The 222,998-nt window shown below is 32.6% G+C and overlaps 4 protein-coding genes and 1 long non-coding RNA gene across 22 annotated transcripts; 2 read left to right on the forward strand and 3 right to left on the reverse strand.

Moving 5' to 3' along the window:
• Window positions 1-4,412: 4,412 nt before the first annotated feature.
• On the reverse strand, window positions 4,413-74,547 carry LOC148600077 (trafficking kinesin-binding protein 1-like). Of its 10 annotated transcripts, XM_088559403.1 has the most exons (19): window positions 74,405-74,546; window positions 68,734-68,857; window positions 62,702-62,900; window positions 50,637-50,840; window positions 26,252-26,328; window positions 23,699-23,815; window positions 21,626-21,723; window positions 20,555-20,642; window positions 20,289-20,367; window positions 19,209-19,339; window positions 18,683-18,757; window positions 17,604-17,827; window positions 16,739-16,954; window positions 14,309-14,449; window positions 13,392-13,555; window positions 12,405-12,551; window positions 11,402-11,501; window positions 10,388-10,435; window positions 4,413-8,525 (listed from the first exon to the last, which is right to left on the reverse strand). In XM_088559403.1, exons 2-19 carry the CDS (start codon window positions 68,764-68,766, stop codon window positions 7,976-7,978), a joined length of 2,691 nt encoding a protein of 896 aa, XP_088415529.1. In that variant the 5' UTR covers window positions 68,767-68,857; window positions 74,405-74,546; the 3' UTR covers window positions 4,413-7,975. The 10 variants fall into 10 exon arrangements, with proteins under 10 accessions (XP_088415529.1, XP_088415531.1, XP_088415530.1 ...); XM_088559405.1 differs by lacking the exon at window positions 10,388-10,435 and having other exon boundaries at window positions 74,405-74,547; XM_088559404.1 differs by lacking the exon at window positions 74,405-74,546 and having other exon boundaries at window positions 68,734-69,055.
• Window positions 52,351-64,715, forward strand: LOC148600078 (uncharacterized). 2 transcript variants are annotated; one of them, XR_015918177.1, is made up of 4 exons: window positions 52,351-52,501; window positions 59,873-60,056; window positions 61,294-61,345; window positions 63,847-64,715. It is a non-coding gene; the product is annotated as an uncharacterized LOC148600078 (long non-coding RNA). The 2 variants fall into 2 exon arrangements; XR_015918176.1 differs by lacking the exon at window positions 52,351-52,501 and adding an exon at window positions 53,820-54,028.
• Window positions 74,548-87,754: 13,207 nt separating the features above from the next.
• Window positions 87,755-104,753, reverse strand: LOC148600079 (nucleolar protein 58-like). Its single transcript, XM_088557480.1, has 15 exons — window positions 104,656-104,753; window positions 103,875-103,951; window positions 101,982-102,034; window positions 101,299-101,423; window positions 100,763-100,899; window positions 100,127-100,191; window positions 98,022-98,156; window positions 96,602-96,747; window positions 95,210-95,336; window positions 94,452-94,615; window positions 93,069-93,200; window positions 92,644-92,705; window positions 91,801-91,922; window positions 90,812-90,913; window positions 87,755-88,688 (listed from the first exon to the last, which is right to left on the reverse strand). The coding sequence occupies exons 1-15, from the start codon at window positions 104,698-104,700 to the stop codon at window positions 88,621-88,623; spliced, it is 1,560 nt and encodes a 519-aa protein (XP_088413606.1). The 5' UTR covers window positions 104,701-104,753; the 3' UTR covers window positions 87,755-88,620.
• Window positions 104,754-106,768: 2,015 nt separating this feature from the next.
• LOC148600080 (BTB and MATH domain-containing protein 38-like) lies at window positions 106,769-109,000 on the reverse strand. The gene is made up of 2 exons (XM_088559280.1): window positions 108,138-109,000; window positions 106,769-107,666 (listed from the first exon to the last, which is right to left on the reverse strand). The coding sequence occupies exons 1-2, from the start codon at window positions 108,613-108,615 to the stop codon at window positions 107,227-107,229; spliced, it is 918 nt and encodes a 305-aa protein (XP_088415406.1). The 5' UTR covers window positions 108,616-109,000; the 3' UTR covers window positions 106,769-107,226.
• An 8,539-nt stretch (window positions 109,001-117,539) lies between these two features.
• On the forward strand, window positions 117,540-221,435 carry LOC148600081 (uncharacterized). 8 transcript variants are annotated; one of them, XM_088558055.1, is made up of 26 exons: window positions 117,540-118,013; window positions 134,869-134,938; window positions 135,850-136,045; window positions 136,438-136,570; window positions 137,229-137,348; window positions 140,375-140,572; window positions 159,809-159,907; window positions 162,494-162,712; window positions 167,491-167,751; window positions 169,364-169,564; window positions 170,346-170,656; window positions 171,367-171,545; window positions 172,950-175,917; window positions 176,709-176,726; window positions 188,494-188,641; window positions 193,025-193,426; window positions 193,830-193,973; window positions 194,894-195,063; window positions 195,518-195,677; window positions 196,455-196,523; window positions 208,557-208,647; window positions 209,652-209,855; window positions 210,666-211,007; window positions 213,166-213,318; window positions 213,891-214,017; window positions 217,702-221,435. In XM_088558055.1, exons 1-26 carry the CDS (start codon window positions 117,971-117,973, stop codon window positions 218,221-218,223), a joined length of 7,548 nt encoding a protein of 2,515 aa, XP_088414181.1. In that variant the 5' UTR covers window positions 117,540-117,970; the 3' UTR covers window positions 218,224-221,435. The 8 variants fall into 8 exon arrangements, with proteins under 8 accessions (XP_088414181.1, XP_088414178.1, XP_088414180.1 ...); XM_088558052.1 differs by having other exon boundaries at window positions 117,541-118,013; window positions 217,570-221,435; XM_088558054.1 differs by lacking the exon at window positions 196,455-196,523 and having other exon boundaries at window positions 117,541-118,013; window positions 217,570-221,435.
• The last annotated feature ends 1,563 nt before the right edge of the window (window positions 221,436-222,998 follow it).

Here is a 222,998-nt window from a genome sequence, read left to right on the forward strand (position 1 = left end):
GACATGGACAATATGGAAGAAGGAAAAACCATCAGTTTGTTAATCATCAAGAGATAGGATTCCCCCCACGATATATTCAGAATCACTTCGTGACAAGATGGAGGAAAAACACCGCTCATCGTGCAAGCATCGTCATCATCGAAGACCTATATAGTAAAAGATTACTTAGGATAATTAGAGATATTGAACACATATAAACGATTGAAACTTAGTTTGATTGAACAATATTTTAGAAACAGGACTTTCATTGAATATATTGATTTATAATCAAATTTATAGTTATATTGCATATTTGCTTGTTGTTATGTCTATTTTATTCATTTCATGATTCCAGGATTCCTTTCACTTTCCCATTGATGTAAATAGTCTGTTTTGTCTATTAGTGACATATTTATATAAGTGAAAACAAAGTACATGTACAACCATTTTGGTTTTCTAAGACTTCGAATCATTTTCTTTGTTTCATGTAGATTTGGAAGAACTTATAAATTCAGAAATTATTCCGATTTATATATTTTGACCAAGTATGACCAATTTGAAATTGCAATGCGTACTCGTCGTGTTGATATTTTTTTTTCTTAATGAGAAGAAATAAAATCGCATTTAAAATCTTGTCGTTACGGGAGATTTAACCATTTTCGAAAACTAAAAGACAAAGCCCAAAACAACATTGTTTTTGTCCGAAAAACGTTTTTCATCCAATTGTAATTATCAAAGGTAGACGTAGAAAATAATAGAAGTGATAAGACCTATACTACTTCCACACTCTCCAAAGAAGAGATTGTGGAAAACCATAAATCTGTGCTATCCTCTTTTGGTCTCTCCACCAAGGACGATGATTGTAATTTACCGTCTATGTAATGGATTTCAAAACTCCACAAGAATCCATACAAACAACGTTTCATAGCTGGATCTGCAAATGCACCACCAAACCTCTTTAACTTCTAAACTCACAGCTGTCAAAGATGTTCTGCAGTCCTTACACAACACTTGTTACTTCCGTAGTTGTATTAATGCAATGTAGATCTTGAAAAATTCGAAAGATATTTTGGAGACAATCAATTCAAGACTATCATCAGAATTTAATAACATTAAAACCTATGATTTTTCTACACTGTATACTTCTATTTCCCATACTCAGTTTAAATCCCGACTTAAAAACATTATACATCTTTTTTTTTCCCAAAAAAAAATGGTACACCTAGATACAAATATATAGTTTTTGGTACAGATTTCTCATACTTTGTAAGAAAGACTTCCAAATTATCTTCTAAATATACAGAGGAAGATGTTTACAAAATGCTAGAATTTTGAATCGACAAATTTGTTCAGTGTGGTTGACGCTTTTTTCAACAAACGGTAAACATTCCAATGGGAACAAATTGTGCTCCTCTACTTGCCTATTCCTTCACTCTTATGAGGCTGACTGTATAGCTGATCTGATCCGAAAGAAGAATATCGTTTAGCTAGATCCTTTAATCTCAGTTTCCGCTATATAGATGACGTATTATTTTTAAATAATCAAAATTTCGGGGTTTTGATACATCACATATACCCCCAAAGAACTTGAGATAAAGGATACTACAGAAATTCTGAAATCAGCCTCATATCTTGACGTGCACTTAGAAATGGATGGTAAAGGAAAACTATAGACCAAACGTTACGACAAACTTGATGACTTTCCATTTATCTGTGGCAAAATCCCTTCAGTACTTGGTTATGGAGTGTTCATATCACAACTCGCACGTTATGCCAGAGCTTGCCGAAACTACGCAGAATTGTTGTATCGCGCTAGAATTCTAACAAATAGGCTTCTGGAACAGAGTTATGTTGCTACTAGATTGAATTCATCACTACAGAAGTTTTATGGTCGTCATCATGAACTCGTGGATCGTAACGGTGTATTCATCTGGGCAATGAAAACTGATTTATTCAACGTTTCATAGTTTTCCTTTCGTCTACCCCGGACTTGAACTCGGCGGGTGTTACTAGAAAAGCAGAGGACGCTTACCTTACCGATGTACATTGCCTATGTTCCCACTTTTTAGAGGAGTCCGAGTTGTTCATTTGCTTTTGTTACTTTGTATGTGTGATTTTATTTAATTCATGTTGTGTATGTCTGTTTTCCATGTCTGTATTTGTCCCTGGATTACATTCTTTTGATTACCGCTATTAGCTTGGGTCCCTTGATTATTCTTTTACTCAAATAATAATTACAATAATGAATGCACTCAGTATATTCTGATTTACTTCACTTGGTTGTAATAAAAATGATGTGTATAGTAGATTTATTTCCATTATATTTTTTTCTTTGAATTACCTCCCTTCGATTGATCAAAGTGATAAAAATGAACAAGAATAACTTAGTTTAAAACAAATATTCCCTTCAGTATTATCTTCAACCTGCTTGTTGTTCTATTTGCTAAGTAGCATTATAATGGAAATTATGACTTAAAGTATATATATTTTTCATTTGTGACATATTTATATTTGTTTGTCTCTTTTTCACCTCATACAATCATTTTTTTTTTACTTTTGAGCACATTACCTGATTTATTTTTTTTTAATTTATTAGTTACCATATCAGTGAATGAACCAATTTATAACAGAATTGGAATTCGCCAACTCAGTGTTAGATTTGAATAAAAAGGAAACGGATCTTGTAATCAGCACACGATGTATCTTCCAATACACTCAAGAAGGGTCGTATTTTGGTAACTCGTGATTACCAACTGATTATTTTTATTTGATATACATTTTATATAGTTGGTAGATTATTGTCTATATGTTGTCATGGTTCTGATTTGCAAATGAGTTTTTGATTCGTCAGTGACATTAAGTCATATATATGCACTACAGAAATATTGCTATTGTGATATTGGACTCAATAAAGTGTGAAAAGAAAGAATGATTTCACATGTTAACATAATTTCATTGTCAAAACTAAAAATCAGCCCTACTTAAATAATAATAATAGGATAAATATATGGAAAGAGTGAATAAACGAATTATTTTCTCGAGTGCCGAAGAATGCCTTAATCAAATGAGTGAGCGGAAATTAAACAATAATGTTAAAGAAACAATAGAAGTCAGAAACATGGGACGGCTACCAGTTTTGTTGAGCATCAAGGATGGATGTTCAACAAACAACTAAAGAATCCCACTCCCATGCTATTGAGATAGTCACATCTGTTTGAGCAACCTAGTCTTTAACATCAAATATCGAACCAGTAGAATTCTAATATTTGAATATATCCTAAAGCATGTTCAACTATAAGAAACTTTGTATGAACAGAACTTTGTGACTGTAAATTGGGATATTTTGGTTGTAGTTTTATTTTGATTCATCTGGCGCCTAATTTAAAAGGACCAAATTCAACGTCTGCAAGAATTTGGACTCTCAATATATATTCGTGAATTATGATTGCTGAGCGAACGACAAACGATCTACAATAAAAAAAACCACAAAATTTGAACAGGCATTTCTCGTGAGAAAACCGCCAAAATAACGCAACGCCGAAATACCCCAATTTACGGTAACATTACAGTTTAATGTAAACGGTGTTCTAAATTATTGCTATTTTCACCGTGAACGGCAAACTGCGAAAAATAATACCAGCGGTATTGGTTGTAACAAAATATAATGCTTATTATTTTAGGCCCGCGAAAAATTATACCCACAAATATGTTCACTTGACAGAATTGTCTAAAATTAACAACCAAAAATTAATATATTCGCACGATTGCAATTATTTTTTTATTATGAATGCATATCTAATTTAAAAGTTTGTTGCATTTTCATGTGGGATCGTGGTTGGAATAAATCGTGATTTTGAATTTGGTAGTTTCAAATTGAGAAACAAATTGTCTTTTAAATTTATAAAAAAAAATTATAAAAAGGAGTGCAGGTCCTTATCTATTGTTTTTCTGTATTTAAGAACATTGACGAATATAAATTTAACAATACAGACAAATTAATAACTAAGATTGTGATAACCCTCCGAATGATACCTACTTGCAATAAAATCATACAATAAATGCTGAAGAGGGTAAAAAAAAATCATCGCTTTTTCAAACGTTTAACAGTTGTTGCTCTCTCCCTGTACATCTATATGTAGGAGGTGTAACTACTACACCGTGTGAAGTATTATAAAAAATCCATCAAATAGTTTTGGAGGAGATACATTTACATGTTTGAAACACCTGAATACAAGCAGTAGTATTATCTCCATTTGCTAATTTCAACAATAAGCGTCATGCTCAATGTTCATTGCCATAGTTAGGCATTTAAATCAAAATACATTGAAGGATTGATAAAAAAAATAATATCTTAAAAATACCTGGACAGATACGCAAAGGGATTTTTATAAACTCTCCAAACATTAATAAAGAAAAAAACAAAGAAAAAAAGGTAAAACTTCATCTTTATTGTACATTATGATATCTTAATTGTCTTGGTTTCTAATTAAATACTCAGTCATCATGAACCAAGTTAAAATCAGCACCGAAAACAAACAAAAACAACAACAACAAAATAAAACTTAACAAAGGAAACCAAAACACACACAATTTGTAGTTTTCTTCATCAATTTATATACACTAAGGGCAAACTTAATAAATGTTGCTTTGCTGCTTTCCTTCTTAACACTGGATTTGGGTAATTGAAAAAGAATTATTTTTGTTCAGAAGAAAGGAGTAAAAGAACATTATAACACATATTTTTTTTTAAAGAATCGTGCTGAAAATATAAAAAGGATCTCGAAAATTAACAAAAACAAAATTTTGAGCAGATAGATATTTGGTATTTGATTGACGGACAGTCTCATCCACTAAACAGCATTTTTTAAGTCTCTAAAAATTGACATGTCTGTTTTACACAAAGAATTGGAATGCAAAGCTTTGTTACAGATCATTCAAACCTAAACCATGCTTTTCACATTAATTCTGTAGATGATTTAGATTATTTACAGATGTACATTTGAGTCCATATAAATCTCAGACAGGAGGTGATTCATGCATATCAAAACCCTACCAAATTTAATTTCATTTTATTATTTAGAAACACTTAATGACCAAATAATCTTAGTTTGTAATTGGGTTGTTGCACTTATATAGATGGGTATGAACTCGGTTATTTACAAAAGTTGTTGTTCTTGATTGAAAGGACTGTTGTTACCGAAAAAATGAGGTATAAGTAGACTAAAAAGCATTTTTTGTTTGGGGGGTTTCTAGACCATGAATTGCCACTACTATAGGCAGTGTTTGAATTTTATAAAGACTGGTACTTAAATGACTGAAACAAGTCCACATCTAGTATGCTTTGTCAACACAGGAAAACTACACTTCAAAAACTATTTATATGGCAAATATGCATCTATACTACAAAAATATACTAAAGTAATAAAAAGAAATGGTACTTATATTTATCCAAAGTGGTTCAAATTTATTTAAGCCAAAAATATATAATTGTCACTTTAAATCTGGAAAGAGAATGAATGCTCTGACCTTTATGGCTATTTCAAAGCCAAGAGAAAATGTCAACAATAGATGCAAAAATATCTCCTATAAAGAAAGCATAGGCAAAAAAGATAAAATGGTAAAAGCACATAAAAGAGAAATAAATAAATCTGACTAAATAATACATCTGGTTTAAAATTGACATTCTATATACAAATTTCTTTTCTTTTCCCAGAGAACTGCAGAAGACGTTATGTACAAAAATATCTCTTTGAAATTTAAACTGACTATTTATTATCAGTAAGTTGAAAAAGTAACTGACTTTATTTATTTAAAGAAATGAAGTAAATCTAGGTAAAAAAAGGTATGAAAAAACTTTTAGAATAGCATACACAATGTGCTAAGTTCCTTACCGTTGGCCACAAGTTGCAGATTATTTTTTAATTATTCCATGACACACCTGGGCTACCATATTCTTCACTGTTAATTATTACAAAATATTTCGTCTTCTCAATTTCTCTATTGATATACAATGTATTAGATAGGAGAGTAGCCTAAAGCTGATCAAATTGTCCCAGACCAGAGAAAAAAACGTAAATATACAGAGTGATATGTGACAAACAAGCTGATTGAAAAAGCCAAATATAGAGTAAACTAGCATCTATTCAAGCACACAAAATGATTTTTTTCTACGTAAGGTTGTATTCATGAAATCATATGACCACAGGGATTCAAAATAGAACTAATCTAATGAATAAATAAACTTTCTTCTGTTGGAACTTTAATCATATGTAAAAAAAATGTTCCGAACCTTTAACTCTAAAAAATTAATTTTAACACCTGGGTCTTTTACCTGAAAAACTTTTACTTGACCACAAGGTTTTTGGACAATGAAACAAAAATGGTTCAATTCAATGTTTAGAAAAACTTGAAATCTGAATTCTGTAAAAATAACCCCAAGTTAATTCAATATCGAGCTAGTAAAATATTGACTTGGACTTAACTCATGTGAACTTCACTAGAAAAGCATTGACCTGATGTGTACTTCAATATTTTCAATTGATGACAAATGATTAAACTAATACTTTAATTGAAGATAAATCATGAAAAATAAAATGAAAAAACAAGAGCACTTTATACAAAGTACATATACAAAATAAGACTATTAAGTTATTTTTCTGTTAATTATTCAAGGTTATTGAGATCTGTAATCATAAAAAAAATTCAAATTTTTCAAGATCCTTTGGTCTGATTTTTTTTCTATAAGTTTTTTCAGTTTTTGAAGAAATGACCCTAAATTAAAAAAATATGTTTTAACCAAAAGATAATAATTACTTTTTTTATTTAATCATCACACAAAACTGCCTTTATATGTAATCACATAATCAATTGGCATGTCATGAGCACTTACAAAAAAATTGCATAATTTCACAATATACAAACATTGACCTACAAGTAGCTTGTACATGTATAAACATATCAATTGTATAAAATGTAATGAAAGACGTATTTCTCATATAAAAATGTAAACTACATTTTTGTTTTTACTTTACATTTAAATTCTAATGCAACTGTCATGTCTTGAAAGATTGATTAATGACATCCATCAATCAATTGATTAGCATTTAACGATTGATTTTTGAAATTAATCAATTAGTTGTCATTGGTGACAAACTAAGGGAGATAACCCTTTAATGATACCCAAGAAGTTAGACTTCAAATTCCTAATGTTAAAGGATTATGTCAGTTGCATTAGAATGTGACATCTATATTTAATGTTACTGCTTTCTTGAACTAATGGTTGCAACATTGTTTGATTGATTTTCAGTCTGATTAGCTTTTGCATTTTTTTTTGGTTTTTGATTTCGTTTTCTTTTAATGCAGGGATGAGACAAAAAGAATAATCTAATTTTGAATTAAAAAAATTCAAAATATCAATAAATATAGAAAGCTAAAATTTATCACAGGTCTAAAACAATTTTTTTTTACTCCAGCATTAAGTAGCAGTATTTCTAAGAATAATGAAAATTCTATATGTGATACACCCTAAAAAAGACTACAGTTTTCTTTATTAAGTATCATTATAGGTCTGTATGATATCTCATAAGAATCAGGGTTACATGAAAAACCACACGATATTTTCTGTTTTACTTAAGAATTTTAAACAAAATAATAATAAAAAAAATGCAGGCTTTCCAACCATGAACCACATTTTGCATGATTCTTACATGGAGTACTACTTAAAAGGAAATGCACTGTTACTATAATAATTGAGAATAATTTTACACTAACAATTTTTCTGTAATATTTTGCGTCAGTTAAAATTTTTTGCAACCAGTAGTGCAGGAAAAAGTAACTGCTGAACAAAATTTTGAATACAAAATGGCTACCGGCTGAATGCTACTAAAAGATTCTTGTATAGTTACATTACTGAACAGATTCTAGATTATCACATGATCATGGCATTATCACAAAATAATGTACATTGTAACAGGTTTATTCATTGAAAATCACAACTTCAAAGAATGCCATTACGTTGAAATGATGTCAAAGCCCCCAATACACTACTTCTGGTGGTTGGTCCAAAAATAGCAGACATGGTGGAAGTTGACCCAGAGGTCAAAGTTGAGTCAGGAGTTTTCACAGCAGAAGTTGGTATAGCTTTAGTCTCAGTGCTATTTGAACTATGACCCCAGCTTCCAAGATATCCATATAAAGAAACTCCAGTGTTTTTCAACTTTGACATGAAATTTCGGGAATGTTCATTTCCAGCAGGGACAGAAGGCACAGGGTTTGTTTTGGTTTGTGTGTCAGGGTTTCCACTAGATGGCACTGTGTAACAGTGTCCCATTGGAAAGTTTGTGGCTGTTTTATCTGAGACTGTTGAACTGTCAGAAGAAGCGACGATTGTTTGGTCGTCCTTTTTTTCATTTTTTGGAGACAGAAGATCAGATTCTCCCAAGATGGAGGCAAGTCCTAAACCCATTCCATAACTGGGTCCCTGGATTTTGCTGGGTGCCTGCTGAGAAGTGGCCATTCTTGGTGTACTTACTAAGGGAGTGGAAGCACTGAAAAGACAAAAGCAAACATGAACTTTAAGATAGGAATGTTTTGCTTCACTGAATGGAATCAAAATTTGAAAAATATGTTTGCATATCTAATTCCAAAATTTCTTGAAAAATGATTTTCTAAAACTAAAAATCATGAAAAAGAAACAAATACTTAAAAAAAAATGTATAAAATGAGAATATCTCCTCTCCAAAAGTCTGAAACAAATTTTTCTCAAATGTAGAATGACACAGCTTTTAAGGCGGTAGACCTAGGTAAAAGGACATCACTCTTGTAAATCATTAGTATGTCTGTATAACCCATTTTACATAAATTGCATGTGAGGCTAAGTTACTTAGATTTGTTTGCATTCAGTTTCAAATGAATGCTTGTACAGGTTGGATGAAACTGAATATGGTGCAAGCATATCACTGATTCCAAGAGCTAATAGTTTTTTTCATGAGAGTGATGAACCAACTGATTTGTGTGAAGTCTACATAGCAGCAATTGTGGGGCAAAATTTCAAGCAGCATGCAAAAAGTTATAAGCTTGTGTTGATGTTAAATATGCCATTGTAACAAGGAAAAACTTGCTCAGGTTGTTTGAAGAAATACTTGCTTATGATCAAAGATATATAATCCAAGCAAACTCTCTTTTGCTAAAAAACAACCATTTTAAAGGTTTTCAGATCTAATGTAACTCAATTGTCCTCATAGAGCATTAAGGACATAAATGTTTCATTGACAAATACCATGTTTTGGTGTGTATAATGCACATTTATGTATTGTGCGCAGTGCAATTTTGAAGGTCAAAACGTGTAAAAAAGTTTATTTAGACATAGAGTGCAGTAGAATTTTGGAAGACAAAAAGATAAATATTTTGCATTTGATCAGTCAATTTATTTACCTTGATCAAGTATTTCCTACATAAATGTGAAAGAAAGAGATTTCTATTCACACTTTAACATCATGTAAAGATCGGTAGCTACATAAATTGGATAATTTAAATATTGAAGCATGATTAAACTGACAAGGATGTATGATATGGCTTATATAACAAAATCAAAAGTCGGGAAAACCTTGACTTGGTTTTGGTTGTTACTAAAATTTTGTAATTTTTCATTTTAAAATATACTTCAAAGAAAGAAAATTGTTAGAAACAATCAACATATGTTTCAAAATAATCATTTTCAGCTGTAAAAGCATTAAATAAGGAGGGCTTGACAAAAAAGAACTTTGTTACTTTTTGGTTTTCGTTGTTCCATTTCAATTTCAAACTGTGTTTTACAGGAAAGAAATATTGTACAACCTATGTCTGAAACATGTTATTAAGACATTTTAACTTGAATTGAAAAAATATCATTCAAAATTCAATATTTAAAGACGTATTCGATGATTTGATGAACATTCCACTTATGGTTTGTTTGTTTTCTTTACGCAGACTCTTTTCTCTTATAAACGTCTTTTATTTCTTGGCCAAATCTTATATAATGATGCGTAATATCACACCCATGTCTGAAAATTATTTCTACGTAAAAGTATGCAATTATACACAAAAAAATATGGTTCATTTTTATTTATTTTATTCAAATATTTGTCAATTTAAAAAAATCAAGACCTTCTCTATTTCATCCTTATTTTTAGCCTACTGAAAAACATCATGAAGTTACTATCAAAATTTAACTACTTTCTTAGTCACTATTTTCTTGTGATATAAATATGTGACTTTTCAATGGAAAGTCCAATTTTGTTTAAAAAAAAATGGCCAAAATCTTATCCTAGAACCCCTTCTCCTATACACAATTCTATGGAAAGCATTTCTTCTTGAAGCATGTGCTCTATACACCAGCAAACTAGAGGCAGACTGACAAAACAAAACTCACTCTGTTAAACTCTCAATATCGGAGACATCATCGTCATCCTCTACATCACTGAAGAAACGAAAATACGAAAATCACAACAGGGAAAGCAAAACAAACAATAACACACAAAGGATGGAGTATGTTTATGTAATAGTTTGGCCTTAAATTCCAATTTTAATCAAATTGTTATTTACTGTTGTCCATTTTATCTTGAAAGGCCAATTTACACATTACACAAACTGCTCCTCTGTATAAAACATTCACAGTTGGAAAAAATGGAATGAAATGTTCTTGGAAAATTTTGCCCTCAATATAAAATAAAGTGGAGTATAAAAATATGATCTTTCCTTTCAATGTATTGTTCTTAACCTGTTAATTTTAAATCTCCTGGCATACAGTTAAGACAATTTATTTACACCAAATCAAAATCCAAAATTGATTGGTTCCAAAAAACTACAATGATAAGTTTGAATAGGAATTGAATAAAATTTAGCCCAACTTAAGAGTGACTTGTCAAAGATGATAAAACTACATCACTAACTTTATAAATTCATGCATAATTGTACCATAGGCTCATATGTACTTCAGTGTGATACAAGTAAGTCTTTTGACTCTTTCTAAAAAAAAAATGTCCATATTCTCATTACTAATACCTAATACCTTCCCCAGGAAGCACATATAAACCTAAAATTTAATATAAGCCAACAATATTATGCAAATGTGAATAATATAATTTGTGTTTATGTTTTGAACCATCTAAGAATAGGTTGTAGAATTGTCTCCCTTTATCCAACATTTAACCATCTGTCTTTTTTCTCTTTTTGTTTTTCATTCATAATTTTCATCCAAATACATATATACCAGTCTTAAAATCACACTTTCTTTCCCCACTCTTATCCTTTTAAAATCCCCTTCCAATTTTCAATTTCTTCTTTTTTTTAATTACCATAAAGGGAGATTATCATTTGAAATTTGATAAAGGGAGGTAATCAACAAACTACCTTTGACATGGACAAAAACATCTGTGACATTTACCTAACGCTACATGAGGGATGTTTCACCATTGAGTTAGTGAATGTGTTGATTGTCCAACTTTCCTGAGGGCCATTAAATGCAGGGAAGGAGTCAAAGTCATCTGAAAAGAGAAAGAGGATAGTTTTAAGACGAAGGCAGCAGGCAAATAACATTTCCTTAATGTTAAATTATGGAATATAGAGTACATTCGAATCATGCACGTTAAACACAATTTAACTGCAAAGAATTATTTTAAATTCAGTGAAATCTGTCTTAACTAAACCCCTTTTAAGCTGAGGGATATTTTGTTTTGACATGTTTCACTGTGACACAAGTTTAAAATGTAGAAAAGCTGATATAAAGTGACTTCAGAAGACATGTGGTTCTCAGTTTCTCAAAGTTAGGGTAAGACAGGTCTTACTGTATACAGAGTGAAGCACAAGAGAAAAACCGTGATTTGGATGAAACAGGTTAAAAAAGTACTGAAGCTGACATAAAAGAATTTCAGACACTGTTTATTTTTGACAAGTTCAATGCAGTTTATACAGAATTTTGTTAAGACAAGTTTCAGTGAAATAAAATGTTCAAGCCTTCAACGCATGCTATAAAAAATTCCTATGTTTAGTATCCCCAAATATCACTACCTTTTATAAAACATGTATATGACACTTTAAGATGAGTAAAGGAACATTTTTTTTCAGCTTTCCAGCAGGTTAATCAGTTCTTACAAATGGAAATGTTATTGTACACATGTATTTAAGGAGGTAGACCTATGGTAAGGGACACAACTCAGACTTGGACTGATTTCATTCTGTTTCAAATGAAAGCTTAACAGGCTTTGGTAAAACTGAATATGATACCAACATATCACAGATTTCAAGACTTATGTCCCTTACCCTAGGTCTACCTCCTTAAAGGAGAAATAAAATTGGCTAATTAACAATTTCTAGAATAATAGAAAATTTGGACCTGTTTCATCATTTCTTTAATATTTCATATCTGAATCCCCTAAAGACTAACTAACCATCCTCCTCCAGATCACTGAGATTGTGCTTTTCCTCTTCAAGATCAAGTTTTCTCTCTCCCTTAATCTGGACACCTGGTCGAGATTCAAATATTCCACCAATGTTTGGAGTAGCAAGCTGCTGCCATTGTCTCAATGTTACTGAACCTATTACAATATGAAAGATTCACTGTTTTTAGGCATTTATTAATAACAGTCTAAGACAAAATTTTGGTACCTATTTGTTTTTTTTTAAATGTCATTCTCTATAAGAATCAGGCAGTGGGTAAAACATGGTATGAAAAAAAACCACCCTTTTGAAAGTTTAATTTGACTATTTACACCATCAGAATCAAGAAAGATTTTCCATTTAACTTTGGTATATTAAATCTTAGTTCCATTGAAATGCACTGAAAATGAACATTTCAAGGGCAGACAATTCTATCAAAGTTTGCATTTTTCTAACATTCTATAGAGAAATTTCTGAGCAAATCCAGTGATGCAGAGATCAAATAATAGTCCTTTCATATAAAGAAATCATCTTTGAGAGAAATTATATCATCAGATCTGTAGGGTTTTGACATGTATGTTTCTATTTTTTTCACATTATGCCTAATTCTTACAAAGACTGCTACTTAACATCTAAAACAAGGTTCACTCTCAAAAGTTTACTTCACACCATTGTTTTGCAATGGCTGTCATATTACATGATAACATTTTTTGTCAGTCCTAGAAATGTATGTTCACTGAAGAATATCTAATTAACTTTCTATTTCAGTACTAAAAATATATGATCACTAAAATTTAGATATCTAATTATCTCCTCTTGCAACCAAAAATCATTTTCATGCTGGTCATTATAAAAATAACCCAACCTTCATACAAAACTTCATCTAAACCTATTAAACAGTTAAAAGGAGAAGTATGTGGACAAACAGACAGACAGACAGACAAACAAATAGTGACTCGAAACTCTGTTTATATGAGCATTATAATTAGTATACTAACCCTCTAAAGGCTTGACAATTCTGAGTTTTTCAGGAAGCCTGTAATATGGGTTACTACTTCCTGTCATGCTGGACAATCCAGACAAGCCACTAAGTCCACTTCCTGTTGAGAGAGTACTGTCTGGTGTTTGACATACTCCTGGTGTTGAACCTTCTGTCTCAGACCTGGAATAAAACAGATTTGTTTAAATCTGGTTAAAAAAAAAAGTACCTTTTCATAATTAAATTATATCTTTCAAATGAATTCAAATGTAAAGGGACCGACTTGTCATGCACATTTTAAAGTTTTCAAAACTTTACACAATGATCCAGTTCAAATCTTGTTATAAAGTTTAGACCTGACTTGATGGGTAATATTAACACCAAATTTCTAAAAATGGTTCTATTGCTTTGTTATCAGAATATCACAACCCATTTAGAGCTTTTCTGTCAAAGAATCTGACAAAATGTGTATGAGGTGTGGCAAATTAGGAAAAAAGACGGTTTTATTGCATTATCTTATTATTTTATACCTCATAACCTCCAGAAGTAACCATCAAAGTGTTTGTAAATTTTGCCTTCTTAATATATTGATAGGTCATATTTGGTTGAAATATGGACAAATTTCCCTGTATAAGCAGTAAAAAAAAATAAATATCATGTCACAGAAGCTTCTGGATAAATTTAAATAGCTTTTGGGTTGTTTTCTGGCTGAATGGAATATATTACAGGGAAAAAAAGATCAAATTGAACAAAAATGTGTCAACCATTGCCTGATTCTTACACAGAATGTTACTTAAATATATAGGTATATACATGCCTTTTGAGCTGACCGAAAAAAAACATCAACCACTGATGATTATATTGGGTCAAATAGACTTGGTAAGAGAAGGGTTATCATTTTAAAGGTTTATGTTTTTTAATGTTACTTATTTATACCTCTGTCTCTGTCTTTTGGTCTCATCTTCTTTATAGTCCTGTTCATTGAGCTCATTGGCCCTTCTTAAAGACAGCTTTCTCAAGGCTGTTTCAAGGTCATTAGATCCTGGTATACCTGGTCTACCAAGATTATTCCTGGTCCTGAAAAAAAAAGTCAAGGTTAATAAGAAGGTCCGTAGACCTGAGTTTACATGGTGTAACAAGATTTGCCCAGTCCTGAAAATGAAGATCAAAGTACAAATCTTAGTTACTTGACTCTGGACCCTTGTATACATGTTCTACAAAGATTGTTTCTAATCCTGATAATAAAAAGTGAAAGGTCATATTTGTGAAACAAATTTGTTCCAGATATAAAGGTCAAAACTAGATAAGACATCCAAATTTCCTATGAAGAGGATATAAAGCCAGTTGAGCATTCAATACTGTATACTGCGAAATTTTCATGGCAAATTTATTTTCACAGTAAGATCCATGGTGCGAATATCAAACTGTCATGAATACTTTTTTTTTAAGGAACAGTATAAAGCAATTTGAAAACATCTTGATTGCAGAAACCGAGAGAAAAAAATAATTTAACAAAATAAACTACAAAATAGAATTCAAACAAAGCTGTTCTCTTGCATGATTTGGAACAAGCATATATAAGTACAGGCACGGATCCAAGAACTGGCGTACCAGGCGTAAGCCCCCCTAAATCGGTAAGAAAAAAAATTTTCATCCTATGATATTTTTTGCCTTGCTTTGCACGGCATTTAACTCAATTTACTTCATTACCAACATGTTTATTCATTATTTTAAACACAAACAATATCAGTTTTATATATTGTAAATTGCGATATGCTGTACACGTGTTTCAAGGAGTAACCTCTCATCAGCAGCATTTAAATGAAATATATAGGAAGATCATAATTAAAATATTAGTTGTATACCAGAAGTATAACCAAAACTATCGAAAGAGGAAGCCAAATCCATCACCAAAAGGTTCTACCATATGCAATGCAAGGAATGAAGCCTCAGTATTTTGCATATTTTTAAAAATATTTTGGAATACTGCAAGTTTTCATAAATATAGTAGATAAAATGTGTGATATTATTCAGGGTCAGACAAGTCTGACTACTGGGTTGGTGAATACCCTCGTGGACCTCATGTCCACCAGCAGTGGTATCAACAGAGTAGAAATAACCATAATTCATGTACGTACAGCTTGAAGGTGCGAAAAAAATGGCATTTTTATTCCATGCCCTAAAAGTTGAACAATAAATTCAGAACACCACATAATTTATTTTACAACTAGTTATCTTGAAAAGGACAGCAAACATCTGTAGATGTCATAATGTTCCTCATGACATGATGTTAGTATATTGTCATATTACTTCAACTGTAATGTTCACAATGAATCATATTTTCATCTTTTTTAATCTTTTAAACTTTGAAGTGGCTATACATCTGTATAAATTGACAAACAAGCCTACTTCAAGTCATTTATAGTACAGAAAATTACCTTTCAAACAAAACAAGACTTTCAATTTCTGTTTTTACTTTCTTAGCTACCCCATATACCAATATTTCTTTATAAATTGACACACAAACATATTGAAATGTATTTATTGGGAAATGTAAACTGCAATAAATGTATTTATTGGGAAATATTATCTGCAGTATATGTATTTATTGAGAAATATTCTCTGCAGTATATGTATTAATGGGAAATGTAATCTGTAATACATGTATTTATTGGGAAATGTAATGTGCAATACATGTATTTATTGGGAAATGTACTCTGCAATATATGTATTTATTGGGAAATGTACTCTGCAATACATGTATTTACAACCCTGTGAAGATTTTTATATACTGTCAGTAAACTTATTCGTGGGTATTGTTTTTCATGGCTTTGTTAACTTGGTTAGTTTGTGAATTTTAGAATTTGTAAATTTGGACATGTCTTAGATTTTTACATGAATATTATATCATAATGGGAATTTGAATTGGTCCTTGGACCAAAACATGAAAACTATTAAAAATACAAAGGTACCCCATGTACATTTGGGCTTTTACAGTACATAGTCCTAGTCCAATCTTAAACATATCAGACAACAGTAAGATGAAAAACATTCAAATAATTCAATCAGATAAATATGTAAGAAAAGCTACTGGTTACTATTATTGGCTTCAATAGGATAGAGCTAAGGGAAAAAATCCTACTATATAATTAATCCAGATGGTATTCTGGTTCCAATTACTTCATAATTATCAAAATGAGCTAAGGGGAGAAACCTACCAAAATAATTCATCCAGATAAATTAATACTGTATATTCTAGACCTCAATTAATGTTCTTAAGAAAGAGCTAAGGGAAAATTCATCTAGATGTTATACTGTTTCCTATTACTAAATGATCATAAGAAAGAGCAAGGGGAAAAAACTTACCCATATAATCCATCCAGATCACTTCCAGGTGGATTTTCTGGTCCCGAATCAACATCAGAGAAGTACATGGAACTCCTGTTTGAGATGGGGGCAGATTCAATACTTTCATTTAAACTGTAGTTAGAAGCCCCCATTGAGGTACTACGGATTGATGGACATCTGGATCCGGATTTTTTGGCAGCTTTCACAGTCTCGAAAACTTTCCAATTATGAACTCTGAAATTAGCAAGTAAATCCTCAGTCACAAATCTTGCATTAAATTCTGGAGCAGCTTTTGTCTAAAGTTATGTGACTCACAAAATTGTTATTTTTCATTACTTTAAATTTAAATTCAAATAGTTAAAAGCATTTTAAAACTGTAAAGATTAAGTTCTGGTGAATTTCCCATCTGGTTGAAAGGGATTTATCTATCTAAGCATAACCATGGCACAAACAAATAGCATAACTTTTTTTCTCTTTTTCAAGATTTTTCCCTCTTTATAATAAGTCTACTCCATTGAGCACCTTGTCATAGTTTTCCCTTCCTCTTCAGTCTACCCTGGACTTGACTGTTTATGAACAACTCAACTGGTGTTTCTAGAAAGCAGAGGATGCTTACCCTACCAGTGCACCTAGTCCATGCTCCCATTTTTTTAGTGCTCATTTACTTTGATTCTTTGTACATATTATTTTGGTTATTTTATGTTCTTTATTGAGTGTGTCTGTTTTCACTGTCTGGTCTTTTTTACCTTGTACTCTTGTACTCATGAACATGCGAGTTTCTACAGTTCAAGACATTGGCTTTTTTAAAATTAAAATTTTCTCCTGTTTTAAGACATTGCCTTCTTTAAAATAAACCAGCTTTTTTATATTAACTTATTCTTACTTTCTCTCTGCAGGAGAGTATCCTTTTGGGTAATCAATGTCTCCTTTAAGTGAACTCTCTAACTCAGAGGCTAGAGAGTCTGAAGGGAGACTAAGGAGAGACGATGACATATAGTTATGTCTGACAGCTCCAGGTTTCTGTTTCCTTCTGAGTTGTCTGACCTCATCTTGAGAAACCTCATACAGTGCAACCAACTCATCATGTTTGTCTTTTAATTCTGCAATCTGAAATTTAAAAAAAAAATTTAATTAAGGAGGCAGACAGAAGGTAAGGGTAAGGGTCATAACTCTTGAAATCAGTAATATGTTTGTATTACATTCAATTTCACCAAAACTTATCAAGCTTTCTTTTGAAACAGAATGAAATCAATCCAAGTTACTTTGATGCCTACATGAGATTGATGTCAAATGCTGAATACATGTTCCAATGATTTGTAACAGTCGTGTCCCTTACCCTAGGTCTACCTCCTTAACTGAATCTCAGAACCATAATCAGTTGTTACAACAACCTCCAACATTGACGCAATCAAGTGCTAAAAACTGTTCAAAACAAGCTCTAAATTGGTTAACCACCATAAAAGTCAGAAAAGTTCTGTCAAAATAACACCCTCTTCAACACTAACCCTTCCTTCCAAAACAAAAAGAAAACAAAAAAAAAACAATCTAATTTGCACTTTTTTTTAATTTAGGTAAAAATATTATGCAAATTTACAATTACTGTGTTCCAAACATCTAAAAATGTAGAAAAAGTATTCAAACTAAACTTTCTTATATTTTGTGACTTTCTGAGAAATTTTACTTACCAATATTATCTTTTTGAAAATTATGATAAAAAAAAAAAAAAAAAAAAAAACACTATTGTGAAAGTACTTAAATTCGTGGATACCAATTTTCGTGGATTAGAAAAAAACACAAGTTCGTGGATTCTTGAATTCGTGGATTGGAGATTTTCAGTAAACACATCTATGGAAATCTCCTTTTCTTTGGGAACCAAATTTCATGGTTTGGCCTACCCACGAAATCCACGAAAATTGGTTCCCCATAAACATTAGTACTTTCAAAGTATGACTTAAAACATACCTCCTTAGTAAGAAATCTTTGAGATTCTTGAGAAGCTACCAGATGTTTCTGTAGTTCTAAATTCTCAGCTGTCAACTGCAATATTACAAAAAATTTATATTGATACACATACTTATACATATATATTTAACTGTATATAAAAATAAATCACTACTTTAACTAATAACTCGAATATTCAAATTGAAATTTAAAAAGAACAGAGGTGTTTTCCTTTAAAATAGTGAGTTTTTTTTACCATTTTCCAATTTCAAACAAAAATAAAAAAATATGACTTTTTTTCTAAGGACTGGATGTGTTTGAATGTTCCATAGGAAACTAGACACATCCAAAAGTGACATTAGAGCGTTCGAGAACCTAGAAATTATTATCTGGCCTAAGGCCAAATAAAACAACAGAGGGCCTGAGAATCATGAAATTATTATTATCTGGCCAAAGGCCAAATGAAACAACTGAGGGCCTGAGAATAAAAAAATTACAATTATTTGGCCTGAGACTTTTAATTCAGTGTAAATAAAATATTACTTACTACTTTGACCTTGAGCTGAAGGTCAACTACCTGACCCAGTAGCCCAGTTATTTCTTCTTTTTGTGCACTGTTTTCTTCTGTCTTTCTACCAAGTTCTTCTACATATAGTTCTAAATCCTTCTTTACTTCAGCTGTATAAAAGAAAAATCATTCTGAACATTTACACAAAGCAGAAAACAATATCCCTAATGTAAATATACTGCACACTTCTAAATCATTCTAAACTTCAGTTGTATAAAAGAAAGATTATTCTGAACATGTACAAAAAGCAGAAAAATAATTCCTAATGTGAACAACCGGTACTTTTCTAGTGTTTTAACTTTACATCTGTCGTCTTTCGAAAAATACCCCTCTTCTCAAAATGATATATGCTTAAAGTTGTGCTTTTTGATTAAAGTAAAAAATCTTTTTTTTAGGTTCTTTGGTAGATATTTCATGTACTTCTTAATGTGGATATTTGATCAAAAGAATAGACCCTGCTTTGAGCAAGTGTCACTGGCTGAGCTGGATTTTTAATGTGGTAAAACACAGAAGCAATAGCCAGCAATAATAAAGTGTATAAACCCACTCACACATTTTATTCTGACTCCAAACAAACCAATCATCATTTTAACTCTTACATGTGTGCTTAGCGGAAGGGTAGTAACTTACAATTTTCAAGCTTTGTTATGACCGAGATTGGGATAAAACCCACAACCTTATTCACTCAATGAGCTTTATTTACATTTAAATAAGAATTCATGGTTTTCCTTCCCTTGTTTGTCTACCACGGACAAGACTTTTTATGAGCAACTCGGCGGGTGTTTCTAGAAAAGTAGAGGACGCTTACCCTACCGGTGCATCTGGTCCATGCTCCAAGTTTTTGGTGGAGTCAGAGTTGCTCATTTACTTTTGTTACTTTGTATGTATGATTTTAGTTACTTTATGTTCTTTGTTGTGTATATCTGTTTTCCATGTCTGGTCTTTGTCCCTGGATTACATTCTTTTGATTACTGCTATAACCTTGGTTCCCTTGATTACTCTTTGATTACCGCTATAACCTTGGTTCCCTTGATTATCCATAGTGATTATGATACTTACCAAACTGTTGAACACAGTCACTGACAAGCTTCGCTTCTTTCTCTTCATAGTCACAGGTTTCAGCAGAGAGCTGAGCTGTCTGTAAACACAAAATAAAATATATTTTAAAATTGGAAATGTAATTTCTACCATTAAATGAAATTTTCTAATTTCAGGTTTCGATATTTCATTTAAACATGAATGTACTAAGTGAAAACCTTTACTTGATATTCAGCCACCAAGTTATTTACTTTTTCATTAGTTGTTTTTAAAGACGTAACACAAACCTCTAGTTTCAGCTTTACATTTTCTTCTTCAAGTGATTCAACCTTTTTCTGAAGTGACTTGACTCCACTTGAGTGCAAACTGTCATCACTGTAAAATAATTAACTCAAATATAGGCAAAATCTTATTATCAAAATTACGATAAAATTATCAAATTTACAATATAACAAAATTTCTATTTAGAAAACAACAATTTTCCTTTAAACTGTTACAATTTTAATGAATGTTTATTTATTTTTACATAATATTTTCAATGAATCATACACAGGCAAAATTATTTCACATGATTTTCACACGAATTTCACATGATTTTCACCTGAATTGAGCAAATAAACTAAATGACAGAGTTCACATGAAATTCGGGTGAATGGAGCCTTCATGTGAAATTCACACAAAATGTTCACATGAAATTCGTGTTTAGTGAATTTCACATGAAAATCATGTTAATTTCATGTGAATTTCACATGAATTTCATGTGAAGCTAGGTTAACATGAATTTCACCTGAAAAATATTTGCCTGTGTACGTACTGTACATGTAAATTTAGGACAAATATTGTAATGTTTTTATTGAAACCAAAAATATGACTGACTTAAAATATGTAATAATTAAATATTAAATTACAGAATATTGAATATTACCGTTGACATTTATTTCTCAGAAATCAAAAATAAAAAAGTGTATTATCTAAAGTACACAATAATATCTGAATATATCACAGTATTTCAAATTATAAAATGGAAAATTTTATTCTACAGACTCACAAAGTGAAAAGGTTAATACATAATACTTAATAACAGCGCATTATGATAATGAAGGATTAGAAAGGGATTGAACAAGAAAGAAGAATAATTGCAAGTTCCACACAACAGAAATAAGAGATAAAATAATGACTGCTAGTTCTTGCACTGGAAAGGATAATTTAATGACTGCAAGTTCTGAGACCAAAAAAAAAAAAAATAAAATAAGTATTGCAATTTCTGAGACAAAAAAAATCTTGAAGAAATTATGATAGTAAGATCTGAGTTAGAAAGAAAAGGATAAAATAATGATTACATATTCTGATAATATTACCTTAGACATTCATCGTCTGGTGAAGCACTGACCTCATACTCTGTGAAAGCTTGTAGTAGACTCTCTTTTAATATTACCTCATGTTTTAATTGATTGACCTGAAAAAAAATAAGACAAGACATGAGAATTTACAGTAAAACCTGAACATTTTCTGAAGACTCTTGAAGATGTACCCTGCTCTGTTTAAGAAAAACAAGGATTTAATAGGAATTTAAAATCTTTTAAGGTCTTTCATGTTAGAACAATATCAGTAGAAAAAAATAGATGGATCTGTGTGTGCTCATGTACTTTTATGCTATGAAATTGATAAAACCAGAGGAGTTCAAAATCTGACCAAAATGACTGAACATGAGCATACTATACCAGTTTCAAAACCCTGAGTAAAACAACTCACTACTCTAACTTCACAAACAGGATATCAGTGTAATCCAACTTTTCAAAATTCCAAGTATTAAAATTTTAACTTTTGTAAAATTAAGTCATCAGCCCTGAGTAAACCAACTTACTGCTCAAACTTTACAAATCTTTAAATCCAAACAAGTTTGGTTTAGAAAGTTTATAAAATTCCATGGATTAAAAATTTTCCCTTGGTAAAAAGTCTATGATGATTTATAACAGGTGCCAGGATATCAATGCAATATTATTCTATTTGAAATAATATGATTGTAGTTATGTTAATTGTGACTTCCAATACTCGGAGGATCTTCTTACAGAAAACACAAACAATTTTAACTAATCTTACATCTAGATGGCAATTCAATGCCTTCCCAATATCTCATAGTCTACAAACCTGATAAAGGTCTTAAATAAAATTAATGGATATTAATCATGCTTTTTCCAAATTCATGTGGAGTTGATTCTAAGGAGTTATTTTCATCTCATCCAGTTGTGGGTTTTACAAAATTTAGTGTCGAAGTTCATATTGATTATGTCATAACTATAGCAGAAAATAATTGTGTTTACTAAAAAGTCTGATGTGCCAAAAAGATAACTTAAATAAACAATTATACATTTATTTAACCAAACAGCTATTTAAAGGCCTTATCCTAATATCAACAATAAGGTAAAAGAATTATTATAAATGCAGTTTCAATTCAGTTTCTTTGGCATGTCTCCTGCGTGTAACTCCAAACTGGTAATGTGATATCAACAACTTCAACAGAAATAAAGTTATATGTAAGGAAAACATTTCCATTCTTCCTGAATTCTATTCCAACTTTCCAAGACGTCCTTTTTCATTACTAGTTGTAGAATATAAAGCCTTCCCAAAATTTAGATGAACAAAACTTACAGAACACTGTATTACAAATCCAAGAAAGATGGTTGCTAATATTAAAAATTGCAAACAGGACTGAAATCGCAACAAAATATTTAACCATGAAAATATAAGGCTCTAAGGTTATGTTAATGGTACCTAAATTACCAGGTCAAAGTTCGTCAAACAAACATGAATATGTCTAGTAGTTCTAAAATTCCCTTTCTTCCACATTTTTCTAGTTGAAATATTTTTTTTTTAAATTGTAGATAAGTAAATCCTTGCAAAGTTTTAATTATTGCAAAAATTAAAACAAGGCTGTGCTCCAAAGTTTCTAAAGTGCCAAATTGCAATATATGTAATTACAACACCCATTAATTTCTGAATTTATGGTTAGGGATCAAATTTACTTTTATGAATGGAAAGTTCTTAACTTTTCATAGATTAAAGTAAATGGTCAACCTAAGATTTAAAATCAAAAGTTCTCAACAGTTAGTGTCAAATAGAAGGGATCAAAGTCTTGGACCTGATAAATAAAATTTCAGGGGTTTAACTTAGAAATTGAAGGTCCAAGACCTCATTCCCTGACTAATACCAGTGCACCTGGTCCATGCTCCCAGTTTTCCATGGAGTCAGAGTTGCTCATTTACTTTTGTTACTGTGAATTTATTATTTTGTTTATGTTCTTTGCTGTGCGTTTCTACTTACCATGTCTGATCTTTTTCCCTGGATTACATTCTTTTGATTTCGGCTACAATCTTGGTTCACTTGATTACTCTTCTGAGCCCTGATGGTAAGAAATCAGACTATTTCCTTACCTTATCAATAACAATGTTGAGTTGATCCTCTAATTCTTCATTTTTTCCCTCTAATTCCTGGTTCTTTGTAAGTAAAGTTTGTCCAATACGAGCAGCAAGTTCCAAATCTCTCTCTTTCTGCAAAAACAAAGTTACATCCATGTTAAATTTGACAATATTATTAAAAGAATTTTCAGGTTTGCACAACAGGAATGTTTGTCCAATAAAACTGACAAATCTGAATATTTCTCCTTCTGCAAAAACAATGTCATTCATCGTATAGAATTTTCAGATATGTGACTAAGAAAAGTTTGCCCAATTCAAGCTGAAAAATCCAGATCTCATTCTGCAAAAACAATATAACAACCATGTCACTATATTATTCCAGATCTTTAAGGTATTTTCAGGTGTAAATCTTGGTAAAGTTTGTCATGTAAATGCAAGCAGAAAGTTTCACTCCTCTCTTGTTAAAAAGAAACATTGATCCACTCATGTACTATTTTATGATTAAAGAATTTTCATGTGTGTGACTTCATCTCTTGACAAAGCAAAAGAATTGCATCTTCAAACCTTCAAGACTCTTAGTTACCACGATGCACTGTTAACAGGAAGTTCGCACTCCATTTCACCATATTTACATGGCCGTTACATATTACACTACATTATTTGTATAATTCACTTGAATTAACAGGAAAAAAAAACAGTTCAACAAAAATTTACAATTTATGAAGCTGTATTTGTACGGAAGAAATTTTAAGCACATTCTTTTTTACAATATGCACAATTTAGTCCAAAAATAATGCTTCATGCTTGACACCTCTGTATTGTTTACAGTTTTGCACAAAAAGTGCAAAAAAATTATTGTAATGGCATCAATCATTTAAAAGGATGTGCACTGTCCTATTTTATAGAAACGATGGGGTAATAGCATGTATATAAACATTGTGGTTTTTAAAAGTACTTAATGTTGAAGAGAAGTATATGTTTAAACAAAATTATTCTAATACCATCAATTTGTATTTACATTAATGCAAGAAAAACTATAACATTTGATATTAATTTCAATTTTCATTTTGACAGCAAATAGATACTACCATGTATTTTTTTAAAAGGGGGGAGGGCAATTAAGAAAAAAAAAACACTCAAAGAATGCCCACAATTCTTATAAAATTTCACACATGAGAAACGAAATGAAATAAATAAAAAAGAGGACATGGAAAACAAAACTTCCAAACCATAAAAATGTAAAAATCTACACAAATACAGCTTCTTCCCTCATTTTTTATTTTAAGATACCTCACAAAATGATTATTTTTCCAAATGTGTAAGGTTTAATTTAACAAATAGTATTACTATTTCATAACTTCCAATTTCAGAACTTGTTCAGGATATTTTAACTATTTATGACAATACAGTGCTGCTCAAAATTACATAGTTTGGTAAAGAAACAAGAAAACGATAAATGTTGAAACAGCTGATATTATGAAATCTGCGTATAGTAATTTGAAAACTTACTATAGAAATAAGCAAATCCATTTTCTATCAAGAAAACTATATCAATATTCCAGAGAGAAGAAAATAACTCCAAAATAATACAATTTATTATAAAATAGTGTTCCATCAATGAGCATTTAATCATTATCTGCAAAACAGATTCTCCGTACAAATATCGGGACAGATCAGTCCTCTGCAGAGATGTTAAATCTTCCTCGTTTTCAGCATAATTAACATATTACATAATTTGGCTGGATTTACGATACAAATGCTGGGGACTAACAAGTTTGGCCTGAAATAAAACTGCCAGTAAATTTACAATCATGGTGCCTAGAAAAAAAATTTAAATGACTACAATTTGATTGGCCAGAATGTTGTTTAAATAAGAAACTGCCTATATATGCAAATCACTTTGATATTCGTCCAGATTTTATGACAGACAACATCAAGGATTTTTCAAAACAAATGATAAACACCAAGGTATACTTTCATAGAAACCCACTGTAACAAAACATGAACTATAGTAAAACTCGTCTTATGAATGACCTTTCCTTGGAGAGCAAAATCATGATTACATAAGAGAGGTGGTCTTTATAAACAGGTTAATTCCATGTGGAATGCACCATATAGGGATGCTTTAATACAGTTATACAAAACAATATACCGGTGTGAACAGGTTGTGATTAGATAAGTTTGACTGTACTTTTGACTATATTTGACACCAAATGTAATTTTCAACGACATGTTGCAATAATGACAATAATCAAAGGTTCAAGGACATTTTTTACCAAATAATTCTTGAAATTAAAAAAAAATTCCAACAAATAAAGGGGAAAGAGTTTATGGGTTCAACTGCAAGTCATTTCATATTTGTAAATATAAAAAAAATCTGACAAATAAAAGGGAAAGAGTTATAGATTCCAACTTCTAAAATGTCACAACTCTTTCCAATTTAAGCCTTATATTAGCCTGAGCTTGGAATCGCAAAAACAGCTGATCTTATGAGACTTTCAAAGCCACAAAAATATGACTAACAGCCCTCCTCCTTTTATTTCCATAGAAACATAACAAACAACTTACTTCTTCTAATAATCTATTAACAGCCTCAATATCATTGTATGTCTTTGTCATCTGTGTCAGCCTCTCACCACACAGGACTGCAAAGAGAAAGTAAGTCTATAAATAGCATGCAAAGTGAAAGTACTATTCTATATTTAGAAATTAGCTTATTTGAAAAATAAAATTTATATCTAAAACTGTGTGGCATCCTTTTTTATTCCTTCCCTCATTCTCAAGAAGAGAGAAAACTGATCAAGGAAGATGGCAGAAACAAAAACAAAGTTGTTACAAGTCAGTGATAGCATAAAAACATGCTACTAGCTTATCTTACCCATTTGGAATCCCAAAATTTGGTACCCTGCATCCATGGCTGACACACTAATACAAAATATACCAGTAACTACATGAATGAACAAAGATGACAAACAATTTAATTCCAATCTCATGAAACATGAAAAATTTATTTGTCACCATTAAGGACATTTATCAAGCCAACAAGTGCAAGTTTTTTTTCGTTTCTGCCTAACAACAGAACATTGAAGCCCATGGTACATAATAACCATCCCTCTGTTGGGGGAAAAAAATCAAACAAAACAAGAAGAATCTGAAAATCTTTTTGTTTTGTAACAAGATGACCATGACTTATTTCAAACATGTATAGAAGATTAATGTGATAACAAAAATTAGGTCATGCTGATAGGGTATTTTTAGCCATGCTAAAAGGAAAAGTTGTTAAGCAGTCAAGGTCCTGTTGACTACATACTAAGAGAGTTTGTTTGGAACATGTTTCCTGGAATTCCCAATTGGTTTTTTTTTTTAATCTTTTAATCAACATTATATACATGTACTTATAATTCTTCAGCGACCATATTTATAATCTAAAGAGAAAAATGAAAAAAAAAATGTTTTGGAATTAACCTGTACACATATACATATGTTATTAAAAATATTTTTTTTTATAATTTCTACATCTACTTCAATGTATGTATATCATTAAAATATGCAAATCATATTAATTAGCTTTGTAAATGATGTTTCATCAACTGAAGAAACACATGATTTTTGGAGTTCAACAAAGTGGAAATTGGCAAAATAGGAATTAAAGAAAAAAAAAATAGAATGGTAAGGGTTTGGAAAAATCCATCCCTGTATAATTCTAGCTATTTATATAGGCCACCCAAACAATTAAGTGGACTATTTCCATTGATTACATTTTAGGGTTAGAGCCTAACTAATAGAATAGACCATCTTTGTATTAAATATTAAAAATTATTTCAACACCCTGTGCCAGATTTCTACTGTGCTAGCAAACAGATGCAACTTAGTCCACAGGAAGGCATGTCACCCCACTCAGACACATTGTTCTGACTCTGAGCCAACCAGTTGTCATTCTTAGCCTGTTAAATACTTAGTGAAATATGGCAGAGAAGCAGTGACTGCAAATTTTTAAGTTTTTGATGTAACTTGGATGGGGATTGAACCAACAACCCTACCTCACTCAACATGATCATGCTTACCAAAATTTTCTAATTTGAAAACCTACATCTACATTGTGTACATATACTGAAAGTAAACACATAAAAAAAAACATCCCTTCAACCAGGAATAAATATTTTACAAAATTTCTTTATCAAAAGGTAATTCATGAAATTTGTTTTCGTCTAAAGGACCCTGACTTTCTTATTTCTACTATAAATAAAAACTTGATAAAAAACTGGGCTATAAAGAAACAATTGCGCTTTCAAGTCTGATCGAATATAAATACATGTACATGTATCAGTTGCTGGGCAGGTAGAAAATGCATGACATTGTTAATGTGTGCATGAACTGCACGTTTTGTAAGGCCTGATCAAGAATTTACTAGAAATGACTGAAAATTGAGCAACAGAACAATTTTAAAGTAAGGATGGTTAATAACAGATTTAACACATGAATTTGATAAATCTTTGCAATAAGAAAGGGGAGGGGAGAACACAAGAGACGTTTATGAGGTTAAAGTAAATTACATGTAACATGAACCCCTAGTCCTGCTGGATATATACAATGTACCCCTTCTTGCTCAGGAAGGTATCAGCTTACCCTACCAGTGCACCTGGTCTATGCTCCCAGTTTTCAGTGGAGTCTGAGTTGCTCATTTACTTTGGTTACTTTGTAAGTATTATTTTAGTTACTTTATGTTCTTTGTTGTGTTTGTCTGTTTTCCATGTCTGGTCTTTGTCCCTGGATTATATTCTTTTGGATTTCCACTAGAATTTTGGTTCTTTTGATTACTCTTACAATATATGCTCTATACAAAGCCACAATCCAAAGAACAAATCAATCAATCAAACAATTGTTACAAAATTCAGACTGTTGGAATGTTTAAAACAGACAACTGATTTCAATATATCCCCACTAGATAAATCAGGGTATAATACTATGGAAAAACTTCATATGTGAGACCTGTAATAGCAACTAAAGCTGCTGAATGTAAAAGAAAAGAGACCATGATTTAAACAATTATTATTCATAATCAAGGGACCAAGACAAAGCACTATCAATAATACAAATTACCAGAAGTTTTATGGTTCGTGGGGTACCAATTTTTGTGGTTTTTGTTGCTTAGACACACCACCAAATTTGGTTCCCAACAAAACGGAAAATTCCCTTTCAATTGTGACAAAGAGTTGTCAAATCAAATTATTAAAGAATCTACAAATTGTCATTTTTCCCCTAAACCAAGAAAACTCAGGCATCCACGAATAAAAGTACTTTCACAGTACACAAAAAAAACTAAAGAATAAATGAGAAATCAGGACTCCACTAAAAACTGGGAGTATAAAAATGACCTGGTGCACTGTCAGGTAGCTTTCCTAGAAACACAAAATATAAAAGGATGCAGTCATTCACACATTTTTACTTTCAATTTCCAAACAAATATAACAAGACTGAATATGGTTAAAAACATGTAATACATCAAAGAGACATCAACTCAGCCAGAAGTTCTTTCCATAAAACAACACAGAAGCAAATCAACACTACAGCCACAAAAGACAAATATTTCATCTTGAAATTTACAAATATATATACACAGGCAAAATTATTTCACATGATTTTCACCCGAATTGAGCAAATAAACTTTGTGACAGAGTTCACGTGAAATTCGAGTGAATCGAGCCTTCATGTAAAATTCATGTGAATTGTTCACATGCAATTCGTGTTTAGTGAATTTCATGTGAAAATCATGTTAATTTCATGTGAAGTTCATGTGAATTTCATGTGAAGATCGATTAACACGAATTTCATGTGAAAAATTTTTGCCTGTCTACTGGTAGTCAAAGTGTATGGTACCAGTATATAAATATATGGACCAACTACAATGGGAGCTATAAATGGTTTGATCTGGCCAATGATAGCTTGTACAGAACATAAACAGGCTTATTTTAAGCTTTTAACACACCTGATCCCTCACCTAAAATCAACAACAAAATACTTAGAAGCAAAACCCTAAACATTTTTTTATATAAAACTTTTTTGGGTTACATAAAAATAATGCAGTTAAAAAAACTTTTCTAATCTTTAAACCACTATTCAAAACAATATTAAACCTGCTTATTACCTTTTAATGAATTAATCATGAAGATTGTACGAAATTAATCATGAAAATATTCCAAATCTTCGACCAATTTTGTGGTCTAAATCCAACAACAACTTAATATCATTATACAAAATTTCAATTATCTGCAATCCCATATTTGTCACGTATCCCGAAATCCAAACTTAAGGCCAAGTTCAGTTGAGTTCCGGCTGTTGGATTTTTCACAATGTTGTCAGCCATTAAAACACCTTAATATTATTGACTGCAATACACAAAGCCTTTGATTATGATTTCATGGCCGAGCGACATAGTAGTTTAACTTATCAATTAGCATGCAGCGTTAGCCAGTTTTTAAAACCCTCGAATTAATCAATTGAAATGTTTGTAAACAACCTATGCAAATGACTAATATTTTTCAAATCTAATTTTTCTATACAGAACCTTTAATAAACCACTTCCGAGAAAGAATTGATAAAATGCATAGGTACAATACAGTGAACTTTGACAAATTAATCTTTCAATAAAAACTTATTTAAAAGACAAGACACAATCATCTCTGAAGCAATCAAAAACAGAGAAATCAAATCAGCAAAATAATCTCCAGGACTACATTTACCATGAGGCTGCACCTATTAGCATGCTAGATATACACCACAAACCTCCCCCTTTTCCCTTCCTTGTTCAATAAAATGAAAAATGGTTAAGACCAACAAAACAGAGTTTATCAAAATCTTTTACGGCAAATGCTCTATCCTTATGAAGTCAATTACGAAATTAGAGACCAATCCATCCACAATGAGCCAATTGTGAAAAATTTCAAACAGACAGACAGACAATGTGATTCCAATACCAGTCACTTGGTGAGTGGGAGTATGAACATCCATCTTCCAGTTTCATAATTCAGAGATAAAAGGAGCTATTTCACATAAATATTAAAAAACAATTTGACCTACAAATCAAGGGCCATAACTTTTTTCTCATGGAATTTCCAAAAAACACAACCATAATATTTCAAGGTTTCAAAACAAACAGGTAGATATAAATGAGCCAGAAAAATGATTTACTGCATACTATTCTCCTACTCTGTTACATAATAAACAAAATAAACTCTGAACGTTCCATACCCTGTATTTACAGGATTTCGATCAAAATGGGACCACTTTAGATAAGAAATGCCTGCTTTAAAGTAAGCAAATATCTTAATAGAATCCATATTTGAGTTGGGTTGTACCACAAATATATCAAATATAAAAAGTACAAAATCAATGAAGCTATTGTGCTTGTTCAAACAAGATTTAAAAAACATGAGCACTTTTCAATGTTACCTATAGTAAATTGTCTTGGTAGTTTTTTGGTTTTTTTTTTTTTGGTTTTTTTTTTTTTTAACGGAACATGACCTATGAACTTGTATGTTTACAATATAACTACAAAAGATCTTTAAGACACTTTATTATGCCCAGGCAGCTTCAAAAATGGATGTTAGATTAAACTGCAAAATTCAACAGGTTTTTTTTTTGGTTTTGCAATTCAGAAATGTGTGTGTTCCTAAATACATGTCAAAAGGTGCTGTCAGAAAAAAATAAAATAAAAACAAAATACAAAACAAAAACAAAACCTAGCAGCAGATAAATTTTGATAAAAGCATTTTAACTATTTCAGAAAACAGTTACATAAAAACGTATTTTTTTTCTGTTTTGTTATTTAAGGTCATTTTATCAAAACTTGTGAAAATGCAACTTTTTAAATTATTCAAATCAAGTACCAAAACAAGTTTTTTTATAATAAACCAAAACATATCATTGAAAACAAATTTGTCCCATTAGGTTTCATTTGGCAACAAGCTAAAATAGGCAAAAAGACCTAGTGGTAATATTCCATGTTAAGAATCGGTTTTAGTTCATTTTTATTGACAGCAAGGCTTATATGACCTCAAAGGACTACAATAGCAAAAAATTTCATAAATAAGAAAGACCATATTTACAGGATAAAAATTTGCATCTATTTCCCAAAATGTATGCCTCCCATCTTACCGGTATGGGCAAGGGAAAATGTAAGAATTCACCCAAACTGTACTGTACATATTCATCATCCCATTTAACCACCATGGGCAGGTGAAAATGATAAAAAATTTTCCCAAGCCATACTGTACATATTCTAATAATAACCTTCAAGCTGTGCAATTAAGTCATCAGTAGTAAAACCAAAGCTGTATAAGTCTTCATTTGAGTGAGTTGATGCATTTACATCCATGTTTGGCAAAGCCCTTCATAGATCCAGAAATGCTGCTTTTCAGCCATTATAAACTTTCAAATTTCATTAAGAAGTTTTTAAGTGGTTGTAGTATTCTATTCCTGAATTGTTTTCCTTTCTTAATGTACTATTACTTGCACATTCATAAAACTACTGGTTCCTGGAAAGTCAATAGGTGCTTACTGGTACTTTTTTTTTATCTTTCATGTAATTTAAGACAGTATTGTGGTTTCTCCTTTCTTCATTAGGAGAGTTGAAGCAAGTTGCTATCAAATTTGTATTTCAATTTCTTGCCTTCAAGGTTGAATATGACTACATGATTAGGTTTACAATAATTTCCCTACAAAAACTCAGATGATCATTCCAGTGGTACTTGAGTTAATATTAATATGATGCACTCAACTATCTAGAGCGTAAGAGCCTTAGATGATATGAAACTAGCAGGAACGTGCAGTAAAGGCAGCTTCCTGGATATTTTCAGTTCCATAAGCCTTCTCAAAATACCATAAATCTCTTCACTAGATTGTGCTCAGGTGGTTATATAATTTTCCAATCTTCTACGATATTAAGTTTTCTAGATGATCAAGTTTGAATCCTCTTATACAGTTCTAGAAATTGCTGCCATCAGCAGCTTTGTGCAATTGACATCCAATGGTCCTTCCTAATTATTTAGTGTTTTTACAGCCGTAAGTGCATATGAGCTCTTGTTTCTAGCAGTTAATACTATTAGATAAAATAAAACAGAATTTTTTTAACAAAGTCTAGCTTTGTGCAAATGTCATTGGATGGTCACTTCATAAGGCTTTTATCCCTCAGCGCATATGAGCTCCTGTTTTTAGCTGTTCACTCCGTTTGATAGAATTAAGCTGAAGACTTCAAAAGAAAGTTCGCTATTTTCACATCGGTAGGCACCTGGAAGTATTCCCTCTAAAAAAAATACCTCATACCTTCCTTTAGTCAAGAACCTTATAAAATTTTCGACATCAAAATCCTTATATTTTAGATGCAATTCTGTGTCACCGAATTATGACTTCAAATATTTTGTCCACAAAGTATACTTCCATGTTGGACGTCAGACTGTTTTTGTATTACGCAATTTCCATCAATTTCCTGAGCATTACTTAGTAAATTATTATCCTTTTTCAGGAATTAAAGTAATATATAAAAGATCTAACATTTATATTACTTCAAAGTACTTCAGAATTAATTAGAATCTCTTTTCATTCCAAAGGAAACTTTAATCAACAACGATCAATACTATTATTTTCATTATTCCTAAAATCCATGAAAATACTTTTTTATCCATTAAAAGAAATAAAATCACATTTCCATTTACACAGAATTCTATCACTGAAATATCTTCAATGAAATTTATAAAAAAAAAAAAAGTTATACCTGTCAAATCTAGTAACTAAATGAGATTATCTTAAACTGTCATTGTCTTCAAATGTAAACATGACGACTTGCATTATCTCCCTTTGTGGAATACATGCAAATCTACATGTACATGCAGTTTGGCTTAACCGAAAGACTAAAGTCCTTTATTGACACAGCTTTCAATTAAATTCCTTTCAACAATGGTGTTCTCCTAATGCTTAAATGTCTACTGTCATAAATTCTTATCATTTCCTCCCAAGCTTTCAATAAATATTTTTTTCAAAGTCACTACATGTATAAATTGCATTTACTTCAAATCCAGTAATCAACTGCTAACCATCTGTGCAAATTACATCCAAATTTATAGCATTTTTTATCCCAAATAAGCATAAATCTAGCTCTTCAAAAAGGAAAGTCACCTTTTTTTATGAATTAACTTTTATCTACAAAATCTTATGAAATCCTACTGCATGTATTAAATTTAAAATTTGTTTTAGCCTCCATATTTAGAATGTTTTCCTCCATATTTAGAATGTTTTAAACTTTATTTCCTCAATTAGCCCTATTTAAAATATTATTTTCCCAGGCGTATGTGTGTTCAAATGTGCACAATAACAATATTATGGAATTCTGCGCAACTTGGCACTGTTTTCAGTGTATTAATCCACTAATACAAATCCATAATCCTTATCCAATTATGAGTTAAAAATAAATTATTCATTTCAATTAATATTCATAGCCTTTAATCCAGATATTATACTGTTCTTATTTCTTTAAATGTTGATTTCAAACTTTCGATCAATGAACCATTTTCATATTTATTTCTGCCCAAGATAAGATTAAAAATTCTTGGAACCTTCAGTCCATTTCACAGACATTCCTTCTGAAATCTACGTCACAGACATGTTTACTAAATTGTCACACATCCAAATTATCACAGAACCTCCCAATTAATCGTTAATTTATAAAACACAAGATCATACACGATCAATTAGTCACACTTTAACACCTTCCTTGCCTTTTTAAATACACATACATGTTTAAAAAAAGTATTTAATCAATGCTCTATCATCGAACACCAAACCTATCATTTAATTAGACCAAACACAAATTCCTAATAAAAATACCGTTGTATGCAAAATAGACATAATCACTCAGGCATAAATTTTTACCTTTCCATCAGGTCGGGAAAAATCAATCAAATATTTATATGAGATATGAATGAAGTTACAAGAACTTCATCAATCGATTTTGTATATAGTTGAAGTCCATTAGTATTTGTAATGGATTAGTCGTACATTACAATTGAAATTTACGCTTTATTTAAACTTTGAACTGTCAATAACAAATATATCATTCTAATGCTGACGGTGATTATTTCTTGTGGAAGGCAACAAAGAAATTTTGAAGTGGAGAAGTCAACAAACAATACTTAAAACAACGACAGATTTGAAATTAACCTTTTTATAGAAATAAGACAAAGAAACCTGTGGTATGCTACCTTTTCAGAGCCGGATCCAGACACTTTGAAAAGTGGGGATGGGCTGCCAGCTGAGAATTCTCAGAAAAAGAGGTGCTAAGGCATTATTTGCCAGTTTTCGTCAATTTTACAAATAAAAATGACAAATTTTCCAATAGAAGGACGGTGCCAATCTCCTGCACACCCTCTGGATCTGCCACTGCTTTCAAAGACTGAAAATAAAGTCCAGAGTTCCGATTCACATTGAAAACTAAAATTGTCCATTTACCACCTGCATCAGATACTATAGAGTATTGTTTATAAAGGTGATCCATGACAACTTCAGAGATACATAAATGCATAAAACGCATCATATGCCAATCTGGAACTGAAAACCGATACAGAACTGACAAATAGGTACTTCCAATATTCCTTAGGTTACGAATTTCAAAAAAAAAACATTCCACGGAAGTCGAGAAATCATTTCTCAAGGAACATTTCACTGGCTTCTTTACCTGATTTCAAAAAATTGTGCCTGACAATTGGGAATTTTCCTCCCTTTTGGGAAAAATATTTTTCAACATTTTGCATAATGGCCATGGAGCATAAAAAAGCTTCCCATTTCAAATACAGTTAATGGTCAAGCTTTAGATTGTCATTTTGAGTGTTCCCTACTTGTGTGTTTCAATACTTTGTACTTGCATAATCGATTCATATTTTACAATCCTTGCTATTGTATTGATAATTAAAACTGTTAATTTTTTTCTTCTATGAGTTTACTGTTCTAGTTTCTGACACCTAGTGACAGAAATGAATCACAGATATAAAATTTAATAGTATAGGAAGATCGGCATTAAAAAAAACTTTATCGGTAGAAGTGTTCAGTTTTTGAAAGCAACAGCCCAGACTAAGACATGTCAGACATTTAAAATACACAAATTGGACTTCAAACCATTATGGTCTACACCACCCTTGTTTGAGAAGTGTGACATCATTGATATGATTCAGTCTAAGGTTAATTGAACCAAAAGGAAATTACAAAGAATTGAGACCAAAAGAACAGTGAAAAAAGAAACAAATAAAAAATCCTATAAACAGACAGACAGAAATGCATACAATGTATTTCTGCCTAGGTTTTTGACAAAGCAAAAGGTCCCAAACAACAAATATAAATATATATATATAAACATTCAGCAAAAGCTTATACGCTTGCTATACAAATCAAATCTAAACCCTATGGAAATTCACTCTGTATATCATGGCATACCTTTCTAAATGAATACTCCTATAAAATTACATGTCGAACAATGCCTACAAGGCTGAAGATTATGTCAAACCAGTATTAATGACAGATTTGAGCCTTATTCATCTAATTTTCTATGCTTTTTTAAAATATATACACACAAATTGCATAAGAAAAAAATAATCCCTTAAGCAAATATCTAAATATAAATTTAACCAAGCTTGACATGCTCATTTGAAAGGCATGACAAAGATTGCTAGCAATATTGTGCAAGCTTACAATACCACATTCTCCCTTCATTTTAAAACTGCAGTGATAAATTTGAAATTCTGTTCTCACATTTCAATGGCCCTCCTTCGATTTGAAAGAGACATGCAATACAGCTTAACAGAACAGAGATTAACACTTGACACTGCCATCCCAAAGCTGTAAAAGTGTATCCCTGTGACCTTGACCTTTAAACTATGACCATAAAAATCAATTACCTTGACCTTTGACATAAAATAATCGATAGAGTTATAGATAATCCAAAGGACTACCAGTATATATGTATAACTAAAAAATAATAAGAAAGCTAGGATACTCCTTAAATTACAATTTGCACACGGACAGATTTGTAAATCAGCTCAAATTTGTGTATGTCTATAGTTCATTAATGCGACAATATTGACCTGAATATTAGTAAAAATACATTGAAAACTACAAATCTACAAAGCACTGTGTAGTAAACCATTGGCTGACTACACAAGATCTGGGGAATTTATAGGAGTAAGCCAAGAATGGTGAAAACTAATTGAGGAATTGTACAATATGGTAGGATAACAGTGATTTTGTTCCTTGTTTAAAAAACAGCCATTTCACACAGAAGTTTTTGCCATATTTTCAACACATTGGGAAAATATGGTACGGTGGACAGAAACGCATCATATGCCAATCTGGAACTGAAAACTGATACCGAACTGACAATTATGTACTCCCAATATTCATTAGGTTGCAACTTGCAAAAAAAAAATTTCCAGAAAGTGAAGAAAGTCAAGAAATCACTTCTCGAGGAACATTTCACTGGCTTCTTTACCTGGTTTCAAAAAATTATGCCTAACAATTGGAAATTTTCCTACCTTTGGGAAAAATATTTTTCAACATTTTGGAAAAAGTCTCCAGGGGAAACAGCCAATATTGGGCCGCAATAAGAGGGTAACAAAATCCCTGGAAAAGACATACTTTATCCCCTTTGCAACTTGCAAGAGGATAAATGTAGACTTCAACACACACTAAAACATGATTAAAACAACAAGATTGACTATTTTGTATTTAGGCTATATGCTGGTGAAATTTTTTGCATTTCACCTTCTATGAGGTCAAAAATCAATTAAAATAGGAAACCCCCTCTATCATGGGTAAATTTGATATCATGCTGATTTCCGTGTATTTCAGTCTATTAACAAAAGTACAACATGTAAATCTCACCCTATGCACCATTAAATAGTGATAAAAGTGCATTTACTGTAATTTAAACCATTTATTTTGTTGAGACTTGTTTAGTTATGTAAAATAACAACATATCACACCCACCTAACTTACCAATAATAAGGAAATTAGTATTTCACAAACCTACCTACCAGAATTATTATAGCAAGGAAAAAAGTAAACTTCGTGGAATAGAGTTGGTCCTCCCTAGCTTACATGAAAATTATCTGAGGAACATTTACCGGACACCAAGAGATTTAAACTTTCTTTCAAATTTAGAAAATGATAAAAAGTTGCAATTTCTCTGTTAATGTTTTGACTAATGTAGCAATGATTCAAATTAGTGTAGGTCTAATGTCCTGAATGCTCCATTCCTGATTCAAGACTTTACAAAAATCACATACACACTGCAGGTGGACTTTGACCTTCACTACACTGAAGACAACCTTTGGTTTTCATCAGATGGATTTTTTACTCTACCTAAGTCCAGGATCTTTAAGACTCAAAAGCTAATAACTGGAACCGCTGCATAAAATGACACTAATTTTGTACTAATTAAGTCAACAACTGAAGGAATGTTAATATGGTACATCAGTGCCAATTTTCATGATGGCATTACCAGATTTTTAAGGGGAAAAAAAGATTCAAAACAAGTCAATCCTTGAATATGAGGAAGAGCCAAAGATTAAAGATGGCAGAATTGGCACCCCAACCTTCCTAAAATTGGAAACAAATGCATCACAAGTGAATTGAATTGAAAGCATGAAGCTTACTGCCTGATCCAAGCAATGTTTCAATCAAAGAGAGTTGAAAGTGTATAAAAATTAAGACACATACATTTATAGATAGATATGTTGACCACCATGAACTTTGATATTAAAAAAAAACTTCTTCAAGAACTTCAAGCCCCCTAGTCCAAGCATCCTCATCTTCCCCCTCCCATAACCAAACTCAACCAATACTCAAACCCCCTAGTCCCAGCATCCTCATCTTACCCCTCCCACAACCAAACTTAACCAATACTCAAGCCCCCTAGTCCCAGCATCCTCATCTTACCCCTCTATAACCAAACAACCAATATTCAAGCCCTCTAGTCCCAGCACCGTTACCTTCCTCCTCCTATAACCAAACTTAACCTAAACTTTATGAAAATATCAATGTCTGTGAAAGAACTCCTACATACCTTATTCTTAATTTCTACATAGTGGAGTGGCTCATCCTTAAAGACATTCACATATGAACATTTTTAAAAGTCCAACCAATAACATAAATCAAACAACAACAACAATGCAAAAATCCTAAAAACACCACATTTCTGTATATCTTTCTCAATAAAACATCGGATTACATCATCACACATAAATAAATTCTTATACAGTCATAGTCCTAACACTAGTTATAGCAAATTACATTATAGGAAATCAATACATTCATTTCTTACAACTCTCCACTTCAATTCATTTCTGTCAAAATATCAGAAAATGCATATTTCTTACAAAATTCTACAAGACGAACTTTGATCAACTTATATCATCTATTAACTTGGCAACCGCGTCTTTCAATAACGTTGTTTACAAAATTTTCTGTGACAAATTGTAATCATAAAGAAACCATAGAAGACTTACTTCTGTCGAAACACTAGTAATTTGTCACCAATTTTTTATGTCTTGGCAATTATCTCGGATAATTGTGAAAGTTTAAAAATAGAAAGAAGCATGAAAGCAATTATGTCTACTTTGAGACCTAAAAATCTTCACAAATTGTCATAAGAAAATAAACATTCTAAAATCTTCAATATTTTATTATCATGCTGGAAGGATATGCTATTGTTTTTTTTTTCAAATTTATATACTTGTTTCAAGGTAACTTCATGATAAACGTGACCTAGGTATTGCATAAAAAAATGCACGAGATAAATTTTCTGTCCAAATTAGCATTCTTTTTAATAACTTGCAAAAAGTGAATATTTTAAGTCACATAGCCAGTAGTTTTTAGACCAACTGAAGTTAACCATTTAATTTGCTGTAACTTATTTTAAAATTTGAGACCAGACCTTTAATTACAAGTAAGAGAAATTCAAGAAAAAACAATTCTCTTCAAGAAACTGGAAAAATGAAAGTAAAGATGACACAGCATTTCATATCTTTCAAGGGCAGATTCAGGCGGGGCATGGCAGGTGTGCCCCCTCCCCTAAAGTTTGCAAAGTATGGGTTGTCAGGGGTAGATTGAGGCGGTTTTAGATTGAAACTTAAATTTCTCACCAATTTTACCACAAAAGATATCTACATTGCACCCACTCTAGAATAACATTTCAAAAATTTAACCTCTGCTCTGCGAAAATTTTAACTGTGCCACCCTTAATCTAAAATCCTGGATTCGCCCCTGTCTTTCAACCCTTTTTGTAAGGGTGGGTAAAAAGACAACCTTGCAGCTTAATACATGTATTCCCTGAGACTCCCTACATGAAAAATGTATGATTAGCACTGAAGAATTGATTCATAAAAATGAGTGTGAAAATCATATGGTATTTTCATTTTTCATCTCTTCGCCTGACTTTTTTAGCAAGGTAAGGAAGGGGATTATATTCTGAAAAAATCCTCCTACCATTAATAACCGATTTTAACCTGTTCTAACAGTTCGTAACACTTTTTTTACTTCTAAGAGGGGGTTTCTTGAAATGCACCCCTTATTCGCCAACCACAAAGGCAATACTTCATGTTTTAAAAAAATAGTCTACTCTTTTTATATGTTTTTGGAAAATATATTATTTCAAAATATGCATCAATAAAAACCAATTTTCTTCCATATTGGTTCAAAACATGTCATTGCAGAAGTTGCAACTTTCCTTGACATCTATACTGTATGAATAAGTCTTCAGACTTACGTGTTTTGAATATTACGAACACAAACTTCTGCAAAAATTTCTTCAACCACTAATTTTCCTTCCTGCCTTCATTTTTTTGAAATTTTCCACATTTTGGGTTCGAAAGCTCCATGAAGAGAAAACTATATTACTGGAATACCATATAATCAGAAAAAAAAAAAACAGAAATGGTATTGAAAGCTTATTTTTTCTTTGTATGACCTGAAATTGACATTACAAAATCCTCGTCTATACTGGTCAATTAAGGTGAAGGCAAAATTTCCTACAATGGTCTACGATCCAAGACACCAACAATGCTAATAAAACCAACAAAAAGATCAAAATCATAATGTTTACCTTTTTTTCCTTATCATGGACGTGGTCATGCAAATCGGTGCCAATTTTAAAAGTTTTAAAACAAGGTATCATTTACAACTTTATTGTTCCACTGATATTCCAGGGGCCAATACATGATGTGATGTACATTTTAGTGCAGAATGTTCTTCAAAATTTTGTATTAGGTCCAAAATAAGATTGGATGCACCAACTGTTCTTTCAACTTTTATATAAACCTTTTACCAACCCTGGATATTACTTTTGTGTGATTTCATATCATTTACAACAAAAATTTTTCTCAAATCTAGATTTGTATTGTGTGGTCCTTATATATACATGACCAAAGCCATGTTTAGAATTCTACCATTAAAAGGTCAGCAATCAGGTCATCACCAAGTCACAACAGTAGACTGTCCAAAAAGGGATAAAGTCATTCATATAAATATATTTACACAAGATTAACATATATCATAGAAGTAAAGGCACCTGTTCGACCTCAATATTTAAACCATGGACTTAAGGGAAACCAACTATAACCACTGTTAGTAAAATAAGTTTTGTGGTTTCTTGGACTAAAGGTAATGTCTAGTAAAAAATTTCGGGTCCAGGAATAAATCCAGTGTTTTCACTATTTTTTCTCCTAAAAGGTCAAATAAAAATTTGAACAGGACAAATTTATCAATAATTCTTAATTAAATGATATGTAATTTTTTTCCACTTGAACCCGCCAGTCAGGTGTTTGAAGCATGCAAATTGGCCTCATGACTGATCCTAATAAAAACAATGATAAATCTTTGATACACTGGATGGCTTGTAACATGAATATATATCAGATGTGTAATGGAAGCATTCAATTATAGTTCAAAATGCATCATAAAAATCTCTCTGTCAATTCTGCTCTTCTTTTTGTGGACATAATTACGGTAAACTTTCTAAAATAGGAACAAAACCAAGTGTGTCCATGAATATCACAATTCTTCTTTAAAAAAGAGAATTCGGTTAATTGGCAAGATACAGTTTGTGCTTAAAAAAAGTTGGTTTATGACAGATATGTACACTATGGAAACATGACAAAACATCAGAGAACATTTATCATATAAATGATATGATTAAGCAATACAAAACCGGAAATCTGGGATCAGGACCCATTTTCCATGAAACCAACAAATATCTAACTTTGTCATGGACACAATACTTGAGGTAAATTATGCATACATGTACATGTATGTATCACATGTATGGTAAAAAACAAAATTTATCATTTTTATCCAGAATATTTTGTTTATTACCATTCTATCACACAGATAGTAACATTTGAAGATAAATTTTGAATTCTAATCAAAAATCAAATTTGTACATGTATAAGTAATTGTTGCAATAGAAAACAATATTGAAGAGGTACATGTATAATCTACACAGTGAAGCCTGTCTAAACGAAATGCTAAATCCAAAAAACTTACTAAACCAGGCATCTTTTAAAGTCCTTTTATATCAGTTTGAATATATTTTGAACCTTGGTAAACTGAACACCTGTCTTATCTGAACCAATTATAAAGTTCAAAAGAGGTTTGGTTGGGACAGGGATTTCACATCCAAAAGGGGTTCGCTTTGGACAGATTTCATTGAAATATGTCTAGGCTTAAAAACTCCCTGAAATGTTTTTCGCCTTTCTATTTAAAACTTGATCTTTCCCAAAAAAGCCTTATTAAGAGACTGTCCATTTAGAAACCAGGCAGTTCCTATTGTATGGATGGCAGATGGTAAATTTTATCAAACGGAATATTTGTTCCAATGTTTACATCATTTGTATGTCCAATAGTACAAAGATTTTTTTTTTATCAAAAATGGATGGCTCTGAAAATGATTAAACAGTTTCCTTAGAAAGCAACAAAATTTTGCAATATGAATCAGTTATCTCCCTTTTTCAATGAAATTCAATGCTTTCTAAGTAATTTATTTCTCTTCAACTTTTGCAGGTATACCAAGGGTAAGGGACACAATTCTTGAAATCAGTGATATGTTTGTATCATATTCAATTTCACTAAAGCCTTTCAAGCTTTCCTTTGAAACAGAAAGAAATCAGTCCAAGTTACTTTGATGCTTAAATGGAATTGATGTAAAATGGTGAAGATTCAATTTTGAGAAAGGATGCATTTAAAACAAAAGTTGTCATGTGCCTGGTATTTGTGTGGACACTCTCTTGAAGCTGAACTCCAAGAGCAGTAGTAACAAAATATTGTTTGGACAATCAAATCCAATCTATTCACTTGGGCCTTCCAAGAATACCTGTACCAACCAAGCATCATCATTTTTCTTAGCATGACATAACCATACATGTATATAACGAACAAAACCCTTTCCTCTCCATATGACAGTTCACCTGAATCACAAACAGCCAAAAGATCATTTTTTAATCATCCTATAAATTCCCTGTAATCAAAATATCAATATGTTAAATGACAATACAGATAATTATCCCACCCAATACACAAAACTATTATTAGTGTATTGGATACAACATCAAAGGATTAAGGATCAGGTTTAAGGTTACATGAAAATATTTTTCAAAGAGTTTACAATCAGATCTTATAAACAGACTTCAAACTAGGGTCAATGATCTCATGCACAAGCTCCAAAATTATTTCTGTGATTTTCCCTTGACTGTTGCAGTGTTCTAGGATTTTTCAGAAATTGAGGTTTCCTCGGGAAAAATCCATATAAAATCAACTTTTCCACAGTCACTGACTGCTTTCCTAACAAAACAAATCCTTACAGCATATGAAGTTTTCAACTTGCCACGGGAAAGTGTAACTGAGTACCTAACTTTCCCTGATCCAAATTTCACTTGCCCGGGTAACGGGAAATAGGAATCCTAGAACACTGCTGTTGGGGGAAGGGGCCTACAGACCACACAATTGGGAAAATCTGGATGACAAAATGATACAGTGGGGAGATTATACAAATCTCCATTTTAATCATGTACAAATCATGAAAAGACCGATGTTTCAAGTCACAATAAGGAATTCCACTAATGAAATTTGGGCTATTTTGAACTTATCTCTCTTTTGGAATTTGGCCCAAATTCGGACCCAAAATAACAGTTGGCAAGACATTAAAGAAAATTTCATTGAGGCTAGAATTATAAGCAGTAAATGGAACAAACGAGACAAAATATTTGTTATAGACAAACCACCTGACAGGGAAATACATGTAAGTACCCTAAATTAAGCACAAATGCAAAACAAACTTCAAAGGGTTACAGATCAGGTGCACATCAAAGAATATGAGATATATTTTGCACCTACCTTTGTTTATACACATACCAAGTACAAATTGACCAAGGAGAAATGTACACTGTAAATGTACTTTTACAATGATGAATGGGCCATGACTTTGTCATCTAATGTGATACAGAGATAAAATGTTTTACACCATACACAGTAATCCAGTCATAAAACGGCCATAACTTAGTTGTCTGGTGTTGTTTACATTATTACTTAACTCATCTTTTTTTTTAATTCACTACATCCCTCCCTTCTTTTTATTCTCATCTATTAAATATCAGTCTTTAAAAAAAAATCAGACAGGAGATGATTTATGCATGCAAAAAACCACCAAATTCACTTTTATTTCTTATTTAGAATTATTTATTTTAAATTACATAGATTGTACATGAAATTAGCACTTTGCAAGAGTTATCGTTCTTGACTTTTTTCGATTTGGTTGATATTAGTTGGAGATAAATTATAATTTTCTCAAAAGTATAGATCTGAATATAAATAGGATAACTGATACCTAAAAATATTGCATATGTAGACTAAAAAAAGGATTATTCGTTCGGTAGGTTTTTCTTCACCATGAATCACTTTGATATGGACAGTGTCTGAATTTTATATGTACTGGTACAACATTTGCTTTTGGCATAAGTACTTAGTGTTTATGAACCACTAAGCATCCAGCAGAATAATTATAGAGACACCATGTACCTAAATATTTTGCCATAAAAATAACAACCTGCCATACAATGTATGCTAGAGAATGGGTAGATCAGGGTAAACAAATTTGTATTTTCAGACAGACCTAGGGATATGAGCCAAAATTAACGAAAATTCCCTTTTATGTGGTATACACAGGCAAAATTATTTCACACGATTTTCACCAAATTGAGCAAAAAAAATTATGACAGAGTTCATGTGAAATTCAGATGAATTGAACCTTCGTGTGAAATTCACATGAATTGTTCACATGAAAATTGTGTTAAGTGAATTTCAAGTGAAAATCATGTTAATTTCAAGTGAAGTTCATGTGAATTTCAATCATCATGAATTTTACCTGAAAAATATATGCATGTCTTTCATGATAGAATTGTCCTAAAATCTAATTATTCTTTCACTAAAAACAATATTATTTTAGCAATTAAATGAAATCTTGAGTAAACTTAACAAGACATAATAGCAACAGGAAATTAGCAAACTTAGTATCACAGAAAAATACTTCCTTAATACCTGTTCAATGTGCTACAGCACATCCAACTTTTGAAAAAAAAACAATGAAGAAATTCAAACCTTAATAATGATAATGAAATCCAATACTGTTTCCCCCATAACAATCTGGCTTCCTAATAAACTCAATAAATAATTCAATCCATATTATAAGATTTTTGCTATACAGTGAATCCTGCAAGAACAGAACCTTAAAATAATTAACCTGTCTACAATATAAACTTTATTTCAATTTTAAGTACTTCTCCATCTAAGAATCAGGAAAAGTGCATAAGGTCTGGCACATGAAGAAAAAAAACCTAGAAATTTTATTGCATTATTCAAGTTTTAATGCCTCATAAATTCCAGAAATATCCATTAAAATGTTAATATGTTTATAAAGTTTGCCTTTTTAAGACTTTGATAGGTCAAAATTTTGTTAAAAGTACTATGGGGAAAATGGTGGAAAATTTTTCTGTAATTCTTTCTATATAAGCAGTAAAAATATTATATGTCACAGATGCTTCTGGATAAATATCTTAAATAGCTTTTTGTTTATTTTCTAGGTGTATTGAATACAGTACATTTCAGGCAAAAAATGACCTACATATAACTGAGAAAAATGATGTGCCACTCATTGCCAGACTCTTCCATAGAATGGTACTTAGAACCTGCACTAACCAAACAACTGCCTTGGGCAAAAAGCTCTCAATCCAGTTGTTTCAGTTTAGACTGGTTTTACTGTATTTCTAGGGCATGGAAAAACAAGTTATAGCGTAACCTAGCAATTACAGGTCAATCACTATTATTAAATGATGTACATTTTCTAGAACAATTCTTATTTACAGGTAGCTAAACAAGTTCAGCTGTACTGCCTAGCAATATCAAGCCCATACTGATGCTCAATTAATTTTCTATTTTTTTTTTCAATAATAATCAATAGACTTTTAATTGTTCTCACTATGAACATGGCAGAACTAAACATCAATTTCAAGTCTAATTACTTCCACCTTCCAGGAATATTTCAATAGTCCATTGTGCAACTTGATAAAGAAACACATTAAACTGTGGAATTGAAACTCAAAACCTTAAATCCTTATTCCTTAGTCCCAAAAAGAAGTTGCTTTAAATATTCATTTATGGCACTGCTAAATTAATTACATTAAAGTTCTGGCACTGCTTAATTACTTACAATATACAGCACTTTATCCAATCCACAACACCATGGTACCAGAAAACTGTGCCAGATTGTATACATGTAGGGTGAAGAAATACACAAGTTAACACCAAAATCACCAATTTAAAGAATACCAGTCTAAATTTAAAGAGGGTTATTCAGGTATTGTTGTACCAATTATAGGACTGGTAAAAAGTGTTATATTATACATGTAGTGATTCTGGAATATTCAAGTGGTTTAAAGAGTATCTACCGTATCAGTTGTAAGACCAACAAAATGTGTCAAAACAGGGTTCTGAAATACTGTAAATGAACTAATTTTCCCAATTTTTGCGATTGACAAAAAACTGAAAAAATAGTACACTCGAAATTATTTCTAACACTATCTTACACTATTGATATGTATGAAATCGTGAAAATTGATACTCACGAATATGTACACTTGACAGGATCCGCGAAAATTAGCAACTGGGAAATGAATACATTTACAGTACACTGAAGTTAGTTTAGAGAGGTTCCACTGCACAGGACTGACCAGAAGTGTCAGATTAGAGAGGTTCCATTGTATCAAATACAGGACTGACCAGAAGTGTCAGATTAGAGAGGTTCCATTGTATCAAATACAGGACTGACCAGAAGTGTCAGATTAGAAAGGTTCCACTGTATCAAATACAGGACTGACCAAAAGTGTCAGATTAGAGAGGTTCAACTGTATCAAATGCAGGACTGACCAGTAGTGTCAGATTAAAGAGGTTCAACTGTATCAAATACAGGACTAACCAGTAGTGTCAGATTAGAGAGGTTCCACTGTATCAAATACAGAACTGAATAGAAGTGTCAAATCAAACAGGCTTCTGGAATTCTAAAGTGTTGGTAAAGAGAGGTTCAACTGTAGCAATTACAGAACGTACAAAAAGTCTGCTTTATAAGGGATTCAGGAATAGTCAGATGTTGGAGAACACAGAATTCATAGAATCAATCATAGGACTCACAAAAAATCCACATTATAATGGATTCTGGAATACTAAGGTGTTGGATAACAGAGGATAAATAGTGTTTTAATTGGAAATTAATTTTAGGTGGTAAACATTCTTAATGCTTTCTTCAAAAACATGCATGCTGCAAATGGTAATTAAATTTTCAGACCAAATTATTTTCAATTCCCAGAAACTACACGAAATGGATATTAACCTGCAAATATTTAATTCCATTCCAATATTTGAAAAGCAAGAAAACAAGTTGCTACATTTTGTATCTAAGCAAGGTCAAGGTTAGTCTGCTTTTACTAACTATTAGACAGATAAAATTCATAAATAATTGATTTTGCTAAATTTAGTTCTAATCACCATGGCCTGCTAATTGTTTCAAAATTTAATTGTACAATATACAATCCTGAAGCCATAAAGGTTGCTTAGCTAAGCAATTCTTTGCCCCGATGGGATTTGTATATCATTAAAGAAATTTGATTGCATTACTTTTAAAATGGATCATACAAATGTTGCTTATAAATATTTAATGGTTGGAAATGTGTATGCTACAAACACAGCAAAATTTTGAATTAAAGCAAAGCAATACGTCTTGTATAATATGGAAGCAGGATATCAGTATTGACAAAAATTTAATTGCTTGAAATTTGAATAATGATAACATTGTAATACAGTATAAATTCAAAATCAATTTCAAGATACCGGATATATATGACTTCCTAGGATGATCATAATAAATACATGTAATTCTTAGCTTTTTTATATAAAGTACATGTATTAAATTGGTTTAAAATGCAACACAATTCACAAGCTTTATACAGTACTACTCAAGTTAGGCTTTCATTTTCCACACACTCACAGTGGTAGAACTCCTACTTCAAATTTTCTGTTTCGGTAAGACATACATTTTTCTTTTGTTAACTTTCCTTTCATCAGTGGCAACATCCCTTCGGCTCCTGCGTATGAAGAGTTCATATCACAACTCATACGTTATGCCAGAGCTTGCCGAAACTACACAGACTTTTTGTATCACGCTAGAACTCTAACAAATAGGCTTCTGGAACAGGGTTATGTTGCTACAAGATTGAAGTCATCACTACAGAAGTTTTATGGTTGTCATAATGAACTCGTGGATCGTTATGATGTATCCATCTGCACCATGAAAACTGATGTATTCAACGGGTCATAGTTTTCCTTTCCTCGTTTGTCTACCCCGGACTTGACTTTTTATGAGCAACTTGGCGGGTGTTTCTAGAAAAGCAGAGGACACTTACCATACCGGTGCACCTGGTCCATGCTCCCAGTTTTTAGTGGAGTCCAAGTTGCTCATTTACTTTTGTTACTTTGTATGTATGATTTTAGTTACTTTATGTTCTTTGTTGTGAATGTCTGTTTTCCATGTCTGGTCTTTGTCCCTGGATTACATTCTTTTGATTACCGCTATAACCTTGGTTCACTTGATTACTCTTTCTCTTTCCACTTGGGCAAGACTAGTATTTTTCATCTTCAAACAGGATGACACTTACATTTTTCCACTCCCTAGAAACTATGCAGGAAACCCCAAATGTCATTCAGATATAAAACCAAACAAAACAGGAGGTGCACAATGGCATTATGTGATAATGTGTAAGTGAAAAATGCAACAAACACCAAAACTGTACTGTAAAAACAAGTTGTGTATGTGTAGTAAGTCAGTTTCACTGTTTCTTAGCCATCATTAATTTGGTTCTCTTTCAGCCAGTTTTCAATTGAATTCATGAAAGCACATCTATTGATAGAAAGAACCATGTTTACTGGTATTTCTATTTCCTCACACCATGTTGTGGTCAGATACTAACTCTGGACCATAAGCAAGTGGATAATGCAACTTGTACACAAACAGTACTGTAACATCAAGTTGTGTACATGAAGCTAGTCAGCACAACTGTCTAACAGCTAAGTCATTATTTTGGTTCTAATACAGTCAGTTAACTATTGATTTCATGAAAGAACAGTGCTAGGAAGAATCCCAGAAACTTTTTTTTCCTCACACCATGTGGTGGCCAGATACTAAATCTGGAATGAACTGATTACCATAGGCAAGCGGAATATGCAACTTTCACCCTATCAGTACTGTAACAAGTTGTGTACGTGAAAAAAGTCAGCTACACTGTCTAATGGCTAAGTTATTATTTTGGTTCTATTAGAGTCAGTTAACCGTTGATTTCAATCAATAAAAGTTCAAAGCCTCAAGTTTTAATATGGATGAGATATGTACAATGGTCATACCACTATAATCTTGACAATAATAATGTGGTCATACTTATAATAACAGATGAAAGGTTACGATTTGAAATATTTATTAGTATTTTGCATGAAATAGACATCAAAACAAATACAAAATATGATAAATATCATCGTCTGAATATAGCTGAAATATTGCTGCTCGGACATTAAACCCCAACAAACAAACAAACAAGATAAATATCACTCAACTATTACCCTCTCATGCCTCTATCAAAGCAATAAAAATTTCATTACTTTAAAATTCAAACACTGAGTGTACAATGGACACAAAAATGGACAAACTCTAATATAAGAGAATGCCTCTTTTGCATGGATTCAATGATCGGTTGGCATATTCTTGGTCATGTTATCCAATCCAGGCTAACATGACCAGATTTTGGAGTATACCCATTATTCTGCTACCAATTTTTTGTAAAAGTTTTACTACTTTCTGTTTACAAGCACTTGTCAAACTGGAATTAATCTAAATGCATTACTTTGTTAAAAGATATTAAACAAGAAGTAATCCATTACATATGTACCAGAAAATTGCCTGCCTGTGTCAATAGTCACGAATCAAAGTTACACCTTTTGAACACTTACTTGTCCTTTATACCTTTTTAAGTTCCAAAAAAACTTAACTACCTTACAATTTCAAAATATCAACAGATCTACCAAACAGAATGGTACCATTCTCAATGGCCACTCTTGAGTTTTGTTACAGACAATGACAATTTTATTGTTCTGTATTTTACACAATTGTCACATGATATATATAGAAAATTTAACACCAAATAAACAAAGCCAGTTCTGCCAAAAAAAAAATATGAAAAATGCTGCAAAAAATTACTAACTAAATTTGGAAAATGCTGTCAAATTCAGCACCTGCAAAAAATGGCTCAAAAGGCAGTAGCTCAAAACTTACCAAAATATTTCAGGGTTTCATCGATCTGTTCTGTGGTCAGTTCAAGATCTTCATCAATTGGTATCAAAGGAGTCTGAATCCAGTCATTATTGTCATAACCACAGAAATCAGTGATGCTGTCAGATCGTAACCTGTATTTGGGAATCTGTTCCTCGATCAAGCTGAATATCTCAACTTCAGGAAGGTTGGCACTACTGCAAACCTCTGAAATTGAAAATATATAATGAAATACCACTTTTTTGATATTTTAGAATACATGTACATGTAAATCAATTAAAAATACATTTTTAATATATATTCTACAGAGGAAGAAAAAAATCATCAATGCTCATGAGATTGCAAGATTCTCAACATACATTTGCAAGTACAGGTATCTCAATTTCTTAATGGAAATTTGCACCATAAATTCAAACAGTATTGAGCTAACAATTGCAAAACAATAAACCTTGCAATGACTGAGAAAAACAATGCTCTAGACAATTGGCACTTTTGACCTCCTATATTTTAAGTAGGTGTACTTTTACCATATCAGTGCTTCTCAATAAATTATTCCAGAAAAAGGTAGACAACCCATTATCAAGATTTATGCCTCAACATGAAGCCTCAGTGATTCACTGTCCAATAGATCACCAAAAAATCTCTATGAGGTTAAGCAGTTTCAAACCTGAGTTTCTAAAACAACTAAATCTTTAAAATCTATTTTATACATACTGTTGCTAAGTATGGAGATTTTCAAGGGCCATTGTGAGCTTATTCATGATCCAAAATTTTTCCTGCATGCTAAAGTGAGCTTTTGTGAAATTTTAGCTTCGTGGTTTATTATTACAAGGAATAGGAACAATGCTTATTTCGATAGTACATTTGCTTGTGTTTATCTTAGACAAAAAAACTGTGAAAAAATAGTACACTCGAAATTATTTCTAACACTATCTTTAGATGTTTTCAAAGGCACCAGAGTCTCAGCTGTATGATTGTCTCTTTGGCAATAAAACCACATGGTCTATATTTATTTGGTTAAGTACCATACTACATGAAAAAACATCCCATAGTTGTAATATCTACATGTATGTTAACATGCACTTTAAATACATGTATAACATCCTTGCATAAGAAACAAGATCAGTGTAAAACCATAAAATGTATGTTTTTTATAGATATCGGTGTCTAAACTTTATAAAAAGTTGAATGTCACATCAGAAAGACTTTGCTAAATTCCTTCATGTTTGTTCAGCTACAAGCTTAAGTACAAGTATATTTCTATGTATATAAAAAATACTTGAAACTTTTTAGCTATAATTGAAATTTGTCTCCATATATTCATTCCTTGCATACCTTCTTCAGGTTAATCTAACAAAGCAAAAATCCCCCCCTATTTTTTTAAGTTAATAATTTTGTTTTTTTGGAACACAGGCATGTTACCTGCTTAACCCAGATCTTGTAGATCCTGTTTGTTATACAAATAACAGGATTTATGATGCGACCCAGAGTGGTGACATAAAACCCAGATAACTCTTAACTCCTAACTCGCCTACTTTCTTTCCAAGAAATATATCTATGTTATTTTTAATGCCCCTAAAGTGCATGCAAGGACGCCACGTGATCAATAATAAAATGCAAGTTTTGTTGTAGGTCAAACTTTGGTTCAGAAACGCCCAATTTTCTTGGTATAACCAAATCTGCACATGACAGAGAGTTTGTTTTGTTTATACTAATAATCTGCCTTGTGATGTTCTACACAGCATGTGCAGGGTGAAGAATTTGTTTAGTCAACAATTACCCATATGAGGTTCTATGTACCAATAGCACTAGTTTTCAGCTTAAAGACATTTCAACAGGCATTGCTTGTGCAACTGATGATGTAAAAGGTATGTATGAAACTGGTGCAGGGGCCACTATGGAAGTGGATTGTAGGTAATAGTCCCTTTACTTTTTTCAATGGCCCTTGCTTTTTTAATGCCACATAAGGGGGAGGGGGCAAAAGGCCCATTTTTAATGTTTATGTCTTGATTTCAGTTTGCATGTCTTCTTTTTTAAGAATTTAACTTATAATCATAGGTTACATAAAAAATTCCCATTACACTGCAAGTAAGTTACACTGATGTTATGTATTGTAAGAACAATACTTTTTTATGCATTTTTGGTGCCCTTAGTTTTGAGTTAACATGAATCTCAAAATGTAGTCTATTTGCTTGAAAGTACCACTTCAAAATTATCCCAAACTTCTTTTTATTTCAGCTTTTGAGGTTCCAAATTGCTCATTTATTTCTAATTAGAATGGGTAAAATGTATGTCAATCACCAAAACCTAAAATACTCACTTACTATAAAGGTTGACTCAAGGTGTCCCTTTTTGCTTTTGGGTATAATTTTCACAAATCCACAGGAAATTTGATGCAGAAGCTGGTTTTAAGATTTATTCCAAGCTTACAATCTTTATGAAAATATTGTATAATACATTGACCTCTGTTAGAAGAATACTGTAAAAAATAAAAATTATTGACGACCTCTTCTACATTTTCTATGAAATTGCAGGTATACGATATTTGTCACAATACCTGTTCTACATTTGTGTACATCTAACACTAATTATCTATCTGACCATAGTTTAGGGCCTGGGTAAAATATAGAAAGGAAGGTGAAAATGGAGAATCTGTCAAAAGTTAACAACCATACCATTGTGAAAAAAAATCAGAGATACAAGTAGCCTTACTCTATGGGCCTTCAAGGAATGGTGAGAATTTTCCCCAACAGACAATCTGCCTTTGACAGATGTGTGAAAGTTTAGGCCAACACTGAAATAGACCTGAAAATTGAAAATTGACAGTGCCATGGAATGGAAAACAAGATCATAAGCCTACCTTTTCATAGAACTTCATAAAAAAATCACAATATCAAAGACTTTTAAATTCTCCAATGTTTTACATAAAAATATTTAATTTGGGATCAGGGCCACCCACAGTTACAGGCAGGTTATCAGGAGAGATAACTGTTATTTTCCACAAACCATGGTTTGAGTAAACATAACCTGATTTTGACCTATATTAACACATAAGCTATCCACATGCAGTAGTGACGTTTTTTATCTACAGCATACCTTTATCCCTATAATAATTCAACGGATTATGAAAAGCCCTTCCTTGAAAAACTTAATCTTGAAGACTGGCCAAACAAACACATCAAAGACTATGACATAATTTGGAACTCTTACCGATCATTAAAGTAATAAATAAATGCACATGCAGAAAAAATAATCCTGGTCTATCCTAAAAGGGCATTACTGTCAATTAAAGACCTTCGAATATAATCATAACATTTTGGGCCATGTTACTTATGCCATTGAAGATGACAACTATTATAATGGTGAAGATGGAACTGAACAACTTTCCAAGTTAAGTATGTTACAGATTTACCATATATCTTTTTAGCCTTTAATTTTTTTTATAAATATATCACAATGTGGCAATGCTCATGGAAAAAGTACTGTAAACGTATATATTTTCACAGTTGCTAATTTTCTGGGATTCTGTCAAGTGAACATACTTGCGGTTATCAATTTTAGCGATTTAAAAAAATAATATTTGCATTATATAATGTTTAAAATCAATTTCGCGGGTAATTTTTTTACGTGTTTTTCTTTCCATCATGAAAATAGCAAAAATTAGTGCACCGCACATTAGTAAGTTTACAGTAATCAAGACATTCCTATCTATAGACCAATCCAGTTCAAAGCTTTCTTTAAAATTATTGTTATTGTTAGTAATTATTACAGTAAAGTTAATACTTTATTAAACTGGAAGAGAATGAGGAGTTTCAAGTTCTGCTGAAAATTTATTGACTGAATTTGTAACAACAGAGCTTGTTTTCAACAGTGGTTCTCAATTTTTTTTTTCAAATTGACACTTTAAACTGACAGAAGGGGGCTTAAAAGATTAAGATAAAACTAGAAAATACATTGGTCAATTCCAGTTCAATAAGGTCAGAAATCACAACTATTGTCCATAAAAGGTCAAGATATTTTTTAACTGACATAATAACTTACATGTACATTTCTGGAGATAAAATAACTTTTGATTGCTATATATTTTAATTTGGGGTGTTAAAATAAATATGTCAACTCAGTAAGCAGTAAATTTTTCAAATCAAAATGGCAGTATAGTATGCACATCTTCACTCTTTAACAATACATCTAAGCCAAAAATGGAAGGAATCTGTTAAGCAGTTTCAGAGGAATAGAGGTCATATGGTTCAATAACGCCTACAAAATGTAGACATATGTAGACATATGATAACAACTATCTTCTCTTAGAAATATATACCGGTACACATACAGTCAAACTTCACTCGCTCAAACTTGGATGGCTTGAACACCCTGGATTTCTCAAACACAATTCAAAGTATCAAAATTTCCCCCTACATTATCAATATAAATAACCTTGGATTTCTCAAACATTCAAACCGACGAGTCGGTCTGTTCGATAATAAATCTTAGAGAATAACCCTCACTAACTCGTACTCGTCAGCCATTTTGTCAGCTTGGGTAATAAATGGTGTGGAAAACTGAAATTCTACGGACTTCAATTTCTGGAACTTCCGATAACTCAAACATTTTTCAATGGTCCCTTGGAGTTCGAACTATGGAGGTTTGACTGTATATACAAAAAATTTAGGTTATAAGTCAATAAAACTAATGCAGTTTAGGAGGAGATGCAAGAAATGTGGACAAGCGGACAAACACACTTTAATTCAGTATTGTTATAAAAAATATAATTCAAGATAAGCATTTAGAATCAATCGGGCAGTGTACCAAAATTTCAAGTATGACTGGCAAGATTTATGTTCTTAATCAATATGAAAAATTTCTGCTTAATTAAAAATTCACCACCTCGTGTCAACAAAGGTTTGAAGTATATGATACATGTAATATTCAGATAATCTACAAGTAGATAGAATTAAACTAAAATATTTCTGAAGTTAAAACAAGAGCACATATACACATTTTAACTGAAGTGGTCTTGTAATCAGTAAATAGCACTCAAACCAGCATGAAAAAGTAGAACAAACATACCAATATCTCTTAGAAAAATTTAAGTACCCTGACCTCTTAACTATTTTTAGTAAAAAAAAAAAAGGGATAACCAGTCACTGAAATGGAGATAACAAGAATTTTAAAATTTTGAAATACCATAGTTGGTTCCCATTTCTTTGTAGTATTTATGGCCAAAAACAATAACAGTTTCTGTGTTTAAATTCCTGTACAGAAAAATTTTTAGTGCCATGAATACATAAGGATAATATTGAGAAATATTCATCTAGAAAAAAAATAAATAGTCAATTATCCCATCATCTTCAAATAATCTATCAAAAATTAAATAATGCTATAATAATTCTCATTATATGACTTATATAAAATTAATAGCCATAGAAATAGTCTTTCAATATTGTGCATTTTATCAAAATAATAGTTTTCCATAGAAAGGGAGGTAACACCAACAGTAAAAAAAAATGAAAATCAGATTATCTCCCTTACATCAGTAATTCTTACTTTTTTTCATTTTCAACTTATATGTATGTGTAACAACAGGAAATACAGGAAGTACATGTTCATGTATGATATTGATCCTCACTTTTACATGTATTTTTTTCAACAATTTCACAGTTGAAATTCTGTGATAGACTTCCAAAGACTTATCTACTTGTATAACCATTTGAAATCTAGTAAATGTACATGTACATTGTACATGTACTTTCATAGTAAAGTAAAGTATGTGCATACTGGAGGATACATTGCATTAAATAAACTTATCAGAAACTAGTAATCTCTTTTCAAAAGATAAATTTTGTTGCAAAATTTCTGACCACATCAATTATTGAATGATTTAGGTCTTCACTACCATATAGACCTTCACATTCAATATACCAATCAACACTAAGATATTAATACAGCAGATAACCCATCTAATCTAAATATATTCTCTACTTTATAACGATTAATTAAGAACTAAATGAGTAACAGGAGCCAAAACCATTGAATAAATTTCTGGTCTTGTACCAAAATCTCCCTACAGCTTGAAGACAAGCCAGGATATTTCTGATCGGTCTTGCATATGATTATTCTATACCAGTCCCAGTATAAGCCTTAGGAGGGACATTTAATACATGTATGTACATATTTCATGGTATGAAGATTTAATTACGTAATTAAAAGGGTTTTATTTCTCACAGGTCATTACAGTCAATTGACATGTGTAGGGGTAAAAAATATAAGAAAAATAGTGAAATTTACATGCATGATAAATGTAAATGAATTTTAACTTCCTAACCAGGAAGACTTTACATTGTTCAGTGAGAATCTACACCTTAGACACAGACACACTGACAGAAATCAAAAACAATGCATATTGCTTCAATGGGCTCATGATGACCACAAAGTTTGCTTAAAGAGCAAAGAAAACCAGAAATATCTCGATCATAAGTATAGTTAAAAAGCAAAGAAACTTCAATTATAATACATGTATAATTACATGTATACATAAATAAACTAAGGAAAAATGAGTAACTGTCTTAGTAAATATTGACAACTAATGACATAGTTAATGTCGTAGGTGAAGTGGCAAAATTACATGTACCTTGATATAGATATTTTTGAGGTGGCAAAAGTGTAAAGAATGCTATAGTAAAGGCGGGAACAGTCTACAGATTGTTATAGCTGAGGTTGCAAAAGTGTGCAGATTTTATGGTAAAGGTGGCAATAGCGTACAGATTGGCATAGTTAAGGTGTATACCTTGCTATAGTGAAGGGGACAATAGTGTACAGATTGGCATAGTTAAGGTATACACCTTGCTATTGCGAAGCTAGGCAATAGTGTACCAATTGCTATAGTGAAGCTAACAATCATGTGCTGATTGCTATAGTGAAGCTGGCAATAGTATACAGATTGCTACAGTGAAGTTAGGCAATGGTGTACTGATTGCTATAGTTAAGGAGGCAATGGTGTACTGATTGCTATAGTTAAGTAGGCAATAATGTACAGATTGCTATAGTGAAGGTGGGTACAGATTGCTATAGTGACGGTGGCAATAATGTACAAATTGCTTTAAGGAAGGAGGCAATAGTGTACAGACTGCTTGCTATAGCAGAGGTTACAATATTATATATATTTAAGGAGACAATAGTGTAAAGATTGCTATAGCTAATGTCACTATACTGCTATAGTTATAGTATTTAAGGTTGCACTAATGTAATACATGTATTACTATACAATGTAGTTAAGGTGGCAGTCGGTAGATATTGATATAGTTAAGGATCAGACTTTCTCAGTATTCATAAATTTACTTGGTATGCATACAACAGCTGTGCTTGATCAAATACCTTAAATGTTTTCTCATAGCCAAACACTAAGGAAACAGATTATAGTTATTGGGTCAGATGAAACAGCTGTAGTCGGCAGACCAGATCAATACATTTATTTATTTATTTCTGCAAATGTTTGTTTTGAATTAATCATTTCTTTCTTCAGCATCCAAGTTGTAATAAGCATACAAGCACAGATATACATGTATTTACAACATTAACGCCATACGTGTACAACTCCCTAAACGCCATACATGTACAACTCCCTATTCACTTCAGATCTTCCTCGGTATATTAGGCTAAGCAATGCTTCAATGTTTTTACCTTCCGTTTGAGAACGAAAAGGGTAGTCAAGCTAGGACATTAAAAAAATCTCAGTCAGGCAGTCACTATTTTTGTTTATGTTTTTGGTTGAAGTGGAGTAACTTTTTTGGCATTTCCCCAATTTTTTTTTGTATGGGACTTCCTGAACACTGAAAACAATACAATCCTTCCATGCTTTTAATACATTGTTTATTGATATTTCTGGTATTTTCTCTCTAATTTTCTATGCATGTCTAAAAAGTTGAATTCATGAGTGTTCAATTAACAGAGCTGAACACTTGATTACCATTTGATCATTAACCGATCAGTGATCAATGATCACTGATCGATGATCAGTGATTGATGATCAGTTTGATTGATGATCAATGATCAATAATTGATGATCAGTGATCAATAATACATGATCAGTTATCAATGATCAGTGATTGATGATCAGTTTGAATGATAAGTTTTGAGTACATTATATAACTGGTTGTATAAAGAAGATTTAATGAAAAGAACAAATTGCCAAATTTACAACAACAAAAAAAACATAAAGGACCTTTAACCTTTAAGGTTATAAGAAATCCAAGATGGTCTCACTACATGTAAAGGAGTCCAATGACCAATCTAACCAATACTCAAGATAAGGCACTACATAAAGTTTGATAAAAAAGAAATATAAACCCTCCAAGGGATGTATTGTACAGTAAAATTTCTAGTATGGTCAATTGTTTTTGCAGTCTTTATTACAAATATAAGGCTTGGGTGACAGTGTTATTAAAATTTCATAAGGGCACTTTGAAACTATGAAGAGTGACACAAGGGCACCCAGAGGAAGGAATGATTTAGGTCTTTGAAGGTGGGGTACAGCACCCCTCTCTTTTATTGGCTTATTTTTGCTTTTAAAAAAGCCAAAAAGAGTGTGTAGTCATCATTATTGCTACTTAACAGTAAAACAAAACATAGAAGCATATCAGAATGTTGGTCACTTCCTCGTAATTTGGTTTTAACAACATCAGGTCCAAAAATAATACAGATTAAGTTTTAAATTTAAAAACAAGTACATGTGTACAACTTATGGGGTCACGATATTGATAAGAACTCCCTATCAGTGAGTCCATTCAAATTTAAACCCTATCAATGATAAATTTAGACATGAGTATAAAACGTATCTTTTAAAATTACAATTTACACTGCATTTCATGTAAGTTTGAAGATCAAAACATGGAAAACTGTATAAAAATATTATCTCACTAGATTAAAAAGAAGATTTTAAAGTATAAATAATTGAGTAAAATAGATTTGGGAAGGCAGAAATTGGCTAAGGCACTAAATGGGCCTGTCTTTACCATCTTAGGAGAAAGAAGGTACATTTTACATGGTAATCAGAGTGAGCATCAGGGCTCACGCTACTGGGCAATTCAGGTAAAATAGTCGCCCTGAGTCGCTCACCTCGCCCTCAGACAACACCAGCATGCCAGTAAGATGATGTTCTTTCTATACAATGATGAACATTAGAGATGTAGATTGATTGATTGATTTTAATCTTATAGCAAATACATGTATTTCATGCATTTCAGGAGAACAATGATCAATATTACAGACCCTGCCTTGGACTAGTCAAACTAGTCAGATTTCAAAAGAGCCTGGTCACAGAACCAACACTGTCCACAGGCACACATGGTATCCCATCAGACACGTTGTTCTGACTCTCAGCTGACCAAACGTTATGCAGTAGAAGTACAAACGTTAATGCCACAGATTGTAAGTATTCAGGGCCTAATTTAGAGGGATAAATGAGCAAAAACTTCTCATGGTTTGTGCTCACCTCTCCCTTTTTTCTTTGACAAAGAGAAGTTTATGTAAAAGATTACATCGACAAAAATGTCAATATTGTTATTTATCAAAACAGAAATGAGAATTTACTCAAATGTTTTTTCTCCTAGTCATCAACATCTAGATTAGGCCCAGGATATTGTTTTGAACTTCAATCTTTTTGAAAAATTTCAATCAAGTTTTAAAAAATGCCTATAATCTACCAGTAGTTTCTCAAAATTATCGATTAAAGAATTAAGAAATTACATGTTCGCTGAACAAACAAGGGGAACTGATAGAAAATGAAAATAGTATAACAATTTTTTTTCTGGCCTTAAAGTAAGCTGAATTAAACATACATAAAGAATTCATTTTTGTAACTTCAGAGAAAAGAACTACATGTACATTGTATATAATTAGACAATAAACAAGTTTTGCTGACTTGCCCTATTTAGACTGACAGAAAAAACATGTATTTGTACATGAGAAAAGTTAAAACTATTAACAAATGGTAATGTTTCTTTGGCCTATTAAAAAATCTTTCATTTTCATGGTCTAACATGAATATGACAGTTCTAACATGTCACCAAGGACATGCAAGGCATACAAAATAAAAACACCTGTTAATTGCAAAAAGTGCCCTGAATTAAAATTTATGTGAAGAAATTGTGCAACAAGGTACAAGATGCATTGATGTGCACTCAATAAATACATGTACATTGTATATTATGCAACATGCACATGTATAACTGTATTTGGTGACTGATTGTTTCCTAAAAAACATGATAATATTGAACTCGTGCATATTTCAATGCACATTCATGGGTCCTGTCTGCAGAAAGGGAATATTCATTGACATGTTTCTGAAAGAAACCCTGTTCAACCTAAGATTAGATTATTAGCATGCATTTGAATGCATGTTTTCATGCATCTACTGATCACATTAATTTAAAGTTATATACTGCACAATGCACTGGACATGTTTGGCTTAATAAACTGAATACGGTTATTCTGCATACTTTCTAATTTACAAGTGCATGTAGGATTTTTTAAACTTGTAATTTATAGGAAAATGCCCATTAAGGGTATTGGTTTATGTAAATATACATGTACATTTTTGTACATGTATGTCATTGCACCAAGTGCAATATCAGCAAGAATGATCAATTACGATTTCCTTTTACAGGATTCAATAACAGGAATAATTGGGAAGTAATTGGCAAAACTGGAAATACATGGTAAATATATAGTAAAATAAAGAATCATAACAATAAATTCCTGATTAGTATAAGAGTAAATCCATGAATTTGACCAAAAAATCACTGCCTGGTCTGTACATACAAAAACCTAGAAGTTCCTACTCAAGATACAAGTTGATGGACAGACCATTGAAATTTAAATAGGTGCAGTTTATGGGCTAGACTTTTCCAAATAGAAAGGCAAGAAAAAAAGTCAGAACAAGTATTGCACCAAAACTTAATTTTTGAGGTAAAAGATAAAATTAGAATTCTCAAATTTCACTGTTTTAGTGCTTCTTCATTAGTGTGCACTGAACTTTCACATTAGTAATGTAAAAACATCTTAAGACTGCTTTAATGGTAAAAAAAAACAGAAATAAACTGAAGAAGGCAAAAAAATCTCTTTTGAACCTCATATACATGTACACGTATTACATTTTTTAACTCTACAGTACCAGTACCTTGCATTAAAATTTATACATGCAAATTAAGCAACATGTGCATGTATACATCCATAAAGCCTTTGTTTCTTTGCAGTAAATGACTTGTTTATACCTATAAAAACCAAACTATTGACAATACAATGAACGTGACTCTACACAGGGAAACATGTCATAAATGACAAAGTACAATAAGGGCCGTTTTTGGTCACCTCTTCAAAAAACTTCATATATTCCTTATTAAAAGGCAAGGTATAGTAGCCCTCCAAACGTGACTCTACACAGAGAAACATATCGTAAAGGACAAAGTACAATAAGGGTCGTTTTTGGCCCCCCTCTTCAAATAACTTCATATATTCCATATTAAAAGGCAAGGTATAGTAGCCCTCCAAACGTGACTCTACACAGGGAAACATGTCATAAATTTAACATGGAATTTTAGTCATTTTTATGTAGGACACTAATCTAAAACAAAGAATACTGACTCAGCAGTGAGGGTCTAATAGCATACATGTAATATAATTTTGTTTGCTTGGTTGCATTTTATGCATATACAAACATTTTGCACATACACTTTGTAGGTGTACACATGTATGTTTTAGAAATTTTTAAATGTTTAGGTTTTAAACCTGAATTATCTTTTTGATTTTAATAATTTTTCAATAGCAATGACCATGATTTTATAATTCTCATTTCAGAAATGGATTTCTACATACAACATGTACACTACAAGTACATGTATGTTTTGTATCATCCCCAAGATTTTCTTATAGGAATATGGATGAAGGGTTGATATTATTTTTTTTCAGTTTTCATGTACATGTACCTAAATGACATACATTTTTGTACACTGTACACCTTCCTTTATATAGTACTAGTACAATCTACAGAAGGAATAATATAATGCTGAACTTACCAGTAACGACACCAATTTCCTTGGTCTCGCTCTCACTTTCCTTTACCCAGCTTTCCTCATTCTTCTCAGTCTCGGCTTCATGTTTAGTCTCGGTTACATCATCAATAGGAAATTCAACTGATTCCAGCTTGGATGATAAGAACGACCATTTACCGCAGATTTCGTCCGTACACAGATCTAGGAGGATATTACCTACACCCTGAAATCAAAACCAGATTCATATAATACAAATTACATTGTGCCTAAAGAATTTTAATTCCCTACCACTCAGTTTAATGTTTGTTTGGAAGACAAGCAACTTGTAGCCTTTTGTCCACAGCCACAAGTTTAAAAGCAAAAGTCCCATAACTCCTGTAAACTTTTTCTAATCAAATTGGCAGCAAAATATGATCAACTATAAATGGTGACTAACTATCCTTCAAAATCTGAAAGAAGTCCATAAGGCGGTTTCTAAGGAATTGTGTCCACAAGTGTGATCGGACAGACGCACATACAGAAGGCAGCATTTCTTAGACCCCTTTCCACATTACGGCAGGGGAAAAAATAATTCAAACATGGAGTTTTCTTTTTTCTAGATTTGGGTGCGAGTCACAGGAATCATGATTCTATGGAAGTTTCATTAAATCTATTCAGTGGTATAGAAGAAGTAATTGATAAGAAATAGGTATAAAGGGACACCCCTATCACTATACATGTATATCCCCTCTACTATAATGTAGAATTAAATGATCTGGAAGCAGAATAGTTTACTGTAACCAGAAGACAAGTACATGTACATGTATGTTTAAACTCAATTTAAGATGCTGCCTCATACATGTATGTATCTGTATGTTACATGTACATCTATATCAAAGTGTAATTACCAGACATGATTTTTTATAAAGCCATAAAAAGAAGTGGATAACCGTGAAATCTGAAATAAACATACAGTATGGTAAAAAAGAAATAGAACAAAAAAATCCAGAACTGAAAATGCAGAATTAAAGAAGAAAATTATGTCCAAGATAAATCCATTGTATGACTTTTTAAAAATTTTACTCTATTTCCTCTCTTCCTAACAAATAGTTTATCAAAGTGATTATAATAGGATACATTTTTGTATGTGTGTATACACTGCACTACATATGCTAACATTTTCTTTTCAGGAGGTACATGTACATTTGTAGCATGAGCTTTTACTGGAAGAGTAATAAAAAGAACCAAGATTATAGCAGTAATCAAAAGAATGTAATCCAGGAACAAAGACCAGTCCGGGTTAGACAAACGAGGAAAGGAAAACTATGATTCGTTGAATAAATCAGTTTTCAAGGTGCAGATGGATACACCATAACGATCCACGAGTTCATGATGACAACCATAAAACTTCTGTAGTGATGACTTCAATCTTGTAGCAACATAACCCTGTTCCAACCTATTTGTTAGAGTTCTAGCATGATACAAAAAGTCTGTGTAGTTTCGGCAAGCTCTGGCATAATGTACAAGTTGTGATATGAACACTCCATCATAGGTACTGAAGGGATGTTGCCACTGATGAAAGGAAAGTTGACAATTCTGAATGAAAAGTCATCACATTTGTTGTAAAGTTTGGTCAATAGTTTTCTTTTACCATCGATTTCTAAGTGTAGGAAGTATACATCAAAAGTGAAGTTGAAATGCTCAATAATTTTACTATTTACTAAAGCGTGACTAGTATACTAGGAAAAATAATGGAATTTAATAATCACAAAATATTTCGGAGAATATGCAATAGGCCTACATGTATATGCTTGTGGTTACAAAAATAGGCTAAATGCCATTATTGTTTTTACTAAAATTGTAAAATTAACCATCTAATGGCACTGAGGAAATTTAACTTAGGACCTCTAATGTCAGCACTGTAACTGATGGAGCTTAGAGAGTCGACTTCATAGAAGCAGTAGATGCAGCCAGTGAATTGTATGGTAGTTGATGATTATGTCAGACATGTACATTTTGTATACTCCTGGGGGAGAACATTAAAATTTTACTCTCGAGAGTGTACATGTACATTGTATATTGGGCATGCTCATGAACAGCATGCAGTTCACATGAAAGGGTCTATACACAACATTGTATTATAAGTCTGTGCATCAATTTACTTGCATACAAATGTACATGCATGTAGTATTTTTTTTAAGTTTAAGATTAGTTCCTGTGCCGTTTTGGCAAAATGTGTTTTGTACTTTATTTCAACTAGCTTCTGATGATTAGAAATTATTGTTATGAAGTTAATGATGGAGTAATCTATTTTCAATTATTTTGGGTTTAGACCTTTTTTTATGTATTTTATTTGTTTATCATAGACAGAATTTTATAAATACCTCACCATCATCACCTGACCAAGGTGTATAGAGGTACATATATCCTGAATGTTTACAAATTGTTATAAAAACTGACTATTGAATACATTTTACAATACTAATGAAATATTTCAATATAAAATAGAAGAAAGACCTTTTCCCCAAAAATTAGTTTATTCCTTGTTTGCTGTTATTGAAATATTGAAATGTATGTTTTCCACAAACAAAATTGATATACTGATAGATGTTTCCAATTTACATTGGTCTCCTCTTTCCTTACTTGGGTGACATGCACAGACTTATAATACAGACAACAGGTCTAAATAAACGGGGTGTGAAGGGGCGAACACTAATTTCATTTGTTTTTAATAATTTTTATTACATATTCTGTAATGGAACAGATTTCCCTTTCCACTAATGTCTTGTTAAAGCAAAGATTCAAATATTTCTTCCCCCAAAGTCTCTCAGAGTCCTTAGGCTTAGTGACCCAGACCTATAATAAAAATTTTCACCTAGTTTACCTTTTCCCAAGGTTAAACGTCTGGGCTAGTAGACCTTAAGACCTTTGTTATGTACCACTACATATATGTATATTGTTTTTTTAGTTTCACACCACCACAATGCATGTGATCAGTAAGGGATAAGTATTTGCTCATTTCTCCCTCTATATTAAGTCATATCATCTCTGAAATGCTTAATTAATATAAGGTTTTAACGGAGATTGGATTATATTTTGATTCAGGAAGCGATAACAAGAAGAAGAAATCCTTAAACTCTGCCAAATATTCTGGCGTTCAGTAACTTCAGAGCTGACTCGTGATTCCATGAAAATATTAACATTCAATGAATTGGAATAGCTAGAGATGCGAATTTTAGTTGACAAGTTTTATTTTTGTCTCTGTTTTACTCTATTTACAAACATTTCAAGTTCAAGAAATCTTACGATTTGTCCTCCATGATCTGTCAGGTGCTTGAATGTTACGACGAATCTAATTGGTCGGATAATATTGGGTTGGCGAATGAAAAGTTTGCTTGTAACGAAAAATCCCTTATCGATCGGGGGTCTAAATGAGTAACTGATGAATCATGAGGCTACTAAGGGGTGGTAAAATTTGAAACGGTATATTGTTGATTAAAAAATAACAGCCTGATGATATGTAAAGAAATGGGTAGATCTAAACTATTATATAGATATCATTTGGTAGATAATATCCTGAGATATACCTGCAATATTGATGATTATTTTCGTAAGATAAAGTCCCTGTTTATTCTTAGAAAGATAAATCTGTAATTAAGTACAGGTATATGCTAGAAAGCATGATTTTTCCTGGTATCTGAAATCTATTTTCCATGTTAGAAAATATGAATTTTCCTGGTATTTGTAGTATATATTTTCCATGTTAATCTAATAACATTGCCGTTGTCGAGAGAGTAATCAAGGGAACCAAGGTTATAGCGGTAATCAAAAGAATGTAATCCTGGGACAAAGACCAGACATGGGAAAGAGACATACACAACAAAGAACATAAAGTCACTAAAATCATACATACAAAGTAACAAAAGTAAATGAGCAACTCGGACTCCACTAAAACTGACAGCATGGACCAGGTGCACTGGTAGGGTAAGCCTCCTCTGCTTTTCTAGAAACACCCGCCGAGTTACTCATAAACAGTCAAGTCCGGGTTAGACAAACGAGGAAAGGAAAACTATGACCCGTTGAATAAATCAATTTTCGAGCAGTCTTTTCAGTGAAATGTAAGAAAGGTGTGCACACTCAAAGGAAGTTTAAATTAAAGAATTAAATACATTTCATTATATACTATATATGCACATATCTTTGTCGAACTACTATACACGTATATTATATTTTTTTTATCTGCGCCATGAAAACTGATTTGCTCAACGTGTCATAGTTTTCATCTCCTCTTTCGTCTACCCTGGACTTGACTTTTTATGAGCAACTCGGTGGGTGTTTCTAGAAAAGCAAAGGACGCTTACCCTACCGGTGTACCTGGTCCATGCTCCCAGTCCGAGTTGCTCATTTGCTTTTGTTATTTTGTATGTACGTATGATTTTAGTTCCGTTATGTTCTTTGTTTTGTGTATGTCTGTTTTCCATGTCTGGTCTTTGTCCCTAAATTACAATATTTTGATTACCGCTCTAACATTGGTTCCCTTGATTACTCTTTCATATGATATCTCGTAAGGACACAGGAGATTGTCAATACTATCCTTAAAAATACTCCCTGCCCTTGGTAAATATAATCTTAGAATAATAAATTTTGTTTTATGCGACCAAATTTTTAAAATGACACTCTGAGATACATGTACCGGCGCAAACAGAATTTGTCGATTTAGGACCCGCCCCAATATATTTTTTTTCTAATTATGATATAGAACCAGAGAAGTAGCAAAATATACAACAAATCAAACTTAATCAAAAGCGTATGCGCAAACCAAACATATTAAGTACCATAGCAGACAAAATCAAAATCGGAAAAGATCCGATATAATAGGATACATTATTGTACTTTTCCAAAACGGGAATTCGAAGGGTTATAGATACGCAGACCAAATCAACAAATAGCCACGTCATACACTAAGCACATAATACCGTACAGTACGCTAAAAAACATAAAATTTGGAGAAATTGTCCTGCCTAATCAGCACTATCGTTAACAGCTGATTTGTTTTGAAGCACTAACTTTAAATTAACGCAGAGGCAGATTCACGATTATTTCAGATATGGGATGCATTTGGAAAATGCGATATAAGCGAAGCAATGAGAAAAAACTGAGGAAAGGTAGTGAAAATGAAGAATTAATACAATTTCAATTTTCTAAATTAAGAACTATCTAAGGCCCAGTTGAATCAAATTATGTCCTAGCCATGCTTATTCCTATGAAAGTTACCATAAAAGCTTATTCAGAATTGAAAATTGACGACCCACGGCTGCACTTAAACCAAGTACCCTCCAGTGTATGAAATTATGGAATAGAAGGTATACATCGCGAGTATATAATAATGCCAAGTATATTACAAACTGAATTGTCAGCCCAATCTGCGGAAAGCTCAGTAAAGCTTGCACTTTTAAGCATCATTTCTTTAAAATCAATACAAAATTTTGACCTATCATAGTAAGGTAAGTAAGTCATGTGATTACATGCGATAAATTAAATATATTTCGCTCAGACTGTCCGTCTGTCTGTACGCATATTTTAAAATGGCTGAAAATTAATCCGTGACTTTATATATTAGTAAATTAACAGTAAGTTAAGAGTTTCGACTATTCTTGCTGGAAACTCCCAAGTGCGAAAATACCTTTAGTTTCAATCATGACCTGGAAGTACAAGTGAAAACGCTTCTACAAAATCATGTCCAAATAAGGTCTAGCAATTTTCGAAAATTATATTATTTTACTTGTCAATATTCAAACATTTTCAATCGTTCATGAAGTCATATAGAAATAAAAAAAATACAAAAACATCTAGCTGCTTTTAAAGAAAGAAAAAATCACACCAATTTAAGGAATAAAGAATAAAGCTTTAAGTTTCAGAGTGAAGGAGAATATGTAAAGGGGTGTCTGGAATATTAAAAAAAGCATTACGCCATAAATTTCTTTCGGTAACAAAATTTTGTGATTTAAAATAAAATTGTTCGTCTATACACTGCCCTCCAACCATGAATATTTAATCTACAATGTGAAACAACTTACCCTATTTATTCGTCCACCATCTACGATGCACATTTTCACCTTTGTTTCTGGTTTATAGGGTTACTCAATGGTTACAAAATTGCACCAATGGTTTTCATATCATTTATAAAATTTGTTCGTATTCCTGAAAAATAAAACGTAAAACGTACCGATTTTTACCTCCAAAAATGACATTTTCAGTTTATACTTAGTATAAAAAAGTGGATCTTATTTTAAAGTAACGCTATCTGAATTAAAGCCTAAGACATTACATCCACTGTACACGGAATGCAAATAAAAACTATATAAAACTTATTAACTTTAACAATAAAGTAACAGTAAATATATACAGGTTTCCAAACATTCATCAAGAAACATGCATGCACGTGTAATGAAAATACAAAACCAGAAAATACAGCGACAATTAAAAAAAATATTCGATTTCAGCCATCTATATACATGTGGTTTTGTCTCTGTGTAAAGTCGGGAATCAAGGGGAATAATTCAACAAGTTAGCTGAGCAATTTTCAAGGCTTTGATGGCTAATACAACCTAATGCAACATAAAAAGCATTTTTATTTTCTTTAGAAATATATCCACCACAAATGAGCTGAAATAGAAATTCAACATGAGATGTAGTGTATACGGGAATAATGACAATGCTTTAAAGACTAATCTGGGAACAAATAATAAAAGTTAAAATCAAAGTTATACGAATGTCATGAAAATGAGCTAAACAGACAAATTGAACCGCGGCAGAGGTTAACTTACACGCGCGTCTTCTGTATTTCTGTACCATACAAATATACATTTCACTTGATGTCGAGACAAATTGTGATCTTGATGAAAAATTAAGTTGCAACCGATTTACTATCAACTTGATCGAACAGAACTGTCTGATATTCGGAGAAAGAAAATTAGCAGTGCAACGAGAATTTAGAACGCCTATGGAAAAAAAGGTTTAACAAATAGATAATCAGAAGCTTTTAACACCAGTTGTATAAATAATCTTACACAGAATAACAGACATCAAAATTATAAGTATATTCAGAAAAGAATTTTTAAAACAGATGGCCGGTCTTAAAACTATCATTTAGTCACACTGCACTTATCTTAAAGTAAAAAGGTTATTGTCTTTGACCCTCTTTTCGTCTAATACAACGTCAAACAATGGAGGTAATGATGACAATCAATATCTTGAAGTTACCTACGAAGGATTTAAAACAGTTTTAAGTTGTACGACCGAAATCATGAACTGTCGTTTGTCCCGCGATATAACATGAGCAACTCGACGAATAGAGGACTTGTACTAAACCAGCGCCATTTTTTTTTATTGAGTCCGGATACCTATTACCTATAGTTTTTTGTGTGTTTTTCGTTTTGGTGTCTGCATGTTGTTAGTTGTTTCGTTCTCGAATTTTACAATTTTGTCTATAGGTTCCTTTGAAAGGGTATAATTTTTGACTTCACATTAAACCTGGTTCATCTGGCTTGCACACTGAAGGGACTTGGTCTCTCACTTCTGACTGCACAGAAATGAAAAATAACACTAGATATTTTTCCTCCTAACTTAGTGCCTAGCACCGTTCAATTTATGTTAGGTCAGAGGTCAGAAACAATTTGCTTTAACACTGAATCCAAAGTAGCCAATAACATATGTAACCTTCTACACCGAACCACAAACAGACTGGGAACCTGTCTTCATCAGAGATACCAGATTCAATGCAAATAATACCCGTGTAAAACGACCATATGCCGTAACAAAACTATACCTTCAGTCTTATAGATTTACGGTTTATGGATTTTTCACTGTATTAGTAAATCTATGGGCGACAAGAAACCAATCTTGCAACCATTGTTTTCATAAAAAAAAAAACAAAAAAAAAAAACAATCAAAACAATTAAAAACAAAAAAAATAAACAAGAACAACAAAAACAAACCAAAAACAACAAAATTAAAAAAAAACAAAAAAACAAGCAAGTAAACGATAGAACTTGTCAGTGGCGACCATTTTGAAGATGAGGATCGTCCTTAACGGAATATAAAACGAATGAATTGCCAAAAGACAAACAAAAATGGCACAGACACAGACAAAACTAAACACAAAGCAACAAACATAAAGAAAAGGAGATGGTGATCCAACCCCTGACCCCCCCCCCCCCCCATGAACAATCCTATATATTCCCTAACATAAAGGGATTTATGTTTTCGGTCAGGACAGCGTTGCAATTTTAATTTTGTTTAGGTTATCGAGCGTTTTTTTTTTTTTTTTTTGTGGTTTGATTTGGTTGTTTTTCTGACGCAGTCGGTATAGTTTCGCTTTTTATCCTTTGACATTAAAGACGCTCTTCCATGCAAACGCAAGTCACCTGACCTAAATTCTGTTTCTCGATTGGCCACATACTCTTAACTTAAGTGGCGTTCGAAAAACTGTATCGGAAATTCAAATTGCGTGCCATGTGTAATTTCCTGAATGAAATGTAGAAAATTATAAGTAAAAAGAACAAATTTTACTGCGTCGGCTATCTTTTTAAAAAAAAAAAAAGTAATTGTTTTTTCTTTCTTATCTTAAAACCAAATTAAGTTAATGATACAAAGCGGGAAACTGCTTTTATATACATGTCATGCAAGGCATTATCAATCAAACGGGTTTAAATTGATTAATTATTATAAAATAGTTCGGCTTAAGTAAATGAACAATTCTAAAGCGTAGATGGATTGTTTCGCAATGTATGCCGTATAAATTATTACACTATATAGCCATATTTAACAGTCAAGTCAGCTAACTTTAATGTGGTTCGCGAAAACTCATTATGCAACTGGCTTAAATCATATTCGTGAAAAACGAATTCGGTCACTTGTAAATGCTTCCTCTGTTTCTATGCTGTCACATTACAAAAAAATATTTGAAAGTTATTTCTAGATCAATTTTCATAATTTTTTCACAAATGATAAAAGACGTATCTGAAATTTTGCCATTAACTTTGAGAAATACTTTATCATTAAGGCACCAACTATTTTTATACAGAGGGGGTCTAGAGATTTTCTGAAAAAAAAAGTTATTCCAATTAAATTTGAGCGATTTTTTTTTCTCAGCCGTGGATAGAAAAAATATTATGATTCAATATTCTTCCCATTACTTAACCCCTCGAGACGAAAATGGTCTGTACCTAAAACTGAAGGAATATTGGCACCTTAATCACCAAGACAAATGATGACGTAACTATTTTCAACTGAATTTTTGACACTGATTTTTTTTCTGTAAGAAATTTTCTGGCAATTCTGAAAAAAAGACACTGTAGAACCACATCTAACTTATAAAGTTTAATTTTGACATTTTTCTCTTTAATGGTAAAATTTCGTCAAAAAGCAGTTGAAAATATTATTTTACATAGAAAGTAATGGGAAATTTAAGAGTGGCACGTCTCTGTAATTTCGAATAAAGAAAATTAAATAATTTAAAAAAAAAATAATGTTTTGCGTCAAATCAAACACTATTTGCTCATTGAAAATACTTATTCCTAATTTAATCTGTAAGATGACCGAAAACAAAATTCTCCCTACATTTGGTGTAATCTTACTTCAGTAGTTTCAGCACGTTCATACGTGTATTTCTAGCTGTGCTGAAGCCCAGAAAGCTGTAATATCAAATTCTAATAGGACGTGCTTCAAAGCTCTTTAGACCTTAGTCATGGTACAAAAGTGATAAACACATGACCAACATTTCGTGCAACACATGGGCTGCATCTATTAAAAACTATGAACAAACTAGTCCTATTAGAATCGAAATAAATCACGGAAACTCCATTTTATCATTGTTTTACCAAGGGCTGGATATTAATGTCGCACCGAATTTGATTTATGTTTTACAAAAAGTTCATAAAACAAAGAGATTTTTAGGCAAATTTCTCCTGATAATTGTTCATAAAATGATTTTCACATGTACTCACTTTCATTTGAGAAATATGCACGAATTTCACATGAAATTATCATGAAAACATATCACATGTAATCCCTTAACAAGCGTACATGACATGTGCAAGGTACCATTCAAAAGTGCAAATATAATTGTGTGGAGCTGTCTTAAACATTTAGTTAAAAAATTGCGAAATATGCAAACATTGTTAGTTGAATGAAACTTTTTTCTATTCTTTCAATTTTAGGCCTGAAATTTTGTCTTTTATGCAAACAATCGAAGTCGTCTGGAAATATCAAATATTAACACAGCTTTTGTAAAGTGTAATAGATTTTTATGTAAATATATTATCTTTTTGTGCAAGAAAATCAAATATTTTCGGATCTGTAAAATATTCTGAAGTAATACAATTGGGGTAGTGTCGTAGTTTCAGCGCAATAAGGGCTATAATTGATAAAATAGACTGTAATATGCAGTGTTCGTTTAACAAATGAGAAGGTGCAGCAATATATTATTTATGATTCTTTAGCCTGACATAATTTTGAAATCTAACATTTGGAATAAATTTAATGTAATGAAACTTTGGTTCTGTGTTTTGGGTCTATATAATTCAAAATATTTCATATTTTATTTTACTCATTTTTAAATTAATCTAGCTTTTAGGAGAAAAAAATCAGCCTTTATTTATCATATATATCAAATTTTGCAATATTACAAATTTCAATGCTTCATTCTCTGTGTTACACATGGTAGAACCCCTCACTGTGATGGATTCGGTTTCCTATTTCGATAGCTTTGGTTTCGAGTACTTCTTGTATAACTAAATTTTTGGACCATGTTCTTTCTATATATATTTGAAACTAATGCTGCTGATTAAACTGTCAGCATTTTATCAAAGATATATATAGCTTTATGTCAAGAGGGTAACTTGTCAGGGGTGAACCCAGAGATTTTGAAAATGGGTTTCAGAGAGGTTCCAGAAAAAGGGTGGTTCTCGGCTATTACTTTCTCATTTTTGCCAAAATTCTGGACGATATCAACAAAATTTCCCAACAAAAGAGAAGTTCGACCACCGGAATCCCCTGAATCCGCCACTGCTCGATATTCCCAACGATTATAGCCCCTCGAAAATTTTATCTCCAAATTCGTACACGTAAACAACAACATAAGAAAATTTCATACCTGAAAATGGAATCTCCTATAATTCAGTAGAAAAAATCTTTTTGATATAATGAATGTTCGGACAGCTGATTCAAGGTGCTGAATGTAAGAGAGGTTAACCTCGATGTTGATAATTTAGATATTAGATTTGAATTGTGATAAGAAATCTAAAATCGATATCCTGAAGGTTACTCTCCTTTTTGCAGGTCGAACTAGTTTCATTTTTTATAGTATTTTTTTATTTTCCTGGTATTGATAAATTTCCTAAAAATGCTTAGTTTTTTCACTTTCCCAAACAAATAGAGATATACACAGCTGTTTCCGTGGTAGTTACAAGTCATTGTGTGCTTTACATATGTTTTACATTGTGGTTTATTCACTGAAATAATAGAAGCCTGACCCATCTTGTACTAACCAAAACACAAAAACCCGTTAAAAACGACCCATACTCCCATAAACTACTATAAACGGTGGGACCCCTACACCCGTATTCTTTATCATACCCAAACCAATCGCGTCGTCAATATGTTCCAGTAACTATAAATCCAATTGTCCGTGTTATGGCTAAACAGACAAATCCGTACAAAAAATAGAATAAATGTTTATGGTCCTACCTTGAATATTAGATACAGCCTTTGTTCAAGAGCGATAGTGGCACAATGTTATTTTGATGGTCCTCAAAACATGTACATTTCGCAACGCATGGTCGGTATCACGTACGAATTATAGACCAGTTTACACGGAAAGTTTAACGATATGTAAATTTCAACTATTGGACTCGAATGTTTACATTTGACTTTTTTAAACAGTAAGCGTAGATTAAAACCGCAAGTAATTTTTGGGTCCGCATCAACTTAAAGACGCCAACTTTTAATTCCCTCCTTTGCTTTGGAAAAGGCGACTTGAATGCACGTACAGAACGTGCATCTGGGAGTTTGGTGTCTCAATATGGAACGATGGAATTATGTAAAGGACGGACCATAGACAAATAATTGCATATGGAGATTGTTAGTTAAATGGGGATCGGGAAAAGGAAGGTATAATTTCCCCTTCTCCTCCCTTGAAAAGCATATATCATATATTCTTCTTGTAAATGTTTTCTCCAAATCATTTGGTTCTCACTATCCACTTATTTATTTTTCTTTGTAAAAGGGGGAAGTGGGCTTGCTCCCCAACATTTTAAACATTACAAAATTAGAATTTTTTACCGATGTATTTACGAAGTTTATTTACGCAGTATACTTAAAAAATTCGTACTACATGGTTCAATAAAAGAAAAGTGGTCATTTATTACCCGATATGAGCGGTGGTTTTCACATATTTAAAACTTATATCAATGTTGTTGCTGTACATTTCAAGTGCTTTGAATACGTATTCCCATCTTTTTATCGTATGTTTCGGTACGGGTAGATCTACCGAAGTAGTAAATTGAGTTAAGGAGGCAGACCTAGGGTAAGGGTCATAACTCTTAAAAATCATTGGAACGTTTGTATTCAGCATTTTACATCAATATTATGTAAGCATCTATTTAACTTGGATTGACTTTATTCTGCTTCAAAAGAAAGCTTTAGGGGCTTTGGTGGAATTGAATATGATACAAACATATTACTGATTTCAAGTTATATTCGTTACCATAGGTCTACCTCCTTAAGGTGACGCAAAATGAGGGACTCGTAACTCTTCTAATTGTATGGTTGGTCTGTCTGAGTGCAATCGCACTAGGATAAGAAGCGTATCTAAAATAACATATAGTTTGCCATTAAAAAGGGGGATGCTACCCTGGTATATTTTTCGTTTCGTAAGTCGTGACCTACTTTGAAAGTATAAAAAAAAGAATATATTACAGGACCATCAGAAAGTGCAGTGTTACTAAGGCAACGTGTTTGAATAACTAATGATTCATTATTTTGAGAAAATAGGGGGATATTGATTGTGGATTTAACAACTTATCAAGTGGATCACTTTAAGTAAAGTACACAATAAACTTATCCCAGTGGTAACCTTTATCCCTATGATCGATGTTTTGAACAACAACTAAATCCGAGTTTAGTCTTGACAAGGCACGGTGCACCACGAGGTCAAAATGTAATGGCTTCCGGCCAAACACAAAATAGGCTCGAAGTCTGTTGACAAACAGAGTAGGAACAGGATGCCAAAAATGCCATTGTCCACTTTTAAAGCATTATTATTTAACAAGTGCCGACGGTATCCGTTTACTGTATTGCGATTATTTATTTCCTTCACGTAATAGTTTGTTTTGTTGTCTATTAGAAATGCCCGCGGTTGCGTTTTTTTTTCAATTTCCTCTTGCTTGATATTTAGGTTTCTCACTTCTTTCTGTGTTGCAGGGGCGGATGCAGGATTTGTGTTTGGTGGGGGGGGGGGTCGTTAATTGAATTAAATGCCGTTCAAAGCAATGCAAAAAGTATTATGGTGTGAAAATTGTGGTGAATTTTTTTTTCTTACCGATTTAGAGGGGGGCGTACGCCCGGTACTCCAGTCCTTGGATCCGCGCCTGTGTTGTATAGTTAATATATTGCTATATTTTTTGTTTGTTCGCCGCTATGCCAATGACAGATCCCAAGTTGTCCAACAGAGATTTATAATACAGTGAAACCTGTCTAAACCGAACCCTGAATAATCCGAAAACTTGTTTAAACCATGCACTTTTAAAAGTCATTTGATAACAGTGTCAATGTATTTTGACACTCGGTAAACCGAAAACCTGTCTAAACTGAACTAATTCAAAAGTCCAAAATTGGCTCGGTTTGGACAGATTTCACTGTATATTTTTATACAAAGAAATGTGAATATAGCCAAATTCATTCGTAATTTTATATAAAATACTGATTATACGAACAATATTTTCAAATGAATTCCACTGTGACCCACGGGACAATTTTCCTCTGACTAACATGAGCATCACTCTCATGAATTTAATTACCCGATGATGATGATGATGATGATGATGATGATGATTATTATTATTATTATTATTATTATCTGGCTTGTAAATCATATGAGGCGTGAGGCAGGTGTACCTGTAAGAGAACGATGTTGAATTTATTGATATTCTCATGCATTTTACAGTTTAACATAAACTAGAACTTTTTCTTCATTATTTGACAAAATTTTAAGATGTGAGCTACATGTGTAACTTGAATCGCTTAATTTTGGTTAAAGAAACAAAATTAGTAAAGATTCTGACTTTATATTACATGTTTACTTCCTGTTAAAGACTGATATTGGGCTCTCGGTGGTCACATGTTAAATACGTTATGTGGACTTCGTCTTCTATGATGATACTCTGATCCAAATCTTCCTCGTTCGTCAATACGGAAGATGTAACAACAGGATATGAGTCAATAATCATAATTCATTTTTATGGCTACTTCATGTATATACAGAAACGCGGAAATAAATCAAATGCTTGTCTGGCCGTTTTATCAACATAAAACATTATTGTGCATCCATAGATACATTTGTACATTTCAAAAGTGTATTATCTCCCGGGTTTACGAAAGAATGGGTTGAACAAAACCCAATTTACTTCAAGCATTTACATAGTTTATACTTTTGCAGCCCACCTTGCATTTTTTGCAACGGATTGCATATTATATGATTTTTTTAATGACAAAACTCATCTTTATTGACGCCAGTGGCGGATCCACAATTCCGAAAAAGAGGTTGACTAGCCTTGAGGAGAGGGATGCTCCTTTGATTTCCAACAATTTCCTATAAAATCAACCAGGGGGGCTCTGTCCAAACCCCACCTCCTGTATCATGGATGAAAATGACGGTTTCTAAAGAACAGCCTTAACAAAGTTCCTTTAGTTTAAAAGTATAGGTGCAAATTTGCTTCTTGATTTTTTTCTTAAATAAATAAAGTTACAAATGCACGTATATATGTTGAAATAGCGTGAAACCCAAAAATTCAGTAAGACAAATGACTCTTTCCTTATTCACTTTGATTTGTGAACGTGTTGCCTGCAAAAGGCACCACAACAAGGTTAAGAAATAAACCAATATTTTTAGTTGACGTAGATACATACACGTGTTTCCAGGGGATATTTCTAGCCTAAATTTCGAATATTATACATAACCTCATTCGCTTAGTAGTGAAACTAGTTCTTAACTGTTTGTCTGTTGCACGTGTAAACATTAAAATAAAAACCTCGCGCGAATACATGTCCTAAGATTCCTAATTTACATTGACCGTTAGCGATATAACACAAAACCTCGCGTTTTATGTTTATCTTTTATATTTTCATAGGAAATTTTCATTTGACAGTAAACACAATTTGAAAATATCCGATAAAAGCATGAAAGACAAACATAAATTGGGCGGTTTTGTTATAGAACTACATTGACCTTGAATACCTCCTCCTTTTGTTACATATCCGTGTTCAAATAAAAAAGAGGGTGAACTGCATAGTCAGAGGAAATTCGTACGAGAAATAGTATATTTAATAAAAAAAACAGAAAGGTTCCTCCAAGAAATCACTGTGAGCAAAATTATATGCAATATTATGCTTGATTTGCATTTTGAATATGCCGACCTGTGACATCGAGGCATGTTGATATTCAACTTGATAATACACGGTAAATTGTATCGAACTCTATTAATCGTTATATGTACATAACGACCCTTAAAAAGCTTTAAAAAGTTCAAAAGGTGCGATTTCTGTGATATTCGGTTATTAACTGTTATTTGGAACACGTTTAGAAATTTTATAGTGTCGTGATACGTCTGGAATCGTTTTTGCCCACAATAATGGAAACACAATCGATAGACGGATTAGATATATTAGGACACCAAACTTGATGGCAATGACCCAACATATACAAAAATCCTTCCTAATACGCACTTAGTAAGATACGATACAAATTTGATATTTATACCCGAGAAAAGGCCAAAAGTAAAACTTTATCCGTTTGCTGTTGCCGTCCCGCCGTACCCTACAATAAAATGCCTTTGACAAAATTTATTTTTTAACGTATATAGACGGACTATTTTTTTTTTAAAGTCGATAATACGTTAAAAATTAAGTATAATGCATTTCATATATATCATCATTTCCTTAAAAAACAGTATCTTAATACCTACCTATCCGATACGAAACTAAGTTTGCAACATTAAACAAAGATATTTAACTGCGGTTGGCCTAATTGGTAAATTTTTCGCGGTTATGGTTGCTCAGCAAAAGAAATTCAAAAGGTCGAAGTTGCTAGTTATTATTGATAATCCATGGCGCTTATGTACACTTCTTCTGGTGTCTTTGTGACATTTGATATTGAATACGAGTTAAGTTGGTTTGGACTGATCGCACGCATTTCCAAGGGCATACGAAACCATTGCGAAAAAAAAATGAAATATATGTAACGCACTGTTCATTTGGAGGTATGGGAGGAATTTTTCAATTTACTCAATTTTTGAATACCCTCCATGTGGAAAGTACAAAAATCACGACCATTTTCCTGAATTTAATGAAATATTCAACCCCCTCTGACCTTTTAATTTTGCAAAAAAAAGTTCAATACCCCATTAAAAATTAGAATACAAAATGCGAAGCACCCATTTACATATCTATTTTTTTTTCGAGACCCCCCTTCCCCTCTTGAGGTACCAAAAAATGTCACGACCCTAATCTATTTCGCCTACCAACTCTTCATCGGTCCGGAGGTGTTTTTTTTTTACTTCACATCCTTGGAATACAGACAATAATAATGAAAAAAACACCACATAAGTTCCCAAACTTGATTAGACGGAAATGTACCTGTCCAGAAACATGAACTTTGAAGCTTAATTTAATTTTCAGAAGTAACACCTTTCAAACTGGTCAGTAGCGGATCCAGGATAAAAAAAAATGACATCATCTCAAAGACCAGATTGTGTAGTGAGACGGTGACGTCATTGATCAACCATTTTTAATGATTTTAAATAATCATTAATTTTTTATACTAAATCAAATTTTATAAGGAATAACTTTTTCTATAAGACGGTTCTATTGGAATAATTAAATCTGGTGCAAAAATGGGACTCATTAATAAAATCTTTATTAACACTTGAGAATTCTCGTGCAAGCTACGTACAACAATCATAGTTGTAACATACAGACGGGCGGACAGTTGTGAAGTGTCATTGGTTCAGGGGCGGATCCAGACACTTTGAAAAGGAGGGGTGCCAATCGGGGTTCCTCGGAAAAAGGGGGTGCTAGGACATTATTTGCCATTTTTTGTCAATTTTACACATGAAAAAGACAAATTTTCCTATAAAAAGGGATGCCGACCTCCTGCACCCCCTCTGGATCCGCTACTGACTGGTTTGGAGACTCGTTAATATGTTGTTATTGCAACTCGGTAAACACTGACTTCACGTGTGTTGACATTTCCCGATTAATTGTTTCAGATGAGTGGACATTTTATATGATTTGACTAAGTTATCTTTGTTTTCAAACTGGGAAATGTCACAACTTTAATTCCCAGATTTAGACCACAGATAAAGTAGTCACATCCTTAAAAAAGGTCTTCACTGTTTAACATAAGGACAAAATCAAGCATGTTATTTCATCTGTGGGCGCGCAGGCAGGTGGGACAGTGACCATAACACCCCACGCTCCTATGGGGCCACTCCTTCACTCCGCTCGCCTATTCCTATCTCATAACACCACGAAACATTTATTTTTAATGTCATATTTTTGTGAAATTCCGGGAATAAGATTAGAAACTTTTATTTTGGTATACCTTGTTTATGCTCGTTTTCAACAATCACGTGCTTTCCTTTCTCAAACAAGCATCTCTTTACTTTTTTCATCAAAAAGGAAAATATATGCATATATTCATATTGCATTTACACTTCCGATAGCGCTTCGATCTAATTTTTACCTATTAAACCACTTTATTTGGAGTGTCCCATTAGCAATACACATGCGATGGTGAGCTAATTGCAAAAAAAGAAAAAAGAAAAAGAAAAGAAAAAGTGAGAAACGGAGTATATGAATAAGATCAAATAAACAAGGTGTGTAGATCGGGTTGAGCAAATATGCCATGCACCAAAGTATGTTTGTAAGGACACGAGAAGGTGGGAAACTTGTTATCAATAGTATATGTCAAATGTTTGGATAAATACGATAATTTTACTCACCCTTTGCACAGTTCAAATATCAATGATGAATTCAATTACGGTCAATCTACAAACAGACCCCCAATTTGAATAGAAACTCGCTATAAAGAAGAAACTATTTGATTTTTATAAGGAAAGGGGGAAGGATTAAATTTGTGTTAAAAGGCAGGACAATGATGTATGGTTAAAAATCAAGATGTACAAAAAATGTACTGTAAAAAAGGACAAAAAAATTGATCCAAGTTCAAATAGAAATTAAAGATTGCTCGATCCCTAAATAGAAACTTGATGTAACCTAAGTTAAGGAACGAAATTACAGGATATCACCAAGGTTGCTTTGAAATGAACTAACAAGAGGTAGGCCCAAAGAAACCCGGTGTAGAATGATGCTGAGATAAAGGTACATGTATTCGGAAGATCTTGGCGGAGATTGAGTAGAATGCACAAGACATGGAAATATGGCCGGAACTTGCTATGGCCTTATTTGTAGACATACACGAAGCCTGAGGATGAGGGTGAGTGAGTGAGGTAGAAACCACTCGTGTTCTATTACTCCAGCGCTGCTGGAGGGTGGCTGACCAGCTTCTATGCGATGCCGAGTATTTGTGACATTGAGGAACCAAAATCTCTGTTAACAGCGGTTGGCTTCATGATTCCAGATCGATCATCGGTCACAAATCAAAAGGTAGATGATTGATAAGTTCATTTTGAAAGTTGGATGATTTTAATGATAAAAAATGATTGATTTTGATTGATTAGTGATCGACAGGAATAGTTACATCCTTTTTTACCATTTAAATGCAATTTGATCAACAAAATTAATTGATTTTTAAGATTTTGTTCAATCTAATCAATGGTCGATCAGATTTTGAATCGAAATTTTAAATCAAACTCTTTCAAGATCGATCGACGAGTTTTTTTTTTTATTAAAACTAACCTACTACATGATGCTGTTCTATTCTTGATAACAGCAGTGACAAGACCTACAGTGCTACCACTCTTTCCAAAGAAGAGATTGTGGAAAACCATAAATCTGTGCTATCCTCTTTTGGTCTCTCTACCAAGGACGATGATTGTGATTTACCGTCTATGTACTGGATTCTTAAACTTCACAAGAATCCATACAAACAACGTTTCATAGCTGGATCTGCAAAATGTACCACCAAACCTCTTTCAAAACTTTTAACTTCTATACTCACAACTGCCAAAGAGGGTCTACAGTCCTGCCACAACACTTGTTACTCCCATAGTGGTATTAATTCAATGTGGATCCTGAAAAATTCAAAAGATCTTTTGGAGACAATCAGTTCAAGACTATTATCTGAATATAATAGCATTAAAACCTATGATTTTTCAACACTGTACACTTCTATTCCCCATACTCAGTTAAAATCCCGACTTATAAACATTATACATCGTTGTTTTTCCCAAAAAAGATGGTACACCTAGATACAAATATATAGTTCTTGGTAGAGATTCCTCATACTTTGTAAGAAATAATTCCAAATCATCTTCCAAATATACAGAGGAAGATGTTTACAAAATGCTGGAATTTTTAATCGACAACATATTTGTCCAGTGTGGTGGACGTGTTTTTCAACAAACGGTCGGCATTCCAATGGGAACAAATTGTGCTCCTTTACTAGCTGACCTATTCCTTCACTCTTATGAGGCTGACGTTATAGCTGATCTGATCAGAGAGAAAGAATATTGTTTGGCTAGATCCTTCAATCTCAGTTTCCGCTATATAGATGACGTGTTATCTTTAAACAATCCTAATTTCGGGGATTTGATACATCGCATCTACCCAAAAGAACTTGAGATAAAAGATACTACAGACACTGTGAAGTCAGCCTCATATCTTGACCTACACTTAGAAATCGATGGTAAAGGAAAACTATTGACCAAACTTTACGACAAACGTGATGACTTTTCATTCAGAATTGTCAACTTTCCTTTCATCTGTGGCAACATCCCTTCGGCTCCTGCGTATGGAGTGTTCATATCACAACTCATACGTTATGTCAGAGCTTGACGGGTCATAGTTTTCCTTTCCTCGTTTGTCTATCCCGGACTTGACTTTTTATGAGCAACTCGGCGGGTGTTTCTAGAAAAGCAGAGGACGCTTACCCTACCGGTGCACCTGGTCCATGCTCCCAGTTTTTAGTGGAGTCCGAGTTGCTCATTTACTTTTCTTACTTTCTATGTATGATTTTAGTGACTTTATGTTCTTTGTTGTGTATGTCTGTTTTCCATGTCTGGTCTTTGCCCCTGAATTACATTCTTTTGATTACCGCCATAACCTTGGTTCCATTGATTACTCTTTGATCTATACGCGTGATCGATTACATATGGGGTTACTGAACCCGTGGTAAACGGCAAGAACAACAGTTTGATATAAACAATCTTCCAATGAATTCTAATTTCACAGGTTGCAGAGTCGAATCTTAAGATTTTGAAACGAGGCTCCATAAAAAGGAGGTTCTCTATGCTATTTTTGCCGAATAATCGTATTCTACTTACACTTCCGATAGCGCTTCGGTCGTCAACGATTTTCGCACGTTACCATATATATATACCAACAGCTTCTTATTGTTACTGTCAAAATAATGATAAAAATGATAAAACTAAAGATAGTATATTCATGATGGTTGTAGAGATGGCTATAATGACTAAAACATATTCTGTATGATTTATTTTACCCGGAAAACACAGACTATATGTACAGAATGTAGCTCCTACATGGACATGTGGTACATCTGCTATTTCAACACTAAAAGTTCGCATACTCTCCCTCCTAAATGTATTGTTATATTTTGCTTCATTGAATTCCAGCATTAACAGCCACTACTCCAGCAGTGCTAGAGATTGTCAGGCAAGCTATTTTCTGACTTGGTGCCATCCTAACCTCTAGCATCTGACATGCTGAAATCCATCCCAAATGTGAATGAACTATACATGTGTTTTAAAATATTTGAAGTCTTTTATTTACATAAAAGAAGTTTACCGGAAAGCAAGCGATAAAAAAATGCTCAATTTTTGTTAAATACCTAGAAAACATTTGTAGTGAAGACAGTTATCAAAGAAACCAGCTATTTTGAATTAGGTCAATGATTTTACGGAATTCCATATATTTTTGACGAAACGAACTTAAAGTTGGTAACCACAATTCGTTGGTGAATTTAATATTTTCGTTTCGCAAATTTAAAATCTGTAATTTTATCAACTAGATGTACCCATTCAAAATGACACTATAATTCTGCCTATTTCAAAGAACGTCGGAACGAGCGGTATGCAATATGGTGCTCGTAAGTAAGGGGTTGGGGTATGGAGGAACGGAATTTCAACCTCTTATGTTGTAGGAGTATAACAACCACCAAGTATAGAACGAAGTGAAATCGCCGCCTTAATTCTAATTCATTAATTACTCTCTTCGCTCTTGCCTTTTTCAAAATAACGACACATTTGAACTGCACCATGCAGGAGCAGATCAATCTGTCATTAATAGACATACTTTTCAACTTTCTTTTTCAATATCAGGGGCGGATCCAGACACTATGAAAAGGAGGGATGCTAGCCGGGGTTCCTCAGAAAAAGGGGGACATTTTTGCCATTTTTTGACAATTTTACACATGTAAATGACAAATTTCCCCGTAAAAAGGGGATGCCGACCTCCTCCACATCCCCTCTTGATCCGCTAATGACTGGTTTGTGGTCTCTTCCAATAAAGAGGTGTCCGTTACGGATTAAATTTTATACAAAAATTAACTCGCACCCAACACTTTCCCGGAAATTAAAATGATTTATGATTTTGCGTTGCGTAAATTTTGGTAAAAAAAAAAGAAGTTGACCAGATAAACCTCCATTGAGATATATAACAAAAGGAACAGGCTAATGAAAAGTCTCTAAGTTACACAATAATCAAAAGCATTTTTGTCGCAGAAATATACAGAAAAATAGTGTGATTCATAAATATGGTTCGCTTGATGAAAACCGTAACACTGTCTTGGTTTTCTGCTATTGGTCTAATTATTATTTATCCACGAAATATTAAAAAAAAACATATATAACGCCTTTACTGTCACGTTCTCTCATTTGTTTCGTCGGCGAACTTGTATTTTTTAAAAATCATTTGATCACTACAGGTTTCTTGTATATGATGACATTTACACGATGCTTCATGTTCACGATTTGTCTTGCACCATTACGTCTGGAATGAATAAACAGACGTGTCGATGGCGGATCATGGGGGAAAGAGGAAGTGTTAGGGTTGATTATTTTGTGCCAACTTTGCATGGGCGAAAATGACCACATAATACCCTGAAATCAAACTTTGCTTTGGCAAAATTGACCAAATAATAGCCTGGAATCAAACTTTTTTCAAAATCTTATGAATTAATGCAAAGTGAGACCCGAAAGTGCTTGCTACATTGCGTTACTAATATTTTGACGGCAAAGTATGTGCCATCGGTCACGTTTGACCACATCATAAACGACCTTGCGGTGGAAAGCAATGAAACGAACAATATGCATCATTTGCAAATTATTAGGTGCATAGGAACTGTGTCTTGCTGCTCCTTCGACTGTATTGTATGTGGTAATCTGCAACTCCATGTCGAAAAAAAAAAAAGAAAATAATGTCCTAGCACCCCCCCCCCCCCGCTTTTTCAGCGGAACCTCGACTAGCATCCTCCTTTTCAAAATGTCTGGTTTCGGCCTTGCTTTCCCAAAGTAGTTTTGCACTCAGTTTATTTTTCTAGTTTTATGTAGGGATGCATTTTTAAGGCATATGCCTACAAAACTGTGTTTCAGTAGAATGCGTTGGTCTTCTAGGCCTAAATCCTTTAAATGCTGCAAGTACATGTAGTAGTCAAGGTTTTGGATAGAGAAGTTTTAACATCATTAAAACTAAATTGATTTACAAAATAAAACTTCTGATATAGTATGTTTAGTTTTTGTTCATGAATTTTCGAGAAAAAATGGTAGAGTGTTTATACGTGTAGGTTAAAATGCACTCCTCGACGGTCATGAAGCGGTTGGTGATTTACAGTCTACAAATTTACCTTTTATTTTCCCATGTTGTCATCACTAACTTACTACATGAACTACAAATGCCTTCTTGTTTTTTTGGTAATAAATCATTGATTTATTTTACATGTAAATTCATTTCTGAACGAACATAAAAGGAAGTAGACAATTTGAACCAGTAGACAAATTGAGCAAACCCAAATATTAATTAAAATTTTCGTTTCCGCGAAACATGCATTTTCGTACCAATTCATTTGAGGTATACAAGGTTAATTGAGCCGTACTGAGCTCTGAACAGCAGTTTTCGAGATCTGCGAGTTCAAAGTTTTCTACGTTAAATGACCTGGGCCATTTTCCCTTGGATTCTGACCACTAGTAAGTGTCTAGATCCGGCCCTGAAATGTTGCCGCAATTGTACGACTATTCGCAAACCGTGTTCACATTTAATAAACTGAACAGTTTTCTGTTCGTGTTTAATACTAGTTTTACAGCATATTTGATAATTGGAGCAAGTCCAGACATGTTTTATGTTGGTCATACACAGAACAATCACAGAAGTTATGATGATTGGTGCCAAAAAATATATCAAATCTTGGCCGAAAATATAAATATACCACGTGTTTAAAAGGCATGAAACGTTCTTAAAATTTTAGTCTATGCAAATAAAGACCACTGTGAATGGATATGTTTCACATCTGCCGTCTGGAATGGGTCCTTGAGTTTGTTAAATGTGTATTTTGTATTAATTCTGAATGAATTTCAATCGTTATTTGTTACATCAGTTACGATTTAATTTTTAAACGTATTTGTATCATTTTGTACAAGAAGATTTTCTCACAATTTCCACATTACTAAGCAAATGAACCGTTTCCGTCATGATTCCGTGTGTAATTGACTCAAAGCGGGTGTGTGTGGAGGATTAGCCTGTAGAGGCTCACCCGTCTACGAATGCGTGGACAAGCAGCCACTGCCCCCTGAAAACTACACCTATACGTCGAGTCAGTGTTCTGTACTGTCAAGACGTATACAGAAGGGTCTTTACAGTTGCACAAGAGTTTACAGGATTAGTATAAAAAATGCCCCTACAAGTTGACTAACGAATAGACCAGTATTCCTTACTTTTCTGCACAATTTAAGGAGGTAGATCTAGGGTAAGGGACATAACTCTTGAAATCAGTGATATGTTTGTATCATATTCAATTTCACCAAAGCTTTTCAAGCTTTCATTTGAAGCAGAATGAAATTGGCTGTTAAGTTCCCTAACAAAGCAACCATATTTTGCTCAAATTAACAGTTACCTTCTTTTTTTTCAACAAATTTTAATGCTTTCTATGTAATTGACTTCCCTTTATTCAAAACCAACCTTCAACTTTGAGAAAGGATGCATTTGTGATATGAAATGCCTTATGGTTGAAATTTTTTGAAAACAAAATTTAAACTTACTGTTTATTTATTTTTTTTGTGTGTTTGGACTCCATCTGAAAGATATAAGTACTGATCAGAACTGATACCACAAAAAAAGTAGAAATCTATGTAAGCTACCAATTGATGAAATGAATCAGTAGAGAGAGCATTGCACAAGTTTTAGCTAAAGGTACTTTATGACATGGACAGGCATACATAATACACACATAACAACTAAGCAGCAACACTTGCATACCCCACATCTAAATTCAGGGGTGGAAACATTTTCACTTATATTAAAATAAAATTACATGATGCATAAATACCACTTCTCCATAACACTGGGAGACAATTCACTGAATCCTAAATTTCGCCTAAACCAGTTAGAAACAAATGAATAAAAAATAAGTAGAATTTTAAAAGCGATTTATTCCTGTATCATTAACAAGTGATAAACTGATCGACATATTGCCCCTATACAACCCATAACAATTACAACTTGCCATCAATTCTCTATTACTAAGGTCAAACAAAGTTAATTTCTTGGTTCTCAGAACAGTTTTCAAGAAAATCAATGAGAGAAAGTGGCAATATTTCAACTTTTATTGCCAAAAAGACACGAGGGATGGTTCATACTTTTTCATAGCACAATTCCATATTAATTTTTCAAGCACCAATAAAAACAGAAGTGGGAAAGCCAGAGAACCAGAAATTGTGTTTAGCTGGCAGAAGTCCTAGTTTTTGAGAAGAAAATTAACAAATGAGACTAGACACTCAATCTTTCTATAAAATAATTCACTCTCCCATCTCTTTCACAGTAAAATTTCACTTAAGAAGCCATACTTCACTTCCACAGCTCAGACTCAAAACTGACCAAATGTTAAAAATGACTGATTTCATGTAGAACAATCATGAAATATTATGGTAAATGCATTATCAACAAAGTTGCAAAAAAAAAAACAAAACAAAGAAACAGTTTCCACCTGCAGTCTAGTAGGTTTCAAGTGATAGTCACTGACTATTTATAGACGATGTTGTTTAAACCACGCAGCATATCAGCGGTCCTTTCACAAAAAATCGTAAGTGTAAAATTAGTCGTAAGTTATGATGTCATCATAGAGTTACGTATTATGACGTCACAACTTACGACTAATTTCACTCTTACGATTTTTTGTGAAAAGGGCCACTGTTCTATTTAAGAAGAGCAGTATAAAATCAGATTATTGTATGAACACAATAGTGATGAAATGTACAATGTCAGAGTTCATAGAAATATCAGTCAGAGTCAACTTCTTCCTTAATCTTTTTCTTCTTCTTCTTCTTTTTCTTTTCACTGCCAACATCTGAAATAATATAAAGTTTGTCTGTGTCAAGATAATATATACTCTGGTATATAAATTTGTTGAATAGGGATATAATCATACAAGGACTATAACATGCATGAATAGTGCAGGGAGCAAACGATACATGGCCTCAGTTGAAAATCATGTTCGTTTGCCCTTCCCATATCAAGCAAAAAAAAAAAAAAAAATTGTCCTGTCAAAATGAGCTGGGACATGGCATACAAACCTATATTTTAATATAGACCCTATTTTATTCAGAGTTTTAACAGTCAATAGGTTGAAACAAGAAATCAGGGAAGCCTGAAGGCCCTTACTACCATAATAACATGCACTGTTTCATTTCATATTTCCGATGCAGTCGGTATAGTTTCGCTTTTTACCCTTTGACCTTAAGGACGCTCTTCTATGGAAACACAAATAACCCTATTGCAGTTCTTTGTCCCGATTGCCAAATACTGATAACTTAGTGGAGTTTGAAAAAGGAAATTGAAATTGTGTGCCATGCGTTATTTCCTGATGAAAATTATAAGTAAAAAGAACAAATTTACAGTGTCAGCTATCTTTTTTAAAGATAGTACTTGTTTGTATTAAAATCTATCAAAAGTGTGTTGAGTAACTGTTTGTGGTGTGGACACACTGGCCAGTAGGGTATATAATAATGTCTTTCAAAAGACAGGCATACTGTCAAAGCAAAAAAAAAAAAATTGTGTTTCCTGTTCCATCTTTTGACACTTTGTTTTACCTTAAGTGAATGGGGAAGACATATAAGTAGTTGAACTGTTCTTCCTTCAAAATGTCAATAAAAAATGCTAGGGTAGGCAAAAATATAGGGTACAGAAACAATAAACATATATATTTTTTGTTTGACCTTAAAAATCCAACTTTAATAGAAACTATAAGATTTTTCTAGTTATCATAATGAAGTCCTATACAATATGAGAAATCACAGTAACAAGATGTTATGTAATGTGGTAAACCTTCACTTGACTTGCAACAAATTCAAATGCATACATGCAACCACAACAGAAATATGCTTCTTTACAAAAATAAGGATGTTTCCTTTAAATGGCCAATATTACATAATAACAGGGAGATAAAACCCTTGTTTACATAATTAAGACTAGAACTAATTTACATTTCAACAAATCAATCCCTTAATAATGTCACCACAAACTAAAGTGGTTATATTTGATATAAAACCCAAGTCAACCAATTGTACAAGTTTATTTTTGTCAAGTTGGGAACTTATTGCTGGGGTGTCATAAGTTTTTAGTTCATATGTTGTCTTTCATATTTGAGATGTTTTACACTTCTGGCTTGAGGTTATGTGAAATGTTCTTTGTATAGCAAAAAAAACAGAGACAAGTCTTGTTTCCAGCTACAAACAAGAAATAAAATAAGGTAGCTAGGTGGATAAATTATTTATTTTCCAAAAACATGTTACACTGAGTTAAAGGGGAAACAATCTGGACTATTACAGTGTTTGAGACAAAATGGCCATAAAATGTTTAGGGTTGGCACAAATAAATAGGGAAGGGAGGGTGGCAGGAAATAGACATTTTATTTTTTTGCCTAATGAAGGTCTTAACATACATGTATATTCTCTGGTTTACAAAAAGGGGAAATTAAATTGTGGAAACCTTCTATTTTACTTGATTGAAGAAAATATTTTCTGCACTAAAACTAAATTTCAGTTGCAATAAGCATGTTTTGACATAATGCTATCTATACATACCTGTCAACATTCAGGTTATTATGTGGGAGATTCGTCCCAATTTACGCAGTCATGTAGAGAAGTTTATGCAAATACAATTTGTTGATGTAAAATTCAATATTTGAGTATTTCTCCAATAAAATAAAGTAATTTTATCCAAATACCTCCCATCAAATATTAAATTTTCGATGAACCCTCACCCTGAGGTGGTGGGAGGATTAACAGGTATGTCTATACTACTTTTACGCCGATTTTGAAGTAAAAAGAAATTCAAGGCTCCTAGTTTAGACTTAAATGAGTTCAATATAAATGACAAATGGTAGGGCTACTTATAATTATTAAAAATAATCACATACATGTACATGTATAGCATATCAACACATTAGATCTATCCTTGAATAAAACCTACCTTCCTGAGTTGTGTTAACACTGGTTTCCATATCATCAATATCACCATTCACTTCCTCTTTAATTTTCTTCTTCTTTTTCTTCTTTTTCTCTGGAGTTTCATCTGCAAAACATTACATTCCAAATTCTTTCATCGACACAAATGGTTTCCATAACAACCTCGGCAAATTAAAATTTCACCTTCCAATGATACTTCTTTTTAGGGTTCTTGTCCTGTTGCTCTTCAGTTATAAAGAAGTAACATACAAAAAATATCAGGCCCCAGCTCCAAAAAAAACTTATTTTTTCTTAACCTTTGGTAATTTGAAATTGATGTCACAAATATTTATGAAGTTTCTCAGACCTAAGTAACTTTTCAAATTTAGAGGTGCTGAGGCCAAACCTGTTTTGTTTTTTTCAAGAAATTTTGCCAGTTATCAAATCTTTTTTTCAAAAGGTACCATTTCTAACAATTTTAATTCACAGTGGAATGCTTAGTGCAAATTTTGGTCTGTGACAGAATTTTGATTACAATGTCAAGACTTACTGACACATCTCTAGATATGATATACATAGTGCAAACGTGAACATTTTCGAGATTTGGTGTCTTATATCAGGGGTGAAAGGTCCTGGAATTTCCTGCATCAGAAATGGAAAGTTCACCAGCAGAAAGTGAAAAGTCCTTAAAATAGTAAATGTAGAGTATAGTAGGTCCAACACCCAGGTAAATGAAATTTCAATGTCAACATCAGAAATTGAAGGTCCCAGACCTCAAGGTATTCTTCAGGGATGATTTTAGGAGGTCATCAACAAAGTGGATATTGGTAAAACTGGAAGTAAATAAACAGTAAAAAAAAAGAATTTGTAATATCTGGATTTCAATTAGCGGAATTACGCTAAAAAGCAGTAAAAAATCATCCATTGTTCTTGAGGGGGTTATTTTCTTTAATTTCTTGTAACCCCAAATGTAGTGAAAATTTCAAGATTAACAATAGGTAAAGAAAAAAGTACCTATTTCTTCAATTTTGGCCACTTTTGGTTTTACATCTTCGTCATCAGCATCATCAAATTTTCTTTTCTTTGGTACGCCAGGTAAAGTAGAATCTGCTCCTATGTCATATGTCTTCACTTCACTGAAAAAATACATCCATACCAGTAGTCATTTGATTTATATTGATTCATAAATTACATCTTTTTTTTGGTCCAGACTAAAATGTTGAATTACAACTTACTTCTGTGATTCCTTCATACTGAAAATGAACTGTTAAGTAGCACTGAAGCTAAGAATCATGCAAAATGTGATTCCTGGCTGAAAAGCCTACGTATTTTTATTTTTGATATTTTGTTTGACTTGCCATAGTAAACAGAAAAGTACACTTGGTTTTTCATATAACCCATATTTTTAGGAGATACGTTGTGGTTACCATTTTCCATTAAGAAATTCAACTTCACTTCATTTCACTCCCTAATACACAATTTTACCCCGACATTTCTGGAGACGGAATCATGTTTAAAATAATGAATCAATTTTACATGCAAATACATTTTATTTGTATGTACATGGCTGCTATTTGTTTTGGCGCTGTCGTTGTCTGCATACTTTTTCCCAATAAAAAGGGAGGCAGATGCTTTGAAAAAAAGTCACAAAATCACTGACATTTTATAATATAGACCCATAAAATAGCTAATTATGAAAATAAAAATATATAGCCTTTTTTAAGGGTGTATCAAATTTTTTAGATTTTGCATGATTCTTACAAAGACTGCTACTTAAGTTTCAGCATGCACTAGGGCAGTGCTAATGTACTGAACCATGAACTAATTGATGACAAAAATATAAATATGTTTTCTTACCTTTTGTTTTCATATTTTTCCCATTTGGCCTTTGCTTTTCCACTTCCACTAATGCCCCTTGCCTAAAATAACATTAGAGAATGCCTTTTTAACATAATGGAAAATTAATAACAAAAAATACATTGATACCAGAGAAATACATGTAGCACCAACTATCATGGTTTGTTAAGAAATTGTTCTTTAAAGACTATTTCTGATTATAAAAAATACAAGTAACAAGTGTCAAGATCTACAAAATTAAAAATCAGAGTACTATATTTTTCATAGTTGTGCATTTAATTTGATTAAAACCATTTGAAGAATGCAGTTTATAGTGTGTGCATGAGGCTGTCTCAGATAGAACTGTTAACTGTTAGTGTCAGAGATTATAAGAACTTTTTTTATTTTAAATTATAAGTTGAAGTAAGATGGCCATCCATGAATACCTTGTCTTCCAATCTTTTCATTCTGTATTCTAATTTTGCTCTGTGTTCCAATCCTAGCTCTGTATTTGTTTCTTCACCAAGTGCATCTACCCTGATGGCCAGAGCACACTTTGCTGCCAACATTCTGGAGACCTACAAAAACAATATAACACAATGTGTCAGACTCTATTAACATCTAATCAACCTATTACAGGTAACAATATCAAGGGTTTAAAGATGCTGCCAAGTCCAACAGTGCACTTTGGTCCCATTTTGTACAATATTCCCTAAATGGGCCAAATATAGAACTCAATATTGAATGTTGCAAGGAAATTCATGACCTTTCACCTTTAATAGACCCTTACAAGTAGGTTGTCAAGGGAACAAATATGTTGTTACTGACTAGACATAAGGTCATTCAACTAAAAGGCATGCAAAAACTTTTAAGGAGCTATTCAAGATTTTTATGAAGAAAATATTTCAAAGAATGTATAATTCCAGCAACTGTTTTATTATCTATAAATATGAAAGGGATAAACATTTTAAACTAGTCCAGTGTGGGGAACCACCACTCGCCACCTTGCCAAATATGAGCAGATGTGTAATTTGGCGAGTTCTCATTAGCTTACACTCGTCAATTTGGCGATTGTCATTTGATTGGCAAGTTTCAAGAAAAGTTAATCAGCCAACAGGTTATAAAGTAAAACTTCCCTTAACATCCTACATTCAAAATATGTTACCTACATTTTAAGAAGTTTAGCTTGAATATGTCCAGTGAATTTGTGCGTGATATGCAAAATTTTATTGACTTGTAAAGCATTGTTTATGATCTGCCATTTCAATTCCCAGTAAACGGGATGTGCCAAAACCTATGCAACGGTTCCAATCTCATATTAGTATTCAAACGAAATTATCTTGGTAATTTAAGATATGTTACCTTGCAAATTAGTTGTTTATTGTCAAAATAAAAATGAACAAGAAGCAAATGATAAACATTTACTTGTTTCATGATGATGAATCTGTTGTAATATAATTCTATTTTTAAAATATGAGTTTAGAAATGGAGTACTTATTTTGTTACTGTAAAGTACATGAAAAACTTCAATGGGAGGGAATATTCAAAAAATGGAAAAGTTTTTTGATAAATTGGAAAACAAATGAAAAGATAGTTGAAGAAAGAAAAAGAGAGGTAGAAGGGAGTCAAATCCAGGAGAAAACAGATAATAATACAGAGAAAAAAAAAAAAAAAAATTGCCTACTTGATTTTCTATTTGGCTAGCCAGATCAATATTCCACTAGCCAGAATGACAAGTTGGAAAAAAAATGGTTTCCCACACTGCCAGTCCTATCTACCATTGCTATTTTGAATTCCTCGTTTTAGCACTACCTCTTATTCATACCAACCTTTCCTTTAATCTTTGGCGTACTCTGTCCAACCATTGAAGCATGATAAATCAGACCATATTTAGGTGTGTCATGTTTTGTTTTCAGGGCTCTAAACAGGGCTTTCTCTGCCCCTAAAATCTGGACTGTTGAGGAGGGATGCTTTGCCAAATTCAGCAATGAACCTGTGAAGATAGACCAATGTATGCTCAATGTATATTTGAGCCACAGTCGGCGCATCATGACTTGGCAAAGCTTTACTATAAAGTTTGGTTAAAGGAAGGAAAGGGCAAAATTAGGTATGTACAATTATATGAAGGATACAACTTTATTGGAACTCTTTTTATGTTTTAAGGAGTATAGATCTATGGTAAGGGACACAACTCTTACAAATCATTGGAACGTTTGTGTTTACTATTTTACATCAATCTCATGTAAGCATCAAAGTAACTTGGACTGATTTCATTCTGTTTCAAAGGAAAGCTTGAAAGGCTTTGGTGAAATTGAATATGATACCAACACATCACTGATTTAAAGAGTTATGTCCCTTACCCTAGGTCTACCTCCTTAACTTACTTAGATACAAAAAGATTACACAGGTTAAGCTTTAATAAACCAAAAAGTTTTTTTCATCAGTACTGATTAACTTATCAAACACACATGTCAAAGGGAGGTAACTACGAAAAAAAAAAAAAAATCAAACAAAGTATACTTAATCATATAATTTTATTCTGGATACAGTATCAAGAGTTTGTCCCAGAGCTTAATGAGATTCCTACCTGCATGAGCAATCAAGCGTGCCCCTACCAACTCCCCTACAAGGATGGTAAGATTTGGGGCTACTGCCAACATTCTGTTTTTAATGTAGTCATACAGTTGTGCTCTGTAGTCTGTGATTTCTATAACCTATTAATCACAAAATAGAATTTTTTTACTGAAAATGACCTTTCTCTTTTCAATGAGTAATATTTCAAACTACTGCAGAAATTTACTTTAAAAATCTTACCTCCTTATTTATGTTACTTAAACAGTTATTTCATTTCTAAATAGATATTAGAACATTACAAGACCTATATATTGGCACAAATAAAGCAAAATACAGAGAAAGGCATTGAATGTACTCAATGATGCAGTCAACTAAAATGTGCTCATTATAAATAGACATATCATGATTTTTTTTTCTATTTGAATGAATAGCCTCAGTGGTAGTGACGAAACTGTAAGTACAACATCACAATTGTCAGAATGATTTGGTACATCATTGGCTGATATATCTAAATTCAACGAGACATCAAGCAAATAGTCCTTCAAGATTAAAGGAAGTTTGTAGTGATACAGAGAGCCAAATTTCTTTAAATAAAATATGCAAGATTATCTTCTTAGGGCTGTTTCAGTTGAACATATGAGGGACGGGGAGAAGGCACTTTTATTCTTTGTGTATGGGTGGGTGTTCAGGTCTATTGACAAAGTATAGAGCTTAATACAAACATCAACAGAACTTCTATAGATGACTTGCCTGGTGAAAAAGTGCCTTCCTCAGGTATCTCATATTTTTTAATGGAACATCCCTTCAAACAGTGTATATCTTGTGTTAATTAAGAAAAAATCCTGTTTCTTACAGCAAGTAATACTTTTAACTTCAGGGAATTGAGTTGGTATTTTCTTGATTAAAAAGACCATTATATGGTAATATGTCTAACTGGACAATTGATGTGAATTGATTTAAAAAATTTGCACTTTCTATCAAACCAGGAGAAAAACACTGATAAAAGGAAAGACAGTTTAAATTTCCTTATTGGTTGTCCAGTTAACTACCAAAAGGTCATCAGGTAAATACAGTGACTGTCCTTATATCAAGGGAGGATCACTCTACTACCTAAAGTTAACTATATTACTTCTTGTAAATGCAGACATCAATTTTGACACATCTAAAGGTGAATATCAGTCAGATTGTGCTGTTAGTCAACACAATTAGCCCTTGGCAAGATACTGGTAAAAAATGATGACAGCAAGTAGTAATGAGGTAAAATTTGACTGAATATAAACATGTGAAGGAAATCAGTGAAATTAAGGGTTCAGGCTTGCACCAAAAAAAATTTGGGGACAGACTAAATAACTGTGCCATTAAATCATGAAAAACTTTGAAAGGGAATAAAATAAGTTAAAAATACCTGATCACAAAGATAAGTAACATTCATAATATCTTCTTCAGAGATTTCTGTTCCCATGGAGATTTCAGCTGCCTTTTTCAATTCTGCCTCTAACTCTTCTGGTAAAACATCCGAGAAATCTGTTGTAGCTGCATTTGTTCTTGACCCTAGAAGTAGACAGGTTTCAAATTGTTAAAATGTTATTTAGAGCTCTTTGCAGAACACTGACAAGAATAATATTGTCGATCCATGATGGTCTTGAATACGTAAAGATTGTTTGCTTGTTAATAGAGACAATAAGAGCTCACGATTATGTGGAGTAACAATTTCTTTTTATGTTGTGCTTTTGTTCTGGCATTTGCTGAAAGACATGGCTACTTGATAGGGATTTTACTGTATTTTTTGCTACAAACTACTGTGAAAGAACTTCAATTAATGGATACCCATTTTCATGGATTAGGGAAGAATCACAAGTTTGTGGATTCTTGAATTCGTGGTTTTGATGTTTTCAGTATACACATCAATGGAAATCTCTTTTGGGAACCAAAGTTCGTGGTTTGGCCTACCCACGAAAACCACGAACAATAATATTTTCACAGTAAGCTATCAAAATAATGTGTTTCTATAACTATGCTGATATTTTCATAAATCATGTCTTTTTTCAGTACTTCTCAACCTAAGAATCAGGCAAAAGTACAATGAAACTTCTCTTAACCGAACCTGCTTTGGATTTGAATACAGAAACTTATCAAATTAGTTGCTAATTTTGCAAACATACAGCCTCAGTGGTAGTGACGAATAGAAAGTGTATAACATCACAAAAATCAGTCGCTGTATATCCATCATTGGCTGTTACAATAAAATTTTAAAAAATGATGTGCAAATACTTTCAGTATAGTCAATGTCTTCACTGAACCTTGAATAATCTCAATATGTCTAAACCCATAACTTCTTAAAAGTTCTTTTATATAATTTTTTGAAAATTTCGTACCTCAGTGGACCAAACACCTGTCCAAACCAAACCAATTTCAAAGACAAAAACAGATTCAATTTAGAGAAGTTCCTCTGCAAAAATATCAACATTAATTGGATACATGTTTTTTTTTTTCTCATTTAGTCTGGCCATTTTCAACAAAATGCAGGTCACAATTGTTTTTGGGTCCACTGAAATATTTCACTAATACAAAATCTACATAAAGACGGCCCAACCCGTGAAGCTGTTAACTACATAATATGAAAATACATATAAACTATTTAAAAGTCAATATTTTTCATGTTAAATGAACTTGAAAGAAACAATCACTATAACATAAAAGAGCAAATTCCCTTATTCTACATTACTAACCCATCATTGTTCTACATTACTAACCCATCATTATTCTACATTACTAACCCATCATTGTTCTACATTACTAACCCATCATTATTCTACATTACTAACCCATCATTTTGACAATTTTGGCGAAAGCCAAGTTATCTGTGACAATTTTGCCCAGCTCAGGGAAATGCCATCCATACCATTCTCTACATCTCATCACATAGTTGTTTAATTCTTTATCTAAATCATCTAATAAAGCTACAAGAATGGAAAAATGTAGTCAATAACAGAAAAATTACAGATTTGCTCATCATTTCAGTGATTGCGATTAAAATTTTGCCAATGAGACAATGGCCTCTTTACCCTTCAATTCAATGGGGCATTCTATAAAAACATGGGACAAAATTTGGAATAGCAGCTAAGGCCGGCTAGACAATAGATATTGAAGACCAAATGTAACATAAACAAACTATAATTTACACTGCAAATCAAATGTTTATTAAGTGTTAACAATTAACGTGTCAATTAATTGTCACATCAAATCTATTTTTCTTTTCTATTGTTTGAGTTTTTATACTAATGTATTGTCTAGTCGTTTATAATAGTCCATCGATCCCAAATTAGTTAGACCCTAACATGGCTATTAAAGTAGTTCATCACAAATGATAGGAAAGAGTCAATTTTTTATGTTTGGCTGTGATCAGATTTTGGATTTTTTGGGGGTGCTTCAGGACCAGATAATATGACTCCACCATTATCAATATTTTCAATAGGGGGTTCATAATTGTGTCCAGCTGCCAAGTTAGTTTCTACAACAAATGCAGTTTGATTCTGGTAATTACCATCATTAATATTTTTTTAGGCATTTAAAAAGATAACTTCTTCTGTTTTGGTGTTCAAATTATTCTTTAAAAACAATTTTTACTGTTCTCTCAAACGCTTAAGTGATCAAGAATATGTAATCAAAAATCGACAAAGTACCATTTCGATCCCTAGTCTTCAAATCCCCTCGAAAATGTGGTGATCAAAACATCCGCCTGCAGCTAATAAAAACATTATTAAAAGACATGTTCATGCCTTTTTTAATGTCACAAGTAGTGGACAACACTCCACCATCAATGATGGAAACTTTATGTGTGCACATGACGCGACACATTAGTCACTCAATGGGCCATTCCAAGAGGAAATGTAACTATGGCGCATGGCGCACAGTCATCCCAATCACTGTAATTTTTTTCAAAGCTTAAAAGATAAATTTTGTAAGTGAATGAGCAGATGACCAATGACCTGTGATGAACGCAACTTAAATTGTATTGAACTTTATTGATGTAATGGTTCAATTCCTTTTTCTAAACTAAACAAACCTGAAAGACGATTTCATCAGTTTAAAGGAGTTTATTTGACACATATTAGTAACTTTGATAAAGTATACAAATACCTTACACAAGAAAAATTCAGACATCAGCATACCCACTAGTTTTTGCATCTTGGAGTTCATGCACCCACTTGAATTTTGGGGTTTAGAGATTTTTTAATGTGTACAAATGATTGATTTGTCTTTTTTTTAATAAATAAGACTTTGGCTTTTAATGTAAAGAAATCTTACTCTCACAGATGGACACATTTTGACAATACAAGGATCGGAAAAGCAGAAATTTGAAGATTAGAATAAAAATAGAATAACATTATTGTATGTGTATGAATGTTTTGACTAGAGAAATTATACCTACATGTAAAATAATTCTCGTAGGATCAAATCCACTACCCTTTTCCCATTCAGGGACATGATCAAAGGAATACCGGAAATCATCATAAATAAACAAAAATCTCTACTAAGAATAAAACCAGCAAAATCACACTCAAATGAAGAACCCCCTTACCCACAATCTCACGTGTGGAAATCCACTAGGTTTTTATTGTAAGTGAAAAACCTACTACTATATGTGAATGGGCATGCTGAGATGCTCATTTTAGAATCCATATGTGAAACATACGAGTAACATATTTAGATGTAATGAATAACTCATTATAATCATGTGTATGTCTTTCTTATGATTTAACATGTGTGTTCATGACATTTTTTCACAAAATTCCTCAACATACTCTCATATAGTTCAAAACAAACATTTCTATATGAGTTTAAAGACATGTTACAATATTTCTTGAACTAACTAGTAATTGTAACAAGGTAAAGTAAGGCTTAAGTTTTCTTATTCTGATATACTTACATATTGCTTGTACTATCATAGTGTCAACCTTGTCTGGACTGAACTTTAATTTGTATCGAGACAGACTGAAATTAAAAATTAAATTGTTTTCTTATTTAAAATCTATAGTTTCTATAGATAATGAGAAAATAGCCATTATCCACTGACCTGACCACGGTAAGGTATCAGACAATCTAAATACTAAGTGTAAAAACAAGCCTAACTGTTTTTTTTTTTCCAAATGCAGATCTGCATTTTTTCCCCTGTCACTGCATAGTGTTTTACGCAATAATGGCCGGTTCTTAACAATACACATATTCCCTACCTACAAACATACCTGTGTGCTAAGCCAAGTGCCATAGCTGACATTTCCAGAGATGAGACTGTACATACCTGTGTACTAAGCTAAGTGCCATAGCTGACATTTCTTTCTCTGATATTTCCTGTGATGAGACTGTTCATACATGCCCGTGTGCTAAGTGGAGTGCAATATCAGACAATTCCTGTGATGAGACTGTACATACCTGTGTGCTAAGCCGAGTGCCACAGCTGACGTTTCTTTTTCTGGTAAACCTGTGATGAGACTATTCATACATGCCTGTGTGTGAAGTGGAGTGCAATAACTGACATTTCCTTGATCAGACTGTTCATACATACCTGTGTGCTAATCCGAGTGCCATAGCTGACATTTCTTTCTCTGGTAGACCTGTGATGAGACTGTTCATCTGTGATCTGATTCCTCTCATCAGTTCATGAATGTTGGAGTTGAATACACAGTTAAGGTCAAACTTTTCCTGTGAAAAATAATTTCAGGATATTTTTTTTTCCAAATCTAAGGTTTAACTTGTTCATTTACTAGTATCATTTAATATTTTTTCAAAATAGTTTTTTCAAATCATTTATATCTTTTACTAAAAGTATAAGTATTCTTCAAATAAGACATAAACATTCACAAACATAAATTTATGAAGCCAGCCAAAAAAAGTGAAATTGGCAAAGTAGGTAGTAAACATACAAAAAAAAAGGAAACGTAATGGTGAAATCCAAAATTAAAATATCTTCTTAATGCAAACCATATTTCCTTCAGGAGTTGCTTACATTAGATAAAGAGAACTTCTTGTAAAGAAAGTCTGATGCTGAACAATGAAATTTGCATGCTTATACCACAGTGTAGTTGGTTTAAAGTTAAGTACCTTAATAACATTGCCAAGCTTAGCATCAGCTACAGCTAACTCTTCTTGGGCATCTTGTACAACCAATTTCTTCATGAGTTTTTTCAGGGATTTACTCATCTTTCCCTCAACAGCAGCAGTGGCAGCTGCAAAACAATGTTAAAATTTTATAATGACCTGGGAGAAAAAATTTTTTAAACAACTATATGAATTGAACATTTTTCATTAAAATCTAATAAAGTGATAAAAGTGATTTAAATAGCTCTCTAGGAAGAATTCTGCAGTAAAGAATTGTACAAATATGTCCTACTTAATTACCACAAAACATCTGTGTGATCTTTTGGACACAGTTTTTTAAATTGGAAAAGCCATCAATTGTGATTTCCTTAACCTCCAAGTTTTACCAATCCACAAGCTATTCAATATTAAAGATGCAACATCTAAAATAACATACTGCAAAGTTGAACAATACGGTTGGCATATTTATAACTTCATTCTATTTAAACAGTCCCATGGGATGAAAATTAGTGTTACAGAATCCAAAGTATTTAAAAGGGAAGCTACAGCCTCAGTGGTAGTGACGAATAAGTAAGGTTATGACATCACCGAAATCAGTTCATTGATATCCATCATTGGCTGTTCAGGTACATGTGTCCATACTTCATGAACCAATTTGCATAAAATTATTTAATGTTAGAACAAACCTGCAAGAGCTTCTGTTGTGTCATTGAATTTCTTGAAATGCTTTAGCTTCAGCCTATAACATATAAGTAACACTAGAAACTTAAGTTTAGGCCAAAAGAAAAAATTAGTGTGTTTACTGTCACATGCTGAAAAAAATAGGGTAGGTAGGTCAGACTTTTTTATAGCCACCACTGATGTTTACTACGATAAATACCGGTGACGTAAAAGCAGGAATTTCTGGAATTTCAGAAAATTGCTGATAAAAAAGTTAGGGCCACGACGATAAAATGAAGGTAGGTCGGGTGACCGTAAACACACACAGGTTTTTTGGCCTTAATACAGAGCTGAATATTGCAGTGATTGGGTGAACACAAGAGTTTATGAAGCTTCAATAGTGTTCTCCACAGTTGCATCATAAAAAGTCAATTATTTTGCATATTTTTGTGTGACAAAAAAGATTAAACTTCGTACAAATTTTATTTCCAGATTTTCTTTAAATTGTTAGTAAAAGCCAACCAGCTTTCCAAAATTCAAGGCAGTTGTTATATAATTATAGTTGGTAAAATAAAAATCGGTCATAATGGGAGAATGGAGAACACAGACTATATTAACCTCCATCAGTTTCAAAAGAAAGCATAACCCTTAATTTGTAAGGGGGAAATGATTCACCGTATGTACCGAAATCATGGCATTTTTTTGCGACCATTCAGTCCACAGTACACCATGGTCGCCTACAATACTAACAATATGATGCCATTTTTAGATTAATTCATTAGTATTAGTGTTATAGCTAGCATTATTTCAATGACCTAGAGAATAAAATAAAATGTTGCATAAATCAAATCCTTCCTTTTTATTCCCTGTTGTGCATAAATGGCTTTGTTTTGTAAAACATGGCGGCACCCATATGAAGGACACACATCTCTTAAAATGTATCGAGATACGTACCATCAAACACATCCAATATCGTGATATGTATCATTATCTCTCTAATAATTTGTAACAATAAATGTTGCTCCAGAGAATCAATTGAAATTCAGTCTATAGAGCACTGGAAGTTAAATCTCCAGACAGTGTTCTAAGATTTTTTAAAATGTTAAATTTCAACAGGAAAACGCCAATTGAAGATGAACTTTCACACCGTTAAAGTCTACTTTCCAAACTTAACAAATCCTTAAAAAAATTCAAGTTTCCTACTTGCCAAAGATTGATTGTTGGGGTTTAATGCCCAAGCAGCAATACTTCAGCTATATTCAGGAGATGAACATGAAATGATGATGAAATATGGGATGGGACACAAGGATAATGGGGTTGACAAATTTTGATTGCCACTGGAAATAGGGACGGATGGGTAGGGTACGGCAATTTAGCCTCCTATGGTGGAGCCCTATGGTTCCTACTCTGGGAGAATACCACAGAAGGGTTCTTCAACGTGTGAGGAATGTGGCATCTTCCCAACACGGTGCACCACTATGGTTTGCGGTCAAGTTTTCCATATTATAGCCTGACAACCCCAGCATGTAACATGCCAGGGGTACCCCATTCCACCACCTGGGGCACACAACCCAGTTGCTCTTTGGGCAGAGCGCTTAGCCCCCGGCTAGGTGTCTGATCACTATTTAGTGGCCTTTCACGACAAGCTTAGAGCTGCTGCAGGCCTATTCTTTTGACACACGGACCTGCATGGCCTACTTGCCAAAGAGAATGTAAAACAAAGTACAACTTTCCCACACCAAAACTGCACTTGCCTCTGGTAATGGGAAAGTGGGAAACCCTAAAACACTGAGAGTTTGAAAATATAGTTTTGATAGTGAAAAACAGAAACTCAGCACTAGAAATATCTGTGTGTATAAAGTATTGTACAGTGTAGAACATCTTAGTACATTGTACTAATCTTCAGGAGGATATCTTACAATTTGCTAGCAGACTCAGGAGATTCAAACTCTTTGTATAGATTTTCTGTTTCTCTAAGCTTCTTTTCATTTTGCAGCTGGAAAAAAGAAAAACAATTCATGACTTTACATACGTGAAATGTAGTCACAATTTCTTCTGTCCTAGCAACCTACAATGTACTTTTCCTCGGAAAGTGATACGTGAAAATATCTGATAAGGTTAAGAACAATACATGTACCAAAAGGAAAGTTTAATTTTTAATGGTACAGTGAAGAATTCCTCAAACATTCAACTTATTTTAGCACCTGAAATTGCAATGATGTTAATCAACATGCAGATTGATCCAATCAGACAATTGCTTATAATGTGACTGCATTATTGCCCCAGCATCTACAAATTTATTTTGTAGCTGCCCTGCTGACTTCAATGTAACCTTTTGCCCAAGAGGTTAAAATAATATCAATAGATCTTGTATGCAGCCTGTAAATCAAATGGAACTTTCAAGAGCCCCCATGCCTGGGTATTGGTTATGAGCCTATGTGTAGTCTAACACGTTTCCATTCATAATTGAGACAATTAGTGAAATTGCATGAGTGCAAAAAAGTTCTAATAATTCAAACTTTTAATAGAGACAGATCTAAATTTTGATTTAGAGACAAAACATAACTAAATAAGAAATTGCACGTGGTTGACAATGCACGTGGTTTTTTGTTATGGCTAATAAAAAAAATGTGTTTTCAAATGTCAGGTTATAAAACATGATGGAAATGTGACATGAATCAAAGATATCGTTGATCTTACCTTAAAAACTGCATATCCAGCAGCAGTTTCGAATAACACCAACATTTTCTTCTTGTAAACAGTCTTGCAAGCCACGAGGTAGACGGCTTCCTGTCAGTAACTCTAAACTCTGGAGTTGGGATGACGGAACGAATCTTGGAAAATTGGAATAATTTTGAAATGAACTTTAGATCGATTCACAAAGGTTAGAAGATCGTTGGGTATAAAAAATAATAAATCTTATTTTAAATAGTTAAGATGTCGACATTGGTTTTTTTTAACGTTAAGATAAGAAAAACACTAAACACTTCGTTAAGATCTATAAATTACAAAATTAAACTAGTGGAACGAATTAGCGGGCTTATTAACCCAGTTTCTGGAGCTTGTAAGTGGAAACACTGTTATTATATATATAAATATTAACAATATATATATATATTCGTAAATCTAATTTTTCACCTATTTGCAATTTTCAGTAATAACATGGATTTTTTTCTGTATATTTTAATTTCATTTTGCAATAAGTATTTCAATATTTAAAAAAAGGTATAGTCGGTAGGGTTAGCGGAAACACGAGAATTTCGTTCTGGCCTGGTTGGAAATGGTACCACTATCGAAATTTTTTTACTCTGAAATTTAAATCTTTTAATGGTAAATTTCAAAGGAAAATGTTTGCAACTATATAATTATATAACGTACCCGAATAATCCAGTCGTTATATTACGTTCCCTACAATCTCGAGAGTAGAAAAGAAACAGATACAGAGTAGATTATTTGGGTTAGCGTATAACGATATATACGATTTCAACAAAATTTATGTCCCCGGCCAAAAAAGCAGATACTTGTCCTTGCCCCGCATATATTCGTACAACATACATATACAACCAGTTAAACTTTGGGCGACGGCAAATTATTTAATTGCTCTTAAATACAAACCATTTTCTTCTCGAGGGGTTGGGGCTGAGATTTCATGTTGAGTTATATTTTTTTTTCACGCAAACGCAAAAATTCATTTCAGCAGCACCCAGATTTTACAAGAAAAAAGTAATGTTTGCAGGTTTGAAGTAGAAATTCTAACTTAATTATCTTGTAAATGAGTATTCAAGGGAACCAAGGTCCTAGCGGTAATCAAAAGAATGTAACCAAGGAACAAAGACCAGACATGGAAAACAGACATACACAAAAAAGAACATAAAGTAACTAAAATAATACATACAGAGTAACAAAAGCAAATGAGCAACTCGGACTCCACTAAAAACTGGGAGCATGGACCAGGTGCACCGGTAGGGTCAAGATTACCTAACATGAAGTTGTTAGCATTGTCGTGCTATGCCCCACCCGCCCCGTGCAGGTCCGGGTGTTAAAAGAATAGGCCTGCAGCAGCGCGAAGCTTGTCGTAAAAGGCCACTAAATAGTGCTCAGAACCCTAGCCGGGGGCTAGGGCGCTCTGCCCAAAGAACAACTGGGTTGTGTGCCCCAGGTGGTGGAATGGGGTACCCCTGGCGTGTTACATGCTGGGGTTGTCAGGCTATAATACGGAAAACCTGACCGCAAACCATAGTGATGCACCGTGTTGGGAAAGATGCCACGTTCCTCGCACATTAAAGAACCCTACTGTGGTATTCTCCCAGAGTAGGAACCATAGGGCTCCGCCATAGGAGGCTAAATTGCCCGACCCTACCGAACTCTCCCTATTTCCTGTGGCAATCAAAATTTGTCGACCCCATTGTCCTTGTGGCCCATCCCTTTTTCATTTCATCATCATTTCATGTTCATTCTATCATCAATTTCATGTTCATCGTCTGAATATAGCTGAAATAATGCTGCTCAGACGTTAAACCCCAACAAACAAACAAATCCCCCCCAACTCGCAAATGATGTTGATATCGAACAGCACTCAAAACTGCTTACAACGTATAATGCCACACATTAAATTTAAAATAAATATAACAACTGGGAGCCGAGATATTGTGACGAAATTCGGAATGACGGACAAGTTAATACATGTATACCACCCACTCTTTTTAGTGGGGTATATAACTCTGATAAGAATGCAACATTTCTTCTAAAATAAAGTATACTTGTCCATGCAAATTTAACCCAAGAAACCCTTGCACACTTAATAAACAAAAAAAAAGGTCCTCATGAAACTTTTGAAATGAAATCATGTATCTACATGTTCGAGCATTTTAATTGATTAAACAATTCATATAGTATAATCTTAAAATGGAAAAAAATGTATACAGCTCGTTAAATGTAAGAAATAGTTCACTATTTGAAGTATTCGTGCAAGGCAGAGAAAAAGTACTGGTAGTGATTAAACATGTTTGGTAAAGGTATACGACAAACATTTTTCTTTACAAATGCTTGGCGAAGTTAACGTCATATTTCACCGTATATAGCTGTCTGTAAACATATTTTTCAATCACACCGGCGTTTTTGGAGTCTTGCTTTGAGAATCCTAGCATTTCTATTGGTGGTGGCAGCGGTGGGATATTCCAATTTATAAATATTGAACACATGAGATAAAACCGTAATTTGACATCGCTTCTTTGGTACGTTTGATGTGAGAAAATGAATTAATGATATGAGTTACAACTTTCCAAACTCAGAGGACGTGAATTTTCCAATAGACGAATAACATTTAAGACAGATTCCACTTTCTTTCTTGTGGTACACAGAACAATGTGCCTCAGCCTCTGACAACTTCTTGTTGATTTTTTGTTGGACTTTTTCAAATAGTCTAAGTCTTCCCATGAATATCTTTGTGGTGGTGGTCGGCGAAAGATCGTAGAATTCAGAATTATTTTCCAAAATTTCGGAAGATGTTCTGGTTGCCTGTTCGATTGCTTTCTCATTCACCTTATCCAGTCTATAGTGGTCTGCAAGTTTCATAAACCATATCAATTTGTCAACCGAAAGATTTTTCTGCACCTTTTCAAGAAGTCGAAGCATGAATTGACAGCATCTATTTTTTAAAGTTGTTACTTTATATTCCTCAGAGAGCTTTAGTAATACGGATAGATTTTCATCTACAATAGAGAAAAGTATTAGATCAATGTACAGGCAAAATTCTGGAACATCGTTCGTCGTGTTACATTTGTTTGTCTATCAGTCTGTCCTATTTGTGTTTTAATTATTGGAATAGAATGCTTGTTAAACAAAACGCATGTACGTGAATAAGACAATCTTGTTCTCAACCAAAGTAATTATAACACTAAGACCTGTATGCCTATACGGGAGGAGTTTTCCTCGTACTTTGTAATTTTAGGATAGTAAATTCAATTTGATATCATTCCGGCATCATTGAATTGTTTATGTACACTGTATGCAGAAAAAAAGACAGATATAGACCCAACTAATGGGGTGCTTTCAACTTTTAAATGAGATAAAAGCATAAGCATAATATAGTAACTATTCAAAATTAATGCATTCACATAAAAAATCCGATAAACATCCGACACTGTAAAAATACTAAAGCCCAGAAACCGGCAAATCCTTACCTGATATAGGTTTTAAGCTATCTGGATATACAGAATATAAAAATTCCAACATCTCATCATATTTTTTTCCTGAAAGAGGAATTTCAAAAAGTGAAAGTTCCCGTGCACGTTTTTCAAACATATCCTTAAAAACTGGGGAGATGATCGACAACACTAGTCTTGAAACATACAAGGGTTTTCCCTCTACAATCAAACGCATGTCGGATGTGTCAGATGCACGTGCGAACGGATGCGTGCCCTCGTGCGATAAAACGGACGAAGCAGACGATGTCGACAACTTCCTTTGTCCATTTACATAATTTTCATTTTCGTCCCTGTCATTTAATGGTAGTGCAGGAATATCCTTTGGTGAAGTAGGTTCGGTGGTGTCATGATGCTTAAAATCCAGTTCTACAGTTTCTTTTGATGAAAAAGCTTCATCAAATTTAGTTTTGTATTCGACTTTGTCATTTTCGTCCATTTCAGAATAGTCCGCCATTAGTTCAACTTATAGCTTCTCTATCGTTGTTTTATTCGAGGTCGCAAATCGAATACTTGATTAAGTTCCTTTGGCTGCCACAATAAAACGGATAGATGATTCCAAAAAGAATTTAATTGACGATGTTTAGATCTTTTGTTGAAAATATTAAATTAAATGACGTTATCTGTTAATGAATCATTAATTGAAATAAAACGCCATTTAAAGTTCCTATTGGTCCAACCTTGTATTATTCGCATTTTACACATTTGTACAGGAAAGGATGCCTTATATTAAATATGGATCAAATTCAAACGAAATTTATAAGCGGATGTTTTGCTGTGCTTTGTAATATTGCAGTCGAACAAATGCATTATCGTCAGAATCGATGACAAAATGTCCTCTTTTTACTGTGTATTTCACGGAGTTTGAGCGTCAATATGTAGGAAAGCAAAATTTAGTCCGAATACATGTAGAAGATGGTAAAATGATATACTTCATTATTATTCACAATGTGGTTCAGCGAAAGGGACATATAGTATTGGCTTAAAGGGGGTTTCCAGGGGCGAATTCAGACACTTTAAAAAGGAGGGGCGCCAGCCGGGGTTCCACAGAAAAAGGGGGTGCTAGGACATTATTTACCATTTTTTTGGGTCAATTTTACTTATGAAAATGGCAAATTTTTCAATAAAAAGGATGGGTGCCAACCTCTTGCACACCCCCTGGATCCACCAATGGTTTCCTACATCCTCATCTAAAATTCAAAATATGATATAAGGATAGGGAAACCGGCGTCGACATCGATGTTAATTAACCACATCGTAGATTGTATCCTGAAAATATCACCGAGATCCTTGTGCCCAACTCCTATCTTGACGGCCTACTTTTAGAAGCCGACGGTAACGCTGACCTTTCGGAAAAGTTGTACGACTAACGCAGCATTAATTTCCCAATCAGTATCGCGCACTTTCAATATAACTGTTGAAATATTACATCCGCACCTAGGTAATTCAGAATGAAGAGTTTCTAATTTATGATGACTAAGTCTAAATCTTCGAACTGGGCATGGCTACCTTGGGAGATTAATTTGATAACACCTTCAGGTATTTGGACAATATAGATTTGCTCGTAACAACGACGACTTCAATATTTCTACTAAAGATATATATCCTGTATAGAACTTTCTTTGAATAAAGCAAATATTGAATTTCGTTTCTTGATACGAGTAGGTTGATTTTTCATTCCTTATACAGCAAACTATCTGTTTTCAGTTGGTGACGTCCCATTGTCACGTACATATCACAAATGTAACAATGGATCGGCTTTTAACGAAAGAAATCTGTATATAACCGAGAAATTAATACATCAAGGTTCACAATTTTTTTAACCGACAAAAGGAACTCATTCTCAAATACATTTGTACTTGGTGTGAGGGTTTCCTAGTCGTTCACTGAAGACCTATGGATGGCCTTGGGCTTACATTTTTATCTTGGTGTGATTGTTGTCTCTTTGAAATGTAAGCAATTATAATACAGGTCACCTTCCATTGTTTGACTCATACAAACCTAACTGATGATAAAATCAGATCTCCATTAAGTATGGACCACGTACTTGACGAGAGGGGTAAAGAAATAATTGATCTTCGTACATGTATAAGTAATCAAATGCGTATCATTAATGGAAGGTTGATTGGTGATCTTCATGGTCAATATACTTGCTATAATGTACATTGACAAATCACTGTTGATTATTTGATAGCAAATGAGGAAGTATTAGATCAGATATTATATTTTCATGCGTCTGACTTTTTATCAACATTTTCAGACTGTCACCGTAAAATATCTTTTGAAATTTTAGCAAAATTTTCAGACAAACCTCTTCAAGTAGTTACTTCTTGTTAAGTCCAACCTAATTTCAAATGGACTGAACATTCAATGATTAAATCCAGAAAAGCTTTTATTTCACCAAGTATTCAGAAAAAAATTGATTCTTTTTTAAACCAAAATGCAAGTACATCATATGAAGATATCAATAGAAGAGCTGAAGATTTTTCGGATATTTTATTGTGTACAGCTAATATGTCCCTGAACAGACCTAAATTTAAGTCCAACGGCTCAAAGAATAATTTTTGTACAATAAGGAAAAAAATGGTTTGATGGTGATGTATTTAAAATGAGAGCAAATTTGTTTCTCATGGCAAACTTTATGCCAAATTTTCTAGAGATTCATATCTAAAAGGCAAATATTACAGAAATTATAGAGTCTATAGCAAGACCAGGAAACACAAATACAGATTTTTTTCATGAGTTGTATGCTTAATAGGTTGGACATGCTTCTGATCAGCCCAAAGAGTATTGGAAATTAGTGAATTGTTTAACAAAATTTTGAATAATAGATTTGATAGTTCTCTCAAAAAGCATAAGCTTATTCATGACACTCAGTTAGGCTTTACCAAAAATGCTCGCACTGCTGACAATGTATTTATTTTAAAAAACTCTCATTGATAAATATTGTAGCTCGAATAAAGGTTGATAGTATATGTGTTTTATAGATTTTCGTAAAGCATTCGACAGTGTTGTCCATGCTGGTCTAAAATTAAAATTGTTGAGCATGAATGTTGGTACTAATTTTTATAATATAATTGTTCATATGTATAAGAAGTCAAAACTAAATGTAAAGGTTGGAGATTTTCACCCTGATAAAATCTATATTAACTTTGGAGTAAAACAAGGGGGTAATTTAAGTCCTTCCACTTTAAAATATTTATGAATGACTTTCAAGCATATGTTCTTGGTTGTGAAGATATTGTATCTTTACAAGCTAAAGAACTAAACTGTCTAATGTATGCTGATGAAATAGTATAAATGTCTACATCAGTAAAAGGTCATCAACAAAGACTTGTTAAACTTGAAAGCTATTGCTCTGATTGGTGTTTAAAGGTGAATATAAAGAAGACTAAAATTATTATATTTATCAAGGCAGGAAGAAAAATTCAGGCAAAGTTTTCATTTCAGAACAAGGAGGTTGAGTGTGTATCTTCTTAAAAATATATTAGATAAGTACACATTTTTCAGCATCAGGAAGGTTTAATATTGCAAAAAAAATGAATTATATAATAGGGCACTCAAAGTAATGTATTTGATTGTAGATTAAATGAACCAATCTACAACACTAACAACCAGCTTCTGAATCTCTATTATCGAGATTGATTCGGGATACTCTTTTTATATTTTCGTGATCCGTGATCATGGAAATTTATTTTCTGTGAATCGTGATTGACAAAAAAAAATCAACTCGTGAATCGTGAAATTGAAGATGTACTTTTTTAAGAGTTGGACCGGGAATCAAAACAAGTATGCATCTGATCATACAATAAAACCTGTACTTTTATATAACTCAGAAATTTGGGGAAGTTACAATATTTCATTCAAAAAACTTTGTTCTAGTCAATTTGATCCTGATGATTTTTTCAAGACTCTTCAGTGTGAGAAGCTCCACTTAAAGTTTTTTAAATGTGTTCTTGGTGTGCATAAAAAAGTGTCAATTTTGTTGTTTTATCAGAACTTTGTAGATTTTCTCTGCATTATGATGTTTTAAAATCATTGATAAATTACTGGTATCGACTAGAAAACCTTACTGATTTTGAACTTGTGAAGGATGCTTATTTGTGCTGTAAATCTATTCATCATAGCAACAAATTGTCATGGTATTATATGGTAATTAGAATAAGAGAATATCTAAATATTGACAAAAAATTTAAAGGTTTTGGTCAATTTGAATTTAAAAAGATATTAAAAACATGATCAACACATATAGAGATAGTTTGTACTCCACAAAAGCTAAATTTGAAAATGGCAAATTATGTACGTACTTTAAGTTAAAACAGTATTTTGGTTTTGAGAATTATTTAGCTGAAATTATAAACTTTGAACTAAGAAAATCTATTATTAACTTATGTATTTCAGCTCATAAACTTATGATTGAGATGGGTCGATACTCTAACGTTCCTATAAACGAACGTTTTTGTAACAAATGTCAGGTAAATGCTGTAGGAGATGAAACTCATTTTTTGATAGTGTGTGAAAATTTTTCTAATGATAGAAAGGTTCTTTTTGAGTTGGTTAAAAACGAAGTTTCAAATTTCAAATTTTCAGATAATGAACAAAAAATTATTTATCTTCTTACTTCTCAAAACCAGAAAATACTTAGTGCAGTTGGACAATTTATTTGCAGCAATGTATAATATAACTGTATTATGTAATTGTACTCTTATAACGAATCAATGCTCTTTTCCTCTTTGTATGTATACTATACTCATGTAGCCCCCCGTGGGCCCTTAATTGGCAATAAAATATGTTCTATGGTAGCGCGGGAAGCTCAATACTCACCCAATAAGTTGAATAAACCGTTAAATAAGCTAATTCGTGAGGGATATTGTTGACAAATGGTAAAAGATAGCATTTTTGGGGTATTAACAGGGTCTTTACATAAAAACTAAAACACTATTTTTTGAACCAGTTTTCGGCATGACACAGGATGTGACCTATGATGTACCGTAGTTCTCAATCTCAAATGGGAAAGTTGGGATTGATATTACATACGATGATGACATAACTTTTTGTAGATTTAAACAGGTCTGGAGCTGGACTTCCAACCTCTTACGTTGTAGAAGCAGGGCCAGCTGCAGCATGACCTATGGTTTTATGGATTCCTCGTCGTTCATTTGAGACCAATGGCAATGGGTGGCCTTGACCTGACATTTTTCATACCGTTGGGATTGTTGTCTCTCTGACATATTCACCATTTACATTCTTCTTATACCTGTATAACAGCCATCACTTCGGTTCTACAATGCGATGTGATATAAAGTTGTCGATGAACAAGATATGTTTATTTCCACCATTCATTTTTCTCATACTTGCTAATATACATGTAAACGTACATAAACTCTCAATCGACTAGGTGGTTGTTCTAGAAAGAAGAGGACGATAACTCTTATATGACTGCATGATACATGTTTCCTGTAGAATCCGGGTTACTCATATTGTGATTTTTTTTCCTAAAGCTACATCGCCATATAAACACAAAAGGAAAAGAAAAAAAAACTACTAAGGCAAAAACATTCTAAATTAATTCGCAACTCAATGGAGATCAAGTGAGCGAATCTATAGGTCTGGAATAAATGATTTTTCACAAAGAGAAGTCTTAAGAACAACCCACTGCCGACAGGAAAGTTTGAACCAAATTCGGATTGAGTTACTTCCCTTTTTACATAAAACTGAATTGACGTTACGAAACATTCATTTATTATGCAACTTGTGAACATTTGGAAGGTGTTAATAATAGGTACATTATGCAATCCGACAGATCAAATGGGACCTTTGCATATTTACATACAGTAGGAATGCTTCAGCTCGACTTCTTGGCGCGTCTGCTCTGACCCCGCCCGTTTTTATGAGCGTATTTTAGGTGAGGACATAGCCTGTCATGTCACATCTTATTAAATTATTTTTTTAAATGGAATCTTGAAATATTGTCTTAGGATCGAGACCCTTTAATTGCCCTCAGCCAGTACACATAGGACATGTGCGAACGCATTTGGTTTTATTCTAGAGGTCTCAATGCAAAAAGCCGGACTCAAGGTAACTAACAATTTAAAACGCACTCAAAAATGATGACTGCGGGTATTTTATTCGGCAGGCTAAACCGATCGAGGCCCGTAGCTAATTTTCATAATTACCTACTGTATTCACTATACATATTGCAAGGAGACAAGGATGAGCCAGTTAATTATAAAGCTGATAAAATCCATGCAAGAAAAAAAAAACGTCTTGTAAATGTTGCTGTTTCCAGCTCCCTGATCAAACGAAATGTTTTACAAATCATATATATAGCTTAGATTTAAAATCTTTGCTGAAATATGAAATTGAGATTCCTGGAACAATGGGCTTATACATCTAGGTATGAGGGGAGGTTCTAGGGTCGGAAGCCCATTTATTGTGGAAAATTTTGTTCATTTCGTGCAAAATGTGGGGATAAATACGAGCAAATAACCACAAAGATAATCTCTTTTCAATATTTCTAGATCCGTCACTGGTCTGCTTGAAACTTAGATGCACCGACATTCTGGCGAACATGTTGAAAGTGTAAAAAGACACTTAAATTATACAACAAGACAGATCAAATATGATCTTTTGACCTTTACATGTATCACCAGCAATTAAATCTGCCTAGTCGTCGTCTACAGTCTCAAATTCCACAATGAATGAAAGACATTGATTCATTTTCGGTTTAGAGGACAGTGTCATCGTGGTCACATAAAAATTCCTGAAATATTAATTTGCATATTACACGTGTGTCTGTCTTAAGTTTGTGTAGGGATTCCATTAAGTGGGAGTCGGAAAATTCTCTCTCCAATATTATTCTCGGGCATTGTCAATATTATATATTATAGGCAAATGTTACTTGCAACAATTTGATTGGAAGGGGGTGGGGTTTGGGGGTGGTAGGATATTTGTTCACCGTCACATACGTTATAATTTCGGTCCTTGCTATTTTTCAAGGAGTTATGTCCTCCCTTTTTTAATTCAAAGATCCTCTTCCGTATACTTTTTTTGATAATTAGGAAACCGGACAGCAGGCTGGATTTGAAAAAAAAACGAAATATGATAATATTGAAAGTTTCAATATCAAACGAAACTTTAGAATGTTTCTAAAGTTTAATGTTTACATTCAAAACATGTTTTGAATTCAGAAAAAAGTGTGTTGTCAGGTTGTATGTCTGTATGTATACATTTCTAGTACACTTCTTTTCAGCTGTTAAACTAATATCCGTATATTTACATTAGTATTACCAATAACCTTCCACGAGACTTTATTGTACTGGTTTTGATGTAGATTGTAAATGGTTTTTAAGTCTTTAATGCTATAACTTTGAATCACTCGTCCATCCCCTCCTCATTGAGGAAGCCGAGATTTGCCGAAAGGAAAAGTAGAATATATTTTCAAATAAATGTTTAACTCCGGCTGCTGCTGATAAAATGTAGCCCAAAATAAAATCCCAGCCGCACACCCTCGGAAATAAAATGATCTATGTCTTTCACGCAGCTATGATCCATATTTGTTCCCTATTTTTTATCATGTTACATTGTATAAATTGAAACAAAACATAACTTGAACTATGGAAAGCCAGAGTGGACCCCCCGAAGTTACAAATTTTCTCCCATTGAAACCTATGGGAAAATGTGTAACTTCGGTGGGGGGTCCACTCTGGCTTTCCATATTGAACAGATCAGGTGCATATATAAATACCACAATGGATTATGAATAATCTCTCTATATTCAGTACTGGTTTTGAGAAATTGCCATCTTTCTTCATTAGGATTATATCTTTAAAATATGAATTTAGTTTTTAAAAGAAACTTAAAAAAGGACCTGGTCGAAACAAAAAATAATTAATGAAATATTTGTTAAAACAATAGCCTTCATTTAAATACATCATCGCAGTGGAATAACACCAGACCAAAATACACGTTACAAGTTGTGTCTACGAGGAGGAATGCCTGGCTTGCAAACAGTAAAACAAGTCCGTTTTAAGCATGGACTTCCACTCTATTGGGAATTCCTATATTAAGTCGGAAGTATTGTGCTTAACCTTTTTTCAGAGGTTGGAACACTTCTTTTGTGCCGGAATTCGATAAGGTTCCAATAACCTCTTCCTTTCAACAATATCTATAAGGCAGGTTATCTGGTCAAATTAAGCTGTAGTAGCAGAGGCCGAGGGAGAGCGGGTGTGGCGGTTGGTATCCGCTTTTATTAGAAAATATGTTAATTTTGGGCAAGACTTGGTAAAAGATTCAGCAAGTGATATCACTGATATCCACTTCTATATATAAATTTCTGGATCGGAATGCTACATGATGGTTCTACGTGCATGTAAATATGATTATTGTCACTCTCATATTAAAATACACGCGACTTTTTATAGTCGTCATCATGAACTCGTGGATCGTTGCGGTGTATCCATCAGCACCATGAAAACTGATTTTTTTTTCAAGGTGTCTTAGCTTTCCTTTCCTATTTCGTCTATATATCTTGGACTTGACTTTTTATTGTTTCGTTGTATGTATTATTTCGGTTATTTTATGTTCTATGTTGTATATGTCTGTTTTCCATGTCTAGTTTTGTCTCTGGATTACATTCTTTCGATTTCCGCTAGAATCTTGGTTCCATTGATTACTATCTTTAATCATCGGACGCTGATTAAATTTCTGTATAGATTTCTACCACTTTTTATTTCTAAGTTTTTTTTCTGCAGATTTAATGTTCAGCCTGTAACTGCTGTAAACTATCTTCACTCTATCTTTAAATTGGTATTTTTACACGATTGCTAAAGCTCGTATGTTTGTTAAAATACAAATGTTACCGCCACGTGGAGAAACATCAGTGAATACGAAGGATATTATTCAACAGCAGATATAAGATTTATTTTTGCTGAGTATTTCCTTGTTGTAGTACTCAAAAATATCACAATTTCAAAAATTTTACAGTCGTTAGAGGTCCTATTCTCCTTGTATTGCAAACTTTGTCATTTTCATGTATAAAATTGACAAAAATGGCAAATAATGTCCCCCTTTTTCTGAGGAATCCGGCTGGCAACCCTTTTTGAAAGTGTGGGGATCCGGCCCTAACGCCTTTGTTAAAGCTCCACGCATATTTCGGACGCCTTGTAAATCTTGTAAAGGAACGAATGAGTGTCGTTTTAAATATTAATAGCGGTAAACAGAGAATGCATATAGGCTATTCACTGATTATTTCGTTAAAACACAAGATAAAAGTCATTGTTCGACACTTAAAGTGAAATAATAAGCTCACTGGTGTGTTTCGATTTAGAATTTAAAAAAATCTTTAACCGACATAAATATCATTGAAATTTGAAAACTAAACCACTCTATAAAGGAACCTTGTACTGTGATGTTTTGTTATTTTTTTATTTCGTATTAATAGAGATAAATATTGTCAAAATTACGTAAGGCTCATAAATATGTACATCCGAACAAAGAATTTTAATTTACTAATCTTTTGAACAGTACTGGTTTTCCTTGATGGATGTGTTTTTAACCAGAGGGCTTTATCAAATCTTACGTTAATTTGACCTGAATTAACATTTGAACTTCGGTTGTAGAGATTGTGTGATTGTGTCTGTCTGTGAATTTCCCATTCATGACAATTTTGTGGGATTTTATCGTGTTTTAGTATTCGAATTTTCGGATTTTAACTGTAAAATATGGAAACACGGAACGTACATGTCGCACCGGAATTTCCTGTACACATGACTGAATTCTTGATCTGATAGTTTTGACAAGAAATATGTAAAATGTCACAGAAAACATATACGTCTTCAATCTATGTGAAATTGGGTAAGTAAGGCCATTTTAGGCAATATTATGAACAGTATTATCCTATAATGGTTGTAAAAGATTTATGGACATCTGTTTAGGCAACATTTAGATAATAACAGAATATGAATTTGAGTATTAAAGTAACAAATTGCTCATAGGCCGACGAAAAGGGGCACACTTATGTTTGAAATGTTATGTTGGTTATATTGTAAATCACAGGAGTGACCCCGGGCCAGTCAGCGCCCCTTTTAGGAATTTTTGGATCTGCCACTGGTCAATTTGTTGGAAATAATGATGCTTATAATCTAGGTTGTATCAAATGACTCTTCGATGCATATGTGGATAAAAAGGATAGAGGGGCTCTTTTCTCGGAAGAGGCCACTCGTCGGCACGTGCTCGTCGGTCAGTCAATGTCCCCCTTTTCAGAATTTCTGGATCTGCCTTTTTTTTAAAATCAGTGTGTTCCTTTATCATAGACAAAACTTTTTTTTGATAATTCCAATAGTTATTCTTTAGTTGTTGTACATACGTATATCAGTAAACCAAATTGCCCGAGGTCGGAGTGAATTCAGTTCCTGGTGTGATCCTAGTGCTACTGCTGACCCAGCGCTACTTTTCCTTCCCCTTCCCTATGATATCCCCTGGTATCTCAAATGGATTACGAATGTTTAAGCGCCTTGAAATATAGAAATTTAAATATGGTAAGCATATTGGCTATAGTTATTAACCTTTTGTGGTTGGAAGGGATCTACGTCAAATTAAGCGATTGACATAGACAGAAACGGCCGGGAATGCAAATTTTGCCTGTGGAGTTAAAATCTCTCTTATTTCATTTTTTGTTGAATTTACTTACTGATATCGCAACTAACATTTTTGTCATTGAAAAAACTAACATTTTAACAAGTGGATGCTGATTGAGGGGATTAACACAGGGGAGTGTAATGGACTTTTTTCACATTTCAGTTTTCATTGCCCTTTATGGCCCCTTATTCACTCAAACACTTTTTATTACAATATTCCATAATTATGTTAAAACATTGAAAATAACCAGAAATTAATAAACACTACTTCAATAGATAATCAAACAAATTATTTAGTTCGCAAAAATTGTATTATTAACCAAGAAAAAGAGCCCTTTTTGTATATATCTCTGGATCCGCTACTAGCAGTTTAGAATCTGTCAAATCTTCATATTATCAGTGTTTGGTTGAAGGAACATCCTCCGGTAAATGACTCAAATTGAATTAACAGGAAAGGTGTTATCCTCTAAACAAATGAATAGTCTATTGATGACTATTACTGGTTAACAGTTACCTTAAAGGACTGGATGTAAGAATAAAGTCAGATCTACACAATAGGTGTATACATTTGTCATTCATTTGTTCCTCAGATAATAATACAGGAGTCAAAATTTACTTTCATGTCTTGGACCAGTGGCAGATCCAGAGGGGATGAGGGGGTGGGGGGTGTTGCAGGCGGTTGGCACCCCCTTTTTATTAGAAAAATATTACCTTTTTCTTGTGTAAAATTGACAAACAATGGCAAATAATGTCCAAACACTCCATTTTCTCTGAGAAACCTTGGCTGGCACCCATCCGTTTCAATGTGTCTGGATACGGCCCAGTTGGGCATTTTTTTGCATCCCAATGGCCAAATGATACATGCAGGTCCTCTGTAAAAATGTTAGAGTAAACATAAATGTGGAAGGTCAAGGTCCTAGGTAAATGGTGCATTGTATTTCAAAAGTTCTGCATCAGAAATTGAGGGTTCCCAACCTCTGACAAGAGTGCTATGATTTGACCCCTCTGATATATTCTCATTAAGACTAGTTTTATTGCTAAATATGTAGTTAATGCTGTATATACCAAGTACATGTACATTATTGTGAAGGCTTGATTAGACTGAAAACTTACTTTTTCTGACAAAACTGAGCCCACTTAATTTTCCAATTTTTGAACATAAGTCACTCAGCAGGGATAAATATTAAGAAATACAAGCTAGTAGCCCAGACTATATTTTAGTTACTTATTTTTATATGTTAATCTAAATTTTATCCAGAAGTTAGGTAGCCCAGCTCAAAATTTTTATCCCAGAATCTAAATATACAGATTAAATTGTTCTCATGTGTCTATAAAGTATTTTTTTAGTTTTTTTTTGAGCCAGCAGTTATTGCATGCATTCGGTTATGAGTCCAGGTCTGGAGTAATTAATTTTTGCTGTGAATGCATTTTGTGCAGCAGAACATTCAAGCAAAACCAAAAGAAAATAATTTCTGTACCTTGTTTATTGATTTGTTTCTTCATAGTTCACAAGACCCAAAACATTCTATCATGATGTGAAGAAGTTTTTTTATTTTGAACCTCGGAAGCCTCTGATTAAATGCTCAAATTAAGTAAAAGGTAATATAATATCTTCCAAGACTTAAAATTTTACAGAATTTAACTTTTTATCTATTTTAAAAAGATGTTTTATTTCTGTATAAATGGCTCAGCATTTTGGACTTGGTTTCTAAATTTTGTTCAGTTTTCAGTCATACAGCTAGGCTGAAAAGATTCACACTGCATTGTTGTGGCTTTTTAAAAAAGTAGTACATAAGTGAAAGATCCCCTGTATGTTTACATGTATTAAGTGGATAAGGGTTTTATAAACCATTCATTGACACATAAATATATTGAGTAAATATTGACATTTGTCGTTATCTTTCGGTGGTACGTAGATTAATAACATTACATACATGTATACTGAGTACTGAACCTGGCTGGGGTCAAAGCTGTTTTGGTTTAGCAGATAGACTCCCAGCAAACCTAGAACATATGCATAGATACATTTAGACATTCAGGACCAGATCCATTTTGAACTGGCCTTTATTAGAAGGAGTCTGCACATTTTTGCCCTCAGATTACAAAAAAAAAATTGCAAAATTTTCCAACAAAAATAAGGGGAGGATTACAACCCCAGGAACAACCCAGGATCTTTCAGCGAATTTTTAGTAACATTAAGGTACTCTGAAATTGATCCTATTGGTTAAAGCCTCTTATGGTGTAGTGGATCAGAGGTTCAAGTTTTCTTTCAAAAATTGAAGGTCTTGGACTTTTCAAAGTATTAAAATCAATGGTCCACTTGAGGAAAACCAAAAGTCCTCAATTAAGCGTCAATGAAAATGGTCCAGGACTTATGTAAATGAAATTTCAAAGGCCATAGGTTGGGACATAGTTGAGAATCATGGTTCGGCTGCTGCTGCTAGTTTGAACCCTTGTTGATACATGTACATTTTCATATCTCCCTTAAAACCTGAACCTACAATTATGGTGCAGTAGGTACATACATGCATGTTTTTTTCTGCAGGCCTATAACCTGAAGGCACTAGATTCATGTAGTCTTCTATGAGACTAAAATTACTCTGGTTACTTGTCGACCAAGCAGGTTCAAGTATGTTTGGTATGTTAAAGGTTAAAGTTAAGGAAATGGGACATGAAAAAAGAGTAAGTGCTGAACATAACATGTACAAATAACATTAGCCGTGCATGGTTTGTTTGAGAAGTTCTCTAAATGTATTATTTATGTGGATTCTGTCAAATTGAACACATTTGCAGGTACTTAATTTTGCTGTTATGGAAATTGATAGATCCATGCATGATCATCATATCATATCAACATCTGCCCCTGGTCTAGTCGATTTATCATAGCATAACATCAAATGTAGGTACATGTTGCCTCCGTAGGTATTATAATTGTTTTGAATACTGACCTGTGTCTCTTTTGGTGTGGTGTATTTACCCCTGTAAACCTCTCACATCAACAACATTACACCTTAGAGTCTTCGTAGGAATTATAATTGCACTGGGTACTGACCCTGTCAGCCATGGGTTCAAATATGCTTTGGTAAAGAAGATATGCCAATGTAAACTTAAAAAGTAAACATTATAGACACTTGTAGCCTGTGATACATGCACCAGGGCTTCAAATTATCAGTGGTCCAAGTTCCAGAACCCTGCATTGTTGAACCAGGGACTTTGAATTAATTTTTAACTAAGCCCTTGAACTCCAATCTATTTTCCTTGAGAAGGCCTTTGATTTGATTTTGAAAAAAAATACTTGACCTATTACACTTGAAAGAAACTTTAAATCTCTGGATGCTGAGTTTGTTAACTGAACTGAGTAGCCTATGACACTGAGTTTGTTGCCAGAACTGAGTAGCGTGAGACACTGGGTTCATTTCCTGAAATGAGTAACCTATGACACTGACTTCATTTCCTGAACAGAGTAGCCTGACACTGAGTTTGTTTCCTAAACTGAGTAGCCTAAGACACTGAGTTTGTTTCCTGAACAGAGTAGCCTAAGACACTGAGTTCGTTTCCTAAACTGAGTAGCCTAAGACACTGAGTTCGTTTCCTGAACTGAGTAGCCTATGGCAATGGGTTCAGTTTCTGAATTGAGTATCCTTTGACACTGTGTTCAGTTTGGGTGTGAATGACTCATTTCTCAAAGATATTCCTGTGTGCAGATTTCCCAATTATTACCCCTAATTAATACCCTGCATTTAGCTGTTTAGTCTGGTGAATCATTTTGAAAAATCTGTACATGGACTGTTGGGCACTGACCTGATGAGGTCAAGTCTATTATGAGTATTAATGGATTATCCCCCTTTGTAAACATGCATAAACCATTAACGTATTTAAAATTTCGTTTACCGTTCAGATCAAATCTGAATCAAGTTTATGCTGCAGTTTATGTATTTTAAAATCTTGCAATCACAAGTATGGATTATAAGGTACTATAATTGTATCAAAGGAATATGTGCTTGTGCTTGTGTGAAAAAATTGGCTTGAAAGCAAATAAAAACTAAACAAATGACAGACCACTGTCTAATTTTTCAAAATTTTTTGGGTAAAGTTTTGAATTTTGACAAATATCAATAAATAAGACATGTCGGTCCTCCAGAAAAATCGGGTTATTTTGTCAATTTTATAAGCAATCTTAGACATTTTTTTAGGGTTTTGATGTACTTATTGACATTATAAACTTCTTTCCTTTGTTACATTAAATGTTCATGTTATATCAGAATAGTTGCCAACACTACCAGTTAAGCACTTCCAAATTTTAATTTCAACATTTTTGTTGTATCTTAGAATGATACAATTATGATAACATTCTCTTTGATCTCTCAGACCAGGACATTCTTTCGGCCATTATAAACAAGATCAACAATTTATGTGGTTTAGGCCAACCTTACAAGAATATCTGTTTCCAGGGCCCTTTCTGACTTTACTATAATGACTTTTTCAGGGGTTGCATCTACAGCTTTTCAGTACCACTTCCTTTACTTTTAGTATTGAATGTTCTTTTAAAAATTAATGTGGATGTTTGCACAGCCTTTTTGACAGTCAACATGACTAAAAAGATTATTTGTGGTATGCAGACCATTTAATTTCTCTTTTTTGAGATACTGAGATTAAATTTTTGAATTTACCTAGCAAGAATTTCTTTTTAACCTTTCAATTAAGTAGACACTATTATTTATTGTGGTTTATGAAAAGCCACCATGACAGTGTAGGCCAAATTGAATTAATGTTGTGGTTGCTGGGGTTATTTTGAATGGCCTACCCAATGGTGACATTTAAAGACATTTCTGTTGTTTACTTTTTATGAGATACATTAAACATTGCTTTGAAGAGATCCAAATATCAGACTAAGGATTGTTGTCTACTTAAGGCAAGGGGGTCAGTTTACACATTTTCAAAACACATTTGCACTGACATAAAGGGATTTCACATGTCTGGCTCACACATATTGCCAGTTAATTCAGAATTCTTTTTAGTTAGGTTTCAGCTTGTTGACATGAAATGGGTTATTTTTACAGGGCAGGATATTCAGTTGTGGATTTAAGGAAAGGTGTACAAACCAAACTGAAATTATGGAAAAAATAATTTGGTTTGGATGAAATCTTGATTTTTCACAAGTTCCTCCTAGAAAATGTCCTTGTCTTGTTCAGCCTTCAATTTTACTTACTCTAGCCCTAACCGGGAAACATGGATCCCCCTATATTTTTGTGGATTTTTTTTTCATTTTTTACAATATTTGATAACATTTTTTTTTGGATTAGGTGATGGACAATATGAAAACTGAAAAATTAACTTTCACACAACCCTAAAGGTCTTACTAATGTATTTGGTGCATAAAAGAATTTTATCCTTACCAGTAGCTTAAGGAAAGTATGATTTGTACAGGTGCGAATCCAAGGACTGGCGTACCTGGCACACACCCCCCCCCTAAATCAATAAGAAAAAAAATTTTCACCACAAGTTTCACCCCATAAAATATTTTGCCTTGCTATGCACAGCATTTACTTCAATTAACACCCCCACCTAATCTCAAATCCTGGATCTGCCCCTGTTGTATGAATTTTAAAATAGATAAAACTATGCAGTTGTTCTATCATAAATCTACAATTTAAATGCAAAGATTTGTTGTACTTTACAAGTATGTGTCAAGTTGTTTATGAGTTTCAGTGTTTATAAAAAGGGGGAAATTGAAGGTATATTTCTCATACCAGTAATCTCCTGTCTCTCTGCATCAATGTTTAATAAACCCCCATCACGTTGGAGAGAGGAGTTACACTGTTTTACATGTGTCTGCCATTCTATCATTCCCTAACACGTTTTTTTCATAAGGTTAACACAATTCTCAGCTTCTGTAAATCGCAGGCTGTTGATATTCTATACAAAGCTTCATATAGGTATACTGTATCTAAGATGCATTTTTGTACTCGTATGACATCAACTTCCTGTTTGCCAAAAATATAAGCAGTACTTTTCTTTTTATCGTGATGTTGCTTCTGAGAGTTAGCACAATACAGATTATGATTCAGCACCACAAAAGTACAACAAATACAGAGAATATTCTTAACTTGCAATGTCTTTGATATCAATGATATCTCAAACAGTTAAGAATTTTCTCAAACTTAAGTAATTTTTCAAGTTTTGTGGCTCTGGGGCTGGTTCAGGTTGTCAGACCATTTCAAAACAGAATATACATGTATGGCTGGTCAATCGTTCCCATTCTTAAATGCATGAAATATCATAGGAGATAAAACAATAATCAAAATCAATCAATCAATCAATCAATCAATCAATCACAGGTTTCCTTTGTTTTGCCCTTGTTTTTATTTTAAGATACTTTAATTATACATGTAACATTTTAGTTTCTGATAATTTTACTTTGATATTTCTTGAACGGTACATGTAGCCTCATCAACTAAATAGATGTGAACTTTGCAACAAAATTACTGGATTACCATACCAAAAGTGAAATTAAAAATTTGCCCTGTTTTCCAAATGTAAATCCCCATTTCCAAATGAATATTGTAAACTTCCTTTTTGTGAAGTTTCATTATCACAAAATGGCACAAGTTTTACTTTATTTATTGAGACCTTGTTTTCCTGTATAGTGGTAGTAAATATTAGATTTCGTCTTTGACAAAAATCTGATACTATCTCTTTGTTAGTACTTTTGGTAATTAATCTTTTAAGTAAAAGCAAATCTTGCAAGATATTGATTTCCAACGGCAAAGTCCGAAATCATTTTTGAATTGGTTTGTAAACATGCAATTTTCTTAACGAAAAAGGTATTTAAATTATTCTGAGTGTGTAAAAAACCCTCCATTGATTAAACTGCACACCTCCTCAGTTTACAAACGTGTCTAATTTTGACACAGTATGCTTGAATAGTGGAAGTAACAATCCAGTTTAAATTAATTTGAGCGAATGATTTCATTAAATATAATTTAGTACATGTTGATGGTTTCTATGTTTTGGTATCTTGGTTTACCTTTAAAACTTATTTTTTGCAACCACGAACCCCATTTGCAAGCGGTTCATTTATTATACATTGTATCATAAAAAGTGAAAGAACATGGAAAAAAGTAATACAAAATGTCCGGCATAGGCTGTCAGAATTTCTGGACCCTTGCATACAAGTTCCAAGTGAGGGCATAATGCCCCCCCTTTTCAAAGATAAAAACTGAAAAAAACTATTGTAATCTACTTAATATTGTATTGAATATGGCAGTTTATTCATTAAACATGTCATAATCTGGTTTCCTTTTATACTGATTCTTACATTATTATGCCTCCCCTGTATAAAATCCTGGATCCACCCCTGAAAGAACTTTTTTTGTGGATATTGATTTTAATGGATTGCAGACAAATTGTTGGTTCATGGATTTTTGAATTCGTGGTTGACATTTCCCACAGTACAGATAAACAGGAAATATACAATTTGTCAGGAATTGAATTTTGTTGTTCGAGTCAACCACGAAATCCCTGAAAATTTGTACCCAACTATTACAAGCATTTTCACAGTTAGTCATATCATTATAGTATGCATGTTAGAAAGAGTTTTAGACACGAAATTCAATTGAAATTGAATCAGCATAGTGAAACTTGATTGCATGAATTTTGAGTTCTAGAAACTTTGTTTGTTTGTTTGTTGGGGTTTAATGCCCGAGCAGCAATATTTCAGCTATATTCATGCGAGAGTTCTAGAAACTAAACATACGGGTATATATCCACCTTAAAAGCCTCTGATTTCAGTGCTATTGTGATATTAAGACGAATTCTAAGCCTTGCACTCCACATGATGTACATGTATACATGATATTGAGTTCTTCTAACTACCTACAGTAATTGACTCACATTTCAACCTAATCTTGATATTAAGAAGCTTGAAATTTCATTTCTGCATGACTAAATAGAAAAAAGTCAAGATCAAAAACTGTAAGATGTTGTGGTTACATCTGTCATGTAGAAGTTACATTGATACAAAACCTCTGTCTTCTGTAAATGAAAGATGAGAACATATAATTATATGTATCTCACTTAATATCATGATCTTACATGCGTTTTAACGCTGCTGTTCAGGGAAAGGTTGTTTAAAACACTGGATGGGTTGTTTGCTTGTGTTCATTTGATATGAAACTCAGTGAATGGCGTAATTGTCAGAGATGTATCTTATATTGTTAAACATTTCGTCCTTTTTGGATGTTTGGGAAGATAAGTTGTCCAGAAAGCTATATCACTGCTTCTTAAAAATGTCTTTTGGAAGCTTACACAGGTGCAAAATTGATTTTTTTTCACCTGTCATAAGTCAGGAATTCCTGACCTTTGTATGCCTTGTTTGGTTTTCATCTTAGTTGAATTTTTATGTTACTTGAGTATATAGGGGAAAGAGTAATCAAGGGAACCAAGGTTATAGCGGTAATCAGAAGAATGCAATCCAGGGACATGGAAGACAGACTTACACAAAAAAGAACATGAAGTAACTAAAATCAAACATACAAAGTAACAAAAGCAAATGAGCAACTCGGACTCCACTAAAAACTGGGAGCATGGACCAGGTGCACCGGTAGGGTAAGCGTCTTCTGCTTTTCTAGAAACACCCACCGAGTTGCTTATAAAAAGTCAAGTTCGGGGTAGACAAACGAGGGAAGGAAAACTATGACCCGTTGAATAAATCAGTTTTCATGGTGCAGATGGATACACCGTAACGATCCATGAGTTCATGTTGACGACCATAAAACTTCTGTAGTGATGACTTCAATCTTGTAGCAACATAACCCTGTTCTAGAAGTCTATTTGTTGGAGTTCTAGCGCAATGCAAAAAGTCTGCGTAGTTTCGGCAAGCTCTGGCATAACGTATGAATTGTGATATGAACACTCCATATGCAGGTGCTGAAGGGATGTTGCCACAGATGAAAGGGCAACTCTTTCACTGTACCTGTGTATAATGATGTTTTGGGGCCAGCAGCCTGTCCTGTGGTGTGAGGGTTTTTTGGGTGGCCTTGAGACTGATAGGGTTGTTGTCTCTTTGACATATTCACCATACCTGTTCTCTTTATATTACTATAAATAAGTATTTTTTTTTATAGGGTTGTACATGCACACTGTTTTTCAGATGAACTAATGTTGTAACAACAGAATCTCCATCTTACATGTACATGTATATATCCTAATACATATACATGCAAGAGATACATAATGTAACAAGTCCTCTGACCACAAAAATGTGAAATAAAAAATGGTGACTTCAATGAAGTACAGGTCCATGTCAGAATTAGGCATTAATGCAACAAATTTCTTTTTTCGGAAAGCTTTTAATGCCCAGAAGAAGCAGCAGGCAAAAGAAATATGAAGGAAGTGAACAACATCACAAGAAAACTTGCAGGGAATAAACAAACAGCTGAAAACCTGTTAACAACAAGGAAGGACATGTCCTGACAGATGAAAAGGCACAACTGGATAGATGGAAAGAACACTATGAAGAACTATTAAATCGTCCAATGCCAACAGACCCTCCAGACATTACACCAAGAGAAACTCCTCTAAACGTCAACGATAACAGACCAACTAAACAGGAGATGAGAAAAGCCATTAAGCTATTAAAGAATGGGAAATCAGCAGGTCCAGACGACATTCCAGCAGAGTCCATCAAAACAGACACAAACATATCAGTGGACATGCTATATTATCTGCTTGGTAAAACCTGGGATGAAGAAAACGTACCAGCTGCATGGAAACATGGACATATAATAAAGTTACCAAAGAAAAGGGATCTAGGAGAAGGCAAAAACTGGAGAGGAATTACCTTACTTTCTGTTCCAAGTAATACTGCTGGAAAGAATGAAGTCGGCTATTGACACATGTCTCCGCGATGAACAAGCCGGTTTTAGGCAAAATAGATCTTGTACAGACCAAATTACCATACTAAGAATAATCATTGAACAGTCTTTAGAATGGAATTCATCACCACATTTATGTTTTGTAGACATCGAAAAGGCTTTTGACAGCATTGATAGATCATCACTTTGGAAACTACTACACCATCATGGTATTCCAGAAAAAACTTACAAAAATAATTAGGTTGGCATATGAAACAAGTACATGCTAAGTTATTCACAAAAACACACTTACTGAACCTTTCAACATATTAACAGGAGTGCGCCAGGGATGCCCATTATCACCCTTCCTCTTTTTGGCTGTGAACTGGGTAATAAAATCAACTACAGATTCACAACTCAGAGGTATACAGTGGACTTTTCAAAAACATCTTGAAGACCTGGACTTTGCAGACGATATAGCCCTCCTATCAGACAGATGTAAAGACCTTGAAACAAAATTATCAACATTGGAACAACAGGGTAAAAAGATTGGACTCCAAATAAATCAAGGAAAAACAAAGACTATGCAGATAAATGAGAAAAACACAGCAAAATTCAAACTAAGTGAAAAAGAACTTGAAGATGTAGATAGATTTACATACCTGGGTAGTATTGTGAGCAATGATGGTAGTACAGACAAAGACATAAGATGCTGCATTTGAAAAGCAGCAGCTGCTTTTAATACTTTACAGCCAATATGGACATCCTCACAAATTTCCATCAACACCAAATTGAAAATCATTAATTTTAATGTAAAATCTGTGCTATTATACGCTTCTGAGACCTGGTGGACGACAAAAGCAATAACACTCGGGCATCAAACATTTACCAACAGATGTTTGAGACGCATTTTGAAGATCAAATGGCAAGATAAGATTCCAAATGAAGAAATATGGCAAAGGAGGAACCAGCTTCCTATAGAAATTCAAATAAGAAGGAGGAAGTGGACCTGGATAGGGCACACTCTTAGAAAGCCAAAAAGCACCATTGTAAGCCAAGCACTTAGGTGGAATCCACAAGGCCAAAGGAAGCAAGGACGACCCAAATACTCATGGAGACGATCAGCCTTACAAGAGGGAAAACAACAGGGCAAGACAAGACAAGCTAGCCCAGGACAGAAGAAAATGGAAATCCTTTGTCGACGACCTATGTTCAGGAATGGATGACAGGGTTTAAGTCAAGTTTTAATGCTCAATTTCAATGTACTGTTGAAACATTTGTAAACACTTATTCTGCAGGTTCAGCTTGACAGATTTTGTTCAAAATTTGTAGGATTGTTAAAGTCACCATTTGTAGTTTATCATTTGCAACGATGTTTTGATTCAACAAATAAGATAGGAGTTATGGGACTTTTGCACTGGACATATGACTAGGATTTACTTGTTTCATTCAAAAATTATCTCTTCCGATTTTCTAAGAAGCAATTTTATTGAAGAGTGTTTTCTTGATGTGTTGAATGCACTTCAGCAATTAATTTTCCTTTTTTTATGAAATGTACCACCACCTGCCTGATTACTATATGGATTTGTATAATTTACTTTTTTATTAATTGTCTAGGTAAAAACTGTTTTGTACAGGTGCTACACTGCATTGTTGATTATTCACTTTTTTAAAGAAAATGAACACTTGTTACCTAACATTTTGATACATGTACATGCAAATATGTTAAAACAAAACAAGACCTCAGACCACCAAAAATAGAAGAAGGGAACATTTAATAGTATGTATATATATATATATATATATATATATATATGTATATATATATATCTTGCATGTGACATCTCATGTTGATCAGGGAATTATTACCAAAAATAGTAGATTGATAGTTTTGGGCTTCCATCCATTGATATAAAATCATTTCAATAAAAGGGTATGACATTAGCTACCATGAACTGTGATTATCAAATGTTTTATTCTCGTTGACTGTCGGAAAGATTAAGTGTCAGTCTCTGTAAGAATCAGACAGTGGGTGAAACATGATATAAAAAAACCACCATTTTGAAAGTTTAATTAGTCTGTTGCACCATCAGAATCAAGGGGAAAAGTCAAGAATTTCCATATCACTTTGTTAAATTGGGTTATAGTTTCATTGAAATGCACTGGAAATGAACATTTCAAAGGCAGATTACTCATTCAAAAACCTAATTTTTCTAACATGCTACTGAAAAATTTCTGAGCAAATCCAGTGATTTGACATAAAAAAATTGAGAAAGCGCCCTTGACTGAAATATTGTCAGATTGGTAGGGTTTTGACATGCATGTTTCTGATTTTTCCCATTTTGCCTGATTCTTACAATTACTTACACTTGAATAAACAAAAGGCATTTCACTGCTTCTGAAAAATGTTTGGTTAAATAAACAGGTGCTTAATTTAAGTGCTGATTAAAATGAAGACTAACTTATTTACATATTTAATTGTGCATGTAATATTTTGTCAGAGATGAACATGTTGACAAGAGGGTGACCATCTCTATCGAAACAGTGAAACCTGTTAAAATAGAACCCTGAATAAAATGAAAACCTGTCTAAATCAGACCCTGAATAAAATGAAAGCCTATCCAAACTGAACCATGAATAAAATGAAAACCTGTCTAACCAAACCGTGGATAAAATGAAAGGCTGTCCAAACTGAACCATTAATAAAATGATAGCCTATCTAAACCAAATGGTCAATAAAATGAAAGCCTATCTAAACCAGACACTTTCTAAAGACCCATTATATGTATATAAGATTAAATGTACTTTGAACCTGGGTTTATCAAACACCTGTCTAAACCAAACAAACTCTAAGGGGTGTGGTTATGGCAGGTTTCACAGTACCTGCAATTTCTTTCATGTGTTTTCACAGTTTGTTGGTAAAATCAGAAGTATGCCTGTTTGCGTCTGTTAATTTGATATCAAAATAGAGTGATTGCAATAATTGTATATGGTCAAGAATGTTTTTATATTTGTTCAATGTAATATTCTTTTTTAGATGTTCAAAAGATCAAATGTCCCTAAAAAAACTACTCCACTCCCTCATATGGTGTATTTTAGAATACAAGTCAGGTGCTAAATTGATTAGTTATTTAAAAATTAACACTGTTATGTGTCAGTTATTATCATGCATGAGTTGAAGAAAAAAAAACAACTTTTATTTAAGTCACCTCGGACTGCTCAGTGGATGTAAGCAGACTGGTGGCATATTTGCCACGACAGTTCCAAGTTGGTTCTAGCAGTGCCTTGCACAGCATAGTATTTGATAACATATGATAGGTTTGTACAAGGCACACAATAATCAACAGAAGAAGAACTTGTAATCCAACAGCACCCAGATGAAAAGGACACAGTTACAAATGATAATCATATGATAGTTTACATTTGATTATCATATGGTTATCATGGGATTCTCATATGTATTAAAGTATTGGCTTGCTTAAGCATATGTGATCATGTGTTTGTGAAAAACTATATTTAACGTCTGATAATCATGATAATCATATGTAATGTGAAACATGTTAATTATATTATGTTAGATTCATATGATAATCATATGTTGCGCTGCACATGCTTCTCATATGTGGCACTTTTTGATTTGTACATACATGCATGCAGTACTTAAAAAAAACATGTAGTATATACTCAAACCCAGGTTGAAGTCAGGTGTTCTGGAAAAAGTGAGTAGTTCCTGCTCCTTGCAAGGGATAGGCAATAAATTCTTGATTTTTTTCTGATCAATTTCAGCCAAGTACCTGATTCTTATGAAGACTATTTCATCTTTTAAAAAAAATCTGCCAGGTTGAGAGGCTTAGTATTTGCTCCTGCCATACTGACTTATTTCAATATCATGACATTAAATAACTTTTTTGTTGTCATTGAAATATGTCCCGATCCTCTAACAATGAATTGCTTGTTAAAGTGTGCTTGTGAAGTTCATGTATATACATGTACTTGTAGCATGGATACATGTACTTTTTAGAACAGTTTTTATACCATTGCCACACAAAGTGGCGAGGTATTATATGATGCCCTCCTAAAAGTTGCGTGTCTATCCTTCTGTCTGTTCATCTGTCTGTCTGTTCGCCTATCTATCCTTGCTCCAGACATTTTTTAGATGATAACTTGAGAAGAAATGAATGAATTTTTTTTATACTTTGCACAGTTATTAGATATCCATAAAATACAGGTTAATTCGAATTTTCAGCAAAATCCAAAATGTAGTTTTATTTCTTAAATTTGGTTCATATAACTTTAAGGTATGTCTTCTTACATGTTATTTTAGGGGCAGACAAAATAGTAGAAGGTTGTGATTTTAAGATTAAAAGGTCTGTGTCAACTGTTAAATTTTCAAATTATTAAAAAATAATTTTCCAATTCATCAACTTTAATCTTTATCCAAAACAAATTAAGACTTCTGAAAAAACTACAGGGGAAGATGAAAACGCCAAATTATTATTCTGATCACATACTGATAGGTGTTGCTAATGTCACGGTACGAATAGGTAGCTGTTTGATCTATTAAAGTGCCCAAATACATTCAAATGATAATTTAGGTAGTCAGAAAAGACCATGAAATGTGATCCGATTTGACACGAATTAAAATATAGGTAATTTAAATGAGTCTATTTTGACATTTTTAAGTGCTACTTTAATGTTAGTTGATACTTTTTTATGGATAATGTGGGCAAACTGCATAGTTTCACGTGTGGCAAATGACATTTTGTCCTTTTGAACTGTTTTGATAATATTGATCTCGTATAAAAGTACACATTTAATATTGTTGAAGCTTTAAATGAAACATTGGCTTGATCAGCAAATTCTTGCTATTTCTTGAAAGCTCCATTGCAGGGATGTGGGGCATAATTGCATACACCCCCCTCTTTTCCAAGAAAATAACACAAAAACTATTGTTAATTGCTAAATATTGTATTGAATATGGCAATTTATCATGTTCATTCATTTCTTTTATACTGATTTCGTAATTACGCATAAGAGCATAAAGACAAGTTATCCAGAAAGATAAAATATCATGATAAGTGTATTCCCAGGTAATTGTATTTTTTTGGAAAGGGGGAAAAAGGGGGGGTCAAAATATTTGAATTAAGACCATAAAGACAAGTTATCCAGAAAGAATAAAAGAATGAAAAAAGAATTGCATGCATCTCCTTGAGATAATGTTAGATCATGTGTATTATATATATATATGATATTTATAGTCAGTTCCCGTGTCTTGTTATTGCCTTGAAATAATAATCAGGTATGGTCTATTTCTGTAGCAGCTGCTTTATGAGGTGGTCTTGTACAATTTTGGTTACTTTATATCATGGGGCCAAAATGAGTTTGGCACTCATCATGCTAGGCTTTCTTTACATTTAAGGCAGAATTTAATTTTCTGTCAGGCCTTATTTGGTAGTGCATCTCGTTCTCATTACCTCGACCATGGTTATCTCCCTTTTTAGGCATTAGATAATTTGATGTATTAGTTTGAAAAAGTTATGGTTGAAACACCGTTAAATTTTGATTCAGTCAAATAATAATTTACTGAGGTGGTTGTATGTTTTGTGCATACAATATTATTATTATTGATTAAAAAAAATGGCTGTATAATGCGGAGCATGACAAAGATATTTTTCTTTGATATTCAGGAAAGGGCTGAGTTGCCTTAAGGGTTTCATGTACACTCAATGTCTGTATCTGTGCTTTCTGCCATGGGTTTGTCCAAGGTACTTTGTGGATGCAACTTCACTGAGACTAGCCATAGGATTTTATTGAAATTTTGTAGGTGGGTTTAAAATTTACCATTTATACTTGATCATTTCTAGCAACTGGTCAGAGAGTAGACCTCTCCATTATCAAGACAGAAGCATTTCTCGCCAATCTACTCAACAAAATTTTAGTCCTAAATGAAAATTGTTGTATGATAGTTCATTTTTGAGAGGAAAATATCAGTAATCTATTTGATCTCTTACATTATGGACTTGAACTTGTTTCACAAAAGAGGATGAAAAATTGGTTATTGAAAATTACTTGTCGATGAGAACTACTCCTTCCTGGACCAGTACAGTTTTGATTGAGATTCATGAATGTTTGTGCTTCAAAAAAATAACTAGAGGTGAGGGACATAAAAAATTGTGTAGCAATCTTGTTTCATGACTTCTTGTGTATTTTAAATTTCAGGAAACCAGCCAGGACAGAATGAAGACACGGCAACCAAGACAGTTGAGCTGGAATTTGATCCACAAACTAAGTATGAGTGTTTCATATTTAAATGACAATTTGAAGTCTGTTTTTTACTTTGATTTTTCATAACACCCTTTTTATTCTAAAAATTAAGTAGCAGTCCTTCTAAAAATTAGACAGGAGGTGATTCATGCATGTCAAAAACCCACCAAATTAAATTTGATTTCTTCTTCAGAAACCCTTATTGATCACATAACCAATCTTTGTTTTTCAATTGGGGGTTGTGCTTTTAAGATAAAATTTATATAGATTGTACATGAAATAAGCACTTTGCAAGAGTTATTGTTCTTGATTATGTATGATTTGGTTGATTTTAGTGGTAATTTAAAGTGTGAGTTTCTCAAAAGTATAGATCTAAATAAATGACTATTGTCACATGAAAATATAGCATATGTAGACCAAAAAAGCGTCATCTGATCCATGGGTTTTTCTATACCATGAATCACCTTATCATAGGCAGTGTCTGAATTTTATATGGACTGGTACTTAAACAAAAACACAAAATATTCAACAATACAATTGAAAACCTATAATTACACGTCTGAAAAAAAGGTAAATATTAATTTTCATTAAAAAATTGAACCTAACTTTATAAATGAACCATTATTTGGTAAAATTTATAGTAATTTCAGTTGTCTCATCTACATAAGGCCACATACATACCTGTTAATCTTTGGAATTGCTCATGTAGGAGATCTCCCCCACTGACACACTCATTTGTACATAAAAGCAAATATTTGGTGTTAAAATTAGCAAAAAATTATATTTGGGAGATTCTTGAGTTTTCATTGGTTTTTTTTTTGGGAGTCGACTCCTAATGTGGGAGGGGGTGGTTAACAGATATGGTCAGTTTAAAAAAAAAAAAAAAAAAAGAAATAATTATTGGGGAGATTGAAACTTTTTATTTTCTCTTTTTAGAACCATTTCTAAGGACAGAAAAATTTCTTATGAGAGACAGCAAGAGCAACCACCTGAATTTGTTATTAAACCAAGAAGGCAATTTGTTAATGAAGGTCAAAGTGCAAAATTCAAGGCTTCTTTTGAAGGGTCAAGGTCAACTGTTTTGACATGGAGTAAAGATGGAAAAGTGCTACATTCTAGTCGAAGAAATAAGGTAAAGGTTTTTATGATAAAACTGTTTCTTTAGTATTTAGGTTTTGTTGCATTTGTCAAGGAAAAAATGCAATTTTTTTTTCATTATGAAATTGAGGTCCAAGAAGGGAATACAAACAGTAAAAAAAACAAAATTTTAATATTTTTCCAGTGGTCAGCATTCATTTTGATAAATAAAATTATTCATTTTGGTTCAAATTTTTCTTTGCTCAGTAATTTCTTAATATGACATTTGAGATTGAGTTGTAACCTTTACAATATATTGCTTCATAGAGAGAAAATGCATGTTATGATGGATTAACCCTATAGGAGCCAAATTGCTTGAATGTTTATTAAATTACACACAAATTCTGTGTATTTTGAATAAATTTTGAAAATTCTTGTATTTTTTAGATATATATAGATGAAAGAGATGTCCATGTTCTGGAGATAAAAGATGTGAGTTCCAAGGATGGAGGAATTTATACATGTACAATACGAAACTCAGCTGGGACAGCTAAAACTACCGCAGAGCTTGACGTGTATAGTGAGTTATTTTTATCAAACTTGATTAAATTTTACCAGAAATATAAACCAATTTTCATATTTTTACTCTTTTGAAAATATAACCATATGTTCCTTCTTATCCTTTTTATTTTCAGAGTAATTGGACTTAAGGAGGTAAACCTAGGGTAAGGGACGTAATTCTTGAAATCAGTGATATGTTTGTATCATATTCAATTTCACCAAAGCCTTTCAAGCTTTCGTCTGAAACAGAGTGAAATCAATCCAAGTTACTTTGATGCTTACATGAGATTTATGTTTATAAGGAGCCTGAATACAAACGTTTCAGTGATTTGTAAGAGTTGTGTCCTTTACTGTATGTCTACCTCTTTAAATTAAACTACTAAAACAGTTTGGGATTGGCTTATTATGTGTGCTACTTATTCCAATCTGACTATTTTTTTTTATCTTTTCAATAATCTTTTCTTTAATTATTTATTTTTGTATTTAAATATATTTTTCATCTTTGTCATGCCAAACATCACGATACTTCTCCTTAACACCTTTAATTTTATTGACAATTTATTTGAAATATCGGTACTTCATTTTTTTTATGTTGGTAGGAACAGACAGTTTTGTCTTGTACAAAACACAACTTAATGTATTTATGATCCATTTTTTCATTGCTTTTGTTTTTTCAGCCAAACCAAGAAAGTTGTCCATTGAAAAGGGGTACGTTGCTCCGTCAGTTGATTCGCCATTGTTTGATACCAAAGTATCTCCTGGGGACAAGAATGTAACACTGGAGTGTAAATTTTCTAGTAAGTCTGGTATATTTAAAATATTGTTATGTATTTGTTTGCTTAATAAGTTAAATATGATTGAAATGTCCTTGTAGTAAGTTAGTTATATTTAAAATATGATTTTTAAATATTTATATTGTAAATATGTTTAATAATTATGTTGTTGAAGATGTATACTCATTGGGTAGAAATTCTTGAAGCAGTTAGTTGTTGTCATAAAATAAGAATACAAAAAATACCAATCATATAAATATTGCAAATTTTGATATGGTTTACATACTGAATATTACATGTCAAAATCTGTATTACATACGGTATCAACCCAAGACTCCTATATCACCTAAAAGGCAAACAGCCTGCGGGATGATAAAGGTCGAGGGTTGATACAGCATGTTATACAGATTTTGATATGTCATGTTCATTATATCATATATTTCAACTATTCTTCAATATGAAGGAGTGCCATATAGGTCTAGGGGTGCGACATAGGTCTAGAGGTGTGATATAGGGTATGTGATATAGGTCTAGGGCTGTGATATAGGATATGCCATATAGGTCTAGGGGTGCAATATAGGGTATGTGATATAGGTCTAGGGCTGTGATATAGGATATGCCATATAGGTCTAGGGGTGCAATATAAGGTATGTGATATAGGTCTAGAGGTGTGATATAGGGACTATGCAATATAGGTCTAGGGCTGTGATATAGGATATGCCATATAGGTCTAGGGGTGCAATATAGGGTATGTGATATAGGTCTAGAGGTGTGATATAGGGACTATGCAATATAGGTCTAGGGCTGTGATATAGGATATGCCATATAGGTCTATGGGTGTGATATAGGATATGCCATATAGGTCTAGGGATGCAATATAAGGTATGTGATATAGGTCTAGAGGTGTGATATAGGGACTATGCGATATAGGTCTAGGGCTGTGATATAGGATATGCCATATAGGTCTAGAGGTGTGATATAGGGTATAAGATATAGGTCTAGAGGTGTGATATAGGGACTATGCGATATAGGTGTAGGTGTGCGATACAGGTCTAGGGATGTGATATAGGGTATGTGATATAGGTCTAGAGGTGTGATATAGGGACTATGCGATATAGGTCTAGGGGTGTGATATAGGATATGCCATATAGGTCTAGGGGTGCAATATAGGGTATGTGATATAGGTCTAGAGGTGTGATATAGGGACTGTGATAAAGGTCTAGAGGTGTGATATAGGGTATAAGATATAGGTCTAGAGGTGTGATATAGGGTATAAGACATAGGTCTAGAGGTGTGATATAGGGTATAAGATACAGGTCTAGAGGTGTGATATAGGGACTATGCAATATAGATCTAGGGCTGTGATATAGGATATGCCATATAGGTCTAGGTGTGCGATACAGGTCTAGGGGTGTGATATAGGTCTAGAGGTGTGATATAGGGACTATGCGATAAAGGTCTAGGGCTGTGATATAAGATATGCCATATAGGTCTATGGGTGCGATATAGGGTATATGATATAGGTCTAGAGGTGTGATATAGGGACTATGCGATATAGGTCTAGGGCTGTGATATAGGATATGCCATATAGGTCTAGGGGTGCAATATAGGGTATGTGATATAGGTCTAGAGGTGTGATATAGGGACTGTGATAAAGGTCTAGGGCTGTGATATAGGATATGCCAAATAGGTCTAGAGGTGTGATATAGGGTATGTGATATAGGTCTAGAGGTGTTATATAGGGACTGTGTGATATAGGTCTAGGGCTGTGATATAGGATATGCCATATAGGTCTTGGGATGTGATATAGGGTATGCTATACAGGGTTAACAATATAGGGTCTAAACAGACACTTATAATGCATAAACAAAAGAGGTTTATTTTGATCTAAATATATGATATATGTATTTAAAGGAGTAACCTATTCTCAGCAGCATGTAGAAAGATGATATAATTATATAACTAAATTGTAAGAAATCCAAAAATATCAAAAAGGGGTAACTCCTCATCAGCAGCGTTAAAAGAAATGATGATTACACATGTATAACAGTGGTTGGGAGAGATTTTTTTAAATGGGCCATTTTCTAGCATTCTCAATAAAATCTTTTTGATTTTAGTAAGCCATTTTTCAGCGTCAATGGGCCTATGGCCCTTGCCTTTCCTAATCACTGGTACAAATATGAAATGTGAAATAGATTATTTTTAGGTATTTTAGGAATACTAAACATATGAAATATATACAGTTATTATCATAAGTTTGCAGTTAAAAATTTGTGTGTGCCCAGCCCTTGAGATTTTTGAACGCAGGAAAATGGGCCGGGGAGGCATATAGCTCTCATACAGCAAAGCCATAGGAAATTTATTTTTTTTTGTTTTCTCCATTTGTCAGTGTGTCTTGCCTCACCATTTAATTCTCAAATATTTTTAGAGAGTAGACATAATTTTTTTACGATTTAAATCAGAAATTCAGTTTTTCAAATCAAGATATTAGTGTTATGTTTCTTTTTGTTATATTTCTGTTTTTACTGTATGAAACATTTGATTGCATCAATTTTCCTAAATTTTGTTGGCTTACTAAAATTGTCTGAGAGAGTGATATGTTTTAAATACATGTATCAACTTGACATATGCTGTTGGTTTATAGTTAGATCTTAATGAGACATTGATTAAGATGAAACTTTGGTTTGCTTCAATAATTTTTAGGCTAAAAGGGGGCTTTGTTTATGGACAACTTTATAACTTTTTCATTAATTTTACTGCCTGATATTTTCTATCTTAGGCTACTGCCATGATACTTATCTTTAGATAAATATTGGTAATTTAAAATGTTATCTTTACATCAGTTTGACTGTGACATCACCCGATAAACTGAATAAAGTCAGTTTTGAAAATTTGTATAAAACATCACATTATGTTGGGCTCACTGTAATATTTTGGGTTTCAACTTCACAACTGCCCTATTCCGCTTGTGTTGCTCTGGGAAAAAAAATCAAGAGTCTTGTTTACAATTGACGAAATATTTTATTTTCCTCCTTTCTTACCTACTTTAGATGCTATTGATGCAATAACATGTTGGTACAAAGATGGTCAACCTTTGAAGAAAGCTCTTTACTCAAAACAAACATTTGACGGAAGGTTATGTCGTCTCCTCCTTATACCTATCTCTGACAAGCATGATGGGAAGTATGAATGCTCAGCATCAAATACTGGTGGAGAAGTCAGAACTTGCTGCCGAATCAATGTCATGGGTAAGTGATGATAGCAATAGTTTAGGCCAAGGAAATGTTTAGTCTTGTTTCCTGATACCAGCAAGGAAAACGTGAGGTAAGAAGGTAGGAAATATATTTTATTTTTCAAAAACATTTTACATAGAAACAAAAGGGAAATAATCTAGAATTTAAATATGCTTGAGTCAAAATTGCTATAAAATGTAAAGAGTAGGCACAAAGAAAATAGGGTAGGTAGAGTAGCAGTAACAGACATTTTATTTGTGGCCTTATTTTCAATTTTTAATTCCACTGTGTTAAGATGTTTGGAGCATATACTGGGCATGTGTATGTTTGTTCAATCTGTTGAAGCTTTGGAATTTCCTGCCTTGTTCCATTTTCATCCTGCCATACATCTAAGTTTAATTAAAATATAACTATGGCATACACTTTTTTAAACACATTTGATGATGGAAAGTGGGAGAGCTCAGCATCACCTTTATATTGCTACAGTCATGATCAGTTAAGACATGCTGCTTGGTCAATATCAACAGTATGTGGGTAAAGCAAAAGTGATTTGGGCATAATTTACATCAGTTCTTGTTCTGTCTGTCTGTCTGCCCGCAAATTGGACTATTACTAAAGAGCACTTAAAGAGAATGATGTTTTGGTACTCTGTTAATCTTGACTACTGTGAAAGTACTTTAATTCGTGGGTACCAATTTTCGTGGATAAGGGAAGAAACACAAGTTCATGGATACTTGTATTTGTGGTTTTGAGGTTTTATGTATACATATCAATGGAAATCTCTCTTTCGTTGGGAAGCAAATTTCATGGTTTGGCCTACCAACAAAAACCACAAAAATTGTACTTTCACAGTAAAAAGCACTCACTTTCTTGTGTCATTGTTTTTATTTGTTGCCCTTTAGAATTTTGGACTTTGAAACTTAAAAAATGTGGGGTGGGGGTATCATACTTTAGTGCACGTGCTTATTTGTTTTTCCTTTATACTTCTGAAGCCAGAAACCATGAAAAGGTTAAACCTATTTCATTTATATGATTTATAACAAGTGAAAAATATGAATTGATACTAGTAATACTTGGCAAATATCAAGACTTTAAGGTGTATTTATCATAGTTATTTGTTTAAACATCTAAAACACTACTTAAGATGCTATCTTTTACATTATCGCCTTAAAAATTCACATAAACAATGATGTGTGACCACAACCTGTCATGACCTGTTTATATGGGGTCATGGGTTATAAATCATACAGAAGATTTTAAACAATGATATTTATATTACTAATATGACTTGTTTATGATACACATAAGGTTTTGATGACTGTCATTAAGAGCTAATTGTTTTAAGTATTTAAAAAAAATGATGTAGGAAGGGATGAGTTTTAATGACTGTTTAGAACCTATTGTTTGAAGTACATATATTTACAAAATTGCGTAGGAAGAGATGGAAAAGATAAGTTATTGCAAAATTTCTGAAATAAACTGCCTAATTTTGTTACTAAATATGCTTAAGCATTGAAATATAAGGACAATTCAGAGACAACTTAGGGGTAGGAACCCTCATTTTGTTATTCTGTTCATAATTTAGGCAAAAATACTATATAATTGAACTCTTCATCAGGGGCGGATCCAGACACTTTGAAAAGGAGGGTTGCCAGCCAGGGTTCCTCAGAAAAAGATGTGCTAGGACATTACTTACTATTTTTGTCAATTTTACACGTGATAATAACAAATTTTTCAATAATGAAAAGGAGGTGTGACAACCTCCTGCACGGCCCCTGCTCTCCTTTCCTAAATTTTTGCATCTTCACTCACCTTACATGTAGACTGTGAATGAAAAACAACTATTTGGGTCAGTACATTTATGAATCAGTTGATTCCAAGGTATTGAAGATCTAGAAAAAATATAAATACATGTATCTTGCATGCAAGGGTGTCTCATTACAAAGTAAATACTGTTAAGGTCGGAATGCTTTCGCTGAAGGGTTATTTGAAAAGCAAATAGAATTTAAATATCTGTGTAAACAAATAAATGCAAAGTACTTTAATAGGCAGACTCGCCTTACAGGGTCAAATGGGGCTTAACTTCAATTTACTTCACAATATTTGATATGAAACAGCAGGTATTAAATTCTAAGTTGTCAGGAATTGTATTATGTATATTGTCTAAAAAAAAAAAAACAGGGAAAATTTCTATAGGCCTGCCAAAGTTTGTTATTTGGTTCTCTCTTGTATTTTCTAAAGGTGCTCCATTATCAATTATAATCATTATTTTAATATCACTAAAAGAAAAAGAAAAAGTGCTAAAGGTATTTACTTAAGAGGCTCTAGTGAGGAACACATATCAAACATAGTGCAAATACGTTATCCTCCTCACCACGGAGGAGTGCAAGTAACCTTTGTATATAGTATTTAATGATTTAGATTTTTGAGTTATATGCTGTGCATTTTGATGCTTTTCACCATATCCATTTTCATCATGAAAAAAAAAAAACAATGCAAAGAGCACCCTCATCATTTATTTGGAGCAAGAAAACATTAAAAAGAAATTTGTCCTCCCTCATTGGTTTTGGCCTTTATCGCCTCTTCCAAAGTCTTTTTCAGAGACCGGGATCAAATAGCAAGATATTTATAGTCTTTGCTTGTTATAGAGGTCTGATCAAGTTTTAAAAGGATAACTTTCGCTTTGATCTTTAAATTTGTAAAATATACTTTTATATATTCTTAGTTTCCTAACACATTTTGACCTTATAGTGCATTGCCCTATTTCCACAGGGTGTCTATTTCACTTTTAAAGTCAAGTTGTGAAATTGAAGCACTCCAACAATATTGAATTAAATATGATCTGTTAATTTTTGTATCACTCGCTTGTTAAAATGTTATGATTTCTGATTAAGCTAGAACATCTTATCTTAAAGTCCCTCAAGTCATTAAATCCAAGTCCTTTTAAAACTCAGGCAAAATTCTTGTATCTGAAAACTATTTTAAGGAGGTGATGACCACTTCTTATCACTGGTAATGGAGAAATCAGGGCATATTTTGGTTGAAAACTTGTAATGAGTATAATCTTTGTCTTGATTGGAGATTTTAGGGCCATCTGCAGGTGGGTGAGGGGGAGAGTCAAGGAGAGGTAATCCCCACCTATATGTGAGAAAACTTTTGAAAAATAGAGCAATTATTGGGAACTTATGGTGCTATTTGAACTTGATTTTATGAGTTTGATGTTTCATAAATAGCAAAAAGGGTTGCAATTGCACCCAACTCACCCCCTGTTTGGACGGCCATGTTTTTTGTGTTATGTTTAATTGAATAAATTAAAAATTACTGCAAAAAGATGTTGCAAACACGGTCTTAATTCTTTTATTAATCTGTTAAATAATGAAATTACTTTATAACAATAATGGTTAGGGTGTTTCAACTGCCTGATTCTTACAGAGACTTGCATTTAAGATTAATATAAAATGGTGTTGATATTCGTGCCTTGCGTAAAATCTTTGTAAAAATTTCTAAAGATAGAAAGCTACTGTTTACTCAGAGATTTGTAAAAACATGTAAATTACATTATGAGTTATCTAAATTTTACAATTTGATTAAAAAGAAGGAAAAGGAATTTTAGATTTGAATGATGAATGTAAGTTTAATTTAAAAATGATCTTTCATGAATTTTCATCAGGATATGGACTTTTAATAAAAATTTATCTTGTCATTTTTTAGAGCACTTTAACTTTTTGAATTTTTTTTAGGACGTTTTTAAGTGGGTGTTTTTGATGACATTTGAATGTGTGACATAGTTGGCATTCTATACCATATAAAAGATTGGTCTTGTTTGATGATCCATATGTGGTAAATGATTTGATTTGGATGTCAAAATGCTTCTTTTGTGATTTCGTTTAATTGATTTTTTTTCTCAATTTTATTCTTTATGGTAGATATTCTTTTTTTTTTAATGAAAGAGTTTTTGATAAATTATATGTTGAATTTCATCTAAGAACTTCTAGAAAATTATAAATTGTTGCATAAACTTTATTGATTCTTTTCAAGTCTCTATAATTTTAAAAATTGATTCTGGATGTAAATTTTATTGAACAGGAATAAAAATATAAAAAAATTATAAAAAAAGAAGAAGTGATTCACGTTAAACAGTTATGTGATTGATTTCCGCTGACAGCAATATTTATGGTTCAAAGAATTGCTAAATGTATTTTTGTGTCTTTTTATTAAATTTAAAGGTATCTCTATAAATTGTGACTCAATTATAAAGTTTTTCATTGGATATTAGAGTGTTGACATAATAAAACTCAGTTGTCAGTGAAAAGGGGTATGACTGATTTAATTTGAAAGGAGACGATTTGGGTGTAAACATTTATGATCAAATGAAAATAGTCCGGATTTCGATACCGGTTAAAAGTAGATCTTAGTTTTCGTAATAGATAAAAAATTCAGATGAATTTTTTCTTTATGAGGATTTATTATTGAATGTCTAAATCACAATACGGAAATCAGTGCAGACATGGATTTTATTCAGATATAGACACTCTAAATGATTGATTTGCTAGGATTTAATGTTGAAGTGTTTCTGGTTTAGTGTGACGAGGTTTGAAAAACCCAGTTAAATCATTTTTACCAGTATTTTGATTTTGTGAAAGATTGCGATCTTACTTTCTGGAGCATTGGTCAATTTTGAGTATAAGTAAATTAAATGAAGTCATCCTGTGAAATTTATGGTAAATTAAAATATAAAGTTTTGTCTGTCTGATTCAAGTGAAGAGAAGAAATATTTTTTGTCGATAGTTAAAATTTCCAGTTTTTCCATGGGCTATTTTTGAGTGTGAAGGATTTTAATTTTAAGTGATATTTTATGATTAATTTTGGATGTTTTTCATGGTAAAGAATTGTATGTTGATTATTCCAGATACAAGGTTTCTACTTAAAAAAAAAAAAGACATTTTTTTTATGCTGAAAATTTTGAGTTTATTATGGCTTACTTTTAAGTGTGAAGAATTGTGATTTTTTTAGACAATAGATATATTATTTTATTAGGTTTCTATAATCTTTAGGGGTATTTATCAACAACATTTTAAATACTATCGCTACGACAGGAACTGTAAGGATGTACTGTAAACTGTTTACCAGTACTTCAGTGTTTGCTTTGTGATTGATAGGGAAGGTGATCTTGATATCTGTGTGCCGAGGACAGTTGTGGATTTTAATCTGAGGATTTCAGAGTATTTATTTTGTGCCGTGTTGTCAACTAAGTGGAGTTTCTGTTATTTGTTTATGGAACTTAAGTCTTACTAGTTTAGTTGATTTTTATATATTTGGAGGCCAAGATATTAGGATACTATGGCATTTTAAAGAGTCATTGGAGTGATGCAATTTCTGATAATTCCAATTGCATGAAATAAGCAGAATTTTTATATGTGATCTGTATATTCTATGCAATGGAAAATAAGACAGGCGAGAGACATGTGGTGGAAGTGTCCCTTCAATTACAAGGTAAGTTGTCTCCCTTGGTTTATCCCTCAACTTTCCCTTCATTTTCAAAATGAGTTATCTCTTTTAATTTGCAATACAAATCAGTCTTCCTTAATTCACTAGCTAAATGTCTCCCTTCATTTACAAAGTAAGTGGTAGCGTTTAGTTTTATACATCAGCACATAAAGTGTCATTGACTCATTTCTTTCTTAATTTGTTCTCAAGTCATTAACAAATTGTTGTCTCCCTTAATTTACCAAAGAAGTTGTTTCTTTTTATTTACAAAATGAGTTGTTTCCCTTAACTTACAACATGGGTGATCTTTAATGTACAAAAGTCCTCTCTCATATTTTACAATGTAAATCAGTTTCACTTAATTTACAAATTAAGTTGTCTTCCTGAATTTATAAAGTAAGTCATCTTCATAAGTTGTAAACTTTCCCTTGTTTGATATACCAGCTCTAAATGAGTATCATCAACTTATATCTTTCTTTTTCTGTTTCCAAGTCATTAATGAGTGTTTAAAATTTGAAAAAAAACTTCAAACTTTTGAATACATGTATTACATTCTGTCGCCCAAAGTTTTAACACAACCCTTTTTTTATTCAACATAAATTTTCGATTGCTCCAAAATTGCTACTGTTTGTTTGCCAAACTGAACATGATCAAAATGAAACCTGAAATATTTTGGTAGTGCCACACTGTTGTCAAACATATTTTTGTTATACTAACAAATTTGCACTGCTACCGTTTTGTTTTGTTTAATCGAAATGACTATGCAGTTTAATGTTGTGAAAGATAAATGCAACAATTTCTTTGCTCTTATTTTTATTTTGCCAAGTCACCACCTTGTCTGAATAAGGGAGATAACTTGTCTGCTATAATTTAGGATCTGCTAGTTGGCATTAACTAACTGATTTTGTGAATATTTTTTTTTCTATATTTTCACAAGTTATTATTTTGGTCAATTAATCACATTCAGAAAATATAAAGTGTCAGAGTTCTACTATGTTCAAATATTACAAAACAATATTCACAAATTGTTACAGTGAAACTTTTTTTACCCAAACCTCTTTTACACTGAAAGATTTTTTCAGTTTACAGTGAAACCTGTCTATACCAAACTCTTTGTACTAAAAGTTTTGTTTAGTTACAACAGGGTCAGAATGTATTGAAGTTGATATGAAGAAACTCTGATGATTTCTGATTCAGCCAAGTCCCTGCTTTAGCCAGGTTTCTAGTTTATTTAGGGTTTGGTTGAGCCTGGCTTCTGGTTTAGTCAGGGTTTGGTTTAATTGGGTTTCTTGTTTAGTCAAGGTTTGGTTTAGCTATATTCCTGGTTTATTCAGGGTTTGGTTTAACTAGATCTCTGGTTTATTCAGGGTTTGGTTTAGCTAGATTTCTGGTTTATTCAGGGTTTGGTTTAGCTAGATTTCTGGTTTATTCAGGGTTCGGTTTAGCTAGATTTTTTGTTTATTCAAGGTTTGGTTTAGCTAGATTTCTGGTTTATTCAGAGTTCGGTTTAGCTAGATTTCTGCTTTTGTCAAGGTTTGGTTTAACTTGGTTTCTAGTTTATTCAGGGTTTGGTTTAACTAGATTTCTGGTTTATTCAGGGTTTGGTTTAGCTAGATTTCTAGTTTATTCAGGGTTCGGTTTAGCTAGATTTCTGTTTTATTCAGGGTTTGGTTTAGCTAGATTTCTTGTTTATTCAAGGTTTAGTTAAGACAGGTTTCACTTTATATAGTTAACAGTAATATGCACAACATAAAAAAAATATTAATGATCTGGTATCATTGTAAGACTTTTGGACCTTTATATACCAAACAAATGCTTAATTATTTGTTTTGAAGCAGGAGATCAAATTTAGTTTCGAGCATGGAATGAATTGGACTTATCCAAGTTTTAATATAATGGTTCACTTAAGAAAAATCAAGTTCCCAGTGAAGTTTCAATTTAATAATTTGAAGTTCCAGGATCATGGTAATTGAAATTTCTAAGGTAAGTGAGGGTCCTGGACCTTGGACCACCACTAATTTGAATCCTTGTGATGCGTTTTGGTTAATATAGGTTTTACTGTATATCTAAAGCAATATATACATGAGAAGCATTGCTAACTAGTGACTATGGCTTAATTTGCATGTACTCCCTTTATCTTTGTCGTAACCAAAATATTTACCACTTCCCTAGGAAGTGCATTTTATAAGCTCATACTTTTTTGTTTACTTCGACAATTAAATGAAAAATACCTTAAGTTTATTGACTCCATAATAAGATAGGGTCTGTTTACCTTTGAATTCAAATTGACCAACAATAATAAATTTTCAAATACAAGTCTTTTTACAAATAAGGCAAACTATGTTAAATCAGTTATTATGTTAAAAACTATTTTTTTTCCTGTAATGGGTTTTTTTCCCATTTGAAATAATCTCATTCTGATAACTATTGCATTGCTGAAAATGAGGAACATTTCTGTAGAACATAAGATTACTCTGATTTTGAGAAAGTTTTTTGACCCTTTATTGTTCCTTTGCAAGACCTTAGAATGGAAGTGTGACTCAACTAAGAAAAGAAATGTAGGACAAATTAATCTAACCTTTCTGTCATTTCTAACAGAACAAATTGTAAAATTTTACTGCCTTTTTATCTGACCATGTTTTTCCCATTCTGCCTGATCCTTACTGAGGTTGGTACTTAATATGGATAATCATTAATCAGATTAATTTGGAAATTATCCTGGATTATCCCCCTTACTAAACATTACTCATTGGGGATTATCTCCCCTCAGTAAACTATGAGACAATGACCAAGTGATTAATTGTGAATAACAAACACATATTTTGTAACAAATTGCGTGAAATTTACATCATTTTATTGTTGATTGTCAAATATATGGGAAAAAGATGGATGGATTTCCTGAGGTAATTCAAAGGAAATATGCCGAAGGAGCTATTAGGTGGGATGCTTGTCATCTTGGAAAAGGATATAGTCCTAAGTTTATTGGAATAAATTGTCTTTTCATCGCATTGTGGTATATGTATAGGATTTATATAGATTTGCATTACTTTATTTGAAAAGGCAGTGTGCCCTATGGGGTTAAGATTTGAGACTTTGTCTAGGCTCATTTATCAATAGGAATGCTTCATCCATGTTTGTGCATCTCTTTGGCAAAAATTAAACTGTAGCGAGAGGTGTGTTTGACAGCAAGAATACATGTATAAAGGTTTATACTTGTCTGGATGAACGACTTTTGAAATTCATTGTTGCAAAAGCTGCTGTCTGCTTTTCCTTTATAAAATCGGAATGAATCTTGAGTTAAAAGAAATTATTTTTATTTTCTTTGACACTATTGTTTTACAACAAAGGTACAAAGATTTATTATATTGTTTTTCATTGAAACCAGTATTTTATAACAAAGATACAAAGATTTATTATATTCGTCTTCATGAAAGTTTTTCAAAATTTCAGCATTCTTTATTGCGAATAATACAATCTGCATTTCCTTTGCAAAAATTGTAATGCATCAGGACGAAACTGTTGGAAGCTATACATATCAATATATGGCTTTTTGAATTTAAAAGGAAATTAAAAAAGATTAATGCAAAACAGTTCTGAAATTACTGTCACAGAATTTTATAATTGTGAAAAATTCTTATCAAATGTTGTATGGATACTTAAGCAAAAATCTGCTTATGAAGTTTCAAGTAACATGAAAGGTATATGTAACTGTAGACTTGGATTATCTCATTATGGGAATGTTATTCTTGAAAAAAAAAGCTTCTAACTACACTAAGCATTTTTCTTAATGATATCTTTGATGTAGATGGTAACATGTTTTAGATTAAAGTGCATGAATCATTCTGGCCTTTTCTGTATCAGGCCAAGTGAAATTACCGTACAATTCTTTTTCTATATTGGGTCTGGTGAATGACCACTCTAGGGGCATTTTATACATAGTGTGTTGATAGACTTTTAATCATGCATGGTTTTAAATAATGTGGATAGAGTGAAAAATAGTTGTGATTTGTTTAGTTCATCAGTATTTGAAATTGAAGATAAACTGATACTTCATAAATAATGATATCTGGGTATAGCAGTAGGACTTCATTTGAAGACAATATAAAAATATGACATATGGTTTGATTTCCAATGAGACAGTCATTTACCAAAAGCCAAGCAATGAACAATTTGACGAGTTGACTTTTGAAGGACATTCTTTTGAACAGAGATACTTAGTTTGAAATTAAGTCATCCTCGAAGCTGAAACTTAAGATATCAATGTAGTCTTGATACTCATTCTACTAAATATACATAATATATTAAAATAAGCATTCATAGCACAGAAACATTAGATGATTTAAGTAGCTGTCTTTTTAAGAATCATGTAAAATCTGAAAAATGTGATACACCCCAAAAAAGGCTACATATTTTTATTTTTGTAATTAAGTTGTTTTATGGGTCTATACTATGAAATGTGTAATTATTCAATCGAAATCTGCCTGCTCTTAGGAGATAATCAACATTGAAAATCCAATAGATTCTATTGTATTTGGGTGTCATTTACAGAGTTATCTCCCTTAATTTTGAAATCTACAGTGCATTCTATACAATTTTTATCTCTTATGAGCATGAGTTATATGAAAAACCAAATGTTAATTTCTGTTTACCAAAGCCTTTTAAACAAGATAATAAAAATAAAAATATGTAGGCTTTCCAACCATGTATCACATTTTGCATGATTCTTAGCTGGAGTACTACTTAAGATCTTACTTACCAGTACATTTCATCTAATTGTGCATATAGACTTACTGTAAAATCTGTCTAGAATGACCTTCCGTTCAAGGAGTGCAAAATTATGGTTTAAAGGCAAGTGGTCTTACTAAACAGGTTATTTTTACATAGAATGCACTACACAGGGATATATTAATCATGGTTTTTTTAAGGCAGGTTATTGCTGAATGCAAGTGGTCAATAGGACAGGTTTGACTGTACTTGAAAAGTCTATGAAGAAGTAACTCAAGAAGCTAGGCAAAATGATCGTATTGTGCCTATTACAATTTGATTTACATAAGCCATAAAATTTTTAAGTTGAAATATTAAGAACTTTTGAAGAGGCTTGTTTTAGTTGTACGGAACAGTGTTCATAGCAAATGCATTGGATCAATAAATATTATCGAATTTTGACTAACTCTACATGGATGCACTTTTGTTTTGTGAAGGATTTAAATGATCCTCGTGCAGAGTTTCTACATATACATGTATTTACCTATATTGTTTCTTACCATGGGAGGCGGAATGTTTTTGCAAAATAATGACTTAGCGTTTTCATTTCATATCAAACATTATTTGTTCAATGTGCACATTAAGCAATAGGAAATTTAGAATTACTTATATATAATTGCTATTGAGTTTGGAAATTATTTTTGTGGCGTGGATTAAATGCAGATTTCATTCCTTCATTTAAGAGTTCTGTTCATAAAAATATTCTTGTGGTTACATGTATTGCTGGTAGATTTGACACAGATTTCATTTCTTCATTAAAGAATTCTGTTCTGTTTTCTACGTGATTCGTAATAGATATGCATTTTGGTCACATATGTTCCATGCAATTGACATAGAAAGTTTTATCACAATCCACACTATCAAAATGTATTTTATTAGAAAGGAATTTTACTTTTGTATATCAGAGACTTTCAGCTACCTATGATTAAATCAAATTTTGAACAGAGACCATGATTGGAAAATCGTTCTTTTCAAATGGATCTGATGAAAATTTGTCGAAATTGAAATGAAGTGATTGAAGGGTCAAAGGTTATTCAATTACACAGGAGACAGTGTCATACAAAGTTTTGATTAAAAGGATCTATACTTTTAAAATGGAAGGGATGAAATATTCGTCAAAACTTTATTTTGGGGTGCGTCCCCCCAAGTTATTTACTTCATGGATGTTTGTATGTGAGTATGTGTGTATTTATGTATTTAGTACTTCATTTTTAATGCTATGCTTTTATCAAGTGACTAATAATTGTTTTTAAGTTGGAAAAGTTTTAGGCATGTTACGTAAATATGGTATGGATTACAAACATATAGCCAATTCTGATATGACTTGGTCTATATTTAAGCAAGATGTACCAAAAATTTGAACATGAAAATTTGAAAAATGTTTTGTTCTATTAGCTTTGTTATTTTGTGGTTATGAATTCATGAGTTTTATTAGCACCTCTTATTAAATTATGGTAATGAATTTGTATTTTAACCATTTCACGAAATCACTAAAAATTGATTCTCCATCTGCATTTTCAGATGATTGTTTTATATTGTTGTGTTGAGTGGGGTGGGGGGGGGCAGTTACTGTATTGAGAATAAGGAATGATTGAGTTGCTGGAGTAGGCCGTAGGCAATATCGATCTTTATAATTTTACAAAATGATAATGAAATTTATATGTCAGTACAGTAAAATCTGTCTAAACTGAACCCTGAATAATCTGGAAACCTGTCTAAACCAGACACTCTTTACAGTCCATTTATATCAATTTAATTGTAAAAAATGTATCTTGAACCATGGTTAAATAAACACCTTTCCAAACAGAACCAAGTCAATTAGTGGTTCAGGTTAGACAGGTTTCACTGTATATGATAGGGTCACAAAATTTACCATGTGATTGTAATTTCTCTGTTATGGCAGAATATACTCATTGTAGGTCTGTCTGTGTGTTTGTTTATCTATCCACATATCATGAGATAGTCTTCTTAATGTGAAACCTAGAATGACATAAATGTGTGTCTCAAACTTTTGGACATAAAGCGCAGCATCATATCCCAGTAAGCCAGGTGGCAGTACTAAAGCACAGCATCGTAGCCTAGTAAGCCAGGTGGCAGCACTAAAGCACAGCATCATAGCCTAGTAAGCCAGGTGGCAGCACTAAAGCACAGCATCATAGCCTAGTAAGCCAGGTGGCAGCACTAAAGCAAAGCATCGTAGCCTAGTAAGCCAGGTGGCAGAACTAAAGCATAGCAATCGTAGCCTAGTAAGCTAGGTGGCAGCACTAAAGCACAGCATCGTAGCCTAGTAAGCCAGGTGGCAGCACTAAAGCACAGCATCGTAGCCTAGTAAGCCAGGTGGCAGCACTAAAGCAAAGCATCGTAGCCTAGTAAGCCAGGTGGCAGCACTAAAGCAAAGCATCGTAGCCTAGTAAGCCAGGTGGCAGCACTAAAGCAAAGCATCGTAGCCTAGTAAGCCAGGTGGCAGAACTAAAGCAAAGCATCGTAGCCTTGTAAGCCAGGTGGCAGAACTAAAGCACAGCATCGTAGCCTTGTAAGCCAGGTGGCAGCACTAAAGCACAGCCTCGTAGCCTTGTAAGCCAGGTGGCAGCACTAAAGCACAGCCTCGTAGCCTAGTAAGCCAGGTGGCAGAACTAAAGAACAGCATCATAGCCTAGTAAGCCAGGTGGCAGCACTGGTCAGTCTGGAGTTACCTGTTATAATGACTATTTATCGAGGTTTGGACTTGAAGTTATTTCCATTCCAAATAATGCTGATTGATATCCTTCATTCATCATCTTAAATAAAGGCATATAGGCAACTGAGATCTGAAGGGATGTTGCCTACCACTTTAGGCTGAAAAAATTGCTTGATTATATATCTAATGTACCTAGTTCTTGGTGCACCTGGAGACCTGTATGGCAAAGACACTATTGGTTCACTTTCCACTCTTTCTGGTCCTTTGCTTGTTTTTCAGCTCACTCCAGGTCATTCCCATATCCTTCATTTCTGCCTCAATGGTTTGCCTTCAGGTGGTCTTTGAGCAACCTATTTTCTTTATTTATTTATATACAAGAGGATAATCACTTGACATGGCCCCTTCTAAAGCCAGGCAGTTATATACATGTAGATAATCACTTGAAAGGACCTGACCCTTTTAGGCCAGTCAGCAGGTCCCCCCTTTTTATCCACCACTGGAGGGTTCATGTCAGGGTCATCTGAGGTTATTTTAACCCAGAACTTCAATAATCTGTGGATATGACCCATCATGTTAATCCATTGTTATGATTATTAATACTTGTACATGTATTTCTGGTTTGACATCGAATTATTTCCATCCCAACAAATTTCAACAATACCACCCATTGTCTGTAGGTTAGGTAATGATTTATCTTTTCCTGTTACGATTTTAAAATGATTAGTCAAACTCATTCAGGTGTTAACGAAGGGTGAGACAGGTAAAAGAGACAGGTAAGAAATATTTCTGTTTCTTGCTATGCAATCAGTGTTATTCATGTTAGGCTTGTTCTGATACATTGATTAAATTACTGGATTTTTGTGTTTTATTTTTGGTAACTCGGTTTGTGTACTTACCAAAAAGGCTTAAAGGGTCATGTGTTTTATGGATACGTAATTCCTGTAGTAAAAATCACCTATTAAGGATAGTTATTTCGTTTTCGACTTTCATGTTTTGAATTGAAAGGTAAGGAAACTGTATAGTAAATATTGACCTGTTAATTGGACAATTTAATATTTTTTGGGTCATTTTAAGTATTTAAGATGGGTTCAAAGTTCAAGCCAAAGTTATCAATGTACCGGGCTAGACATTTTTATCTGTTATATTTGTTACTATTATAACTGTTTGAACAAAAAATATGATTGTGAGTTTGTTGACAAAAACTTTGTGGGTTTGACTCAGTTTGGATTTATTATGCTCAACTATTCGAGATTTTCTTCCCCTGTCTGTCTGTCTGTCTGTCTGTCTGTTATGTACCTAATTTAGGTTTGTGTTTATGCTCTTTCCAATGGAGGAAGGTTACAGTGTATATTTTCATGAAACTTGCTACACATAAACCATGATGTTAACTTAAGAAAATAAACATATTCACAGTTATGACATGTACACATGCAATCACCTATTTTTTACTAAAATTCTTTTGAAATAGCAAAAATAAGTATTTTAGAAAGTTGAGATGTTTCCTTTTGTTCTAGTTAGGGATTTAATTACATATATTGACACAAGTTTGAAAAAATTGTAAATCCACAAAATTTTGATGTGTTTATAAAATTTAAAAATAGAAAAAAAACTATAAAATTTCATTCACTCCAGGGACCAAACTTGCCAAATTTTTTTTTGGTTTTGAATTGACCATAATAAACAGTTATAATTATCATAAAATTAATATTGATTCATTGGAATATAGTACTGTGAAACCTAACTAAAACAAACCCCATTTTGACTGTAGAATTTGTCCTGTCTAGACAGTTGTAAGGTTTATATAGGTTAGAAAACATTGAAGTATCAGTCTTTGCAAGAATCATGCAAATTTTATGTGATACACACCAAAAAAAGCTACACATTTTTATTTTTGTTATTTTTAATTGCTTTATAGGTTTATATGATATAATGTATAATTATTGGTTCCAACCTATCTGCTGTTAGAACATAATCCCAACAATGTCAATTGAATGTTAGTGTCATTTACAGAGTTATTTCCCTTAATTTTGAAATCTACAATGCATTCTATATAATTTATATCTCCCAAGAACACGGTTTCTATGAAAAGCCATATCATATTTTCTGTTTACTTAAGTATTTGAAATAAAATATCTAAAATAAAAATATGTAGGTTTTTCACCCATGAATCACATTCTGCATGATTCCTAGCTGGAGTATTACTTAAACTAATTTGAAAGGACTTTAAAAATATCTGATTTTACAGGTTTTCCTATTCATTTAGAGTTCAGTTTGGACAGGTTATACTGTAGTACCATGTATCTTAATATACTACATGTTCATGGTCCCATTGAAATGACTCAGCAAAATAGAAAATAAAATTTTTGATGGTACAAGAATAAAAAAGTAATCAAGGGAACCAAGGTTATATCGGTAATCAAAAGAATGTAATCCAGGGACAAAGACCAGACATGGAAAACAGACATACACAACAAAGAATATAAAGTAACTAAAATCATACATACAAAGTAACAAAAGCAAATGAGCAACTCGGACTCCACTAAAAACTGGGAGCATGGACCAGGTGCACCAGTAGGTTAAGCGTCCTCTGCTTTTCTAGAAACACCCGCCGAGTTGCTCATAAAAAGTCAAGTCCGGGTTAGACAAACGAGGAAAGGAAAACTATGACCCGTTGAATAAATCAGTTTTCATGGTGCTGATGGATACACCATAACGATCCACGAGTTCATGATAACGACCATAAAACTTCTGTAGTGATGACTTCAATCTTGTAGCAACATAACCCTGTTCCAGAAGCCTATTTGTTAGAGTTCTAGCGCAATACAAAAAGTCTGCATAGTTTCGGCAAGCTCTGACATAACGTATGAGTTGTGATATGAACACTCCATACACAGGAGCCGAAGGGATGTTGCCACAGATGAAAGGAAAGTTGACAATTCTGAATAAAAAGTCATCACGTTTGTCATAAAGTTTGGTCAATAGTTTTCCTTTACCATCGATTTCTAAGTGTAAGTCAAGATATGAGGCTGACTTCACAGTGTCATAAACCAATTAAAAGTTACAAAGTCCAGTAAGGCCAAACAAATATAATAACAATTCTGTTTCCTGCAACCTTACTTATCCTATTTTTGTGCCTACCCTATGGCCATTCAAGCACCTTTAAAATCCTGATTGTTTCTCCATTAACTCAATAGAAGATGCTTTTGAAAAGTGAAAAAAATTCTCTACATACCCTATTTTTTTCTTGCTTGTAGCAGAGAACAAGACTAATATTTTTTTGGCCTAATTCAGTAATTGACACTGTACCAAAATTTAATCAGTGTCTTAAATTGAATTATTGTAGATTCATTGACTTAGGATGGGGACAACTGAATAATGCATTGTTCTTTATTAAATAACATTATTGATGGCTTGTTGGTGTGAACTCGGTGCATTAACCAACCAGAATGTCAGATTACAGGTGTCTGTTATATATGAAATTTAATTTATTATATATTTGAAAATTAAACCTACTATTTGTAAAATTTCATTCATTAAACCTTTTGTATAGTGTAAAAAAACATATCATTATAAAATTGAATTATTTTGGAACTTGCTGTGAAAAGGATTTTGTTCATTTCAGTCGGAAACTGGCTGAACAAAACTACTTGTGTTTTTTCATTAAGGGAAATGGAGCACTTAGAAATTTTAATTATTTGAAATAAGACTGGAATATTTTAATAGTTTTTTAACAGTCACTTTTTGAGTAGATGAAAAGAGAGGATTAAAATACTATGAATACAGTCCAACCTGTCTTAATGGACCTTTCATGAAGGGAGAACAAAATCATGGTCACACAAGACAGATGGTCTTTATACATAGGGATATTTTGATCTAGGTCTTTTAATACAGGTGTTTGCTTAGACAGGTTTTATTTGGTACATTAAACCCTGTATAAACCAAACCTAAAATTAACCAAAAACTTGTCTAAACCAGACACTTTTGAAGTTCCATGATATCAGTTTAAATATATTCTCAGCCGTGGTAAACCAAACACCTGTTGAAACCAAATAAAATCTACAGTCCAAAAAGGGGGTTTTGTATAGACAGGTTTCACTGAATTGGTTTGGTTCGGACAGGTTTTACTGAAATATGTGTCCTTATAAAGACTAAATTTTAAACTACATTGTATTGAAGACCAGTGTGATATAATTTTTTCTCAATCATACACTAAGTTGACAACATATGGACTGATTTGTATGGATATAGATTCCTGTTATAGCTTTAAAAGAAAATTAGAATGTCATTTTCTCACCAAAGGGTATTGTATGCCCCAAAGATGTAAGTAACAAAGCAGTTAGCTGGTAAAATAATCGACAGTTCTCCAGTGGTGAGAGAAATTGGCCATGTCACTTAGCGTAAAATATTTGGTCCTTTTAAAAAGATTAGCCTTTCAGGTCACTGGCCCTGACAAAGAAATGTGATCCATTAAGGGTAAATATTGATTTTATCTATTATCAAAACACTTCTTTTCAAATGGATGAAGATTAAATGATTGATATGTTATTTTAAAAAGATCTTAACTCCTGACACCATTTGGGACATTTCTCACTAATTTATGTGGACTTATGATTGAATTTATGCAGATTGTCACCTCTGGCCAGGTCCAGTAGTATCTCATTCCCCATCTGTTATTTAAGGAGGTAACCTTGTGTAAAGAACATAACTCTTGAAATCAGTGATATGTTTGTTTCATATTAATTTTCACCAAAGCCTATGAAGCTTTCATTTGAAACAGAATGAAATCAGTCAAAGTTACTTTGATGCTTACATGAGATTGATGTAAAATGCTTAATACAAACGTTCCAATGATTTGTAAGAGTTGTGTCCCTTACCTTAGGCCTACCTCCGTAGTTGTCAATTTTTTTTTCATATTGACTTGTGCTTATTGATTCTGTATGAATTTATAAACTTTTATACAGTGGTCTGCATGTGCGTAATTTTGAGTGTGAGTTAAAGTTCTTGGTTGAAGGCTAGGCCTGTACATTGACAGTGAAACCTGTCTAAACTGAACCCTGACAAATCTGAAAACCTGTCAAAACCAGACAATTTTAAAGTCTCAATATCAATTTAATGTCCTTTGAACCTTTTTGAACAGAACACCTTTCTACTAAACTAAACAGATTTGAAAGTCTTAAAGGGGAATGGTTTACACAGGTTTCACTGTTGTTGACTGTCTGATGGACATTTCCCTCAAAATTTGAATTTTCTGTCAATTAGTTCTGGACATTTTATCAAATGTGTGCAGGTATTTGACCTTTTGAACTGGTCAGGACCTGTATTTAAAAGTATCTTGCATTGATTTTGTATTTATTGGTAGATTTTAGGAGATTTAGATGCTTTATAAAACTACAGTGAATTCTGTCTGATTATATAAAAGGGTAGGGTCGGTATCTGATTTTAGCATTGCTTTTTTTTCTCTTCACTGGATTTTAGTGTGTATGGCTGAAGAATGTAGATGTAATTTTAACCCAATCTTATTGGCATTTTTCTGTGGTCTTTTTCCATCTCTCTCTAAAATTTCAGTTGCCATAATTTATACATTTGTATTAATCTTTTTGTCATAGGAAATGTATCTGTTATGTTACAGAGGAAATTACATTGAACAAATTGAAGCTTTTTGTCTTTTCTGTGTCTTTATACTGGAAGAATATTTGCATCAAATTCATTTGCTAATGTTTTTTTTATTTCTTTGAATGCACTGATGGAATGTAGTAAAACATGGTTTATAAATTCTAAGAATGGTAAACTAGATTTGAATGAATATGTATTTCATTTTAAAGAGAATTTTTTATCTTATAATTAGCTTAATAATTGCAAAATCTGTATTTTTCATCATGTACTATATATAGAATCCAAGCCGATTGAAGCCAGTTCATAGCCCCATACCATAGTTTAATCTGTCCCTCTTCCATCTTTTTCACAATTAATCAAATTTCCCCAATGACATAATAAAATCTATTACACATATCTATCTTTGTTCTTAAGGTAAATTAATCTGATTAAGTTCCATTTTACATCAAAGCTACTTCCATTTTGTAAGTTATAATTAACTGAGTTTCATTTTGGCACCATGAAGTTTAAGCGCAAGAAGACATGTTTCATTTGTAAAATGCTTGGAGGTTAGCTTAAGAGAATGTATTACAGCTAATGCTTTTAATTACTAAAGCGATTACCATTATACTTGTTGGTTATTCTAGACATTATCATAGAAATTTACTCTAAATTTTTATCTGCTTTAATTGGTGCAAACCCCATTTTTATCTTTTTCTTTTCTTTTTTAGCTCCAGGAACTAGAAGTATACCGCCAAAGTTCATCAGCCCTCTGTCGGATCAAACTTTGTGTGTTGGGGATCGACTTGTTCTGGAATCAAAAGTTACAGGTTCGTGCCATTTGCTTACCATGAATTTGGGGTATTCTTTAAGAATGACTATTGATGTTCATAAGGGTGGGGAAGGAGATTGTGGTAGCTTGGAAGAATTTTTAAAAAAAAAATATTATAATTTGGACATTTTTGGAAATTTATATTTTTAATTTTGAAGAGGGGAAAATGTATATATATATATATATATATTGATCCATTTGATTCACTCTGATCTGAACATAATGCTTTTACAAATAATTTTTTTAAAAATAAATAATTTGATTCAATGTATGTGATAATTAAATATTTCAACCATTAACATAATTACATGTAATATGAATATTTTGATCTCCCTACCTCCCCCTCCCCCTCCACCTCAATATCAAATGGTTATCCCCTTAGTTGAAAAGTCGCAAGTGTAAAATTTCTATTAAGTTATGACAATACAATGTTCTTTTCTATTATGACCTCATAACTTGGGACTTTTATTGTTACGGCTTTCTTTAAAGTTGACAATGTACTAATACACTGGTGGTCAAATTATAGTGCCTGTTGAACAGAATAATAAATTTCCTCAAGTGAAGGAGGTTATGGGTTCGATCCACGAATGAGTCACATCAAAGACATTGAATTTGGTAGTCACTGTTTCTCCATCAAGCATGCTGGATTTAAGGCGATAGAGTGATGAATATTTAAGTAGCTGTCTTTGTAAGAATCATGCAAAATCTGAAAAGTGTGATACACCCAAAAAAAGGCTACATATTTTTATTTTTGTAACTAAGTTGTTTCATGGGTCTGTACTATGAAATTTGTAATTATTCATTCAAATCTGTCAGCTCTTAAGGGATAATCAACATTGAAAATCCAATAGATTCTATTGTATTTGAGTGTCATGTACAGAGTTATCTCCCTTAATTTTGAAATCTACTGTGCATTCTATATAAATTTTATGTCCAAAGAACATTGGTTATATGAAAAAAATTAATGTTTATTTCTGTTTACTTTGGCAATTTAAACAAAATGTCAAAAATAAAAATATGTAGGCTTTTAACTCATGAATCACATATTGCATGATTCTTAGCTGGAGTGCTACTTAATTTGCTTGGAGTCAGAATAATGTTTCCTAATGGGGTGGCATGCCTATATGTGGGCTGTTGCTTATGTGAGCTAGCACAATAAAGATCCTGCTCAGCATGTGGGCCTATAAAAAGCAGGATCTGTTGGATTGGACATTCATTGTCATCCTGAAATGCATGAAATATCTGACATACTGCCCATAGGCCAGTGACTCATTATCAGTCATTCAGTTAATTTGTTGGTTTTAGTTCCAATCTTTCAGTTATTCAAATAAATATTCAACATTCTCTTGCTCCTTGTAATTGTGAATGTAATGTCAAGAAATTTTTTTTATCTTTGAAATGATGAGTTGTCTGTTGTCATTTGCTTTCTGTAAGACTTCTCTCCAACTTCCTCCTTACTATATTAGCTTCAGAGATTTTAAACAGCTTGTGTATAATCCTTATCTCAATTGCATGCTATCTGAATTTTTTGCGACACAGTCAGTATAGCTTCGCTTTTTACCCTTTGACCTTAAGGACGCTCTTCTATGGGAACGCAAGTCACCTGATTGCAGTTCTTTTTCTCGATTGGCCAAATACTGATAACTTAGTCGTGTTCGAAAAATCTGTATTAAAAATTTGGAATTGCGTTCTAAAAAAACTTTATCGGAACCTTAAAAATTGTGTGCCATGTGTTATTTTCTTAAAAGAAATGTAGAAACTTAGAAGTGAAAAAGACCAAAGTTTTACTGCATAGACCATCTTTTTTTTTAAAGATAGTACTTGTTTAGTTGTATGTTATTTGTTTTTTGTTTTCCATTCTGTATCTCTCCAACTTCCTGTTTAATTTATTAGCTTCAAAGTTAGTTAGATTTTAAACAGCTTGTGTATTATCCTTATCTCAATTGGATGCTACCTGAAGTTTTGTTTTGGTTGTATGTTGTTATTTGTTTTATGTTTTCTGTTCTGTATTTCTCCAACTTCCTATTTAACTGGCTTCAGTCGTTCAGAGTTAGTAAGATTTAAAACCAGCTTGTGTATTATCCTTCGCTAAATTGCATGCTACCTGAAGTTTTTTTTCCACTTATAAATATCGCCTTGTGTGTTTATACAATGATATTTGTTGGATACCACGCTATTCAATACTGAGTACTGAATATATTTATTTCTTGTTAGTTAGATTTAACTGAATACTTTTGGTATGCATATTCATTAGGGTTCATATCTGTTCAAGGGAATATTTTAAGAATTACCTGCAACCATTAGATCCTTGAGGATTCATTATCTGTCAAACCATGTGAAGCAACTGATTAGTTTTAAATTAAAAATACTAGAAGGCTTTGTGTGAATCTTCAGATATTATAATATTTTCTGATTTTTAAGGTAAAATTCAGGCCAAGTGGTTTCCAAAATTTTATAACCCCTCCTCTTAGAAAAAATCTTAGATCATTACCTGAAAACCATTATGTACTGTTGAATGAGAAATTATATGCATTCATGAATTTTACTAGAATTTTGTCATGCCCCCTCTTTTTCTTTCTTTTAGGTTTCCCACAGCCAACTATAAAATGGTACAAAAACCAAGAGGAGATTAAAAGTTCAAGAGCACTGAGGACAGAGTTTGATGGTTCAACCGTGCGTTTGATAATGGAGAATGTAGAAATTTCAGATTCTGACACTTACAAGTGTATAGCTGAAAATGATGTTGGCATTGATCAGATAAAGGCAAAGATAGTTGTTCAAAGGGAGATAATTAGAAAAATTGGTAATTACAATATAATTCATACAAATTTTTCAGTGGTATGCTGAATTTTGTTACTTTTGTTGCAGAACTCAAATAATCATGAAAAAAGATACCCGCATATCTTCCATTCTAAGCCAATGATTATTCATGTGACTTCTTAACCTTTGGGCGGTGATTCCAACCATTTTTCATTTCCATTCTTAGAAGAAACCTTTTCACTTTCAGCCTATTCTTGATTTAAACTATTTCAACTTCTCTATCATAAAATGTACATTTTATCATGCTTACTAAGGCTCACATGATGAAAATCTAAATCTTACATTGTGGTGTGGAAAAAGAAGAATTGGACCACTTATTACTGAAGGAGATTCTCTATGTTAAAATCATTGTCATACAATGAAATATTTATAATAATTTTGAAAATCACTTGAATTGTACCACTGAGTACCTATATGCTCATGACAGTATGACAGATTTGTAAAAATAAACAACTGTGAAAATTGATACTCAATTTAGTATTCTATGATTTACTTACTTTTATATCAATCTTATTCCCCTCAAAATTTTAAACTTTTTTTCATCTCTTCAAAGGTTGATGTACATTTATGGGTGAAATTGGCCCCCCTTATTTTCACGAAAATTGATGTTTGAGTCACAACAAACTTTTACTCACTGAACAAATGTGTAAAACCTTATGTTTAATAGTCTATAATTATAACTTATGTGTACTGCACATTTATGTTATAATCACTGATCAAAATGCCGATTTTCTTAAATTTGACAAAACCATGAAGTTAACCACCCATTTCCCATGAAATACAATAGTTTGCCTTAATGTAGACCCATGCAATAATTTGATAATGAGTCATTTTTGTCTATTTTATCAGAATTCCTGAAAATTTGGTGGGTCTACATTATCGCAGGCATCACAAATTTGGGAAAAATGGTCAATTTAGTAACAATTTTTAGCTGTTTTTGTAAACAAATTTGTGTTTTTTACTACATTTGACTTGTTATTACTCAACAAAAACTATTTAAAAAATTCTTATATAGTAATGTTGTTGAACTACATTAATTGTAAGTGTTTGTAAGAATCAGGCAAAAATTGGCAACATGTATGTCAAAACCCTAACAATCTGACAAGGTAATATCACTCAATGATGCTTTCTCTATCTGAAAAGACCATTATTTGATCTCTGCATCACTGGCTTTGCTCAGAAATTTTTCAATAGAACGTTAGAAAAATTAGATTTTTGGCAGAGTTATCTGTCCTTGAAATGTTCATTTTCAGTGCATTTCAATGAAATTATAACTCAATGCACCAATGTGATATGGAAAATATTGTCTTTTTTCCTTGATTCTGATGGTGCAAATAATCAAATTACACTATCAAAATGATGTGTTTTTTCATACCATGTTTCACCTACTGCCTGATTCTTACAGGGACACTTAATTCCCTAATGAAGATGCTGATCAGTAACATTCTGTTGCCATGTTTAGAATTTCAGTTTAGTAGATGGCCAAAAACACGCCTAAATGTATCTCATCCTTTTTTATCATGCATATTTAGTAAAATGTTCGTACAGAGGGCTATGTAGCCCTTTTTTTTCAAATTTCCTAAATTTTGATTTCCTGCAAAGTGATTTGTTAATATACAAACATATATCTTCTGGTGTGGAAAGGACTTTGGGAAACACAATTTTTTGCTCATTTTTGCCCACATTTTGTATGAAATTAAAAAATTTCTCAAACTGCCCCTCCCTGTATTGTCTGTGAAACTCGGAACATTAATAAGTGTAATATTTATACCAGTACAAATAAATTTTAAAAATGATGTAAAACTGTTAAAATCACCACTTTTATGTGTGACATGCCCATTTTTGTACCTGCTGAGCACTGTATCTTCCGAAAAACTTACCAAAAATGTTCAATACGGAAAATTGTCAAAAATCACCATTTTAATGTGTGCTACACCCACTATTGTCCTTTGAAAATAAGAAATTTGCAATTTTATGTACATTATATATAAAACAATGCACAGCAAAAAAAAAAAACAAAAACAAACAAACAAACAAAAAAACAATAAACTTTTTAGTTTAATGTCCTGTAGATTTTAAATAAAACCACCAATGTGGGAAGATAAAAAATTAAAACAGTAGCTTTTAACCAGAAACCAGATAAATTTAAGCTATCACTACACTTTACTTCAGGTGACTTTTACATTTCCACTTGTTCACAGTAGGATATCTAAAATGACAATTCTTTTATCTGTCTATCTTATTCAGTTGTTTGTCTGTCTTTCCTTCTCACATTTTCTGTCTACACCTGTACTGTACTTGAAAAAATGCATTGTTGGGTTCAAAACAATTTTTGTTGGGAAGTTTGTTAAAATTTGTTGAAAGATTGTTCTCTGTTGTTTTTCTCTTGTTTTCAGTTTTTGTTACTCAATTGGCAAACTATGGAAAGAATTTATATTTTTTCTGGAGGCTAAAAGTCTTTTGTAGTTTGTTTTGGCTGAAAAGTATGTCTGCTTAGTATGATAGTCTTAATTTTGTCCTGTGTCACTGTGAAGATTACAAATGGTAAGATCTACTTGGACTGTAGTGTATTTTGACATTTTAATTTTTCACTAAAAACTGTTGGAGTGATATCTTCCTGAACCAGAAGGTTACAGGAAGTCACTGTATATAGTATGAATACAATAAGTCCATACATTTTTGACATGTTATAAATTATACACAAGTGTTTTTTCAGCAACCTCAATTTTGTTATAGTGGTAAGTTTGTGAGTTTTATCTCTTCGCAAGGAATTTTTTATTCACAGCAAGTAAGTTTACATTTTATGCTACATCTTATTTTTTTACCCTTCCTAATTTTGTTGTAGGTTATCTCAATATATATAGTCTCTCTGTTTGTTTGTATTTGCTTTTTGTATAAGGCTGTCAATTACAGTTTAGTAGTGAATGGATTGCCTTGATTAGGTAAAGTACATATTGATGTGGAAAAAAATTAATGGAAGAAATTTATATTTTAATGTACCTGTCTGTCTGTATGTCTTCAGTTTAAGGCTGCATTTAACAGTTAAGCAGAAAATGAATTTCCTTAAGCCTCAGAACATATTGGTGAAAAATTTTAGGGAATTTTCTTTGGTTAATATGATATCTTGAGATCAGGACTTACTTGACTTGATTCCATCTCCAATTAGGAGACTTGGGCCGCTAACAAGTCCTGTCCATCTTTATCTATCTCATGCTATAGTGGTTGCGTCAGTCCATGATTGGAAGCCAAGGTCTTGTCTCTCTCTTTCTATTGTTCTTCTCCCTGTCTGTTTTGGTTGTCCTTTCTTTCTTCTCCTTCAGGTATCCATGAGATAACTAGTTATACATGCCTGGTGTTTTCCATTCTTGGCACATGGTCCAACCATTTCTATCTTAATCATTTGATTAAATCAAATGTGATACTATATAGGGAGTAAATTTCTATTTTTGACATATTTTAGCAATTTGTCTAAAACCACCAAAATATAATTCCATAAAATTTTTACTCTGGGCTCAAGTTCTCAACACACCACTAAGCTGCATAATTAGAAACCCCAAATTGTTCTTATACTTTTTTGCGTCAAATTTGCAAATTTTGACACCTGCCAAAATAACCTGTTATAAGGTGTCTTCCTATTAGTTTTAAAGGATAAATTGTTCAATAGATTGCAATGAAACTTTATACAGGTGTAATGTTTCATCAGAAAAGTATGCATATAGCAATATAAACATTTACAATGTTTTTAAACTGGAAATCATTTGACTTTTGTTTGTATTTGTCTTTTAAATTCTTGCAGTTTGACCCTCATTGTTTCTTTCTATTCCGAACTATCACATTGCATCAATCTTTTTGAAAAAAAATCATGTGATGATATGTATTTTACCAAGTCTTCCTATCTAAGAAACTGAATTCAGACAAAACTAACAGATAGACAGAAGCACAGACTGAGAATCAAAAATGCTTAAACTCTATTTGTAAGGTTTGAAGATGCAATTTGTCTTTGAATTTCCATAATTTTTTCCAGTGTTCATGCAACTCCAGTTACCACCTGAAAAAAATTTAATTTTTTGGTTCTCCAGTCACTTTTTATGTAAATCAATGAAAGAAGGAGGTATGATGTCTCCACCCCCACTTTTGTGGAAAGATATATTTTTGTTCTGTCTGTTTGTCCATCATGCTTCTGAAAGTGCAATCCCTTGAAAACTACTGCACAAAATTTCATGAAACTTTGTAGGTACATGTACTTAGAATCCAATATGTAGTTGTGCATGTTATGAGGAATTATATTTTGATTAAATAAATTTTGTGGGAGTTTTGTACGTCAAGGAGACAAACATTCAATTTTTCATACCTTTTTGTTTTTACATTATAGCCAGAAAAAAAAGGTTAAAATTGATTTTAATATTGGTACGAGCAATTAACTAAATGGGTTATGAAGTACCCTCAAAAGATATGAGGTTGGCCATGACTTCTTTCGGTTGGTCTAGGTAAATGAGTACAACTTTATGATTCATAAATTGTACTATATACTAGAAAAGTCATGACAAACTTGATTTGAATGTTTGTTGTTGTATTCAAGATCTTTGTGCCATTGGCACAAGATGACTTGTTAAAGATTGCAATTGTTACTAGTTTAATAAATGCATAGATTAAATTTATTGTGTTTTAAATGGCTTGAGGTTGTTAATGTACAATATATTCATGTAAAACAAATTGAAACTTAAACCTTTATAAACACTCACATTTATTACATTTTTGTAGGTAACAGAGTTGAGATAATCCAGCCTTCCTTTGAAGAACCAACAGACTCAGCCAATCAATTTTCAGCTTCAAGATCTTATATTAACCAATCATCTCCATCAAACACATCACATGACATTCCCCAGGATTCCAACATACCATATAACCATACAGAACTTCCTGTAAGGGAGTTAAGCAGGGAACCTCCAACTTTTATCAGGGAGTTGCATGACCTTGATGTAAAAGAAGATGACCCTGTTGAATTATTGGTAGAAGTAAAAGGTAATTTCTGTGTGCAATTATTTTAATGTTGCTACTAATATACAAGATTTTTATTCCCTATGGGGCAGGATGGCTGGGTGGTTTAAGTGCTGTAATCACGAGGTCAACACCATTTACCCTTTCCAGGCACCTACTCTGCTTGGGGGTTTTGTCCATTTTCCAGCCTAGAATATTGGGCTTTACTCCCCACAAACCTGGTAGCTGTGTGAGAAGTTCATATTACCTGAACAGTAAAAAATCTCACTATCTGTTATAAAGTTCTACAGAGCTTATGTTAATTGTTGACTTGTATATGCATGTGCATCCACCGATATTAAATTATTTACCTTTACTTATAGACAGCAGGTGATGATATTTTCAGAGTGCAAGTCAGTGATATGGGGTTGTAATGGAAGAAATTTCATGCTGCATTGTATACAAATTATTTCTCCTTTACAAACTATAAAGTGTCATTTATATACCATGCCATGGAAAGTGGCAAGGTACTGGTATTATGTGAAACATTTGTACCCTAGGAAAATTTGTGTGTCTGTTTGTCTGTCCCCCAACAGTTTCCAGATGATAACATGAGAAAGGAGCAAGGAATTTTTCATCTTCTTTTTATTTACTGATTGACTTTGTAGTTATTTAGGTGCTGCATAATGGACATTTTCATAACATTTATCTCAGCTTACACTGAAGGGAATGCTTAGATATTTAGTCTGTTGCTTCTGCATAATGAATTGTACTGTGTCACCCTTTCCCAGCTTTGACTGAAATGGTTGAGTGGGGGTATTTTTAGCATGATCTAGGTTGTTACATCTTGTTTTAGTAAATGTATCATATTGTAGGTTGATTTGTTTAAGTGATTAAGCACATTCTGCCAAAAGCCCTTTCAACCTATCATGATTCCCAGCAAGGTCATACCATAGACTTTAAAATTGGGATGCACTGATTCTCCTCTTTGCAAAAAAAGGTGATGGACTTGTAAAAGCGGAGATGTTTGTTTCCAGATCCTTTCATTTATGTTTTGTTATGTTCTGAAATACTTCGTACTTGTTTCTCACCTGGCGGGTGTTCTAGAATTGCAGAGGATGCTTACCCTACTGGTGCACGTGGTCCATGCTCCCAGTTTTTAGTTGAGTCCAAGTTGCACTTTTACTTTTGTTTCTTTGTATGTATTATTTTAGTTACTTTATGTTCTTTGTTGTCTGTTTTCCATGTCTGGTCTTTGTCCCTGGATTACATTCTCTGGATTTCCACTAGAATCTTGGTTCCCTTGATTACTTTTTCACTTCTGAATAAATATGTTTAAGCTAAAAAAGGAGTTGAAGTGACAACATGTAGACTCGGAGTCAGAATAATATGTCCGTGTTTGGTAATATACCTTCCTGTGGACAGTTGTTTCTGTGTGCTAGCACATTAAAAATCTGGCTCAGTAAGTTGGACTGGTACAATACAGGGTCTGTTCATTTTTCAGTGATTCTCATACTTACATGCATGAAATACCTGCCATATGACGTTTAACTACGATCAATCAATCAGTCAAATAATTGCACTAATTGGCTGTTTTCTTCATTGGTAAATTCGATCATTTGGTAATTAAATGTAGCCATCCTGTTTTTTGTCTCAGGAACTCCACCTATAGAATTGGTTTGGGTACACAACAATTCAGAAGTTAACGAAGACCATCCTGTCTACAGAGTGACATCTAGTGGCAACATCCAGCAGCTTGTGATTCCGAGATGTAAACCAGAAGATGCAGGAGAGATTGTTTGTGAGGCATACAATGAGTATGGAGAGATAGATACTTACTGTTGCCTCTCTGTACAAGGTTAGTAATGTGGTTTTTTTTATAGTAAAGCAAGTAATTTGGAAGACTATATCACATTTCTAGGACCTCCCTTTAAGGATGTAGACCTAAAGTAAGGGACATAACTCTTACAAATCATTGGAATGGTTGTATTCAGGATTTTACATCAATCTCATGTAAGCATCAAAGCTTGATAGGCTTTGGTAAAATTGAGTTTAATACAATCATATCACTGATTTCAAGAGTTATGTCCCTTACTCTTAGGCCATTGCATTCCAGTGAAATGATTATTATTTTTGTAATTTTAGAGTTTATGGTCCTTGAAATGATTTGCTCATTAACTTTACTGATCTGTGCAACTATTTGGTCTCTTTGTGCAACTACTGTGAAAGTACTTTAATTTGTGGATACCAATTTTCGTGGATTAGGAAAGAAACACAAGTTCGTGGATTTTTGAATTCATGGTTTTGGGGTTTTCAGTATACAAATAAATGGAAATTTCCTTTTTGTTAATAACCAAATTTCGTGGTTTATTCTACCCATGAACACAACAAAAATTGGTACCTCTTGAATAGTAGTACTCTCACAGTATTTGACTGATCTGTGCAGCTATTTGACTGATCTATGCAACTATTTGACTGATCTATACAACTAATAAACATAGTATTTGTCTAATCTATGAGCAATTACCAACTGATTTGTGATGAATTTTGAAATTGAAATTGAAGTAAGGAGTTATAAAGTAAAAGAATATAAAGAAAACATAAATATTTCACATCTTTTCATTCTTTTCAACTTATAGAAAGTACAGCCTCACACAAGCCACAATATTCATCAGAACAAAAAGCACATGTTACCATGGAAACAACCAGAAGCCAATCACCAAGCATTAATCAGACAAGAACATCTGGAAGGAGAAACATTTCTCTACCTGAGGAAGATAGGATGTCACATGGTACAGGCACAAGACCAGAGTTTATTCTCAAGCCTCACTCCGCATCAGTAGAACAGGGCAAAAGTGCAATATTTTTGTGTCGCCCCCAGGGAGACCCTCGACCTAGGGTTCAATGGAAAAAAAATGATGTTGTGATCAAAAGTGATGACAAATTTCAGGTAATTAAGTTTGCTAAATACTTCAGAATCTTGTAAGGGCTGAACTATAAAATTTCTGTCATGATCTCCTCACTATTAAAGTATTGTTAATTCAGAAATTATTCCAATGTTTTTATTATTGCAATAACAAAAATGGAATTCACAAAAACTCCTAAAAATGAAAATTTGAGTCATGTAATTTTTAACATAATTAATACAGGGTTTTCACAAAATTTCTAAAATTGAAAATTCTTTTTTTTAAGACGACAAAATTGTAATAATAACTACTAGAAATAATGTCCGAGAACATTTAATTTTTTTTTTTTTTTTTGCCTTTCTTCAATATTTTGGGCAAAGAGGGTTTGGTGCTGTACATCTGTCCTGTTCATTTGTACTTTCTACAGCTTAAATTTATTATTTTATAACAAAACATAACTTTGGTACATGTCATTTAATCAGTAACAGTTCTAGGGGTTGACCCCCCCAACCCACTCTTGTTTGAAGATGTTTTGAATTCTGTGCATACTATTCTTATGGTAATCTAACAAATTGATGTAAAAAAAAAAACACATAAATTGATATTTTACATGAAAGGGTAATTAAACAATAACCATAGAAGAAAAAAAGGCGAAGACAACTTGGGACAGGTGCTCTAACTCCAATTAACCTTGCTGTCTTTGTGCTAAGCATAATCGATAATTGATCATTTTAAACTTATTTTAAACTTTCAGATCGTAAATGGAGAAGATTCCATATTGGAAATTAGGAATGTAACTGCAGAGGATTGTGGGATATATACTTGTCTTCTGCAAAACTCAGTAGGAAGTGTTTCTACAGAAATAGAGCTGTCTATTGGGAGAGAACTCTCAAAAACTTCCACACCAGACTCCTCTTTACATGTTAAAACAAGGTAATGAAGACAATGCTGGATGTAATAATACTTACTGAACGTGTGTTTGTCTATATGTCCCTGTTTAAAGGATTCCCAGCTTTTTTATACATGTACTTTAATCTTTTGGCAGACATGATATGCTGTGAAAGTACTTTAATTCATGAATACCAATTTTCATGGATTAGGGAAGCAACTCAAGTTTCTGGATTCTTGAATTTGTGGTTTTGAGGTTTTCAGTATATACATCAATAGGAATCTCCTTTATGTTTGGAACCACATATCGTGGATAGGCCTTCCCACGAAAACCATGAAAATTGGTACCCCATGAATAATAGTACTGTTACCGTAATCTACCGCTTTCTATTCAGCCATCTGTTGACGTGTTGTTCCCTAATTCAGAAACACTTCATGAAGGATTTCAATAATTGTTTGATACAATTTTTTCCTTAATGGAGATAATTAATTGTTTTCAGATTTTTTGTTTCAGATTAATAGGACTTAAAACATTGAAAAATTTCAATCTTAACAATTACTTCAAAGCAAATATTTATTACTGTTCAGTCAGCGATTAAAGCATTGATCTTGTCACCCTTTTTAGTGATTTTGTTTATAAATTATGAGCCGTCCTTTGGGTTATGCCCATTTCATGTAAATTTTTATTTCGTATAGTTAGTAGAACTGTATACTGTATATAGCCAGTAAAACCTCTTGGACTTGTTGTGTATTCAGTAAGAAAGAAAACAAAATAATGTATGGTATTAGGCAAAAATTTAGAAATCTAATTTCAAAAATGACTGATTTTGTTGTATTTCTGTCAAAATATATTATATTGGCTAAAATTTAGAAACCCTTCAAAGAAATTGTTTGAAATTTGGCATGTAGGTAGGCTCATTTTAATTTACTGCTTGCACCTCTTGTTGTCAGTCTTCCATCAACTGTCTGTTTTATACCTGAGTGTTATTTTTTTTAAGCTTTATGATATTTTGAAAGATTGAAGGGTGCATTTTTCTTCTGTTTTTGTACTGGTGATAAGGAAGACAACTCATTATTTTAGTATTCTATCTTTAAAGTTGATAGGACTTCACTTAAAGTTGCACTAAATGTCTGTCTTTAAAAGGATAAAAAATACACAAATGAATTCTAAGATACCAATATTTTGCAGAATTTATTTTGCCATTTTAGGCAGACTGCAAAAATATGCCAAAATTAGCACCCAACAAAAATTACCTGTTATATCGTATTTGAATTACATGTAAATGCCTTTTTGTGCTAAATTATCTTTTCTTATGAAAAGACAGATATTAAACATGAATTAAGCACCCTCAATTTCTGTCTGATGTCAATGTCTGATATGGGATCATTAATTGTCAAAATATAAACATTTTAGAAAATCTTGTTGAATGCATTATTTTTACATTATAGGCCAGAACAAGACAGTCCTAAAAGAGGGGGAATAAACAAGAAAATAGAACTGTTTCAAAAATCTGAGGAAACCTCATCACAACCACTAATCAAAGTGGAGACAACTCCTCCAAGAAGAGTACAAACTAGTTTTGGAAGTCACTCTGGGGGAAGAGCTTCTACTAGTTGCAGATCTACACCAAAGTCTAGTGAAAAGACTGAAGACTTTAGAGACATTTTGAATAGAATAAAACCTCAAAAAGATCGAGAATCTTCTAGTTTATCTTCCTTACGGAGTAAAGACAGTTCACTTTCCAGTGACGGGTTTCAGTCTGGGTTAAGCAGACGGCAACGTGATAAATCTCCTGTGAAAGTATCAGAAGCTGTGAAAAAGCTTCAAGCGTCACAGAAACGGACAGAAAGTCAAGGAAAACTTCCATATTCTAGAAATGTACACTTTGGAAGATTGTCTGAATCCCCAAAAAGCGTCACAGGAAGGGAAAGGTCGAGGACTAACGTCAGAAAGCTTGTAAGTGATTTATCTGAGTCACCTGAGAGCTCTAAAAAACCTGACAATATGATTAGTTCACCAAAGAAGATTGAAAACACCAATGCTGCCAGAAGTGTGCCAAATAAACCTATCAGTGCTAAGCTCAATTTTGATTTAAATGCAGAAATGAGTGAGTATGAAAGTAGATCAGTAGAGAATAGCACTGAAAGTGAAAGTAACAAGAAGAATTTATCCATAAAGGAAAGGCAAGCTGTTCTCCATGGAGATTTGAAAACAATCATTGATAAGAAACAAAATATGATATTACATGAAGTGAACAATGAATCAAAAAACAGCTCCACAAATATGCCAAGTCTTGTTTCTGAAAATCTTCCAAGTATCATGAAAAAATTGCCTAGTCCAGTTTCTGACAAACCTCAAACAATAGCTAAAAGTTTGCCAAGTCCTACCTATGAAAAATATCAACCAGTTGCCAAAACTTTGCCAAATCCAAGTTCAGAAAAACACAAGAGTTTTGCCAAAAGTCCAACTTCAGAAAATAAACCCAGAAGAAACCTCTTAGCTGAAGTTACACAAAGCGATTCTGTTGAAATGAATGCAGTCTTTGGGCAAAAATATGAGCCATCAAAAGTGAAATCCACACCAGAAAAACAGAAAAGGGTATCTGTATTTGAAAGACTGCCAGATGAGCAAAATGAATTTCAGAAGTTGTTAGAAAGAAAAAGAAACTCACTTCCTGCATCAAGTAATTCTCCCATAAAAACTCAAAGTTCTGGCAGTTTTCGTGAGCAAAATTCACCAAAGAAAAAAGCTGAAAAAGAGGCTGATCAGTCACCAATGATTAAAAGTGTAATGAAGCAATTCAATAAAAATGTAGATGAATTTTTAGACCATTTGGCACAGAAACCCCCAAAGCCTGAAATTAGCCCACAAGTCATTGGCAATGGCACAGGTGAAAGGTCATTTGAAAGGATAAGTAGGGGTCGAAATTTGGGAGAGACACGTAAGTTGGGTCGTGAGAGTTCACCACATTTCAGAAATGTACTTAATCAAATAGAGGCCAGATCAAAAAGTGAGCAATGTGATAATGTGACACCAACAAAAACTGAAAGAACTAGACAAAGCCTTGATACTACAGTCCATTCAAATGTTTTGCGCACTGAAAGAACAAGACAAAGTCTGGATAATACTGTTCATTCAAATGTCTTACGCAGGAGAGAGAATTCTCCACTAGGAGCAAGGACAAGTAAATCCCAATATCAGCCAGTAAAATTTTCTCCTATACAAAACTCAGAATTAAACAATGGTGTGTCCAGTAATGAAAGAAATGAACCTCCAACTAAAAGAGTGCCTAATCAAACTACTGCAGACAGCCATTCTGCAACTTTCTCAAATGGAAAAGATACTGATACTAGCAATAAAGATTCCACTAATGAACAGAATGTATTTTCAACGCATAGAGTATCAAAACAATCCAATGATGACAATTCAGAGGATAAATGTGTTGTGATAAATTCCCCTGTCAGAAAAGATCTTTCAGATTCAAATTTAGCAGTTGTTGAGGAGAAGATAGAAATGAAAAGAATAGAACGAGTTCAGAAATTGAATGCACTCTCCCAACTTTATGCAGATGACCAGTTAGAGGATAATTATTCATACAATGCTAGGAAAAGTAGGGATCATCTAAAAGATAAAAATGATACAGACGTAAATGAAGTAGAGAAAGAGGATCTACGGGAAATTGATCGAGGAGAAGAAATAATTGTAGAAGAAAAGAGAAGCAGTATTTCTTCTGTTTCAAGGCCGAAAGTAAGCAGGAGATGGGAGAATCCAGAGCCAGCCAAAAGCAATGGTATTCATGATCATGATAACTATAGATCGCCAGAAAAAGGCAAAAAAGATAGCAATCCATATAGAAATTACAATGGATCTAGTAATTACAGAGAGCCTGAAGAATTTGAACCCTTTGATGGAAATATGAGCGAAGGGCATAAAGCAATGATGAGCTTAAAGCGACACAAAATGAGTGACGTTGAGGAGCTATTTGAAGATTTTTCTAGAATTGATAGAGAACTTGAAAGTCTTAAAAAGAACCCAAGATATGGACCACTAGATGATGCTGACAAACAAATTCTTAGTAAAATATCTGGTCTTAGTGGGGAATTTACTGATGAATCTCAAGAGTCTCCATCTAATTCTACCTCTGAAGATTTCAGAAGTACCAGTGTACTTTCAAAAAAGAGTTCAAAATATTCCACTAAATTCAATTTTGAGAAGTCTCCTGCAAGTGTTGAGCAATTAGACTTCCGTCATGTGTTGAAGCGTCATGTTGAACCACATCTGCGCCAACTTCCTAAGATACTTGTTGACCTTGCTGATGTTAAGGTCAAAGAAGGTCAGCCTGTGACCTTGGAATGTCAGATTACTGGAATTCCAAAACCAGAAGTGGCATGGGCTATGAATAACAAGAGAATCAAGGTAATATTACTTATAGTGAAAAAATTAAAAAGTAGAAGAATGCCATTGAGGCATCTCTCCCATGAATCTACAAAAAGTAATACAAAAATGTCATGCTTATCAAAGTACAAATTTATAGAGGTAAATTTTATTGAATGGACAAAATGAAATTATGAGTTCCACTAGCTCTATCATTTTCACTCACCACTGTGGGAAAGGATTGGTAGAAATTTGTCAGTTTAAATTAATGCCCACTGTGGATTAGTGAAGATGATTAAATACATTTGAACTGCACTGTATTGGTTTGTGCTTGAAATTGCTTTATTCAAAGCTGTTATATAAGCTTATTTGCTATTGAAGTTGATTATAACACTTTGGCCATAGTTATAAAAATATCCTCATTGTGGGAAGAAAATCTACAAACTGGCTTCATGGTTCTCCCCATAAATTTAACTTGAAATTGCAATGTGATTAATTGAATTGTTCAGCAAATTATTTTTTTCAATAATATTAATAACACTATGCCAATAGTGCGTTGTAACCAAACATCAATTTAAAGTAGCACTCTGCTAAAATTTTAAGAGCAGGAAAGCAAAGTATGCAATAAATACCATGGGGAGAACTCTTGGCTTTTAATATGATAGATATGAGAGTTTTTTTTATATTTCAAAGGTGGAAAAAAAGCTGTTTTCTATGGCAGAGACCACTTTCATACCTTATTTCTCAGAACTAATAATAAGCAATCACTCACTGTACAAAAACATAACCATTTTCCACATTTTTAAACTTGAGTTATCTCCCCTTAATTACAGAAAACTAAAATAATTCAGGTGAGTGAATGAAATGAGCACTTCTCTGCAGTCTTATTAAAATTTAATGCTCAATGTTACTCCCCATTTATCTTGTCTGCTTGTTAAAGACAAAACAATACAGCAGAGGTCAAATCAGGAATCATCAGGAAACTATTTCATATTGTAACTGTCATGTCTAAATATTGTCCAACTTCAAATAAAAATTACTTTTTTAGTACTTACTAACTGCTCAATATTCTTCTTTATTACACTCATTATTAAGTGTTTTATGAATTCTATGTGACTGGTCAATTTTCAGTGGTGGATTCAGAAATTCTGAGAAGGGGGAGGTTGCTCCAATTATTTCCATTTTATTTTAATTTAATCAACCAAAATTTTCAAGCTTAAAGGGGGCAGTCCCTAAGACCTCTCTTGGATCTGCCAGTGGTTTTTAACAGGGTAGGAAACTGACTCAAATTCTAGCCAGTCCTGGATACAACTTTTCAATACATTTACTGATGGCTATATATATTTTTGCTAAAACTAGCCAGCCATGCCAAAAATAGCCAGTCTCTGGTTTTAATTGCATTCATTGTGATCCCTGACACAACCTCCTGTCAAATGTTACAAATTTTAATGAGTGGACAAGGAAAAAGGGGGTGGCAATGAAGACTGAATTTTAATTAGACTGCACTTCTCTGAAAACAGACATTTGTCATTAAACTGCTAATTTTTTATTATTTTTAATTAATCTTTGGTTCATTTGGCTAATTAACTATCTGCAGTAGATGAAAATATAATGTAGTTTGCTAGCATCTAATATCTTGAATTTTCTTAAGTGCTAGACTTTGTAAGAATCAGGTACATCAGGAATTTTTTAAGCATGCATGTTAAGGAGGTAGACCTAGGGTAGGGGACATAACTATTGAAATCAATGATATGTTTGAATTATATTCAATTCACCAAAGCCTATCAAGCTTTCATTTGAATCAGAATGAAATCAATCCATGTTTCTTTGATGCTTACATGAGATTGATGTAAATTGCTGAATACAAATGTTCCAATGATTTTTAATAGGTCTACTTCCTTAAATACCCCATGATCTGACTATAAAATTTCACTCAAGGAAGTGACCACTCTTTTATTTCTGCATCACTGGATACATTCAGAATTTTTCATGAGAATTTTTGAAAAAATTAAGTTTTTTAGTTTTTAATTATGAGTTATCTGCTCCTGGAATGTTCATTTGCAGTGCATGTCAATGAAATTTTATCTCAATCCTCCAAAATGATTTGAAAAATCTTGTCTTTACTTCTTGATTAGTGAAATCACAATGTCAGAGTGGTAGGTTTTTCTAACCATGTTTCACCAACTACCTGATTTTTACAGAGACTGACACTTACAAATTTCCTCTAGTTGAAACCAATGTTTGTATTGCCTGTCTTTAGAAAAGGGGACAATATAATTGTGTTATTTTATGTCTCCTCTCCACATGGAGCATGAGATATTGAAATACCAGATTCCTATCTGTCTGTCAGTCTGTATGTTTGACTACCTGTCTGAAGTACTCATATGCCTACATTTTTCAGTTGATCTCTATGGAATCTATATCAGATGTTCTTATATCAATATTTTGTATAAGGAAAATCAAGGCTGATTTATTTTTTTACCTTATGGGAGTTATGCCCCTTGAAAATGGATTTTTATATGGTGTTCATTGACTGGTTTTGATTCAGTTCATATGATTGGCTATTTTATCAATTTCAACTGAAAGTTTTTGATAGCACTTGAATGTCACAGAATGCATGTATCATTATAACAACTAAAATGGCTGTGAATTTGCATGACATGTATTAAAAAAACGATTTTAAAGCTTTTAAGTATCTATTGGAATTATGACTCATTTTAAAACACTGTATACTGGAAGTAAAAGTCGAACTCTGAACCTGGAACTTTTTTGTAGCACTTATGTTATCACTATGTACCATTTAATTTCCCATTAAAGCAGGCAGCTAAAATATACAGGAAATGATAACTATAATTGAAGTAGGAAGTGTAGTGTACTATAAAGCCTCCTGTCATCCACAAAAAAACCAGAAATGACTTTACCAAATCAGGACCATTTCAGTGGTTTCATACTTTACAGTTTTTACACACTTGTCTTGAGTTTATCAGTTTGGTAATTTTGTTATAACCCTTCACTTACTATGTTGCTAGTATGACAAATGATCTCAAATTTAAGATTGTACAAAAGCACTGAAGATAAAGGCTACAGCATGAAATTATCCCAAATAGCAGTGAACATATAGTGTCATTTTTTACTGAACCTTTATATTTTTGTGATCCAAACTTTGTTCATATAAATCTACTTTTGCCATAATAGGAGTGCTATTTTACCTTTGAATGCCAAAAATAAAAATGGCGCACCCTTTAAGATAGTCTGTCTTATTTGCCCCGCATGGCCTCCTATAACTTTGATCCATCCAAAACTCAACCCAGGCCAGTCTAGTAATGCCAGGCCATGTTTTATAGCATTCCTATCAAAGAAGAGCCTTACTTTCAACTTTTATATTCAGTCTTACATGAGCCAACCCATGGTCTGCATCTTGAAAATGGGTTTGTACTATTCCAATACAGGATGTGGAATAAATCAGCTGTTACTATTTGAATGGTAGCATTATATTGTCTCATATTTACCTTCTCCATTTTGAGCAACACCTAATGCAGAAAACAGGTAACCAGGTTTTCCTTAAACATTTATGTTCAAAAGATGGCATTAATAATCTTTTCCTTGTGTATATTTAAGATTTTTCATAATAAAATACAGATGAAGGATAAAAACAATATATGTACACTTGCAGAAATTATGAAATTCATTTGTAGTCTCTGCAGAACTGTCAGAAATGCTTGGGAAACCCTTGCCGTCTGACCTGTTTCTAAAACTCATACAGGATAAAAACAATAATGTACACCTGCAGAAGTCATGAAGTTCATTTTTAGTTGCTTCAGAACAGTAAGAAATTCTGGGGAAACCCTCGTCATCTGACCTATTTCTAAAACTCATACAAATAAATTTGATTTTTTTTGGCAATGTACCCTTGACTAGTGGTACTTGTGATGGGTAGATATTTGAATGTTTCTCAGGCAAATATTATAGCTACATGCATTATAGATTTGCTCGACAAAGTCTGTTGAAATTTTCTATATATAGCACTCTCCACTATTAAACCTACATTTTGTGGGACAATACATGTATAATGATGCATTAAGGCTCATTTAAAAGGTAGAATTATAAACTCAGAAAACCTTGGGAAAATATCTGTGGGAGCAGTACATGTAGCAATTTTCTCTTTCCTAGCCTGTGTTTAAACTTCATACTATTTCACTTGTGTATCATAGAGTACTAAAAGGGAATCTACATTCACCAAACTTTGGGAAGATTTATTTAGGCCAAATAAAAGTATCTTTGTGGTTCTTCTGCCCTTTGGAGGGTACTTTTTTTTATCACAATTATTAATACATATATAAAAACAAACAAAAATTTGCATTTCCCCATCCTTGTTTGGGTTTTTTGAAAAAATGCCTTCATTACTGTTTTAGAGCAATAAAAAATTGAAAAGAAATGTCTCCCTTATGAAAAAATACTCTGAGAACCAAGAAAATCATTTTAAATGGCCTCACACAGAGATCAAAGTAATTTCCCTCTTCTAAACCTACATTTTATTGGCCTAAAAACATACTACCAGTAATTTTATTTCACAAAAAGATTTAAATTTCTATTCTGCAAAAAATTTGAGAAATTTTAAGTGAGGTACACAAAGCCCCTTTCCTTTTCTTTGCCATTTTAGTGGGTTTATTTAACTCATGAATTCAATAAAGGTTTTCATATCAACAGTGTGAAACAGTGAAACCTGTCTAAACCAAACCTGAATAATCTGAAAAACCTGTCTAAACAAAACCCTGACTAAACAGAAAACCTGTCTAAATCAAACAATTTTTAATTCCTTTCATATCAGTTTAATTGTATACCACAAAATAGGACTATGGCCACTTTTAATAACTTTCTTTTTTTTTTCAAAATGAATACAGCCTGGATTTAAATTTGTATGAATGAATAGAAGAAAGTATCAAATTTGAAACATGATAACATAAGAGAACTCAAACTTGATACTTTCTGTTACCAATTAAAATAAATCTTGATTGTATAAAAAAAATCGATTTTAAAAAATTGCCCTTAAATTTTATTAAGAGTACATGTATATTTTCAACATGGGTAAACTGAACAGTTTGGTTAACTCAGATTTTACTGTATAAAGTAATTTTACTTTCAGATTTAATTAGTTTTTGTTTGGATTTTAAATTTGATTTAAATATTGTAATGTTTCTAATTGTACTTTCAATTTAATTTTTCTGATATGATCTTTAATGACATAATCATGGTATCCCAAATTAACAATTTAATTCCAAAATAGATAGAAATTGAGATGTGTGTTTTTAATGTGAATAAGAAGGACATTAGCAGTATGTTTATTGGAAAAACAAAGTTGTGTTGCTCATGGCAACCCTATTTCCTGCTCTAAAATGATTTGAAGAGGTGTACAAATTATCCTTATTTTTGTTTTAATAAGTTGAAGGTAAGATTAAAATGTTTATTTCTTACATTTGGCCACAATACGTTTTATTTTTATCAACAACTTCACTATCAAAAGTTCACACCCTCCCTCTTTTTTGTCAGTTTTGCCTCCATCCTGTGAATATGGTATTTAATTGTAGAAAATATAGAAAACTCACTGCATTGATAGAGTATGCTTTTTAAAAAGATTTCTTGGTAAGTTTTATTACCATATCCCCTCAATGTGTCTATTTCTAGTATAAAACAATGATAAAAATAACTCTAAAATTATAACAGGTAAGGAGGGTTCAATTCCCTCCCCCTTTTTTTTATTTCTGAATCCTATATAAACAAAGTTAAAATTAAGATTGGAATATTATTCAAATATGCTATGCTAGGAAATAACACTCCAGGGGCGTATCCAGGATTTGAGTTAAGGGGGGGGGGGTTAATTGAATTAATAAACATAAATAATGGGGCCATGTGATAACTCCCACAAAATCAATGAAAAATTTAGATAGAAATTTATGATTTGTGGGAGGATTTTGTTTGCTTAAAACACTATATTTTCTGTGTAAAATACTTAATAACTGAATGTGTACACCAAAAAGGTGTTGGTGCATAAGGCTATGAATATAGCCCTACAATATCAATTTAATTGTAATAATTAACATAAAATTGGTTCATCACATAGTAAAATATACAAATATTAAGAAAAAGAATGTTTGTGGCATAAGTTCATGTCATAATAGTGTCACATATACATTATTTATCAAAACCTGCTGAAAAATTGTAAATTTTGTTGTTTTTTACATTCAGAAAACTAAGTCCGCACCCAAGAAACCAGGGGCGGATCCAGGATTTTAGTTTAGGGCGGACTTAAATTGAATTAAATTCCGTGCAAAGCAAGGCTAAAAATATTATGGGATGGAACTTGTGGTGAAATTTTTTTTCTTACTGATTTAGGGGGGCGTACGTCCGGTACGCTAGTCCTTGGATCTGCACCCAAGAAACAACTTTTATATTCTCATAAGATAAACTATATAACAATGCATGTATTCACTAAAATATGAAGTTGTTTCTTGGGTGTAGACATAGTTTTCTTTTCTCATTATTTCATCAGTTCTGCTGCTAATTTTTCCCTTTAATTTTTATCCCCCTTTTTTCCATGTCTACATCCACACCTGTAAGTAGAACAATAATACTAAATTATATTTAAGCAATAACAATAAATTTTATACTTGTCTCAATAGTCCATCATATAATTTAATGATGGTGACGTATAAACTTCACCTAAGTTAAGCCCCCCCCCCCCACACACACACACCTATAGACTTCTTGTTTTTCTATTAGAGATTAAAAGCCAAGAATTAGAAGATTCATTATTTAAACACACTGTTCCTGCCATTTACACTCAGTACATTTCTTTTCTCATTTTGCCTGTTTTTTTCTTGTCTGTCTTTATGTTTAATTCCCTCCCCCTTTTTTAAAAATTTCTATACCCTATATAAACAAATTTAAAGTTAATATTGGAATATTATTCAAATATGCTATGCTAGAAAATAACACTCCAGGAGCGGATCCAGGATTTGAGTTTAGGCAAAAAGGCAAAAAATATTATGGGGGTGAAACTTGTGGTAAAGAAACAAAATTCTTACCGATTTAGGAAGGGGGGCGTAGGCCCGGTACGCCAGTCCTTTTATCAGCGCCTGCATTCATATCTTTTCTTTTCTCATGATTTCATTATTTTTTATGCTTATGTTTTCCTTTCTTGTAGTCATAACAACTGACACATATTGACCCCCCCTTTTTTTTTCATTTCCACATCCATATATACCCTATATAAACAAAACTATGATATTAAATAACACTAGAGAATTAACAGGTGTAATTTACTTGTCACAATGGTACATCATATATCATTAATATGTATCATTATCTTTTAATGATTTCCTCTTGACCCTAATTCATGGGTCCCTGATACTTTGCCTTAGTCAAATTGTAATTGTTTTGTTTTGTTCATATGGTGCATTGTATTGAGGCATTTGTGTGGAGAAATTTGGACTATTCATCTATTCATTAACATACATGTACCTGCAGTTTAGTGAAGTTTAGGGACATTTCAAAGGTTAGAGTGCTTTTTTGCATGTTTTTTTATTGATAATTTCTTTAGCATACCTATACTTGCAGTTTAGTGAAGTTATGGTGTCAATAACTAAGGATAGAGTGTGGCTTTTTTTTTTTTTTTTTTTTTTTTTTTTTTATGAACTGGACAATTCTTTAACATACATGTACTTGCAGTTCAGTGAAGTTTATGGACCACTAGATGTGGACAGAGTGTATTTTATTTTTGTGACATATTTTTTTTTATTGAAACCTTAGGATTCTTTAAGGTACATGTACTTGCATTTGATATGGAGTATTGAAGACAATAACTTCGGATAGAAAGCTGTTGTTTTGGTTGTATTGTTTTTAAATTGGAGAACTTTGTAAGGTCCTTGTACTTCAATTTAAGTAAAGTTTAGGATTACATGTACTTTCTTAAGAAAGAGTGCAGTTTTTTGTGACTTTCTAAACTTGATTTACAGTTGACCCAAAACTTTACCTTGAGTTTTTTGTTTAGGATTACATGTTGTAACTTAAGAAAGAGTGCAGATTTTTGGTGATTTTCTGAACTTGAGGTACAGTTGACCCAAAACTTTAACTTGAGTTTTTTGTTATGATTACATGTTGTATCTTAAGAAAGAGTGCAGATGTTTGATGATTTTCTAAACTTGAGGTACAGTTGACCCAAAACTTTAACTAATTTGAGCTTTTTGTTTGATGTTAACATGTATGGACACATACATGTACATGTATCTACTTGGAGTAAAACCAGATTTTTTTTTATCTGATTTACTTGCATACAGACAAGAATTGGTGTGAAAAGAATATTGTTTATGCAGAGAATTTTTTAATACTTTTTTAATTGGTAAATAATAAAAAAAAAGAAATAGGTCTTCCTACAAAACTAAAACTTTAAATTATTTCCTGTTTACAGTAAGTTCTTACATTTTAAAGAAAGTTCTTACATTTCATATCAAGTTCTTACATTTTACATTTAGCTTTTACATTTTAAAAAATTCTTACATTTTAACTTATATTTCATAGTAAGTTCTTACATTTTACATTAAGTTTTTACATTTTACAAAATTCTTATATTTTACAGTAAATTCTTACATTTTACAGTAAGTTCTTACATTTTACATTAAGTTTTTACATTTTACAAAATTCTTATATTTTACAGTAAGTTCTTACATTTTACAGTAAGTTCTTACATTTTACAATAAATTCTTACACTTAAATACATTTTTGTCCTTAAGCTCAAGATTGAGCTATTCATGTGTATTTTTTTGTTACCATGGAAGAGAGGTAGCCTGAAGATAATAAGAAATGAGTTTGAATATAATAGTCAACAGTCCCTATGAGATTTTTCTTGATATGCATGCTTTTGATAAATTTGTACTTTTATTTCATTGTACTTGTATTTGAAATTGCGAGTATCACCTTAGCAAACTGCACTTTCTCATATATCACAAATAAAAAATTCAATTTGTAAATGAAAAACCACTGTTTTGTATTTGAAATTTCGTTTTAAAAATTAAAAAAATTGAACATTTTTGTAATTCATCATTATTTTTCCTGTCATAATATTAAATCCCTGTAGTAGACACCCAAGTTTGTACAGGTCATAGATTACTTATATTAAAATAAACCTCACTTAATCAAACATAATGGACAACCTTTTTTTTTTCGTGTCTAAACTACAGCTTAAAAATTTTAATAACCTAGCCAGGTGAAATGAAATACAAATAAGAATTAGAAGGTAGGTCATGTATCTGGTTACATTTCTCTGATAAAAAACTGCAATTTATTCATTCTTTCTATATAAGTTATAATTTTGACATGTATCTATATTGAGTTTTGAAGTATAGTTTAGACACTGGCCTGAAAAGAGCCGAGATCTTCAAATTGTTGACTGGATTGGTATTTCTATATCTACCGTAAGTTTTATTCTTCCATATTATACCAGAGGTATGCATGAAGCTATGTATTGACACATGGCTGGTGTCACTAGAAAAACAGGATATGCTTACCCTATTAGTGCACATTTACTGCGAAAGAAGGTCGGTTGTATTAAGTTTGTCGTTTTGAAATGGGTCAATACTTTTGTTCTGTCTTGGAACAGAATCACTTTCAACTGTGTTGAAAAACTTTTTTTTATTCAGGGCTTGTTTTTCACTGCTGTAGATGTTTTTTTTTATATCCCACCATCCCTATATTGTATTTGGGTGTTTTGTTTAATTATTGTAACTCAAGCAGGTAATTTTATTTTCATTCATGTTATAGATATAGAGCAGTGTGAACATTTTAGAATTTTATATTCGATCCCTTTCGACAAGGTTGGCACAAAGATACTTTGATATTGACATTCATAGATATAGTTTTATTGGCGTCACCTAATTTTTCTTGATTGACATTTTTATGATTGGCCGTTTGTGACCGAGGTCTTGGTTTATTGTCGTTAGTGGTCAATCATTGATTTAGGTCTGTACTCTACAAATCAATGAAACAGTTGCAAAAACCTATGAAAATTTCAATTTGAAAATCTTAAAAGAACCCTGGTAAGGTCTACTCGTTCCTCAAAGAAGTCAGTTCAGTAAGGGCAAAATTTGGCCTAAAAAAGGTCTACATGAAGAAAATTTTATGTTGTTTCTCTAGCACTTTAATGTGTTTTTTACTTGATTTGATTGATTTATGGTAATTTGATCATATACGGTCATATATTCCCTTCAAACTTGGCTAAGAATGGGAAAATCTGTTAAAAAGGCTGGAAAACACCTAATTTTGTGCAGTATTTCTCTCTTTTAACAATGGCCACATGCACGTTGACTCTTGTGCTTCATATATTTTGTGTATAATTGTCAGTTACAACTTGCATAAAAATATTTTGAGTCAACAGATGTGTGGCCACTTCATCTTAGAAATGGCAGTATTGTTAAAAGTTAAAGGTTTTTGTAAAATTTAAATAAAGGCATCTTGTTATTTCTGGAATAATGTCATAATCTCATCAAAAAGTCTTATATTCAGTGTTTGCGACCATTTTATATTTCTAATTCAGACACTGTCCATGGTAAAGTGATTCATGGTATAGAAAAACCCACAGATCAGACAATGCTTTTTTGGTCTACATATGCTATATTTTCATGTGACAATAGTCATTTATTTAGATCTGTACTTTTGAGAAAACCACACTTTAACCTCCCACTAAAATCAACCAAATCAAACCAAATCAAGAACCATAACTCTTGCAAAGTGCTTATTTCATGTACAATCTATATAAATTTTATCTTAAAAGCACAACCCCCAAATGAAAAACTAAGACTGGTTATGTGATCAATAAGGGTTTCTGAAGAAGAAATCAAATTTAATTTGGTGGGTTTTTGACATGCATGAATCACCTCCTGTCTGATTTTTAGAAAGACTGATACTTAACAATTATGACAGAAAGCGAAAAGCTTTATCTGACTTGAAGTAGTACTCCCTTTTTTTGTAAGCTACTTCAAAATTCAAAAGCAACTGATAAGCACACTTTGTTGGCTCAAACAAAAATATCAATAAAAATACATCCAACAGGATTTAGTGAAAATATATCATAAATGTTTAAGTAAAACAAGGTCTTTGTACAAATTAATGCCATCTATGATAAAATTTATATTTTTGACCCCTTTCGATAGATACATGTAGATATAGATATGTTTATTTTTTGACCCCATTCAATAGATACATGTAGATATAGATATGTTTATTTTTTGCCCCCATTCGATAGATACATGTAGACATAGATATGTTTATTTTGATGTGATATGATTGATTTCTCAGCATAATTTTCCCATCCTATAAATATTTGATTTACTGGTGTCAGACTATTAGTCAACATAGGTAAACTCAGTCTGAATATACTGTGAAAAATTATGGAGGAGGAAAATGTATTCTTGTTTAAGCCAACACAGGTATGGATCCAGAGATTATGAAAAGGGAAGGGATGGGGTTCTAGATATTTCTAATGAGAGGTAACTCCTTGAAACATGTGAGCAGCCTATTGAATTTTGCAATATTATTAATATATATTAATGGCCTGTATGTGCATGCAAGGTTTTTATGGAATGTCAAAAAGCAGTCCATGCTCTGTTTTTAAATTTTCTTGTTTGCTAAATTTGCCTGCATGTTATTGTCTTTAACTTCAATCTATTTTTTTCAACTACCACTATTAAATACTCAGTAGATTTAATCTAAGAACAGCTATTTAAAGAAATGAGCTGATTTTTATCAAACTCATCAGGTCTATAAAAATAGACATCACATATTGGTAAATTGGCAAGGTCTATCAAATTTGAATGGTTATTGCGACTCACAGTGCCTTGTGATGACTTTATATCTGATTAAACAGTACTGCTACATTTCTCGGATTTGTGACAGAAACATTTGATCATCGTAAAATTTGTAGGGATATATTTGATAATAACTTATATTTGTGAAGCCCTGGAAATTCTTTATGATTGTTTATGAGGAGTTTATGTCTATATATGGAACAGTATGATTTTTGTAACCAATCCTTTCTCTTTTGCTTCCTACAATGAATGATCCAATAATTTGTCGGAGTGACATTCATGTATGCAATTCCAACATTTTTGTGAAAATCTGTTTTCGAGGTGCTAATTCATTGTGATTTTGTTTATTTTATTATTTGGCTCATTTCAGTTCATCATGTACAATAAACATACTGATATAAAGGAATAAAAGGAAGAAGCATTTATTTTTCATTTGCATATGTTTAATGTCATGTATTATGTGAACCAAAATAGTTATTTTGAAATGTACGTTTTTTTTTTCAAGGAGAAATATTTTTAATGTGCAAGTCATTGATACATGCATAATCATCCCTGTAGGAACACACTTTCATCATATGAGTTTCTTGTTGTGTTTGTCATTAATCATCCCTGTAGGAACACACTTTCATCATATGAGTTTCTTGTTGTGTTTGACACCAGACCAGGATGATATTGCTTCATCTTCATAGCATTTTAGGAAACATTTTCATCGAAGTGTATATTTTATGCTTCCAATTTTAAGCAAATAATTTGTATTTTGCAGCCATCGAAATTTTTCCGTATGACATACGAGGACAATAAGGCCAAATTGGTGATTGCTGGCGCTTATCCTGAGGACGATGGAGAATATGTCTGCTCTGCCACCAATAGCTTAGGAACGGCAAGGTGTTCTTGTCATCTTTATGTTGAAGGTTTGTTTTGCAGTGCTTTCACTTATGGACTTAAATTAGAGATTTTTTAAAATTCTGTACACCTTATTATCGTAGCACATTGTCATTTTTTTTTTTAAATAAATTGCTTTACACAAATAGTAGACTGCTCCCCCTTTTTTCCTTAAAATAAACAGGGATATTTTAGGAAAGACTTACATTGGAACAATGCAGTGTAAGCATAGTAGTAAGTGGGAAATAAAATTTTGATATTTAAAATGAAATAAAAATTTTCAGAAAGTCATATTTATGTTAAAAAAGCTTAAATTTATAAATTTTTAAAAATAACAAAATATACCAAATTCACTCAGTTGAATTCTATTACAAATATTTCCTGTCATTAAAAACGTTTATATCTAGTCAATTTATTTTCACTTTTCCAACTTCTGGCGATACTTTTATTGTTTTGTTTTTTTGTTTTGCTAACCTGACATTCTGCATATATTTTCACTAAGAATTTCTGTAAAAGGGTAATCAAGGAAACCAAGATTCTAGTGGAAATCAAAAGAATGTAATCCAGGGACAAAGACCAAACATGGAAAGCAGACATAAACAACAAAGAACATAAAGTAACTAAAATCATACATACCAAGTAACAAAAGCAAATGAGCAACTCAGACTCCATTAAAAACTGGAAGAATGGACCAGGTGAACCGGTAGGGTAAGCGTCCTCTACTTTTCTAGAAATACCTGCTAAGTTGCTCATAAAAAATATAGAATTTTCACCCTCTGGATAATTTTTAGGTGAATCTTTAGCTATCCCAGATTATACCACCTTGTCCATCCATCATTCTGTGCATCTGTCTGACCATCTAAACTCTTTTGCAGTTATCTCAGCATCAAATGGATGGATTGATTTCAAATTTGGTGTGTGGCTTTATATAGATGGGTCACACATTGTGAGTGGTTTTAATTGTTCTCGGATATTTACTTTCTGTGTAAATTAAGGTTTGCACCTACTTTCATGTTCATTATGTAAAAAATTATTGATGGTACCAATTTTCATGGTTTTCAGAGCTGAATGCTGTACTAAACAGAAATGTAAAATATTTCTTTCCTAAAACATTAGTTCTGTGTGGATATCAATAAATTTTAAAAAAATCTACCAACTATCCAAATTTTTGCAACCCATGGAAATTTATACTTTTACAGTTATTTCCGATTTTACGGACGTTGCAAAAAAAAATTGAGGATTTTAACATAAGGATATTGAAAGTGTATTTTGCTTTCACAGTGAATCCTGTCTAAACTAAACTCTGAATAAACCAGAAATCTGTCTAAGCCAGACACTTTTTGAATTCCCTCTATCAGTTTAAATTTATTTTTAAACTGGATTAACCAAATACCTGTCTATAGTGTACAAACACTACAGGACTAAAAGATGTTTGGTTTGGACAGGTTTCACTATATTGATATAAAAAAAAAAAATTCAATGAATTCTAAATTTAGACAACAATGTATATGAGTATATATATAAATATGATCTTTTTTTGACATTTTAAGTAGGAAGGAGTTTATTTGACACAATTAAGTGACACGTTCTATTATCGGACTGACCACAAAATAAAAATATTGATAAAAGCATTTACGGAATGTCCTCAGTAGGTTAAGGACAGTAAAGTGTCCTTTCAAGTGTCCTTACAAGTGTTGTCTTAAAGGATGTTTCAATCATCAAGAATTGAGGACTCGTTCAAGATTTTTCAAGTTTGTGAGGTAGGCATTTTTTTTTTTTCAAAAGTAAAATTTTTGTTATTTGTTTTATATTTTACGAGTGTCTTAAAGGATCTTTTAATCATCAAATATTGAGTACATATTAGTTTAAGTAACACTCCAGCTAAGAATCATGCAAAATGTGCTTCATGGGTAAAAAGCCTACATATTTTTATTTTTGATATTTTGTTTGAATTGCCATAGTAAACAGAAATTATCATTCAGTTTTTCATATAACCTGTGCTCTTAGGTGATAAAAATAGTATAGAATGCACTGTAGATTTCAAAATTAAGGGAGATAACTCTATAAATGAAGCTCAAATACAATAGAATCTACTGGATTTTCAATGTTGATTATCTCCTAAGAGCAGGCAGATTTGAATGAATTATTACACATTTCATAGTATAGACCCATAAAACAACTTAATACAAAAATAAAAATATGTAGCCTTTTTGGGGGTGTATCACATTTTTCAGATTTTGCCTGATTCTTACAAAGACAGCTACTTCAAGATTTTTCAGGTTTGTGAGGTACGCTTTTCATTGACGAAAATCGATTTTTTATTTTGTTTTTTTTTTTTTCAAACTAAAGTATGTTCAATCTTTTATGAATACTGAGGAAGTTTCCTATAAAAGGATATTTTTATCATCAAGAATTGAGTATTTGTTAAAAATTTTTTCAAGTTTGTGAGTTCAGATTTTTTTTATTGGGAGTAAAATTTTTGTAATTTTTTTAAACAAAAAGATGCATTTTTATGTGTCTTAATGGACATTTTAATCAAGGAGAATTGAGACTTCCTCATTTTATGATTTTCAAGTTTGTTAGATAGACAGTTCTTTTATCAGAAGTCTAAATTATCTTTGTTTTTTTTTGTAACTAAAAGATATTTAATCTGTTATGAATGCTAGACAAGTGCCTTAAAGAATATTTTAATCATAAAGATTTGTTAAGGTTATGAAATGAACATAAAAGTCAGTATTTTTCTTTGTAATAATGTGTGTTTGATCTATAAGGCCAAATAAATAAATATGTGTGGTTCCTGTCACCCAACCTTCAAAGAATGATTTTTAATTAGCGGTGCTCAGAATCACAGAATTTAAGCAGACATAATAAATGATTGCGTAAAATATTTAGGCAGGTCTAATCAGGATAAATCAGGAGTAAAGTGAAGCACTCATTGAAACTGTAGAAGTGTTATTGTTCATGGTATACCTCAAAATTTGGTTCCAAACCAAGTGGAAATTTTGGTTTCATTTGTATGATGGAGTTGTGTACAGTACCTGAACCGATCCATGCAACAAAAATTGCAATCAGTCATAGATCACCAATCAGTTTCCGGTCAGTCATCAATCCGTGATGATCGCATCACATGACCACAGAGCGGTTAATGTATTTTACAGTTTTTGTTGTTTTCTTTGTCAATTTTTCACATATTTACAAAATGTAATAGATTTAAACATCAATTTCTACTATTATATTACATTTCTGTTATTCAAAACAGATCTTATGTCATTTTACGTAACAAAACTGCGATCTGATCGGTCATCGGTCATCGATCCGTCAACGATCAATATGTCAACAGTCATCAATCCATCAAATTGTTGCCCGGATCGGTTCAAGGACTGTACTATGAGTTGCTCATTTACTTTTGTTACTTTTTATGAATTATTTTGGTTATATTATGTACTTTGTTGTGTGTGTGACATTTTCCATGTCTGGTCTTTATCCCTGGATTACATGCTTTTGATTTTTGCTAGAATTTTCATTCCTTTGGTTACTCTTCTAGAAACTGGTGATTTTTTCTCCCTTAACCACAAAAACTGGTATCCACAAATAAAAGTACTTTCATGGTACACTTTGTACATGTTTAACACAAGAAGTGACAAAGTGTAAAAACTTATTGTCTGAAGAGTTTAAGTAGCATCAATGAAGTTTTGTTTTAGAAGTATAAAAAAAATACAAGGTTCATACAGTAGAAAACACTTTACAATGAGGACACTTGCACTTTATGAAAATACTCATTTTACCAAACCTTACTCATGTCAGCTATCCTGCAGCTCAGCCATGATTGGTTGGTTATTTCTCAAGGGGATTGGGATGGCTTTTATAAAGCAGCATCATTATTAGTTCAGCTAAATTTTCAAAGAAAGATCTACAGCAAATATAGTTAAAGCCAAATTTAAAAGAGGAATGTTTGATGTGCTGATAAAACATGGACATGTGTTATATGTTACATTTAAAACAAAAGGTAGTTTGGGTTTCAAAATTCAGGAATTTTGTAGAAGCCTGATTTTTATTAATGTACATGTACAATATATAATAGTTCATAGTTGTATATAAGTGTGAAAAATAACAACAGTGAAATGGCTTTTTTTTTAATGTATGATACAAAAATTATTTATCAAACTGTGAAATTGGTACCTGCAAATATATGTAATGGTATTTGATATTATCTGCCAAAATTCATAACTGTGAAAATTAAAATGTTTGCAATAGTGGAATTAATGTAAGTTTTGGTATGCCATGAATAAAAGTGTCAATTTTTTTTTTAATTCCACAATAATCAAACTGTTAACTTAATAAGCAATCCTGGGAATGATGTTTGGATTGTTGGAAAATTACCTAAGTCTAATTTCAATGCTATTTATTTACAGAGAGTAACAACCATTCGAATGAAATAACAGATGAGGAAGGACCAGTAGGCACATCGTTCAATCAAAACTCAACATTTTCCAGCCATATTGACTCACCAGTTCGGAAGATTTCCTATTCATCAACAGAAACAGGGCCATCTACTCAGTCATTTGAGCCACAGAAAAGTTACGATCAATCACCATCAAACATGCCTTCAGTCTCAACAAGTTACGATGACAGCAACTTTGATGAATTTGAGGACTCATTTGAAATGGTGAAGAAACAGGCCCCTCGTATCCATGAAATTAATCCCCGCAATCCAATGGTTGAACATGGACAGAAACTTCAGCTGCAGGTGTCTTTTACAGCAGAACCTAAACCTGTTGTCAGATGGTTTAGAGATAGTTTTGAAATCATTCCTAGTGAGTAATTAAGTATTAAGTATTTATAACTTTTTTATTATTTATGCCCCCTCCCACAAAAAAAGTGGGCTACAGGTTGTTAGAAAAAAAGAATCTGTGATTATATCTCACAAGTGCAACTGCTCCTATTACTTACAGTAGATTAAAATGGAGTTTTAGGATTGTTAGTTATCATTATGTTGAAGTGTACTGCTGCATCTCTTCAAAGGGAGATAATGCAGTTCGGGTTCAGCATGATATAGCCTAGAACTGTATTTATGATGAAAAAATGTTCAAGTGGTAAAAAATGAAAAGTTAAGACTGAAATCACAAGAAAAAATGAAAATAAAAAAATTTTGTATTGTCTCCTTACAGATAGAATGAGGTTCATCCTAAAACTTAAATGTTGAATTTTTCTTTTCAGACAATTTTTACCAAATAAGTACGACAGAACATTTCAGTCGACTGATCATAGAACAATCTGAAGCTGGGGACAGTGGAAATTATAATGCCATGGTGGAAAATGATATTGGTTCTGACGCTGTTGATACAAGAGTTACTGTTCTTGGTATGTTTTAGCAAAAGTTATGGTTCTTTGTTATGTTTTTATCAAGAGTTATGGTTCTTGGTTTGTTGTAGCAAGAGTTATGGTTTCTGTTGTGTAAATTTAAAAGTTAAGGTTTTTGGTATGTTTTATCTGGAGTCATGATTCATAAATTATTCCTAAATATTGTAATGCCATTTTTATGAAAATCAGTCAATGTGAATAGCTATGCCAAAATGCTTATTATCTGCAACAGATTCGGAGGTGTGAAAGGGTTGTTCTCTTCACTAAAATTTGAGATAGAAATTATATTTTTCATGAAATTTTGATTTTAAACAAGTCATATTCTACCATGAAAAATTTGGAGCCTTGCTTTCCTCGCCAGTTACTTATGCTCATGCACCTCATGTATGGTTGACAAATATATATAATATTTGATGAATGATAGATAAATGATAGATGGTAGATGTAGTGAATGTCAGTACATTGTACATATACATGTATCTAAAATGTATTGAATTTCTATAGGATCCATCATGCAATATTCTAAATTTTCAATTTCATGCTGAGGAAACTCTGCCCATAGAAAGTAGGTTAATTGAATCTTATAGTTGTATTTTTTTATGGAGTGCTTTATATTATAATACAGCAAAACCTGTCAAAACTCTTACAAGCTTGATTGAACTCGTAAGTCCAGGAACTGGTTTCATAAAAATATCTCATTTTGAGAGTTTCTCAAATCTTCGCATATTCATCAAATTTAAAATTTCTAGCAAGCTAAAAGGTTGAAATTTGAAATCAGGAAAAATTTGTTGAAATCTTAAATTTGAGATTTTTTTTTTAAACCCAGGCCAGTTTTGATTTCAGCTTCTACAGTTTCAAAATAAATTATAGACTTAACTTTTTGTTTATCCATAGTTCCATTTTTTTAATTATTATTTTAGATGTACCCAGTTCACCAAGTAAGCCCTATGCCACTGAGACCACCCTGTTTTCTATTATATTGTCATGGTCAGCACCTCAGGCAGATGGAGGCAGTCCTGTAAAAAAGTACAAAATAGAGATGTGCAATGCTGAGGAGGAAGATTGGGAAACTCTTACTGAAAATTGTTCTGTATGTACAAGATACTGCATATTTTGAAAGAATCAATGTCATGGTTTTCATAATTTGATAAAATATTCAGATTTCCCAACATGATTTGCAACTTCCCTTGAAAACTTTATTAGGCATTTTGTAATGCTTCTACTCTCTTGTGTCAGAGGTTAGTAGTACTTTCTGCGGGTCAGAGGTCAATACATTCATGTTTCGTCATCGGTTCTTTCACTTATTTTACCCAAGTGGTGTTTGTCAGTACATGTAATATTTAAATTTTAATTTAAAAAATCTTTCCAAGCATTTAAACAATATTATAGACTATACTGAATAAATATTATAGTGATATATATGACATTCAGGAGGTATGGCCCTTTTACAGACTTTAGAAATGTTAAAAGCAGTGTATCTGCATCACTAGAACAATTTTCTCTAATTTTAATTTCATTTGCGTGTATTTTTTTTTTTTTTTCAGAGTACCTCATATTGTGCCACTGATCTTGCCGCTCACAACCCATTTTTCTTCCGAATCAGTGCCAAAAATAGAATAGGTTTCAGCAAGCCTAGTCCAGTATCTGATGTCATAGTAACCAAAGATTCTAATCCAACTCATCGTCTTTCCGTTGATTCGGATGGTAAGGTCTTTTTATTTATACATTTGCTATTATTAGTATGGTCACGTCAAGTTATTTATAGAATTTTGATCCCTTACATTTGAAACCAGCTGATTTCAATGTGAAATCGTCAAATAAGAGTTAAAAATTTAAAAAAAAAATTCAAACGAGCAAGTTTTTTTTTTTTGTATTCCCTATCTGTGGAAAAAAAAACAACACAATAACTTGATGCGGCTTCATAGTGTATAAGATTTTTTCACTACCAGAGCTTTTTAACACGGTATAAAAGGTTTTGCATGCTGTGATGTGATTTGAATGTCAACACTCTTTTGTTTGCATATAATATTTTAGTTCCATCATTTGCATGTTAAAAGCTTAGGTCAGGAAGAGTTATCTCCCTTTGAACTAAGAACGTAGTATTTTTTCTTTGAAAATTGAAAGAATACACAAAAAACAAATAAATTAATGAAATTTTATATGTTTATAAAAGGGAGGTAACTGTTCTTTAAAATTTATGATGCAAGTTTTCATAGAAAAATAATATAATGCTTTGGCTTGTTTAAAGGAGAGTATATTGAATGATATAGTTTTTTTCATCAGGCCTGGAGATTAAATTTAGACATAATCAAGAGAAAGTCCAAATTTAAAGACATCCTTGATTGCATGTACAGCATATATATAGTTGCAGCTTTGAAAAAAAATCAAAGAAAGATAGTTGTATAGTGTTTACACCGTGCAAGGCCGTAAGTCATCCGTGCATGTGATATAATTGAAATCTATTATTTTGCCAATTTTCAGATGTTTTCTCATCTACGGCTATAGACGTAGAATCGCCTATATCGCCATTTTTGCCTCAGGCAATGCAAGGTAGTATGTCTTTGTCACATCAATGCTTAATGGCCTCATAGTCAGCAGTGCTTTATTCAAACATTCTAATAACCAGGATCTCATAGCTTTTTATGTGTTGCTAGTTTTAGATTGCATGTGCTTTACAAATGTGTCGTCGTTCACGCAGACCATTGTAGTATTTAATTTTTATACCCCACCACATGAAGTGGGTAGGTATTATGTGATACCTTCCAAAAAGTTGCATGTCCATCCATCCATCCATCTGTCTGTCTGTCTGTCCACTGACAGTTTTTGATAATATTAGAACAGATTATTGATCTTGGTTGAAACTTTGTACAGTTGTTTACCAAAAATTTATTCAATTTCTCATCATTTCAATATTTTCATTGCTTCTTATGATATTCTTTGGGCAAAACAGACTTTGGTCTTAGTGTAGAAGTTATAATGGGGGATCCAAAGAAACACCAAAGGGGTCCCACTAGAAGTCCCACAACAAAACCCTTAATAAATCCTTGATAAACACATTTTAATGCATGCACACAAAAACATGTATTTTCATACATATTTTCATGATAGAAGGGTTCCTGGCTGCCCCCTTTAATTTGTTCATGAAGTTTCTGTTGAGAACGAAAATCATTTAGCATAATTAGTTTTGTAATTAAATAATTTACTCACCTATATCTAAAGTTCAGTTAGATTTATATAAGATTTATATAAGAATTTGACCAACATTATTTATTAGTGAAAAAAGTTCAAACAGAACAAATAAGTTATTTCATTATTCAACTAACATAACAATTAAAACTTCTACATTTCCAAAACTCATTTTGCATTAAGTTTTTTTAAGGATATACGATTGCTAATTAATGAGTTTTTCCTTAATTTGTGAAGACAGACTTCAAATTTGTTTATAAACTTATCTTGCCACCTTTTCCAAATATATACTTAAACAATGAATTTTTCATGGTTAATTTCCATTGAGAATAATACAAGTAATCAACTAACAAAGGGGAATGACCTCTTATTGTAGTTAAGAATGTAGAGTGTAATACTCTCAGTTAAAATAAACCATAGAAAATGAGTCTTAAGTGTAAGTTTTTTGTTAGAATCAGGCAAAATGGCAAAATTCTGTAATATGCATATAAAAACCCCACTGATCAAACAGTATGTTTTCATTCAATGATGTTTTCTCTATTTGAAAAGACCATTGTTTTGTCTCAGCATCATTGGATTTGGTGAGAAATTTTTTAATAGAATGTTAGAAAATTGAGGTTTTTGGCAGAGTTTTCTGCCCTTGAAATGTTCATTTTCAGTGCATTTCAATTAAATTATAACTCAATGTACCAATTTGACATGGACAATCTGATCTTTTTCCCTTGATTCTGATGGTGGAAATAGTCAAGTTAAACTTTCAAAATGATGGTTTCATCGAACTGATTCTTACATAGACTGACACTTAAGCTACAAAAACATGCATAGTAAAAAGAATACAATTGGATGTGTAATTGGCTATTTCCTTCTTTTTTTAAAGTCTGTTATGAATGAACAGTCCTATCAAATTGTTTTTATTACTGCATCCAAAAATTTCTTATCTTTAAAATGCTTAGGTCTTAAAATATTAGTGATTGCATCCATTCACAGGTGGAAGATGTGCTCCATTAGCAGGGCTTGTAGAGTATTCAAATTCCTTTATCTCAGTTGATAGAGCTTCAACTTATAGTGCCAGGGATCCTGATTCACTCCCTTGCTGGTACAGTGCCAGGTGTCCTGATTCAATCCCTTGCTGGTACAGTGCCAGGGGTCCTGATTCAATCCCTTGCTGGTACAGTGCCAGAGTTCCGGATTCAATCACTTGCTGGTACGGTACCAGGGGTTCAGCTGGTTCATTTCCTTGCTGATACAGTACCAAGGGTCCAGCTATTTCATTCCCTTGCTGGTACAGTGCCAGATGTCCTGATTCAATTCCCTTGCTGGTACAGTACCAGGGATCCAGCTGGTTCATTCCCTTACTGGTACAGTACCAGGGATCCAGCTGGTTCATTCCCTTACTGGTACAGTGCCAGGGGTTCATTTGGTTCATTCACATGTTGGAACTGTGCCAGGGGTCCAGCTGGTTCACTCCCTTGCTGGTACAGTGCCAGGAGTCCAGCTAGTTCACTCCCTTGCTGGTACAGTGCCAGGGATCCAGCTGCTTTAGTCTCTTGCTGGTACAGTGCCAGGGGCCAGCTGCTTCACTCCCTTGCTGGTACAATGCCAGATGTCCTGGTTCAATCACTTGCTGGTACCAGGGGTTGTTGTTCAATTCATTGCTCTGAGGTGCCACACCACAGGTCCTGGTTCAATCCATTGCTATGGTACAGCAGCAGGCTTCCTTTTTCAATCCCATGCTATGGTACAGTGCCAGATGTCCTGGTTCAATCCCTTGCTGGTACCAGGGGTCATTGTTCAATCTGTTGCTCTGAGGTACAGCACCACAGGTCCTGGTTTAATCCATTTCTGTGGTACACCAACAGGCTTCCTTTTTTGATCCCTGCTGGTACCAGGGGTTTTTGTTCAATTCTTTGTTCAGGTACAGCACCACAGGTCCTAATTCAATCCCTTGCTGGTACAGTGCCAGATGTCCTGGTTCAATCACTTGCTGGTACCAGGGGTTGTTGTTCAATCCGTTGCTCTGAGGTGCCGCACCACAGGTCCTGGTTCAAACCATTGCTATGGTACAACATGAGGCCTCCTTTTTCAATCCCATGCTATGGTACAGCACCACAGGTCCTCGTTAAATCTGTTGCTATGGTACAGCATCAGTCTTCCTTTTTCAATCCATTGCTGGTACCAGGGGTCTTTGTTCAATCCATCGCTATGGTACAGCACCACAGGTCCTGGATCAATTTGTTGCTCTGAGGTACAGCACCACAGGTCATGGTTCAATCCATTGCTATGGTAAAGCCTCAGGCTTCCTTTTTCAATCCCTTGCTATGGTACTGCACCGCAGGTCCTGGTCCAGTCCATTGTTATGGTACAGCATCAATCTTCCGTTTTCACTCCCTTGCTGGTACCAGGGGTCTTTTTCAATCCATCGCTATGGTACAGCACCACAGGTCCTGGTTCAGTCCGTTGCTATGGTACAGCATCAGGCTTCCTTTTTCAATTCCTTGCTCTCGTACTGCACCACAGGTCCTGGTTCAATCCATTGCTATGGTACAGCATCAGTCTTCCTTTTTCAATCCCTTGGGGTTACTGTTGTGAATACTGTGGAGTGCATTGTGCTCTACTGTTACAATATCATTGTTTTTATAACCATTTAAATGTGATCATAAGGGATGTTAAAAGGTTATGAAATATTAGGTTACTATTTTGTGAACTGATATTTTACAAAACATTTAATTTATAAATATTGGGGATAGGGTTTTATTGGATCATAAACCATTCGGACTTGGTTTATATTAGTTTTTTAGTCTGGCAAAATTCTTTAAATCATTAAAATATTTTCACAGATGAAAACCCATCACAGTCTTCAGGTGGTTTATTGATGGGGAGCCCCAATCATACACAAACAAGTTAAGTTTAAAGCTGTGTGAAAGAATTTGACTACCGGTAATTACTGAACTTTTGAAGTTTGCTTAAATCTTGGTATTTGACTAGTTCAAATATATCTATAATTTGCTTGAAATCGTTTCAAATAATTCAAGTATGAGATTTACCGTCCAGGGGTGTGATATATAATCAGACCCTAATCTGGGAAATTAGTGGACTCAGCTTTGTTTGGAAGGAATATATTCCCGTTGACATTTTTTTTACAGTTCTAGACATGAAATAGAACCCCTGACTTTTTTGACAAATAAAAACCCTATTTTTGTTCTTCTTTATGACATACTGTCTACATACTGTGTAATAAATTTAAATGCTTTGAGAGATATTTAGAAATATTTGGTGGAAAATATGTCTTGATGTCAGGGGCTAAGTGGCTGTATGCTTGCTATACCGATAACTTTTTGTAGATGTGGCATGCAGTATAACCTACATGTAGTATAACCTACATGTAGTATAACCTACATGTACGCTAGAACTGAAATAAAGATGGATTGATTGATTATAGTTTTATGTTCTATGGCAGATATTTTATGCGATTCAGGATGAGAATGATTTACCAATCGAACAGACCCTGCTTTGTGCTAGTCTGACATGCTGAGCAAGATCTTTGTTGTGCTAGCTCACACAGAAGTAAAGTCCACAAGTCGGACAATTTATTCTGATTCTGAGCAAAATTTTTACACAGCAGAGTTAATAAATCCTCTCTTTGGCAAGCTGTCTGACTTGCTATACAAATTCAGGGATTTTATTGTGTGCAGTGTTTTCAGATTTTAGTTCCTTATTGTAAATATAAAACTGAATAAGCCAAAATTTAGGGATAAATACAGCATGTGCTTTTATTTTAGTTATCAAAGTCCAAATCTCTAGGACCTTCATTTGGAAGCTCTGGACCTCTTGTTTTTGAAGGTTAATTTGAACAGACTAACCTGAAGAATCTATCCTGAATTCTCTTGGGGTGACTTGCTCAAAATGAACTTTGCATGGTTCTATTGAACTTAGTATATGCGTCAGATATCGACACCTGTGATCACAGGTAATTTTTTTTGTCAGGCCTACACTCTACTGATTCTAATCCTGAAATTTAAATCAAGTGCTTTAAATCTATATTCACCTTTATTCTCTGCAGTTTGTGGTGTTAATATTAACAATCAAGATTTGCATCTAAATGTGCATTAAAATAATTATTGACTACTGAGTAATTAGGATTAGAGGGATTTAGGACGTGTTGGATTAATAGATACATTTTGGGATTTCAAATTGTAACAGAACTTTTGTGAAATGTCGAACTCTGATTCTGAATCAGGTAATTTTAATTTTTTGTACTTATAATTTTTTTTATTATGAAAGTTCGATATTAATGTATTAAAATTCTTCCTGGTTTTGAAGTTTGAAAAACCAGATTTTGACTTCCATATGTGTTTTCTCTTTATAGATATGTCATATGGATGATTATGTGAACAAATATACAATTCCTTGAACTTCTATCAGAAAATCTTTTTTTTTGTTGTATTCTTGTGAAAGATGACAACTCAGTTGGAAAGTGATGGGTAATTACACTTTTTAGTAAAAAATTCAAACCAAGTCCAAGATCCAATTATTATGTCTAAATCTTATGTGGAAGGGAATACTGGAATCTGTGAGAATCAGGCAAAATTGAAAAAAAAAAAAAGAATCCATCGCAGAAACAAAAACCAAATTTGACAATGTTGGCACATAGGTTTTTGTCTATTGAGGATGAATTGACAGTTTATTTGTCGTAAATGTGTCAGAAGATGCAGAAAAACAAGTTCAAAGTTACAATAGAGTGCTAGGGGAATAGTAAGTTGTCTGCTGTTGATGATGAAACATGCAATGCATTTCATATTACTTTCTTAAATTACTGGCATTAAATAAATGAATGCCATTTCTACTTTGCAGGTAACATTTTGAATTTTGAGATTTCTATTTTTAAAAATTTTTTTTTTTTATTATTGTACACTAACAACCTTGATCGGCAACTTTATTTTTTTTTATTGTTCTTTCTGCCTGATTTTTTTTTTATCTCAGGCTACTGTGAAGATACATTTACTAAAAAATATCGGCAATACCCAGTGATAATGTTACACCAATTGACTGTGATGTCACTGAAAAAAGAATAACATCAGTTTTAGAGGTCTCGACAGAACATCACATCTTGCCCTAATGAATAACATCAGTTTTAGAGATCTTGACAGAATGTTTCATATCACCCTAAATGAATGACCTCAGTTTTAGAAGTTACGACAGAACTTCACATTTCACCCTAATGAATGACGTCAGTTTTAGAGGTCTCGACAGAATGTCACATCTTGTCCTAGTGGATAACGTCAGTTTTAGAGGTCTCGACAGAATGTCACATCTTGTCCTAATGGATAACGTCAGTTTTAGAGGTCTCCACAGAACATCATATCTTGCCCTAATGAATAATGTCAGTTTTAGAGGTCTCCACAGAACATCACATATTGCCCTAATGAATAATGTCAGCTTTAGAGGTTTCGACAGAACGTCACATCTCGCCCTAATGAATAACTTCAGTTTTAGAGGTCTCGACAGAACGTCACATCTCCCCATAATAGGTTTACTATGATATTTTCTGTCTCATCGTCAAGAACTGCCATTATTCTGTGCATATCCCTGAAATTAAAGGGCCAATCCTTTCATCTTAACAAACAGTTTCTTCCATAAAGTTATGAGATTCCAATTTTCTTGTTATTTTGATTCATATTGATTTAATGATGATCATTCTACATATACAACATATATACATGTACTTGATAGAGGGATGGACACCATAACACATTTACTATAATACAGTCAAACTTATCTTAAGTGACTTTCAGTAGAAAAGCAGAGTCATGGTCATATGACAGGTGGTTTTTATAAACAGGCGATTTTTTCAAAGAATGCACTATACAGGGATGTAAAATCATGGTCACATGACAGGTGGTCTTTACAAACAGGTTAATTTTTCAAAGAATGCATTATACAGGGATGTAAAATCATGGTCACCAGACTGAAATCTTTATAAACAGGTAAATTCTGCAAGGATGTGCTACACAGGGATCTTTTAGTCTTTTGAAACAATTGATTATTTCTGAATACTAGTAGTCATTAAGACGGGTTGGTCTGTACACTTATCAAAAAAACCACTTGTGAAACTTGAAGAGATTGAATAAATGCACTGCTGACATTGTAATACCCTGGAATATAAAGAATTTGATCAGTTACCATGGTGATTGTTTTAACACAACTACTACTAACGGAATTAAACATTTTTCATAATAATTTTATTATCTTTTAAAATAATATATAAATCTAATACTTGATTTTAGTAACTCAAAGAAATAAAAACTAACATTTAAGTAGCTGTCTTTGTAAGAATCATGCATGGGTTATATGAAAAACCTCATGTTAATTTCTGTTTACTATGACATTTCAAACAAATTATCAAAAATAAAAATATGTAGGCTTTTTACCCATGAATCACATTTTGCATGATCCTTAGCTGGAGTGCTACTTAATGTATTATTTTATATGTTTATTTTAGTCGTTTTTAGAATAACAATTTGGTTTTTGGATTCTCTGCATGAGATACTTATTATTGGTACTATATTGTTCAGGATTTCCAAAATGTTTAATATTTAACCTCAGATGTTTTTTTTTTATCTGTATATTTATTTTAGTTACTTTAATTAGAAGTTATCCAAGAAATTTGCTTTTCAAAGAAGCCTTCTTTGTTTGATTAAAAACTTTTTCAGGGGGAATAAATTACTGGTTTCCAATAGTAAAAGCCAAGTTAATTTTCTAGGAATTTATATTCTTTCAAATCATGCTCTTTATGCAGTAAATATGTTTATATTATAAACAATTCATTCATTTCTTGTAATCACTTGTTTTTAAAATAATTTTCATCAGTTATTGTGAAAGGATTTCTTTGAAAAATATAAGTGTTCCCTTATTCAGCTCTGGTTATAGAAATTCAGAGTTTCCTGGTCTGAATTTTGGGACTCCTGGAGTGGTAATTTGTACTATTAAAAGATCACAAGATGACCATTCCTAATACATGTCAGGTCAAGCCTTTGTGATTTTGTGTTTTAGAACTTTATTTAATTAGGCTATCATAGAGTTTGACACTACTGCTTTAACAGCACACAGTTCGCTGGGGTGGGAGTGATTTGGGATTAGACAGGACCATTGTTTGTGTTTCCCATTTTAAATGTAAATGCCCTTTAAAAATAATGATGATTAAAAAGCATATTAAAGAATGGCAAATTGAAATTCTAAAAATCTTTAAAAATGGCCCTTTCAATTTTTTTAATCTCAGTCATTGTGGTTAGCAGAGAGACAAAATCAACTAGCTGGGAAATGCTTTTTCAAAAGTCACTTATTGCGACAAGAATATTGGATAAGTTGACTAGCAAATGCATGATTAGGCACTGTAAAAATGATTAACTGGCAAATACAAGTCTGGAGTTGATAAGGCAAGAGATCATTTATTAGGAAGTGATGGTGGATTTCTGCCTATGAAGCATCCACTAGCCTCTATCTTAAAATTACTATCCTGGAACTAGTAGCCTAGTATTGCTATGGGAGCATCACAGAAAGTTCTAAAAGTACCATGCCTGAATAGCATTTTAAAACTTTCTGAGTATTATTTAACTTGATTTGCCTGATATTTTATTGGCATTATACCTAGGAACATCTGTCATTTCATAAATATATTAATTTTATTACTTGTTCTTTTTTTTTTTTTTTTTTTTTTTTTTTTGATATATTTGTTACATGTAGAAATTGCTAAGGGTAATGGCAAATTTGAAAAATGAGTATCAGTTTCATATTTTATTTTCCTTCAAGGTGAATAACCTTTAATATGTTGGCCAGTTTTTGAAAGTACATGTATAAGTTTATTTTTATGTTTTGATTTCAGTATGTGTACAGATATAAGAGAAAGATATAGGGCAGTAAAATTTTTGTCTGTCTGTCTGACTTTTATCATTTATATGCCCATCTCCTGTAAGGTTTGACTTGGTGTTGAATTTTTTTTTTCCATGATATTGATAAGGTTTCAACATCATAGATATAGGGCGATAGATTTTTACATGGCTGTCTTTCTGTCTGTCTGTCTGACTAACTTAATTTTCATTCATTCCTTTGCCAATCACCTCTTGGCTTTGAAATTTTGTTTAGATGGAGTTGAGATTTCATTGTGAAACTATGAAAGATGTAAGTTGATATTCAAATAGAGCCAAATTTTTATTCGGCGGGTGTTTCTAGAAAAGCAGAGGATGCTTACCCTACCGGTACACCTGGTCCATGCTCCTAGTTTTTAGCGGAGTGCAAGTTGCTTATTTACTTATGTTACTTTTTATGTATTATTTTAGTTACTTTATGTTCTGTTTTATATTTATCTGTTTTCCATGTCTGGTCTTTGTCCCTAGATTACATTCTTTTGATTTCTGCTGGTATCTTGGTTCCTTTGATTACTCAGCCACAAAATATGTTGTTTTAAGATGACTTTGTACCCAAATACCTTTTGTAAGGCTTTTGTAAAGAATTTCGAATAAAAGCTCTGAAAATTGAACTAAATTTTTCTAAAGGAAGAATTTTTGCCTCAAATTTTCTGTAACTAAATTCTAGTATCAGCATTTGTAATCTAAGTATTTTTATTTTTAAATAAAAGTGTGGAGAACCTAAAGAAAAAATATGTCTATGGCTTGTATTATGACTGTACTTCTACCATATTGATACCAGGACACTCTGGGTATTGAATACTCTTTTAAGGAGTATGGTCAATAAGACATAATAATGCCCCCTTTTTTTTAATGAAAATTCAAGTTAATAGCAGCACTGAACTATTTATTTGAAGATTTCTGCTGTTAATACCTTAGATTAGTGTATAAAAAAATACCTGAAAATTTGGGAATTTTTAGAAAATTCAGCTTCGCCTGAATATAGCTGAAATATTGTTGCTCGGGTGTTAAACTCCAACAAACAAACAAAGAAAATTCAGCTTAGGTTAGTTATTAATATTTGGGGCAATTTTGCTAACTTACTGCCTCATCTCCTTTCTTGGACCTTAGGGGACACATAATTGATTCCTCTTGTCAGGAAAAAATGATCAGCCACTATTTCGTAGGTTAAAAATAGTTTCATCGCTATATTCATTTGTGGTGAAAACATGTCTCCATATTAATTTATCAAAGCTATCTGTCAAACCTTTGAATTTTTATTTCATATGACCCCCAGGTTTATCATTTAATTGAGTCACATTTCTATTGAGAATTATTCTTCATAAGTCAATCAAATTTCACAGTCTTGCTGAGCATTTAAGAATTTATGAATTCAATTAAAAATCTCCTTTGAAGCTCAAAAGAAGTAAAATCATAGACTATAAATAAGTAAGTACTCCTTTTCTTTTCATACTCCTTTGTATTGTATCTTTAACTTGTCCAGAAGGACATTGAAGAAATATAGGCAAAGTCTTACCTACCAAGGTCAGACTACAGCCAACACAACGATTATCTTCAGGGGATTGAGTTGATCTTCCATAGATTAAATTACAATTAACTTTCAATCTATATTTATTGGTACTAGAATTCCTTACTCTTTCTCCGTTGTCTAGTTAACTATCTTTGGATATTCATAAGATGATTGCAATTTAATCAATTGAAGATCTATCCCCCGAACAGTCATTGTATGTGCTGTAATCAGTCTGATTAAATCTCTTGGCGCAGCTATTTTTTCCATTTGAAAACTTATTTGTCTTCTTTACAATTATGATCTCTTTAAGTTCTTTTCTACAGGTGCAGTATTAATGGGGGGAAAAAAGTCATTACAAATTAAATAAGAAAAGTTAAAAGATTTAACTTTATGTATGAAACTGCATGCACACAGATAATATGGGCAATAACTTACAACCTTTTGTAGTTTTAAACAAGAAACCAGTGTTATTTTGAAATCTTCAAAAATAGGAATTAAGTATTAGAGGAATACTACACTCATCTTTTAAGACATATTCATCTTTAAATCCGAATTTGAGACCAAAACTTTAAAATGACACAAATGATAAATGATATTTAAGTGAAATTTAACCCATGGGTGCTTTAATTTTTTCCATTTAAAGATGCATTTTAATAAATGATTAATGCTGTCAAAGCTTATGAAACCCTGCATAATGAAACTATATCTTAATCTTTTTCAGCCTTTACATAAATCTACCTAAGCAATGAATCAAAGATTGATCTTTGTTCTTTTATCTGTGATGATAGTAGTTTATTTTATGCTTAAAAGATGGTAAAAAATTTTGGTGAAGATGTGTGAAAAGGATTTATGGTAGAAAGGTTGTTAATGTATTCTGTTTTTCATTTTAATGATAGATTGAAGATGTGAACTTCAGATATGATCATTTCTCTTTGCCCCATCATGTCAAAAGTCACTCATTTGGATTTTGTTTCCAAAAGAGAACCACTTAAGAATCATGCATGTTTACATGTATACCTTCTGCTACTAAAGTTAAGGTAAAATACTAAATAGGTGATGAATCTCTGCATGATTCTTAGACTGAACCACACTTAAAATGATAAATTTCTTGTAAATTTACCTCCAAATTAACATAAATTTAGACTGAACCACACTTTAATTGATAAAATTGTCTTGTCAATTGACCTCCAAATTAACATAAACATTAACAACTTGATTGTTACCCATGTCACCTCGATGAAAGCAGGTCAGTAGCCTGTCGGTCACACTTTTGGGGTACCTACTTCATGTTATCTATAACTGAAAAGTATGGAACCAATATTATTCAAACTTTGCTCTGTATACATATTGAATATGTGCACCTCCTTTTATGGAGACATTTGATTAATTGTTAACATTTTTAACTTTTTTTTTGCCACTTATTTATTGTGAGTGGTACCTATTTTGTATTTGTAGCACCAATATTTTTTTAGTTATGAACTGTGTTTAAGGTGGTACCTAACATCATCTTTCAAATTTATTTGGCTCGATTAATTTTATTCAGTGTTTTACTTTGATGAAAGAAGCAAAATGTATAAATTTCAAGAAATTTTAACCGCATGTTTCATGGTGATAATTTCGATGAACATATAGAAGCTTCATCAACAGATTTTTTTATCACTAAGATGCTTTTAGTTTGATATCAGAATGTCACAAAATAAAACATTTTGCTGATTTTCCTTTTACAGAGTTATTTCCCTTAGGTGTTGTGTATCCCTTAAATACATATTGAAGATGTGCACCTTCTGTTATGGAGAAGTTAGATATTTTAGCAGCTTTTAGCAAATTACCCTAGGATTTTATTTCTCACACTGTCCTTTTTTAATTTTCTTACTTGGGAACAGTTAGATTAGAATGGGAAGCTTATCTGCTTTAGGGAAGATTGCAGTAAGGCCATGAGTTAATTTTACTTATCTCCCTTTTTAGAGGAAGAATTACCTTTTACCCCACGCACAGTTGTTCCAGCTACAGAGTTGACTTTTGAAGATCACTATGAGAAAATTGAAGAAGTTGGCAAGTAAGCAAATTTGCAATAGTATGACATCTATAATGCTAATTCAGAAATGCAAGTAATTAAGCTCATTAACATTTTTCAATTTTGTTCTTTTGATTTGAGTTTTTTTTTTTAACTGCTGAGAAAAATTGAATAGATTACAAAAATGCTATCAGAAGCACTATGACAACAAGATGACAAATAAGATCAGTGGCAAATTGAATTTAATGGGTAAGTGTTTGCCATGATGACAACAATCTTAAAATTCATCTATTTTATCAACAAAAAACCCCTGTATGTAGATTTGATGCTAAAAATTTGATGATTGACAAATTCTACACAAGTTTGGTAATGACACCAAATAGATAATTCTTCTAACTATGAATTATACTAATGTACACAGCCAAATGTGCCACACATGATAATCATATGGTGCTCGATTCATATGATAATCATATGGTAATCATATGACAATCATATGATATTGAATATATGATAGTCATAAGATTATCATATAATTCTCATATGGTAATTTTGGCTTAAAAACATATGACAATCATATGTTTGTGAAAAACATAGGATTATCATATGATAAACATGTGATAATCATATGTATACCGAAACATATGATTATCATATGGTGCTCGATTTATATGATAATCATATGATGCAAACCATATGATTCTCATGTGTGGCACATTTGCCTGTGTACCTGGAAGTAGCAAAGTGTATTATGCTGTTTGAGGGCCAGTTGCACTCTGCCTTGTGGTGTTATGGTTTCCTCATTGTTCTTTGAAGACCCATGGATGTCCTTAAGTTGACATTTTTCATCCTAGTGTGCTTGTTGTCTCTTTGACATATTCACCATATCCATTCTCGTTGTAAATTCAAATCAGTCCATGATTAAGAATGCTTTCAAGATAAAAAATGAATGAAGAATGAGACTTAGAAACCCTATCAGTTTTAAAAACTTAATTCGTCTATACCTGCTTTGCCTTACGCCTTTAAATGTAATTATCTTATTTCAGAGGAAAGTTTGGATTTGTATATAAATGTTTCCACAAGGAGGAAAAGAAGGTTTGGGCAGCCAAAGTGATCAAGTGTCGGAAACATGATGAGAGGCTTAATGTGAAGAATGAAATTAGTATTATGAATGAGTTGACTCATCCAAAACTGTTATTGTTAAGGGATGCTTATGAAACTCCCCGCTCCATGGTTCTAGTAATGGAATAGTAAGTATTGATAGTTTGATGTATGATTTGCAAGCAAGGCGACCTCATTATTGTATTGAAATTGGAAAAAAAAATATTTGAAAATGTTTATATATGTGAAACACATGTTGAAGAAATTTTGATGATTTCTGAAAGTTTTTGCTATTTTGGATCTAGATTCCTGTGATCACCAAATTTGTTCTTATTGTCATACACAGGCAAATATGCCACATGTAATAATCATATGATGCTCGATTCATATGATAATCATATGGTAATAATATGACAATCATATGATATTCATATGATTATCATATGATTCTATTATGGTAATTTTGGCTTGAAAACATATGACAATCATATGTTTGTGAAAAACAAGCAGTTATCATATATGTGAACCGAAACATGATTACCATGTGGTGCTCAATTCATATAATAATCACATGATGCAAACCATATGATTCTCATGTGTGGCACATTTGCCTGTGTACTGGTTTTTAATGTGATGTTTTGACAAAAGCTAAATCCATTTTATTTAAACCAAGGAACAATACAGTACACAGGAAATCAATTCACTTTTCATAATTTTTTCTTTTTAAGGATGTTTGCTCCTTAGTTAAAGTGTTAATCAAGGAATTCATAGGCTTATGAAATCTTTTAAGGTCTTTCATGCTAGAACATAATTTGAAGGAAAAAAATGAAAAGTCAGTGTGCTCGTCCTTGAGATATGAGCATTTGAAATTTTGAAAAAATATAAAAGTATGACCCCCTCCTCATTGGTTTTCAGTAAAAATGGCCTTGTACACGTCAATTTTTTTTTTCTGTTAACAGTATTGGTGGAGGAGAATTGTTTGACCGTGTGGCAGATGAAGACTTAGAATTAACAGAGCGTGACTGTGTACATTTCATGCGACAAATTTGTGCCGGTGTAAGCTACATGCATGACAAATCTATTATGCATTTGGATCTGAAACCAGAAAATATTCTATGTGTTCGTAAAGACAGCAATTTAATCAAAATCATAGACTTTGGCCTTGCACGCCGGTATACACCAGGTGAAAGTTTAAAGGTCATGTTTGGGACCCCTGAGTTTATTGCACCAGAGGTTGTGAACTATGAACAGATTGGGTTACCTACAGATATATGGAGTCTGGGAGTTATTTGTTACGTTTTGTAAGTTAACATCATTGAAACCATTATTCATATAAATATGTAAAATTTTGAATTTTAGTGATGACGTCACTATGTTATATATATTACAAAGTCAAGACTGTCTGATTTTATGTTCATGATTTTTTGTGAATACAGTGACACTTGTTTGGTATGTACAGGTTTGAAATACTTAAAATTTTGAAATGATTGCATATATTTATTATAGTAACTTGTTCACTTCAGACACAAACAATGTATTATTTACCCCCATCCCCACCTCGACTTTAAGTGGGGCTTTATAGTGATAGGGGTGTCATTTCTTCCTTTTGTCTATCCATTCTTCCATTCTTCCGTTACACAGAGAGGTACCCATCTCTTATTCCTTACTCCTCTTACATTACTGAATGGAATTTCATGAAACTTTCACAGAATTTTTATTACATAAGGAAATTCTACCTTTCATATTGTGATCAAAGCCTATTGACCGTGTTTCTAATAAAGTAGAGGGCGCTTAACCTACCAGTGCACCTGGTCCATGCTCTCAGTTTTTAGTGGAGTCAGAGTTGCTCATTTGCTTCTGTTACTTTGTATGTATGATTTTAGTTACTTTATGTTGTTTGTTGTGTATGTCTGTTTTCCATGTCTGGTCTTCGTCCCTAGATTACATTCTTTTGATTACCGCTATAACCTTGGTTCCCTTGATTACTCTTTCCCATTTAAAACATGTCAACACTTTCTGAATTTACAGAACATAATGCAAGTATATAAAATACAATCATTGAAACTGTAGGGACTTCAATATAAGATTATGTAAAGATTTTTTTTGGCAAATTAGAAATTGAAACCAGTCTCAGCTCTACTTCAATCCAAAGCAAGGGTACTTAGGACGGCTGACTCAGCACTCAAAGAACTGACTTATGTAATCTCATTTTAATGATATTTACAATACTTTTCAATGATGATTGAATGATAAAGTTTTGTGTACGTACAGTTTTGAGGTCCAATTTTATCTGAAAATCAACAAAATAAGGTACATTCAGTACGTGAGGTGAGTGCACATTGTACTGAGAGCATTTGGAATTTGAAAATAAGTACCTGTAGGTGCAAAACCAAACAGAGTTGTCCCTCTTTAGTCAGTGTGGCTTATTATTGTTTTTTATAGTTACACAGGAGAAAAACTTTGTATGCACTAGGCGGAAGAATCTATCTGGACATTGTCTGATCCGATTATAGAATTATAGCTAAACTGGTTGAATTTTATACCATTACTTCTTTCCTTAGCTCCTGTCTTTGGGTAAAAATTCTTGTTAGAGTTTATGTTCTTTAGTTATAGTAATATCTAAATAAAATTCTAGTGCCACCTGGTGGATTGAAGTACTTTTCATTGTGTAAAATACAATTTTTGCAAATAATTCACAAAGAAATACTCTTTTTCTGCATTCAAGGTTATTTTTAGTGTAACGGAAATGGCCAAATAGTTCAGATTGAGTTACTGCCTGATACTGGTAATTTTCTAGTATTTCGTTTTACAAACCTGTACAAACCTACCTTATTATTTGATACCCTCTGGGGCAAATTAAGGAGTTTGAAGGGAAAAGGGGGTCCTGGGGAGAAGGTAGTGAACAAAGTGAAATTTGTTTGTATCTATTTAAAAAAAAAAGTTTTTTTGCTAAAAAAGAAATTATTGGGTGCCAAATTTCTAAATCTGACAGACGTTTGCTTAGTTGAAGTTGAATATGCTTATGAAACCTAATGTGAAGATGTCATATAATATTTTGTTTAAACAGATGCTAGCTTTATTCAGGGGCTTACTTAAGAGTAATCAAGGAAACCAAGGTTATAGCGGTAATCAAAAGAATGCAGTCCGGGGACAAAGACCAGACATGGAAAACAGACATACACAATAAAGAACATAAAGTAACTAAAATCATACATACAAAGTATCAAAAGCAAATGAGCAACTCTGACTCCACTAAAAACTGGGAGCATGGACCAGATGCACCGGTAGGGTAAGTGTCCTCTGCTTCTCTAGAAATACCCGCCCAGTTGCTCATTAAAAGTCAAGTCTGGGGTAGACAAACGAGGAAAGGAAAACTGTGACATGCCATTACATTTTTGTTACTTTGTTCACTGGCTATTTATGTGTTAATTAACACAGTCTGACTTTCTTAATTTTTAGATTGTCAGGGTTGTCTCCCTTTATGGGAGATTCAGATGGAGAAACCTTGTCGAATGTTACTCAGGGAGACTTTGATTTTGATGATGAAGCTTTTGATGAAATCTCACATGATGCCAAGGACTTCATTGAAAAGTGTCTTAATAAAAATATGAGGTATTTTAGAGCAAATGTAGTTATTTGGACAGTCAAAACAAAAATCCTTAAAAATGTGACAAATTTTTAAATTTTTCCCAATTTTTACTTCATGTTTGGTTAAGGTTTTGTTGCTTTCTGCCTAATATGGCAATGATTTCCAAGGTTCATCAACTGAAGACAATAACCAGTAAAAATTCTGTTTAGCGCGGGTTCATGATTCAGCAAATTTTATATTGAACATATATATCATGATTACTGATGAAATGTCGTGTAAAAGCAAGAACTCATTTGGAATCACTGATATGGACTATTCATGTGGCCACAAGTAGACTATTTAGAAAATATTGATAATTATGGTATCAGAGCTTGTATAGGAAATATCAAATTAGATCCATTCTGGTTCCATTTGGACATAGATTTTTACGATTTACTAATCAGAAAATTTAAAAATATGTTTGGAACAAACAACTTGTGTAAAAAAAGGAACAGTTTACACAATAATGTTTTACCCAACTAATAGCTAAATCTTCTCTTTATAATTGTTACTGTCTTGACCATATAGCTGTGATATTGTGATTTCTTTTTTTCAGGAAAAGGTTGACTATTTCTGATTGTGCAAATCATAAATGGTTAGCTCATTCTGAGCGAAATAGCTCTAAGAAGTTACGACAGAGTCTTCGCAATCTCAAACAATTCATGGCTAGAAGGAAGTGGCAGGTATAAAAAACATACCTTTTGGATATAAAGTACAGCTCATGTTTATTTTACAGTTATCACACCTTCACAGTGTGCAAAAATTATGGATATAAATTGTCTAAGAGATTCTATGATCAAAAGAGGCTAAATTTAGCTTAAACCTGCTCACACTGGGCAAAGTTTTAGCAAAAAAATATAACCTTTCTGTACAACAAGAAGGCAATATTCATTTTGAAGAGAAGGGAGGGGATATTTTTTTTTAAAATCCTTCAAAAAAGAATTAGTTAATGAATGTTTCTGTTGTCTTTTGCCTTAATGATTTCTGCCATTAATTAATTTTAAATATAGAAATAACTGAACCGCTTTGTAAGCTTAGCAATGGAATTTTATCAATATGAAACGACAATGAACTGTATGGAGTGGAAATTGAAAATCCTCCTGAGCTGTACTGTATTTACATATTTACATGCTCTTAGAAATATTTTATTTTATTTTTATTTGAGTCCAATATATTTTTTTGTTCACAAAGGTAAGTTGGAGACCGTATCTCAAACTCCTTATTTTAATGCATGCTAAGACTGATAGATCTGCATTTTAAAATTTACTTTGATATTCAATTGATTTTATTTTATGAGATGATTTTGGTCTGAAAGACAAATTTTGATTTCTTGTGCAATAGAATTATTTTCTCAACCGAGGGAACTTGAAACCTCAATGAGAATTTAATTAAGAAAACTTGTTGTTTAAATTTTAAAATTTACATCTTTTTAACTGGAAATCAGAATTTGTACAAGTTGGTCAAGCATGTAGAAAATATAACAGGAAGCAGTTCTTGAAAGCTCATTTCTAAAATGAAAGGTTTTCATTTTTCTGAGATGTTTCTCTCAGAGAAGATCTGTTACTATTTAGGTTTTCTATCAGATTCACACACATTTGTTTATGAATCACTAAAACCTGCTGGTCTAAAAGATCCCTTTCCATTTTGGAATGTCTTAAATTAAAATGCTTAAAAGTTATGAAACTTTTGATTATGAAAAGATTTCAAATAAATACAAATGGAAAAAATTGTACTGTACATATCTTGCAGTCTAAAAGAATTACTTTTAATACAATAATTACAATATTTAATACATAGATAGCACTGATTTAATGATTGTTCCCAGTGTAATTTTTTTTTTTTTAGAGAATTCACATTGTGGAATAAATTTGGAAATTTCACTCTCGCGCTTGCTCCCAACAAAACGTCACAACACGAATGTCAGTCCGCCTTTCACAAAATTTTGAATTTGTGATGAAAATAACAATGAATAATGGAGGAAATCTATATAATAAATAGGATGATCAGTTGGTTATCAGGAATAACCAAAATATTATCACTCATGCCAAGAATGCATTAATATTTAACGAGTGCGCGGAACAAGTACGGCACACTCCTTAAATCTAGGTGTTCTTCAGCACTCATGACCATATTTTGGTTATTCACTCTTTCCAATGAATTATCCTATTATTCTTGGATTTTTGTTTAGAAATGTGCTTTCAGTTCCTACTATGCATGTCTAGTGTGAGCTATGGAGAAAAAGGGTAGATTAGCATGAATCAGTTATGATTTAATGATAAGTGATTTGTCAGTAGCTCTTTGATAAAAATATCGGGAAGATTGACATTTTTCATTGACAAGATATGCAAGAAATACTTAATGTGTAATGTAAGGGAGATAACTAAAAGTAATAAAAATCATTATGCATTGTAAAATATCTTTGAGTTTTTTTTTTTTTTGTAGGTTTTAATTAATAAACTAAATATTTAAGACTGGCGATGCCTGCAGTCCTAAAGACTCTTAGAATTGTGTAATGTTTTTTTTTCTTTTTTTTTTCTCACTTTAGTATTTAAAACTTAACTGTTATCATGCAGCGCTGGAACTTTTTTATTGTTTCACTGTAAAAAATTTTTTTATCAGTATATGTTTTATTTTGTTTAGGTTGTGTTACCTTTCCTGAATATGTTAAATTCTTCCCTCAGGATAAAAATTTGAAGATTGCTTACACAAAATGAGACTTTTTTTTTTTTACTGTAAACACCAATTAAAATGTTGATAATTAATGTCCAAGAATCAGGTAGTGGTACACTTAAAAATCATGCAGGGAGTGGTAAACATTCATTTGTTAAATAATTTGAGATATGAGGAGAGCTATTGACATTGACATACTTACTTGCATGAAAATTATTTACTGCAGCTAATTATAGAATTGCAATTCAATTGTTTGAAACACAAACAAAAAATTTACTATTCAGCATGCCCATTCACGTACTGCAGTACGTTTTTCTCGAATAATTAAAATAAATCAGGGTCAAAACTTTCATACATGTACATTAACAATATGCTATTGCATTTCAAGCTTGGAATTTTGGGTCTTCCGTTAGTTCCATCTTCTGGAACAGATCATCAAAATACATTGCCATTGAAAGTTATATTAAAATAACATCATAAGTGAAATATTAGTCAGAATATGTTTGGTAATTTGTACCCTTAAAAATTCTCTGTACACCAAAATTCAAAGGTCAGGAGGTGCATGAACCCCAGATGCAAAAGCTAGTTTGCATGCTGACATTGTTATTTTAAAAAAAGGGTCTCAGGAAGCATAGAATTTGTTTTTAATTAAAGAACCTGAATTTCTATTTAATAGTTTTCAGAATTCTCTACTTCTATTTACACATGTATAACCTTACATTAATCTGAAACCCCTATTTTATCTTTTTAAAAAAACAAAAAACAAAAAAAAACAACAACAAAAACAAACAAAAAACACACACAAACAAGACACCTAAATGTATGTTTAATTTACTAGGTTTAAATGGTAAGTTATTATTATGGTTGTAGAATAAAACCAGTCATCAAAACTTGATAATGTATAATTGATGGGGACAATCACTTCCTGTAGCATGGAATTTTTGTGGCATACCATTTTTTCTGCAACAATAGAATATGGAAAAATAATTCCAATGAAATTTATGTTTTACACTATGAAACTTGTTTTTTCACTATCAAAAAATCAAGAAAATTAAGGGGGGTAGACCTATGGTAAGAGAAAAAAAACTCATGAAATCAATGATACGTTTGCATTGCAATCAATTTCATCCAAATGCCTTCAAGCTTTCAGTCGAAACAGAAGGTTACTTAGATGCTTACATAATGTTTAAATGTAAAAGCTATATCTGAAAGAGACTATTAGATAACTCAAGGTTATATATGGGAAAAAATTGAAATGTTATAGCATAAAATATGGTTAGAAACTTATAAAAACTGAAAATGTATAACAAAAATTTGAATCAAAATATAGTAATAAATGACAAAAATTAGTCCAGACAATATAAAAGTCTTGAAAATGAAATACAGAAACTTATGACAAAATATGTCCAAATGAACTTTGGTCTACTTTCTGAGAGAAAAAAAATTATATACAACCCTGCATACAGAAATGAAAAGTTTGATGACTGGTTTTGTGGCTTTGCTTTTCACTGTGTGTAATTACTAGATATCACGCTACATGTATGGCTATTTTATTTTATGTGTAGAAAATGGGAACTGCTATACGGGCCATAGGTCGCATGGCAAATTGGCAAAAGCAGCGTGGTGATAGTGACTCACATGATAAATCACATGACAGATCTATAAATAGTACTAGTGACTCCGATATTGCTTCACAGAGTGACTTGTCAGTAGTATCATTGTCAAGACCACCTTCGCATGGGAGATTGGACTCCAGGGGAGATAACCAAGACATCTCAGATACTACAGAAACAGATGAACAGGACGAAGAAGTGTTCCATGAGACCAAAGATGACAAAATTTCTTGTGAAAGTGATCGATGTGAAAATTGCGAAAATAACAACAAACATTTTAAAATGGCTACACACTCAGAGTCCTCTTCACCTGCAGAAATTACCAAAGATATGTTGGATGTCGAAAGTATGAAAGGTGACGTCGTTAGATTTGATGTAACTGTGGACGGGAGTCCTTGTCCTGATGTACAGTGGCTTCACGGACCAAATATAATCAAGGAAGACACTACACACTCATTTATTCAAGGGAAAAATGGGATTTGCTCTCTTGTTATACGTGATATTTGTAAATCTGACGAGGGGGAATATACTTGTAAAGTTACGAACCTATCAGGTGAAGATAGCTGCTCTGCTGAATTGTTTGTGTATGGGGACAATGCATTTTGAATTTTTGAATTTCTAAAATGTTCTAATTCAAAAGTGAAGCAATATTTTATGCAGTCATTTGTTACTCACATTTTGAATTATTTCTTCATGACATTTTTATTTCAACTACAGGCATGATTTATTGTTTTACTTCTGGAATTTTTGTTTATTTATCAAAAGTATCTCACTTTCTATGGTAGCTCACTAAGCATAGAATTTATTTTTTTCCAAAAATTAGCAATATTGCTAACTTTTATGTTCAACGTATATGTGAGTTACTGCAATTTTAAGAGTGTTTTTTACGATTATGATAAACTACATAAATGTTATGAAACAAGGGTAGAGGGCAAACAAGAGAATTTGTTTAGGATAGTTGAAGTGTATGTGGAGTTTAATTTTATAACTGAATTTTGTTTGCTTGCACCGACACCAATTTATATTTCCTACATTTGTGTTAAAAAAAATATAAACTATAATTCAAAGGTAATTGTTTTTAAGCAGGTAGACCTAAGGTATTGGATGCTACTCTTAAAAATCATTGAAACATTTGTATTCAGCATTTTACATCAATCTTGTGTAAGCATCGGAGATTTCATTCTGTTTCATGTGAAAGCTTGAAAGGCTTTGGTGAAATTGAATATGATACAAACATATCCTTGATTTCAAGAGTTATGTCCCTTACGCCAAGTCTACCACCTTAAAAACTAATATAAAAGTAAAATGCTTTCATTGGTGTAGATTATACCCAAAATTTCTTGAAGATAGATTTTTTATAGTTTTTTTTTTTTTTTTTCAAAGATGACTGAATGATCACAATTTAGAATTTTAATGTAAAAAACCATAGGTCACCAAATTTGATCTGGAGATAACTGAGCATCAATAAAGCCAGCTTTTTATTACATTTTATATGGGATTCTGTAAGGAATTGTCCTTCATCATTTACTATTAATTATCTAAGAAGTCTGGTTGATAAAATTTCGTATAAATTTATATAAAGAACAGTTTACAAATGTTCTTTCATCATTCAAAAATAAATATAGAGGTCACCGATCTCTTTTTCATGTAAAATAAAAAAAATAAAATAAAATTCCCATTACATTTCTATAGAACATTTTTCAGCCAATTATCTCCCCTTTGTTAAGTTAACTTTGGTTGAAAATGTATTGAAACTTGATATAAAAAGATTTCAAATGTCTGGTTTTGACAGTTTTAACTGTACAATCTAACATCGCAATACATGAAGGATCCTTCTTCAAGTTTATTTCTGATCATAATGATTTTTGTTTGTTTTAAAGCAAAGTACAGCATTTTATTTTGTGTTATTTTATTCCTAAAAGAAGAAATTTCTTTTATTATATTTTAAAATTTATTTTTAAGCTGTTTCATTTTCATTTGTTTCATGTTTCAATTTTTTATTTTTTTTTTGTTCAAATCATTTTTATTCAATCCAGTTTTAAATTATTTGATCTTATACAAGAATGTACATGCTCATCATTAAATGGACATGATATGGTAAATGTATATCTGTCAATCTGTTCGTTCACATTTTGTACAATATTTTAAATATGCAATGAGGGTTTTTGAATAAATTTTATGCAGTGTTTACCTCCATGGACAAAAATACTTATTTTTTGCCCCTGATAATTAGTCTCAAAGATATTATGTTTGAAACTGAAGAAAAATGGGGAATGTATGTATCATTTACTTTAAAAAAAACTATTCAATCAATCAATTTGTATTTATTAAGCAACTGCAGACACTCTTGTTTTAGGGACACAATCAAAAAGATCCTTAAAAAAACTTGCCTTTAAACAATCATTATACAGTCCTTGAACTGATCCACGCAACGATTTGACAGATCAATGACTGTTGACTGATTGATTGCTGACCGATGACCAATCTGATCACAGTTTTGTTATGTAAAATGATGTAAGATCTGTTTTAAATTAAAGAAATGTAAAAAAATGTATAAATTAATGTTTATATCTATTACATTATGTAAATATGTTTAAAATTAATAAAGAAAACAACAAAAACAGTAAAATACATTGACCGCTCTGTGGTCACATGATGCAATCACCAGTTAAATGGATTGACTTGACGGATGGATGACTGACCAGAAAGTGATCGATGACCGATCACAATTTTTATTGCACCGATCGGTTCAAGTACTGTAAGTAGGTCAGAAATGCTACCTTCAAGAGATAAATCTGAGAATCTAGGTTTTTAAAAAAAGTGAATGAAAGATTTTAAGGTGTTTGTACACGTGTAAACAAAAATATGTTTAACAAGGTGCACATGTAAAGATGATGGCCATTCCACTGCCAATGTAGAAAAACTGCTTGACTATTATGCAGGGGTCTTCTTTCACATACAATTGTAAAATTAATTGTTAATTATGACAATAATAATATATCAAAGTACATTTATTGTGGTGTCATAACTTATGACTAATTTTACTCTTAGGAATTGCAAGATCAGGAACATATGTCAACACTGTCTTTACCTTATATACTCCAGACCTTAAGTAGTAGTCTTTGTAAGAATCATGCAAATTCTGTAATATGTGTCTGCTCTTAGGAAATAATCCACTTTGAAATTCTAATATAATCTATTGTATTTTAGTGTCATTTACAGGTTTATCTCCCTTAATTTTGAATTCTACAGCACATTCCATATAATTTTTATTTCCTAAGAACAAGAGTTATATGAGAAGCCACATGTTACTTTCTCTTTACTATGGCTTTTTAAACATAATATCAAAAATAAAAATATGTAGGCTTTCCAACCACGAATCACATTTATCATGATTCTTATGTGTAGTTCTCCTTAAAACAGGAGTTTTTAAAATATCTTTTGGTCTTTAATGTTCATTGTCCTTGGTGGTTTATTTGTCTCATACATGTTTTTGTCCATGGATGTACTCATTTGATATCCCCCATGGTGATTGACACTTCAGTTTTTTCTGCTGTATTTTCTTATATGTTTGACTGATGGTTATAATAGTACTTCTACACAAACTGTATTATATTGATTGTGCAATTTTGAGTTGGTGTTCATATACGTGTGACATTACATATTATATATGTTTAAATCACCTATGCACATAATTTATATTGTTTTAATGGTTGCATATAATATAAAAATGTTTGCATTGTGTATACACATTACACATATATATATCATTGTTTGCATCAAATGCAAGAAGGAAAAATAATAAAATGAAAAGATAATACTTAGTTTTATTTTGCTGTTTGAAATAACAAACGAGAAGCATTAACAAAACTCACTGGAATAATTTTCACATAAAATTACACACTGATGTTTGTGTCAAAATGAAGAAAAACAAATCATGATATACCAGGAACTAAAGCATTTAATATGATTTTACATATTGGATTAGTATTAGGTGAGTATGTGGGGAAAATTTTGGTCCTTCATCATAATACCAAATATCGGCCAAAAAAAAAAACATCGATGAGTCAACATTGGGAAGATTCATATACGTAAAGGCTAAAAACCACTAATTCCACTTCCCATAGGCTTCTATGCTAATTTCACAATATTCAATGGCTTCTCTGGACTTTACCTTAACTTTAACCTGCAGATGACTATATATCAGCATGATTCTACATATGTCTGCTCACAATCCTCAGAATGGCATGTGGGGTTAGCAGACTTGCAGTGCAGTACTGGTCACCGGAAGTGAAGGGTCTATAAATAGCATGGGAAATCCCAGTGTTTTCACAAGATAGGGGTATATTTAAAAATCATTATGGAGATTAGGCTTCACATCACAAGAAGCAAAATGCACCTATAAAATGTACAGAAATGTTTTTCCTTTCAGAAACTGTTTAAATTTTTTAAATAAGATGAGAACTTTTTTCACAGCACTATGAGGAACAGGGGTAATTTCTGCATAGGACTATTTTTGCCTACGTTCCAAATGCTCATTGGTTGAATTGGTGGTCTGTAACCTAAAAAAACATGGCCTAAATGTGAACACATGAAACAGAGACAATCTATATACACAATGTAGCAAACTGAGTAAAAACTGAAGATAAGGTGAACAAGACATCACAAAAAAAAACTGAAAAAAAAAACAAAACAAACTAAAGCACCAGCAGTATGAAGTACTTGAGGTACCTAGTGTAAGGGACACAACTCTTACAAATCATTGGAACGCTTGTATTCAGCATTTTACATCAATCTCATATAAGCATCAAAGAAACTTGGATTGATTTCATTCTGTTTCAAATGAAAGCTTGACAGGCTTTGGTGAAATTGAATATGATACAAACATATTTCAAGAGTTATGTTCCTTACCCTAGGTCTACCTCCTTAAGTGCTGGAATCAGTAATAATCAGACAAACTTGAACAGAGTAATCAAGGGAACCAAGGTTATAGCGGTAATCAAAAGAATGTAACCCATAGACAAAGACCAGACATGGAAAACAGACACACACAACAAAGAACACAAAGTAGCTAAAATAATGCATACAAAGTAACAAAAGCAAATGAGCAATTCGGACTCCACTTAAAACTGGGAGCATAGACCAGGTGCACCGGTAGGGTAAGCTTTTCCAGAAACATCCGCCGAGTTGTTCATAAAAAGTCAAGCCCGGGGTAAACAAACGAGGAAAGGAAAACTATGACGCGTTGAATAAGTCAGTTTTCATGGCGCAGATGGATACACCATAACGACCCACGAGTTCATGATGACGATCATAGAACTTCTGCAGTGATGAATAATTATGAATCATGCTAAGAAAAAACACGATTTTGACAATGTTAG

This window comes from Perna viridis, chromosome 13 (assembly GCF_037379345.1).
Source record: "Perna viridis isolate PV_CMFRI_1.1 ecotype Kerala chromosome 13, ASM3737934v1, whole genome shotgun sequence".
Classification (NCBI taxonomy): Eukaryota; Metazoa; Mollusca; class Bivalvia; order Mytilida; family Mytilidae; genus Perna; species Perna viridis.

Coding starts and splice junctions, on each gene's coding strand:
- LOC148600079 (XM_088557480.1), bottom strand. CDS start 104,700: ATGTTGGTGTTATTCGAAACTGCTGCTGGATATGCAGTTTTTAAG. Junction 96,748..98,021: donor CAAAATTGTCAAAATGATGG/GTTAGTAATGTA, acceptor GTCTACTTCTAG/GGTCAAGAACAAATGCAGCT. Junction 94,616..95,209: donor ACGCTTGATTGCTCATGCAG/GTAGGAATCTCA, acceptor CTATCTTCACAG/GTTCATTGCTGAATTTGGCA.
- LOC148600077 (XM_088559403.1), bottom strand. CDS start 68,766: ATGTGCATCGTAGATGGTGGACGAATAAATAGG. Junction 21,724..23,698: donor TCAACATTGTTATTGATAAG/GTAAGGAAATAG, acceptor ATTTTTTTTCAG/GTCAATCAATTAAAACATGA. Junction 19,340..20,288: donor TGACTGTGTTCAACAGTTTG/GTAAGTATCATA, acceptor TCTTTTATACAG/CTGAAGTAAAGAAGGATTTA.
- LOC148600081 (XM_088558052.1), top strand. CDS start 117,971: ATGTCACAGAAAACATATACGTCTTCAATCTATGTGAAATTGG. Junction 188,642..193,024: donor TTGTCATCTTTATGTTGAAG/GTTTGTTTTGCA, acceptor ATTTATTTACAG/AGAGTAACAACCATTCGAAT. Junction 195,678..196,454: donor TCTTTCCGTTGATTCGGATG/GTAAGGTCTTTT, acceptor GCCAATTTTCAG/ATGTTTTCTCATCTACGGCT.
- LOC148600080 (XM_088559280.1), bottom strand. CDS start 108,615: ATGGCGGACTATTCTGAAATGGACGAAAATGACAAAGTCGAATACAAA. Junction 107,667..108,137: donor TAGCTTAAAACCTATATCAG/GTAAGGATTTGC, acceptor TCTCTATTGTAG/ATGAAAATCTATCCGTATTA.